The sequence below is a fragment of the Pelecanus crispus genome, chromosome 1 (assembly GCF_030463565.1).
Source record: "Pelecanus crispus isolate bPelCri1 chromosome 1, bPelCri1.pri, whole genome shotgun sequence".
NCBI classification, from domain to species: Eukaryota; Metazoa; Chordata; class Aves; order Pelecaniformes; family Pelecanidae; genus Pelecanus; species Pelecanus crispus.
Genome location: NC_134643.1, coordinates 122575298 through 122860910, shown reverse-complemented (window position 1 = coordinate 122860910; position 285613 = coordinate 122575298). Strand labels below are relative to the sequence as shown.

The following is a 285613-nucleotide window of genomic DNA, read 5'->3' as shown; positions in this document are numbered from 1 at the left end:
CCGCCGCGGCGGCGGCGGTGGCTGCTGCAGGGAGTGGAAATTTCCACTGTGTCCGCCCCCTCGCTCCCCCCCCTCCGCGCACACACACACCCGAGACCGCACATGGGGGGGTTGGGGGGGGGCGGGACGGTGCCGGCGGCGCCGGGGGCCCCAGCGCCTGGCTCCCAGCCACCGGCGCCCACGGCCGCGGCCCCGCCGCCGTCGTCCCAACGCACCTGGGTGGGCTGGCGCGGGCAGCGGGCGGCAGGGCGAGGCAGAAGCACCCCTGTGCCACAGGGCGAGGCGAGGGTGCCGTGGCGGGCCGGGGCCACACGTGTGGGGTGCCCCCAGCTCTTCCAGAACCTTCCGCGTCCCCCGTGCCTCGGTGCCTGTGGCCCCCTGACAGACACGCAGGTGGATGCGAGCCACCCCCAGCTCTTCCAGAACCTTCCGCGTCCCCCGCATCCCCCACGCCTCGGTGCCTGTGGCCCCCTGACAGACGCGCAGGTGGATGCGAGCTACCCCCAGCTCTTCCAGAACCTTCCGCGTCCCCCGCGCCTCGGTGCCTGTGGCCGCCTGACAGACGCGCAGGTGGATGCGAGCCACCCCCAGCTCTTCCAGAACCTTCCGCGTCCCCCGCGCCTCGGTGCCTGTGGCCCCCTGACAGACACGCAAGTGGATGCGAGCCACCCCCAGCTCTTCCAGAACCTTCCGCGTCCCCCGCGCCTCGGTGCCTGTGGCCCCCTGACAGACGCGCAGGTGGATGCGAGCCACCCCCAGCTCTTCCAGAACTGTCCGCGTCCCCCGCGCCTCACAGGTGGATGCGAGCCACCCCCAGCTCTTCCAGAACCTTCCGCGTCCCCCGCGCCTTGGTGCCTGTGGCCGCCTGACAGACGCGCAGGTGGATGCGAGCCACCCCCAGCTCTTCCAGAACCTTCCACGTCCCCCGCGCCTCGGTGCCTGTGGCCCCCTGACAGACGCGCAGGTGGATGCGAGCCACCCGCAGCGGGCTGGGCGTAGGGACCCGAGGGGCGGCAGGGTGGAGGTAAAACTGCGTGGCTGGAAGATGGCTGGCCTTGGGGCCTGGGTGCTGCCGGCGAGGGAGCTTCTGGGCAAACATTTCCCGGCCGGCGGTGCTCGGCGCGCACGCCTGGCGTTGTAGTCCCACGCAGCTATCAAGGTCAGCGACGCAGATACCCTGTGTCAGCAGCACATCCGACGCTCGCCTCCAGCCGTGGGCTGTGCCGGCAGCCTACAACCACCTGCAGCCACCGAAGAGCGGCATTTGGAGAGCCCGGTGGTACATCAGGCTTGTTTCGACAGTATTTCTTTCCTCCGCAGCAGAGATACGTCCCTCTGGGGGTACCCCCTTCCCTCACACACGTACCCTGGAGTACCCAACACACGGCCTGGCTTTAAAGGGAGCGAGCTCACACCGAGTTTCTGCCCAAGGTTTTGAAGCCCTCATCGCTTGGCTCTGTGCTGTCAGAAAAGAGGGAGGCAAGGGATGAGAGAGCAGACCCACCATGCCGTGGCTCAAGGGGAAGGGGAAGCAGGGAAGGCAGCCGATCTCGACATTAAAACACTTTGATGAAATATCTATGCATGAAATAGCAGCCCCACCCCGTCAAGAGAGGCATCAGCATCTCACCTGGGAACCCGAGCCATGCCCTTCCACACCAGCAAGCAGGGTCGCTTGCTTTTGCTCTGCTTGCACAGGAGTGATACCACAGTTGGTGAAATGAGCCCAAGGTGCAGGTATTGCTAACAGAAAACTTTTCCCAGCACTTTCCATTGTGACTGGCAGCACAGCCAGCGCTGGAGGTGCTGTGGGCCTTCCTGATCTTAAGCCGATGGAAGTCCTCGGTAGTTCCCTACAGGTACTGTGCCCTACAGGCACAACAAAGCCCATGTGGGTGCTAGGAGCTGTTTTGTGTACCGCTACAAGTCATCAGCTGTTCAGGATGAATTCCCTATGTAGAAGTGTTTACACATATTCCCAAACTCCCACCCTCCCAGTGCTTAGGCAGTAATTGCCGGTCAGCTGACAGGTATCATTTACTGCCGCTTGGTGCTTAACCACATACAAGCCCTCCCTGGGTTACTTTGCTTGCTTTTTTTTTAATCCCGTGTTGTCTGGCCTGAGCTTCGTCCTTGTTCTGAACAGGTGCCCGGTCAGTTCCAGAGGAAATCCAGATAATTTGTAAGTGATGGTCCCCAATGGAGGCAAGAATGCCCAGGCATCCCTGCCGTACACGCACGACCAGACAGCCATTCCCACCCTCCTGGTGCACCCTGCCAGTGGTGGCAGAGTCACGCGTGAGCCACGCTGTTCTCTTCGCACAATGTGAAACCCCTACGCCCTGCAGCTCTACCAACTCTCTACCTGCTTGAAACGCTCCTCTGCCAGCAAAAAGGAACCGCATTCAATCCCTGTTCCTGAAGTCTTTCTCTCTCACACGCAGAACTTTATGCAAATCCGCAAGTCTATATGCTGAAATATCTAGTGCTGCTTTCAAATGCCAATATTTGATTCTCAGTTGGATGTACATTTATATTCACCATTCATACTTGGTTCTAACTACATTCCACATGCAAGGCCTGCAAATACACATCTGCATGTGGCCAACAAACCCTCCCCTCCCTTTTTTGCGAATCCCACCCACACCCGTACTTCCAACACCACCTCTCAAGACCCCGCAAACATAAGGCTGAGCCTGAGTCCACTTCTATCTGTGCCTGAGACTCGCTCACGCATGCAGAAACACTTGTGCACGAGATCTAATAAACACACTCCCAGACAGGCATTCCTATATATATATATATATTCACTGAATGAGATCTGTATGCCTGAGGGTCTCTCATGCAGATTAGCAACACAGATACAGTGACTGCATTTATCCGTGTCTGATTGCCACACATGTATGGGCATCTGGCCTCATGCATCATGCCTACATATAGCTATGCACACTCGCTCATGGACTGACCACTGCATACATCTGCAACGTCCTGTATCTTTGTGGGAGTTCCTAATGCTTTCTGACTTTCTTGCTACTGATGCAGCGTGTCCACCAGGTATGAGCTACCTTGACTGTCACAAATCTGTTTTTTCCTCAAAGCACTAACCACAAGTATCCAAAGACCGTAGGAAACTCTCATTTAATATTTAAAAGCACACAGTTATAGAGGAAGGTCTGAAAAACATGTAGTGGCCATGCCCTAAATACTCAATAAGGAAATATAAACCCCCCTAATACAGCTTTTTTTTTTTTTTTTTTGAGTAACAAGTGTAAACTTTCAGCTTTTGAGAGGCTCAAGTCTTGACTTTTTCATGCTGGAGGTTGGGCATGCTACAAAGGCAAACCGTCCCCTCTGCATCTTAGTGTCTTTCACATCCATCCCTTATGCCGAGAGCAGCACAGAGAGTGCTAATGAATAACGTCACTCTTTCTAATGAAGCACAAGATAAAAATATGTCCTCATGCATTCTATATGCGTATGTAAATACAGAACCTATTCCGTGAAAAAGCTGTTGGAAATGTTTTAGGCAATTAAAAAATGTCATGCAATATCTCATAGACTCCTGACAAAGAAGCTAGTCCGGCATGCCAGGATTAAGGGGGAAAATGAAAGAAAAAATACTGCAGTTTTAAAACCTCAAAATTACCATTAATAGCCTCTCTAAGCAAAACTATATCATGCTTCGGTGATCTATTTCTTATGATGGAATATACCTAGTTGTGAAACAAGTATTCTGTGCACCACAGAAAAGCCAGTTCTCTCCTCTTAAAAGCTTTAATTTCTAGCTGTGATATGTCGCACAATATCAAACTAAAATGAAAATTTATCACAGGTTTAGGACTAGGATGTTGGCTGTCTTGAACTTCAGATCAGGACAGATTTTCAGAGCTGTTAGTAGAAAACAGGAATTGCCTGTGGAAAGAGTAATAACACTGCCAAGCGTGTTTTTGTTTGCTTGTACTGGTGTTTGTCTACAGACTATAGACAGGGATATAGATACAGATACATGCCTACTCTCCCTAGTATTTAAGCACCTTCTCAGTGAGGTTTGTAGCTGAGCACTATACATTTGAGGTAACAGCAAGTGAACTAGGGAGTACAAAGCCTGCACTGGAATACCTGCATGGCTCTGCAGTCATGGCAGTGATTGTGGTCTAGACATACTCCGAAGAGGTGAAGGGTGGAGCTGGGTCAGAACAGTGAAATATCAGAAGTCATCTGGTCCCAAGGGAGCAGGTGAGTGAGAAAAGCTGAAGTGAAGGAGATGGTATTAATAGATGGGGCTGTTGTAAGCTCATACATAGGGCTCCGGAAGTATCTGACTGGGAATATGGCTCTTAGACACATGGGCAGGGTTGCCCATGGAGGAAGGATTGAAAGGAAACAGAGATGAGAAATGAAGGAAAAGTGGGACTGTCAGAGTAAAGTGTGAGCCAAAGAGACCAGAGCAAGGACAAGTGGGAAGGAATGTGGAGGAGATTGTGATGTGGTGCTCTCAAACTGGGACTGGGATCTAATGAGAGGATGTAAAAGAGAGGGTAAGGGGAAAGGGAGAAGTAAGAATGGATGGAAAAAGACTCGGGTGGAGAAAGGGCAGTCTTGAAGAAGACTAGGACAGGGAAAGAAGGGGTAGTAGGAAGCTGAATGGGCTGTGCTAGAAGAGCATAGCAAGAATCATGGATTTCAGACCTTCTAATAAAACCGCAGCTCTCTGGATTCCCCACCCCCACTCACCCCCCGCCACCAGTCCTCTTCTGTCAGCAAATGCCTTCTGCCAGTGAATCCCCCAATAAAGTAAATTTGTCTAATATTCCTCCTGTCCACGCACGGATGACAACCCACTGCTCTTATCAGTTTCCCTGTTAGCTCAGAGTGGCAGGGAGCTCTGTGGTAGAGCTAAAGGCTTCAGCCCTAATGACATTTACAACAATATGATGCTGCATGATGGAAGGGGGTTTGATTTTTTTTTTACTGTTTGCTTTTTTAAAAGCTGGATAATTGCACATATAAAATCTGCTTTAAATGAGGACTAGGTTGCAAAATCAATACTACATAATGAGTGGTGTTATTTTCTCCTTCCTCTCCTTTGCATATGCATATGCAAAGTATATAATTGCATACTTTTCCTTCCATGGGATCTCTGCCACACATTTATTTTTCAGGGTGGAGCTGCTCTGGAGCTGTGTCAGGACTACATAGTGGAGGAGGCCGCTGTCTACAGGAGTTTTTCCACATTTGTTTCAGCAAATGGAAGATGTGCAGTAAATGACAGTACAGAATCATGTGAAAAAGGATGAGCTCTTGGTTAAAACAGCTGAGCTCTGCCTTAGGAATGGGTTCAATCCCTCCTTTGCCACATAGTTCTTGTATGATGCTGGATAAGTCAGTTAAACCACATTTCTTGCAGGTGGCCACGAATTTCATGCTCCTAGTTTCTGGGTATCTGAATGGACATCTTGTGGTCTAATTTGCAGAAGTGCTGAATGATCCCAGATGAAACTGAATTCAGTTGGTGCTAGACGTACAAAGTGCTCTGAATGAAGAACGTATCAACTTCTTGAAATATTCACTTGAAGTATTAGCTGTCTCAAACTAAGTAACCAGAATCTACAAAACCTTAAACTACAGATAATTCCAACCCAATCCCATCCCAAAACCACTGCACCCAAGAGGTAACAAAATGTATTTATGGCTGGTGATTCTTTTCTACGGAAAGGGGAGGAAGAGGCATCATTCTGCTGTCCAGCCTGATGCCCCAGGAGGTGTCCTGCCTACTGAAAACCCAAATCCAAGATGGTGCGATAAGGTTGCTGTGACTCACCTGGCCCTCTCACAGAGACCCTCTACTGCTCCTTTGCATGTGTGTTAATGGTTCTGCCAGGTAGGACCAGGAGCAAGTCAAATATGGCTGAATGGTGGTGGCAATGACAGTGGAGGGGTCAGGGGGTCTGACAGGGTCCAGTTCTTCCAGGCAAAGGTACTGGGTCTGGCATGCTGGAAATTAATGTGTGGTTGGGAAGGTGGAGTCATCAGGAGAGCTCAGGTAAGTTTTCAAGAACTGCTGAGTGCCAGTGGAGCCTGGGGAAAAAAGTGGGAAGAGAGGGCTCAACTGTGTAACTAAGGCTTTAAACTAGGAGGTAGGCAGGTCAGTGATACGAGCCCAAAAGTAATTGTAACAAATGGTAGTTTATGGGGAATACAAGATGATGAGGAAACATCTATAAATGCATGAGCGGGGAGAGGAAGACCCTGGAAAGAAGCCTGCAGAGCCACAGCAGGCACACCATCGGTTTCTGTGCCCCAGCTTACAGGCAGCTGCTTGTTTAAATCTCAGTAAGTGTCTCATTAGCCCTCCAATGTGACCATACACTACAGCAAACTAAGGACAAGAATAAAAGCATAAAAGGAGCCTGTAAGAATAAAATCAGAAAGGCCAAGGCAAAAAAAAGTCAATATAATTAGCAAAGGAAGGAGGGAGTAACAAGAAAGCACTTCTATGCATTAGAAGTTAGAGCAAGACAATGGCAAAAAAATGATCTACTCTTCAACAAGGATGGAAGGCTAGTAAGAGGTGACCCAGAAAAAGCCAAAGTGATTAATGTCTTTTTCCCCTCACTCCTCAGCAAAAAAAATTTGCTATGGTCAGTTGACTAACCATTAGTGTCTAAGGCTAAATAACAGAAAGAACAGAATAGACTACTTCAGTAAGTTGGTCATTTTCCAGTCAGCCAGACCTGACAGAAACCAACTGAGAGCAAGTGGGAAACTGGCTGAAGCAATCATAGAGCCATGAGGGATTCTTTCCCACAGCACCTGGAGAATGGAAGACCGGTGACAGGTGATTGCAGTACCCATTTTTAAAAAAGAAGAAAAGCAGCTTGAGGAATATAGGTGGAGAAAACAGCCTAACTTGAATTGCTGGAAACTGAACAAATAATCAAACAGTTTTCTTTTGTGTATGGGAAATAATGAAATGATAAGTAGAGGCCAAGAAAGATTTGCCAGGAATAAATCATGCTGAACCAAGCTAATTTCCTTCTCTGACAAGTAGCAGGTCTCACAGACAATAGATATTACGTATATTGACTTGAACAAGGCTTTCAACACAGTCCCTTGTGATTTCTTGTAAGTGAGCTAAAGCAAAACTATTGTAAGGTGGACTCATAGCTGCTTGAAAAAAAATACTAGAAGAGGAATTATCGTCGCTTTATTGTTGAAGTGGAAGAATTATGGAAAGCAGTTCTGCAGATGCCCTTCCCGGGACTCGTACCACTCGCTATTTTCATTGTGTTTTGGAGGATGGCATATAGAGTGTGGCTACCAAATTTGTAGAGAAAGTTCTGCAAGTACCTTGGCGGGATTAACATCTTGATCAATTGAAGGAATGGTCTGAAAACAATAGGATTCAGTGCAGTAAGAACAGGTGTAAACTATTACACTTAGGCAAGAATAAACCCCCAAATGGAGAGCAGCCAGCAAGGCAAAAGACCTGCACAAAAATGCCTTGGGGATTTTGGAAGAGCTCAAGCTGACTAAGAATTAACGATGCCATACTGGTGTGGAAAAGCAAGTATTGTGCTGAAATGTATAAATTGGCTAGGCGAGATATGTGAAATAATTTATCCACTCCTACTCGGCACTGGTGAGGTCTCAAACTGGAAAACGGGCTGATTCACTTTTGTCACTGAACTCAAGAGAGGAATGGGCAATTAGGGAAAGTCCTGAGAGCAATAAAAAGTACTAAAAGTTTAAAAAACTCACCCTAGAGGGAAATCTCGAAGAACTGGGTTTGAGAAAAGAGGACTGAGAAGAAACATGATAACAGTGTTCAAATATGTAAAAGGCTGCTGCTCAGTGGCAGGCAGTAGGTAACTCTCAATGCTTAGAGGGGAGCAGGGAGCTTAAACAGTATCTAGAGTTACAGTTTCTGCTATATATAAGGAAAAACTTCCTAGCTAGGAGGCTAAGAAAGCCTTGGTGCCAGTGGAGGTCATTGAATCTTTAGCACTGATGTTTTTAAACACAGCTGAAAAAGGCATAATTTAGATATTGTTGAGGGTGTTTGGGAAGGGGGATACTAGACACAAGGGCAACAGTTTGTGAGGCAAGGGTACATAATAACTTGCAGACACATATTTGAAAGGCATACATAGCATCTGAAGCTGGGAGTCATGGCATCATGAGAGTGTCATTGGATGAAGCGTCTGTCAGCTCCCAGGAAGTTCTTTCCAGCGCATGTAACCTCAAGGCAGGGAAAAAGAAATCAAATCTAATATGCAAAATCTGAAAGGTTTCTGAGCCCTAGATAATTTCTTGAGGTCTCTTCCTACCTTCTACAATTGTAAATAGACACAGACTGTGCCAGAATGGATGAATTACTGCTGCAGTGGTTTCCTGTTACAGGTGAAAAACAGTTATTAAGCCTTCATTGGTAACTTATGCAAAAAAAAAAAAAATCTAGCTACATCGTGTGCATTTCTGGCAAAAGGAGCTTGAAATCCCATCACCTGGGAGACAACCAAGTACTAGCATTTCTCCTTTATGAGAGGACTGAAAGGTTTTGTCATGAACCTGAAAGACTGTTTTTGTTGCATTGCTTTGCAAACATTTGGGAGGCAAGAGTCCTTGTCCTTGTCCTGGGGGCCTGCTGTTCTGAATAGCCCAGCCAAGAAAATGGTGTGAGAAGCAGCAAAGGTACAAAGAGGGGGAAAGGACATGCATCAAGCTGCACAAAATGTGCATGACATGAGTGGGAGTAAAATCCCCGTCTTTCTGGTGTTCACACCAGTACCATCCATCTTCTTGCACTGCTGTCATACTGCAACAGCACTGGTTTCAACAGTCAGGTTTCCTTTACAGAGAACTCATGTGAAGGTTGCATTTTATGTTGGCAATGACCACTGATTGTGTATATTGCTAAGGCATCTTTCTAGTGCTATGAAAGTGATAATGTAATTCTATGCAATTAAAATGATGCCTCCTACATGCGTAATGCCTCTCCCCAGCTTTACAGCTCTTTGCCATGTTCTCTGTGAGGGCATTTACTGATAATAAATTGTGTTGTTGAAATACAATAACATGAACAAGGAAATCTAAACTGATCCAATTGTTTAATCTAGTTTAAACCTACATTTTCTCAGAGGAATCCCTAAGCCAGATTAATTTAGAGAAGTGATGAGGTTTGATCCCATCACCCTTATAAATCACACATGCAAACCCCATGCTATTATGTTGCTATTAATAGTGCTGACATGTATATGTTTGCTTATAGTCTTGTAAATACACAAGAAAAGCAGAAAATAAATCAAGCAAATACAATTCTCCCTTGTTTCAGTGGACCCCACCTGTCTCCCGCTTCCCGAGGGAAACCCTGCATCATGGCTTCAGATTATTCTGTTCCCAAACTCTAGTTTATTAAAGCAAAGAGTCTTCAGCCAGCCTTTGTCTCTGCCTCTCTTACAGAGACAGTAATTTCTGTGTCAGGTTACCACATACCCAGGTTTCCCCAGACTTATGCTTTTTCCATATGCTTTTTTTTGTCTGGGCAGAAAATGCAGATTTCATACATTTCTTCAGAATTGTCAGATATCAGACAGTCTGACTGGAGTTGTGACTTTCAGCATGGCTGATAGATGTCTGACTATCATTGACTCACCTATTGCACACCTGCAGGTCACCTCTATGCTTGATGCACGGTGAGGCTGATGCTTCCAAGAAGCATGAGAGCTGTCGTGTGTATATTGTAGAGCTGATTCCCACCTGTGCAGGACTTCTGATGCAACAGGAATGTTTTGGATTTACTATGCATTTGCAGACCAACTATACCACCTTGCAGAGGAAGTCTAATGATTTCAAAAGCCTCAGATTTGGTGCACCTGTGTTATCCAGAACATGCACAAGTATTTTTGTCTGAGAAATCCCAATGAAAAAAATAGCCTCTGTAGGTCTCTGTGGAAATACTAGAAATACTCTATAAATGAGAAATTGTTAAGGCTTAAACCTAACTTACACTATGCTTTTTCAAAGGTGCACGTGAAAAAGCACGTGAGAATGTTGAAAAGAGAGAGGAATATTTGGGAGAAACGGTCAGTTTATGCCAAGTACGTTTAGCAGGTGAGGAGGCAAACCTACCCCTCTCCAGGCGGCCTGCCTGGCAAGTAAGCTAGCTGTGACATGCTTTACTCCCACTTTGAGAAGTGTTATGTATCCCACATTATTCATTCCACAAGATTAAGGAATTCTCTCTTGGCATGACATAAAGAGTATTCGTCAGGCACCTTCTCTGTTTCCCTCTGATGTTGCCAGCCAGAGAAAGCTTGTTGCGGGGAAAAAAGGCCTTGCTATTAGTCTTAGTTTCTTTATTACGGAGCGACAATTTATAATTGTCCATAACAAACAGGATCCCGTATTTTTCCCAGTATTAACTTCAGTGAACCAAGCTCACTGGAGTCATACTACAAAGGATTTTAGTCCTAGCAATATTATATTAAGAAAGCTATTCAGTGCAATGTGAATAATTTCAATTAGAGAATTTTAAATCTTTCGGATAATACAGTTATTCATGCATGTGCAACCTGCACTAGATGCCTATGCTGTTACAACCGGAAGATTCAAGTTCAGTTTTTACAGATGACTAATGTAGTTGTTACTCAATTTCCACAATTATCATTTGTGCAAATGTACTATCCTTTACAAAGAAAGGTCAGGCTGCTTACAGGTGTTTAATGTTACTGATATCATCTACCTGGCAAATGAGACCACCTGGGAATTATGTAGGTTTTAAGAATTTAATAGCAACAGTTTTTCTAAAACTACTATGAAATTTCTGGTAATTTGTATTTCTGTCTGGATAGGAGTTCAGTAGCCAAATGTCTTTTCGGTAGCACTTCAAAACCCCCCACAACAACAAGACAAAATGTGGAGAACAAAATTGTTCAGGTTTTTGTTTGTTTTCATCTGTCACATTAATCAAGAAGAGAAAACACTGTAAATGAGCTAGGAAAAAGTGTGCAGGTGGAAAAAAAATTATCACAAGAAATTAAAGTATTACAAATGCTAAATCATGTCAGTGGATATTGGGGAAAACCACACTGGGGAAAAACCACAGTATGGGAGATCTTCACAATACAAAAATAGTGATACAAAAAAGGAGAGTAAGCCAATGTTCTTTCTGCTGCTAGCGTAGATTGATTTGGAATGACCTGTTGTGCTCACCCAGATCCATTTCTTTCCTCAAAAAAAATTAATTTTTTACTAAATTGTCCCAGTGAAACTTTCTAGATAAACAACGAATATATAACACAATGATGATACCTCTGGTTTTGGTATCACTTTGTTTTTACCTGTCCGATTCAACTACAAGTATAATTTAAGTTCTCTTAAGAAAAGGAACTGATACAAGTTTACTAATTTTTTTCATGGAATACAATATAATGAACATATATACTAAATAAGTAATCTGCTGTCTTGCTTTCTATTATATTTTTAAAATTCAAGTAAAATATGGGATCCTGTGAAATGATTTGTAGCAAGCAATACAACATATCTGCATGGTAAATATATTCAGCTACATATCTAATTCCCAGCAAGCAAAACCAGTGCACGGATCTAGTGTATTTAAATAATGGGTATATTCAAACCAATTTACATTAAGAACTTAGTGGCTTTCGAAAAGCTAATGAAGCTTGTAGTAAATCTTCAGTGTAATATACTGCAAGTTCCTCAGTGAATGAAGTGACAGAACAGTACAAATCTGTCTTAGTGACAATTACAGGCCAGTTCTGCATTTGTGAGCATGAAACTTTCAATTATTCTGAACTTTTAAATGGGATTCTACCATGAAAAAAAAGCCTGAAATAGGAATCAGGGCTTCCATATTTTTGTCTCAATGATTTTTGCAGGAAAGGCGCTCCACCTAGAAATGAGAGCATACTCTGACCACCAGACCTGAAAAGAGCATGGGCTCTGAGGATCTACCCAGGGATATTTTAACAGTATATGCATCATTTCCAGTCATAACACTTGTTGGCCTTTTTATGCCCTTAATAGCATCTTAGCTATCCCGTTGCCTTTAGTGATTTTGCAGAGAGTTATCTCAATGTAGTACAGTAAACAGCTCTGTCTCAACTGTAAGAGGGAAAAAGCTCCAGCTTATTCAGTCTTTTTTTTTTTTTTTTTTATTCACAGTGCAGTAACAAAGCAAAAGCCTTGGAAGAAAACACTGCAAGCAAGAATGTCTGAATGTGTGAAAATGGGGGATCAGCTATTTCTTCCATACTTTGAACAAAACCTCAGAAACCTCTCTCAGGACCGCAACCTCAAAAAAAGAGACAAAAATTATACAGCCTACAGATGAAAACAGTTTGCAGCATCATTTCATATAGATACCAATCTGCATCCAAAATCTCTAACTTCTTAGCTTTCGAGAAAATCAGTGGGATTTGCTTTCTACTTACAGCCCTGCTGGGTCTGTTCTGCAATTTAACACACAATTTAACAACACAGCAAGCTTGGTAGGAGCAAGAGTGTGTTGAACCTGAGTTACTAAGCACAGCAAGTTAGGGCAAGCACAGAGTCTGGCAGCAATGCACACAGCCCTCCCAAGCGTGCGTGTGTGTTCGTGCATGCACACATGTTATTGTCCAGCAAGTGAGAATGAGATGGGACTGCCTTTTTGAGGTACCACAGTGCTCCTCAACAGTGCATCCCATTAAAATAAGGATTTTCAGACTTGCTTCAGCAGCTACAAGTGTCTGGGAAAGAGTCACACCTTTTTTTAGCGGAAGGTGATCTAGCTGTCACATTTACTGGGACTCGCAATGCGTGCAGGGCAATTATGGTCTTGACAATGCTACCAAAAATGAGGTGAATCAGAACAGAACTTTGCTTTCAGAACTGTATATAGGATCAGCAAAATGTGCGGATCTATGTATAGAAGTTAAGATTAGGTAAGTCACAGAACAATTTCTATAGCAAATGTGTGTGAAAAACAATATGCGGAAGATACAGCAAAACAGATGACAGCTGCAGGAAAGTCGGAAGTCAAATAGCCCCTTGCGGGCACGTTATGAATGCTGATACACAAAAAAATTATTCTAGCAATTGCCATTTCCACTGGTGAAATTAGATACAAAAAATGGACACCATGAAACAATGAACTGTATCATTGCTTTATGGGATGTGGAATTGTCTGTATTGTGTAATAAGATGTTACAAGTCTGCGAGGCAGAACAACTTGTGCTATTCTCAGCAGAATAACTCAGGGCATAACAGCAACTCCTTTCCTTGGTTTTTAGCAGTGGAGTCTGCATAGTTCCCTCCCTGCACAAAATTGTGCGGAGGATATGATACAATCAGTAATTCTCAAGATCACTTCTTTCAGCTGGCGCTTCTTTAATGTGTCACATTCCCAAGTTCTCATGGAAAACCTAGATTGTAAGATAGAAGGTACCAAACACCTCCCTCATGTTAATAGGGCAGTAATGCACATAATTATACCCAGTGCTTTACACCCTCTTCCCCTCCAATATTGGCAATGCAGCAGCTGACAATATTGGCGTGTTTCCATTGGCACCATCAACTACTCATGCTCAGCGCTGTGCCAACATCCCCCGATGTAAAATTAGAACAGTAAGACCACATCCTGCCTTCCTTTGTTTGCTCACCTATTTAGGCAGCGGTTTCAACTGAGCCTGAACTATCCACTCCTATGCACACAGAGGGAACCGTGCACAAAGGAGCTGTGCTGTCCAGTGCTCCCACGGCACGCTGCGATAACACAGATTGATACCCGTGGAGAGAACAACTTCTCCGCAGTGGTCACAGACCGCTGCAGACACTGGTGGTGCTCTGGGCAGTAGTCACACTAGGGATTTTCTGTGCCAACAGAAAGCCCCCTATAACACCGCTGTCGTTTTTCTGCTCATAGAACACGTGCGATCGAGGCTAAAGTCTTCGCTGTAGCCAATGATTAAATGACATGATGTTTTCACTTACCTGGCGTACCAATACAATGATCTTCCAGTGGTTCCTTCAACTTCAGAAGATACGAATACTAGCAATCATCTTTACTGGCTATGATCATTTCCATGGCAATGCTGTTATTTGTCTAGTGCTTTCTGTGTGCCAGGCATGCTGTGAAGAGGAAACAAGACAAAGCCCAAACTATTTACAGTTTGATGACCTGTGTCTGCAGCCTATGGTAACGCTTCTGCAGTAATTCCAAAGGCATGCGTGTGTGTACACACGCGTACATGTCCATGGAGGAGTTGCGGGGCTTGCTTAATTTTCAGCCATATCAATTCCATGGTTTGGCTCAACAACCTGCCAAATAAATGCTAGCATTGGCAAGTGGAGATGGGAGGAATGAGCACATGGAGAAGAAAGAGCAGCAGAGACAACGTGAGGCTACGTTGTTGGTGGCAGCATTAGCATAAACTGTGGAACTGCAGTACCAGCATCACTGTAATCTTGTCTTTTTGGTGGCTTAAGCTGCTACAGAACTGTGTTATGCTGGCTACAGAGATGCGAGCAGAACACTTGTGCAAACACTAGTGCAGGTGTGTGTGGGTTGCAGAACCAGGGGACGAATACACAATACAACAACAACAAAGAAAGGAACAAAAAAAGAAACAGAAGTTCCGTTACCTGTAAGAAACAGCAGCTCCACTTTATGTAGTGTTTGGGGTAGAGTTTTAGACAGTCACACTGGAAAGTGCAGTAAAAATTGCACTTAGAAATCCATAGGAAGTGACAAATGTCCTTTAGCAGAGTGGTAAGGCAAAATTTGCTTTTTTTAACCTTAACTTCCTGGGCTCTAATAATTTCTAAGTCTTGAAGCTGAACAAGCCCATTATCAGTATGAAAATACCAAAGAAACTGGAATGCTTTAACTTTATATTCTTTCCTATCTTTCAAAAACAAAAAAAGGCTTTTACCACTTTGTACTTCTACCAAAATGAGTAATTAACAATAATGAAATTGTTCCATATCATATAAACAATGGTCCCATGTCTCACTTTTTTGTAGACAATTTGTATCTAGCCTTTCATTTGGCAAGGATAGCAATAGGTCTAGCTATATCTATAAATAAATATATAAATATAGGTATCGCACAGCAAATGACTGTCAAAGTTCCGAACTGAACCTGTTGAAGTTCTGATAGGTTCAATCCCATTTTTTCCCATAATGTCACCAACAACCACCATTTAATATCTACAGTAGGGTGTTCCAGTTTAAACAGATTCTCTTTGGTTTCTCAGATTCGGCAGGCCACGTCCAAACCCTGTACCCCGAAAAGATCCAAGTAATAGCGAGACTTTTTCCTGTTGTGGCACACGCAAGGATCACTCCTTGGATAGATGATCACTGAACAACGCACCTTTCCAGAAAATCGTATGCTTTTTAATACTAGGTCTTTGTCAACAGACTAGCTCAGCTGTTTTGCTATCTGGCCTGCACATGAAAGAATGATCCATTTGTTTCTTGCTCTTCAGCTGCCCTTACAGACGACAAACAGGTTTCTGTGTGGGACCCAGGAATAGAACAAGGAGGACTAATATATAATATGTAACTTGGCATTGCATGCTTTGAGAGTGATGTTTGGAAACAAGGAGAAAGTGAAAAACAGCATGTTCAGTGGAATTTTCCTTCATGTATATATTTTATCTGCAGCTGCAATGTACGGAGGCCAAGTTATTAGAGGTGAACTGGAAAAGAAGCAATAAAATGCCATTAACTTTAGCACTTTAGAAGTTAGGGATGGAAATGACCCATAAGACCTCTGCCAGAGAAAGATTGTTCCTTCCAGGACCGTGATAAGCGTACCAAATAGGGAAGAGTAGGAAGCACATGCACCATACTTTAACCCTGCCTTTCCGCCTGCTTGTCCATGCCCTGGGCTTCGCCTCTCTCCCCTCTCCCAGGTGCCACGCCATTCCAGCGGGCGCTGCTCCGATCCCGTCATTGCCCACCCACAAGCTGGGCCAGCGCAGGAAGCCAGCTGTGCAGAGGAAAAAGAGGGGGCGGGGGGCAAAGTGGACCTTCAGAAACAGGCTGCTGAGTTTTCATGGGTGCTTTTCAACAAACAAACAAGTATTATAATATGAGAAAATGAGAGGCTTTTCCTCACTGAATATGGATGAGATATTTAATACAAAGAAAGCCTACTATCAGTATATAGTCGCAATATTTTCATAAGGATTTGTCCTTCAGAGATGGATTATAGAACTTTTCTTATTACAGGAATGTAAAGATTAAGGATCCCAAATGCTCTATATTTTTGAGTTGTTGTAATAAATGTGCCAGGAATCTGGGGAGATTTCCAAAATGCATTTTAATCCATAGTAGGCTGAAAGTTGTGCACTGTAAGCAATTTTCATTGTTAGATGGAAGTAAATATAAATTACCGAAGAATCAGAAAATCCTGTTCCAACTAGCAGCTCGCACAGTATTTCAATCGTATGCGTACAGTCTTTTGGAAGGAAGGAAGGCAAAAAATCTGTGATAAACTGCCACTTAATGACACATTTTCAAAATCTAGACGTTGGTTTGCATATAGAAAAGCTTTTCCCGCACCTCCTAAACTGCACAAATAGCTTTTCTATATGCAAACTAGCATCTGCAGTACGTGCGCACCGATATCCAGGATGGTGCATACGCAGAAACAGATGTGAAAATTGAGACTTACAATTGTAGAGGCCAAGCTGAGGTCCCTTTTAAAGTTAGTTTTCAGGTACTAATTTAAATATATAAAAGGAAAGAAATTGGGAGTTAATCTTTCTCCCTTCCCCACTCGACTTATTTCAGACTTTCCCAACTGTGTTAGATATGAAAGGGTCTGAGAAGAAAGTATTATTGTAGCTAATGCAGCACCCAGGGTATGAGTCATATACCAGAGTGCCCGCTCCTGCCTGTGGACAGAGAAACTTGTAACACAAAAGGCTTCGAGGAGGAGGGACAGCACTTTAGCAGCCCCCAGCTACTGGGAGGCTGGAGGTGGAGCTGGCTGGTGATAACTGGGTGAATTGTTTCCATCACATGGTTAATGACTCAGCATCATTGTCCCAAAGTATTTATTTTTTCATCTCTACCGGCTCATCCGGCACACTTGTGTGGAAAAGAACGGGGGGGACTGGGAGAGGGGAGGTAGGCATTAGGGTTTGTAGCCTTTGCTGAGTGAGCATCATGCATATTTTCCACTGCTGCTTTGCCATCTCTAGGGTTGTAATACTACGACTGTAACACCATCAGAGAGATTCTCACTGACTTCAGTGAAGCTTGGATCAGGGCTCAGGCGCCCCTCAGTCAATAAATATTCCCTTCTCTTCCACAGCAGCAAGGAATTCTAACCCAGTTGCCTGTGTGCACACATGTTGCTTCTACATGCACACATGCAGCTGGAAATCCGTCACCTAGGTTGACAACAGTGAGGGAGCAAAGCAAACATTGACTACTCTCTTCCCACATTCTCCAAAATATCAGGAGTTATGCCTCTCCTCAACACTGGCAACTGCTGAGTAGAAATGGCCATGACAAGAGTGGGAGTAATCAGCGTATGTGCAGTATATACTGATACGTAGCTGCTGCAGCCCTCATTCCCTTTAGCTGGTTCCCAGAATAAGAAAGTGATAGTATGTGTAGGTTTATTTTAAGTAGGGCTAGAGCACACATATAGCTGGCTTGTACACAGTCCCCTGCAAATACTGCTTACTCGGTAGGATATATTATGTCACCATGGCCCTACCTACCTCTGCTTTGCAGACTGAATTCAACACATAACTTCTGAAAAACAGTAACACTTCCAATATCTTTTCTGTTGTCAGTGGAGTGGAGAAGTATTAATGTGGCTTTTGGTGCTTATCTGTATTTACTGCTAGCCCGCTGGCTCTCTGTTACTAATGTTCATAAAGACACCCACAACAATGAACAGTGGAGCCTTGCTAATGCCTCCCACCAGCCACATGGCATGCAGAGCTTAAGGTTGAAAGGTCACATATTCCTTCCCTTTGTTTTTATTCCCCATTTGGTGAAGACCTACCATGCAAGGGCACTCAGTTGCGTGCACTGTTTGGACTGGAAGGCCTTTTTCCAGCAGAAGATACACTTGCTCCCTAGTCTTCAAAATTAAACCCAACCAGCAAAAAGAAGATGAGCCCAGTCCTGCACAGAAGTATTTAAAAAAATTGATTGTTGTCATTGAAGTGTTAGGGACCATCCTGCCCCTGCGTGCTGCCCTAGTCAGCAAAGAACAGAGATACTGGTGACCCCAGTGCATAAAGAGCACAATCACTGAAGGCCAGTTTGTACCAGGCAGCCTGGTGCCTTGGGATGCTCCTTGCCCCTCTTTCCTGCACCAACTGAGAGCACATTGTATCAGCGGCTGCTTTGGCCGCTGAGGACAACGCATGCGTATGCTAACACAAGAAATAGCCCATTAGCTATTTTCTAGCTACTAAGAGCTACCTCAGTGTGCAGTCTGCTACATGAGCAATATCTTCTAGTGCAGAGAGCAGATTTGTTGGCTGGGCAGTTATACTGCATGTAAGGTCACTACTTTACACTGAGCTTTTCTACCATCTGTGCTTCTCTGCTCTCTTACTTAGGGGGGGGCAGCCAAAGGCAGAACCCAGCTCTTAATTTAGACCCCAAATGTTATATAAAAGTTATTCCTCCCAGATGGACTCGGTCCCAGAAGCCACTGTTATAAAAGACTTGTTAAACAGTCAATTTTACGAATGAAGATGAATCAATGCCTCCCTGTGTTATCAATTTGTGTTTCCTATTCCCTACTTCTAGGCATGTACTCAGTTAATAACTCAGGTACACACCCAAGCAGTCAGAAGAGCCCCTTTGAACTTAACAAAAAGGCTATGTTACCAAGTAAGAAAATGCAGTTTGTGCTTAATTGAAATTTGCTGAAGTTTGACACTTTCAGTCATCTTGCATATCAAACAGAAAGAGCCCGAAGGACTAGGAAGACTATCAGCCAAATTATCTCCTGATGAGGGATATTAATATTTGCAGTAATTTCCAGAAAGAAAAGCGAGATGGAAGTCAGCATTTTCAAAAGCAGCACCCTTTTGCATGCCTTCAAGAAGGGTTCACTTGAGCCTCAATTTCTGCTGGGCAGCTACCAATTGCAGGTGGTACTCCGAGGACTTCTTTGGTCCAAAAATTAAATCCCAGGTATCTCAACTTGATAGCTTAGAAAGGAGGCATCCTAAACCACAGTACACTCTTGAAAAGATGTCCCAAAGTCAGTGCGTACTCAGGAAGTCTGAGAAACACTAGGAGCGGAAACTTCACCTACGAGTCCTGTCCTGAAGGACAAGACTCGCATGCAGACCTAATGGCATAACACACACTTGCGCTGCCTGATCATGAGCAAGGTTACCAGCAGTTGTAGAAAAGATGTGCATAATGGCCATATCCTTGCTTTTACAGATAAAATCTTGGGAAGTAAAAGGAGGAACATATCAATTACATGAGCAAGTACGGTATTTGTCCTCCCTTTAACCTAATGTTCTGAAGTGTGTGAAAGATTAGCATTAAGGATTGCCACAGGCCATTTGCTGTAAACCTATCTAGACAACTTTCTGAAATAAAAGAACAGATTTCAGCTCCTAGGTAGAAGCCTTCAGGCACATGAGAATATAACCAAAGAATAGTTTACCACAAATGTGGCTACATGCAGAAATGTAAAGATCAGTGGTTTTCTTGACTCAAGAAGAAGAGGTTCTGAAGGCAAAAAGTCTCCTAAAGTGCCTGCATTTGGCAAACATATCGTCACTGAAGCATCTAAGATCTCATGATTATTTCCTACTCTAAGCATAAAGACCACTGACATTTTATGATGGCTGTGGCTAAAAGATGCTTTTTAAATACTGAACACCTTACTGGCAGCACCCTCTCCTCTCTTTTCAGAGAATTAAGCCTGGCCACCGTAAATTAAAGAAGAAATTCACACATTAAAATTGCTTGAAAAAGTCATCACAGGGCTGAAGCATACATTAACAAACCCAGTGCACCACAGTGAAGTGGAAAGCCTGCTAATAGCCTTACAATATCAGACACAACAGGTTGCTAATTTAACAAGCTTCACTAATGCAGGATTTCTTGGCTGTTTCCCCCGTAAGTAAGCATTTTTGCCAGTTTTAGTTCCTCACTAATTTTGATTCCTCACACTCATTTTTCTGAATTTTTCAACATGCTCATTTCCTAGGTATTTATTTATTTCAGTGTAACAAATCCATCTTCACAGTATACATGATTCTTAATACATGCAGCATGGATTATAGGAGGTTAGCTCTCTGAATGCACAGGAACTAGGGGACTCTAGAGCATACCTGGGAAGTCACTGGCTACTGTTTAAAGTGACTTTAGGTGCCACCTTGATGCCATGTGTGCCTTCTACAGAGCCAAGACTTCACCCCATGTGTTTTCAGAGAGTCATAAAAAGGTGACTTGGAAGAATCGTCACTGCCCTCCAAGCCCATGCATGTTATGGTATGAAAATGTGAGCAGAAAATAAGCCAGCTTTTCCACAGTAAGCAGTAAAACTTCCTGTGAACTCAGTGAGACCATTTTGCTTCCCCTGCATATCGAATGTGTGTTTTTGTGGTAATCTTGCTCTACACTATCAGTGAGATGGCCCTGCCTTGTCCCAGCCTCTCCACAGGGACAGTCAGCCAGCAGCAGGTCCTGCTCACACCACCTGCCTCTGGCACCAGTTAGTGGGACCCTCAGCCTGGAGAGGCAGGAGCACAGCCCCTCGCAGCAGAAAGGCTGGCAGAGAGAACGGGACCCCACCGCAGGAGAGGGGGAGCGGTCTTTGCAGAAGCAGGGTGAGGTATAAGGGGAAAGCGTGAAAGCAGGAGGTTGGAGGCTGGGACTTTCTGTTCCTCAGCCGGGTAAAGGGTCGGTTGAAATAGAGAAGGGGTAAGGCGGGGGGGGCGGGTCAGGCTGGCCAGGAGCAAGAGGAGGAGGGGAACAGCAGTGGGAGGCAGAAGTGAACCTAGTGGGAACAGAATTTATTAGGAGATTGTTAATTCCTTCACCAGGTGATGGCAGGTTAGCCCATGTTCACTGCAGTTGGCTGCATGCACACTTGCACACCACACACAACAGCGTGTGTATTTTTCACCTGCACAGGTAAGCTTAGCCCATGGACAAGAAGTAGTAGGACTTTTTTCTGAGTTCTGTGCCTGCCTTGCTCTGAAAGGGATCACTGCCTATATCGGCTGTCCAAGCTGAGAGAGTGAGATTCATCTGCAGGTGACCACGATCCAGGTGTTCTGCAACAGGCAGACACCTAAGGGACAACAAAAGTGTCACCCAGAAAGAGCTATGGAAAAGCTTCTTGGCACCCAGGACTCTCTGAGTATCACACATAGCAGAAGACCCTCTCTCAACTGACCAGGACAATTCTGGAAAGAAGGGTAAGTGCCTCTCCTTCTAATGGAAGAGAAGTTGGCAACAGGAGGTCTGTCATCTACCCACATAAGAAGAATGAGGCCAAACCGAAATGCCTCCACTTCAACAGTGTCTTTAATGTTGTTGCTATGTCCTCTCACTACCTCTGAGCTCCCCGATCATCCTGCTTCTCTCCTTTACTGGCTCCCAGTTCTTGCAGACATGATGCAATGAAGCATATGGGAAGGATGTGCCCTACCAACTGGATGCAGGATTTGTTTAAATGAGATTTACACTGAAAAGATACAGGGACCTGTTCAGACACACCCAAGTGCACCCATGTTCTGCAGAGCTGTCTAGTGTTGGCAGAAAGGCAGTGAGGAGGGCTTGCATCACCCTCCAGAGCTTCCCAAGAACTGGAAGATCCCAGGAAGACCTTCCTATGAAGAGGGCCATGTCTCTGTTGGCATACCTAACCACTGCTGCTCACTGTTACTGTGGCTGTGTTGGTAGCTGTAGCAGTGGGCCAAAGGCAGATAGAGCATTTAAGGATCTTTTCTTTTCTTTTTAAACCTGTGTCACAATGATAAAACCCTTTGATCTCTTGTCACTCCACTGTTTCCAGCCCTGCTGGTAATAGCTATGGAATGGCAGGCATAGTCCCTTGCTCCAGCTGTTCTCTCCCGTGGGAAAGCAGCTACTTTATCTACCACAGAAAGTAAGCTTTGGTTTTGAATAAGCTGGGGAATAACATATCAGGTAGTGCCCCTCCGACAGATACAGCAGAGGGGAACACAGCTGTTGGGGCTAGGCCTAACAGGCATAGCTGTTTTATAGGGATATAATCCTTTCCTGGGTTACTTTCTATTGAAATGGCTTATGCCTTCAGTTTTGTTTGTATCCCACACTTCTAAGCCAGGGCAGGAAGACCTGGGCTTGTAATCTGAGACACTTCTGGTTCAGAGTCAAAAAACCCTCAAAGATGCAAAGGCTAGGAAGGAGGGTTTCATGGAAAGCGTCCTTTGGGATTTGCAGCTGTCTGGTGATACTGACCCTCAGCCTTCTCGATGGCCAGCAAGTGTCTTTCGGGTTTAGTCAATGCTTTGCATTCACATCCAGGACAAGTGGAGTTCAAATTCTTCCCAACAGACTAATTAGGCAAAATATTTAGAAATGCTGTAATTCCATTCATGCTTTTGCCTTAACATTTAGAGAAACAACAATGCTTTTCATATTCACTGATACCAAAAGCCTCTGACAGCGTCTCCGCTGGAAAAACACGTAGTCCTCCCAAAGTACACACACTTATACCCAGGCCTTCATAGCTTTTACGACAGAAATACCTGCTGCACCGATGCACATGCACCTCAGCATCCAAAATTTGCTCATATCAGCACACCTGAGGAGCCTTTAATTGGATTCAGAAGGGCTTGCATCTGTTCAATAAAAGGGCAACATCATTTACAGCAGTAGCATAAAGATAATTAGACAGGCTTATTCTCTGCCAAAATGGGCAATGTATGTTTACAAAGCTTTTCTAATTCCTTTGTTGTGCATTCTTTCCACACATTATTACAGAAAGATCGTGTTAACAGCAGTGGCTGCTGCGTTGTATCGTATTGCGTTTTTATTTTTCCAAATAATTAAAAAAAAAAAAAAAAAGAAAGGAAATCCTGGAAATGTTAAACAAACTATTCTATTTTCATTAAAAACCTACTTGTCTTTGGGGTGGAGGGGCAATACAAATATTGTCCTGCTTTTTTTTTTTTTTTTTGGATTAGAGCGTGTCATGATGAAACCATCACTGCGTCATGATCAGCGTGCTTAAGAGTGCAGCCAGCCAGTTCCAAAAGGGTATAAAAGCTAATGCCCAAGAGTTTATAGAGTGACAGAGCCAATTCTAGTACTGATTTATTGAAACTCAAATTGGAGCACTTAGATTTCATTTCTGCCAAATGATGTCGTTGGAATGCCTAGTTATTTTCTCATGCGAATAACTGAAAAAAAAAAAAATAGCCCTGGAACTCTTACAATTAAAGGCCTTCTCTCTTTTTGTCAGGCTGCAACAAAACCAGCACATTTCCTGGTGCTTCTCTTTTTGCCAGTGCTTTTTAAACCATTAAGGTGTTGTTTGTTTGCTTTTTTTAACATAAAACCTGAATGGATTTTCTGGGTCCAGGTACATGACGCAGCAGTCCAGGGAGGCGCGGGCTCCTCCCTTGCCCTACTCCACTCTCGTTCTCTGGTGTGTGCCTAATCCTGTAAACACCTTAACCGACAGCTGGCTTTGGGTTCTACTATTTGTGCTATCAAGTGGGAAGGCATTTTATTTTTCTGAAATGAAAGAGCCAATTTATGCCCTTTTATGGACCATTTGAGAACTCGCTGCAGTGGAAACATTTCTGCAATAAAGGTTCCCTTGTTTATGAGCCCTTTGTGTTGCAAGTTGCAGTACCACTTGTTACACTTAGGGAGCATCCTGCAGGCTCTGGTAAGGAAATCAGACCTTCTCATTCCTTCTCCCCAGGATTCAATACAGGTTTTCCAATGCTGTCTTTAGCCTGCCATCAACTTATTACAAAGCTGGTGAAAAATACTCTATCTAAAGCTAGTTTGTTCCACAATTGGTACGAAACAGTCTTCCTCAATATGAATAAGTGCATATTTATGAAGTAAAGAACATGGGATCCAAAACAGTAAAACACTTTTTATTTAAAATATGAAACTTCCTGTCACCCAAAGCTTGGTCACAGTCAGTTGAGAACCACTTACCCCAGCCCCGTCCTGTTTATATGGTCCCCCATTTGTTCCCCAAAGTTCTGAGGTAAGCCAAAAAAGCTATCAGTAACAGGACCAATTCTGCTCTTTGTTAAAACCAGTTCTATCAGTATTGACGCTGCAGTAAAAAAGCAGTCTTTATGCATAAATTGGTCCTGCCAGAGGTATTCTTGTTGCCTTTTCAGTTTTGAAACAGTGTTTTTGTTTCCAATTTACAAAAAGCTTCCTTCACTGCTGAGTGAAAGACCAACCTGACAACCAGGGAAAGAAGAAATTTAGCTAACAGGCTCTATCCAGGTTATAATAAAACTACAGAACATGTTTGTATCTCCATTTAAAAAATGAATGAAAGGGAAAAAAGCGACAAAATATCTATCTGTCTGTCTGTCTGTCTATCTGATTTTAAACCTCCAATACTACTTAATACAGAGTATGTGGTAGGTGTTACTTTTGAAATGGGAACATAAAATTTCAGTCAGTGATATTCTTTTGACAGTATTATTTAACAACAAATGACAGATAATAATCAACTGGAGGAGCTGAGGGTCTTTTAATACCATTAAGCTATGAAGTTGTAGAAATGACAGCAAAATAATTACTGTTGTGCTTGTTGAGTCGTAGGAGCTAAGCTCCATGTTTCCATGGATATAGAGTTTCCGGTTTATGGTTTGGTCTTTTCCTATTTAAAGATCAATACTGTGCTAAGGAGAAAGCAGGATTCAATTCAACATTTCTTTTGGTATCTAAACATCAATACTCTGAAGTGCCGGGGCAGCCTGAGCATGCACGTACAACCTGGGCTCAATCCAGACCCCTCATTCACATGATGCAAAGTGACTGAAGAAGCATCTTAGCCACCTGACAGAAGAGCCCTGTCACTTTCACAAACATCTTGTCCCCAATACTAAACCTCCAGGACATCTTTACTCCACCTCCAAAACCATGATATGGCAAGAGGTAGAGAGGTGGCTGGGCCAGGGCCCCTTGGCTTTTGTGACTTCCAAGAAGATGTGTGGACTCATGCGCCATCAGCTGTGTGTCTGAGTGGCTCTGTGATCACTGTTGAGTCAATCTTTTCCCTCTGGTGCACACTTCTACCTCCTCCTCTTTCCCCACATGCATATTCCCCGTTGACGTTCCCGTGGCCACATAAGCGCTAGCATGACTGTGAGGATATCAAGGCAGAGGGGAACGTCAATGGGGAATATGCACGGAGGAAGGTGGTTGTGTGGACTGAGATCAGCATAAAACTGTCCACAGGGCGGTGTCACGAGTGCTTTGACTTACCCAGCCAGCCCTAAAGATGGAGTTGAAGAAGAGCCCAGTGTTCACTTCTCTTCCATGCCTATCCCACACTGGGCTTGCAAAATGGAGAAGCTCATACCAGACAAGCAAATACCAAGCTATTGCTGGTTTATCCATTCTAGGCTTACAAAATCAGCTGGCATTTGGTCAATGAGGTTATTATTTATTAGCGTGTTTCACATTCAGAGCAATGCTGTGCTATTCAGTGTAGAGGTGCCACCGCCACTAAGTCAACAGGGTGCAGGAGAACAATGTCTGCACAAAATTAATTGCCCCTCAGAAATGCGTGTGCCCCAGACTGAGGAGCTTCCAGGGCTGCAGCCATGACACTAGCAAAGGCAAACACATCAGGCAAGAGAGAACGAGAAATTGTTGTGGAAGATGAAAATGGTGAAAATTTATGGGCAAAACACACTTTCAGACCAGGCACTTGATGGGCAGAAAATGGTAACAAAAGCTGGTGCAATTAACTTGTGTGGGGGCAGAGGGTAGCTCCAGCTCACACATTTTTAGCTGACCTTACTCCAGACTCTCGATAGTGCCATTGGTGGGGTACGGCAAGGCTGTCTGATGCCAGCATCTGTGAGCATGAAGAAGGATCGGGGTGTTTCCCAACACTTCCTGGCACCCGCCTCCTGGCAGCCCAGGCTGTCTGTGTCCTTTCCCGGTCGGTGCCCTCCGTGCAGCACTGTCTTCCTTTCCCCACTACGTTCCCGGACAGAGGGAGTCAGGAAAAACAGAAGCTTTGAAGGCAGTAAGTCAGCCAGCTGGACTGGAAGTCCTCACTGAGAGTGGTGGTTTAGATGAAGCAGAGCTGGCAGAGGAGGATTAACATTATCAGTAGCCATCACTTAATCAAGGACATGAGAGAGAGAGAAAAATGGTTTTAGCAGTGCGGAAGGGGCTGAACTTCAGCTGTTTAATAGAGAAAGCTTGGAAATACCATGCTCGGAAACTCTGCAGGTGGGGTGACTAGACAGAGGGATTGCCAGCCTAATTTGCCTCCCACTCTTGATCAGAATACACAAGCCTCTGGGGTAGCAATGGTTTCACTTCAAGCTGCAGCACTGTTTTTTTGAATCCCATTATCACCCTTTCCTACATTTCTGAGCAATTCTCTGCTCAGGCTGAAGTTTCCCCGCTTTGTCTCTGCATCAGAAAAGATTTCGTTGGATCCTTGCAGCCGCGGCTGAGTTTTGCAAGAACAAAAAATACATCTGCAAGATGTGCGGGACCTGACAGCCCTTCCGATCTCATCAAACCAAGGAGCACAGCCCTTTGCAGTGGTCTTCAGCAAGGCTGAGCACCCGCATCTTCCCCCTCCTCTCATCTCAGTAGGATGTGCATGGTGCTCAGTCACTTTGGAAAAAATCAGGCTATTTCCACAGAAATTAAGTCATCTCTTGGCTAAATCCTATCATGTGCTGTTCAGCAGATGTAGGGGGCCTCTTTTTCCGGCCCGTGTAGCTGATCAGGTTCTCCGCGCTCAAGAAAGCACTAGCACAGAGGACCAGCTCACCATGTGGGCAAGCTCACGCAAGAGCTTACCGCGGCATGTGGTTTTGGGGGGTGGCTAGTTTATTAAGCTTGCTAGCACGACAGCTGCCTTTGGAGGAAGGCCTGGGTGTGTTTTCATTTCTAGAACGTACTGCCTCAACCATCCCGAGGAATCTTGGTTTGGCCAGGAGGAGCCCTGCAACTCAGGGCCTTTCAGCAGCGTTTTCTCCTCCCTAATTTGGGCAGGATTTATCTCTGCAAGAGCAGCACGGCTGAACCTTAAGACCATTCTTTTTTTAACTTTTTTTTTTTTTTTAAAAGTAAGGTATAATTACACGCAGCACACAGACTCATGAATCAACCTGATTCTGTTGTGACAGGTTTAGCTCTGGGTGTGTGATCTGTCCTAGGAGATCACACAATTTTTCCTTCTTATCCCTTTTAATAGTACTCTTGCCTGCCCTCTCTTTCTTCTTATTTAATCATCAGCTATTAAAATGACATGGAGAATGACACCTCCATTTGCCCAAACTATTCAGCCTGTCATTTGACATCTTTCTCTCACGATCACAAAACAGTTTCCCTGTTTACTCTCGACTCTGGCATGGACCTTCTGGTTCCTTCTTTGCTTCTTCCTTTCTGTGCGTGTCTAATACCAACTCATCTACTGCTGTCCTGCTCTGGTCAAAAAAAATTAAGGAAGAGAAGACAACTAAAGGCCATCTCAAAAGAGATTTCTGTGGAAAACCAGGGGGCTGAACAACTGTTTATGTCTACAAATCATCTGACAAGGGGCAGGTAGACAGTACACCAACATCTGTGATCATCGGGTTGATCAATGTCCTTTCACATTCTTTGCCTCCCTCCTTTCTCATTACTCTTTCCCACCTGCTTTTTTGTCATATGAGTAGATGGCCACCATAAGGTCTTTGCGAAGGGGACTCTTCTTATTATTTGTGGCTGTTGTGTCCAGAGAAACAGGATTCTTAAAATGTAAGCACTAAATCATACTAATTTATATCACCCTATGAGATGTTACATGCAGGTCAATTATCATTATACTCCAGATCTAAGATTCACCTTCACTCATAGGACTTGACCTCTGCAGTACTGATGATGTACGCTGCACAATTCAGCATGCCATAATTGTCTTACGACCTTGTAATTCTCTTTTTTAAAGATCAATACAGTTCTTTTAAAAGATTTTATGAGAGCCGAAATAAACACTGCAAGCTACCAGCTGTCATCAGGCAGAATGAAATCCAGTCCCATCATCACAAATACTAAAAGATCAGATGGCAAAGGACAGAGTACTGTTGAAGAGAGATTAATGGCATCTGAACAGCCCTGTTGGTGACCTTTACAGCTCTTTGAAGCAAAAAAGCCAGCCTGGAGGATATGTAAAACGCCGCTGAGACGTACCTTGAAGAAAAAAGGCCACAATCCTGAACTGAAGTGAAAGCAAGTGGGCTCCTCAAGCACTTTCCAAGGTGGAGCTGAAATATGCCCTGCTGGGCTGCAGCCTGCGCTAGTCTGCTACCTAGAAGCTGCAGAGGGTGGAAAATCGCCAGGTCCAGAAGCTGTCCCACCATTGATTTATTCCCAGGCATTCATTGTTGAGCTAATCTCTGCTCTACAAAGAGACTGTCAATAATGCCCTTGGAAACAGACCTCTGCCTGCAGAGCAGGCAGAACCCTGCCCCTTCCCCAGGCGGCTGGGAAGCAGGCTTGGGTTTGTCTCACCTCTGGTCACTGCGGATGGCCCCCCTTCTCACTGCCACCAAAAGGGGCAGGGGTCATTCTCCCTCTCCTCCACTGCTTCCTTCTCTGCTCCAAACCCTGCCTCAACACTCACCTGAGCCCTCAACAAAACGCTGCAGCTCACTACACCATCAGAAAAATCTTTGCTGGGTTTGTGCCTTGCTACCGCCTCTTGGTGAGGATGGGTGAGCAGCCCTGCCCCGCGGACTGGGCGGTGGGAGCAGGGGAGAGGGAAGGGGCAGGCACAATGGCCGTGCCAGCCTGCCGGGAGCCAGCCAGCTCAGCCCACCTAGATGAACAGCACCCTCAGACCGTGGGTCAGGCCTGCCATGACAACCCCTTTGTACAACTGCACCTCCCGCACCTCCCCAGCCTCTTGTTCCACCTTGCACCCCACCTTGCAATAGCAGGTCCTGACAGTCCCACCATGGGCTTCCACCTTGGCCTCGAAGGTAGCGAGAAACCCTCCCCATCGTGCCGGTACACAGCCAGGCCCATAAAACCCACATGGCTGTGCCCTCACGGGAGAGGGCGTGAAAAGGGGTTGGCGTGCCATGGGCCAGCACTTGGAGCTGGGGGCCTCCTCGTCCGCAAATCTGGCAGCTGGCTTCCACTGCCTGGTCTGTGGCCTGTCTTTGTGCCTTGACATACTTTGTTCTGGCCACCAATATAAATGATAAATGGCTGCAGTAAATTTTCATCATTGCCCTCCTATTGCCTGTAGGTTGTTAATTATACATGACTGAAGTTATAAATCGCTGCAATAAATTGTCATCATCGAGTTATCACCTTTGAATTGTTCATCAGTTAACAGCATCCAAAGGACAGCCAGAGTGACGGGGAGCAGGTTTTAGGACTCCTCTGTTTATGGCTACAGAGGAGGCAGCATCTCCTCCACCGCACACACAGGCGTAGATACACACTGGGCCACCCAAGCCACTCCGCAAAGGAAAAGAAGACGGAGGAGCAGCAGCAGTGCTGCATGGCAGAGGGGAAGAGCATGGCTGGACTGTACCTTTCCTTGCACCCCGCTGACCCAGTGCCACCTACAGATTTCATGAGACCCGCTCTTCTTTCACGAGAACTCCTCTGGTTTAATGATCGCACAGCTGCCAGACTAGCGAAGATGGCCACGCCTCGCCTCTCCGTTCACCGCTGCCGCAGCCAGCGGTCCTCTGCTCTCCAGACGAAGGAATCGTCTCCTGCCCAGGGAAGCACTGCTGGGTTTCCCCGTCGCGTGGAACAGAACGGCTGCCCTCTGGCCAGGGCTGAGCTTTAAAAATAATAGCTACACTACCGCAAACTATCATGAGGCAAATAAACAAGTCATCCAGACATCAAAAATTGTCAAGGAGCTAGTCTCCTGCTGCTTCTCCAGCACTGAAATAAAGTCCTGCTACTCTGGATTTATACCAGTTATATTTGAGCCGAGTTTTAGCCGCAGGTTTCCAAATCCTTTTATTGAATTAAGGGCAGAATTCCTGTTTCCAAAGTTTCACATCAACATGACAACACTGGAGCAAACAAGAATAGTCTATTTAAAAGCAGGCAAACATTTCACAGATGAAAGACAAACACTGTAGGTATTTATTAAGGCCCTAATCCAACCAAAACTCTAATCCACTTAGCAAAATAAAAAAGCTTCAAACAACCATGTTCAAGATTCTCAAGAACTCCAAGGCATCTGAAGTGGTTTACTTCATTTCCTTCCTCAAAGGTATCCCCTCAATGAAAACCTCGTTGGTTTTCTGGATACTGCTGTGATGAAGGACCACAGGACCTTTTCATGTTTTTGCAGCATCACAGACTTAGAGACCATCTTTGCAGTCGTCTCGCTGCATTGCTTTTTTCTTTCCCTCTAAAATCCAGGCTGGTCTTGAAAAACTCCGTAAGTGGTTGGATTCAACACCGTATTTCAGAGTAATTCTGCCTCAATTTTTCCCCCCCCATGGCTTTTTCATACAGAAGACCTGGAAGTTGGTGGCTGAGAATGCCTAGATAACTTCTTTCCTAATGGAGCAGTGTTTCTGAAGGTGTCAGACATCACTACCGCAAAATATTTTCATGTGCAGGATGCTCCCTGCATACACATAACATATCTGGACTTTCTCCTGCCTTTCCCTTTCTTCCTTGGGCTCTTTTTGCTACTGCTGTTACAGAGCTGCCACTCCTCTTCTGGGACAAAATGGAGGCTAATGTGGCTTAAGTATATGTGTTCCCTTCTCACACTTTTTCGTTCTTGGTCTAGCTTCCTCCAGATGTCTTCAGTTCTGTCTTCTTCAGGCTAGGTCAGAGTGACTGTCATGAAATCCAAGTTCTCTTTCTGTGACAAAACACAAAAAGTATATTCTTCTGGTGCCTATTCTGAGAGCCTAGAGAAGAGTTCTCCTCAACATAGTTGATAGAGTGTATTGGGTATGCGTAGCAAGGTTTTGTTAGCGGGGGGACTACAGGGGTGGCTTCTCTGAGAAGCTGCTAGAAGCTTCCCCCACATCTGACAGAGCCAACGCCCGCCGGCTCCAAGACGGACCTGCCGCTGGCCAAGGCTGAGCCCATCAATGATGGTAGTAGCGCCTCTGGGATAACATATTTAAGAAGGGGGGAAAAAAACCTGTGCAACACCAGTAGCAGTCAGAAGAGAGGGGTGAGAATATGTGAGAGGAACGACCCTGCAGGCACCAAGGTCAGTGGGGAAGGAGGGCAGGAGGGGCTCCAGGCGCGGAGCAGAGGTTCCCCTGCAGCCCCTGGAGCAGCCCCTGGTGCGGCAGCTGTGCCCCTGCACCCACGGAGGCCCACGGGGGAGCAGAGACCCACCTGCACCCGGGGAGGGCCCCACGCCGGAGCAGGGGGACGTGCCCGAAGGAGGCTGTGACCCAGGGGAAGCCTGCGCTGGAGCAGGCTCCTGGCAGGACCTGTGGACCCACGGAGAGAGGAGCCCAGGCTGGAGCAGGTTTGCTGGCAGCACCTGTGACCCCACGGGGGACCCACGCAGGAGCAGCCTGCTCCTGAAGGGCTGCACCCCGTGGGGGACCCACGCTGGAGCAGTTTGGGAAGAACTGCAGCCTGTGGGAAGGACCCATTTTGGAGCAGTTTGTGGAGGACTGTCTGCCGTGGGAGGGACCCCACGCTGGAGCCGGGGAAGAGTGTGAGGAGCCCTCCCCTGAGGAGGAAGGAGCGGCAGAGATGATGTGTGATGAACTGACCCCAACCCCCATTCCCCGTCCCCCTGCGCCACTCAGGGGGAGGAGGTAGAGAAAATGGGGAGTGAAGTTGAGCCCGGGAAGAAGGAAGGGGTGGAGGGAAGGTGTTTTAAGATTTGGTTTCATTTCTCATTATCCTACTCTGATTTGATTGGTAATAAATGAAACTGATTTTCCCAAGTCAAGTCTGTTTTGCCCATGACAGTAATTGCTGAGTGATCTCCCTGTCCTTATCTCGACCCATGAGCCTTTCGTCATATTTTCTCTCCCCTGTCCTGTTGAGAAGGGGAGTGACAGAGCAGCTTTGGTGGGCACCTGGCATCCAGTCAGGGTCAACCCACCGCATATGGTAAAGGAACTTATATACAATTCAAATCTTTTTCATTCCAATGTCTTTCCTCCTAACAAATAACGAAATTTAAGTTTTAGGAGAAAAGCTGTTTGAAGAGCTGCCTAAAATATGAAGTTTTCCGGAATTGCCTTGTTTCCAAGAAGAAAAAGAACATTTGCCTGTTTTTAGATTAGCAGAGGAATAAATACAGATGATTAAATATATCATGAGTCTGAATTTATTTTTATTTTTCTGATGATCAAATGCTGTGCGACTGGCTTTGTTGTGCAAGGTTTTTCCCATTAGTTATTTTTAGGGGTTTTAGATTGTATTTTCCCCTAACTGGTGACATAATGTCTTGTTAAGACAATTGACCCAGATAAGACTATGCCAACTTCATCAGAATTGGTCTTATGCATCTGGATTTTTGATATTTTGGTGGGTCACAGACCAATAGTCTCTGTGGCATGGAAAATATTTAATTTTTTTTTAGACTGCCAGCTTCAGCAAGACTCCTCCAAGTTGACACTAGTTAACAGTGACCTAATTCAAGCTTGATTGGACAAAGATGCCTGGCCCTAAGGGAAACAGTGCAAGGCAACCCACAAAATTCGAGGGTGAGGCAGAAAAGCCTTGTCTTATGGGTCAGCAAGCAACCTGAGGGAATATTGCTGCTTTAGAATATCAACAGCTATCATTTGGGGAAAAGCAAGTCATTGCATCAACATTTTAAGAGCTCCTTCAGTAGCTGACTAATCAATCATCTTCCTTCTCCAGACTAAAAAAAAAAAAATCCGTCCTAGTGGAAAGCAGTATGCCAGCAAAACAGTGCCACATCTGCTCTGCACTTCCAGCCCCTACTACACAAGTGTGCAGAAGACTCTGAGAACTGAAGAGCTTGCACTGCCCCCATATTCTTCGTATCTTCTTTCTTACTTTCCTGTTCCCTGGCCTGGTTTCCCAAGGGCACAAAGCTACAGCGATTACGTTGTTCGCCCAAGTATTAGTTCCCACAATAACATTGCAAACCAGCGGCCTATTTCTGCTAAAACTGACCAAGGAGGGGAGGTTTCAAAGAGGGGACAGGCGAGGTCTCTACACCTTCCTTTTAACCTGGCAACGGAGAGGTGTGGGACCAGTGCCTCCACGGGAGCGAGCGGGCAGAAGCCAGCACCTTGTGTGTGCCACGCGCTGCTGGCCAACGTGCGGGCAGCAAAGAGCGGGGCAGTCAGCGCACCTGCGGCCAGCTGCCTGCTCAGCCAAACAGGAAGAGAATTTAGGAAACCTATGGTTGAGAGAGAGAGGGCACAAACCCACAGGAAGCAAAGCTTCTTCCTCGTGGAACAACTTCTCTCATCTTTTGTTTTAGCCAGTTGTGTGGGCAACCTAATCTCTCAATTTTTAATGTGCAAAAGTAAAAATGGAGCAGTGTGCTTGTCCTGTGGACAACTATAACACGGATTTCAAAAACACAATCTTCAGCAAAACAAAGGGGCACCCAAAATAACCCTTTGAACTGAGTATGAAACAACCATCAGATTCAGATCATTAATTTAAGCGTTCGATACAGTAATTTAGGTGAGATTTAGAGCAAAACTTTGTATTCCACCTTCTAGCGTTGAGCTCAGGATCACTTAGAGCTGGCATTCATTTGGTGACTTAATTCTTACTCAGTATTAAGACTGATTTGCTTTTTATTTAATAAAGTATTTTAATCCTGGATTGGTGTAGTTTTACTAATAATTGCTTCATACTGATCATGTATCTCTTGGTTTTATTTTGCTTTTAAAAGCGTTTTAATAGCATTTCTAAAATAAAAGCCAGCACTGAGTCACTTTTATGGCAGTATGTAACATGGGTCCAGAATATTATAGGGCCTGCTATGGAGACCAAGTTTCTATCTGACTAGGTCTCTCTAGGGAACTAAGGGGTTTATACTGTTATATGTTGCTCACGCATTTGGAGTTGGCAGTAAATTTCTGGGGGCCCTGGTCCCCTACCTCCTGCCATTGACTCATGGGATGATTTGCCTTGCTATCCAACCTCAGTCTCCCCCTCCTCCCAGCCTTACTGCTTACCCCCAAAACCAGGTTGGTATCTATTCATCATTTTATTAATGGGATTACATGATCACTCTTCAAGCAATGACCACAGTTAGAGGGAACACAAAGCCACTTTGATCCTGACAAACAACTACCCTTTTAACTTGATCACTGCAATTTAGTCCCAAAGTAATAGAAGCTGTTGAACTTTTTGGCTTAAAATTTAGCTAAAGAGCAAATCAGAGGAATCGTTATGTATTGAGCCTCCAGAATGCTGGCAAAGCCCTTTCCAAACTTTCCAAATTCGTCCCCAGACAAGTCTGCGTAGAACTTGACTGGTGCAAGGGTACAATACACTGTGCCCTTTTACGAATTAAGGACAATGAAATATTTGAAGTCTGAACTATTTTTGGACCTTGCCAATGCAGAATCTGACTGTAGGTACTGAAGGAAATCAGGGTAGGGCCAGAGTGTCGATATAGGTAAGCTGCACGTGTCCAATTACTGTAGCAACCCTAATGTTTACTCTAACAGAAGCAGTGTCTCCAGGTATAAAACCCAGCTTACTTCTTTTGTGCAGTCAGGAATAGCAATGATGTAAACTAACTCCTTGGATCTTGACAGTCCCAAGAGATGCACTGTTCCTGACTGACCACTACAGCTAAGGTCATGATGCAGAATACAACCCAAAACCCTCTGAGCAGGGGATGAAACGTTTACAATGAGAAAAAGTAAACTGCATAAGCAACCTGTACGCAAGACCTGTAACCAGAGCAAGTCAGCAGTGCTCCACTAATATCTGCAGCTCAGTTCCAGCATGGTGGCATGGGCATGCTTTACAACAAGCAGCTCTGCTTATGCAACTGTGGTGATGCGTCTCCAGCTGATCATGAAAACAGCGCTGTCACTGCACCTTGCTGGATAAGGATGACCGTGCCACAGTGGGCATCTGTAAAGCTAGCATGGCATGTGCTTAGAAGCCTTTAAGCACTCTTTGTCACAATATGTCAGCCAAAATGCTGCTGCAGAGGTTGACATGTCCTTTGCCTTAAACACTTTTCCTGCTCACGTGTGCATTATTGCTGCTCTAAAGCCCTCTGCCCTGAACAGATACTTTGGCTTTAAATCACGTAGGTTCAATTTCAATAGCCTTCAACTTGACAGTCTTGTTCCAAGTGTGTTTTACGATGGCTTATGTCGACCACTGGAGCCCAAAATCACAGATGAAAAGCAAGCCTGCTAAGGAAAAGCTGTTTCTGAGGATCCAGAACTCATTTTGCTCTCAAGGGGAAGCAATAACCAGAAGACCTTACTGATGTGTTGCTGAACAATATAATGCTATCTTGACCTGGTGGAGGGGTATCACAGGAAAGGGGGAAACCATGTGTGTGTTTTAAATTCAACTCATTGCACCATTGTTTCTGTGCAGCTGAAGAAAAGAATACGAGAATTTTTCTGAAAGCCTTGTTGGTATGTCATGAAAATAACTTAAGCTAAGTGCTCAAGAATGAGTCTAGATGAAATACATGGAGTACTTACAAAATCTGTGCCTTCTTGAAACAGACAAAAGCTCTACAGCATCAGAAAGATCCTTCAAATTCAAAACCAAGAAAAAACACTCTGAAGGCTCAGCAGCACCCTTCCGACATTGTTTTCCAAGTTTTTTTCTATATTACAACTCCATAGTGCATTATCATTCCAATGCTGTTAACCTTCATGCTCATATATCCCTTACACAACTGTGTGAAGAGCTGTTTATGGTAATGCAGCTATTCCCAAGGCACTAAGTGGGATACTTTCACCACAACAAGTGATTTTTGTCCTGGTAAAACTGCACTGCCACTAACGACTATACCTTTATTACAGCAACAATACCAAACCATAAAAAAAAATCATGCTTCTGAGACAGTTGTATTGGCAAAAAAATGTAAATGTAGTCCAGTCCTTTAGCAATGATAATGTTGAAACACTGGCAACTTTATGAACAGATGAATGCTCTGTTGAAAAAACTGTGACTGAGAAGACTGAAGATTGAGAGTATGGCTCAGTGGGATCTGGCTAGCACCCCATAAAACAACATCGCACTTCCCTTATAAAAACCCTGCCACTGAAATACCACCCAAACATTAGAGTGCTTGGGAATGAGCAATGAAGGAATCAAACCTCTTCCCCCCTGGTGAATATAATCCTTCATCACTCACTCCCACCTCATTATCTCAGTCACTCATGGCCATGCATGAACTGCTCTATCTTAGACCACAGTTAAGTCTTCCAGTACCCTCTGGTTCTTGGGAGATTATGTATTTGCTGTTCAACCCTGCTGCTCCTCCGCTTCCCGTCACATCCAGGACCTCCTCCTCAAGTCCCCACTGTTCTCTCATCTGCGCTCTTTTTCCCTGCATGCTATTCACAAATATCACCAGTACATGCATGCTCTTCCAGCAAACTCCTTCCATTTTCACGCTCCATCAAGGAACAATGCCTCGCCCTGTACTGCCTGCAGTTCAACAGCTCTCAGATGCTTCGTCTCCTTCAGGTTGCCCAAAGGTGGCTCTGTCTGAGTCTACATTCCTCACGCCATGTCATGTTCCCACTGGGGTACTCAAGCCCACGCATGACCATGGGCTTCTCCCAACCATTACTCCTGTCTGCGGTAAAGGATTCTGGGAGACTCACACATGTAGCAAAAGCTTTGCTTTGGGAGATATGACACATTTGCTGAAACATTAATGAAATGCTTAGAAACATAAAAGCATCTGCCAAACATTGATTAAAAATTTAACATAGCTGCTTATGAAAAACATAAATGCTTGTTTGAGGCAATGCTATACACTGTTGAGAAACTTTGCCATTTCATTGACTGAGTTAACTTACCAAGTCTTTTTTAAGCAATGAGCTGTGGTAAGTTACTACTTCTTGCTTTAAATTAGGAAAACCTGTTTCCTCTTTCATTCTAAAGCCTATTTCTTATGTTTATATGTCCTGATGATAGGGAGGATCTAATTAACCCTTTACATGAGCTCCGCTATGCCCATTCCTGCATACCTGCTTATCTTAATGTGAGCGAATAAACTCCAAAGATGACACAGGAGCATTCACATGACTCAGGTTACTAACTCCAGAAAGCCACTGCTATTTCCAGGACTGAAACAACAGTGTGAACACTATTGCATAGTAAAACCATTTGAATACATGTGTACTAGCCTTTTAAATAATATTTAGAAATTACTCAGAAGTAAGGTACTCTTAGGATAAAAAATGTCAGTATAAGATGAGGATAATCTACAGTTTATGTAGATTATGCAGCCCTCAGTAGATTTTGCAGCGCCTAGTCGGCCTGCGCTCAGCCCAAGACAAAGTTAAGGACCCCAGGATTTACACACACACACATACACAGAGGTCCTCCAGATCTGTTGAATTTAATCCAATCTTTCCAAAGTTCTCGTCTGCTACTTTATACACTCCCAACTATGTTAAACAAAATCCTATTCTCAGTATCATACCACATAGGCCATTAGTCTCTGCAGCTCCTTGTAAGGAGTATGCAATTAAAACAATGCAAAGCTGATCAAAATTATCATTGTCTAAAATGTCTCTCTCTTCCCCATGGGTTCTTGGCCGGTTGCTGCTTCCATCTCAATTCCCTGAGATCCTCTGCTCCTGGGCACAGCAGAGGGGCTATGAGGGGAGGAACAAAGGTGGCTCCAAGCCACTTTCGTGTCTCATAACCCACGCCAGGCCTGCTTACGCTGCGCTGGCTTGCAGGCAGCCCCCCGGGGGCCCTGATGTCAGCCGAGAGTAACCGGTTGCAACACATTTGGGTTCCTCCCCGCCAGCCTCCCTTGGCTCCGCTCCCGTGCCAGGGGCTGCAGCGGGGGGGGTGGCAACAAATCCTCTGCCAGCCCAGGAGCCTTCCCTGCTGGTGCCCTCACCCTGAAGGCTGAGAGCAGCCAGGCTCCCTGCTCCTCCACTCACCGGCACGAGGCAGAGGGGCCAGCGCCTAGCAAAGGCTGCGGGTGCTGCGTAGCTGGGAAGCGGAAGGGACAGAACAAGGTAGTAAACCTTGTTTTCCAGGGCAATTTTCCTCTAAACGCTCATCCGAGGCAGATAAAAGTCCTGTTTCCGTGACATAAAACATCACCGTCCCTTAACAACACTTATAAACAGGACACACAGTATTGCAAAATGATTTCCAGGGCTAATAAAGTGGAGGAATCGCCAGGGTGAGATAAGAGAAGCACTGTTACTCTCACTGGTCCCCATATGTAAGCCACTCAGTTGCTCCAGCATCACCTCCAAGTATACCTTGGATTAAGCTAGAAGCCTTGTTCTCTCAAAGAACTTGAAAGCATTAAAAAATGTTGAAATACACAGTTTCTTCTCCCTGCCCTTTTCCTACCTCTGTTTGTTTGCTTGGTAATGATTACTTCAGCCATTTGTGTTGCAAAAAGTCTACCAATTTGGCCTCTAAAAAAAAAAAAAAAAAAAATCATTGTTTTGTTTGAAATCATGGGATCTACCCTCCCTGCTCTACCCTGGTGCCTGGAGATGCACGTTCAATTCCCTGTTCTGCCACAGACTGCCCACTTCGCCTTGTCCACATCATTTTCTCTGTGTGCGGCAACAGAAGGGAAGTCGCTGCGTTTCCTCTGGGGAAAGAGGACATAAACCAAGGAAGTAAAACCAATAAAGAAACCATGATATTCCAATACCTTAGACAGATAGAAATACATGTAAATGTAATGCGATCATTAATTTTCTAGTCACTGGATTAGCACTCTGAATAGGCAGCGATAACATTTGCTACAGCACCCCATTACCTGTATAATCAGTGCTGGCACAGGAGGATTACAAAGCCTGTGACCATGATTACAAAGACTCCTGATTTCTGGAAGCTTTAAATGTCACTGATAACACAAATCTTTGTTAAGCCTTTCTGGTTTATGTGGTGACGGTGTCAGTGGGAACAGGAGGAGGGATATGAGAAGCCGGGGCAAGGGAAGAGGGGAGGAAGGGAGTGGGGAGGTAGCAAAGTGTGTGTAAGGCTCTTTTCTGTGTTGGTACACAGCCCGATCAGAGTTCATTGGAATAAATGGAAAAACTCCCACTGATCTCAGTGGACTTTGGACACAGCCCCAGAAGCTTCAAAATGTAAACAGATATGGGTATGTGCCTGCCAGTGTAATTTCCCCTAAATAAAACCACTCCAGCATGAGAAGAGCCCCTCGAACACATGTTTGTGGGAGGCGAGCTTGGGGAAGAAGAGCACACCAGCCTGCTGCCACGTGTCCGTAACAAAGGATCGCCAGAGAGCCTGGGTCCCCCAGCTCTGAACGGGGACATTGGCACTCAAGGATGCTGTGGCCTGTGCTCCCCTATGCTGCCGGGGCTGTCACACACCCCCCCCCCCCAGAGGGGTCTGTCTCTCCAGGAGGCACGTACCATCTGGATGTGGCCAGCAGCCTTAGCTCCTGCGTAGTCTTCCTCCTGGCTGCTGCCGCTGAGCAGTTCTTCCACCGAACATCAGCACAGCCTTGAGCCAAGCGGAGGGGAAGTAGATGGGCTGGCTTGGCTCCAAGTTATCATAAGGTACCCAAAAAGGAGGGGGACTTATAACGAGCTCTTTCATCAAAGGAGGCCGGTGCAGGTGGGCCACAGACAGGGAAAGGGTGAACGTAAGGGGAATACCAGGACCAGGCTGCAGTTTCCAATGCCCTCCAAGCCATAAGGGCAGCCAGTAGTGCAGCCCCAAACGGCAGGCTGCTGCTGGAGAGCATTGTAATATGTCCTGCTGTTTCCTTTGAGCTAGGTCGAGCTTTCACAAGGCCAAGCAAGAGGCAAACCAGGGAAGTGAAATGGCTGAAAATTAGCCCTGCAAAGCAGCTGAGACAACCCCTGATCAGACAAATACTGGTGCCAGCATGGGGAAGGGCAGCAGAAACTGGCCAGGGTCAGGGCCTGGAGCAGAAGGTATCGGCAGGAGTAGTGGCGTTGTCCTTTCATATGCAAGGAGAGCAGAAGTCAGGAGGCTGAGGATAGCAAAAGGTTTCTACAACTGGACTCAAACATGTCCTCCAGATAGGGAACAGAGACAGAGGGAAATTAGGAGTTCGATAATGCTCCGGTGAGACCAGCAGTTGTGGCACTGAGTGCAAGAGCAGCAGGATGGGCTTCAGAAGGATTGTCCAAGGACATGCGCAGGACCTAGGAGCTCCGGGCAGAGAAGCCAGGCGCCTGAGCTCCTCGTCAGTATAGCAACAAAATGCATGCTGAAAGGCATGCCACTGCAGCCACCGGCATTGCACCCATTCACCCAGAGTCCACGTTGTCCTTCACAGAACAAGTACGACTCTGAGAATTTAGTTCCACACCTTGACTACAAAGGATATTGTGAAATCAGTGTCAACACACCTCGTGTTATGTTTGTTGCTCCTCCAGCCATTTTGCGCCCATGCCTTGTGAAAGGTAAGTAGCATTGGAGACTACCCAAACATTTTGAGAGGTCTGAGACTTTCTATGCAACTCTAGCTTCAATTGCACAATTTCTTTGGGAATTTTACACTTGTCTCAGTCAGTCTATTAACTCTAAATATTATAATAATGAGCAGAATATTCACAGCAGGAAAATAGTTTTGACCTGGCATTAAAGACGTAATGATTAATGTCCATATTTAGCTGCTCATAGTAAACATTTTTTCTCCTACTTTCAGAACAGGAAAGTATTTCAACACATACCAGGATTCATTGTAACATCATTAATCATGATGAATTACCCTAGTATTCATGTGGATGCAAAATATAATTCCTTGGGAATTTCACTGTAGCTTAGCATTAATTTGTATTTACTCTATTACAAACTCCCATTCCCTTTCAATCCTCCTTTTTTTGCAGTTCCCCCAGGTTCTCTTGCGTAGTCACATACTGTAACATTTCATTTATTTAATATTGCTTTCTTTAAGCTTGTATTATTTGCTTGTCGTTCTTTGCCGCTTTCACCCACTCAGCTATTCATTCATTCCTGTTAGAAATTAACAGGCTATGGCAAAAGCAAGTTATCCTCAGTGAGAGTCATAAATTCACTACCACACTTCACTAAGGATACATGACAAAAATACACCACCATACTCTCCTCTCTCTTTCCCAGTTCTCCTACTCAGATTTTTGATCCTCAGTCCTGCAAGACTATGTTGCACTTAAGCACCTAAAGCTCTCTGTCTCCAGCTGTTTCTTATGGTATCCCGTGCTTCTTAAATTCAAGCACTACAAGTTAGCAATCTTAACAAATTATAGATCTTAAAGTGAGGGAATTCCACAGTCTGGGAACAAATAACATCTCATCTTCACTGGGAGCAGTCACAATGACACAGCCATTCTCTCCTTCTTCAGTTTTAATGGGGAAGCCAGTATAAAAGCCCTTGGAATTGACAAAAAGCATGAGCCCTACATAAGTTTATGCTTAAACAAGCTGTCCTGAGGGCAACTACTAAAGTAATCTGGCTGGAAAGACTAAAGAGCAGATTTGTTTGAATTAGTGCAAGGAAAACAGAAAGAAAATTTCCACTGCCCCAGAAAAAGAGGACTACAAATACATCCCAGTGATTCGTCCTCCAGTGATAGCTATTATGTTTAACATGAAAAAAATCTTTATTCGTAGCAGGCTTAGATAATATACCTCAAAATATTTCCTTGGTGTATAGATGTGCATTTTGAACATCTGATTAAGACATTCTTAGCCAAAGGCACATTGTCTTTTTCTTCATACGTCATCCTTTTTACGCACTTATGTTGCGTGTCGTACATATTTGATGCATGGAATATTTATGTGAGAAGATGCTAGCAGAAACATAGGCCCTGCCATAACAGATGAGGCAGCTTGTGCATCAAGCCCCAACACCCAGGCTGTAAGGAAAACATTCCCTATTGGTACAGCAGGAAAAAATTACCATCCAAGAGAGGTCAGAACCTGGGTCTGAAAACACTCAGATTTTGAGAAAAATAGGATCCGTCTCCAAAGCACTCATTTGGAGTCCTTCTCAAAAGTCTCCAGATTCTAGTTACAAGTCCCTCTACTGTACTCCCTTAAATATCAGGAAAGACTGAATACAGATTCAGGAGACTACCTTAAGTTCAGCTTCTTGAGGCCCTTAATTAAATCACTGTATTAGAAAAATTAAACACAGAGAAGGAAAACTTCACATGGGAAAACTCCACACATCATTGTACAACCAGTCGTATGAATAAAGTCGGGTTTTCTGCCATTTGTTGCCCTTTCTACCCTACCCAAACCAATTCCCTGCACCTTTCCCTATGAGATTCCTGTCAAGCAAGAAGCAGCGCGCAATGCAGCTAGTCCAGGGCTACATATGGGCTGATCAGCCTCCAAAACACGCTCTATCAAACAAACTAATGCCTAAATTCTGCCTGCCCACCCCTCAGTGGTGATACTGAGTTGAACTTCTCTCTCTCCAGATTCTGATTTTCATGAAACCGGTGGGAATTTAATATCTTTGAAAACTCAGCCCCTCTATCTCATATAGCTGAGATTAGCCAAGGTGGTCTGAAGTGGTAGGGAGGGAAGAGGAGGTTGACTATGATTACACAAACATCAATTCCTTAGGAAACCAAGTTACAGCTATTGAGGACCAGTGTCACTTCTGATTCATACAGGCATTGGCTTAACCAGGGTGGGGCAAGGGGTCTTTACCTTCACCTTTCTCTTCCTAGCGTGGTCCTTTGTCTCCCTTGGCACGTGACATTGTCATATATCTGCACTGGCTGCCTTGTTAGGTAAGAGCATATCTTCCCCAGCGTATACAAACTGTATCATCCGATGGGATTAGATTGCTCTCTGCTATCAAACAGTAGATCTTCAGTTATCCATAAATCTTTGGTTACCACTTTTATTACACAAAACAGTGAGCAATTACTTAAATTTACCTTATGACTCATTACAGATTAGTTCATTAAGTGAGTAACCCCTCCTTGTTCATTATGAGATATAAATTCACTCATGTACAGCATTTCATTTTATCTATACCCATCTCCTACCGCACACATGTATTAATATTTATATACGTGAGATAACCTGTGGCGTTTATCTATATCCAACTTGTGAAATATCAAGTTGTTGTGAGATACCATTGTGTGGCTCTGGAATTCACCATTTGCTGACAAGGACTATATCACTTATTGCAAGACACAGGAGCAAGGCTGGGAAATAAATGCTAATGCTTTGTCACAGACTGGCAGACTGGCTGGGGTTGGAAGGCACCTCTGGAGGGCATCGGGTCCAACCCCCTGCTCAAGCAGGGCCACCCAGAGCTGGTTGCCCAGGACCGTGTCCAGGCGGCTTTTGATTATCTCCAAGGATGGAGACTCCACAGCCTCCTTGGGCAACCTGTGCCAGTGCTCGGCCACCCTCACAGTGAAAAAGCATTTCCCGATGTTCAGAGGGAGCCTCCTGTGTTCCAGTTTGTGCCCATCACCTCTGGTCCTGCCACTGGGCACCACTGGAAAGAGCCTGGCTCTGTCCTCTCTGCACCCTCCCTTATATACACTGTATACACACTTATGTACGCTGGTGAGATCCCCCGAGCCGTCTCTTCTCCAGACTGAAGAGCCCCAGCTCTCCCAGCCCTTCCTCATAGGAGAGATGCTCCAGTCCCTGCATCGTCTTCGTGGCCCTTCGCTGGACCCTCTCCAGTGTGTCCATGCCTCTCTTGTACTGGGGAGCCCAGAACTGGACACAGCGCTCCAGGTGTGGCCTCACCAGTGCTGAGCAGAGGGGAAGGATCACCTCCCTGCTCCTGCTGGCAACACTCCTCCTAATGCAGCCCAGGATACCATTCACCTTCTTTGCTACAAGAGCACGTCGCTGACTCATGTTCAACTTGGTGTCCACCAGAACCCCCAGGTCCTTTTCTGCCAAGCTGCTTTCCAGCCAGTCATTCCCCAGCACATGAGGTTATTCCTTTCCAGGTGCAGGACTTTGCACTTCCCCTTTCTGAACTGCAAGAGGTTCTTGTCAGCCCATTTCTCCACCCTCTGGATGGTAGCAGGACTCTGGCATATTAGCCACTCCTCCTAGTTTTGTGTTATCTGCAGGCTTGCTGAGGGTACACTCTGCCCTGTCATCCCGATCATTAATGAAGACGTTGAACAGGATTGGACCCCTAGTCATTGGCCTCCTACTGGACTTTGTATCACTGATCACCACCCTCTGGGCCCAGCCACTCAGCAAGGTTTCAGTCCACCTCAGTCTTTGTCCACGCAGGCAAGGGCTACGTGAAGCAAGTTTTCTCGTGTTTTAGACTGGCAAATGCTCTAAGACATGGCAAAGGAAGCAAGATACTGACACTAGCCTTCAGACCTCCGCAGGAAGGTAAATGGGGAGACTCCCAGGTCTGCTGGAAGAAAACAGAAACAGATAGTCAATGCTTTCACAGTTGAGTGGGGTCCAGGCTACTTCAGACTGTCCAAAGTTAGAAAAAAGCTGACCAAGATGAGCTGGACAGTGCTGAGAAGAAGCACGAAGCTGCAGCAGAACAATCACAGACACCCACAAGTAAAAAACTCCTTCAGAAAACTGAGGCAGGAAAAATATATAGCATTTTATGCTTTACTGGGGGGGAAGGGAAGGGTTAATAGGTCAATGTATTTCCTGTACTATCAAAGTAAAAATTAGGCCCTTTTAGAGTCTGACTAAAGTCTGATACCTCTAATACATGCTGCACCTAACACACAACCCTGAAAAACTACACTGTAACCATGACACAGGTATATTGCTGTTCTGGAGGAACATGTGAGTGTGGTACCAGGTGCAGGAGGCATTGACACTAATGCTATAAAGGAGTGTGTCCTAGTTTCAGCTGGGATAGAGTTAATTTTCTTCCTAGTAGCTGACATAATGCTGTGTTTTGGATTTAGTTTGAGAATAATGTTGATAACACACTGATGGTTTAGTTGTTGCTAAGTAGTGCTTTCGCTAGTCAGACTTTTTCAGCTTCCCATGCTCTGCCACATGCACAAGAAACTGGGAAGGGGCACAACCAGAATACCTGACCTAAACTGACCAAAGGGGTATTCCATACCATATGACATCATGCTCAGTATAGAAACTGGGGGGAGTTAGCTGGGGGGCAGTGATCACTGCTCGGGAACGGGCTAAGTATCGGTCAGTGGATGGTGAGCAATTGCATTGTGCATCACTTCTTTTGCATATTATTATTATTGTTGTTGTTGTTGTTATTTCCCCTTCCTTTTCTGTCTATTAAAGTCTCTTTATCTCAACGCACAAATTTTACTTTTTTTCCCCAATTCTCTCCCCCATCCCACTGGGGGCGGGGGGGAGTGAGCGAATGGCTGTGTGGTGTTTAGCTGCCTACCAGGTTAAACCACAACAGGGTGAAAAAGAAGGAGCCTCTGTACAGAAAATGAGCTAGAGGACTTAAGCTAAGGTGTTAATGATATCATGGGACATGGAGTGGAAACAGGTGGAAACTATTTTACTCCCTTGACAATTTGTTCTCGACTCAGTCAACTGAGTAAGGATGATTTGTGAGATTTAAAATTGGTCCAACCTTCAAAGTCCACCGAGGACCTAGCAAGACACACAGCTCAGATTGTAGGCTTCCCCTGTGGTCAAAACCAACAGGGCCAATGCCCATCTCTGCTGTCATCGGACAGCTGAAAGCCAAGATAAAGGCACGTACCATGCCACTCTGCTAAACTTTGAGCTTCCACATCTCCAAATAAAGGGCACCACAAGGCCCCGATCTGATATCACAATATTGACAGGAGGTGAACGTTCTCACAGCAACAGCTGCCAAAGGGCAAAGTCTTCCTCCTTAAAGATAATATCACCCAAAATGGGCCCATTTTTTTTTAATATACTAACGAACCACTGTATCTGGGTGGATCGCACAGCTATTGTATGAGTCAGACCTTGAGATTTATTCAATTATTACTCCATTAAGACAAACTGTCAATGAAGTCAGTGGGAGTTTAATCTGAAAGGGGAAGTGGGAAGTGGAACAAGGGAAACATTTACCCCCCGGCCATGTAGATCTTATTTCAGTCTTATTACATGGCTGAAAAGCACTTCAGGTGGTCCACAAGGCTGAAATGTGCTCTTCTTAACAGCAGTCCATTTCTGTGAACACAGAAGATGCTGCCAAATTCTGCACATGTTTTCATACATGTTTAATTTTACTCAGGAGTATCCCAAAACAACCAGGATTGAGTTTAAGAGATATACAATGATCTGGCCAAATGACAGGGTTTTATGTTTGGACCTATTTTGGCACTGTTTGTTTGGCTCTAAAACATAGTTTAAGTCCACATCACATTTAGTCTTTAATTTTTTAAATTATCTTCTTTTGCAGTTGTAAAACAATTATATCCTTTAAAAGGTCCAGTTCTGCTTGCACAACACTGGTTGGCTTTACTTTGCTATAAGAGGAAGAACTGACCTTAGTGCTCCATTTGATCAAAAGTGATTGTGTCTTAAAGTTTTAAAGGTCAGATGAGCTAAGGAGCTTCAAATAATTGCATAGGCAGCTGGCATAATAAATAGTTAACTCACTATATGCTTTCTCCCACGTGCCGTTAAACTGATCAAATTGGCAGGATGCTTATAAGCTATACCTCTTCAATAACAGTGTCCAAAACAAGCAAACCCTGCATGGTTTGGTTTGTACTATCCTTGTTTAATCTGGAGCAATCTTGTTTAAAAAAGAATTGATCAGTGCCCAGCAAGATTTTGTGATTAAAACCAAAACAAAACATCTTGGGTCACGTTTCCTCCTGATGTCATTTTACTCCTTTCAATAAAACAACACTAAGAATGCCTATGATCTATGCTACATACTTGCCAACAAACTCTGATCAATGTACTACTAAGATAATAAAAATAATAACAAAAAAGCAGAGAGTGAAGCTGTCCTCTTTCCTGCTCCCAGCGAAGGCAAAGACCTGCCATTTGCTTGGAACAGCCAGCATGAATAATAGGAATATGAATGCCAATTAAACCAACCATTTGTTTCCTCTTTCAGTTTTGTAGTTTGATGATACAAACGGTCACTTTTATCTCTGGTGCTTCTCAACAAAACATTCCCTTATTTTCACTTGAAAAGCAGTGTGGGCTGGATTGTGCTGCCTCTCGCCAATTTTACGGTGGTTGGAGTGAAATTATCCTGTATTTACACTGGCAGGAACATCAGAGAGCAGTAAATCCCTACCTGTAAAGACACATGCTGATATTCATTCAATGGTTGATGTGTAAAAGCTAGTCACAACTCCTCTGGAGTGTACACCAGTGTTAGAAGCTATGCTGCCAGCCTCCTCGGAAACCCTTTTTTGCTTCCCTGCCATCCTACCTAGTGTGAGGCAGAGTGGAGCAATGACCGGGACATCGCAGTGCATTCCTGAGACCATGCTCCCAGCTCTACTGCGGATTTTGGGCAAGACCTTAATCTTAGTTCTTGTCTTCTATAAAACATCCCCTCACAAGTGCTTTGAGAGCTACAAAAGAAAGCCTTGATATAAGAAGAACTGTCTCAGGCAAGTAGTAATCTGAATAATTTAAATAGCTACGTTCTCACACAGTCATAGCTGCTTTCAGAGAGGACAAGAACCAGATACACTTGAGTCAGCTGTGATGTGCTGACCTTGGAGGAGGAACTAAAAGTGATTATACTGTTTCTCTTGGCATTTATGAAAGACATGTTACCATATATAAGAGGGGGAGGGAATGAAAGAAAGTGAAGCACTCATGTCATGATTAAAGGTTGACTAGGCTAAAATTGGATAGTTGATTTCAGTGTGATTCAAAGTGGCTCATCCATTTTGAAACACCAAAGATCTGTTGCATCTTTGTCTAGGAAACAAGGGAACAGGTGAGGTGCAAGGCATTTGTGTGGATTACAGACCAGCTGGGAAGAGCTGATGAACAGAGAAAGAGTGGAAACCTGTTAATCCTAGTTAGCCATTACTTACCGAAAATTCCCTACACAGAGGCTGCTATTCCTATTGCAGTCTGAAAGTGAGGACAATGAAGAAATAAGTAAGAAAGATGGGGGGGCAGGTTTTGGGGTGATGCCACTTCAGTTGGTGTTTACTGAGCCATCTCTTGACAAGTCGTGCCCTGCAACCATTTGAACCCCTTGAACCATTTCTCACTGTTCTCTCCATGTTTCACACAAAGAGTACGTGGGCAGGAAAGTAACAGAGGTGCATTTTGAGGTATGCGTATGTACATGTAAATAAATATATATATGTACAGGTATGCGTATATGTGTGTGTGTGTGTGTATATACATGTGCATGTACATACCTCAAAGTATATATGTGTTTATGTATAAGTGGGTATATGAAGTTTAAATGGCATATATGCATATGTATGTACATATACATACTCTTTAGAGTAAACAGAAAACCACATCAAACAACATCAAATTGTGCCAAAATCCAAACTCTACAAACAGGCACTATGAAGTCTGCCACATTGGTTCACCCCGGCATTTTACACTTAAACCCAATTCTACCTAACTCACGTTTTCAACATTTTCCAGTTTGCACCCCTAGAATATTTCCAGTGGAGCTGCAGGTCCCTCTGCAGTGATTAGATTCCCATGCCAGTGTTCTTTAAACACCTTTCAGTGTCTGCATAGGAACAGTCACAGACCAACAAGAAGCTCACAAACTGCAGGTTGACAGCTGCTGTGTGCGTATATGGATATTCAGTGGTGATTTTTTCACCTGCTTGTCACTCAGGCTCGTGAGAAGACCCACACAGCCTTTTTTCTACTTGCATATCCACCTCAGGCTTCCATTCTTCCATCTGGGAAATCTCAACACAACAAGATCATGCAGTGCTGGAACAGCTCTGGACTTAGCATGCACACATAGATCAACCCTGCACCCTAAGAGCAGGGTGCTTCGCATGTCCCCAACACGCTGGACTCATCGCACATCCTTTGCACCCTTAGTCTACACAGGCACGGTGGCCGCCTCTATGGGACGTGGGACATCTGCCCGGCAGCTGGAAGATCAAGGCGGATGCTTACCTTCTTCCTTTTGCGACAGCACAAAGTTTCTGGGTGGAAGAAGGTATATCTGGGCGTGTGACAGTCCTGCTTTTGGATGGGACGTTGCGCATGCAGAACCAATGGCAGATTTTAACTGTTATGTTTCTGTTGAAAATAAACAGATTCTCTTAAAATCCTGTTTAAATTTTAAAAAATCTGACCTATATTTCCTTCTTTTGACCAAATGTTAGCGGCCGTTCTTTAGTCCTTTTTCTCTAATCATCTCATTTCTCCTTTACATCTAATTAGCACTTGAACCATTCCAGTTGTTAACCGTCATCACCCTTCCAATATTTTCTACAATTCTGCAGCTGTAGAATTTGTCCATACAAAGTCTTTGAATGATGAAAGAAAAAGAAGAAAACTCAGGGAATGTTTTCTCTCTCCTACTAGTTAATTACAACTACAAATCTGAAATTTGCAAGCTTTCTTCTGTCCAGGCCATCAAACACCAGCACCACAAAATATTCAACAAGATTTGGATCCTGAAAAGATTTATTTCTAGACTTAACTCTAAGCAAATAATTACTTGCATTCTTAAATCCAGGGTTAGTTTTGTGTGGAAAGAGGTGTCAGGATGCCAATACATATGGCCAGGGACATTTTAGCTGATTGAGAAACACATGCCTTTTTTTTCTTTCTTTTTTTTTTTCCTGGAAACAAATATGCCCATTCTAGAACATTCTGTTCCCAAATTAACCCCATTTAAATTTAAATACTGGAAAAATTTCTCCCAGAAATGGGGTCTTTATCTTCCTTCTTTGCATCAGAAGTTATTCCAGACCTCTGGCCAGCAATTTTACGTGTTCTGTATTGATTTTCCTTTGCTGGCACCTTCCAACAAGGCAGCAAAGCCCAGAGAAGTCTAGCTGAGCTCAAGGGTATTCGCAGCATTTACTGCAATAGACACCCCCCTCAACAGGAACCCACATGGGAATGTTTAATCTGGCCAGTCAGAAAAGGCCAGTTAAACATCAGCTGGAAAAAGCACTTGACAATATCCTGTGGAGAAGCAGCTAAGCACTGACAGGGGCTGATGAGCAAATAGATTTTCCCAACCCTGTTTCCTGAGACTTGCTCTTCAGAACTGTTTAGTGGATTACAATATGCAACTCATCAATATTAATTTTTATTTTTTGTTTATACCATCGCCGTGGTTTGAAAGACATTTTAAAGATAAATTAAATGAGATTCCTCTAAAGAGGTAGCTGTTCATCAAATACAAACTGAAGCTATGGGAGAAGATGAAAACACCTGCGAGGAAGGACTGAAGGGCTATGTGACAGCCAGATGCAATGAATAGCTCTTGAAACTTGAAGACGAACAGGAGTCCCTCCAACCTGCAGGTAGAATTTAACGTGAATTTTAGTGGACTGTCAAGGCTAGAAACAGGACCACAAAGGTCATCGAGAGGAAGTCAGTGTGACAAGAAGCCAGCAACAAATTTTAGGCTGTCTATAAGACAGGGAGCCTAGGCAAGGAGCTGGAAAATTCTGTCCTCCTGTCTTTCCTCCTCCTGTCCTCCTAACACCAACAAAGTGAATAGAGTTGCAAGAGGATGACTGCTGTGTAAATTAAACCATGGGTTAATTCTTCAAGCCCTTCTCCAGTTTTAGAGCAATGCAGCTCCAATGGTTCTAACTAAATTACCTGTGACCTTCATGGGGCCTCTCAGCCCCATGTGCCCCATGAGATCAGAATCAAACTCTTTTTCCAAAGTAAAAAGCAAAAAAACCCATTGACTACATAACATATATTACAAGGATGTACAATTTTCTGGAGTAAGGAGCACAATGATACTGCTGACTAAAGCATAGGTTGGCATCCCTTTCACTGACACGCTGTCAACGATGGGTTCACGTTACACCTGAGCACAAATGTTACTACCTGGAACAGTGTAATATCAAAAGCTAGATCACATTACTCACCCAGACCGAAACAACAGATTTATTGACCAAGAGTAAGCTGGCTATGGTGGTGCTGCTATTACCCCTAATGTGTACAGCTACGTTCATGAATTAGAAAGAGAAAGATTTCTGCAACTGTTTTTCAATAACTGAGTTTTTCAGTGAATTCTTAGTTCATAGCAACAGCATGGTTTTATACTGTGAGATGGCAGCAACATTAACACGATTTTAAGGAACAAACAAAATGGCCCCAACATCTATAAACCAGCAATCAGCAGCCTCCCGTGTATTAGAAAAATATCCAGAAGGGTGTTACTGTCACTGATCCAGGACCAGGGCAAAAAAATGCATGCTTAGATATTTCTGTAATGCATGTTCATCTTCCAAACCAGCTTTTAGGGCTCTGGTATTAAAAATGACTGAATAAAGGAAGGAGTTATACTATTTTTATTTTAATTTTACCTCATTTAAAAAAGGAAAAACCTCTTTAAATGTCTACATCTACAAAAATCCTGATTTCTTTTTCTTCTCTGCTTAGGAGGAGTGTTTCTTCAAACAAAAAAAGAACAAACAAAAGAACCCGTAATTTTTTGTTCATTTCTCAATTCACTGCAATTTGAAATATAAACATAAATAAATGTTTAAATAAAATTAAAAGTAAATATAAATAAAAGTAAATATATTTAAAAAAAACCCATCATAAATGTGAGACTGTTTCTAGCAATATTTAAAATATAACTTTGCATACAAAGGCTTTGTGCATATCTTTGTAAGCAAACCTGGGCTGGCTACTCTGCAACATCAAATCGAAAGTGCAAGGCAAAATGCAAGTAACACATTTAAAATAAGCATCAAAAGAATATGATCACAGCAAAACCACATATATTATAGCTCAAACAGTAGTCAGAGGGTGAAGGGAGGAACTGTAGCTTGAGGATCAATGGCCTGAATTTTGCAGGAAGTCTGATGAGATGGTCATGACAGTCCAAATAGTTTTAACTAGCCTTTCAGTGCATTTGAATTATTATATCTTTTTATTACAAGATCGGATATTCTTTGATCTAAGAACACCTACCACATTCAGTGCTCAGGACTGACAGCACTGAGCTAAAGAACAAGTTGACTCTTTCCTTTTTGTCTTCACTAGTTAGCGTGTGACTTCTGCATTATACTCTGCATGTACGCTTCCAGTCCTTCACTGGGAGGTTTCCTGAAGGCATTTCCAGCACGCTTTCATCTGGACAGACAGGGGTATGAAAACTGTATTCAGTGGTCACCACCTGCTTTGAGTAGATGAGGTGGGTATTCTATGAACAAATAGCAGGTGTCTGTTTAATTAAAAGCTTGTCCTAAAACACAGGTGCAGAGGGGGCAAATGATCAGGCTAGTCTCCTTGCTTCATTTTTCCATTCTCAGGAGTTTGGCTCATAGCAACTTTAATACTGTTTTTTAAAGCATCAGAGAGAGTCAGGGAGACTGATACCCCCACAAACACATATATATCCTATCTGATGGCATTTAATTTTTAAGTGCTGGTTTTCACTTTTTTCCCCAATGATATTCATTTCAAGAATTCTTCCAGGTAAAGTAGGTGACACGTAACATCTCTGACATACCACGTATTTGTCCATGTCTTTATAGAAGAGTTCTTCTCCTTCTGATCATAACTGTATGTTGTCCCTTATCCACACATTCTAGATAGATATAAAGGAAAGGGAAACGCGCAAATAGTTTTTGGAGAAGACCAGCACTGGATTCAGTTCTTGTAGGTTTATCTGTGAAAAGATGGTTCTGTTAGAGTTGTTTTTCAGATTACATTGACCCTGAGTCATTTGGAGACAAAGAGGACTGTGACATCTCTTGTAGCATGAAACAAACAAACAAACATTATTTCTTGCAAATAAATAGAAGGAATGGAAAAAATGAAGCTGTGATGATCAATTTAAGGAAGTAGAAGAGAAATGTTGCCTCCTCTTCAAACAAATAATTGCAGTTTCCCAGTAACTATAGTAGAGTTTGTAGTGGCCTCCTCCCTTACTTTCTCACAGCAGATGCCTACAAAAATGGATTAATGGCTCCTCTCTTCAAGCCAGGTGGTAATGAAATAATGATACAATATTTCCAGCTCTTAGCACAACCTCCAACTTGTAAAATGCTGAGGCGTGCCCATAAAACACAGACGAAAGTAGGTGGGGCTACTGCTTAACAGTAGTCATAATAATAAGATGTTAATGATACCAAAAACTGAGTGGTATTTACCATGAAACTCACAGAGAGAAAAAGTCCTTTGGCTATTTTCTTTTCCAATTTCATTAGAGATTAGCTTGTTTCTTTTTTTACTCCTGCCCAGCATAACACTGTTCTGCTTTCTACACAGCCTTAGATGTTTGCATGTGCTGTATTTGGCACTGTTTTGTGGTAAGGTGTAATTTATCTTTTAAATTTTGTTGTGATGACTCTCAGCTCTCAGGAAGGGCTGAGATAGATTGTCACTTGTATTAAGACTCCACATAGGTCTTGCAGCAGGTATAAATGACATTTATGCTCATAGCAAAGTACCTTTTTGCTGCTGAAGTCTTCGTGTTGGCAGGACCCAGGCATGGCGCCCTGGCTGTCCTAGTGCGCTGGGTCTGGCATTCCTCTACCATTCCCGGGCATCTTTCTGGAGCAATTCACGCCTCTGCTTGAATAACAAGGGGAAGCCATTCCTTGAGACATCAGTGAGTGTGTACAGTTATGGGTCTTGTATTTTTTTGCTTGGTCTTCATTCACCAAAATTACAGCAGCTCCCACCTCTGTTGTCAAGTGATCGGTGCTGAGAGGCTTTGTGAAGTGACAGAAAGGTTTGCAAACGTATGGTGAAATTCTGCAAATTTTTCATATACCTTAAATTTTACTGTGACTGCTGTCAATATTTGTTGAAGCATTTTATGGAAGAAATATCTTGCTAAAAATCTAGCAATAAAACTGGCCAATCATTCCAATTAAAGTCCTTCAGCTTAAAAAAAAATATAGATTATAATAAATATTCTTTTTTATCTCACCCAACAAAAATGGCTGCAAACCAGGACAGGCTTGTAGGTGACATTTGTGCCTGAAGCACAGGTACAAGAGAGATGATATTTTACTTGTCTGTAGCAGTAGTTTTCACTCCAAAGTGTTAGGTACATATACTACTCTCAGTGCAAATTCTGAACATCTTCTGCGAGGATTAAATTGGCCTTATGTACAAACAAAGATTGAGGAGCCTGACCGATGAGCTGAGCCTTGGGCACTGAATTTGCTTCAGTCTGCCACGATTTGGTGAAAAACATGAAATGGAAGTTCTGTCGCTGCCTTTGTTCTGCTGTTGGACAAATGCCATTGAACGCCACGAGAACGGTTACTGTATCAAACTGCAGTCGCTGTACTCCTCCAGGATCTGTAGCGTGAAGACATACCACTCTATTGTAGAAAAGTCCGATTTATCTGGTTCCACCATACACCCCAAGATGCAGTAAGGTGTGCCTACAATAGGATGGGTTAAGCTAAAACTAAATTCCTGCTCTCTTCAAAAACAGTTGTTGGACAAAACACAGTTTTGCTGACTCCATCAGCTCTGCCGTATCTGCAAGTGTAAACGAAGGGTAATGCAGCTGTTCATCTCACAAACCGTTGTGTATTTTGACAGTGTGGTTTTCCCCTCTTGCTTCCCTCTTTGCTTGGCTCAAACAATGAGTCTGTCCGCTGAAGAAGAAAAACACAGTGTTCAGATGCCAGAAACTATCTGTTGTCTTTTATCAGCTCTTTTGCATCCCATCCTTCTTGCCACCTGCTAACAGTATCAGTAACGATATGTCCAAAAAATGAGCATTTCAGGTGCGGAGATTTCAGAACTATTCAAACCCTGGCCTCCGTAGACCCTTTGCAGAGGCCTCTTTTGCCCTGGACAAGGCAGCTCCTGGCTCTGGGTCCGCACACCTGAAGCGAGCTGCAGATGCCATCTTCTCTGTAGCTCTGGGGACCAGGCTCTCTGTTGTTTGCCTTCTGTAATAACACCCCAGCTTCTTGTAGAATCGGATTGGTTTTCTCTTTTTGTGTGTGTGTGCATGCAACAGCTGGTTATGCAATCATTTCGGGGAGGGGGCTTGGCAGGCAGACTCCACTGAAATCACACTCACCAGTCTAAAAAACCACCACTGGTGTCTGCGATACGAGCGCTCATCCAACAATGCCATGGTGCGGAGGCGCCTCAAAATTATCCCAGAATGTCACGTAAACGTCCCTCTCTTTGTGTACACAAACGCGCGGTCCTCACAACAGGATTTGCTTATGCCAGTCAAAGAAAAAAAGTGTAGGGGGGTATATGTTGCATGTATTATTCTCTCTGTCACATCACCTTCACTGCCTCGTCATTTATTTACTTATGTTAAAGCCAACTGGCATTCCATCTCAGGCATGGCGAGTGTCTATATCTCCAGAATCATGCCCACATTTTATATATCGGGAGCTCAGCTCAGCCTGGGGCTGCTTGTGATTGCCATTACAGTCAACAGGAGCTGCACATGTCCACCTGGGAGGGAGCATCCCTTAACCTCCTGGTGCCGTGTCTGCTTGCGAGTAGAAAATTAATATTTTATAGCAGAGAAAAATAACTGGAAGCAGCCCTGCTACACTGTAGTAGCCGGTGCCGTGCGTGATGTATAGCATGCTGCCTAGCAATGTTGCTAAGCAACGCAGCACCATCCAAGAAAATCCTGCCTTAGCTTGTAGTGGCTGGTGGGGTGGGTTAGACGTGACACTTTGCACACAGAGCTATGCGGAGAGAGGTGTGCTTTGCTCAAGACGATTACGGCCGTCTCCAATTGCTAATACTTCTCCCCTATTATTCTCCCCGCACTGATGAACTACACCACAATGCACCATGCGCTGCAATAATTTTCCACTGAAAAAATACCTCCCCCCACCCCACCCCCACGCTTCCTGTTTCTTAATGCTCTTCAAACCTGATTTAGAGAGTAGCGAGTAGTGGAATTTTACAGCTACATCCCATGATGCTCTTGCTCTCGCTCTCAATCCCATGGCCTGGCTCATACCTCAAACTAACCGTAAAGTCAGATCACAATGATGTGACTCACTATTATAACTAAAGATAGATCTTGTCAAAAGCAGTCATGAGCCCTGGGTGCTAGAGGTTGTTTATTCAGCATTGTGTTTTGGGGTGGGTTTTTTTTCCTCTCTCTACTGACTCCCTAACTTTTGACATTCAGAGGTCTATCCCATGTTAGTGAGTATTTGGGTGAGCAGGCAGGTATGGCACAGGCTTTTGGTCACCCAGAGGAAACCATAGGTGGGCTGCACAGAAGTCTAGCTGCAGGTGTGAGTTCAGCCTCCCACGGGTCCCAGGTCAGAGCTTCACAGTGGCACGGGCTGGGGACTCCCAAACACCATGTGGGCATGGGGCAGGACAGCCGCAGAAAGGAGGGAGAAATGTTTTTTTAAGAGGGGTTTCTTCTAAGCCTAACAACCTTTTTTTTTTTTTTTTTTTTTTTATTTACATACCAGCTGTTTTCAAGTGTGGGCATTCATCTGCAGCATTTAATATCCACACAGAACAAAGCGGTGCTGGTGCAGGAGACAAAGAGAAGCAACCTAGACACCAACCGAGACAAGAGGGGCTCTCGCCCCAAGAAGAGCAGCTCCTGCTAAAGCCACGAAATGGCTCAGCATCAGCTGGAAGCTGGTAAGTGGCAGGACAGGCAAGACTTGCTCTGTTGTCGGCCACCCCCTGTGGCAGTGCCGGGCAATGGGGACACCACAGGGCTCTGGGCAAGCTCCGTGGGTGCAGCAGCTCTGCAGGGCACACACACCTGGGACCTGAGGAGATACTGTCCGGAAGGAGAGCAGCTCCTGCTGGTGCAAAGCAATCTGAATTCCCCCCAGCCTCAGCCACCCCAGCATGGGGAAAGGAGGATTGACTTTGATTACGCCATAAACATGGATACAGAAACTGGCAGGTGGAGCTGGAGATAGTTCTTTGTTTGGACGTATTGGATGCATTTCAGCCATGTATAATTCCACTAGTGTCAAAGGCATTACATCAGGGATAAAACCAACCCATTATTTTTAACCTGGCCGTTTCCTTTTATGCCCTTCATTCAGGAAATCCCTATGCAAGTGCATGATTTTAGTCATGTGAGTATTCTCACTGGAGGCAGTGTGACTGCTCATGTACTTAAACGCATGCACATATACACGCGGGACTGGGGCCTAAAACAGCATTGGAGGGAAAGAATAAAGAAAAGTAGTGTGGGAATACCTGAACAATGAGGTACTGTGGAGGTCTGTGAAAGGTGTCTGCACAGTTGGGCGACAGTAATATTTCCGGCTATGTTTCCAATTTTAAGCTTGACAATTTCTCTGAGACCAGCAGAATCTTTAGGAAAGCATTTTAAGGTATGACAGATGTAAAGGGGGGTCAGGGTGTGGAGAACAAAATACCCAAAATGCTCCTAAAGTATTTAAAAAAAAAAATCACAAAGAAGCTAGTTATGCAAATGTCCTTTGGGGACTGCAATCTATGTCTGTGACTTTCACAACCTTGCCCTGATTCCCTCTCCTGCACTTGCAGGGAACACCCTAGGGGTCCTCATGGAAGCCTCAACATACATGGTTTTCTGCATTGCTTCTGACTTCACATTTCTGCTGTTCCTCAAAAATTATGACTTCCAAACACCAAGAATTATGATCTCTAGCCAGTGTCATATGTCAGCAATGCTTTTCAGAAATCTTCTGAATAGCAACTCTCATATATTTATATCTTGCAGCAATCCAGAAGACAGACCAGGAAAATACCAACCAAAGAAATTTGGTTGATGAATCCCCATTCAGTTTCTGTGTTACACCCAAACTATTTTAAAAATTCTCGTTTTCAAAAGCACTGCTTTCACCACTTCATGAAGACCTTTTTCAAAAGGCTGCATGCGTATTATAACATCTGGCTGCAAAATGAAATGTAATGACAAATCTTGACCTATCAGGTTTAAGCCTTCAACATGTGATCTGAACAGTGGTGACTTTCACAGATATGATACCGCAAGATAAGTGATTCAATGACGTGCCTGAAATCAGCGGAGTCACTCTGGTTTGCAGCAGAGTGAATGAGATCAGGTTTGCCATAATAAATGAATCCACAAAGAAAGCACTCACATACATTGCAAAACAGTCTAAGGAACAAGAGTCAAGAGGACTTGCTGAGTTAATTTGTCATTACTATGGGGTAAGAGCTACTAGAAATAGTTATGTCTGTGACTCCTAGAATAGTCTTTAATTTCTCATGCTCAGCCAAATGAGGGAAAACACCATCTTTATTTTATGAAATGCCATGCCCACCACACTTCCCCTTACTTGCATGTGAACTGTTTAAATTTGCTGAGAAAAGAACCAGCTTAGTTTCATCCCAACTTTCTGTTTCAGGTTTATGTATTCACCATTCAAATGAGACAGGCAAATCCATGAAAATCATTTCACAGGACATTGAGCAAATGGAATGTGGAATAATGTTCTTTAGTTTCTGACATATGATCAAATGCATGTTTGCTACAAAGAAAGAGAAGGAGACATGCAACAGCCTTGAAATGGATAAAAACCTTGCCACAATAACCATGAATAAAGTTATATTATTAGTATTGGCTTCCCTCTTGTGGTAATGAGGAAGCTTTAGCCCTAATATGTAACCAGAATCTGCTGAGGCATCTGTCTAACACAAAATGCTGCAATATGCACACTGGGCAAGATCCTTGCATCCGCGCACAAAACAGCTAATTTCAGTTTAAGGCAGATACGAAGGTCTACATGTGGCAAGCGGATGGTAGGCTGGGGTCTCAGCTCTGCAGAAATACCTCTGACCTGAGTATTTCAGAGATCTACCCTGCTATGACTCAGGCCAGTATCTGGCCCAAGTTTAAACTGAAGGAAGAGAGGTATTCTGCTTGAAGGTGCACTTTCAGTCCTGGCTGAGGGTGGTTCATGTTCTAGACTTGTTCAGTCAATGACCTCTGCTGATTCTGCCAGTTTGGCGGGCATTTCTGTGACAGACCTCAAGAATATAGACCAACACCTCTAATCCACTGCATGTGTTGCCATTCTGACTCCAGATGTGAGTCTAGGTTAACATCTCATTTTCCACAGCAGTGATGGAGCAGGCATGATGGTGCTCCGCTTCTTTATTTTCTCCATAGCCACTTGCACATTACCATAATTTGACTGGCATTTGTGAAATTACATTTTTTTTTTAATGGCAGAGTGTGTGAGAAGGTATCATTGTTATTAATAAAGTGTGTTTCATCAACAGAATTTAAAGCTGTTTATAAAGGATGTTGGTCTCATTCTTGCTTTTTTACAGATGGGGGAACTGAGGCGCAGAATAATTAGAAGCCAATCAGCAGGCCCAACGCAGAGCTGAAAATAGATCCCAAATCTCCTGAGTCTCAGTGCAATGTTCTAACTGCTCCTCTGCCAATGTGTGAAAAGGTAAAGCTCAGCTATTAGTACTACCTACACCAAAGCATGTCTATTATTCACATATTTTCCCAAACTGGTTCTTTTTACCATTGATATTTCATGGACAACCTCTAAAACAGTCAAATGTCCAAGTGAGCCCACATCACCTTTTCTAGTATAAAGCCTTACAGATTAGTGCTTATTTCACCAACCTATAAAAATTGTATCATAGCTCAACCTTTAATTTTTCAGGCTTTCTAGGGTATCTTAAAAGAGTATAGAGTTTTTTAAGTCTACACTTTAAAAGTGTAGATATTTTGCCAGGGAAGCTACGAGCACCTAGTTATGGTTTTCTTCCCCTTTTATAACAGATTACTATGGTAGCATGGAAAATAAACTAGAACACCATGAGCACCCCAGAAGTATCACATGCACAATAAAATCATAACGATTAATCCTGTTATAAAACAATGCCAGACTGAAACCTCCCTTGGAGGGCAGGAAAACGTAGGCATAGGTGGTTGGTTTTGCAAATATCCCTATGAAGAGCTTTCAGTAGAGTGTTCTGATGCTAAGGTCAGTGAGTTCAGTCACCTAACTTGATTAATATTGCTCCTGCTCCTATTCTGAATTCCCCGAACCATTTTTGTGGTTTTACAGTCATTCTTTCCAGTCTGGAGAAAAAAATAAATGTTTTCTGTCCCCTGCCACTGAGTGAAAAACCCTTTTCTTAATGGGAAAATGAGTCAGGTCTTCCCTAGGCAACAAGATTTTAGTGGGTGGGTCACTCTGCCTGTAAAGGCTTAGTCCCCAGGGAGTCAGCGTGACAGAGCACTTGAACTTACCTGCCCAAGCAGAACTGCTTATGGAGCAGAGGTATGGAAAACAACCAGGTGAATTAGATTCAGTAAGTGTACCAACTGTTTCTGTGGAAGATAAAGGGCAGCCTCTGGGAGAGAGGAAAAAAACAAACTAAAACAAACAAAAACCTTCCTTCAGCAGCTGCAGGAACGAAAACACAGTAGCAACAGGGAGGTGAGCTGGGTCATAGGTTTTCTGTGCCACATTCTCTGAGCTTAACTCGAGCACCATGAGAGGAAAACTCCTCCACTTCTTGTACATAACATAAACTTTTCACAGAGGTCAGGAACTTGTTTGCAGCTACACCCTGGCTCCTCTGGGATTCTCCCATGCTGAGCCTGGGAATTCCAGCTCCAGCCAAAGGGAAACAGCCAGGTGCAATTACTGACTAGCAGGTGCAGAACAGCATTCAAAACTGGCCGAAAGCTCGTGTTTCAGGTGAGTTGCAAGGTGAGGGAGAAAAGTATTCAGTGTTTTCAGCATTGCTTAAAAGTTTTGGGCCGCTAGTATAATTACTAGAGGTTTTTTATCAGTGGTGGTTTTGGGTTTTTTTTAAAGGAGCTGGCCATAGTCTGGCGGAGAGTAAGTTTGGCAGTTTTTGTGGCACTGACCTGATATGCCCTCATCACTGTGAGAACCCCAGAAGCATTGTTACCAACCTCATCTCCTTTTTACCTCTACATGCTGCAAGTCCTTTGTGGAATAGTCTAAGACTTGCTGCAAGTTTTATGACACCTCACACAGCTGGGCCCTCATCAAAACACATATCTACCACTACCACAGTTGAAGAATCATCACATTCTTTCTAGAGACATAAAAATGCTGATTACAGTGAACTCTGTGACTGTTATGCCTGTGTGAAGTCCATATGTCTTCAATGTAAGCACGAAGGTGTGTCTAAATGTATCTAAACTCAGACCAATTATTTGCAGGATTTCTCAAAGAAGAGGAAAATAAAATAGATTTTGCATGATTTCAGTTCTAGTCTGTCTCAACAGGAGAAAAATGTGGTGTTTATAATATCACCACATTTACTAAGAATGAGTACTTTAAGGTTACAAACCTAAGAGCGCTAAAGTGGCAGACCCACAAGTGAATGTTTTTCCAGGTGTTTCTCATGGAAGAGCTTGTAAATGTTTAAGCGCTCACTAAGTGACCAAATTCAAACCAGGGACAGAGGTCTGAGGGACTGGCAGTATGGGGAGTTTAATTGCTTTGTAGGAGGGAAAAAAACCTCCTAAAAACTCCTATATAATGATGATGGAGGAATCCATTATTATAACAGATATCCAAATACAAGAACAGGCTTTATCAGGATTTAAATATTCCTTCCAGTGTAAGGTATAAAGGTTCAAACTGTTTATCACCTGTGGGATTTTACTTGTCTAAAATTAACCTGTGAGAGGTGCTCTGATTCTAATTCTTGAAAGCACTATCAGGATTTGACCCAATCTCTAGTTCATTAAAGTACCCTCAGCTCTGAGTGATTTGATTGGCCTCAATAAGGCAGATTTTCTGTGTATTAAAATGCTACAAGATCATAGAATGTTTCAGAATTACAGTAAGAAAACTTGGGATACGGGACCCCACTTCAAATAAATTAATTCTCCACACCATTCCAAAACTTCAGTGTATGCATATTATCACAAAAAAATAGATAAATATTACTTTTGCTAAAGAAAAACAAAGATTTTTCTACATTTTAGATATGCCTTTCTTTGTACTGTAGTTATGAAAATTATCAAGAAGCATGGACTTATGTCAGGCTTAAACCTGTCACGGGCCATACTTGTGCCTTTGAATGCCACCACAGCAAATACAGCCAGGGTTAGAAGAGGGAACTAAATTCCAACATCCAGAATAAAGCCGGTTGGCGATACTGTCTGATTTCTGGTGGGACGGTAGACCAGCTCTTCTATTCGGACTGTATTTCCTAAAGAGCGTTATCGTAATGTTTTTGACGCAGCTGAAGCGATCACTTTCAATTTGTAGCAACAGCAACATCTAGTGTTTAAAGTCTGCCCTGCAGACTTCATGCAGCATGCTTTTCATTAACGCCATGCTTTGTATTTCGATAGCACCTCCCACCTGAGCTACTCACGCCACAGAAAATAATTACTCAAACTTGGTAACAGCTCTGCGAGGCAGGCAAGCGTTTTAGCTTCTCTTACGGAAAAGATGGGAGAAGTAGGGAGAGAAAGAGTTTAACCATTCAAGATAGTTCAGTAGTAGGCAGGACCCGAGCGAGTCGCTCAAGGTCACGCAGAGAGACTGACAAAGTCAGAGCTGCCGGCCCTGCGCTTTACCTGGCAGATTGTGCCTTTGCCCCAGGAGACGCTTGGATCTAGTTTATCAGAGGGGAGGAGTTAGCTCGTTGCGTTTCAGAGGTGGTTTCACTGTGTTAGAGGGCAGCAGAGGTGTCTGCGAGGAAAGCAGAGCTGACATTTTTCTCTGTTGAGGAACTCGGGTGACGCTTGCTCTCCCGGTGCACCTGAACGGGGGGACGCGCAGGGGTGCGTGAGTTACAGGACCCTTACGGGAACGTGAGAAAGAGCGGTGGGTCACCGCAGCCTGCTACAGCAATTGCAAGGCCCCCAGGCAGCCCCCGTGGCCAGGACAGCGCTTCCCATCCCGCGGCCCCACCGCCTGCGAAGCCACAAGCACACGCACGGCCAGCTGCGGGGCTGGCTGCAGTCTGCAGGTGCGCAGGAGCCAGAGGCCGGGCTGAGGCACCCCAGGGGAGCCACCGCCCTGGTCACCCCGCTCCTCTCCGGAGACCCGCACCACCAGACCCTGCCTGCGGAAAGCCACCTTCAGCACCAGGGTGCGAGAAGGGCCAACGAGGGGGACGTTTCCGCGGGAGCTCCAGCTACAGGAGGGACGCTACAGGGGGCCCACTCCCGCCTCCTTCACCCGCGGGCCGAGCGCAGGCCGCGCCGCCGGCGCCGAGCAGCGGTTCCCCACGGGCGGAGCGCCGGCGGGCGGCAGCCTGCCAGGGGGGCCCGGCCTCACCCCTCGGCCGGGGCTCCTTAGCGCTCGGCTCTCGCCCCGGCTGCTCGGAAGGCGCTGGGGAGAGGGGCGGGAGGCGAGCGGGCGGGAGGGGAGGCGGGGGCCGCGCTTCCTGCCCGCCCTCGGGAACTACAGCCCCCAGCGGGCAGCGCGGCGGGAAGGGCTCGCCCTGAGGAACTACCCTTCCCAGCATGCCCTGCGGCGGGAAGGGCTCGCCCTGAGGAACTACCCTTCCCAGCATGCCCCGCGGCAGGAAGGGGCGGTGGGCAGCGCCTGCGCGCTGCCTCAGGGCGGGGGGGGGGGGGGGGGCTCGGCTGTGACCTCCAGCGGCGGCCGGGGAAGATGGCGGCGGTGGCGGGGCTCTCCCTGAAGGTGAAGTGTGAGGGGGGGACGGTGGCCCTGTGGCCCTCGCGGGGTGGGGTAGGGTGGGATGGGATGGGATGGGATGAAACGGCGCGTCGCGCGTGTGCCCTCACCCACCTCCCACGCCCGCGGGGGGTCCCGAACCTTCCCCCGTGTCCCCGTCCCTGAGGCGCGTCTCGACGCCGGCCATTATGCGCCCCGCAGGTGCGGCAGCTGAGCGCGTCGGCGGCGCGGCCGGTCTCCAAGCTGGTCAAGGTGAGGAGGACGGGGGGGTGCCCGGCGGGGCCGCCGGCCCGGCCAGCGGCGAGCAGCCGCCGGCTCCCGGGCTCGAGGCCGCCCTCAGCCCCCGCCCGCTCTCTCGCCCCCAGCCCCCCATCCAGGTGTACGGGCTGGAAGGGCGCTATGCCACCGCGCTGTACTCCGCCGCCACCAAGCAGAAGAAGCTGGAGCAGGTAGAGAAGGAGCTGAGCCGAGTATGGGTAAGGTGTTCTCCAGCCCGCGTTTGCCTAAGCTCGCACAGGGGTTTGGGGGTGGCGGGGCTCGCCTATTGCTGCTTGTTAGGAGGGAGGTGGGCCCGGCTCTTGCACGCTGTGGGGCTGCCGCTTACACCTGGCCTGGCATGGCTGCTGTCTGCGCTGCGCCTCCAGTGTTAGGCCGCTTGGAAGCGATAGAGGAGGAGGAGTATCAGCTCTGAAAGAAACACACCGTAAATCCCCTTGATTGGTTTAGTGTGGGTTTGGTTGTGTAGGTTAATGGTTGGACTGGATGATCTTAAAGGTCTTTTCCAATCTAAACGATTCTGTGATTCTAAATGAGCTATACCTGCAGCTACTGCTTTGCTTCCCACCTCCTTCTGACCCCTTTATTCTTGCTCAGTGAATGACCATGTGGCCCGCTTTGGGTAGTCCAGTTAGGCCTTCTGATGCCTGGAAAACTCCTGGTCTTTATCATGGTGTTTGTGTATCCTCTTAGACTCTTTTGAAGGACCCCAAGCTATCCAGTGTTGTTATGAACCCTCATACCAAGAGCGCAGTTAAACAAAAAGCTGTGAATGATGCTTTAGCAAAAGAGAAGATGTCCCCTATTACTGTAAACCTGATGAGTGAGTAACCATTCGAACTCTGAAAAACATCTGAGGCTACTTACTTTTACTAGTAGCTAAACAAATCTGCTTATAGTAGGTGCTTTAAACCCTTTCAATACATCTACCTCTTCCAGATTTGCTTGCTGAAAACGGTCGCTTGCGTTCCACTCCAGACATTGTTTCTGCATTCGGAAAGATCATGAGCGCGTATCGAGGAGAAGTGCTGTGCACAGTCACCACTGCACAGGTGAGTTAGGAACCTCTAGGTTGAGCTTAACAGGTAGCGGTATGGAAGGCAAACTTCTTTAGCTTGATTTTGCTCTCTGTAGTTTAAGTACTTGCTGCGTGAGTAGTGAGGAAATATCTCACCTTTACCAAGATGAAAGTGCTTCTGCGAATAGTTTTTTGATATCCAACCATTATTGGTCAAAAATTAAACCTCTTCCTCCTATTTCAGCTTAAGAGATAACATCTTTCCTTCCTATGTGATAAAAGTCAGCCAGGTCTGCAGGTAGAACTGCCCCTGCTCTTATTTCTGTCATCAGGATCGTAGTTCTGATCTGATCTCTAACAGATGAGCTGTTAGCTAGAGCAAGGCAGCTACCTGCTAGGACTGAGAATGCCTGTGGTGCTTGGTGCTGTGCTTCACAGGGAACAGCTACCTAATTCACCACAGTACCTGCAGTAATCAGGACAAGGGGCTAACTCTGAAGGAAGACTTTTTCAAAAATAGCAGACAGGCAAGTCTGGCTGGTGCTCAGGAAGGTGAGAGGGAAGATAGTGTCTCCATAAGCTGTAAACATCGGGCTGGAGGCACAGTGGTTCTGGCACTTCAGAAACTTCTTCATTAATGGATCCGTGCCCAGGTCTGTTGGAACAGGAAGCTGGGCAGCTAGGTATGTAATGTAAATCTGTAGCCCTTGGGTAGGGCTACAGTGAACTGCCTGCCTGGACTAAATAAAGAGACTGATCCGCTTCTGATTAACTGGCTCCCTGTAGGCCATGAGCACAGGTTGTCAGCCTAGTTGGTAGCCTTCAGGGACATGTGGACTCACGAGCCTGTGCAAAACGTTCCACAAGTTTTCCTAAATATTTCATATGTGAAGTTACTTTGTACTGCTTTTTTGTTGTTGTTAGTTTCTTTTGGCTCTCAAACTGTTAGCTATTAAATAGAAATTTTGTAAATTGCCAGTAACGCAGAGCCACCACTCTTCGGTGAAGTCCCTTTTGTTTCTATCTTGGTGGTATCCGAGTGACTTGTAGGGATAGCAAGGACAAATTCACAGTGTCTCTCCCACAGGGATGCAGAGTTCTTCCGTGGTGATGGAGAGAGAGTTACTTAGCCAGGAGCATTGTGCAAGCCCACAGCAGGGCTGGGAGCTTGCTGCCAGTGTCCTCAGTCACTGCCCGGTGCTTTATGTGAAACTGTTCCTTCTCAAGCTGATGATCTTAATTGTTAGAAGCAGCAAAATTAATCTTCCCTTGTACTGCCTGAACACTGCTGTGAAGCAGATCTCAAGGTTTTCCATCAAGTGCTTACTTTGGCAAGTATGGATTCCTGACGCTTGCCATCGGAAGATGTCAGCATCAAACTTGTGCTGGGAATATAGGCACGAATAACACAATGTTTCATGGAATTAGGAGGGCACAAAGTGACTGCTGTTTCTGTGCTGTCCTTTGGTTATTCTTGTTCAAGAAGGCTAGTTAATCTGCCTTCCTGCTGGAAATGTCTGTCTTGAGAAGAATCTGAATAGAAAATTTGCGTTCTTATTACTTCATCTGAATATTTTCAAGTCCTTCATTTTCTTTGTCTTCTGTTCATATTTTTCAGCCCTTGGATGATGCCAGCCTTACTGAGCTAAAAAGTGCTCTGAGTGGATTCTTGGCTAAGGGAGAAATCTTAAAGCTGGAGACCAAGGTCTGGATTTTTTGATTTGTAAATAAATTTCACCAAGTTCACATTAGGCTGGGCTTCTGTCTCTCTGATCTTTAAAAAAAATTCATTTTGCTGAATCCATTTGCTATATTACATAGTTCTGTGCTTTCTTATAGATTATATAATGCTTTAATTACTAAAATCTTAACTTTGGAATACAGTGACTGCAAAGTTATCTTAAAAAGGCTCTTTTAAAAAAGTTTGCTTTTTTTTTAACTAGTGTAAAAATTGTACACTAGGCTAACAAATTTTTGCTAATAGAATTTCTGTTCAATATTTCTTCAGACTGATCCGTCGATCCTTGGTGGCATGATTGTCAATATTGGGGAGAAGTACGTGGACATGTCAACAAGGTCAAAGATCCAGAAGCTCACCAAAATCATGAGAGAGACTGTCTAGCTAGCTGTCCTCGTCATTCACAGTGAAACCTGTCAGATGGAAACAATAAAATTATTTCTTCTTGAATAGATGGTGTGAAGTATTTTGATTCAGAAACACAGCGCTGAGGGAGGAAGGTGATGAAGCTGCAGTGAGTTTCTCTTGAAAATGTAGCTCACCCTGAATGCAGGTGAGCATTGCTGTGAAGGAAATGGAGAATAATGCTCTAGGAGCTGATAAATGGGGTCACTACTGCTGAGGTTCTGTCAGCTTCCAGAGAAGACTTTCACTCGGGATGTTGTCAGGACGGCGGTGCAGCAGTCCTGCTGCTGCACGTGCTGTTTCTGTGTGTGGACAGTGTGAACGCTGGAAGCGCGACTGGTAGATTCTTTCATAAGTGCGATAGTGGCTGGTAGAACAGTTGTGTCATCAGTGCCTTGTTGCCAGCAAACGCCGTGTCAGGTTACTTCCACATCTGTATCGTTGGAGAGGGTTTTGTGTATGCCTTAAACTAAAATTGCCCTCTACAGGCTTACTAGTGAGAGGCTAAGGTGTTTGTAACTTAAAACTGTGTACAAAAACGTTTTGAACAGGACGGGGGTTCACAAGTAACGAGCACTATGGCAGCTGTGTTGTGACCGGCTCTGTGTGCTTCCCGGTTAGCGTCTGGGCACAGATCTATAACTGCCCTGTTTCTGTCTTGAAGTACTGTGCCTCTGTTTTCCATTTAGATAATCTTCGACAGGCTTGTGAGGGAATGTAAAATGCCTGTTTCTCCCCGTTGGTTCCTGGTCAAGAACTGATGTTTGACTTAATTTTGGACAGATTTTGGATGGATGCCATTACTGCAGGGGTGGGGTGTTGAACTGGTAGCGCTAGCTCATTTCAGTTGTGTTTATTATTGAAACGTGTTAACTAGCCATGTTGGGTTTTTTAATAGAACACTTTTAATAACAGCAGTAGTCCCTGCAGGGGAGAGACCGTTTAGCCCCGCGCTTTCTCTGGTGCCTCACGCTGGAAGTAGGTTTCCCTCGCAGGGCCAGCCCAGGGCTGCTGGCCGCAGATCCTGCCCGGAGAGTGCGTAGGAGAAGCGAAGGCTGTGCTCCGCTTCCCGCCAGCCCGCCTGGGGTAGGGGAGTGGCGGATGGAATTGTCCCAGGAACCCTGGAGGCAGAATAGATGCTCGCTAGTTCTGCAGGTGGTGGGAGCAGCAGGGTGGGTGTGTGCTGGGGAAGGCGGGGGGGGGGGAGGGGGGGGGGGGAGCACTGATGCTTGTGGGGTCGGTGATGAGGGTGGGTGGCATTTGGGACCGCCGGGAGGCTGGGAGGCAGGGCAGAGGGGCTGCTGGAGGCCTGCAGCCCTGGGAGAGGGGCAGGCTGAGCGGCCATGGGGCAGCGAGTGGTGCAAAAGGGGCCTCCTGCACCCCGCTTCCCACTCCTGGAGCTGTACCCGCAGGGATGCAGCTTCCCAGAGCTCAGCGTTGTGCAGCAGAGACGCCGGCCCCTGCTCAGCTGGATTCATGTGGCCTGGGCAAAGCAGCCCAAACAGCTGGCGAGCTTCCTGATGCCTCCCATCTCACCTACCGCTACAGCAGCTGGGATTTACAAACCATTGCGGCAGGGCACTTCAGCTACCGCGCTGTCCCATTGTGCCGGCACGGCCCCAAACAGCTGCGGAAGAGCATGTCCCAGGAAGAATATGTCCTGGAGGGGCAGGCGCTAGCGGGTGCTGAGCTAGACAAATGGACCCACTGCTTCATCGGAGACCGAGGGCATTGCCCTCAGGGCAGCTGGCCAGGTTAAGTAATTATTAACAAAAACTAGGGGAGAGACCAGCGTCTGACTTTCTATGCTCTCGGGCAGCAGAGCCGCAGGCAGTCGCTGAGAAGCCGCATAAAGGTTGCCGCTGGCATGCCTGGCTGCCGAGCGGGGCCTGTGCAACGTCGTCGTAAGGCGCACGAAGTAATGGCACCTGGCCTATTAAGCAAGTGCCTTTGGTTGTTTCTGGGGGTGGGTGGTTTTTAACTGTTGGTTTTTTGATAATTTATTTTTGCTGTCTTACTACAGATTTGGTCAACTCTCAGTTTTTGAATCTGAAAAAAATGCAAGCAATGCATTACAGAGATGAAAAGTGGCACATGTCAGCATTAAATGCTGGTAAGTTATTTCCCTGCCGCTGGGTCTTATCAGTCGGCTTATACCTATGTAGGTCTTTCATCAAAAATCCTCATCTGAAAATTTATTTAATGTGTCTGACACCATATCACTTCAGCGTTTCTCAAGAATGTAACAGTACGCAGTTAAACTTTAAAAAAAAAACAACTGGATTTATTCTTGTGTAATCTCACTTGCACAACTACAGTCTCATTTGTGTCACACAAATCACACAGCCTAAAACCTTATCGGCAGTTTCCACCTGGGTGACTGCAGTCTGGGAAGCGGCACAATTCCTCAAACCAGTGAACGCGTTTTAAGGACTTTTGCTTAATTGGACCGTGTCTGTAAATAGAATTACTTAACCAAGAGTTGCTGAGGAAACAACACATTCACAGCAACCCAAATACAGTTGAAATTGTCTTATGAGAAACAGGGGTGTCTGATTCATAATTATTCATTATACCTATTACAGATGGTTTAAAAAAACCCAAAAGAAACCAGCTTCACAGTATGAATGTTTTACTGTAGAATAGTTAGATGTGATGTAAATGAACAACATGAATGAACTCCATTTTCTCTGGAAAAAAAAAAAACCAAACATTTTTTTCCTATTTGGCCTGATCTTAAGAATACACATAACAGTTATTTTATAATGCCTTTGTAATTTTTAGGATCATATGAATACTACAGACAGCACAATACTTCCTTTTTTAAGGGGGGAAAAAAAAAAAAAGGAAACTAATTGATACCATTTGTTTGGCAGCAAAAACTGCACTAAAAAGTACCACCACCACCAGCAGGGAGAAGAATTCCCCAATTCTAAGTATTAACATTGAAAAAAACACTACAGCAATTTTTTTTTTTTTCCCCCCAACACTTTACCAGCACAAAGCAGAAAGTACCCACTACACAGTCTGCAAAAGCTGCCGCAATCTAAATTCCTTTTCAGGAACTTGAGGACTGGAATAGGGTAATTCTGCACAAGTGGTGAACAAAGCCAAAGTCTTCTGGGCAATCCTGCCCCGCGGGGGGCGGCTTTGCCTTTTCCCCGCAGGATTGGGGTGGTCTTGCCGTGGGGGGAGCGCGTACCTGCTGCGGTGCCTTGCTGGGGGCCTTGCCTAGGTGGGGTGCAGGTGGTGCGGTGCAGCCCCCTCCCCACCAGCATGACCTTTCAGGCAGTGCTGCCCGGTCACCCCAAAAGCAGCCCGTCGCGGGGTGAGCGTGATGGTGCAAACCTAGGAAAGCCCAAAAGACGCGGTGAGACGTGGCAAGAGGGAGCGAGAGCAGAGGCAGCCGGTTGGCCGAGCACCTGGAGCAGCGCTATGGTCCCTCACCCGACCTTCCCCCTTCCTCCTGGCAAGAACGGGTTAGACCATGGAGCAGCCACCACAGCTGGGAGGCGTTTCCCTTCCAAGCCATCGCCTGATGAACATGCACCCATGTTTTTTGGGGGGCAGACATCCTGCGGCTCACCAAGCTCTTTCTAGTTCTGCCCCCATTTCTTCCCTTTTCCCCCTACTCTCCTGCATCCCAGCCTTCCCCTTCCCCTGTGCTCACCGTTGCAGGCAGGAGCTGCTGCCTGCGGGTCTGACAGGGGGTCTCGGACAAAGCACCAGCTCCCTTCGCTTGCACGACATGTTAAGATCCCAGAACCAACCGCTAAATCCAGGGTTAGTGACACTTTTGCAGCTTTACAAGCAGCACAAGGAATTTGCCTACGGTCGTAAGAGAGCCTTTGACACCTATACCAAGTGACTAGGCTAGTTTTATGTATTCTTACTGCAGTTCTTTATTCTTTTAAATTAGGTCCTAAATATATCCTCCTATGTACAGAAAAATAATTTCCCAAGGACGGTCCTTATTTTAAAATATTTAAATGCACAAACCAAACTGGGTGCCTATAAATGCTTTTCTGTTAGATTTACTCAGTATTTGACAACGCCAAGGTAGCTGCGTTTTTATATTATATATACAAATAATCACACGCATATATATATAAAAGCAGGTATTTAACTGTAGAAACATCGATATGCATGTAGGACAGGAGTGTTTTGGCTAAACAAACACCAGGATACATGTGGAATGTACATACAGAGCAAACCCCTCAAAGCTAAGGTGATTCAACCTGATTCCCAGCTTTTCTGTGTTTCAAGGGTTTTGACTGCTAGATTTGAACAAACTGAACTATCACAGTGGCCAACAGAGCAGTATGAAAGTGGACACCACTGTTGCAGTAAAAGCCTGGACTTGTCGCATCTTAGTTTTGAAAATGTATTTAATAATATTACAAAACCTGCACTAGGCACAATGTTACCCCCCCAACCCTACTCGCGTGTAACAAAAAGTGATTGATTTATTTATTTTTAAAGGGTAAAAAAATTTTAAAATGAACATTTAAAAAGTTCCCTCATAAAACCTCATGTTGAGAAAATAGATAATAATTAAGTGCATCTAGAAAAAAGTTCTGTAATTTATCAGTCATTTGGTATAGTGTTAGCTCAGCGACATGCTCTGTCTTTGAAGATGCCTAAGTCAACTCACTGGCTGCGTGCAACCTCTCAGGGCTTTACAGATCGGCTTTCTACCAGCATTGAACTTCGTAAGGTACTTGGTATTTCCGCGGCCAGGTCAGCCTAGTGTTTTTTAATGTACAGTGCTTCCAGCTGTGTTGCAATCTATAAGTATATGAATTATGATTTGCCTGGTCAATACAATTCTGTTGAGCTTAGTGGCTAAAACCACTTCTGGGAAGATAAGGAAGAAAACAGATCCAGCTGCAAAGACTATAAACTACTTCTGTATTTTATCTTAATCTTGGCTTTTTGTTTGATGCTCTATTGCAGTCTTTCAATCCTAACAGTTCCAACTTACAAACCAAGTTCATAATGTAGGCTCTACATTATCAAAGCCTTTTGAGCTCCTCCACGCATCCCCAGCAAAGCACGAAGGCACCCTGCTGGCTTTACATACACCTTTGCACTAAATTGGGGCACGAATTAAAGTTAAGCATCAGCTGAAGTGCTTCGTTGAGCCCTGGCTGGAGGGCTGCGGCAGAGATGGCAGCTGCCAGATGAGCTGTGAAGGAGAAGCCTGGAAAGGCGTCCCGAAACGGGTAGATGTGGCACTTCGGGATATGGTTTAGTCTGGTCTACCCTTGATTAGTCTAGAGTGGGCTTGGTAGTGTAGGTTAATGGTTGGACTGGATGATCTTAAAGGTCTTTTCCAACCTAGATGATTCTATGATTCTATGAAAACAGCACTGTTTCACAGAGCTGAGCATCAGCAGCAGGGTTAAAGGGAAGGAAAGAGCGATGCTTTCCAAAGGACGGACTTAATTACAGGACAGAAGCACCAGTTTACTCACAAGACATACACAGAAGAAAAACCACAATGGAGCAAGGCAGTGAGATGAGGTGAGATGTGTTTTCCAGTCACCCGCTGCATTTGTTCGTGCAACGCAGCCGGTGTTTGGCTTGGAGGGAGCCAACGGGCTTAGCAGGTGGGGAAAAATCAGGGCCGGGAGGGGACTTGGGTGATCTCAAACACGAGCCTCAACCCTAATGGCAACGAACCGGAGGCTGCAGGCTTGCAGCGTGGGCAGCGGGAGCCCCCAGCCTGGCCCTGCTGCGAAGGACGGCACGGACGCGTCCTCAGGTGGCACCCGGACCTCTGAAGGGGGAGAGCTGAACCTGCCCTGGACGTAAAGACTTCCAGCTACATCTGACCAAGTGCAGAGGAAAATGAGCTCAGGTGGTTTCCCCGAGAGGCTTCTCTGAAGGGCTGACTCCCATCCACAGGGAGAAAATGCTCTCGAGGCAGATCAACAAGACCAGAACTGATTCCTACTGCTATCAGAGCAATGATGGAGAGGTCCTAAATGGGGAGGGATACGGGTGTAGGGACAGCCAGCCACCCTGCCGATGTATAATGGCATTGCTGGCAAATACCTCATACAGCGCTAGCCTGGGGAACCGAGTCCTTTGAGAGGCAGAAAACTGGCCCATTGAGGCCGGTGCAGCCAATTCCCTGTACGGAAAGGGCACGTACCCCTGTACCTCCTGGGTGGTTGTGAGCACTGCCTGGATGGCACCAGGAAAGCAAAGAGCCAGACAGCAATGCTTAGAAGCCCATGAAGTCCTCGTGAAAGCATCCTGAAACAGCACGGTGCCTAAGCACCTCAGAGGTATATCTCAGAAGGTAATTCCTGGAAAGGTGAGTATAAGGGCTGTTAAACACTGAAAAGCTATAAAAAAAGGGCATGCAAACTCCTGCGTAAATACAGAGCCGCACTAAATCCAGTGTGGTCCTCCCAGGCTGAGGACAAACGTGTGTTATTAATCGCTGTTGTTACTATTATTACTATTATTATGGGTATTTGGGGTCCTGGATAATTGAAGTTCTGCCGTGAGACCGGACCTGATTTTAGAATAAGGCCAAAAAAAAAAAAAAAAAAAAAAGAAAAGAAAAAAAGATTCCTTTCCTTTCTCTGAGGCATCCTGTCCTGTCTGCAGCCACAGCGTTGACATTCTGCCCGCCCCCCAGTACCACCATCTTCCAAAAGTCATGTTAATGATTTCTAAAAGTGGTGGTGGCCCCTTCCAGTTTCTGACCCATTGACTCAGTTCTACTACAAGACTAAAACCAAGAAAGCACTAGGAAGAAATACCACTCTCCTTGTTAAAATTAATGTACGTAAGGGAAGAACAGAATTCCCAGAATTACAGCTTGGACACCAAACCACTGGTGCAACTCTTTCCATTCCATGTTTTCTCACAGCCACAGATTTTGCTCGCTCTTCTCTTAGGGCTTTTTTTCTCCCAGTTCATCCAAAGCAAGACCACTGTTTCAATGAAGGCAGTGAATGCATTAAAAAGTCACTGTATATTTTTTCAAAAGGCTTGGCTGGCAGTCAAGGAGTTTGACGCTGACAAATTACTTCAAATGGTCTTCACTAAAGTGAGCTTGCTAAAAGGTAGAAATGAAACCCCATCTTAAGAGCCAGCCCCAATGGCCCGTGTACCAACTCAATCTCACCAGTGCCTCATTTTAAGGACAAGTAACAAAAAGACTTTGTACTCGGCCTCTCTTACAAGGATGAATTTTACCGAAGCAAATGCGGACAGCCAGTCGCAGAACTCCACAATATACAGGTTTACAACCTCTGCGTTTTAGTGAGGATGCTTATCTGCACAAATCTGCTCTTTCAATCCAAAATGTGATCAAGTATTATCTGGACTTTGATTTTATTGTGGTGGTGGTTTTGCATAACATTAGGAAGAGTTTACACACATCTCGATGGGGCTGGAAAGGGACCTGTGAGCTGAGGTGTGCTATTTTACAAAGATACTCAGTGAGCAATAACCAGCATCTGAAAAATAGGGTCTACATAAATACAGGTACTGAATACCAGTGGCACAGACTAGCAGAGTTTGGCCCGACAGCTAGCATGTGGTACTTGTAAGAGGACGGCTCGAACTTCATACATGGTGATAATGCCAGCTGACTAGAATTTCTAAACACACAAAGCGATAACTAACTTCCTAGGTATTGCTGTGCGCCTCTCTCTTCCCCAGACTCTTCAGAACACAGGTGGTATTTAAACAAGCCCATGAGAGCTTGCAGTTTTCTGTGTGAAAGCACTGGTAGCAACACAGCTAAAGAGTCTCTTTTTTCAGTAAAAGGCCTGAGCTTTTAAAACATGAAGTCCTGGATGAGCAGGAGGTCTGTGCAGCTACAGTGGGTTGAAAAGCAGAAACCTGTAGCCCCTGCAGCCAATGGAGTTAATGCAAAGCAACATGCAGTTCGCTGGCTCTAAGGGTATCTGTTCTGTCCTGGATGCAGAGGGGTTAGGACAAGCTTCCTCTTTAGGATTAGACCGATTACGAAGGCTCCATCAGTTATCTGTGAGCCAAACCCCAGCCTTTCATCATCATCATGTTTGCGTAACTCCTCTCGACATTAACAGGAGTTAAACATAAGTGGGTAAGTGGGAAATCACAAGTGATGGTGGTCAGGCAGTTCTGTTACAGTTCCCCAAAACGGTGCAATCGTACATGCAAGGGTCGCAGTCTGAGGGGAGCCCCTGCAGCCTAAGGGTTCCCCGCTTCCAACACCCACTGAGTCTCAGAGGAAGGTGCAGCTCCTTGAGGCTCCCTTCAAAAACCTGGCCAGGATTTCTGCATTACGCCCACGGTCTTTTTTGTCCTGTTTGTCTATTCAGTTGTTACTGTAATTCATGCTGGTGAAATGATACCATAAAAAAGTGATGCTACTTTTTAAACACTGAAATGAATGTTCACCGCATTTACAGCTACTGAGTAAAATTAGGACAGCAATAAAAGGTTAGACAATGACATTTAATGTTACTCCATTAATAGATTTTATCACTTTTTTTTATCCTACCACAACAATATGTATTTTCATATACATTATATTTAATAAAATGTATTGATATGGAATTAGGAAAGCATGGGTTTAGTACTATTTACATATTTTAATTGAAACAATTTTCTTAACAACATTGAAAAATAGAAACTTAAAGTTCTCTTAATCGTGTTTTCAGCCAGTTAGTGGTAAACAAATGCATGCCTAGGAAGTTACACTCCCTCTAAAATGTGGTCAGTTGAAAGTTTCTAACTAAAGTGTGTATCTCTGTTTTGTTTCAAAAAATACATAAGTATGTCTGTAATTTCTGATACAAAATTCTGCACTATCTTCAATAAATAAATAATAAAGCGATTCTGAAAAGTATGAAATGTAAACTTTGTTGTCCCTCCAACATACATTTTTTTTTCCCATTGCTTGAAACATTACAGTGGTCTTGTAGGAAATTATAATACACAGACACTTCCCAGCACAGTTTACACTTATTACCATACTGTATCTACCTATCTGTTATGAATATACCCTAATTTCCTAATGGAAATCAATAAGACTTGTAGTGCCAGAGAACACCGCCTATACAGGAAAGGTGGAAACCAGTACTGAAAGGACATGCAAGGAACACCAAAACCTAACAACAGGCTCCACAAGAACGTTCACATGCTAATGAAACAGGCCGACACCTCCCATTCGGAAATAAAGTCCTTACAAAAATACCAGTGTATGCATGACAGGTCATGAACAAAATGAATCCAAGCGGAACAAAGAGGAATTTCACTCTTAGGGGTCTATTGTCTCTCGGGTCCAGACTCAGCAAAGCACTTACGCGTGTGCTTAAGGGAAACAAGACGTAAGTGCACGCTTAAAGCTGGGTGCTTTGCCAAACAGGGAAAGTTTGCTGGATGTGGGCCTTTACGTGTGTATTTGTAGAGTAAAACCGATAGCTAAGCCCTGGCATTCCCCCAGATGACAAGGCTTTTACTTTGGGGTCACCCACTCTGCACCATCACAAGCACTCTGTTTCTGGTCGCATCCAGTATCGCTGCCACCGAACCTGTGATCGCCCCAGCTTGCCACAAACGCCTTCATGAGCACGAGCTACAGTATGCTGCTGCCCCACATTCAGGAACACGATGTCAAACACAGTTAGGCACGGTACAATTTAGTAACTGGTCACCACTGATTGCTTTGCAAACGAGACTCTGCGGGGTAGAAATCAGCTTCTTGAGCTAGAGCCGTGATTTTTTTTTTCTTCCCCGCTGCAGGTGACAGATCATCCATCTGCGGTCACACAAGTCAAGCAGCAGTAGTAAAGTAGTATCGAAGTGGTATAGCACAACATTCAGCAGGGCTCTATGTTTAATCCTTCGCGTACTGTTCGAACAGTTACAGTCCTACAGAAAACAGCAACTTCCAAAGGTACCGAGTGGGTGGACTCTTCTGGAGTGCAATCCATCTCTGTGCAGAAGGCCTGTACGTAATTTATTGTCAGGGGCAACGTGAGTCATGAAGTGGTATGTTAATAGAATCTTCTCTGTTTATAGATATAGACTATTTATTTTCTAAGTCTTTTCGGTACCACCATGAAGACCTTCAAAGATCTTCTTACTGCATAACTGCTCCTTCCATTCACATTATATTTACACACCACTTTGCTGAGCAATAGGCACAGAATTCCTCAAGGGGGAAAACCCTGCAGAAAGCCTCCAAAACATACCAACATTGCCTTCTTCATTTAAATTAAAGAATAGGGTAACCGGAGCAAGCACAGCAACCTATGTGGTTTGCCAGCCTTTCAGACTGGAGCACAACAAACAATTAGGTTATTTCATAAACCCAGGAAACTAACCTCGAGTTCCACACAGAGAAATCGAGGGAGATCTCCTCACTAAATTGGGATTCATTTTTCAGTGAGAATTATCAAGGCACAAAGATGCTCCTGTTTGCTTTGATAACCCTCTTATGTGTGAAGGGCAAGCAGTAGTTTCTTACCACACCAATAAGGATTTTGCTTCTGCAGACACCTATTGCAGTGAACTCAGACTGAAACGAAACATTGGTCCCTTTCCTTCTAAGGCTCATCAAACAATTGCAGGTCTAGTCGGACGACTATCTCTCCTGTTGGGACTTCATGCAGAAGGAGACACTTTGTAACTGGTCCCTTTGAACCCTGATCCTTCTTAATGTCTGCCACACGGATCTCTGTTCTGCCCAAAAAGTCTGAAATGCAAAAAGACAGCATGCTCAGAAATGACACAACTGTTTTACGTTGCAATAAAATCCTAATTTGCAGAAGGAACTAAGCTTCCATCTACACACATCAAAAGGAGAAAACAAGTCTTCAGTCCAACTATATTTTTGCAGTTGGAGAAGGCCAAAGGCTGCCAATCTGCATGGAAGAGGACTTTTAGCTAGACCATATTAGACAGCAGCAGCATTAAAAGTAAATGGTCCCATAAGTGGAAAAATCCACTGTGTAATTCACAGCTGCTTCTCTCCAGTAGCTTATTTATTTTTATTTTATGATATGTTAGAAAAAAGGCCAAGGGCCGCTTGCACAGTTCAAACTGAGTGTGAAGCCCTCTGGAGACGGTAGAGCCAAGCAGCACATTACACCAGCAACGAGGTCAATGGGCCAGTTGGCGCTGGCCACATGAATGACATGAATACTTGCTGAGATATTATGACTCCAAAACACACTCTTCAATGCTCCATATGTCTATCCCAGGTTATGTGATAAGAGTTGGTTAGGAATCCTGGGTTCATTTCTGCTGCTGTTATTGCATATTACAGGAACTTGAAAACATTTCTCTTCCTCCTGCATTAACCTATCCATTTGCAAACAGCATCCAGAGTTTTTTAGAGACTTGGCAGAATTGCAAACCACACTTCAGTTGTTGTCAAGTTGCACAAGGAAGGAAACCCCCCAAAAAACCAGAGCGCGCTTGATTCTTTTTGCGCTGATACTAGCATGACTCCACTGGGGAGCAAGGGTGAGTAGGCTCCCAATATGCAAAGGGGTTCAAAACTGGGGTTGGAACTAGATGATCTTTAAAGGTCCCTTCAAACCCTAACCATTCTCTGATTCTATGATTCACCTCAGCAGGCATGCACCTCTTCAAAATGGGAGATTTGAAAATACCCTTGGAAGGGCAGCAGCCCCCTACGTACCATCTGGGGAGAACTGGTCCCTCTCGAACACCGTAATGCAGAGCACGTCCTGCTCGAGGTCTTTGATAAAGAACTGGCAGTTGGAGTTCCACTTCGGGTTGAGGGTGTCCTGTATCGTCTTGGTAATGTGGCACTGAGAGCCCATCGTCACCTCGCAGTACGGGTTACTCTTTCCTGGGAAGATGGAAACAAACAGAAAAGAGTAATCATGTTGTTAGGTGCGTGATCTTCCTCCTAAATATCCTTTTACTCCTACGGCCAATGGACAGGGGAAACAATGTGGCCTCACTGCCATTATAATGAACAGGGACGCAGTTCTGCAAGGCGCTGAGCACCTTCCACTCTCATTTCAGGATTTCGTGGCTTATAATCTCTTTTGATATGGCTTACATGGTGGAAACTAAGTTTGTCTGAAACAAATGCTTAATGCAGGACAACTGCATGACTACTACTGAACTGCACAAAATCACTTCTGCATATTTTAAGTTCATTAAAACTGCTTCATTAAACAAAACCATGTTTTGGACAGAACCTCCTTCAAAGTTAGTCTGACAAATAGGAATGTCTTCTTCATAGAGCATATTAGGAAAAACCCAAGGCACTTACCATGGGACCTGCAAGGTTTTAGTTCAATGCCTTCAACAATATTGACCATCAACCTCCCAATGCCTGTTGCTCTTTGCGAGCGAACTGTGGTAAAACAGAAGAGGAGAGAGAAAAGTCATTAACATATTATCCTGCCCATGGGCTTTTCCACAAAAGATGAGACCCCCGCATCCCACACTGTACCTAAGTAGGCCTTTTCCCTCTTCTTCTTTTCAGTCTCTATGTAAAGTTCTGAAGCAGCCTTGATCTTCTGAACCCAGGCAGTCCTTCAGAAGGAAAGGGAAAAAAAAGTTGCAAAATACCATTTCCATTTTTCTTCCTTGGAGCACAGCAGACAAAAGTAAAGCTGTCCCTCCTTCCCAACCAAGGCTCTGGCCCCATCACAGGCTCTGCTACACTGAAGCTGTCTGCCTGGAAGAGATCTTGCTGGAATTTATAGCACCTGCAGAAATTTAACCATCCCAAGCTAGCAGATCCTACCACACAAAGAAAGCTCAAGAGAATCACAAGCAGGACAGACTTGGTGAGAAACCAAAAAGGTATAGATAACAGGTTTGCTTTCACCAAGCCTTTTGCTTTATTGTAATAAACTAACTTCCAGTAGATACAAGACAGGTATGTTGCAGAGGTGGACACTTTTGTTGCCCCCTGAGGTTTCATACCAAAATCCTGCTGAGCCTTGGGACACATGAAGCTTAACTCAGGGAGTACACAGATGATGAATGATCATGGTTCCCTATGGGCCCTTCTGGGAAATCGTTTCATACTTAAGAGACTGAGTGGAAAGACTGACAGAGAAAAAGCATGGAAGAAGGGGTACCAAGAGACCTCAAGGGTTTAGAAGAATTGCTGTGACATACAAGGGAGCCTGAGACCTGAGTCAAGGCAAAATGAGAGAATCTAGAAGTTGTGGATCCATTTCTGATCCCAAAATGAAGAGCTGCTGCTCTACAGGGCATTGCAGCTACTTACACTGGCCTGGATTTGGGTCTGAACACTCACCTGTATTCTGTACAGCAAGCTGTTGAAGAAAACAAAACACTTAAGGACAATGCTGTCTTCCAGCTCAGCCCTAAATGGTAAATGGCAGTTTCAGAAGTATACCAAGCCTTTGATCATAAAGGTCTTTTAAGATTAAGTGGGCAAATTAATCACTCATTGATGCTAATGTTTAATTTCTGTTGCTCTTAGTTAAAAGCAAGTGAATGATGAAAACCTGGAGGCATCTCACCTAAAATGCTGCATTTATTTAGTAAGTGATTCTGGCATAAAAGAAAGTCAAAGGCTGTATCCCGTATAAGCAAAGGCATTTGACTAGAGTGCCCAAATTTGGATAGCAGTTCCTGTGGGTTCTCTCTATAGTGAATGGAGAGAGGCAGGCACCTCCAGAGGGCCATCAGTATGTGAAGATCTGGCTCCTTCCACTGACGGTTCAGCATAGCGTGCCTAAGCATCTCGCTGAAGTTCCTCGAGCTAGGTAGGATGAATGCAGTGCAGAGTTTACATGTTTCTGACTACTGCTGTGAGTGCTCTGACACAGAACAGATGATTATTGCTGTGGTCTGATTTGTGCAACAGATTCTAAGTTGAAAAGGCTGTGTCAGTATTCATCACCAAGGGTCTAACCACGATGCTTGTTCATTCTGTGGCACAGAGGGAGAGAGAGCATCCCAAAGGACAAATGGGATCCATAAAAATACCATCTTTTGCAAGAAAAACTATGTGCATAAATAATAACGAATAACACTGTCAGGCAGGCAGGGAGCAAAGATGTTTTATACATTTTTATACGTCAGAATTTTTAGGCACCATACATTTGCAAGCTGGCATAACACAATGTCTATACTATGGGGGAGGGGTTTGCTGCACTTTCAACTTTCATTTTTTAACAAAAGTTATCTTTCAAGACCTTACGTTTGTGTAGAGGAACCTTCTCAGTGTAAGTCAGTGTAATCGGGTCTCCGTAAGCTTGCCAGAGATAAAAATCACCAGCTGAGGTTTTGAGTTTGCTGCTCCTTTGACAGTTTCAGTCTGAACTGAACCAGATTAACTGGGTTTAGTTTGGTAAGTTTTTGCTTCAAGTTCTTGCACTGGCACAAACTAACAGATGTTAACAGAAGAAGATAGGATTGCATCTTTTGGCTTCCTTATGCTAACATAAAATGTTGTGAAATATGGCCTGTATATCAGCCCTCCCAGCCATTTCACTGTTGGTCTTATTGGAATTCAGGAAACACCTTTAATTCTCCCTCCTTTTCACATATTGAGTATCACCGTATTCTCAAGCAGAAGGAATTATCCAGTCTTGTAAGATAAACTGCTTGGAGACTGCTATGCATGTGTACATCATACACCTTTGCACCAGACTTTTCAAATCCAGTACTAACATGGCCTATGCAGGAACTTACCTTTCATTAATGCTTTCAGCCCGGAGTGTATAGACTCTGTCAATGTGGGAGATGTGGAAGATGGGCTCATCTCCAGAAGGGTCTGTGGGTAATTTTACTAGTACCTCATTTAGAAAAATGGGCTGTAAAACATTAGGCAAAGCTAGAGTTCTACCGCACAATATCCAAACAGATGTATTCAACACAGAGCAATTTACAACAGATTTCTTGTGCCTGCAGTATCTTTCCCGTCTGCCTGCCTCCCATCTTTCTTCAGATATGTAATTTTAAAAAAAATTCTTATTATCAAAGATATAGGTGCCTCCAGAGTCTGGGAACACTTCTCCTGAAGTAAGCAAGCAGCCTCATGAAGCATAGCAATCCCTCCTTTCCCAGGAGACATGGCAGCAAACACTACTCTCCCCATCACTCCCTGATACACTCTTGTTGAAGAGGTTGTTTTAGCAAAACTTCAAAAGCATCTTTTCTTATCTTGCTAAAGCACACAACCAGCTTTCTCACCATCAGTCCCTGGAATCCCCAGCGTATGCCAAAGCTTTCAGACCTCTTCTATATAAAGGCTATTGCCCACACATTCAGTATGGGAGGTGCTGCCTGCGATATGCGTGTTAGCGTATAACCATCTTAGACACCATTTAAGAGTGGTACTTACAGTTTTGTACATTTTGTATTGCAGATTAGACTTGGGGCTGAAGACCTTGTCTGTGCCAGAAGAGCCAAGAGGTTTTATGATCTGAGTCAGGAGAAGGAAATCGTTGAACAGAAAGCCATACAGTTCCTTGTTACTCTTGGCTTTATAGAGTTTCCCACTGTGCAGAAACTTGCGTGGTCCCAAGCAGTTTGTAACAGAATTAAATACGAGTTGCTGCGAAAAGTAGAAGAAGAACAACAACGCACTGTATAAAGTAAAACAATCGAGGTTCCCCTGAAAGAGATCAAATATAGTTTTGAGTCCTGACATTGGTTTTAATTTGCGTCACAGGGATGATGAGCAATGTCTCTGTCTTGTGCATGAGAAGCAGTGCAAGGCATAGAAATGCTACATGAAAATTAAGGCAGCCCATCAGTTGCATGGGGCATAGCCTGGACAGCCAGAGAAAAGCCAAAAGCATTTGTGCCTCCTTTCGAGTTTCTCTGCTATGTGCATGCACCTCTGTGAGTGGAACTGAGCTGATGATGACTTGTCCTGGATTAGCAGTAGTTATGCAAATGGCCTCTCCAAATGCTGAGCTTTCTTAACAAGGCCTGGATTTCTGAATTGTGTTTGAATTTCACCCATTAAAACATACCAAAGGAATTCCAGATAGCCTGTCTTTGTGTACCCACGATACCTGGAGTTAGAGAACAGCTGCTGACCAGTGGCTGGAACTGGCAGAATTTGACTCAGCTGGAGGTTGTTGCCAGATGAGTAGAGGCTTGCCCTTTCCTAAAGTGTCATTTTCAGATCTATTTTCACTATGCGATGGTACAGTTCTTGCCATCCTAGTTGACCAGGCAGCTAGATCTGGAGTGGCTCCTTTTACAGATTAGAACCATCTCAGTTAGACAACTGGGGGAAGGCCGGACAACTCCTTGCCACTGATTCAAGGCTGCTACCATGTCAGCAAGCAGCCAGTTGGTCTTTCAGGTAATATTTTTGGCCTTCTAGGGCCAGACATCATGCACAGAAGATAAAAGCAGCCATCTTCCTTCATGCAGTAGTTATAAGACAGCCGAACATGACATTGACCTTTCTGAAATTGTCATACCTGTTTCTCTGAAACAGTTAGATTTCATAAGATGAAATGCAATGTTTTCCAGTTTACAAACCAACTAGTGCTTTTTTTTTTTTTTTTTTAAATCTTCTAGAACTGAAAACTCAATGCATACTTTGAAAATCAAGTTGTGATCTGTCTGCCTCTATTATCTTTACTGATAAAAGGGAGGCCATCAAAATATCCTCCATCCTTTTGCAGGACATACTGACACAGTATTTTCTTTATAGTTTCAGTAATGAAGCTTAGCATGTTACCTTAAAAAATAATACGCAATGGTAGGCAGTGATTCTCTATCTATAAAGTCTTCAGAGAGACTTGATCAGTACTCTTGAGTTTCCAAAATGCATACAAAGTTTTATCACAAAAAATATTCTCTGTGATTAAAGCACTCCAGCATGGTCAGGTATAGCTTCAGGATGAGATATAGCAGTACAATAACCGCTGTATTATAAAGAGCTATGAAACCGGAAAGTCATGGTTGAAAATTGCAGCATTGAACCTGGCACTTGTCCAGAGGCAGGCAACAAAAGCACCATTTATCATATAAAAGGCAATAACACAAGCAGCAAAAAGGATTACGTGCAGGAGTGAAAGGGAGCCAAAGAAAGATGAAAACAAAGGATTGAAGATTATATGACTTGATTAATTACACTGTTGTCCCCTGATGCAGTGCCATAAGTGAGCCATGGTTTCTTCCCGACCGGTGGAGAAGTGTGCTCACATTTGCATTACTCTAGATTGAACATTTTTTTTACCTCCGACAGGCCTTCACACTGAACATGAGCCTGGATCCACTCCAGCCTATCTGAATTTTCCTTCTCCCGCACTCCTTCGTTTACTTGAGAACATAATTCTTCTGCTTTCTCAAGAGCATGCTTCAAGTGACTGTGGTCTGGGTGGTTTTCAGGAGTGTTTTCTATTATCTACAGATAAATAAAATACATTAGCCTTTTCTGTTATCTGCAGTTAAATCGTATTTATACTGTCAGCCCTACACTTCTGTTTCATTTCTTTATTTTCATCAGAGCCAGCCAGTATGTTCCAAATTTCTTTTCCTCCTTGACAAACATGAAAAATAGGAGACAAACTCACAGTCTGTTTGTGAACAGCTGAAGGGAATGCCTGCCTGCAGAGCCTTTGCATCAGTACACCGCTCACTCTTCTGACATAAGTATGCAAATTTCAGCCATATACAGAAATATATCCATGACTGTTTAAGGAATCTCTTAAATGCCAACATCCAACTTACAATTCTTTTCTGCAAAAGTCTTGGGCCAAGTTCAATAACATTATTCAGGACGGTAAGCGTTAGGCAACAAATGAAAGTTAGGAAAGGGTTGTAAGTCATACAGCAATGTAAGCTGCGCAGTAAGGTAACTTGCAACAATTTGGCATTCAGGCTTGCACACTGAATGTCATTTATGAGACTATGGGGAGGGATGGCGCTGTGGAAAATGGCAAAGATGAGCATAAGATTGGCTCGTTACTCCCGTTATCTGAATTTTGAAGTGTTCATTCAGCATTTACTGCCTTCTGGTTCTTTGTGTGCAAGTTTCACCTCTGTTTCTAATGGAAATCCAGAGTCATTTCACTGAAGCCAAATGAGTTACCGCATTTACTCTAGTGTGATCAAATATAAAAGGATACCCCATGTTCCCTAGCACATCAGATATCTAATAGTGATAAAGCTTGACACAAATAGGGAAACTACCCTGTAATTAAGCTATAAGCAAAGCAGCATCAAAAACATCATCTTTGCAAAACGTACATTTTTAATTATTAGTGGGTATCTGGTTACCCGTTGCATAGGCTTTAGTAGAAAACTTGATAGTGGCATTCCTTTACAGCGAGGATCCATTGCTAACCTCTGAAACATTAGAGAGGTAAAGTGGTGTTAGTCAGTTTGTTTAAAACCCTGCAAAATGAGTTCCTCCAAGAACGAAAAAGGTAAGGCAACAAATGAACACCATGGCTCAGCTAAATCTGTTCTTAGACCACAAACGATATCAGTGCAGTAGAATTTCTTGTATTTTTTACAACATATTCTTCACCTGCCTTGCCTGTACAAGAGAAGGGCCTCTTCTTACTGTCTCAGCATTTTACAGCAAAACCATTATTAAACAAAGTATTTTATGGCTCTAGAGTTCTTTAAAAAAATTTATTCCTTCAATGAAAACATGTACTCCTTCAACGAGTGCTTAAGTCTGAAGATTCTTCCCTCTAGCCCAACACAGAGCACTATTTGAGACTATGTCTTGCAAATTAGCGAAATGATGAGCTAAATTGACAGTGTACAAAATTCATGGTTATTGCTTCTTTTCTTACTTTAACAAACTCCTTGAACTCGGGGACTTCATCTGTCTTCTGCTGGATGAGCGCTGCCCCATTGAGCTGGCAGCTACAGAACCGAATGTAAGGCTGCATGTGTGGCAGCTGAGCTGTCAGTATGTCACCAATCATTTTCACTGGCATCTTCTCTCCAGACATCTTCTTACGCACACGCAAAGCCCTAAACATGAAAAAGTCATGTCTGTTTTATAAGCAAACCACTAAAGCGTGATTCCTCATTTATGAAATAAATGGTTTGATTCTTACTCATTATTGAAGTAAAGAGACCCCTGAATAATAAATAGATCAGCCACAAGATTTGTTGCATAGTGTAAGAATACAATAATCAAGATTGCACCCTCAGCCAACAACATTTTTCCCCCTTGTGGTAACCAAACTGTTATTTGACATTAACTTAATGCAATGCCAAATCAGATACAATATAAAAAGAAATACAATCTCCTTTTCTACTAGTTTAGAGAGTAATAGATATGCTTGTGAATGGGGGATAAAAACCTTACCACTACTTTAAGCTCAAAGCTACTTCTAGTTTTTAGCCTGGTTTCCTAAGGAAAGGAGGTTTATTGTCATTAAGCTGCCTGCTCATCATGGACTTGATGATCTTAAGGGTCTTTTTCAACCTAAATGATTATAAAATCCCTGTAAGTTCAATGAAAATTAGCAGCTCAGTAGGGACAAAAGGAACTTTATTAATCCTCTTGCTTATGAAGACGCAGGTTTAACTCAATCCTTACTCCATTTCTCTGGCAATGACCAGATGAGCAGCCTGCGTGCACGTGCCTCCAAATCAGCATTTACTGTGTCTTGCTGAAGCAGTAGGGATGGGTGAGAAGGATGCAAGTAGGAAGACTGGATCCATCGGAGGCCACAGAGAATGAAGGGAGAAATAAACATACTTGCACTGCGTGGAGTTTCATGGTAGAGAGTTGGGGTTGCAGTAGTTGGAGACTTTGGAAGGAAGGGTGCAGGGTACACTGGACACAAATCCATAGGAAACCAGGCTTTATTGGTGCTGCTTCTCACAAAACTCATTCAGGTGCTATAAGCCTACAATAACTAAAGGAATGCACCAGCCAACTCAGAATAAGGGAGGCAGAGGTTGTTTGGCCTTGTTTTGCATTCATGGATAATAGAACTGGAACTGGGTATGCGCTGTGACGGAGGAAGTAGAAGTCTACGACAGAACTGTGGGTAGCCTTGGCAGGCACTACTCTTCAGGAGAGGTCGATGTGCCTTCTGGAGCACACGTACACCAAGAGCAAAGTAAAAGCAAATACTTACTCAGCAAAGAGCTGCTGGATTTTTCTCAACAGCAACAATAAGTCATAGCAAACATTGTTAATATTTTGCTTTTTCCAACAAGGAAAAATGCATAGCCCCTTCAGTTGCTACTTGCATTAAGTGGCAAATATTTTCATGCAGCTAAAAGGAGAAGCAGGGGGAGAGGCCCATGATTTTGTTATTGCTAAGTATGGGGAAAAAACTTACTTCAGTAGTTTTATATTGCACATAATCAGCTCCTTCCAATTAACAAAAATCATAGCAACTTCTTTTTCTGTTAGCAGCTCAGATTCCATTAGTGGTTTCTGGAAGATCTATAGATTCAGAAAATTAAGCAATTTAGAAAGTATATGGTAAGTATAATCAAAGTGTGGTAAGTATAATCAAAGTGACTAAGACTGATGATGCTCACTTCCTTAGTCTGGAGGTGAGAAAACTTCACATCAGAGTAGCACTTGACTCTCAGTAGAACAGACTTCAAACATGCGCTGTGCCCTAGAGATCCATAGTGTTCCCTGATAATATGTTTGTGCGTGATGTATGGCTTTGAAAGAGAATACTCTAAATTTGTGTCAGTGGTGTTAAGTATGACCTGGATAATCTGTTTGAAACTTGGGAATTTTAGTCAGAGGTCTCCTGCAAAATATCCCAGGATTACTTTGATAATACAACTTAAAATACATTTTACTTTGGACTCTTGTATGGAAGTTGAGATTTATCTGCTAGTGTCTCAGGTTTGCATATCTTGACCTCTTTTTCAAAAAAGGGCTTTCCCTCTCTGTCAAAAGAATTGTCTAAGTCAGTTGCCTGTACCAATTCCCTTTTTTTCCACATAAAAGATGTACCTTGTAACATTCAAAGAAAATCACAGCAAGTTTTAATTGAGTGCCACTGTGAATGTGAAAACCAGCACATAATGTGCTTCAAGCTTTAAGAACTTATACATGAGAAATAAACATTCAAAATCAGGAGCAAAAAGGGTTTACTAGAATGATACTTTAAACATTGGTGTTTTGGTGATGATAACACAAAGGCTTAACATTAGTTGCACCCACACCCATACATGCATGCACATATCTACAGAGATAGATAGATAGATAGATGGATGAGAATTTAATACAGATCAACCCTAGGAAGTCAGAAACAGCAGTGATATAAAATGAGTTTGCACAGTGAAATTATTGATTTACTTCAAAAAGATGAGCAATTAAAACCTGCTCCCAAAGCTGCTGTGCCGTCTTACCTCTGTGACCAACTGCAGATCATTTACATAGTTCTCTTCTGTAACAATGAGCTCGTGGATGTATCCCTGCCTTTTCCTTTCAGTAGGTGTCAACATATCCAGAAGATGCAAGTCTGCACACCCTGGAAAACACAAAAGGATCCTAGATTTTACTTATGGTTGTTTGCAAATTGATTCAGATCTGTAGCAGTTCAAGTAAGGCTTAATGAACAGTAACTACTGCCTGTTCAGTTCACTTAATAATTATGCACATGTAATGGCACAACGCTAACAATGCTTCATCTCTTTGTGACTCAAAACATTATATATAACACCTTTTTTTTTTTTTTTTAATCAAGGCCATTTCTAAGTGATAACGTTTCTCTGGTGGCAAAGCTTAAAAGTCCTCCTCACTGCTACCTGCCCATTCCCAACCTCACTCCGAAGTTCACTGTCCTCTTTAGTGGTGTCATTCAACTGGAGCCACACTGTAAAACAAATCCCCAAATGGATCGCTGTTAACAAGAATGGGGGCGAAGACTTCCTCTGGTATTACTACCAAAGAACGTATAGAGATATCCTAAAAGGGAACAGAATTAGGAAAGAGCGCTACAGTGACCTTAATGCTCTGATGGACACTTTGGAATTTCAGCTTATTTATACTCTAAATTCAAGGTTAGCCTTTATCCTTCTAGTCAAAGTAGGCATCCTAATCTAGAAGGTCGTGCAGAGATTATTTAGTTCTTCACACTTAAATTAAAAATTGCTTCTAAATTTTTGAAGGACTTGAGCCAGAATACATGAAGGTCAGTGGAGATCAATCCACAGATTTCACTAATTTATAGGCCAAGCCAAAGGATTTCTATTATTCTCCTTTCTCCTCAAAAGCATGTGAAGTTTTTAACTAAGAACTCATCTCCCACCAGTTTTGTCCTTTAATTTTTGCAAAACACCTCCCCTGTCTTTATCCTTTGCAGATACTAGAATTTTGTATAAATTCTAGAACCTCAAATTTTATTTTCTATTCAGAATTAGAACAGAACATGTCATTACAATTTTTTCTGTAAGTCAGTATTTTTCAGCTGAGCTTAATTAAATTCTTCTGAGACTGTCAAGCAGAATGTTTTCTTCCAGTTTCACTCTGAACGCTACTTTTATTACTTTTCTGCATAAAATAAAACACGTTTCAAAAAGCAAAGGTGTTTTCAAGCAGGTTGAAAACATTTTGCTGTGAAAAAGCACTATTTACAACTGTTTCTACACAATCAAAATTCTTCAGTTTGATTCTTTCCCAGAATACTCAGTGAAGTTTGGGCAAATTCCGTATATTCCCCATGGAAACAGACTTTCCTTATGGAAAAAGTTCTGACTGAAAAATATTCAAGGAGACCTTCATGGGGTTTAAAATGGTCAAGGCTTTTTTTTACATTGTTCACAAGCATCAACAATGACACCAGCCTACTGAGATCTGACAGGGTTTTTTTGATCAGATGTTTCCAAATGCTCCTAATCACATCACAACCCAGACAGCTCTTTCAGTTCTTTGCATATACAGTTAATTCTTAGATTGTAATGTAATTCGGGAGCTGATTCTGCACTAGCAAGGTCCATATGTATCACCATTAAGTTTTTCATGGACTATCTTCAACTGCTGCTTCAACTAACCTGTGCTCCTGAAAAGGTAATGATAGATTTGACTTAAAAAAAAAAAAAAAAAGTAGATACAGTCAGTCAAGGTACTTTCCTTTATGACTAAGAAGCTGAGAACAGATCAGATTGGAAGCATAAGCATATTGATAATGCTCCTCTGAGATACAGTACATTGCAGTCCTTTAGAAGATGCAATTGAAACTCTGCTTGAAATAAAAACTAGGTTTTGAGAATTATAAATTTTATGCCAAAATAATCAAAGCACTAGGCACATTTCAAAAGCCAAAAGTTTCATTTCTGTTTAATAAATGGCTGCTTTCAGAGCATTTTCTTAGTTACCACGTAAATCAGGGTCTAATAAACAGAACTCATTCTCCCCATGCACTGTCAGCTTCGTTAAAAGTGAACAAACTGTTTAATTCTTTTTCTCCAGAGACTGGGCAAGTTCACTGTTCAAAGATGCTGATGACCTTGGTTTGAAGTGTGGTTTCCAACCACCAACCTTTTAGGCGAAGCATTTAACATTTTGAATCATAATATATTTTAGCGGCTAGCTTGACAGCCAGTCAACTGGGACGTAAATGGGCTACTCTGAATTCCAGCAAATGGTCTACTTTTGAATACTAAATATTTGGGAAAATAGCCTGCTTCAATCTGAGCATATCATGCAGAAGACACTTTTCTGATAAAGGATTTTCTTCATGAGGCGCACAAGTACTAAGATCTTCCTTGTCTTTGTATTAAAAATGCCAAAGAGGAACTGGGTTCCTTTCCAAGGGGAAATGTCAGGCCATAGGGCTCTAGCTAGTTTTTCATGGATGCCAAAGTACTGTGCAAAGTACTTTTATGAACATCCAAATTCCACTTGCAGCTGTAATAATATCATTCATGAATTCAATTCGCTAAAAGAGACTCCTGCTAGGGGCTAGAAAGCACCCTTGGTACCAGACATTTCCACCGACAGATGGGAAAGCTCTGCTGTGGGTGAAGTACGGGACCTTACCTCAGCGTAGAACTAGTTAATGTTTCTAACTTAAAGCACACAGATAGTCCCTCATGCAAACAGCCATTCAGGTACTTAAAATCAAGCACTGGCTTTTGACTTTTCAGTTGAGTGACCCATTCTTTCATATTTTCTCTCTTGCTCTGAGAAAGTAGAGTATTGGATCCCATCTGGACGGTGCTGAATTTAAATCCTGAGCTACAAACAATCTAGTAAAGTCAGAAAAGGATGGGGACATTACAATAGCTAACTTTGTATGTTCACAGCATGGTGAACACGCAAATTTCTGCCCTTTTTAATTGCATAACCAGTACGACCCCAAGCAGAGGCATTTGCACACATTCACCAGACTGGTTTCTCTGTCTGGACTTACAGAACCTACATACAAACGCTTTAACTAGAAATCCGTCCTTTGACCTCCTATCACCATAGGGCCTGTAGGACTAAGAGATTCTAGAAATGTCAAAAATCATTTCAGATATCATTGTAAGAAGTAAACTTGTTGTTCCTTTTCCTTACAAAGTCAGCCCTGAAAATATGGGTCTTACAAGCTAAGCACTAAGCTTGAAAGCAACGCACAAGAGACACTGCTTTTTCAGAAGGAAGGTTCTGCTGTGGAACTCCCTGATCTACGTACATGGGCACAACATCTGATTTCTTCTAACTCGGGGAGATTATCTAAACAATGTAACAGCCAGATTTCACTGTAAACTTCGTGCTGGCCCAGTCCATAATGACAAGATCACAGTAGACAGGAATCTTTTCTATTTCAGGGAACCAGAAGCAGTAAAAAATTATGTCACAGTTTTCCTCCAAAACCTTAAGCAGGGAGAAATAGCACTCCTGGCACCCTGATAGCACTCTGTCACTCAAATTACAGCATTTCACCATTCAGTCTTCTTATCAACTAGCTTCAGATGCAACCAATGTTTCCCATAAATATCTTGTGGGATGGACCCTCCACTGAGACACTATCTCAAACTTTTGCTGAGGACAGCAGAGTCTGGTGATCAAACAGATCTCTCCATCTCAAGCTTCTGTGATGCAATATGCCATTTCATAGCTATTTTCAACAATTTCAGCATGTCTAGATTTTCTCAGCTGGACCAGTAGGTCCATTTGTTAGAGCAGAGGGTTTCCCTCTAAGATGGGTAGAATTAGGATCTAGAAACAAGTCTCAAAAGTCCCACTTGCAAAATATTAAGCATTACTTTGTTTTTGCCAAGACCAGTCACCACCAACACATGTGCCTCTTCCTCCTGTTCACCCCAGTCAGCCATTATCAGGTGGAGGAACTGCCACTGCCAGTCCACACAGGCCATGCAACAGACTCAAGGATCTTTCATAACAATTTTGATTTTCCTTTTTTTTAAATTTTTTAAATTCTAGAACATGCCTGAGTGTTAAAGGCAAGGTTTGTAGTCCTCAACAATGTACATTTGTGATAAACTACCATCATCTTCATTCTGCAATAGCAAAATCTTTCTGCAGCGTTTTAGGTTAATACCTTAGTTTCTATGAAAAAGAATGTTTTAGTACTCAACCAAGTGAAGGAGGCAAAGAAGAAAGGTGAGACATTTGGGAAGGAAACCTACTAAATCCTTTCAGAAAAAAACAGAACATGTCTACCAGTCCCTTTCCAGAGTCTGCCTGGGGAAAATAAAATCCTATGTGTAAGGGCATGGATGCACCTAAAAATAGAAATTGGCTGAGTTAACCGATTCCTGGACTTGTTTATATCACATCAGGTAACTTTACATCTCACCTCTGAATTATGACCCAGGACCCATCTTGAGCCCCTCTGACCGCTTACAGTACAGTAAGAGCAAATCAGTCAAGAGCATCAGCCACAGATCCAAGCTGAAGGAACTGCACGGTCCAATTTTACATTGTCTTCGGCAAAAATAAAGATACTGTATAGATATTTCACTTGGAGTCAGAAATGTGGTAACTAAATGTAGTATTCTAAAAGTTAAAATACAGTATTTTATTATTTTTTTCACTTTCTTGAGCATACCTCCAGCCACCATCTTTCCTGGCTTCAGGCCTTCCCCCCCAAAAAAAAGAATTAAAGTGAAGGAATCAAACCAGATTTATTTTAACACTCATTTGGATCCAGAAATACTCCAACATAAGAAACAATTCAGCCGAGAAAACTGCACTTGACAGTGTGAGCGCGGCAGAGAAAACATGAATCTGGTTCCAGCCGTCTCAGCCAGAGCACAGAAAACCTTTATCTGTGACACTGATTTGAGCCCAGTTCAGACTAGCACTCTGCGAGCGCTGGCACCAGTTCACAGCTGTACACTGGTGGCTCTCAGCTGAGCCGGCAGCATCAGGGCGGTACTCTGCGGGTACAAACCGGTACCTGGACAGACCAAACGCTGAAGTCGGGAACTGAACAGCATATAAGCACAGAGCTTCCTTCTTGCTGCTAGGGCCAGCTGCTGCCAAGGGGTCAGACTCAAAAAGGTGGGTAGGGCACGAAGAAACAAATGAGAAACCTGTGCTAGAAAATGGAGCAAAGCTTGTGATCAAGGAGCACCGCAAGGCCACAGGGAACCCAGAACCTTCTAAAAGCTCTGTGCCCACTCGCTGTAGGACAGCTACCTCGAGTATAAACATCTTTCCACCAATAGACACTAACAGCTACCTTTTCCATGAAATGCTTAAATAAAACCATTCCACAAGATTGAACTTGTTCTAGAATCTGACTTCTTATTCTGTGTTGCTCCACAGAATTAATAAAAGTTACGGAAGAAGAGTTACAGGTTTGATTCAAATTAGCTTCCTGCTCTAAGAAGACATTGCAATCTGAATTTTTGTGCTGAGGAGGAGCACTACAGGGGTACTTCTTGGGTTTCATTTTTTTAAAAGAACTTTCCAAATTAAGATGTATGGAAAGGAGAGGTGAACAAAACAGCTATGAAACTTGCTGCAACAAACTACAGAAATTTGTTGTGTATATCAGAATTATGTTTACACATACCATTAACATTACTAGGTTACAACAGATAGTTAAGATAACTCTCACGATTTCTCCTCACATGGACAATAACTCAAAATGAATCCTCATTCATGGTAAAGTACTCCTTTGCAAGCTATCAAACAACAAGCACAAAAGCCCATAGTCTACACACGGGAAATGAAGTCTTTGTGAAAATAATTTAAGTTTTTAACTGCATCCAGGACAACCTTCTGAAAACATTCTTTCAGGGTTTGGAATCAAAAGGTCACCTTAGCACTCTCCATTTAGCTAAGCAGCAGCTTGTTATCCAGTCGTCTGTGTGCATGCACTTAGCTTGCAATTAAATAATATTTGAGCTATATTGTCCCTGGACTTAGTGAAGTTGTCTAAAAAACAGTTAAAAATAAGCCATTTATTGTCATCAGAAGAGGACTGCACATAAGGAGCTATTTAACAAGAAGTTAAATATCTGGAGTCAATAATCACAAAGAACTGCTATAAAACCAGAGAACAAAAACAGAACATGGAGTTATTTTGCTGCCTTGTGGGAAGGTTATGGTAATAGGCCATTTTAAAATGTGTTCAGTGAGCTCACAGGGACTGAAAGAGACACCACTGAAGCTCCAGAAGAATTGAGATTTCAATAAAACTGATTCTGAATATAAAGCAAAGCACTCTTGATAAACCTGCATCTTAAAGTCTCAGTTGTCTTGGACAGATTTAAAGCATTGGAATCGATATTAACAAATCCCATGAAAAAAAATTCACGGAAATTATTCCTCAGCAGATGAATACAGAGAAAATTCTTCTCAAGGTAAACAGAAAAACTGTGAACAAAAAAACCCACCACCACTTGGAGTGGTCTCTAAGTCCAGTCTTCTCTACATCCCTCAAGTGACAGCTCCTTTTCCTGAGCTCCTGTGCAAAGGGAAAAGGTACTTCACAAATGAAAATGAATATAAAGAATGCATTCAATTGACTAGGCAGCAGTGAGGCTGCTATACAAATAAATCAAAAAGCATGTGAATGGTTTCTTAGTTTTGTCTATGAAAATCTTGTTTCTGCCTTGACTGGAACTAGTGCTTGTTGGTTTTGCAGCCACAAATTCAAGAACTGAAGAAACAAGAGTGTGGGCACATTTCCATCACAGGAGGCAAGCATTTTTTGGAAATAGGTTTGCTTGCTGCAGTCCGGATCTGCAGCTTTGGGAGGGGACTGTGTGCCTTAGGAGGTTAAAGATCTTTTCAGATGAAGCAGGAAGGAGGAGAGAGGGTCAAAACTGGATTGAGACACAACCCTGAAAAACTATTTTTTTAATGGAAATAGTCCATTTTCTTTATTAAAGAATTGCTTTCATAATCCCTTTCTCATATATATGTATATATAGACAAAAATCCAGACAGGTAAGAAAGAGTAAGTGCAATATCTTGTTCCCTGCTACTCAAGGGAAATAACTGATTATGAGGAAGATTAAACACTACCATACCAAGCTATAGTAGTACACTTAAGAACTTTAATAATTGAGTAAATAAACGTTATAGGTATTTCAACAATGTATGTTGACATAAGCCACAGTGGTTTGAATATCTTTGTCTAGGACATTCTAAATGTGTTTTGAGGTTTTTGTGAGTTAACTATTCTCAACAATAGACTGATTGATCAAGCTGTTGCTCTGTTGAGGAATACACAGCGCTTGCTGTCTGAGGAGTCCTGGCACAATTTGTGTGTGTTTGTGTGTGTGTGTACACACCTACAGAGGGACAGCTTCAGGCTGTTCTTTTCACTTCAGCAGAAAACTGACCCCAAGAACTTTTAGAGCACTGTGATTTTGACAATCTTTTATGAGCCATCACTCTCAGCACTTTTAAGCAGCATGTTAGGAAACATGTAGCCTGCAGATTATTATAATAGCTTTATTTTTCTTCTCACTTGAATTAATGAAAAAAAAAGCAGTATCTGAATCCCCTATATCCAAAGTATTGCCAATATTTCAATATGTAGAGAAAGTATGTTTCTGGCCTGAAGTCATAAAAACCAAAATGTCCCTTAGGACAAACACTTCTAGTCGAGTTATAAATCTTTCAGCACAACAGCTCATTATGGGAAAACAGAAATACCCTTTCATTAAAATAACATTTTAATGCACAAAATACTGCAATAGTGGAGTAAAATCTGGCTACATCATTCTCAGTAAGCAAAACAATGGGCACTGAAAATTACAAGCAGTGTGTTCTGGTCAATTTCTGTCATACCAGGCAGAGTGTTTTCCAGCAAGTGGCTATGGTAGAGAAGAAAACTTTTGTTTGTTTGTTTTTAATGGCACAAAGGTAAATGAAAAATTTGTGCATATTAAATACTATCCTAAAAAGAAAGAAAATCTGTGCAATTGTGCATGTTTTAAGACTAGAGCTTCTGGCATAAAACACAGAGCCTAAGTCAATGTAAACCCATAGTACAACAACAAAGTATTCTTAATTCATCTACCAGTATAGTGTCAAAAAATATCAACTGATTTGTAACACGTAGAAAGCACTGAATAAAGAAAGGTGCAAAAGGTTGCAGATTGCTCAGATTGATTGTGATTATTATATTGAGACAATATTCAAAGAAACAAGAAAAGTGTCATTCTGAAATTAAACAGGTGGGCTTCAGGCTATTCTGGTGGCAAATTCATTACATGCACTAATGCCACTTGGTGAATTCTGTGTGTACACAGCAACGAGACAACAAACACATTTTAGTCTATCTTTTATATGAAGAATTTAATTATCTATACATGTAACTAATTTTAAAGGCTGTATTACAGTTGTTAAAGCTGCAGGTTTTTATATATTTATATAATTTACATTCATATTGATGAAATACTGAAGTGCAATTGAATAAGGAGCTTCACTTGTTCTTTGCACTGCATGACGGGTCAGAAGGAGGGAGATGGGGTAGGATTAGAAACGCTACAACACTGTCAGCATGAAATTTAGAAATAAATGAAATACATAAAGCAGAACATAACTAAATGGTAAAGTAATTAGTAGAACGGCTATATTGTGCTTGAGGCATTGGGAAGAGAGGGTTTCTGCACTGACAGCACCAGGCATTTCATCAAGAGCTGGTAACTAATGCTGGAAAGACAAACATGGCTTAACTACAACACATCTACTACATAAACTTGACTGTAAGCTCCATTTAATATTAATTTGTATAAATTCCACAGTCTAGTTTAAAAAAATGTAAACACTGGAAATTAATTGCAGGGAGATATTTCTATACATTCTTTCTTGTCAGGAAAATTAATTGTTCAAAATGTGTTGTTCCATAGTCATAAGAAAGTAAAAATGAGAAATTAAACTTCATGTAACCAAGATGAAAATAAAGAAGTTAATTCTCAAATCCCACATGAATGTAGCATTCTATTGATTTGTGGTACGAAAATGCAAAAACCAAAACATCTGAGACAAACACAAACCAGGGTGTTTTCTAACTGTATGCAGCTACAAGTAATGTGCAAAATAAAATTAACATAACCGGGATAACAACATTATGCAAGGTTAATATCTCTTGCATTGGAAGGAAGTTAATTTCTTCTCTCCACAATGTATTACACACTCAACAAGGAACACCTGATACATACAGTACAATAACTACAACAAAATACCTCATCTGTAATTGGGCACATTTAAAGTTCCTTAAACTGATTTAACTCCTTCTGTTCTTTTGTAATTAAAAAAAAGAAAAGAAACAAAAAAAAAGAAGACATATTGACAACACTGGACAAGTGAACAATAAAAAAGAAATATACATAAAGTCTCAAATTTATGGACATTTGGAACAATTTTAATAGCACATGCAGCATTCCTTGATAGTGGGTCTTTTTGCACAAACAAAATCGCAATGAAGAAATTTAATTTATACTTTTCCTTTAAAAGGCTAAAATACATATTTAAAAATAACTTTAAAACTACTGAAAGCACCTGTGCAAAGGTGGAAAAATTAGTTTGGTAACTATGAAAGCCACAAAAGGACCCACTATCCTCTGATTTTTTTGTGTTTTTTTGTTTCATTTTAATTTTGCGTCTATATCTGTAGGTAATTAACTCAAACATTGCGATTACATGCAACTAATGTAAAATGAGGTAAACTGCTCTGCAGTGTGTTCTTCTACTCAGAAGGCAGTAGATGATCATGCTGGAAGCCACATGATCAAGGCTGCATCTCCCATCATCCCTCTGGGCAGTGATATGGGATAGTGGGTCTCTTTGAGGACTTTCAAGCCTGAGTGGGGGATGGACAACATATGATTCCTAGAAAAAGGAGGAAAACAACACATAAGCAAAACAAAACAATGAGCAAATTCAAGCTAGGAAAATGAGTCAGGCATGTAAACAGCATGGTGCAAAAATGATAAAGGGTAACATGCTACAAAGGGGATGGGAACTAAAAATAAAACAAACATAAAATAAGGTTTGCATTACAGAAGGTCTTCAAAGAGACTTTGACAAGTGCAGCAGTGGTGAAGCTTTGAGTTCTGCAAACCACAGCAGAATCACAGCAATGCTGCATGTTTCATCTTAACGTACTAAACAAATAATCACAGCATGGCAGCAGAGAGGGTCACTTACATTGCTGGCTTGGGTCCATGTCTGTTGTCAGCTTCACATAGTTGGATGGAAAGAGACCCACTTGTCCATTCACCTCCCCTTTCCACCAGTCTGGGTCTTCCTTGTTAAGGACGTTTATAATCTGGCCTTTATTGAACGCTAGCTCATCGTCATTCTGTGCAGTGTAGTCATACATGCCAATTACTTGGCACACTGTAAGATAAAGGAAGAGGTCTATCGCACTGGTAACGTTTCAGCAAAACATAAGCTATGCATAAACCAGCTACGAACACTACAGATGTCACAGTATAGTTCCAAGACACTACGCTGATCTGAACCAGTCCTGCCACGGTCCTGCGCCTCTCTCCTGTGCCGCTGTACTGGTGCCTAGCTGAGCCCTCAACAAATTGGCTCAAAGTGATTTAAAAAACCCGAAGACTTTCCTAACAGCATTGCACTCTCAGTCAGCTTTCTGAGGGGTCAGGATCACACTAGGGAGGGCAAAGCACAGCAGTGCAAACTGAGAACAGGGTAACCTGCCTGGAACCGTACCCAAGATATTTTTGTTTGGAAGTGCACAAACAGTAGGAGAAGATTGGAAAAACTTGAAATTGTAGCAAGAAGTCACACACTTCAAGGATGTTAGCTTTCTATTGACACTTCTCTTTCACTTTATATACATATTTTGTGCCCAAAAAAGCACCGAATTTGTGGTACATTTATAAAAATAGCATTTTGCATCCTCACCAACCTGTTCTGAAAAGTATCCTTTTCCAACAGAACTGGTCAATGGACAGACAAGTCTGGGAAACTTTTAAGTTCCACTACCTGAAGCCTGAAAAAGGCACTCTTTTCTAATTAGCACCAGACATGCTCAGCACACCTCTATAATTAAGAGAAAACCAATGGTGATATCCTTGTACTACCACTGACGCATGAGGAACACAAAGATCTTGGAAAGGATGAGAAAAACAAAAAGCATCCTAGGTGATTTAGGCTGCCCTTCTGGCACCACAGGACTGCTTCTAGCAGCCTGTATTCTATTTCCTTACTGTGAAACTCGTAAAGTCTGACTGGTTCTCAGGATACAGCAGTTTCTGGTCAATTATACAGCAGTTTTCTTAATTCTCTAAAGCAGCAGGACTCTTTATTTAAATAAATAATTTTCTCTATTTCTCTGATGTTTTCTATATGCCAAGTCACAGGGCTTCTGGTATTTTGCCTTAAGACACAAGACTTCTATCTAATTAGCCTTGCTGTCAGGTTCTGTTATATTCAGCCTAAAATTTTCTTGTATTTTCATTCTTGCACTCAGCCAGCAATGTATTTGAATTTGTCAAATGGCTCCTCTCTCGTTTTGGAATTTGTATTTTGGAAATTATTCAACTCCTTTTAGTTAATACTTTTGCCTGTTCACAAACATCATAATCAAATAAACTCCACATTTAACAAGACCTCTGCATATATCTCAATATTTACCTTTGTTACTTACAAAAGGAAAAAAAAATAGTAATTAGAAATAAAAATAAGTGGGCACTCACTGTCATTTGTCACACCTAACACATCAACTAACCAAAGTGTACATTTTCCTGGCATACTGGAGATAACCTGACATTTCTAAAGAAATGTATACTATGGTGTACTCCTGTTTTAAGTAGTTTTGTGCTAACGCAAGTTCAAATGTGTGAACACCATTGATGTGCATATTTCACTTTAAAGACTTGTGAATCTGTTTTACAGCACTCTTGTTACAAGTTTACAGGTTATTACTAACATTAAGAATGATAAAATTTTAAGCTAGACCATACCTGAATACAATATGTACATTAACAGATTTGTAATCCATTCTGGAGTTAATTTCTTTCAAGAATTTTTCATTCAGATCATTCTCTTCTACTTCAGAGAACTTTATGAAATTGGGTGCTGTCCAGTAGTATCATCAGAATATCTAAAGAGTCCAACGGGATCCCAAGAATCACCTTGAACTTGATGAGGTAATTTAAGAGAATTCTTGAAGAGATAGGACTCCTCAATTGAACCTGAAGCAGTGACCTCATCTTGATCTTATTTACACTTGGTCACAAAGCTTAGAATATACCTTAGTCCTATATAGGAAGCTCTTGTAGTAGTCCCAGCAAGAAAGTTCTTCACTTACTTTAAACTCCAAAAGCCATTAACTACGGAAGCAAGCTATAAGCCTACCTTCTCTGAGCTCCTGTGCTTTTCAGCCATTTGTTTCCTTTTAGAAAGATTGTTTATTGATTAATACTAGCCCTATTGCAATGGCAGAGGGAATCCAGGTTCTTATGCAATGCTCATGATCAGTACAATCTATAGTATTGTCTTTCTTTAAACAAGCAGAATGGTTGAAACATGCTTCCCGCTACTCCTGTATGGTGAACTTCCTTACGCCTGACTGGCTCCAACAAGTAGCAGTAACAGCTCTCTCCATTTCACAACACCAGGAAGGACATATTCATGACACAAGTTTAGAAGAGAACACATACAAAGCAGTCAGAAATTAAGAAAACCTCAAAGTATAAAGCAAAAGTGCCCATGCAACAGAACTAAAAAAAGTTTTTAGTCATGCAGTTTGCATTACAGTATGGCAGACAGAAAGCATACACATCAAAACAAAATGACAAAAGAAACAGAGGCTTTGATGATAGTTTCTGATGGATCCCCTACCTTCAAAACCCAGACAGTAATGGCACATTCTCAGACCCTTCACAATGCACCACTTTGGGTATTAGTCAACCCTTGTAGATGGTTTTGTTGAGGCTTTCCTTGTCTTTAGCTATAGTAAGTCCCCCCCACCAACATACTTCCGCTATGAAGATGCTTCTCAAGCATTAACCTCTTAACTTCTTACATTAACCACACAATTAGTGAGGCCATCTATCATAATGGAAAGACAAGATTCTTCTCCTCACCCTCTGAAATGAAAGGTCTATAACAAAGTTGAATTTAATAAAAATGAATGCCATTAAGATTTTGATGTTCTGTAGGCAATGAAAAAAGTGCTAAAAAATTTATTCTGTAAAAGTTTTATTAGCACGTGTGAAAAGTCACAGGCTGTCAAACCTGAAATAATCTAAAAAAAAAAAAATCCTATCATGTTGCCTTGTAAAAGTATGTGTCTCAATGCTGAGCTACCATTTTAACTGCAGGACCCAAACTCATGTGTCTTTATAGGATTTTCTGCATCTTTATGACTACTATCAAGGGAGCCAATTAGCACTATTTATAACATTTCCCTTCTCTGATATGGTACTTTTATTTATACCAATGGCACATGAAACTAATACCTCAGTATTTTATTCTGGTTCCATAAACTGCACGATAATCCTTCATTCATATTTAAAGGAGAAAATTATGCTCACTACCATTTTTCATTTAGAAATATTTATTTAATTTTAAGGAAAAAAATCAAAAAATGGCCTGGGGAAGCAGCAAGCTGTTGCCTCCTGCCACCCCCAACTAAATCCAAATAGATGATAGACAACCACATCATGTCTTTTGGGTGGCTTATGGAAGAAAATACATTAATTCTACATGTTTTTGATTGATAAGAATCTTCTTTATTTAGTACTACACCAACTCAAAAGCCCAAAATGGTTCAAGACTGAAACAGTCACAAGGAATGAACTTTTTGTTCTCAGTCTACTGCCTGGCTTTATACCCTGCAGTAGACTGACAGGACTGTTTGTTATTCCCTGGGGTGAAGGTGTGACAAATAGCTTTAAAAATATAATGGTCTATCACTATTGTATCCTTTCATAAACCTTAAAATAAGTAGCTATACAGGACAAAAAGCTACATCTTCATTTGAGTGGTTTTCTCACACTTCACCTTGGGAAAAATAAAAGGTTCTGAATGAGAGGTGCCTCAACTGCTAAGCTCATGGGACCATCCTGAACCTTTACAAACTCTTTTACTACAATTAGTGCAAACAACAGGACTGATAATTTGAATGTTTTACTCTTTAAGATGTAATGTCACAGATGGCTTTTTAGCACTCAACAGTTCATACCTGGGGGACCACCACCATAAACATACAGACCAATTGTATGTTTTTTTTTCATTTAAAAGAAAAAAAAAAAAAAGAAGAGTTTAACCAAAGTGACTAGTATAACAGATACTAAATATCCTACTGAATGTCCATAATGCTTTTTAGAAGTCCTATTGTAAATGATACACATTACAAAAGCAACTTTGTTAACAAAGTTAACACTGCAACCACACTGCTTACCTGAAGGTAATGCTGTTGATTTAGGTAGCTCGGTTGGTGTAGTTTTACTGGTACCAGGGCTCAGAAGTTTTACGTAATTAGCAGGGAACCATCCTATCTGCCGTTTTTTCCCTCGTGCCTAGTAAAAAACCAATTCTTTTAAGAGGATTAAGCACATCAATAGATCCTTAGACAAGGTAATTCAGCCAATATTTTAACTACTTGCAATCACACTATTTTAGAATAAGAAAAATGCATTTTATAATGAAAAAATGAGCTATTTTTGTGGCAATAGTTTAATATTATGATACTTCTATTACGTGAAGTAAGCTTTCATAACACATAAACAGTAGTTTATCATATCTAATGAGTGATCTTTCACTTAACAGTGTTCCTACTTTGTGTGCTTTATAATTAATAGTACAACCCTGATTCTTCTGAAAGATTTCTCCTGATTCTGTTTAAACCATAACTCTAGAATACTAGGCTAGCTAGTGCATTAATGAGTGGCAGCATTTAAATGCTTTTTCATTATGCAAAGAACTGCATTTATATACATACCTAAATTGTGATAGTTTAAGTAGAGATTTAGGATCCCAATTACCTCTTTTCTTTTAAAGTATCTAAACTTTTTAATAGTCTCTCCTGCCCAAACAACAGACAAAGTATAAACATATGTCACGTTAATCAAGTGCTAGAAGAACAGCAAAACATTATGGCAAGAAAAAAACGGGTAAAGTTTGGATTCAAATACAAAATCCCAAAGCCAGATTCCAGTCAAACAAAAATTAAGTTTTGGCAGCTACAAATACATACGGATAGAGACTGTCCAGATGATCCTAATTAACAGATATTAAGGTTTTGGAAAGTACACGAGATGCTCTCATGTCTATCTAATCAGAGACCATCCGTATGAAAATGTGGTGCACACATGTATTAGTGTGCGTGTGGTCCGTGTGTGTGTGCTGAGAAAGCAGCAGGTTACCATACACCTGGCCTACTGCAGTGCTCTACAGTTTGTAATGCAGCTGCAATGAGTCACTGTCAGAGACGGGATATTGGGACACACGAACTGCAGGTCCGATCCAGTGTGACAAAGCTTATGTCACCAAAGCAGGGTAGGAATTTGACAGAAACTGCATCCTGTTATCTCACCAACTGCCTTGTTCATTGCAAATAAAATCAGAAGAAAAATCCTTACTGTAAGAAAGGTTACTCTAAAACTTTGAATCAAATCTCAGCTTCTAAACCTATTAAATCTATGTTAAGAATTACTTTAACTATTTATTCTCTTCTTGTGTGGTTAGAATAAGGTTGGAATTTTGGGCATTTTGCCTTGAAAAACAAAACAGATGTTAATTTCAGTGGAAAAAAGTCATCTGACACATATACTATTCTTTAACTACTTCCTTTCATCTCTTTTTCTTTACTGAAAAAGAAAGTACTTGATCTAAAGTGTATCTAGATCATTAATTTTAAGATATTATGGAAGACTGCATTAAACCCAGCAATGTAATGCTGAACACATTTGCCTTATTTTACCTTCACTCTGACCCCTAGACAAGCATCATCAAAATTTACTTGAGGCTGAAACAGAACTGTACATATACTTCTGAAAAATCTGCCACTTTGAAATTAAATGCCTAAAGAAAAGTTAATATTAGTGCCCTTCTCCAAATCTTGTCATCACTTGGGGGGGGCAGTTGCTGCTTTTACTTTTAATCAATTCCTCAATCCATTTCACCATACTGCTGCATTACCCTTTGTGCTCGCATAACAAAGGAGCAAGAACTAGTATTACAGTGTTGGAACAGGAGAATGAAAAGAACAGGTAGGGGACTGCTAATTAAGAAAAAAACAAACTTGTAAAATCATGTCAGATAGTAAGGTATCCAAAGCTACATATGAGTATTTACACAGTCAAAAATTAATTTTTAAAAAGACCTCACATTAGCTTCTAAGTGGTAATTGTGACAGCTCTTGCCCAGTGAAGCTTATTTGCTATCTTAAAATACATTTAATGTGAGACTCTTTAAAGCTACAAGTTAACAACAACATAAAGGTTAGTGAGAATGAAAACCAAAGCAATCCTGGAAGATGATCTCTCCACAAAAGATGAAAAAGTATCACCAGGAAAGGCAAAAAGGGCAGGTAGCAACGTGGAAAAAAATATTTGAGTTAGTTTGAGCATCTGCATTGCAAAAATAAATTAACTACATTCTTTCATGTAATATTCCCCATTAAAGAAACAAAACCAAACAAAACCTCATTCAGTGGTACTGGAGGCAGGGCCAGGGGGGAAGCTTTGAAGCTTTGCCACTGAAAGTCATTGAGAATCACAGTTTCCAAATTGTGAAGTTCTACTCTCAAAAAAAAGCTGGTTAAAATATTTTATTATCTATTATCTTTTAATACAGCACTAAAGCTCTCTCCTATCCGATGCTTGCAGACACCATTGTTTTCACTCTTCTACATTAAACTGAGCCATTGCTGAGATGGGGCCATTAGATGGGTATTCTACACTGTCACATTCATTAAGCAACCTGAAAAAGTTGTGGCCACCTCACAAAAACCACTGCTGTAAAATACTTCTCAATCTTTCAACAAAAGGGATAGCCAAACTTTTGGCTGAAGCAATTTAGAAAGCTTCTTAGGAGGACATTCAGGACTGCGCACCCCAGTATTTCTTCCACTTTCACAGAGGACACAGGTATCACCTGATCCAAACTGATATGCATGGCCACTATTGAAACAGGACACGCGAGCAGAGCCTGTCACTTAACCCAACAGTCCCATGCACTCCTGTTGCACGGCTGGGCTTCCCTGCCACCTGCCATGACAACTGCTTTTTTGCTTACATGAAGACGACTCTTGGACACAAGACTGGGAGGATTCAAAAGCAGCCAAGACAATACACCCTAACACCCACTCCTTTCTTATATCTGAAGGCCCTCCGAGAAAATGTACAAGGGAGAGAACTGCAGGCTGGCTCTGATTCCTGAGATGGGTATCCTTGACTTACAATGAGGCATAATGGCTTCCTCCTGCTGTCCTCCAAAGTTATTTCAAGTTCAAGGAATTGGAATTGTATGTGTGTTTTTGTATAGGCATTTTATTTGTAAATGCTTAATTGCAGAACATTTTCAAAATTATTTATCACTGATGCATTCACCATTTTGAACTATTAAAAAATTACAGATTTTTTTTTACATGGAATTTTATTTCAAAAAAACAATAACTAACTTGGAGCTCTCCTTCCCACCAGCCACCTGGATTCTTCTTTCTGATAAGAATCAACTGACCAGGAGCAAGAGTAAGCTGTTCTGGACCCGTTGCAGTGTAAGAGGCAATAACTTGGGCAATTTCTGTTGAAGCAGGGGGAAAAAAGAAGTTAATTTGGAAAAACCTGAATACATTCTATACAACATTAACTCTGCTATTATCACTGGCACAGTATATCCATTTTGTCTTTCTTTCCATAAAATTGTTATGTATTTATGTAGTCCCATGAAAACATATGGTAATTATAAAACAGATTGGAAATTCATAGCACTACAGGAATAAAACAGAGGTGCAGCAGCTCTATGGGTAGGACATAAAAAATGTTTGAAATAGAGAAGAAGAATAATGACCATCATTAGAGCTATATGGCTCTTAAAATCAAGTCTCATAATACTGTTTTCCAATAAATAAATTTTTGTAGCATCAGTTTGGACGAAGCTCCCTAAAAAGAGGAGATACATGTTGATGACAATATAATGAAGAAGTTGCAGTAACAGAGGTGCAAACTAATGAAGGCCTGCAGAAAATTTTTCACCACCAGACTAGGCAAAACAATGAGTGTTTTCAAAATGTAACAAACAGGATTTGTTTTGAAATCTTTATTCTATGAACGTCGATACAAAACTGGTGCCTTACTTGATCACCTACCAGCATGAATCTGACGCAGAGTAACCATGAGCTCACAATTATATCTCTGTTAAATTAGCCGAAGTAGACAACACAGTTTACTCCATTTTACAGTGGTTGTGGAAAGATAGATGATAACTTAGTCACCACAAAGTCTGGCAAGGTTAACCCATTTTTTGAACCAATCTGAACTGACAGGAGCTTACAAGCAGCTTTAAGTATTTTGACATCCTACTGACAGCTTTTAAGTCTGGTTTAGCATGTTATCAAACCATGTTTAGGGTGATGGAGAACATGTTTAATACTATGATAATTGGAAACCTTTCATAAGCAAAAGATGATAGATTTGGGAACTTTTTAGCTTTTGGTAAGCCAAACCTTTTAGGCTGCTACATTTACGTAGTCCCTTTTTAGTCATGAGTTAAGGGGAATCGGTGGGAAACATTTTTTTAGCCTTCCTTTAGTTGTAAAGGGTCTCAGACATCCAAAACAGCACAAAAGTACTGTTGTTACTGCTACAAACTCCACTTTAGGATCCCAGTACACAGTCACTCATCACTTAAGTGTTCTTCTTAACAGAATGATCTAGGGGTTGGGGTTTTTTTGGGGGCACGTGGAATTCGGCTTTTTGTTTTCATGAAAGACCTTTCCTGGAACAGTAAATTCTGACACTGTGTTTAAGACAAAGGAGGTTTTTATTTGGCAATGCATCAGATAAAATTGGGGACCATCAAACAGTCGATGTGGGCACTGAGTTTGACTGGTTATGGTTTTGGTCTGAGACTATCCTAGAACAAGCCCACAGCAGAGCCAGTAGTACAAGATCACAAAAACGTGCCTCAACTGCTTCAGTGCAAAGACAGTCAGCTTAATTTAAAACCTCAGCAATTATCTGATCTGATCACAGATCAATACACTGCTTGAGATTTTACCTTTTATTTGAAAAATCTTGATAAAAAACATCTGTACCAGTTATTTTCATTTATGATTACTATTTGTACATATTTTCAATCTAGTCTATCCTAAAAAACTGGCACTGGAAGACTAAGCAGAAAAAGGTCACACCTGCCATAAGTTTGTCCCTTTATAAAGCAGCAGAAAGCAATGCGGTGAGTGTGAGGTAGATTTGTGGTCAAGACAGCAGCAGCAAAAGGGACTGAGGTGAAGGGAGCGAGTACAGAGAAGTGGTCTCCAGCTTTCTCATGGGCAGCCGTACTAAGAAAGTAACACAGTGCTGGGCACCATCCTACTTGGCCCTCTCTGTCAACAAGTGCCAAACTTCCTGCGGCCAAGAGAAACAGCAGAGGCACTCAGTAACAACACATCACCCACAGGCTGGGAAAGGAGGGGGGAGTCTGCTGGTAAGGCAGAGAAAGGGAGCAATCATTGAAAAGGCAGTTGTAGGCAGAGGAAACCACAAAGCCAACTCCCTTGAAACAGAGGGAGGTTTTGTTGCAGGGAAGAAACAAGAAAGTGATTTGAAGATTGCCAGGAAAATGATCGGATGGTTTCCTTAAAATATAGAAGAAAAGGATGATTAGGAAAATTAAAAATGGTCAGAGAAGCATTCAAGATGTAAATGGACAACATAAGGAGGATGAAGAAGCAGAGAGATGACAAATGGCAGAACCTCCATCAAGATAACCCAAAGAAGGGAGAGGCAGGCACAAAGAGGTGCATGGTCAGGAAAGGGTGGAACCAAACAGGTGATGAAAAAGCCAGTAGCTGAGAGTTAGAAAGATGCTTTAAACCTGGATCTGGAACTTAGACATCACACGAAGTGTGAAAGCAGAAGACAGAACAAAGAATTTCTAAGCAAAATACAGGTGACGATAGGAGAGCAGAAAGGTTTACATAGAGAAAAGCCAGCAGCAGCACAGTCTGTCCTGTACGAAGGCAAAGCAAGCAAGCTGTTTGGCAGGAAACATGGCTATACTGCTAGAAAGTCTGCAAGCTCCCTGCCATTTGCAGGTTTTTCCACAGTATCCATTAATTCCTCCACCCTAGAGCCATTCAGGAGGCAAAATGAACACAAGCAAACAAATTAACTGTGGGAGTTTGTCAAAATAAACTACTTTTTTTTTAATTCAGGCAAAAACCTCTCTCACTACCATGGTAATTATAATATTCAGTATATCATACCAAAAGAGCAAAAATCTTATACTTGACATCTCTCTCAGAGCAAGAAATTTCTCATTTTTATGTAGAAAAAGGTGATTTACAAGGCTCCAGATATCAGATATCCTCTTTCACCAACGAGCAGCATAAAGAATTTTTACCACAGACTGTGTGTTAAATAAGTTACGATATGAATTACAAGTTTAACATTCAGCTCTTGCATGTCACTGAGAAGCAGAAAGTTAGAGAAAACAGCTCAGCAAAAAAGTTAAAAAAAAAAAATGAAATAGCTTTCCTTCCAGGAAGGACTTTTAAATTTTGATTTAAGTATTGAATTACTGAGACAAGATCCAATTCAATTATAATCCAGGCCAAAAAATGTGGCCTCTACTAAAACAGGTACATTTAGAAAAAGAAATAAATGCCTTCTCACAGATCTAATTGTCCTCATATTGCTGCTTAAATTCACAGAGAGAGCGGTTTCTCTTCCCTTGCCCTTCAACACACAGTTACCAACTCCCACCCACTAGTCCCGCTGCTTCTAGAATAAACAGGAATATTTCACCTCATTCATTAGCATTTCACTTATCTTGGCTGAGCACTTGTAGCTCATTTATAGCAAAAACATCCATGAATCTCCCTGTTGAAAAATAAGCAGGATTGTTCCCAAACTGTTCTTAAACTCCAAAAGATTCTGAACACGCCTTTTGTCAACATCCCTCCAGTCTCTACTTCACTGAAAGTTCGAATCCAGGAGACCAGTGATTATAAGGCTGGTACTCTAGGCGGAAGTCTTGCCATTGACTATTCTCTCATGCATGGAAAAAAGCAGCCAGACCTATCAGCATCTTCTCACTATTCCTACCAGATATCACTTCTAGAGGTTTTCCAGATCTCTGTTCTTGTCTGCCTCTCTTGAGCTTAGTATCTATTAATACAACTTTTTTTAATCATGCAAATGAATGTTAGAAAAGGCAGGAGTAGTTTACTTCCAAGCCCCTCTTTCCACAGAGGGATCAGTAAGGTTTGACAAGGGCAGCCCATTGCTCATACGTCAAGGTAAAATTAACCACAGCCCATTGCTCATATGTCAAGGTAAAATTAACCAAATGAAACTGGGGCTGCTGCAATCTACTCTCCCTGTCTCCTCTTACACACTGATACTGTGAACCAGTTCAGGAAGACAAAGCAAAACCTCCTTCCCACAAAACAAAATATAGATATGCATATGTGTGTGTACGGAAACAAGGCAAGATTTGGTAGATCACATCCTTGAACCACCTCACTGTGCAACTGAACAAGCCTCAGAGAAAGGGACAGAACAGAAGCGTGGAGCACCCCGATTAGTTTGGTTCAGCTCAATGCAAAGTCATCTCTGGTACAAAAGCAAATAAATACACTGAGGGAGATGCCTTCTGGAAAGTTTACAAATGCCTGGCAGTGGCAGAGAGCACACTTTTCTAATGATCTTTGGAAATGCGATGGCTGTTTGGAAGGACAGCCCCCCCCACCCCAAGAGCCAGGGGACCTCTTTCTAGCCAAAAAGGAACCTGCAACATGGCCAGGCTTGACAGGCAATAAGCTACATAGCATGGATACAAGGTATATGCTCTTGAAAATAAGAAGCAGGCACAAGAGCTCACAAAGTCCATGTATACCATATTGTGTAGCATTCTAGGCAAAATGCTGTAAAACCACAGGGTAAGAATTTATACTTCCATTTTCAGAGGCACTGGCAAACTTGGGCTTTTAGTAGGTTTCCACTGTTCTGTTCAGCAATCTATTATGAAGTTTACATTCATTTTTGAGCAAGTGGATTTTTATTCTCTAGCTACGTGCTATTTAGTGATTGATATGATACATGCTAGATAGAATGATTGACAGACTATGCATTATTTTATTATAGACAACAGTTTTCATCAATGCAAACTACTATAAAACGACCAAGAGCAAACATAATTTATTTTCATGGAAAAGATTTTGTGGCCATTGAACTTAAGTACTTAAGAACAGATATAAGGTGCTGTCACAATATATGACTCACCAGGTTTCTTCCCTAAGCTTCCCGTTTTTCCAGCTGCTCCAGGAGCCTTGAAACAAAAAGTAAGATGTAAGTTTAGAATTCATTTTTATTTCTCCAGTATATGAAAATTATTTACTATGCTTCACTTTAACACACTAAACAAGGATGTAAGTAAAAAACTTTCACAGGAAGATTCTATTTTTACAGAAACCCTTAATATTTTAGATGGCAATTAATACATAGGAATAAATAACAAACAGTGCATGGAAGTGGATGACTAACTATATAAATGTGTAGACTTCTTTCCTGAACTTTTCTTCTTTTCATGGACTGCAAATACCAATGTAATTCCAAACTACATAGCATATGAAGTGTAAATCTGCGTATCTACAGAACGTGAATTCTGTTGAGTTAAAACAATCACAGTTTTCAACTCTACAAATAGTTGGATTGCAAATATGCCTAAAAAGCTAATGACATAATTATTTCAATACTGTCCACATTATGGTTCTAAAATTTCACAAATGGGACATTAGCGTAGTGAGTGTAGTTACTGCATCTTTAAGACAAGTCATCTGAACTTTGTAAGTGGTGTGTCTTGCAGTAGTAAAAGCCCCACCACCATTTTTGTGCCCAACTGAGAGCACATGACACTGATCAGCAAGATGCTATCTATCTGCAGCTATTTCCTCTGAACCTGGATGGGGTGAGATGCGGGATGAATATCATCATCATCATCCAGGCCAAGAAATTTGCAAGAAAAGCCTTTGAACAGCCACAAGAAATCCAGCAAGCAGTGAAATTAGTTCAGTTCAGTTATGTATAGGAAAACAGTGATACTGAAAGATGAAAATTAACATGAAAAGTTTTCATTATTTTACAAACTCAAAGTTCTCTTCCGGGGGGGCGGGTATAATCTTTTTTCTTGAGGCCAGTGGTTACTTGGGAAGAGTTATCTTTATTTATTTATTTTAATTCACTCACAGGTCTACTGATATACAGGCAATTAGAGTATTCAAAACAGTGTGTGGTCTCAACGCTGCCCCTTGAATGCTCCCTTCCTCAGTCATCTTCCAACCCTTTTAGTCACCACCCTGTCTAGAACAGCTTCCCCTTGCCCCCTAAATAATTACTTCAGTTTCTTCCCAGTACATTGCCCATCTTACCTTCTACAATAAAAAGGCTTGATATGGATAACAGCAATATAACATATCTGAACGGTACTTTGGTCAGAAATGTTGAATATCCATAAACATTCTCTTGCCTTCAAGCAAGGCTCACAACACTTCTGCCTCCCCTCAACTTCTCCTTTAGGATCCTCCTTACAAACTTGGGGGTCTACATCAAACGACCTGAAGGTTTTCACAGAAATCCTAATTTCTCTATGGAAGAGAACAGTTTCATCCTCAGTATTCTCCATATGAAATTGATGCTTTGAAAACTTGGGGATTCTGGCAGAAACTAATATAAAGAGTAACTAAAAAACTAGTTAAATGACTGAGAGAACAGCGCCGTTTAAAAAATGTGTATTGGTTTTGAATGCCTCTATAAAATAGATTATTAGATAGATCTTCAATCTGTCTTGACAATTACATAGCTGCTCTAAGACATCTGTGTTTTGAACATCTTTCAGAAAAGCTACTAAAGAAGCCTGATCTTTCAGACTGAACTATAGCACCTCACAATGCTAGTCAAGCCAACACCATCTAACAGCAGCAGAAAACCCAGCAGAATTGGCATTACCTACCTCACAAGCTGTAACTAGTACTGGAAAGTAAGAGTTGGAATGGGAAGAATTTATTTTTTTTTTTTTTTAATTTGGCACAAAGCACCTTGCATACATCTAGTATACCACGCTTCTCCTTGACATTTTGCAACTTAAATTTTGGGAAGGATGGTGGAAAGTGGATGCTTTAAGTTAAACAATACTTGGATACTGCTGTCTCAGTGCTACTTTCTTGTCATTGTAGAAGACTGATTATAGTTACTTTCTACAAGGCCAGCAAATCTTCCTTTCTTCCCTATGTTCCTTTCTGTCTCTTCAGTTCTCCACCTTTCTCTACAACCACTGTGACCTATATTAACAAAAAAAGTGAAATAGGAAAGCATCAAGCAGAGATCCGATAAAAAGACTAAGTTTAGGTCTGGGAACAAGGAGAAGATGGTCCAGACAAAGTGACTGCAAGTCCATCAACAGTCCCAACTAGGGAAGACTAAAAGGTGTGAAACCAAAGGTGACAACAGGCACGGATATGGTAGTATTAGGAATTAATTCTACTTTGGAAAGTGTTTCCAGCAGAGAAACACCCTCCCCCCTCCTCAATGAAGAACAAGTGTTTGGACCTTCAGAGAAAATACTCCTTCAAAATATCACTTAGTCAACATCAATGTTGCCAGATTAGGAGCATATGGACAGATAAAACAGGCTGTGACACTGTATCTTTCCAATTAATTGGTAAACATATAGAGATTATTTTAAAAGAGAAGCTTGAAAATCACCTTGACCAGGCTAAGTCTGAATTCTGTTTGAGGATTCTCTGAATCCTTGGTAAAAAAGCAGAAGAAATACATAGAGAAGTCCTGCAGTACTTCAATAAATAACAAGGTTAAGATGGACCCAACTTCTGGCCCACTCAGTAGATGGAGAAGAACTGCTGAGAGAAACATAGTGGAGAGGACATATCCCATTCTATTTCCCTTTTGTACACCTGGGACACTAACTGCCTTTGAGGATATTTTGTGACAAGTGATAAAGCCTTTTGAAACAGTAGAGTAGAACTTGTTTTGCTAATTTAATAAGACACAGCAGTAGACTTGCCAATTGTGTTGTACAGTAAGACCCTCAGAATCCAGATTAAATAAATTCAGACTGTTATTATTTTCAGAACATTTATGCAAACTTCTGTAAGTAGAGGCATCTAAATTCTTGTGTTTTCGTGTCCACTGTATGAGCTCCATACCTTACGCAGAAGTAATTATCGCCAGTCTCAGAGAAAGTCAGGGTACAATAAAAACCCATTACAGATCTGTATCCATCTACCTCAACCTAATGAAAACTCTGAGAATGGACCATGAACCAGTGTTGTTGTTTACTTGAAGAACAAAGTTTTTCACTCTGTTAACAAGTTGAAACTTTAAGGAACAGGAAATAGTTTAATTTAGCAACTGGAGGTGAATGGATAGCCTGGGACTAGGTACAGAAGAACAGATTCAAAAAAATTTCTTCTGATGTATAAACCGTTGATATTTTGAGGCTTACAACTGTTTCTACAAACTCTACACTTGCTGTTGAAAGATCAGCACTGCCTTACTTTTTCTTCAGGCCTAAGTCAATAGTGCAGAACACATTAAATTAATTTACTCTTTTAGTAACATTTTCCACAATCAGCCAGCTGTCCAAGCACAGCGGTACATCTGAAAGTTAACAGCCAGCCGCTATTGAGAAATCCTTTGTAAAAACTGGCTCTGTGAACAAGCTGGATAGCAAAGCACTGTACATGTAATGGCAATTATCCACTTGGAACAAGAAATATGTCCTGCGGGGCATATGAATCACTTTATGAAAATAAGCATCCCGGATATCAGTATCTCCATGAGCCCTGTGCTTTCTCCTTCCTCTCTCATCAAGATTTTATCTGAAGATGTGATTTTCACCAGCAAAAAGGGCAGTTGGAGCACTTCTGGATGAACTGCACTTAGCTGTTTCAGCCCCAGACAAGTTGAGACCAGAAAAACATCGAATTGACCTCTCTAATAAAAATAGTTTTCAGTATTAAATGTCTATTTCTGAGTTCTCTACAAAGCAGATTTGGCAATACGTGTGCCTGCCTCTCACCAGACAGGACAAGCATCCAGTCCTTAAAGGCACACAAAAGGCAGCTCTGCACATCTGAATATAAATTCCCAGGTTTTCAGACTAAACTCTGTTGAGAGTATCTTAAGGGAAAACAAAAACAGTTCCTTCACAAAAGTTCAAAGGAAACTTAACATTAACTAACAAGAATGTAACTGAGGTTAAATAACTAATTAGCAACTATTACTATCTACCTATGAAACGGGCCTCACAGGGTTTTAGGAGGCTGACAGTGCAAGTTCCCACTCATCAACTACAATACAAACTTACAGGTAATATAAAGCAACTTAGGGCACAGTTTCATCACAAGATATTCCACAGGTTAGGCAATTATCTGTACACTTGTTCCTATACCTCCGTGGAGCAAACCACCATCTTTTTGATGTATATGAAGGATTATGGGCAGGGCTGAACTATAACCCACATCCTGGACTGCAAAAAGGAGTGCTTTTCTTAACCAGGTAAATTCCTTGATACAGACCCACAAACACCTCCGCTGCCACAACTGAAGGGAAGTTGCACTGCTCAGAGGAGAATCAAGCTGCTAGACTTGGGGACAGAGAGTTTAGAATTTCTTGTCCGGACTCACTGAGCTCTGTTGTCAGGGTAAATCTATACCATGCCTAACACCACAACTTACTACTGTACAAAATTTACTCTAATTGTCAAAAAGACAAGCTAGCCTGCTGTGACAGGCTCCATAGTGCTACAGCTACAATGCTTCCACTAACTGAACCATTAAGTACTCCTCTTCTAGTCTGGGACCTAATCTAACTTTATCTGCTGCTCCATAGTCACTAGATTTGACGGAACTGAAAGGTAGGAATGAGCACAGGCATATCCAAAACCATATACTAAATGTAAGGTATGATGTTTCGCTTTTAAAGTGAAGTATTTAACACAAAAGCCAGCTAAGAATGCAGTTCAGAATGAGCTCAAGCTAATCTAAGCTGATGCTGAGGCAATCCTGCCTCCTTCACTACTCTCCTCCCATACTAATTCTGGTACTGACATTTTTCTAACCTTTGCTGAGCTGATTCAGAGTACCATCTTAGAAGTACGTATTACTTCTGCTAGACTAATTTTCTGTTCTGCTTAGTGTCCTGAACTGGCTTATTAGCAACAGGTCAGATGAAAGACAGTGGCAGCAAAAGTGCAGCAAGTAGGACCATACCTGTGCTCACTTAAAATGGGTTACATATGATCATTCTGTACCAGAAACAGTGCAGTCAGCAGGACTAGGGAAGCAATCGTCTCCTGTGCTTGGCTCTGGTGAGGCCACACCTCGAATAATGTGTTCAGTTTTGGGCCCCTCACTACAAGACAGACATTGAGGTGCTGGAGCATGTCCAAAGAAGGGCAACAAAGCTGGTGAAGGGTCTAGAGCGCAGGTCTTATGAGGAGCAGCTGAGGAAACTGGGGTTGTTTAGCCTGGAGAAAAGGAACCTCAGGGGAGACCTTATCACTTTCTACAGCTACCTGAAAGGAGGCTGTAGAGAGGCGGGTGTTGGTGTCTTCTGCAAAGTAACAATAGGATGAGAGGAAATGGCCTCAAGTTGCACCAGGGGAGGTTTAGAATGGATATTAGGAAATATTTCTTCACTGAAAGGGTTGTCAAGCATTGGAACAGGCTGCACAGGGAAGTGGTTGAGTCACCATCCCTGGAGGTATTTAAAAGACATGTAGATGCAGTGCTTAGGGACATGGTTTAGTGGTGGACTTGGCAGTGCTACATTTATGGTTGAACTCGATGATCTTAAAGGTCTTTTCCAACCTAAATGATTCTATGCTATGTAACTAGAGTCTTAATGTGCACAGAAGACTGTACCTCACAATGCAAGGGAACAACTAATCAAAACTGGGACAGGACTTCTCCAGTGTGAGACTGGTTAGTTCTCAAACTAGTAGTGCTAGGGATTGAAGAAAATTGTTACATGATGCAAAATATAGATGAGAAAAGTTTCTAAAATGTTCCTGAAAGCAATATCACAATACTATTTCTCCCAAGGACTGCAATACTAAATATCATTAACTACAATTTTTTTTTAATCCTGTCTCAGAGGATGTTCCTGAAATTTCTCTACTGTCTAGAAATTTATTATATAAAGGCTTTCTACAGCTACATATTTCACTGCAGGTTTTATTTTTCAGCTTTTCCACCAACAGAAACAATTTTAAGGAGTGACTTTGCTCAAGCTCTGTATTGCAGACACAGTCTTTCATTGAGTTGCATCACATACACACAGAATTCAAGACTCCTGGAAAAAGCCTTACCACCTAGATTTCCAAAAATCCAGTAATTTTTACTTACTTATTTACTTTTAAGCCCCCTATTATTCTTAGAGACATAAACAAGAACTCCTCATCAAGATATTAGTATTGTATTCAACTATGGCTCTAAGCTAATTCCTACTATCCTCTCAAACAGATGAGGAATATAAATGAGAAAACACCTTTCTTTAGAATGCCTAAAAAGAAAGAAAATCTAATACAAGCATGTTCTATCAGATTATTCCAGAATAAAAATCAGATGAAACAGAACCTCTATTATTCAGTCAAGAACTTTCAAATAAATATAGTAGTTGGCTAAGTTTTGTTGTCAAATTTGTTCTCGATTGCAAAAAAAAGACAGTAGAGGAAAAAAGAAAGATAATAAGACTGAAATATGACTCTATCTTTTTTTAAAAATAATGGCAGTAAGATACAACTCAGTCATTAAAAACTTACCTGGGGAACAAAGCATTCATAGCTATTCTGATTTGTCTCTACAAAACAGCCAAGTTAGCTATTAATGTATGCAAGATTAATTTTAGTATGAGATCCACAAAGTTATTTACGACATTATGTTGTAAAATGCAGCTACTATTGTTCTCCCTTTCCAATCTCGCATTCAGTAAAACTGCAAAATATTTGTTCTTCCTTTATGATCCACTGACTTGCAACTATCACTACAACACCAAATAAAGCATACCTCCCCCAGCTCAATTTTGTAACATTTCAATATGTCTCTACCTCAGAATCTTTGAGTCTCACGTAATTAGATGGGAAAACTCCTGATTTATCACCCAGTGTTCCTGTCCACCAGTCGCCATCTTTCTTCGTCACAAGAATCATATCACCTTGTTGAAAAGTTAGGTCTCCTTGTTCAGAACTCTCATAAGTATACATAGCAATATACTCTGCAAAAGGGAAATAAATACAGAACATGGGAAAAGACTTGATAAACTGCTCAGTTATCGTTTGCAAAACTTAATTAATAAAATGTAGTCTATCCACGGGCTAGATAGAAGACAAATTTATTAATTACTAGTCATAGAAACCTCAATATTTAATGCATAAAATGATATCTATCAGAACTAAATACAGTCTATCAAAAGGCTGCTTCTGGGGGATTTTTTTTTTTTGTGGTAAAATAATTTGCTAGTATAATTAAAATGTACATAAATTATTAATTTATATCAGAAGCTACTCTGAAAACATGTTTCCCCACGGTTTCTGTTTTGTGCTGAAGACTAGAATTTTCAGTCTTGGGGATGGAAAGTCTCAGTAACCAAATATCTGTGGATAGTCTTCATTTTACATGTGCTGTTTGGCTTTTGTATACAATGAATTCTTTCATTACTTGAAGCTTTGCATGAAGGCCGCACGTCTCATTGAATCTTATGCAACAGATGGCTGAGAAATGTTAAGACAAGGCCTGAATGCATTCTGTTTTGTTAAAACACAGTCAACTACTTACTGTTCAAGTGTAAAACCACTAAAGTAGACTGATGTTGAGAAATGCAATGCATAAGGCAATCATAGAACTACACAAAAAATCATAGAATCATAGAATCATCTAGGTTGGAAAAGACCTTTAAGATCATCCAGTCCAACCATTAACCTACACTACCAAGCCCACTCTAGACTAATCAAGGGTAGACCAGACTAAACCATATCCCGAAGTGCCACATCTACCCGTTTTTTAAACGCCTCCAGGGATGGTGACTCCACCACCTCTCTGGGCAGCCTGTTCCAATGCCTGACCACCCTTTCCGTAAAGAAATTTTTCCTAATTTCCAGCCTAAACCTCCCCTGGTGCAGCTTAAGCCCATTTCCTCTTGTCCTATCGCTAGCTACTTGGGAGAAGAGACCAACACCCACCTCACTACAACCTCCTTTCAGGTAGTTGTAGAGAGCGATAAGGTCTCCCCTCAGCCTCCTCTTTTCCAGGCTAAACAACCCCAGTTCCCTCAGCCGCTCCTCATAAGACTTGTTCTCCAGACCCTTCACCAGCTTCGTTGCCCGCCTCTGAACACGCTCCAGCACCTCAATGTCTTTCTTGTATTGAGGGGCCCAAAACTGGACACAGTATTCCAGGTGCGGCCTCACCAGCGCCGAGTACAGGGGGACAATCACCTCCCTGCTCCTGCTGGCCACAGCATTCCTGATACAAGCCAGGATGCTGTTGGCCTTCTTGGCCACCTGGGCACACTGCTGGCTCATGTTCAGCCGGCTATCTACTAACACCCCCAGGTCCTTTTCGGCCAGGCAGCTTTCCAGCCACTCCTCCCCAAGCCTGTAGCGTTGCATGGGGTTGTTGTGACCGAAGTGCAGGACCCGGCACTTGGCCTTGTTGAACCTCATACAGTTGGCCACGGCCCATCGATCCAGTCTGTCCAGGTCCCTCTGCAGGGCCATCCTACCCTCGAGCAGATCGACACTCCCACCCAATTTTGTGTCGTCTGCAAACTTACTGAGGGTGCACTCGATCCCCTCATCCAGATCATTGATAAAGATATTGAACAAGACTGGCCCTAAAACAGAGCCCTGGGGAACACCGCTCGTGACCGGCCGCCAACTGGACTTAACACCATTTATCACTACTCTCTGGGCTCGGCCACCCAACCAGTTCTTTACCCAGCGAAGAGTATGCCTGTCTAAGCCGTGAGCTGCCAGCTTCCCGAGGAGGATATTATGCGAGACGGTGTCAAAAGCTTTGCTAAAGTCCAGGTAGATGACATCCACAGCCTTTCCATCATCTACCACGCGGGTCACCAGGTCATAGAAGGAGATCAGGTTGGTCAAGCAGGACCTGCCTTTTGTGAACCCATGCTGGCTGGGCCTGATCCCCTGGTTGACCTGTACTTGCCTGTGGAGTTCGCTCAAGATGAACCTCTCCATAATCTTCCCCGGCACCGAGGTCAGGCTGACAGGCCTGTAGTTCCCCGGGTCCTCCTTCCGGCCCTTCTTGTAGATGGGCGTCACATTGGCAAGCCTCCAGTCATCAGGGACCTCCCCTGTTAACCAGGACTGTTGATAGATGATGGAAAGTGGCTTGGCAAGCTCCTCTGCCAGCTCCCTCAGTACTCTTGGGTGGATCCCATCCGGCCCCATAGACTTGTGAGCGTCCAGGTGGCATAGCAGGTCATTAACTGCTTCCTCCTGGACTATGAGGGCTCCATTCTGGTCCCTATCCCTATCCTCTTGCTCAAGGGCCTGAGTACCCTGGGGATGACCGGTCTGGCTGTTGAACACAGAGGCAAAGAAGGCGTTAAGTACTTCAGCCTTTTCCTTGTCCTCAGTGACAATGTTCCCCCCCACATCCAGCAAAGAATGGAGATCCTCCTTGGCTCTCCTTTTATTGCTGATGTACTTATAAAAGCATTTTTTATTGTCTTTTACAGCACTGGCCAGATTGAGTTCTAGCTGGGCTTTTGCCTTTCTAATTTCCTCCCTGCAGGACCTAACAAGATCCCTGTACTCCTCCTGAGCTGCCCGCCCCTTCTGCCAAAGGCGGTAGACTCTCCTTTTTTCCCTGAGTCCCCGCAAAAGCTCCCTATTCAGCCAGGCCGGTCGATTTCCCCTCCGGTTGGTCTTACGACACACAGGGACAGCCCGCTCCTGCGCCCTTAAGACTTCCTTCTTGAAGAGGGCCCAGCCTTCCTGGACCCCTTTGCCCTTCAGGACCGCCTCCCAAGGGACTTTCCCAACCAGGGTCCTGAAGAGGGCAAAGTCTGCCCTCCGGAAGTCCATGGTAATAGTTTTGGTGCCCCTCCGCTTAGCATCACCCAAAATTGAGAACTTTATCATGTCGTGGTCGCTAAGCCCGAGACGGCCTCCGACCTCGACATTTCCCACAAGCCCTTCTCTGTTGGTAAACAGCAGGTCAAGCGGGGCACCTCCCCGCTTTGTAACATTTTTACATAAATGCTTACAAAGAAGAATTTCAGACAATTCAGTAACATTTTCTATACAACTTGATACATTCTTATTTAACTGAGCATGATCACACTTTATATGGGCACAAAACAGATTTCTGAAGATTATATCCCTCTGCTTCTAGGACCAGCTCTGGACCTAATAGCAGTTCACAGTATTTCAGATAGACATTCATGCACGTGTGACAAAAACATTCAAGTATTCCACTGCAGCTGGCAATTGTTCTATTTGCTTGAACACTAAATCTGACCAAAAAGCTTAGCTTGGGGAAGTTCAGCAAGAATTCAAACCACAATTACTATTCTTAATGAAAGTTAAGACATGGTTTGTCTAACAACTGCAGCTGAAGAACACACACATCTGTTTGTATGCACGTGCACAAAACCACACACATTAAATACAATACTGTATGTTATACACATGGAATTTTTCTTAAATCCTTTAAATGTAATAGAAGATGCTAAATCCATGCTTTATTATTTCTTAAAAACACAGCTTTTTTTGGTATGTTTTATTAAAAAGTTGTGTTCCTTTTTAATGCAAACATATAACCTGAGATATCCCATACTTTACAAAAAAGAGCATTTCTACAATTGCTTTTCCTCAAACATATAGTGAGCAAGACTAGTTGTATTTTGAAATAACTTATCTCACTTTCCTTGTGACATGGATCTTTACCATTCCCTCCTTTTAATTTCTGTAGTGCTTATGCCAGTGGCAAATTAAATACATCAGTAACCAAAGAGACTCTTTCACTTAAGTTTTTTAACTACAATTCTACAACCAATTTTAAGGTGTGCTGTAGAGATTATATACAAATGTTCATTTACAACATATATTTAGATTCATTGATTTACACTGACTGTGATTTAAATTAACTTAGCTGACTTTGCACTGAAGTGGACTAAGAGTGCCCACACAGTCTGTTAACACAGCTCTTGTGGAAACATTAACCTCCAGCTGAAGGGTGGTATCAGCCAGGAATGCAAGTCTTTTAAAACTATTCTGAGGCCTGACCATTATCTGCCTGTGCCCCAGGCTCCATCTTTAAAAATGAGGGGTAGCCTTGAACATAAGGATCACAACATTCTATAACCGATCGTATTTTTTTTTTAATTAAGAGCTTTAATGAAACATTGGAAATGAGCTTTGGGTGAAATTAAGACATTTATTAATTCCTGACATCATGAAGTACATGTACAGATATGCTTATTTGGCCCTCTGCAAAAACCCATTCCAGATCAGGAATTGTTACAAAAATATTTACACAAGAAACAGTACAAACTACAGATGATATCTTAATGGCATGTGAAATTATTTCTTCTATATACACAACATATATAAATTCTTACTGTAATAATTTTAAATCATTCTAGAGGCAAATTGATTTGCAATTCCAATTGTAACAGGCCCGATCTTAAAACACTGATTCTAAGCTTGTTTCTGGTAATAAGCAGACCTATTCTATTTAATTACATAGTGAAATACTATTAATGCTATTCCGTTTGAAATGCTTACCTTCACCTGACATAGTTGCTTTTGTTGCTGGTGATGCTACTCTTTTCAGACTAGCAGGACTTTCTGAGGAACCAGAATCCATGCTTTAGAAGAAAATAATCGTTATTTAAGAAATTAAATCTCTTCAGAAAAATTATTATGGTATTTAAAAACTAAAAAAATGCATATGCATCCATAAGCAATTCCCTACGCTTTAAAAGAAGAGACGGTAAACGTGCAAATTAAGGCTTTTAAGTACAACAGCCAGTCATGGTTACATTTAGGTAACTGCCTTAAATACAGAAGTTTCTGCACCTCCTCTTCTCCCTCAGGAAAAAAAAAAAAAATCTAAATTCATTCTCATTTGTGTTATTAATGTTAATGTTGCCTTCACATTACACAGAATCAGATTTTCATTGTTTCATCCTCCAAGAGTAATGATAAGTGATTAAATTTTGAGGTCTATCTTTTTATTTTGGGGAAAGATAAGCTATGACTTACATAGCTGTAATTCATAAAACCCAATACACTGATTTTTTAGTTGCAAGTCACGTAAAATTAAGACCGTTCATTAAGCTTTAGATCTTTTCTTGGTGATGCATGACCCAAGGAGAACTGAGATCCATTTTTCTTATTCCTCACACAGATTTCCAGGGTTGGAAGTCAAAACCCCCCAGAAGAGAGTCATATTAAAAAAAGCATTTTACAGAGTAGATTCTAAACTTTACAATTCAAGTGTGCAACTCTTCATATTTATTTAACTATTACAGTATAGAAGTAAAGTATGGTAAAAGCAAATAAAATACCTCGTTGACTTCCTAATGGGGCCTGAAATAAGCTTCACATATGATTTAGGGAACCACCCCTTTTGTCCTTGAACCTCTCCAAACCACCACATATCTTGCTGCTCTAAAACTGTGATGATATCATTTTTATTGAAATTAAGGTGGTTGTCTTTTTTTGCTCTCCAAGGATACAAAGCCTGTGCTTGAAGCCCTTCCACTTTTTCACCCTAATGCAATTTAAAAAAAAAAAAAAAAAAAAAAGAGAGAAGTCAGTCATGCACCACCTTTCATAAAGCAAGCTGCTTAAGGAATTATATTCTTATGCTACTTATATAGCAACAAAATACACAGACTCTCCCTCAACTGTATAAAGCAAAGTCAATTAAACTTACAAAGTAGTACCAGAAACGTTTACAGACCTCCTACATTTCTATCTGTTAACACATAACCAATACAATCAATGCAAGATTATCAGAGGTTTTGCTTAACAAGTTAAATAAAGTTTTACAATTGAGATTTACATATAATAAACCTTCATGAAGCTATTTTGGCAGGACTTAAAGTAAACTTTATGGAAAATGATGCTTTGCTGCAATTTATTCATTGTACATTCCAATTTTTTTTTTTTTTCCTCTAATATATTTAGCATTTTTCAGAACGCATGACCTTACAAGACCAGGATGTTGTTCAGCTGAGGAAAAGGAAATGCCTTAATAGATAGTCAGAATCCATCTGACGTGAAGCTTTGCCATTGCTATTCCACTTAACTACATAATTCACTCTGGAGTGAAGGTTATTGTCATATGATTCAGGAAAGCCCCAAGGAAGGGACCCAAAATGGGCATCCTGCCAAAATATTAAGACTGGACCACCAAAGTCTAAAAAAGTCAGCACAGAATAGCAGAACAGAAACCGCTTCATGTTAAATTCTGCCACTGATTTTGCAAATGGATGTACACTACCTGCACATCACTCCAAACTGAAATAGCTTACCTATCTCAGGGGACTGTTTGAATGCAAGGTCAATGTTCATACCGCTTTCCAAACATTTGTGCTGAGTCAGAAGTTTTAACGAATATAGGTGCTCACCTGACCCAAGACAGGAGAGGGAGATGATCCTGTAACGGTAGCAGGAGTGAAGGCTGATCGCTGCCGCAGCTGCCCTGCACTGGGAACAGTCAAAGACGGCTGAGCTGCCCAGGCATCCCAGTTATCAGTCTCCGGTTTCTCACTAGTGTTTGTTGGCCATCTGAAAAAAAGAGAATGATGTAATTCCTACTGTCTTCAACTGAATAAAAACTCTCATGCAGGAAGATTGTGCAGAAAAAAAATTATACATTCTAGGTTAGTTTTTTCTAATTGAATATTCCATGAGCATCATAACCCTCAGGTGGAAGTAGTGCAATCAAACACAGGCTAACAATAAATTTATCTTAAAAAGGCAATCTCTAAACAGAGTTGCTTGTCCTTGCTACTTAAGGCCATCTATTCCTGTAATTTAGTTCCATTTCTTAGCTGTGCCCCAATACAACAGAAGATCAAGTAGTGCAGTCTATATTATACACAGTGGAAAGAGATAACAAAAGAAAAAAAAAAATCATCATTCTCTTCAAAATTGGTTTGCACGTCACTGACCTTTCACATCCCTTTCCCTTACACATAATTTTGCTGCTTCTCATTCAAATCCTTTTTTAATTTTGCTTAAAATTATTTCCTGACTTTTTTCAACTCTTTAGAGTTTTATGCAACCTCTTATCCTTTTATGTTATCTCTTGCCCTTTAAAATGCCTACTAAATCTGATAATTCATATCTCTACCTCCAAATACCCACTTAAACAAACAAAATCCCCTGAACTCTAGGAGTGTAAACAAAGCACCTATCTTTAACCTAAGTTTCCTTTGCCTGTTGCTTGTGCTATTAGTTGAAATAATCAATTGTTGTCCACCTAGATTGTAACAGTGTCCAAAGGCCACAACCATCCCTAACCACTATATCATGTCAAGGACAGTATTATTAGTACAAATGCCCTGGGACTCACTTTGTATTGAAACTGAATATTAGTTTTTATGAAAAGTATGAACACATGCATTGTCCACCTAGGGTAGAAACAGCTTTGTCAAAAGTACGATTTATTCAAAACAATAAAATCCAGTATATGCCAGACATCTCCAGGAAGCTCAAGATTTAGTCTTACCCTCCCCCCTCACAAAAATGACTGTTTGTAGTAAAAGAGAAAGTTGAAATAAGTGGAAAAGCTACTGTGACCTATTTGATGAAAATTTTGAAATAGAACACATTATGTGCTGTAATATTGCACTAAAATATTTAGATCTTAATTTCTAAATATGTATTACATGATCAAAAGATAAGACAATTACTTACCCAAACCCATTTACATAGGGTTGATAATACTGCACAAAGCATTATATTGAGTTAACAAGACATCTAGGGAAGGGCACATGTTCTACTCGCATCAATCTTATTAATGTTGTGATAAGGAATTAATAAATCATCTTTTCATGTTAACTCTGTCACTATCATATTTTGCGTAATCCAAGTTGGAAACCTTCAGTGAGGGTTGGCATCAACTAATTTAAGAGAAGGAAGGTGAACACCTTAGGAATTCCACCATGTTACCATCCTCACTTGGGAATGTCTCCTATTTGTGATGTGCCCTTCTACATTGCTCAGGCAGATGTGATCTGAGCATGGCTAAAGTTCCACAAGGCTGCGATTTTAATTATTTAATACAGAAAAAATATTTTACTTCAAACAAGCTATTTTCGTTTTGCAGTCTTGATACTCTGTGTTAACTGCCACCACAGTCAAATCGATTAAAAAGGACTCCACCACATTTAAGGTGATAATCACTACCCAAACATACGTTGAACTGAAGTCTGCCCAGTTATTGGCAGTTGTAGTACACTCTGTAGAAGCAGGAGTTCCTAGCGATGTAGTGGTTTCATGCACAGAAACTTTAGGTGCAGCAGCTGCCTCAACTGCAGGCTTTATAGAAGCTGGAACTTCACTTTCAGGTATTTTCTCTGCATAGTTTGCAGGAAACCATCCAGTTTTTCCCTTCAATTCTCCACCAAGCCACCCTGGTTCTCCAGTCTGGCTTTCATCCACCTGTAGATGTATTAAGTTAGAAAGTTAAGAAACACAACACACAAATGGAATTTTTAATTAAAACAATCCATCTCATCCACAGTAATTAACTTTCTCTAGTTACAGAGACATGACACCTTTATTACAAATACAAGTTCCACATAGGTAGAATTTTTTTGTTGTTATTTAATTTACCTTTGGAGGATTATGTTGACAGCTATTTCTTCTATGGCATATTAATAGATAAGGGAACATTTTGCAACGCAGTACTGCTTTGCAATTTTTTCTTTTTTTTTTTCCCCCAAGCCATAATGAAAAGGATTTCTTGGTGATGAGGTAAAAAAGTTTTATTTCAGTCCTAATGCACAAGCCAAGCATGGATTTTTAAGCAGTTGCTTGAAAGTCTGTCATAGTACAGCAGACCTGGGAGAAGTGAGTTCTAGAGGAATCCCTTAAATATTGGCATTTCTGGTTTAACTAACACAAAATGCAGTTTTTAACAGGTTTTCCTAGATTTTCTCTTGCAGAAAATACAACAAAAAACCACAGCATATTAAAAACAACACCCATTACACAACTCAAAACAAATCCACAGATTTGCTCATGTACTTATAAAAAACAACTCCATGGTAAGTTTTGATACGTAAATTTGCAGGCCTCTGTTCTTTCCCCTCACTCTGACATCTTTGCCAAGCCATAAAGGACTGGATGAAACAGGTCTATTTTTGCAGCTGTATTTTAATACCTACTTATTATTATAATTGTGTTAAGCTATGATTTTGCAAATTTCACACTGTCTTACTAACTTTTCTTAAACATTTCACACATTTGTTGTCCAAGCTACTGAGACTACTGTCTTAGTCTGCTATTTCAACAAAAGTGATCAGTTTAAACACTACAAGATGCAGCTAACCATGTTCAGCAAGAATCGTAGAAGAAAAGTAATTCACTATTGCTACCCCTGGTGAATTGATATGGTGGCTAACTACCTTCAAGGAAATGTCAGTTGCAGAAACTTTTTAGAAGAAAAAAAGCAGTAATTGTATTCGGTAATAATTTTGGTAAATTTGGTGTTCCAGCTATCTAATCTCTTTGATAGGTCAAAAGAATCTCAGTTTTCAAGCAAACCGTTACACATCAATAGGGTTTACACTTTTGACATGTAAATAATACCTACTTTGTACAACAATCTGCTGTGTGTAGCTGCACATTCCCCATCAATGGTCAAGTCAGCAGTAAAACCAGGCCAGTAATGAAAAGTCAGATGACCAACCCTACACAGTGGCTGGTTTTTGTCTAGAATTTCTCTCATCTGTTTAGGCCAGTAGCAATCACTATTTCAAAATACCTAAGAGTTTCAAACGACAGCATAACTCAAGAGTTGACTGTGGCAGGTGTCAATACAGCAGTCAGAGATGCTAAATTTGTACTTCTAAATCACCTGACACTATTTTCTAAAAATCTATTATCAATATGAGGGTTTTGTTGATAACAGAATGCTTCATGAGCTAAGGAAAAAGAACTAGTATCCTTTTCAGTCAAAGGAGTTTTCCGTATATGACATCATACAAAAATAGCATATAGTAGTGTCTGGAGCTAGATGCTTCTACAGTTGGAAACACACCTACGAATTCACTCTATTGTTTTTAAACAAAATATAACCCGATCAGCTGCTTGTTTGGAGAAAGAAAAAAACAGTGGCAAAAAAACGCTGCAATGGTGCAAACTAGTCGCTCTAGACTAAAGGTGGGACCATTCTTTTGCCTAGAAGTGACTGAAACCGAAGCAGCAAAGCTGCTGCCTCTGATTGTCCCTGGACTACTCATTTGAGCTGCTGATAGACTGCTTTGCCTTAGGCCAGCTGTTGACTCTTGGACTGCCTTCTATTGTAATTTGTATCCCACACCCCTCTTTTTGTGCAAAACAATCGATTATTTCTGGTTTTTGTTGGGTCCATCTTCTGTCTCAGTCCCTGTTAACTGAAAGCAAACCCAGAAATAAACGGACTACATGCTTGACCGGTTCCAATGTGGTTTTACTGCAGTGCAGAGCAAAATTTCCACTGCAGCACTGAACAGGATTGTTAAAGCAGCAGTATGAGTGATGAAAGGTCACAGCAGAGGGTGAATCTTGGAAGAGAGAGGGAGAAATGGATTATCAGAACTTGATGCCAAGTTGAATAATCTAAACAGTAATAACAGCCACATAGTTTCCACTCTCATTCAATCAGTCAGGTAGTAACTAGAATCACTAGCATACAAAAGAATCAGGACTGAAAAGCCAAAAATCTGTTATGGTGATGTTCTGACAAGGGCATCTTCGAAATGAATCACAGTCATACATAAACCACCGTGACTTTTCAGAAAGAAATGTTTTGTACAAGCAGCCAAAAAAAAAAAAAAAACCACAAAAACCCTACCAGAGGGTTTTAAAAACAATCTATTTAATGTCTCTTTAGAAGACAGTTTTAAGTTAAAATAATTCATAAAACAGCTTATTAGGATAGTCAAATTTATGCCTATTCAAGCCAGTTAAGTTCTCTATGTATACTCATGAAAAGTCACTTTGAAGGATATTTTAAATTCTGTAATTCATAAAAAATCTGGTTTCTCAGTTATTCATATAAAATATAATTTGCATCTGGTTTTGTAGTACAGTACTGGAACTTTAAATAAATTCATTTGTTCTAATTTCCTTATATTATTACACCTACCATCCCCAAGTACTTACGACAAAATATCCCAGATTATTTTTATACAACTAGACTTTGAATGTACACCTGAATAGCGAATTATAGTGTGTGTGATTTTATTTTTTATTTATTCAACTGTACTGTAGAGCCACGGCTTAACTACTTAGTTCCAGCAACTGAACACAGGTGACAGGAGTAACAGCAACACAACTCTTAGCGACAGAAGCAACAGGTCCAGTTAGTATCTCTGTCAAGAGAAGGGCTGGCTTTGCAGTGGCCTACTCCACTTGACCTGGCTTGTGTATCACCAGCAGTGCATGCACACAAGAAGAGAAGCCCTGTTTTGTGGTAGATATTCACTCTACATACGAAGCCAAACTCTACTACTCTCACAAAAGTATTTATCAAAGCTAAAGAGTACCATCGTCTGTCTTGTTCAACTATCTATCCACTAAATGACCATTTTAATTCTATTCCACTTGTAGGCTTTTGATCTAGATATTTTGAGACTACTGGAATTCCTCTTATAATGTTAAATATAAGCCCTGCAGGCCAGAGGCCATATGCTGATTATGCCTACACAGGATCTAACACAATGAGGCTGTCTATGTGTCTAATACAAAGAACATTCATTCTGTCACAATCAATAACTAACAAAACTGATGAGAATTTGTTTTAGACTTTCCATGGAAGCTTCTCTATGAACTTCCTGTTTAATTTATGTTCTCCTGCTATCAGAGCCACTACAGTTCAGTAATACAATAATTCACCTGTATTTCACTGAATTATGCTTAAGTTTATTTAAATAAGCTGTATTATATAAAACATTATCAGCAACCACAGAAGCCATTCATTTACTTCAAGCTGGAGCCTAACAGCAGCAAATGCCAGCAGGACTTGCTTTGTAAGAGAGCTATCCAAAGGAAAAGAATTCCATACATTGTATACATATATTCATACACATAATAGAAACTTAACTTCTTGATCAGACAGAGCCCTGAAAGAGGCAGAGCTTTCTTGGCTCAGAATATTTGTTCCCAGACAAAAGCTTGGTTAACTTATAGTTAGGATTATAAATCAATCTAGCTTACAGTGAAAGAAATTTAAAGTACATAGAAAGGTAAGAAGCAGAGAAAGCAGAAATCCAAGTTAAGAGAAAATATAAAAATCCTATAACTAAAAAGCGGAAGAATTAAAAAAAATACAGCCCATGCCCCACACATTCTCTAAATCATTACACAAGAGACATCGTGCTACAGATAACTTAACATGTGTACTGGAAAGTCAGGCAGAAGAAAGCCCTCCTCAAATTTGCAAATTTGCAAATACTTTTCCTTTCAGAATAAACCCTCATCCTTCTCCCTCATTTCCACCAAGACAGGTCTCAAGATTCATGCACAGTGTAAAAGTGCATTACACTGTTGTAAAAACTATTTACAAGCTATACATCTATTAAAGCCACAAGTCATTCTGACATAATGAATTCTGCAGTCCTATTTACATCCAGGATTTAGGCCTGGTTCCCATGTGCACAGTCAATAGATTTGGGCTTCAGCTGGATTCTTTGCTCACGGCAGTTACAGTTTGGGTGGTATCTTCTGTACAGCTATATGATTACAGGACATGATTGCACAAGCCTGCACACACAGCGCCATTTATAAGTGTTAAAATGGTGAAGTGCTAAATTTGCCTATGTTAGAAGACAATTATTCTAACCAATACTTACTTTGTTGCACACAGTAAACTCCTAACTGTATAGGTCAGCTTAACTACAGAGTTGCATTTATGTCATAAATTAGACACACTTTAACATGTAAGCTTGTAAATTATTATTTTCCAAAAAATGTAACTGACTTGAACCTTTTAGAACCACAGGACACGACAAACACTTAAGGACAGAGAAGAGTCTAGGAGTCCAAATGCCCATTATCAAAAGTAAGTTTTGGTCCATTGCACTTTCATTACTTTTGACAATGTGAGCTAGTTTGTTAATTTTACCCTAAGTGAATTCAAAAACAAATAAACTACATGGTAACAAAATCTGTATTTATGAAAATGAATAAATTGCATAGACTTCCTAACAGTCATATAGCACACTTACCCATTCCCTTTTAACCTCCATCAGGAAAGCAATGATTTAAAGCAAGGCAGAATTACAACACATTTCACAAAAGTGTCTTTCTTACATTAACTTTTCTAAGAGTAGCCCATTTAAACAATTACTACAGAGCAGGAGATAACTCCCACAAGAATCAGTCATCAGATTTAATTATTTTTAAAAGTAAGTTAAATAAAGAAAATTGAGAGTAGTTACTCTACTTTTGTAGAGTAAGTTAAAATAAAGTCCAAAAGTAACATATAGGAAGACTCAGATTACCTCAGAGTCTCTATTTAAAACACGTGAAGTGCTCCTTTAAATTCATATATTTTTGGCAAAAATGTTATTTCCCTGCAAGCCTACCTAATAGCGATCACTCTTCCTCAAGGTAAAAAACTATTTACTTATATGCCTAGACTACAATCTATTTCCCAAGAAAGCAAGACAACACAGCATTTTTCAATAGCCTAAGGACACCCAAGTACCCGTATTCTCTCATTTAACAGCTGACTGACCAATACTATTTCTTGATGCAGAATAACAACACATTGCATTGTTATTTGGAATGGCATTGGGCCTCTTCCTGAGTCATGCAGTAGTGCTACTAATCCAGGATTCACCTTTTATTTTCCAAAAGCAGACTCTAATGTCACAAACACTTCAGTGTGACACAGCTGAATCAATTAAAAAAACCCCAAACCAAAAAGGCTGAGATGAAGGCTCATCTCCCCAGAACACATGCTTTTTAAAAAACAGTTACCATTACAACTTATGAGTGTCTACAAAGTGTATTTTTTCCAAAATCCATTCTTACTAAACTGTGCCAAAATGCAACAGCTCTTAAAGTTTATTTTGTTGCGCAGAACACTGTAACGAATATACTTTCCCACAGTGAACAAGGTATTATTTAATAGTTACACTAGGAATTTTCATTATGAATAGACATATGCATCTTAAGGTCATACTAGCAATTTATTAATATTTATACACATTTAATAACTGCAGCAATTAACAACAGAACTATAATTTTAGTGATAATTGGAGACAAAAGCAGAATATCACTTTAGAGCTTAACACAACAGTTATAGGCTGACCATATCGCCATATCTCATCATCTACTTAAAAAAAAAAAAGGAAGGAAATTATTCTGTATCAACACACCTGTAACTAAATTTTTAGGTTTTGAAGTTTCCATTTTTTAGGAATGAGATTTTATCTACTGTATATCCTCTTTAAAATAAATGTAAAAGTATCTCACAAAAGAGTTAAGTAGATAAAAAGAAAAAAAAAAAGAACAAAGTAAATTATCATACAAACAATTCCAAGTTACAATTATACTAGATCATTATGTCAAAAATTGTCACCAAAAGAGTTGTACAAAAAATTTCCAATATTACTGAAGAAGTATTACCACCATACAAAGACTGTTAATATTTATGTGATCATGACAGAAGTGTATCCATCCCGTAGTTTAGGGTAATTGTTTCGCCTAGTATTACACTGGACATCACATTCTCTTAATAAAGGCAATTTTCCAAATTAAAAATTTTACACTGCTCTTGTACTATTCTTATCAAAAGGTAAATTTCTCACTAGAACATACTTTATTTATCAAAGCCAGTTTTTGATTCCACATATAATAGCCACTCTGTCAACAGAAAATAATAGTAACTTTATTCCCTAGGTACCTTGGAGGACAAGAAACCTCTCACTGACATAACTTCTGTATAGGAACCTTTTCAAACACTTTGACAGACACACAGAGCTCAGCATACTAAAACTGGTATGATCTACTCAGAGATTATGTTTAAACTTTACACTTACAAAGAAGTGTAAGAAGCTGTCCACTATTATAATAGGGTTACTATGTCATATCACATCGTTTCAGTATTCACTGAAATAGTTTTCTCAAGTCTGTAAAAAATCTTGCCATATATAATTTCAATTACACAAGTGCAAAAGCTTAAGTAATTTTTTCAAGTAATATCACAATCCGTTCTTACCATGACTATGTCGCCAGGCTGAATAGTGATTTCATCGTGGCTTCTTGATTCAAAAGGATACAGTGCTCTATAATACACTATTTTTACATCCTCCTGAGCAGAAATGGTTAGAGGAGCTTTTTCTGAGCAAAGGAGAAAAACACACAGATACAAAAGGGGGAGGGGGAAATCAAAACACGTTATTTTTACATTATTTGAGAAATGACGTGAAAGTGGAGAGAAAAATTAATAAACATTACACTGTCTGTAGGAAGTATATTATCCCCCTTTTACACAAGGGGAAATACAGAAATGAATTCTACAAAATACAATTTTCTTACTATTTTCTCTTCTAAACAGCAGGTAAAGTATTACCATATTTTAACTTTTATGATATATACAACTATTTTCATAGAAAGAATCATGTACTTAGGATGCAGCATATATATGACTACTCAAATGCTTCAATGATTTTGTAGGTTAAATCTGATCAGCCATAGGTTCAATTCAAACAGTGATGTTCTTGCATATATCAATGGTATCCCAAATACTTTTAGAGCCTGCTTGTGTAGCAGGTTCATTTGCAGCCTGACTATACTTCCAAGAAAGATGTTTCAAAATGATCTGATAGATACAGATTGGCTGAAAAGAGGTCACTTACAGATGGTGTTTTAACAAAAAATACATGCTAAAGATGCATTATTAGAAAAAAAATAATACAGAAAAAACCCAAATATACAAGCTAAATTGCTCTTGTATAATGTACTTCCTATTTTGCCTATTCAGTCATAAAAGTGCCCTCTGCTACTCTGCACAAATAAAACCTAGGAAGAGGACATATTAGATTAAATCAATTCTAGATTTGGGCTAAAAGACAGAAGGTAATTTCCCCTTTATGCAATCCTTTGATCAAGTATTTAAACAAATACTACATTCCCAATCTGTTCTCTTGTGTATGTATCAAAGCCACTTAAGAGGGAACCATGATTCCCAATACAGGCAAAAATTAGGGTATAATGCAGAGAAAAAGCTCTGAGCTGAAAGTGATCATGTGCATAGCAGAAAAAAGGGGATTAAATCTTAGACTTCAGGTCATTTGTTCAGTAAACAACATGCACGGAGAAGGGGGAAGAGGAAAAAGGATAACTAAATGACATATTGCTACAACTCTTAAAAATCCCAAGGCATATATTCCACACCAAAATAAGAACTGTAAAGAAAAGTGCAGAAATAATTTTTGACGTCTTTCATCAAGATCTTACAACTTACAGCTAAGATTCTCTCTTTGGTTGGCACTGTGAGTCTCATCAACTGTGCTTTACATTCCACTAAACACCATACTTTTAGGAAGAATAGTGAAGCCTAAAAGAATAACTTTTTGGAGTCTAGAGCTCAATCCATACAAGATTTACTTCAATAAGACTAGCAATCCAATCTTGAAACATAACATTCTTCTGTATTAAATGAAAAGACAAAACTGAAAAGAGTTGTTCAAGAAGCATGGGCAACAGCATTTCTTGATTTTTTCCTCTACCTGCATTTGACCAAGGAGCCTGGACAGCTGGCTTGATTGGCTCTTGCTGTGGTTGGAAAAGCTTACTCAGTTTCTCTTGCATTTCCTGTTTTCCCTTATCATCACTTTCTTTCTTCTTGGTTATTTCTTCTCTTTTTTGCTTTTCATCTTCCTGATTTTTTTTTGACCACTGAAGTTCTTCTTCTGGTTGCACTCGATCAAGCCGCTGTTTATCCCGTTCCTGGATTCGCCTGTTGGACAATTAAGGTGGTTTTTTAAGCCAGTCAAACAAAAGACCAAAGAAGTTAGCTGTCCTTGTGTGTGATCTATAGTATAAAGTGTACTCTATGGCTTTTGCATACCCTGTAAGAGCTCTTAATTTTATTTTGGTGAGTTATCAACTACTCCACAGCATCTTCTTACACAATGACTCCTAGAGGGCAAAGGAGAAATATTCAGAAAGATTTGCTATGACTCCGTATGTATTCATAAAGAAAGAGCTGTGACTCTCAGACAAGTGAGAGAACACTATTTCATGTAACCTACTACTAAGCGCAGGCCTCCATTACCTTGAGCTGCTTTGTCTTTGCATTTAGAAAACAACCATTAATATAGTTTTTTTATTTTAACTCACATCAGTTCTGTACCTTCACAATATGATTCCACAGAACTCAAAAAGAGGTACAGAGCAACCTGAGCATACAGAAATGATAAACTAGTTATGTTTTGGAGCTGAATGTAAGATGGGCAAAAACATTCGACACTTTTTTCTTGTCAGAGTTCTTCAGAGATTTGTAAATGCTAAACTTTACCTTTTTATGGAGACTGTGATCTCTTCTCCTCTACAATGACATGAAAATAAATATATTTACCTGTGTTTTTCTAGTTATTGTATGAAACTACACAGGTATCTTAGAACAGTCTCTTACTCAGCTCGCAATGCTCTGAAAATTATAAGATTGATAACATTCAGTATCTTACACTTTCAGTCCCACCTCTTCAACTCAACAACATCTGAGTCTCAGCTTGAGGATTCAACAATATTTGCATATTCTCTTTTCATAGTTTTCCATGGGATTCATAAATCCTATGCAGTTGTTTTAAGTGATGAACCATATCCTATGCAGTTGTTTTAAGTGATGAACCATATGGAGAAAGGAGGAAGAGGGGGAAAAAAAAAAATCTCCCTTGGCTGAAGAAACAAAACTCCTCAGCATCCAAAAACCCAGACATAAGCCCTTCAGTTCCATGTAACTGTAAGGCTGCTTTTCAAAATCTCTTCCCAAGAAGTCTAACTCAAACAATCTGAGTATCCCATTATATCAGCATTGCAAGTTACCATTTTCATTCGCCCCACAATTCCTTTTATTTAATCTAGCCCTGTAGATACCAGCTACGGTTATCACCAGACATTTTCAATAATTAATTCCTACCATAAAGTTTTCCCTCAAACCAAATAAGCAGCAAATTATACACTTCAATTTTTATCTGCTCAGCACTGACTTCAGCTCTAAAATGCGGGAAGAAGTCAGGAATACCAATCAAACAAATTGGTTCTGCTTATTTTCTCAAAGTCACAAACATCCTTAGGTAAGATTCAAAATAGCCAAATCAGAAAACAGGAAAAGCGCTAATCAGAAAACATGGCAGTCGTGATCCTTCTGTTGAGGGGCAAGGAGTAAAAATACCTGCAAACTTTGTACACACTCTTGCAGAACTATTCAGAAAATTTCACATTCCCAACTGCAAAAGCTAACAAGTCCTTCACCCCGACAGAGGACAACAGAAGAGAAGAATAAATATTCTCTCCTAGGAACAATTTGCACCAGTAAAGATAACTCTAAAGGGCTATAGCAGATGCATGGTGCGGTTTATTTTGTCCCATGACCTATTCCACTTTGATACTTTCTTCATACTTACAAAATTAGCGACAAATGCATGACAACAAACTGGTCATTACAGACTTGGCCTACTATATAGAACGTATTTTGTCCAAGGGCAACATGAGTTTCTGGCCAAAAACTGTGTGGAAAAAAAAAAAAAATTTAATTTCTAAAGGGGAAAAATCCACTTTCCAAACAGTAGGTTGCACCAGAGGGCAAAAATCTCATCTCTATCAATATAAGTTTTGAGTTGACAAGAATATTTTCTGAGAGATGTCAAGGTACCCAGTATGTTTGAGATGGCAGCTACTAACTTCCAAGCTCAAAAAAATCTTTGGTTCTCAATGAAATTGCTGATACCATTTCAATATTCCACATCAGTATACCATGAGTAAAGGTTAAGACACCAGTGTGAAGGATATCGCTTCCTCCTCTATGAAACACTGCTACACTTTTCTGCCTTCAATGTAAACTCATCTAACAAGTTAATAAATTCACTTTTCTGATAACCTCCTATTTTAATCACTGAATTTGTCCTTTGAATCATAGAATACCAGGTTGGAAGGGACCTCAAGGATCATCTGATCCAACCTGTCTTGGCAAAAGCACGGTCTAGACGAGATGGCCCAGCACCCTGTCCAGCCAAATCTTAAAAGTGTCCAATGTTGGAGAATCCACCACTTCCCTGGGGAGACTATTCCAATGGCTGATTGTTCTCATTGTGAAAAATTCTCCTCTTGTGTCCAATCAGAATCTCCCCAGGAGTAACTTGTAACTCGTCTTTTCCATGTGACTCCCTGTAAAAAGGGAGTCTCCATCTTCTTTATAGCTACCTTTTACATACTGGAACATGGTGATAAGGTCTCCCCTAAGCCTTCTTTTCTCAAGGCTGAACAAACCCTCTCTCAGCCCTTCCTCATATGGCAAGCTTCCCAGTCCTTTAATCATCTTTGTGGCCCTTCTCTGGACCCTCTCCAGCCTGTCCACATCTTTTTTGTATAGCAGGGACTAAAACTGAACACAGTATTCCAGGTGTGGCCTGACAAGCACTGAGTAGACTGGGATAATGACTTCTTCACCTCTGCTGGTAACGCCCTTGTTGATGCAATCCAGCATCCTGTTGGCTTCCTTTGCCACAGCGCAACACTGTTCACTCGTATTGAGCTTGTTGTCCATGAGGACCCCCAGGTCCCTTTCCACAGAACTGCTCCCCAACCAGGTAGATCCCAGACTGTGCTGCACTCCTGGATTATGTTTTCCCAGGTGCAAGACCTTACATTTGTCTTTGTTGAACTTCATAAGGTTCTTGTTTGCCCACTCTTCCAGCCTATCCAGGTCTTCCTGCAGGGTGGCTCTCCCTTCCGAAGTGCCCACTTCCCCACTCAGTTTGGTATCATTGGCAAACTTCATCAGGGTACACTTGATCCCGTCATCCAGATCACTTATCAATATATTAAACAGTATGTTTGTTTGCAAAGTATTCAGAGCAGATTACTCAGCAGTTTTGTTGCAACACTGAAGTGTGTGAACACATACACATACAGAGTTTAATTTTCTTTTGTCCTGAGTGGTGTCCTACCTGGTGAGTTTAGTCAGTTGGGCTTTAGATGGGAAATTGAGTTTTTAATTATGTTTCTAGTAGAGTGATTAAGTCTTCCCATACTTATAAACCAAGTTTGCTCTAACTGCTGGAGCGAAAAGAGCAGACGAAAATGTATCTTGAGAGGGGGTGAGGTATGTATGATTTCTTTTTTCCTTCCACAGAAGCTGCAGAATTTTCTTCTTTGATTGTTATGTACACTAATATCACGAGTTGAAGACAAGGAAGGGAATAAGAAGAGACAGAGAAGCTAAAGAAACACAAGCCTCAGTGTGAGCTCCACAGCTTGGGGTTAGGAATAGAAAACTTGACATTCTGCTCTTTTCCTTACCTTCAAGACTCCTGATGTGCTAATTATTGTGGAATATGACCTCTAATCTGGGATTTGCCTATACTTGCTTTTACTCTTTTAATTTCCTTTTTCCTCTCACCAACTGCATTATACCACTCAGGCAGTTCTTATCGCAAACACCAAGAGTAAGCTCTATTCACTGTATTCAAATGCAGGGGTGGGGGTGGGGTGGGGGGAAGGTCTCACCTCTGAATTGTATATTACTCCCACAATCATACAAGTCTGCATGGAATTAGCCTTAAGATAATTAAGGCTAATAAGCCATAAGAAGTCTTCAAAAAGACCTCTACCATCCCCAAATATGTGTATGTCTGTACCTTTGTTTGCTCAATTATGTGCACAATTCAGTGCATAATTACCAACAAAAAACTGTTAAGATGATTCTCATTATAAAGTGGTTGTGGTTACGCATTAAGTCAAAGGTTAAAGTGCACATAATTATGATCTTAAGATTATTCTTTCTTTCCTTGCTTTCATTAGAGCTATTAAAAGGCAGCATACTTCCGTAATCATTATGGGGCAGTATCCAGATTATGGGTATTAATCATTTACCTTATTCATTTGGGCATCTGTTGGAAATCAGTAAGACTGGAAGACTGCTCATTATCAGGTATACCAATTATGATGATTTAGAAGCCTGAGTATTTGGGCAGCATGAAGTTCTACATTACCAATAATGTCTGAATGCTCAGCTAGCATGAAAAGTCAGACATGAAGTTTTCCATGGCAGAAGTATTTCCTTTTTTAAAACTGTTTTTTAAATTTCCATTTTTCTGGAAGGAAGTGGAGTATTTTATTTAATATTCTGGAATAGATCATCTTTAGTGTTCCTATACTCACAGTACCTCAGCAGCCTTCTTGTTTTCAAGGAAAGTTCCAACATAATTACCGTATTTAGTGTAGCTATTTCTTCATGATAGAAAGCTGTTTTCTTAGAAAGTTTGTTATTTCTGAAGTTGATCTTCAAGATTTTTAAAGGCATAGGTTTTATGCAAATGATTTAAGAATATTTAAACTTAATTGCTTTATATGTATAAGATTTCTGTCTGAAGATACAGTTTTCACTGAGACCTTGTTTTGTTTTTGCCTGAAATGTGAAAATTAACGTGACTCACCAAATAGTAACAAAGGCTATCAATTTGCTTCAGGTCACAGACCATGTAACGCTATAACCAATAATTTAAAACCCCTTGTTCCCAGGCCTTTGCTTTCATCTCTTGACCAACATCTGTCTACATTAAGAGTATAAATACCCCACAATTGCTAAAAATTAAATCAAACAGCTACTGATAAATGATGTCAGAATAGAATTGGTTGTTAGCCTATATGCAATTCATTTCACATAAATATATTATAAACATGTGTAGAAACACAAATTTGAAAACATGTAGAAAAACAAAGTGTGTAGCAGAAGAACATTAGCTTTGCAGTCTATGTTAGAATAAAAGACAGAGCTAGTTAGTTACACTGTTCAAGAACCTCTCTACTAGGTATAGAAGTACACTACACATTCAAGTAACACTACTGAAATCTGTATGTACCACTGAAAGTTAGGTCACAGACAGATGTAGAAGCTCATCTCTACAGCACAATTCTCATTCAAGGATAAATCAAGAGATTCCCCGAGTTTTAAGAGGGATCATCTGCACTGAAATGAAACTTGGTCTAGGTCTTGGGTATTCTTGTCATTTAGTGATATATTATTTGAGATCACATTATGCTCCTGGAAATGCAAAGTTTATTTTACTTGTCTGTAAAATGCTTTGCACTCTAACATCTCTACAGAAAGGGCTTAAATTAGAGCAGTTTGTTACCTTTGAGCTTCTTTTTGCTTTTCCAGTTCTGTCTTCCTTTCTTGTTCCTTCTGTTTCAGCCTCTCAGCTTCTAAGTTCTTTTGCTTCTGTAGTTGCTGTTTGTTATGTATTTCTCTCAGCTCCTAGAGAAAAAAGTAAAATATGTGTAAACATATACTATGTGAATCGTAACTAATGGTCCCATGTATTTCATTGTGAAATAACAAAACTTGCAAATGGTTGGATATCTCTATTCAAACTTACAGTATTGCCAAATGCACTAGCAGATATTTAAGGTAGATTTCAAATATCTATAAACCACTTACTGTTTTCCTTTTTTTATCCATATAACCTGAGATGTTAAAGGGTTAAGAAATAAGAAAGCCTTTTTTAAATGGGACTCTAAAAAGTTGACAGAAGTACGACAAGGCTTAATCTGAAAAGTCACTTATGTTTTATTTTAAGTTGTTTGCTGGTTTGTTGAATTAATTTATTAAATTCCATACAAAATTCCACCTTCTGAGCTGCTCATATTAGCAAGTGTTTCAGTTAATCAGTTTTATTTTGAAATTAATGGTGATTTACTAAAGAACCTTCAGGATTGCTTAAGGAATTCAACCTTTTGGGTATAAAACAATGTCTTTGGGATGAATCACGGCACAGAGAGTATTCATCCATATACAAGTTAGTTTTCCTCCAATTAACTGGAAAGACATTGCCTGAAACATTTAGAATATAAATAATAAATAAAAACATAATATTTTTCCTCAATATTTGTTTTCTGCATTAACACCTATTAACACAAACACAAATTTTATCCTGAATCTCTTTGCATAGCCTAGAATTTTGCATCTGAACTCCTCAGTATTACAAGGAAAAAAAGGATAACTTTACCTATGTCAACTGATATTTTTCATTGAAAATAGTTCACTTTAAAAAAATGATGTGTTTTAATGAAAATATAGTGCAGACAAAAATACGCTGAAAAAGTTTGTAGCAGGAAATTGTTTCTAAATGCTTATCTTAATAATGTCTACTTTTATTGCAATATGTTATGACTTACATCATGCAGGTTTGTTTAGTTCTTGTAACCTTAAAAGCTTTAACTTAATTCATTCAGGGATTGAAACAGTTAATCTTGAAAGTATTTGGATAGTTTTTCAGAAATTCACAGTCTACAAATTAGCCAGATGAAGACTTCCTGTTACTATCCTCATGCACTGACCAAAATATAGAAAACTGCCTAAGAGTGAAAAAAAAACAAAAGAGCAACTAAATATCAAGTGATTCAAAGGGCCAAAATGAGAAAGGTTTCAGTAAGTTAATTTCACAACATTATTAGTAACTTCTTAGCTATAGTTCCATAAAAGTTGAAAGTTAATACTTGTTTATTTACAGACTGTAATTGCACTGTGTCTAAAAATTTCAGTTAGTGAAAGTAATACATGCATTAGTGCTGAATGACTGCACACTGTGCAACATTAAATTTTAAGATGTCACAATAACTACATTACGAAGAAGAGCAGCACATGACCTTTGCAAGGTATTAAAAACACTTCTGATACATGGATGAAAGTTTAAAAAAAAAGTTAAGATGAACCTTGTGTCCTGCCTCTCAGTCTCGTTTCATTAATGATCCTCAATTTTAAATTCAATGAAAACTGAATTCAACATCATTAAAGAGATAATCAGTTCTTATACAAGTTTTAATTAAAACTCTGCTAAGGCCATGAAACTCACTGAAATATGGAGGTAATTTGGGCAATACCATATTTTATGATTGTCATTATCTTCCATAGTCACATTAAAGCTTAGTAGATAGTTAGGCTCTAGAATGGATACTACAGAATGTAAAATAAACTACTCTTGCAAAGTCACCAGAATTGTTCAGGCAGGATATTGCCTTTGGGAAAATTTTTAAACCCTGAATGCCCATGGTTATAAACATTCATGCATAGCCTTCTTTTGGACTAAGGAAAAGGGCTACTAAAAAGGAAATACATTAGCAATATTGAACATAATGGGTTTTTAGTGGTTGGCCCATAAAGAACAATGAGAAAATACAGGGATCAGGAGATTGCAGTGAACACACAGTTGATCAACTGCACCTGGAGCTAGAGGTGGCCTCTGACCGCACTATAAATTTCTGAAGTGCTAACTGGAGTGAACAGTCATTTTCAATAACTGTATGTTACTAATTCAGCTTCTTTAAAGTTGTTACAATTGTAATATATTGAGGTACAAAGGATTTGACCCTTGTTTCAGATTAACTTCTCCAGGGGAATCACAGTCCCCATCTTCTCTACATGATCACCTGAACTTGTATCCAAAAATATGTTCAAGTGCAAAGTACAAAATACAACCGTAAGAACATTAGCAGTAGAGTGATTTACAAGCATTCATCTGAAAGGACATAGATTAGAAAATGGCACAGTTGAAAGCAGTTTTCCACCTGGCCAACAGTATTAGAAATTTTTGTAGATTGCAGAAATCCATAAAACTAAGTCTCTACAAAGCTCTTGAAGCTCAAAATACTACTTCTGTGAAGTATCAAATATCTTGACTAGTATTCATGGTTTTTAGCAAGCTGTTTCTCTCTTCTGGGTAAAGAGACTGCTATCCAAAGCACAGGTTTCTTTCTCCTACATTTAGTTCAGCTTTAGCACAGGCTTCCATTTAGAAATCCTTTGTTCTACTTGCTCTAGTTTTTCTTCACGTTTATGTCCCCTCCTGTCACTTAACTTTTTATGCCAAGAAACTCAAAATTCTGATTCCTGGCCAATGAGAACTCCTCTTGCTATTGAACAGAGATCTGGGATAGACACGCATTTCTAATAAGGCAACACTGAAGATAACCTGTTGTTATTTGCAAAATGTTAAGCTATTTAGACAACAATGCTTTCCAGGTTTGGTTTTTTTCCCCTTTGCATCTTTATCCCAAACTCTGGTGTTTGAGCAGTTAAATACAAATAATCACTAGGCAAAGAAAGAGAAACTAAAATTCTTGAAGAGTATGAAGGCTTAGTTAAACAAAAAAACCCAATAAATCTCACAAGCTTTCGGTGAGACAACCCAGATGCAAATATCGGAGCTCAGTTTACTTTTTAACAAGAAATTTGTAAACTAGAAAGAATGATTCAGTTCATCTATATAGGCAGAATCAGGAGGAATCTACCTCTAATTCAGAATATTGGTATTTGCCCCCCCTTCAGAACACCTTCCTGAATTTGCAAATGCATAAAAACAAGTTACAACTTGCAATACATCTGTGCACCAAACATTATTTACTTCCACTAGATGTCCAACTACAAGGCTAGCCCAAACTTTATATTTTAATTATAGTTTAGACATGTAAGTTTATCTCACCACTAAACGTATGATATATACCACTTTTACTGCCAAATAGAAAACTGGGGAAGTTGTAGCTATGAGCCATGCCCCTGTCTGTCTGGAGCAAGTAGTTTCTCATACTGAGTACAGGTAGCAGGATCAGGATCATTAACTGCTGCATCACAGCAGTTAAGTACTGCTGCCAACTCTGGTCCAAATAATTAAATTATTTTGTTTGCTTATTTTGTTATTTTATCTATACGCTCAGCTAAGTTAGGACCTGAAGGAACATTTTAATAATTATTTAAGCTTTCCATACACATTTTAAGACATTATTCCCTCCCAGCTAAGCCAATGTGCTAGTTCAGTATTTTGTGAAGAGATTTTTCTGTGACATACCTGTAACAGTTAAGAAAATATAATGTAGCTTAATATTCTATTCAGTGCTAGGAGTATTTTTGAGATTAAAAAATGCAATATATATATCTTTCTTTGAGTTAGCGAGGAGGAAATAAAGATTTGATCGGTATCTCGTGCAAGAGATAGATGCTCTGTTGCTTTGCCAAGTACCAGCGGGAGGGTGGGGGAGAAAGAATCAGCATCTCCCACAGTGTTACAGGACACCAGTTGAACAAAATTATAGTAACACTTCAACAGTCAACAGAATGAAACATTTGCCAGCTGAATATTCAGCACAGTCCTACATTCATCTTTTAAAGACACAAACAACTTAAAAGCTGTACATTTACAAATCGTATATTGTAACTCCAAAGACGTAACAATGCTTTGCTTGTTTCTGGTGTGCAGGGCAAAGCATGTCTTACCTTAAAAGCAGAGAGAAATTGTTAACCTTCCACTTAATTCACAAACAGACTAACAAGTATAATTCTGAGATGTTACAATAGCCACATTTAGGTACCCACATAATATTGAATATGAATTAAAATATGAGTTTCATACAGCAGATTAATATTCACTATATACAGACAAGTCATATTGCTATGAAAACCGTAACATTAGAAATGTAGTTGTTTAAGCCCAAACTTTGCCTTTTGACAGAATGACAAGAGAACTCAGGACACTTCAGGGATTACAATACAAGGTTTCCATCAGATCTTCTCCTCTTGAGACAAACCAGAGCATTTGATCCCAGAGGAAAGAACCCTACAGTTCTGTGCTCACTGAGGCTTTCCCACAGCAATACTCTTCTACCCCATTCCCAGCTCCCAAAGCGCCTGCTTTGTCCTTAACAGAGACAGTTCTTCCTTTCACCCCATATTGTAGCTATGGGGAATTTGATAAGGGAATGTATTGCCATCTCGCTCATACCTGGAATCACAAATTACAGTGCTGTGTAGGAATACTTAACATAAAAGTGTTTTCTTTTTAAAAATTCTGAACATCATGACCAAAACAGGCAATTAACTTAAAGTCCTGAAGTTTCAGATAAGCAAATGACAAAAATAACTAACTAGTACCTTGCTGAGGTTGCAATTCAATCACTCCTCATCTAGGCAGTAAGGATTAGATAAAGAATCAAATCATAAACTCTTCTCTTTGGTTATGTTTTAGTGCTAGCACCTCTTATAAATACTAACTTAGTTAAACACTGCACACTCATCTGTTTATGGTAAAGTGAAGCACATAACTGGAGGAGGTTCATCACTCAGATTGAGATAGTTGTGTACTGCCTGAGTATGGCATGGAGACCTTTAGAAAGGAGTCTAAGTAGTTGACGCAGCCCAGGAGAACTGCCAGGCACTGCAGCATTGCATCTTCCATTGCCACTGACTGGAAGAAAGAAATGCTCAAATGTAAACAGGCATTCATATGCAAGACTTGTCCAGTGCACACCGACTAGGACAGGGACTGACAACAACTGGAACATGACATAAAATGTAAAACATTTTTAAGAACTTGATTGTACTTGTTCACCACTTTTTTCAGGCACTGAGAAGAGCTTTTCAGCAAGACTAAGGTATTTCATAAACACTAATCTTCTGTGCAATAACACAGATAAGCTCTAAATACTTGATTTCTCTATGCTATACGAAATGATTATTTGGTCTTTGGAGACAAGAACCATATTAAGAATTATTTTAATTGCTTTATTTGACAGTCTGTAATGACTGACCTTTGTAAAATTTAAACGTAAATTCACACTGAAAGTAGAAAGAATTTGTAAAGTTAAATTATAGTAGTAGTATACATACACAAACGGGAAACTTAATATAAAGACTTCTATTCTACAGAATTATTTTATAAAGTAGAGAAAATAAACAAGTGCCTAGTTATATTTTACTAGCAGCTGTATCAATTTTAATTATTAGATTTCTAGGCTAAGATTTTTAAAGAGTAATGGAAGTTAGACTCCTTCAACCATAATTCAGGACACAAAAAAGTGGCCCAACTTTCAACCTTGTTACCAACTCGGTCACTTACTCTATAACCAAATATAGCACAATCCACAAGACTTCTTGTCAGATTTATCTTCTCCAATAAAATGCCTCAAATCTGATTTAAAAGGATATCTGACCAGCTGCAGGCTAAGGTACTTGTTTCTCTGCCAAACAAGTACTAACAGTTTCCTGAACCCATGTGGTTCTACCAAAAGGTATTCAATAAAGACACTTGAACCTACCTATTTTGAAATATTAAAAACAATTTATACTCCAGAAATTTTTTTAAATGGAACCAAATTCTATGAACATTTCCAACTCTTGAGATGTTAACTTGAAACAAAAGTAACTGAAGTACTTGAGCTCCAAAGGACTAATCAGAAGAAATTTACATCAGTTGTTTTGGAGGGATGACAAAAGATCCAGCAGAAAAAAAAGTTTCATTTATCTCCCTAGTCACTCATATATGCTACTAATACCTGAAGCAAAGATGAGGTAATTTAACACTTGTTTTAAGTATTCACTTACTGCAGAACATAAAAGCTATAATATGGAGGCAAAAGCAATGCAATCCACTGTGTACTACTATGATGTTAAGTTGACCTGTAACCTAAAACGTATCGGAACATTAGGTAAACCTATGGTCTCATCAATGAAAAGGTACACTAGATACTAGTTAAATCATTCATTTTATCTTGCACTATTGCAGCATATTTCTGTATTCACTATCAATAGATCAAGTGTAGCCTATTTCAAGAGAATGAATCAGAAATGGAGTTTTGCAAAATTTAAGGATATATTAATATAGGAGATAATGCAAGCAATATTCATAGCCAATAAGGAATAAATCTCAACAGTGATGACAAAAGGTTAATTTAATGTTGCTGTCAACTTCACTGCCTCTTCAGCATTTCATCAAAACTAGTTTGGCATGTACCTTTTACTCAGAGAGCAGTAGCTTACATAGTTACAATTTTGGTTCTGTTTTCTATTAAATTAAGCATTTTGACTGAGTGAGGACACGTTTTACTCCCTCTCCCTGTAGGAAATAAGTGCAAAATGCTGTAAGATGGTATATACCTAAAGAGTATTTAGATATGCTTTTTTTCCCTGGAAGTTCGCAAACAGTACCACATCATTCTGCTTCTCATCCAGAAGCTAGTTGTATTATAGAAAACAAGGCAAGCGCCAGTGCCTCTCCACCACTTGTCAGAGAACAAAGGCTGTACAAGACAGTGTCAATCGTGGTGCTGCTGTCCTAACAGCCATCCCATCAAACGTGCATCTCTCAGTTAGTAAACTGAAGCACAAAGTAAGAGCAGATCATCATAAAAGAAGTCTACCAGTTTTAACCTACAAGGTAATTTAGAAACAGCCTTGATTAAAAATGGAGTTTTTAATTTATTTAATAAAAATACATTTTAAAAGTAAACATTTCTGTATTTCCTATCTTTTCATATTTTCCCCTTAGTTTACAAGATAATTAAGTCTTTTTTATATTCAGAGCTCAGATGTGGTGGAATTGTTGATACATTATTTGAAAAGGTTTTACATTTAAATGCGAGCGTTATACAGTTGACTGATAATTATACAAATTGCAAGGTATTGTAGCACCAAATGAGCCTGCTGTATTTATGCACCCAGTTACTAATAAGTAAACAAAAAGTTCTTCTGTTAATTGGGGAAGCTATTAATTTGGCAATTATTTAAGCCATTTTCTACCTATTTTAAATGTAACAGCCATCTTTCCATTGGCAGTTCCTAAAAGTTGTCACAGATTTTTGATAGTTTAGGTAAAAGTATCTGAGAATTATGCAAGTTCCTAGTTTGTTTTGAGCAACATTATTACCTAAGAGATAGATATGTTCTGCCTTGGTTTAAGAACAGAACTTCCATTTCACAGCAACCCTAATAAAACTCAGAGTATCAGGAAAGCTTTCACTAGCTTCGTACACAAAGCCTCATACACAAGACATTCCGAGAGCTTTCTCCACAAGAATAGCCGTTAAATCACTGCTGCACACACAGCATCTTCTGAGAGGTTTCTCTGGCAGTGGGAGTACTACAACTGTTCCATGCTGAGTCCACAAAAAGTCATACAAGCCTTTGTAGATGTTCAAATCTAGTAATAAAATCATCCAGACCCCCAAAAATACGTCTTGCGCACCTAGTGAAACTACAAAAGGGGGAAGATACAAGTCTCTCTGAATTAAGCTCCCACCTCTGTTTCAATAGTACAACTGCCCCACTGCCTTGGTTTTGCCTCTTAAACTCATCTCTTCCAAGCAAAGAAAGAAAGCTGCAGCAAGCCAAAAATACCAGCATACAGCATCCAAAAGTGGTCTTCCTATTAAGCACTGCTTCTACACATTATGAAATGAAGAATACAACATCCTCAAGCCAGAGGAAGCTTGCTGAAGTCTTCCCAAAGAACTGTCTATGTAACTAATTTTCAGCATGTAAAGTGATAACTCTAAATACTAAGATTTTAACACAGAAATCAATTTTCCTGTTAAACTGCAAAATAGTTAATAAGACAAGGCATTCTTGGATAGATGGCAGACAGTCTGATAAATCAATGTCTTTGTTTAATGTGCATTTTCAATTTTTAATTATCATTAGCTTGTTATTTGTTAAGTCGAGCCCTTCAGTATTTAAAATACTGAATTTTGGTTGGTTGGTGGGGTTTAGTTTTTTGGGCGTTTTTTTTTGTTTGTTGTGGGTTTTTCCCCCCCCCCCCCCCCCCTGCTGTCACAGTACAAAGACTATTCACCCCCTGCCCATTTATAAGCTGTTCAGGTCATTTATGATCAAACCAAATGCTGACAACTAATTTTAGAATTAATACCCTTTGGTCATATTTATCTGCAAAACACTTCAAAAGGACTCCATTTAAAAAGAAAAAAAAAAATCACCCAAAAAGCAGGACATGTCAAGATGTGTCCAAAAAGCATACATAAAAAAAATGTGAGGTAAACCATTCTGTTTTCTTTTAAAATAAGTTGTGAATATTTTGTCTTGTGTCTCTTATGACTCTGCAGAGATTCTCCCCTTTCTACCTCCCTGCCTAAGATAGTGAGAGTCATCTTTGAAACAGGTAGTTCTATGGTCTACAGCTTTTAATTTTTCCTATAATTATTAGTAACTTTAATATTGAAACAAGTTACTTGTTGCTTAACTTCAAACATGCCTTCCATCCTAAAGCATATGATGTAAACACAGTTGGTCTAATTTCAAAATAACTACAGAAACATTAATGTATCTATCATAGTGCTTTTCCTTCTAAACACTTGTAGCACAATTTATTATTCCTTGCAGGAAATTGACTATTTTTCTAGTCAGCTTTCAGCTGACTAGAAAAGAGAAAAGACTAGAAAAGAGGAAGGAGAAACAATCAGTTGAATCAGCAAATAAAGTCCTTTAACATTAGAATATTTTATGAAAAACTGAAAGTTATGAGAAGTTTGTAACTAAAGACTGATCTATAACTTCTCTCTGAAGAACACTTCCTCTACTGACTTTTGGAAATTCTGTAATTTTCTTGTGCAGAAATAAACAAAAATCACACAGTTTTAACAAAAGACTGATCAAGAAAGCATGAAACCACAAACAACAGACAACTACATTCAGGAACAAGTATGAGCTTATGAACAGCAGATAAAAATTCTGCATGTCAGTACAAAATCGAGTCTCTTTAATAAAGATTTCAATTTGAAGCACTGATTCCAGCAGATTTGCTGACCTACTACAGTCTTGCACTTCTTTGATGCAAATGGGCAGAAACTGGCAATTTCATATTTGCAATCACAGATCTGGAATCAGAGCTCAAATTTACTCTTAAATAGATTCTGCGGATTAAGTTGATTCTAACTTTGAGTTTGGGTGCTAAATAGTATTTTCTTTAAAAAAAAATAGATTTGAGAATGCTCCCAAAACTGACATTCTAAATCAATCATTTTAGTTCAATATTTTTTTCCACAATCAAGTTAGAAAATAATTAACTGAACATTTAGAAGAAAGGGTTAAAAAGTCTAGGATTACCTTCAGTTGATTATTGAAAATATCAATTTCCTGAAGTTTAGATCTGGTTTCTTTTTCTACTTCATCTAGCTGGTCTCGAAGCTGTTGACGTGCTAGTTCCTTGGCTTCTAAGGCTCTTTTGATAGTAAGAAGAGAATCTCCTGTTTTTAAACATATTGTCAAATAAGTATTTTCTTACACAGAGAATTTTAGGTCATAGCAACATTTTTCAACATGCATCTTGCAACACAAAAAAGAAATTACAAAGCACACTGTGCAATGCAGTATCATGTCCTATACAAACTTAGACATGTACAAAAGTATACTCACTGTGCAAACTGTTCTGTTGAACTTGCTTTAGCTGGTCATTAAGTAATTGCTTTTCTGGAATCAACCTTCCAAGCATCTGCTGAGATTCCTGCACAGAGGACAATGAGGACAGAGAAAACAAGAAGAGAAACAGACAAAAAGGTGAGTGAAGGATGATCTTAGCCATAAGACCTCTCATTTTCATTTCTTCTGAAATGACTCTACTTTTTCTCTCACTAAATTACATATCATTGCTATTATCCAACCACTCTGTGTGGTACTACCACTCAGACATAGCTCTCTGCCAATACAAAAAAAGTGAGCACATCAAATTTAAGCATATTACTTGCGAATTGATTCTAATTGAATACATAACTTGGCTTGGAATTACTTGAAATTCAGGGCACAAAGACATGGACAGGTTTCAGGAAACATTAAACCAAGCACTTACTTACCATTTAATACTCATTTTAATAAATAAATATTAACTTTGATCAGGAATAGAAAGACAAATATTTACAGTTTATTTAAAGAAGAGAAAACAAAGGCTTTCACTTTAAAGGAATATATTATGGCCAAAAGCTATGAAACACAAGTTCTGTTAGATAAGAATACTTGAGTCTTAGATCTCTTGATATAGCAGTCTTGAAAGAGGATTATGATCTCTCTCAATTTCAACACACGGTCATAAGATTGTACACCGATATATTACAGGAGACCCTGCAGATGAGAAATTCCTCCTTCAGTGGATTTAATCTCTCTCTCTCTCTCTCATATACAATCCTTGCTCTTTCTGGAGGATGAAGTGCTACTTCATACACCTTTCAGAAGCCTTGACCTCCAACTTCAAGTTGTCAAAACATATTATAGAAGCATGATGTGAAACAGCTTATTTTATAAAAGCTGCTTGAGTGTCAACATCCCATCTTTCAGACAAACTAAGTAATTTATTTCAGCAGTTGTGTTGAATTGCAGGCTTTTGAGGAATCAACCATCTGACTATTTCCATTTGTCATGAAGGATTGCAAATGACATAATACGATCCTAAGAATAAATGTCACCTAATCACTTAATACCAGTGAGTGCCATGAAAAGTTTTTCATTTTTGTTACAAGAACACAAGGTTGACCGTACTGACACAACTTCGCAGCTGTCCCACTTTACTCATGGCAGTCTTTGATTGGGCCTTTGCAGTGTACAGCTCAGATCTCACGATTATGCAATGACTGCAGGCTACTGTAATCTCTTTATGTTCCAAAAATAGGAGTTACATGTGTCCCTCAACTGTTCAGCTGCCTTGCCTATAGCATCAGATCTTTTTCAGCCCTTCAAGGATACCATGAAGGCCGGATACTCCTATCATGGGACTATTATTCCTTACCTAGAACCAAATGAGAAACATCAATATATAATGCAGCATTTTCCGTATCATCTGCCTGAGGTGGCCTGCCTCCCCAACCACCATTACCATGTTCTTAAACGACATGCAAAACACTGTCCTTTGTGTTCACGCTTTCCCTTCCACAACACCCTCCCACCCAAATACCTGTATGTCCCATGCCATAGTTTGGGATGAAAAATGTAAACAGTATTATTAAATTAGTACAACACACAGGCATCATGGAAATGAAGTTTTCAAGTTGTATAATCCAAGAAAGGTGGCACCTAGTAGACTAAATGTATTGATGGATAAACCTCAAGAGAAAAAGGAAAGGAAATCACCTTTCAAGACACAAGAACCATTTAGGTAAGCCAAATAGCAGAAGGGATGTCAAAATGAAACATGATTTACAGAAAAATTATCATTCTTGAAGCACAAAAAGTAACATAGGACAATATTTCAGAGTAGAATGTAACCCTAACCTTACTTGTTTATTTTTAAAGGCCAGAATACTTCTAAAGTCCAGACTACTCACTCTTAATACACAGAATAGTTTGAACAGTATTTATGGACAGAGAATGACAAGGGATCATGAGGGTCAAGTTCTGTTTCCTGAAATCACAGACAACCATGTAATTAGCATCTATTCCAAAGGCATCCACAACATGCTTTTCCACATCCTTTAGTTGTACTGAAGAAACAGATGAAAGCAATTAATGGCATCACTAACACTGAAGTTTCATGCAACAAGAAATTTCCAAGAATTGAATAATGTCCTATATAGCAGTAGAAGGCAAACAAAGCAATCGAAGAACAGTTCCTGTCAATCTAATGAAGGAAAGTTCTCTTCTGATTCTACAGCCTGAGCAAGAAGGCATATGAGAAACTGAGATACCACTATGCATCTTCAGTCTCTGCCACATACCCTGCTTCCAGTGCTTCAGAGGAAAGCCAAATTACTTGGGAGCCAAAGTGTTCATCAAGAAGGCAAATAATCCCTACAGGTAACTAGCAGAAGCCCTGCAGACATCATAAACATGATTCAAACACATACAGTTAAGGTGTTTGGAAGGCGGGATCCTTCTGAACATCCCTGGAAACACCACTCTACCTGATACCACAGACTCATATAACTAGCACAAATTTTCCTTACCCAGGATTAACTGGTATACAATTTCTTCCACAAGTTTAATCAAACTCCATCTTGAAACTAATTAAAAGGTTGAAGAATAATTACTCCTTTGAATTAACTCATCTTTCCATAGCAAGTGTCAGACATATTAAACTAAAATATTTCCAAGTGAAGATATATTATCCTACAAAGATAACTGACAATATTGACCTTTTAATCTATTGCAGAGTTTAGAGGATCAAAATCTCCTTTTAAAAAAGTCACTTACTGGTTTAGTCTTTCCCCTACAGATTAGATAGTAAAATTTACAGGTTATTTGATAGGCTCATCTATTTTCAGGAAAAAGCTACCTGCTCTTAGGTCCTCCCCAGATAAAATTTGGCCTTGGTCACTAAGTAGTCACACTTCTTTCTCGGATCACAATTGTGATAAACCCCTCAAGCGACACTAACTGAAATAGTAGTGGTTGAGATCAATGATCACCTGAGAGAAGATAATACCACAAAGCCACAGCTGTTGCCATGAACCTAAAAAAAGCCCACCTCAAACCCCAAAAACCAACAAAACAATTGCCAAGAAAGGGAAGCGTGATTTTCATTACAGAAGTGCTCTTATAGTCATTGTGAACGAAGCAATTTATAAAGTGAATAGACATCAACTAAGCTGCTGGATACATACCATCAAGTACCAATTACAATGACCAGAGATGGTTAAAAATCACTACAAATATAGTAGTGATTCCAAAACAAGAGTGAAATGTAGACAACTGTGCAAAATTCATTGTACTTCTCCACATGTTTCAACAAAATTTCAGAGTGGTGTCAAAATGCTGAAGATTAAAAAAAAGCAATCTGCTTTTCGACCACTGTGACTGGGTAATAAGTAGTACAAACTAAATATCAGAAAGATGAAGAATTCCTCTGCCATTCTTAATTTTTTCATTCATGGTGATGTAGTTAAAACCGATGCATAAAAGCTGTAGGTAAAGAAAAAAGCACATCTACGATCAGCCCAGGACATGACTAAAAGTTCAAAAAATTGTTAATGAGTCTGCAGAGAACACTTGCCCCTTGTTTATCTACTACTTTTTAATAATCTACTTAACCACATCTACTAGTAGATAGATTATCTTTCACTACTTGTCTCCCAGTAGTGATGGTTTCACATTTTTTTCTTCCATCTGCAGCTCATTCCAAGTTCTCGATGATAATGATATTTTCTCACTTTTTTTACAATGTCTGTTATAATGGGACCCTATCCCAACTGTAGCACATTGGTCTTTACTATAACATAAATGACTTACAGTTTTTTACCGGAAGATAGGGACCAGGTGGGTAAAGCCCCTCCCACTGTAAGGGAAGATCAGGTTTGAGATCACCTGAGGAACCTGAATGTACACGCGTCTATGGGACCTGATGAGATACATCCCAGAGTCCTGAGGGAATTGGCTGATGTAGTCACCAAGCCACTCTCCATGATATTTGAAAAGTCATGGCAGTCAGGTGAAGTCCCTGCTGACTGGAAAAAGGGAAACACTGCACCCATTTTTCAAAAGGGAAGAAAAGAGGACCCTGGGAACTACCGACCTGTCAGCCTCACCTCTGTGCCTGGGAAGATGATGGAACAGATCCTCCTAGAAACTATGCTAAGGCACATGGAGGACAGCGAGATGATTCAAGACAGCCAGCACGGATTCACCAAGGGCAAGTCCTGCCTGACTAACCTAGTGGTTTTCTGTGAAGCAGTGACTGCATCAGCAGACAACAGAAAAGCAACGGATGTCATCTATTTGGACTTCTGTAAAGCCTTCGACACAGTCCCCCCACAACATCCTTCTCTCTAAATTGGGGAGATATGGATTTGTGGGTGGCATGTTCAGTGGATAAGGAATTGGTTGGATGGTCGCATCCAGAGGGTAGTGGTCAACGGCTCAATGTCCAAATGGAGACCGGTGACAAGTGGTGTCCCTCAGGGGTCTGTATTAGGACCAGTACTCTCTAGTATCTTCATCAATGACATAGACAGTGGGATTGAGTGCACCCTCAGCAAGTTTGCAGACAACACCAAGCTGAGTGGTGCGGTTGGCACGCCTGAGGGATGGGATGCCATCCAAAGGGACCTGGACAAGCTGGAAGAAGTGGCCCCATGTAAACCTCATGAGGTTCAACGAGGCCAAGTGCAAGGTCCTGCACCTGGGATGGGGCAACCCCCAGTACCAATACAGGCTGGGGGATGAAGGGATTGAGAGCAGCCCTGTGGAGAAGGACTTTGGGGTACTAGTGGATGAAAAGCTGGACATAGCTGGCAACGTGTGCTCGCAGTCCAGAAAGCCAACCATATCCTGGGCTGCATCAAAAGCAGCGTGGCCAGCAGGTTGAGGGAGGTGATTCTGCCCCTCTACTCCACTCTGGTGAGACCTCACCTGGAGCACTGTGTCCAGCTCTGGAGCCCTCAGCACAAGAAGGATGTGGACCTGTTGGAGCGGGCCCAGAGGAGGGACACAAAAATGATCCGAGGGCTGGAGCACCTCTCCTATGAGGACAGGCTGAGGGAGTTGGGGTTGTTCAGCCTGGACAAGAGAAGGCTGCAAGGAGACCTTATTGCAGTATTTCAGTACTTAAAGGGGGCCTATAGGAAGGATGGGGGCAATCTTTTTTAGCAAGGCCTGTTGTGACAGAACAAGGAATAACAGATTTAAACTAAAGAAGAATAGATTTAGACTGGATATAAGGAAGAAATTTTTTACAATGAGGGTGGTGAAGCACTGGAACAGGTTGCCCAGAGAGGTAGTGGAGGCCCCATTCCTGGCAACATTCAAGGTCAGGTTGGATGGGGCTCTGAGCAACCTGATCTAGTTAAAGATGTCTCTGCTCACTGCAGGGGGGTTGGGCTAGATGACCTCTAAAGGTCCCTTCCAACCCAAAGCATTCTATGATTCTATATCATTTTTTTCCTTCTTAATTTGTTATGACAAAAGCAAAGAGATACTTTATCGATACTTTCTGACTACAGAGGCTAACTGAACAAAAATTACCAAGTTAACAGAAGTGACATATGAAAGTAGGATATGAATTCCATTTAATTTGTTGAAATAGCATTTATCTATGAATGGCTAAGTAGCTGCTTAGCTGCTTCTGAAGTGAGTTACAGTACCTTAGACCATTTCTATAGAAAGTTTTTGGAATAGAGGGGTTAGAGGGAAATTCAAGTGGTTGTTGCTTTTACATAGAGATTGGCTGTGCACATAAGATCAGCAGTCTTGAACTTGTTAAAGGTAAATGGGGTTTTTTTCACACATTTTATCAAGCACAGTCAGTTTTTGTCTCTTTCAGCCAGTACTGCTAAGTGTAACAATTTCCTACACTTGATTCAATGCTGTTTGACTTCATTTTCAGCTACCAATACAGAAGCATTTCATTAAAGAGAGAAGAGTGTTTTCAAACCTAACAATAGCAGTTGTTTATGTCACAAGCATCCCTTAGCAGCATTTCTTGTTTGCTATTGTTTGCATCAAGTGGACAAAAACACTGTGCAAGAATGATCCCTAAATTATACTCTTTATAACAAGCTGCTGCCAAAAGATGTCTTGCGAAAGGTGTGATGGTGTACACAAAATTTCAATAGAAATGTAAGATGTTTTAAGAAAGAAGGAAAAAAAAAGTCAAAAAAAAATACTCATACATAAAACAAAAAAACTGAACTTTCAAGTCCTGGTTTTGTTTAGATGAATGTACTATATTAATTATGCTTAGAAAGTTAAAATGGAAGAGTAGGATTAGGTTTTAAGATAGGTTTTATACCTAAGCCCTTTTAACATAAGTGTGAGATTCTCTTTGTAGTGGTAGAAAAGCACCGAGAGCCCCCATTACTGGCCAAGAACTAGTTTCAAGCAATATAAAATATTTAATAAAGACAAAAATCCCTAAATCAAGTATCACAACTCATCTAGAAACCTTTACAAATTGCAAAGAATATTCTTTCACTAAAAGCAGGCATCCACTCAATTCCACCTTTAATTTGACAGAGAATTTTAGATAGAGAAGTAGGAAAGACGAATGCCAGGGTTAGACCAAGAACTAACTGGTTTAACTGGTAACTTCAATTTTGAAAGTTCATTATTTTATAATTTTAAAATAAAGCACCATCAATAAGTGACTTCACTGAAGTCAATTCTTTCTTTCAGCACACAAACAGCAATCACTGCCAATGAAAATACATGCTGTAAAATTTCATTCTCATCCCCCCAAACCCTTTAACATCTTCAGCCAAACAATTTATTTACTGCTCCCCACAACAGGACTCCATGACGATAAAGCAATAATCACAGACATACTTTCAAGTGTAGGAAGCAATTCCTAGACATGTCTGAAGAACATTCATCTAAAAGGGTGACAAATTATCTACAACAATTCCTTATGTACAAGGAACAACGCATCATATATTGTGGCAAGTTTGCTTAGGATATTGACGCAGTTGATGAGGTCAAAATGCAAGGCTAAGAACAAAATTAGAGAATGTCTTCTCACCTGCAGCTGCTGTTGCAAATGGGTGATTTCTGCAATTCTCAGTTCTCTAGATTTATTTGTACTTTCAATTTCTTGTCTTTGGGTAGACAGCCGACATCTGATATCCTGAAGCTTTCCTTCCAACTGATTTTTTTTATCATTCTTTAGGAAGAAAAAAAAAAAAAAAAAAAAAAAGAAAAGTATCCCTGTTTTTTTACCAGAATGGTTTGTCATGTAAGTCAGGATCTAAAAAGTGCTTTTATTCCATATTTAAAAGTTGAAATTTTAGAAAATAAACATGGCCATATCACAGTCACTACTGTGTTTGTGTGTTTTATCTGCAACGTGATCACTTACTAGAGCTTCCAGCTCAAATTCTAAGGTCTTCTTCTTTGCCTTCAGAACAACTATGTCCTCTTGTTCTTTGTTTCTTTGATTTAGTAGTTCTTGCCGACGATTACGCTCCCATTCAAGTTGCCGTTGCCTCTCAAGTTCACGTTTTGCAGCCTATAGCATTTAAAAAAAAATTAAAAAATAAAAAAGATATGAAAGATCTATTTTGAGAAACTATTCTAATTGCTGATATTCATATTCTAATGTGCAATTAAAACATTCATATAAACACACTGCTAAACCGTGGACTAAATATGTGCCTCTATTTAAGCACACAAATGGCTCAATTGTTTAAATGCTCACTTGAACACAGTGGTGAAACAGGGTTTCACTGTACAGCAGATAGGTGACTAAACAGAATACTACTCCATTTTAATCAGTTTCCCAAGATCCAATTTTCTGATTTAACAAGCTGTTTCATATTAAGACTTCAAGAACTCTCCAGGATAGCACCAAGTCTCTTTCCAACCTCCAACATTAGACATTCTGTAGCTTTGCAAAGAATAAAATGCTACTGCACTGAATGCATCACTCTTTGACTATGTGGGAAAATAATAGCTTTTAAAGAAAACACATACTGGTTAACTTAAATTAACTCATCACAGGAAAATCACGAATGCCACCAATGCCCGTAAGTTTTTCTTTGTCCATTCAAGCATCTCTTCATATCAAAGAAAATAATAATTATTATTATTTTTAAGTAAGTCAGAGGTTAGGAGCACATCGTCCTAGATGTAAACGTCTCATCCATCCATTTCACATGAAAAATAAAGAGATAGCCAACTCTTTCCTTACCTTCAAAACCCCAGAAATTTAAGTTCACTCTTTAAATGTTTGCTTACTAAAAATGACAGCAAAAGATTTAGTGTACACATCACATTTTGTTCTAATCAAACACAACTGCCAGTGACATAACCACCTTCCTTTTATCCAGTTGGTTACCTCTCTTCTTTCTATTTCTTTCCTCCTTTCCTCTTCTCTCTGCCTTTCCAATTCCCGTTGTTTTTCCAATTGTTTCTCTAGCTCCAGTTGTCTTTTACGTTCTTGCTCCTGTCGCTCACGTTCTTTCCTTTCCTGCTCTGCCCGTTCCAGCTGTGCTAGACGCTCTTGTTCTTTGCGTTGCTGTTCCAGGAGAGCCTGCCTCCGTTTTTCAAGTTCTAGATTGCCACGTTCAAAGTTCTCCCGTTTTTTATCTTCAAATGTAACTTTAATGTGTGGAAACATGGGGCAAAGGAGAATTAAACTCTGCTACTGACTTAAAAAAAAAAATCCATACATGCTGAATCAAAGTGAAACAACCTTCCAACAGTACTAGATGCAGCTCTCAACTACTGATAATATAGCTGTACAGGTAATTCTAGGTTTTATCATTAGCATTTATATTGTAGATCCCCTTAAACACACATGCTTAGGAAACCAAGGTGTGAATTTCAGTTCCCATTCCTCAGGCTTCTAGCTTTCTCCACAAAGCCCAACAAGTGGGTATAATTTAGACTAACCAATCACCAACTAATCCTCTGTGAGGACACAAATCTGGAGGTTTCTCTATACATTTGATAATAGTAGCAGTACAAGAACCAACACTTAATTTACTACAAGGCAAAGAATTCAGCTGATGATATTATCAAAAAGCCATTATGCAAATGGCCAGAATGTATTTAAACTTGATATTCTCATAAGATTACTCATTACTGTTAGGAAAAGAAATGGTTTGCTTAAGTTCTTGAGCAACTGAACTCAGGAAGACTGGATTCCTGCAGATTCGCATCCTTATCACTTACTGTCCTAAAAGAATGACCTCAGTTCCAGCACGGGTTGCCTGACATTCTTCTGCAATATCAGGGATCGTCCTTCCCCTGTTCCACATTCCCAGGCCCCTCCCTCACAGTTCCTCCAAATTATTCTTTCCACTTCACTTTCTGTTGCTTTTCATACCCTATATGTCCCATTCCCATAGCCTATATTCTATGCTTCTCTCCCTGCATGCCCAACGTACATTTTTGGCATGCAAGTCAAGAGATAGCACATATTTACTTCAAATTGTGCATGCACTGACTGTTTTGACACGTTGGCCTGACATCTGCTGAACCAGTTGACCTCTTGTCTTTTTCTAAGTTCGGCCCCCTTTCCTATTGCCAATCACCAATTTTCATAAAACTTGAAAAAATTTAACCACTTTGATATCTGTCAAGCTTGTTTAAAATTAGCCACTGGGTTCAAAGAGTATTAAGATACAGACTGATAGACAGAGAATGTGATTATAACCCCCACTGCTCTAGGAAACCAAGCAAAAAGCAGGGGGGGAAGATTTATGTCAAGAAAGTCAGTTAAAAGGAATAGGTATAAGGGTAAAACATTTGCAAGTAGCATGAACATTAAGATACCATGTTCAAGGCTCGGAAAACACAGACCACTAAGAAGAAACACCAGGTTCTAAGATGGCTGCCTAATGAGCTACTATGGTTACTCAGCAAAATCAAGGTAGCTACCAGAGATAACAAAACAAAGCATATCCAAAGTGCAAAAATAGAAGAGAACAACTTCAAGCAAATTAAATAAGTAGCTATTGGCTTGTGTTATTATGCTTAATGGAAAGCTTCTAAAAGGTTATAAAAGCCAACAATAAAAACTCCTTCAAATGTCTCAAAAGAAAAAAGAGAAACAACACCTAGCCAGACTTAGCAAAGCCAATGAAGAAGCAAGACAACATTCACTATTGTAAGTGACCTTTACAATGGAAAATCTGTACATCAAATACAGTAAAAGGCTTATACACTCTAGTTCCTCTTTAACTGAAAAGAGAAATGGCTTTAAAACAAAAATAAAAACAAAAAATTAAGAGTAACAGGTTGCCAAACCTAGACAATGCTAATCCATAGTTCAAATACAAAATTCATGAACTACTAGCTGTGCTGTGCAATCCATCCTTTAATCAACATCACTGCTGTAAGACTAGAAGATGACAAGTGCAACACCAGTCTTTAAGAAAAGACAGTATAATGATCCTGAAAGCTGCAGACAAGTCAGTCTACTCCCACACTGGGCAAAGTAGCAGAGGCTACAATAAGAGTGTTAGTTAGTATACATGACTAAACATGATACCATGGAAGAACCAATGCAGGAAAGAGCTGCTTCTCAAGTCTAATAGACCCAACTGTATCAAAAAGCAAGTTGAAAAAGATCAGGTCAACAGAAGAATACTTGCCTGATTTCGAAGTCTGATAAAGAAACTAAGCCACGGCAGTGGTTGACCTTCCTGACACTACAAACTGCATACCAAAATCCTCTGATTCCAGAGACACAAGACTTAGGCCTCAAAGAACCAATACAGGAGAGTCATCTCACCTGTGACCAAATGTTTCATTGTGAGACCTCAGTGAAGTCTGCTTAAGCAGTCCCCGCTATCTCCCTCATCCTCCTATACCCAGGAATTACGCAGCAGACTGCCAGCAGCAGTTAGTTATAAAATACAAACCAAAGACAAGAGTTGTATCTGAATTGCTCACATGCAGATCCCCTGAACTAACCTGATATGGAAAGAGACAGAAGGTCCTTGGGAACTAACAAACAGTTAAAAGATTACAATTAAAGTGTGAAATAATTTACCAACTTTCACAATGGCAGAAAGATTCTCAGTAGCCTCCTTCGAAGATCTCTACTAGCAAAAGATCTCTATTAGCAATTGTGCTGTTCAGTGTGCAGCAATGATCTGGAAGAGACTGAAAAGTAACAAGACAGCTTCTGGAGATGATGCCAGATAGTCATGGTATTAAAATAAAAACCTGACTGTGAAGAGCTTTAGAAGAATCTCACAAAACTGAGTGATCTGGCAATGAAGCGGCAGAGGAAATTAAAATGTTAATGAATACAGAGTAGGGTACATGGGGAATAAAAATAATCCTAAACACACACAGTCAAGAGCTCTAAAATTGCTAATAGATTTGTGGAAGGATGTTGGCATTACTGTGGAAAGTCTTCTAAAACATCGACTCAGATCTAAGCTGTGACCGAAGAGGCAATACAGTGTCAGGAATCAATTAAAAAAATTGAAAAATAATTTAGAACAAAACAGAAAAGCATTATTATGGCACTGTATAATTCTGTAATGTTGCTACCTCTTCAACTGTATGACATCCTGGTCATCTTAGAATAAAACGGAGCAAAAGTAAAGAAAGTACAAAGAAGAGTGACGGGATGACCAGAAGTGTTAATACATTTCCTAACAGTTAGCCATTTAGCATCTAGGAGGCTTTCTACCCCTTTTTCCCCCCCCACTTACTTACTTTTTTTTTTTTTTTAATTTTCCCAAAAGCAGAGCTGCTAAAGCTTGTGTAAAAAAAATGTATTGTTACACAGACTGCTATGAAACAGGCCTCTGCACGTATATTGTGATCTTTTAAAGAGTACATACGCCAAACTACATTCCACCTAAGTCAGAAGATGGAGGTAGTAAAAAGTTTTCATTGCAGTCCTATAATAAAGCTGCAAAGTGCTGCCTCTGTTGAGAGTGCATAAAGATAAGCAACCTGAATGTTGTTCATAACTCCATTGTCACTAACACAAAAGATCAAGCAACTGTCAGGAATTAGCTGGACCAAGCAATGTCTTGGTTATGCCTCTGACATGTCACAAACTGATCTGGAAAGAAAACATTTCTTAATAAGCTTTTATAACTTCACAGCATATAACCTGTTATGTTTTGAATTCCAATACATCCCATTTGCTCTAGAGAAGTATAAGCTTGAACTACAAACACTTTATACAGCCAGACTGAGTAAGTTTTGGAAGGTATGCTAGCATAAAACATTAACCAAAACTGTATTCTTACAAGGAATTCTTGCTACTTACTGCATCCAGTACTTGAAATAAAACCAAAAAGCATATAACACCTCTCTGATAACAGCACACAATACATCTCTATTTTTGCTTGCTCACCTGGTAATTTCTTTTCCAGTTGCTGCTGTTCTTCTTCTAATGCTGGTTCTTCTGGTAACCTTTGGTCTACAGATACCGAACTTACAGCAGATATGCCACTACCAGAGCGTACTCTTCTGTCAATAAAACAATAGTTTCAAGTTGCTTAAAAGAAGCTGTGCCTGCCAAATTTATTTATGATTTAATGATGAAATCATAAATTAAATGCAATGATGTAATTTTTAATATTTAGTGTTCCCTCAGTGTTGCCCAGAGGATTTTACTCAGCTGTTGCCATTACTGTAACAGTATCCTCCAGAGCCGCAACAGCATACACTGGTGACCTGAGAAACCTAGTTTAAAGTTCACAGCACCATGCAACTTACAGATGTGTTCAACCCTGTCCCCAAGATCTCTTACTTGTGACCAGTCTGAAGTTGGAGAAATGCTAGCTTAAACTGTAGCAAAAGTTGCAGAGACAGAGGAAGAGCTCACTATAGTCAAGCTAAAAAGAAGTCCCCACATGGAATAAACAAAAAAATTGTAATCTTCAGGAGGATACTTAAAGCACATGAAGCTATGACTGTATGCAAACATTTCTTTTCATTGCTGTTACCGTCTTCCCAGCCATTTCTCCAGCAAAAAGTGAAATAGAGAAACAGAAGTAATGACTCACCACTACTATTCACAGATACAACTGTATCGAAAGACATCTGACTTTGCTACAGTGTAAATTCATAGCGTGTTTTGAATTCCAATACATTCCATTTGCTCTACAGAAGTATAAGCTTGGACTGTAACACTTTAAATTTATACGGACAGACTGAGTAAAGTTTGGAAGGTATGCTAGCATAAAATACTGACCAAAACTGTATTCTTACACGGAATTTTTGCTACTTACAGCATCCAGTACGTGAAATAAAACCAAAAAGCTAGACATGCATTTCCCAACGAAGGCATTCTGTGCCACAGATGCAGTACAAAAAGGAGAAGGGTTACTTCTCAATCTCTCGTACTTCACACTCACAGGATAGCTTTCCCCACCAAAAAAAAAATTTAGGAACGAGATTCCAGAGTTACAACCAGTTACCTAAACGAAGGTGGAATATACTCTGGAGGCAGTACAGGTGGCAAGGGCTGACCAGACATAGCTACATCAATTAGGTGCATAGCCAGAATAAACTCTTCGGCTGTAAGTTTTCCATCTTGATCGATATCGGAAAGATTCCTTTTTAAAGGAAAGATACAAAGTAAGTAAATTCTTAAATATTAAAAATCACTGTTAAAAAGCATAGTTTTAATGTATTCAGTTCCAAATTCAATTTTTCACTATTTTTTCACACTACTTTGCTTCTTCAAAACAAATAAAAAACAAAACCCAAATGCTTCACTATTTCCCAAATTTCTCATGCACGTCTGCCTTGAAACAATCCTGATAGCCATGGCTTCTACGTCACTTGCTCTGTGAGTGCTGCCTGTACCATATGCTATATAAGTAACATTAATCAATGGAGCCTTCTTGAACACCTTGTGAAGATCCACTACACAGTATCATTTAGAAAAGAATCAGCTCAGATGTTTGGTAGAACTTTTTGGTTTGGTCTCCTCCTTCCCTGGAGGTTCCTATCTCACATTCCAGAGCACACATTTGCATTGAAATCAAAGCCATTAACGTTCTAGCCCTGACAAGCAGAAAAACATTTTAGCATTATGTACATATTAAAAATTATGGAGTAACGTCTCTGGATGGCCTAAAACCAGTGCTCCAATAGAGGAACAAAATGCTTTTACTCATATTAAGGTAGCATTGGACAAAATTTAACACCCTGAATATCAGCTTTGTTTCTCTATCATGCTGCACTCTAATCATGCAGGAAAATTTCCCATGATACTGTGAAAATCAAAGGTAAGCAACTGATACGTTCTTTTGATGTCTCAAGGTACAGGACTTTGTTTATGGGATTTAAATTTGGAAGACAATTATACCCCCATTTGATTCATGCTTGTGTTATTGAACTCCTCAGCTGGGGCACAGGAACAAGCCAGTAGAATGAAAATCTAGCATACAAGGATATAATTGATCAGCTATCGTAAGAGTCTGGGTCCACATCTTTGTTACAGAAATACCAAAACAGCTGCTACAGAATAGCTGACATCCTGCACATCAGTAATTCACTTTGTCTATCCACAAGTCAGTGAATCCATCCCCAATACAGACTGACAGATCTTGCCCCAGAAAACAGCAACAGCAGTTCCACTGCCAGAGAATAAGTAACAGGAAAGGGAGCAATACTTAGGACAACAAAAGCTGTAAAATCCAATCCTTATCTCAATAGACTTGGCAGTTTTGAACGTCAAAAATTAAGAGAGTTATGTTTAGAACTCGTGGAGCACACTAACATCATTCCCCTGCCCACACAACCTACTGAAGTGCTGGCAACAAGCAAAGTATTTTTTGGCTAATCATCTGGATGGTTGGGTTGATTTTTTTTCCTTAGAGTAGCTTTGTTATAAAACAGAGAGAGTGCTTTTTAAGATATAACAAAAACATCAGTGCTTAGCAAAGAAAGCAAGTGCCATTGAACTGCCACATTAGAGTGACAACACACTTGACATCCTCACGCAGAACTCAGATGGGTTAGTGAGTTGACAATGGTTTTCAAGCAAAGACTTATAAAGTAGAGAAGTTAATTAGAAGTAACTTGTAGAGGGCAACTGGAAATCAAAAATATACAGAAGCAGCATGAAGGCCATTTGAGAAGTCACCAAAGATAACCATAAATCAACAATAACCAGTACTACACAAGTAATAAAGTAGAAACATTACACAGTACACAGGAAAGCATGACCTTCCAACGTATGAGGGAGGAGAGAGGCTAATCCATGTGACAATGAGAACACAATAAACTTCAGCAAACAAGAAGTTGAAAGGAAAAAGAGAAGCCAAGACAAATCTTTTTGAAATCCATTATTTTAAATGTATGTAACTCCAGCCCCTTGCAAATAAGCCCTTAGAAACTCACATAAAAGGCAGACAAGCCCCAAAGAAAATATGGTTCTGGATTAAGCTTTGTTTTGTACTGCCTGTGTGAATGTGTAAGTTTCACTGGTGCTGTATCACATACGGCCAGGGATGTGGAAGACATAGGAGGCTGAACTAAGGTCTGCCTAAAAATCCCATAATTGAAACCCAACTTACAAAATGTCTATGCATACAGTGTAAAAGATGCTCTTTTTTACTTTTGTGAAGTAATATTATAGAAGCATAGCAGTGCAGGGTTTTTTTATAAAGTTATACACTAAAACCAACAACGTATAATGATTCATCAGTGGAGGGAGATTGAAAGGGAGAAGAAAACCACAGTATACAGTACAGAGGTTTAAACACAGTTTCCCATTTGGTAGAAATTGATAGATTTATTTTTACCATATTGTAGCCAGCTGAGCCTGGGGTAAACTTGACTGCATAAGAATAGTTCTTGCTTGTGGACCTAACAAAGTGAAACAAGGATTAACAAATAAGCAACTTCCTCCTTTTCTTGCATTACCAAGTAGCTACTGCACAAGCAGAGCTTAGTTCTGAATAGGTAACACTGAAGAGATGTTATCAGCATGAACAGGCTATACATACTGCTATCCCTAGTCCCCTACCCCCGTCCCTGAAAGGAAAATATTAAAAAATACGTAACCCTTCCCTTCTCCACAACAATCACTCAGATTTAAAAAAAAAAAAAAAAAAAAGCTATGAAAAGCAAAGAGATGCTCCCAGAACTAGTAAAAATAAACCACTGTACCATGCTAGTTTCCTTCTGAGACTGGATAGGCACCCTCATCAGTGGATGAACTGAATACTGTTTACAACGGCTGCACAAGTTTTCACATAACCGATTGTACCCTTTCCAAAAATCATTTCCCAGTGTCAACCTACTTTGCAGAAAATAAATAAGGTGATAAAATGATCCCAGCTACGATAAATATTTGCTGCTAACCAAGATCATTAAGCAGTTGGGAGGTTTGAAGAGAAAAATATTGGTGGTGACAGCAGAGGAAGATGAGAGTCTCTTTATCTGAATAGCATTCTAAATGCTATTATAATTGGCCTTCTACAGTTCAAAAAAAGGAGACAACAAAAACTGCTTCAATACCTGTTAAGTGTCCACTCATTGTTTTATCATGGCTATTGAACAGCTGTCTGTACTTCAGTCTTGATGACTGAGGTACAGCCCACTCTGCCACAGGAGGCACACTAGAATTAGAAAAAGGATAAGGGATGGGGGGAAATATAATTTTAAGTTTAATCACATGAAGCTAACAGGTACAACAGGATAAAGTGCTGCACAGAGATCAAGTTTTATGCCTGAAACAGTTCTTTTCACAAATATTCCCTTCTATTCCTGAAACCACAACAGCTTTGACTTGTTTGAAAACATTTATCATAATTCAGTGTCTTAGATGATGTTTTTTGCTACAGCTGAATGACAGGCCTAAGAGTTTTGCATTTTTCTTTACTAGCAAGGAATTAAGTAACCTAAACAGTTTAGAGGAGCTAAAACCTTTTACCTAAACATATAATAGGAAATGCCTTACCACAGTCAGCAGATGTAATACCTCATTTTACCCTGTCTTTAATTGGTTGTCTTGGGCAAATAATTCATAAGCTGATTAAGGAAAACAAATGTAAAATATGCTGAAAACATAGAAAAAAAAGTGTGGAAAAGCTACACTTCAAAGCAATCAGAATTTCTTGTAGTGGAACTCAAGTGACAAATTGTAATATTCCCAGTTCTAATCTGTCCACATAATAGGCTGAGTGCTGTTATTTGTAGCTATGATTTCCCATGCTTGAAGGCTGACAAGTCTTCATACTGAAAAACAATGAGCACAGTTTTTCTGTCTTTAGGCACATTCAAACTTTGTCCTTCTTCGTTAAGGTTGAAGGAGAAAAAAGAAAAAAAAAAAGCAGCCAGATTAAATAAACATTTGTAACAGCATACCAAATTACAGTTGAAAAAAAAAAGAAAAAAAAAAAGAACCCAAACCACCAAATCCCTTTTCCCTGGTCCACTGAGCAGATTAGCATGGTAAGCTCTTTCAAAGTTGACCTGAGAAGGATTACATGAATACTCTACTAATCGACCTCATATCGTATTCTCACACGACAAGACCCAAAACAGCCAATACCTCTATTTCTATTTTCTATTTCCAAACTATTGTGCTTTAATAATACTCTTTCACAGGAACAAAGCAAAACCAACCTGCATCTTAAATAATGAAAATAAGAACTGAAACTTTAAAAAAAAAAAAAAAAAAGAAAAAAAAAGCTGACTATTTAATTTTTATCCATGTGAATTCCTCCCTCACCAGTTTTGCTAGATTTGGAGTTTCCACACATTAAGTCTACTTTTGTCTTACATATGTATGTACCTTGATCTGTGAAGTAAGATTACTGTACATTAAGTAATGAAAGTCTCCTTCATGGATACTCAAATGGCAGTTTTGGAAGAAAAAATGCTGGAGGACGAAATAGTTGACTCATGTATGCCAAACACCATGTAGGCCAAGAGTTCACTACTGGTGACTCAGCAGAGTGATAAAAGCACCGTGAGTGGAATTTTGAATTTCACCCTTCTCAAAATTCAAAATAACTCTCAGCTAGGAATAAATACTTCAATTTCACATTTCAATTTAATGGACTTAGCTTTTCTTCCTCCCTTTCCATAAACTCTGCAAATCAATTACCTTGCTATCTGTTTTCTCCAAAATAAAACTTGAAGACACATGCCAGTTCATCACTCGGCATTAGCAGCAGTCTGTGAAGGAATATCCCCTTCAGTGCTGGCAGAAGTTTCAGAGTTACTGAAGTAACTGCGATTGAGCTAAGGAAGCTCCAACCCCATCCCAAGCAGATTCAGAGAACCATGCAATTTCACCTCAGAAAATAAGTCATCTCACCTGAAGTTCAGGCCTCTGTTGGCAATAAAAGCAACCAGCAAGATTCAGATATAGTTAAACCCAAAAGTATGACAGCCCTCTTATGTAATATCTGGAAGCCATTTCAGCTGAAGTTCCCTGAACTTCACTCATTATAAATACTAGAAGTGTTGTTATAGACAAAGCAGATAACTTCTTGTACCTCTGGAAATTATATCAGAGCATCACTACTATGTTCCTGACAGTACTAGATTTCAAAGAGAAAAAGAATCGTTCGTTTCGAAAGATTTTTAATCCTATTTGCCAGGGCACAAGAAAAAAATGCAGAAGAAAAATGAAAACAAAGATAAAAATAGATAACTAAATAATGTCTCAACCCATTTGCTTCTTGCAAAAAAATCTGTAGTACAGACCTGTGAGAGTTTTGATTTATAAGAAGTTTGGGAAATTACTATCTTACCTCCTCTAACAAAGTTTTATTTTGTTAGACACATTCCTTCAGACCATAGTAAGACACATTTTGCCTGCCCATACATTTTCCTAGGCCTTGACATAATCTGAAGGCCTTTCAGGTGATTTTTCATGCAGAACTCAAAGAATATATAAGAAACAGTTATGTGAAGTTCATTCAACATATGAGAAATATTAAATGAAATATTAAATATTTTGCTTTTAAAAATAATCCTAGAGATGCTAATTTTAAACAATATTGTTATGTTTTCACACTAACAGAAGGAGTGCCTGTGCAGTATTACACAATGCAGATTATGCTTACAGCAGCAAATGCTTTTCTAAAAATTAAGTTTTCAAGAGTCTGAAAAGAGTGTCAACACATACTGCAATAGTTTATTATTATATTTCAATGATTCGCTACTCATGGAGCATTCCTTGTAAAACCACAGCATCCTGTGAAATCCTGAAGTACTATCTCAGCAGGAAGTAAATATTATTTCAGAAAACAACTTTGTGAAAGAGAAGTAGTTTTTCTAACTCTGGAGAACCAGATACCCACATACACTCATTCCATACCAACTTACCTAGCCACATCAAATGATTGTGCCTTTTGCAGTTTTGCGTTTAGCTGCGATCCTGGACCAGATCTACTAAAGGAAGAACTCTTTGGCAATGTGGCTGTAAATAAGACAATACACAAATTTATTAGCATTAGCATTTTAAACGGTAGAATTTCAATGACATTCATTTAGTTCCTAACACCAAATACAAGCATCATGGTTCTTCTGATGGTATTCCTTTTCAAAATATTAAGATACATTAACAGTGTCTAACAAAATAGGTTAAAACACACAGGCACTTCTCATGTCTTTTTACTTTTGCAGTTTTATGCAAACACTGTTGATATCAAATGATATTGTGATTAATGTTAAAAATCATATGTATTCCAGTATTTTAAAGTAATCCCAACAAATATCAGCACTTCAGTAGTTATAAATAGATAGAAGAGGACCAATTTCTAGGCAACAGTTCATTGGCAAGCTGGATTTATCACACTGCTGTTATAATAGGGTTAATATTTTGCTCAACATGACTGACTGTTACAGTATGGTATGTCCATGTTTCTTCTTTTAACTTGTATACAAGTTTGCTTACCAATTACATTTGGCTAAACTAAAGTACAGTCCCTACCCGAAGTAATTCTTTAAAGTAAGTTAGAATGGCTAATTCTATGTCTACTGTTCTCTGGACCCAAAGAAAATGGCAAAATAGTTTGTTAATAGCAAGACAGTAAACAGAGTCTCAGTACGTAGCATACCAGGATGAGCAAAAGCAGGCAGAGGCTGTATAACAGCAGGAGCTCCATTAGCCATGGGAGGTACTGCTGCTGCAGGAACAGAAGATACTAATGGTGGAGACATTCCTACTACTGGAATAGATGCCATTGGCACTGGGGCAACAGTTGTAAGAGATGGCATGCTGGCAATGCCCCCAATACCTATGGGCAAGAAAAGGAGAAATTTTTTTCTAATTTAGAGACTAATATGATATAACAATTTAACTGCAGCCTGCAACCCAGCAGTAAATGCAGAATTAAAGAGCAAATTGAAATGGAAACTTCCACACACCCCTTGAAAGAACTCTTACAGTCCGCTGCACCATTAGCATGGCAGGGGAACATAAAACAATGCAGAGGGAACAACATACCACTTTCTAATGTATGCATATAAGATCACACTGGATGCAACACTGACCAAAAAAGTCTATTAGCATTTGCTGAAGAAAAGAATTGTTTGGCCTGAACTAAATGAAGAGCAGCACTGTCAACTTCCAGTGAGAAATGAACCCAAAGCTGACATTTAGCCAGGGCTGAAAAGAACAAGCTTCAGGATAACTGGTTGCAGCCTATTGTCAAGATGAAACAGTGCAAAGCTAACAGGGTAAAGCACAGTAATGAGGTATTTTAGGTGTAAGCACAGTTGCACGGATAACAGAAAGGTTAAGGAGGTCCAGTCATGCCAATGGGAAGAATGAGGCTGTGTGCAAACAGCTGAGATCAAGTCTACACTGAACAAGAAAAAAGAAAATCACAGATTTTGCTGGTTTTCTTGGGGGTTTGACTTTATTATGCCTTTTCTCACTTAAACCAGTATTTGTTCTGTTTGATTTCACTGATTTCTTACAGTCAAAAATAAAACTGTTTGTAAAACTTGCGGAAGTAAAAACTGATCAAACAACACGGTTGCACGCAGTTCATCAAATGAACTATTCCCTTTTCTTAAGGACAGCAGTGATTCTCAGGCACCAATCAACTTGAGTCACAGCAATGACTAAAACAGAAAGGTAAAGAACCTCTCACTACAGATTACAGCAGAAGATCAAGGTGTCAAAGATGAGGTTCAGCTTCATTTTGTTATTTTCCTCTCACTATCCCATTTTCCCTACTCTTTTCCTTGAAATGATGGTGACCTTGACAGTACTAACCACAAGAACTGAATCAGCAGCTGTTCTAGCTAATACCAGTGCAGCACTGTTCAGAAAGTAAAAGCAGAGGCGTGCATTACTAGCATGATTTGTAAAAAGTTAAGAAAAACACAGCTAATCTTGCCAAAGCTGGAGATACCTTAATGAAAACTAGAGATAAATAATAGTAGTTTAAATAAAAACTCCATCACTTTGGAATGCACTAGCCCTGCTACCTCATCCATCTTTTTTCTCCACAAACACTTTTGCATGGACCATACGGGGAGCAGTGTAAGACCTGAGGCAAACACGACCTCAACTTATGTTATTCAATATGGTTGGGTACTAAGAGCTCACTGAGAGTTTTTTGGAGCATGTACACGCATGTGGAAGCATTTGGTTTTGAGTCCACATACTTTTAGAAGTATTTTTTCCTAAAAGTTTATTTCAGAAACTGCAAAACAATCAAATTCAACTCAGGTTACTATAATACAAGCTAACAAGGAAGAAAACAAAGAGCTTACCAAATCCTGGTGCACTAGGCAGAGCAATAGGTGGCTGCTTCATGACAGGAGGCAGTGCAGATGGGAGTTGATAACCTTGTAGTTTTAATTTGATAAGTTTCATAGCTATTGAAAACTCCAATTGATCCATCCTCCCATCATTGTTCATGTCAGCTAGAGCCCTACAAAATACACGATTTTCACAGTTAGATTCTTAAATTATGAACTTCAGGAGCTGACCTAGGAGCATGCACACACAGGCATGTATATTCAAGACTAATTAATTTCCAGTCAAAATAATTATGCCAGGCTAAAAATGGTCATGAAACAAGACACTGTTTAAAACGAGAGCTTCCTGATTTCTTTCTTGGAGCGATTAATAAATATTTTTAAAGTCACTTTTCAACTCTTAAAGGAATTACAGTGAAGCATCTAGAGAAGAAGGATTAACATAGTTCTACAAGAACTTTGCAAAATCACACAAGTGAAACTACATGGTACTACAAACAGCACCACAGGGAATCAAATTACTTAGTCTGCAAATCTGTAGTTTAGCTACTTTTAAAATAAAATGTTCTTTAAATCTATACTCTGTACTAAACACCATTACATCTGCAAGTGTACAAATGTGTTTTCAGTTAAACAATAGTACTCAAGATAAAACATTGAGCCTAGACCTTGAATAGACTTCATTCAAAGTAGTCTGACTTAAACAGTCTTCTTTTTGTTTCTTCATTTGATGGTTAAGAAAACCATGCTCAGCAGGGAATAGGGTTGGGAGGTTGGGGGGAGAGAAGCAGGAAGAAGAATGTTAGTTCCTGCAATTGCAAACCAAAAAACAGAGTAAATGCATATTAATAATGTAATCAGTTGTAAACTTAGTTTTAAACATTACGCTTATTTCTTTGCATTCATTTGAAGAATTAAGTACACATTGCAGTATTGGAATAATAGATATTTTCAAGTTCATGTGTACATTTACATGTCACAGACATGACAATGTAAAGGACCCAGGCAGTCTAGTTAAACTAGAGCTTTATTTCTGATCAAATCCCTGTCAAGGAAAGCTTTCGTGCAAGTATGTGAAAAGTTATCAAAAAGTACTGCAATAGATCAACAGTTATTTATAATTGATACTTAAATAAGTAGACAGCCAAGTAAATGCAGTAGCAAAGCATTCACAAAATTAAAACCCTCCCACCCCAACCAAAAAAAAAACATAGGAAAGCTCAGCAAAGAGGCAGATCCTGGCAGGGGTTGCCACAGGTCAATCATACATCTTAAGAGTTTCCCCTCGTTTAGATCACCAGTAGCATTTCCCAAAAAATGGAGACACTCCAACCCTTTCCAATACTTATAAGGCAGCATTTTCAGCAGTGTATCTGTCTTAATCCATCAATTTTGATGTCACAAGGCTAAATAATACTGCTGAAAATCTGGCAGCCGTATTTAAAGAAGAAAGAGAAAGTCTCGTGAGGAAACTGTAGGCTCTGAGGCTTACAGTTACAAAGAAAAGTATGCATTGCACCACTCCCTGAAAGATGTTGAATTACTACATATATTTCATTGAAGAACAAGTTTTAGCTGTTAGAACTTCTAGGTGTTGTTTCCTGAGGCTTCGTATCACAGGGAAGTTTAATTTACACATAAAATCTGCCTGCTCTTCAGTAACTTTAAACCTTCCACTAAGCCCACTACCAGCAAGTCTTTAGAAGCCTAAATTTAGTCAAAACTGATTCTGGGACCCACATAGCATAACATGATTTGGATTCAAGTTTCAATCATAATCGCTTAGAATGTGGTTCACTTGACAAATAATCAGTTAAAAAGATCCTGCTGTAGCAGTCTGACTTGATATACGGTAGTCCAACCAGCAGAAGGAAGAGGAAAGGCCAGCATGGCGAACCTAGACCAAGAGAAGTACCAATTTGGAATGGGTATCTCCTCTTCCTTGCAGAACCCCACTGCTCTATAGAGTCTCAGCTTCTGATCACTCTTCCATGAAGAGCAAGCAACACACTGGTACCTCCTGATGTATTAGCAGGCTAAGTTGAAGTGGAAATTGTAATGTTTTTATCTTCAAGCAACTTGCAGAGGTGAGTGAAGGAACCCTACCGAAGGCAGAGGAGCCTCTCTCCTGTAAGTGTTAAGCAACAGCAAGGATAGACTGCAATAGCTGTTAATGAAAAATGTGTATTTCAAAATGAGAAGTATAGTTAATTCTAGAAAACAGTTAAAAACACAAAGTAGGCTTCTCGCATTTTGTTACTGAGGTTATCCATGTTCTGTTTATTCTGAAACGCAATGGCTTTCTCTTGACATAAAAATACTAAGAGTTTATTAGCTTCCATCATATCTTTCTGTCTAGCAGGATGTACATGCCACAAGCCACTATATGCAAACCTGCGAACAGACTGCATGTATGCAGTATGTAGTGCTTTTCCTCCTATACAATGAAATGGGTATAAACCTCAGAAAGACGTTTGCATCTCTCTCAAAATTTCTCTATATCAGAAATATTTATATCAACTTAAAATTCCTGTAAAAAGCCCAAATCCATTTTGAAGGAATTTATAGTTTAATTATGACAATTAAGAATATCCACTCTCTCTATTTTTCAACAATAGCATTGACATGTCCCACAACATGCTGTAGAATTTTTGCTGCCCAAAATCATCACTCAGGCTTACAAGGAACAGTATTACTCAGTACATTTTCATTTTCTTCTTGATACACCTTTTACTTTTTACAACCAAAACAGTTCATATAATGTCCATTAGTCACCATCTATGAACAGTGATGTTAGATTTCAAAAAGTCTTACTTGGGAAAAATACGTCCTGCAAGTCTTACAAACCCAAAACATTCAAGAGGCAAAAGGTATTTTGAGTGTTAGAATGTCAGAAACATAATGGCTAAATGTATTTTCTGAAGTGCTCCCTTGCATGGGTTTTGCACTAGAAAGTAAACCAACATACAGTGAATGAATACTGAGGGTAAGAAAGCCTCATTAGAAAATTACAGAGTATTAAGAACAATGGAATCCAGGAGCAGATAATTAGCTTCATTTAATTGAAGACAGACACCACACCTCTTTGAAGGAAACTAAAGAAAATTCAAAAATATTCAAGAGGGAAAATGTGTGGGGTTTTTAATGAAAGTTTAGTTCAACACTTGCTTAGCCATTCTTCTGTCAGATGCACAGTAGAAACAGGCAGTAAAAACCAGGCTTATACAGCTAGCAAGCTGAGGATGTGCATAGGAACAAAGCTAGAAAAATTGATCTGGATAAACCTATTCTAGCAGATTTTTGACTGCAGTCCAAGCAGTCAGTAGTACTCCCAAAGATGACTCCTTCCCCAACATACAGAGAAGTCAGTCAGCTCCATAGTGACCAGCTGGCACCAACAACTCAAATAAATAGTCACAATGTTCTTTACATCTTTGCGTTTAAGCAAAGTAGTTACACTAATCATATTTGCAATAGTCTTATTTGTTCAACTTAAGTGGCTTCTACACCTGCAAATACTTTGATTTATAAAATGTAAGCCTTTCCATTACGAAAGCACAGGCAGAGTCCCTCAACCTGTCATATGCATAGCCATGAAAATGCAGTAAAAGTATCACACTGTACGTGACCTTCATTCTCCAGGCACTACTTACAGAGTGCACTGCTAGAACACAGCAAGTCTTTGCATTCTGCGTGAGAAAATATTAGTTGCCCAGTAATAAACTTTGATGTGCACCAGTCATATTGCTTTAATTGAACTCTTATTCACATAATCATCAGTACCTTTTAATTCAACGTCTGACCTTCTGTTCAACTCATTTACTCTACATCAATGGCTTTGTTATTTAAATTAACAGCACAAATTTCAGTGAGAAAAATTATGTACACACTACAGAATCCATATATGTTTTTACAGCATGCTAACAATAATCAGCTTTTGTCTGACAAAATCTTCAGTGCAAAAATAGGACAAATTTCCATTTCTAATTACTAAACCTAGTGTCATGCTGCTAGACTACAGCGCAACTTTTGAATAAACATCACCTTAAATGCAGTGAGTGGCTGACTGTAAACACTGCCTAATTTCACTGTTCTGCTTCTAATGACATTTGGAAGAATGTAGTGTCCTTAAATTTGTTTAATTTAAGGCCTGGCCGGAACCAGTGCAGAGTGGTAAATGGATTAAACATTGACCAAATATTTATTATCTTTTATAGAACAGGCCTGTGTTTATAACAGGGAGAGAATGCAGTGGGCTTCATCACAATGCTAGGTCTCAGGTGCTGACAAAATTCTGACCCTACAGAACTTTTCCTCCTCCTTTCTCTCCTCTTTTCTGCAGAATGCAAAGACAACTTGATTATTTCTGCATTTATGAGGCGCAGAAACTGAGCATGCACAGTTTTTTCCATCCAATATGCTTATGATTAGCCTACAAAACACCTATCTCCATGAAAATAGCACAGTGTTAAAACAAGGAAACCTCCTTGCAGTTCAAAAATCTGGATTTATTTAGCTTTACATTCCCATATTAGATTATACAATCCCATACTGCATTATAAACCTCAGCCATAATGGCAGAAATTAGGTCTTTAGCATCAGTCACTTAATGTGTGTATAGTAATAGTTACAACTCTCAGAATTGTCACCCGTAATCTTTCACTCCCACACTTGGACGCAAATTTAAGAAGGTTGTAAGGGAAGCATATGTCAGGAATAGGAAAGTCTACCAATGGATTTAGTTTGTTCTGAAAAAATAAATAACTCTAAATGCATGAAAAACAGATGGCATTGATTTTTTAGTTCTCATTTAATTCCAGAGAGACAGGCTACACAGAAGATGCTTTTTGAGGCCACCATTCATGAGGGCTTTAGAAGAAAGCTAGATTATTGCCTACTTAAAAACAGTTATCTTCCAAGCAACTGCAGTCTCAATTCAAAGACTACTTAGAGGCTTCTTAATAGATTACCAGCTTGGCAGACTCCAAAGCTTGTAAAGGGTAAAACAGTAAAGAAGTTGTCATGACAGACCATAATAATTCCACAAATTTGCTCCACTGAGGTCCCAGAGACTTCTTTTTTCTTAAATGAATGATGAGTAGAAGGGACACAGGAATTCTCAATGCTAAAAACCATGGCGCTACTATTTTTAAGGAACGTGAATTCTGGGGAAGCTTTGATTAATAGCAGAAATTAAAATAAGACATACTCCTTAGAGTCTCATCTTAGAAAACAATTACACGAACTGCAGAATATTCTCAAAGCAGCTCCTGAGGCAGAAGACATTTAACTGGTAATTCAGCTAGCTAGCTAGCATTTCCTGACGTTCTAGTGAAAAATATTTTTTCATGATACAAAAATGGCAATTCAATTTTAATTAAAATTAAAATACAAGACAGCGAAAATCCTTATACTGCTCACTTATTGCAAACAAAATTCTCTCACTCATGAGATAGTATGTTTGGAAACTCGTAGAGACGGGGCTTGCTTTTTCTGCAGAGAGCTCTGAAAGCAGTATGGCCAATCGCTTATTAGGCCAATCACCCCTGCAGCTCCTTTCCCAGTTGTGTTTTTCTATACAAGAACTTCCATAACCAACAAAACAGATGAAACTTGGTGTTAGCATAAGCTTGACTACATACAGCTGTAGGTAATCCTTTATGAAACAAATGCTAGGCTCATATTTTGCAGACAGATTAATATGAACAACTGTATTCAGAATAAGTAGACTCATTAAGAATAGGAAAACACTTCCAAAACACAACATATATATACTACCATATTTCTATGATCAGAAAATTAATTTGAAGAGTTTTACAAGTTGCTCTAACTCAGAATAACAACTTTCCTTCCTTAAAAACTGTTGTACCTCCCCTTCTCTCCCTCTAATAATCAAATGCTACCTAAAAAAAAAAAATTTCCATCTATTCAGGAAGTAAAGAATACTGATAGAAAAGAAGTTTTATGCAGCTCGTATGTCTCAGAGAGATTCTGGGCTTATTACTCCAGAACCGCCCCCTCTATTTTAGTAGTCACAGATCTGTACCAATGTTAAGAGAGATGTAGATATACAACATTAGAATATTGCTATTAATCCACAAAGCAAGTATGCCACTTTGAGATCTTACCCCTGGGAGCTAAGACAAACAATGATTCGCATTTTTCAATGCAGTCTTGAGTATATTGTGACGTCCTTTGGAGGCTGCAAAGGACTTCTTGCCACTAAACAGTCTAACTTCTATTGTTTCTGTGGGACAGCAGTAATCTGTGGTAGGTTACAAATAAACATTCACTGAAAGATCAAAAGAGTTAAATTGTTGGAGTCACGGGAAAAGAAGGGGGTTTTGCTTTCTTCCCCCCCCCTTCTTTTTTTCTTTTCCCTTATTAAGGGGTCTTACTACCACTATGCAACCATTTTTCTACTTGGTTATTCTAATTCCAACTGGAAATATATACAAAGTGATCTAGATTTTTACTTAAATATTTACTTCTCTTAATTCAGAGATGATCAAAAAAGAAGACAGGCAGTGAGAAAGGGATGTCTACATGGTTTTTTATGATTTATAAAGGCAGCATGGATAAGTTTTAGTTCAGCTTTATTTAAAAAAATGTGCAAGTTCGGGTCTTGTCTCTATGACAACTACACAACTGGTGGAATGATTCTCCCCCTCTCACAAGGCTGAAAAACTGAGTAATTCAGAGAGGAAGAGATTTTTTAGTCAGACTATTTACAACTGTTTAGTTTTGTTAACACCTATTTAAAGCTAATGCCTACGGAACATTTTTGGAGAAAGGATGTCTTGTTTAAGACAAAACTTTCTTTGTTTAATTAAGAGACAAGAGAAGTTCCAAAGGGACATTTAAACTTTCACTGAGTCTTCAACAAATACGATAACCAGACCAGATTTGATATTTGTAAGATGAAGATAATTTGAAAAGAAAATAAGCTATTTATTTAAAAGCCATGTAAATCCAGCCCCTCTTTTAGGCATGCATATTTCCAAAGCAATTGTTTTTCTTGCAATAACTCTCTTCTTTCTCCAGTCAGAGCAAGATTCTGCCTTTAGAAGTCTTTACCACAACAAAAAATTTTTATCACTGCAATAAACTACTCTCTCTTTCAAACAGTTAACAACAGAGGAAAAGTTAACATATTTTTCAGAAGTTATCCATCCCTCTGCTGCTTTTTCCAATATAGAATGAAAACCAATATTCTTTCACTCTGTCTAGCACCGAAAAAACAATGTTAGTAGTAATAGAATTAATGTAAATTATGAATAATCTATGCAGGTTAGCATGTCCAAGTCTGGCAAGGTCATATAATTTGGATCAGAAACAATTGCAATCCTGCATGAAGAAACTAGCAGATTGTAGCAATGTTTGTGATGTGTAATATACAGCAATGGAGATCTGTCTAAACTCACCAAGTAATAGCAAAAATTTCAAGCTGTATCTCCAACTACAATGGAAATAGTCTATGCCAGTCTTCATTTTTGTAAGAAATTTTGCAAGTCTTGCATAGGTTCTCCCATTAGAAAATTTTTAATACTAATTACTGTGCTTAGTGATTGTATTAGTACAGTTTTAATAAAGTTGAAAGCATTTATTAATTTGAAATGAGGGCTGAAATTGCCAACTTCAAAAATGCCATTTGTAGAAGGATGGCTACTTCCAAAAACTAAACTAGTAACTTAAAATCTCAGCTATAACATACTATAAACCATATTTGCCTTGTAGACTTTTGGAAAGCACACTGAACTAAATAAGTGATTTTAAACCCCAGAATGTGAAATACAGTTACTGTCCAAGTCTGTACCAGTAAACTTCACTCTGTGTCGTAACTGCAATTCTCCCTTCCCCTCCCATATACTCACCATATCTGTGCTAAAACCGGTTGAGGTAACCCAGATTGAAAAAAAAAGTTTCTAGCTTGATCACCTATAAAATAAATAGGACATCATTTCAGAAAATGCTAAAAATACCTGTAAGAGGAAAGAGGAAATCATGAGTCAAAAATATCTAAAACAGAACCAACAGTAAAACCATAAATACTTAATGCTACACATACATAACAGAGTATGAGATTTAACCTTACTTTGTCACTTGTAAACCTACCAGATATTTCCAACAAGCACATACTGTTTAAGTCTGCAACAGTCAGCATCACATGAAGTCAACCGGGCATAAACATTTAGGGCAATGGGAAACTCATGGTTGACTCCCTAATCTGTATTAATGACTCTCTTTGCAGGAATCATATGCCTTGTGAGAACATTAAAATTTTTTCTTCTAGAGGAAGTATATATCAATGTAAACTCTATCTTAGATTTTTTGGAAGTACCATGCCAGTCAGCTAGCACAAACTAAATAAAGTGGTCTTTACCCTGATATGAACCTGATAAGCCACAATTAAAGAAAGCAATGGTATATTTCAAAGTCATTTTCCAACTATCAATTAAAAGTAAGGATAGCAAAACAATTACAAAAGGATTAGGCACTTGGAAATGTTGTGGCCTATAAAGGAAAGTTGTAAACAGACTAGAAACAGCACTAAATATCAAAGGAGGTCAATAAAAAGCAGCAGTATTTTGTACCGTATCTGTCACACTGATTTTACTACTTTAAACAATCAGTTTTTGAAACAGATTTCAGTTAAATTAATACATTTTTATTTAAACAGACTTCTTAATCTGTTAGTATGTTAGCATGGTGGCTTGATCCCAGGCAGAAACTAAGCACCCAACCTCTCACTCAACTCCCTCTCCCCAGCAAGATGGGGAAGAGAATAGGGAGACAAAAAGTGAGAAAAATCAGAAAACATGTTGGTCATGGTAAAGTTGGTTTAATGAGTGAAAGAGTAGGGGGGAAAAAAACCACAGATGATGCAAAGGTAATCACTCACCACTGCCCTCAAGCTCAGTCTCTGAGCAATGGCTACGCTGGAAGACAACAGCCCCCCCACTCAGTTTTTGCTGCACATGGTGGCATGGGAGAGAGGCTTTGCAAACGCTGTTCAGCCATAGCCAAAACCTCAATGTGTTATTAACAGTGCTTCAGCCACAAATCCAAAACACAGCACCATACAGGCTGCTATGAAGAAAGTTAACTCCATCTCAGCCAGACTCAGTACAGTGAGTTAATTTACTGAGCACATTAAAAGCACTGTAAATATTATCAGGCATCAGGGTAATTCCATGCCCTGAATTCTAACTCTACAGTTTGTAAGTATCAGCTGGCATTATCAGGCATCAGGGTAATCCCACGCCCTGAATTCTAACTCTACAGTTTGTAAGTATCAGCTGGCTCTACACAGTAGAACTGCTTTATAGAGCCACAGTTATTTTAATGCTACTTACAGAAAAATAAAGTGGCATAAACCAGTTGTACAGCTGCTAAATATCAGAAAAATATCAGAAAATATCAGAAAAGATGGTTTGATGTGGTAACGCATATGAAAAATGGAATATAAAATGAGTAATATCTGCTCAATCTTTTAAATTCGTATACCCAAATGTCTCCCAGGCAACTCGGTACATATTTAGGCTCGTTAGTTAAGATGTAATTAAATGAAATTAAAAGTTAAAACTATTTCATTACCAGTGATAAATCCAGATGTTGGTTTCAGACTATGGAACTGTTGATCATGTTTAGCTCTCTCCTCCACAGTAATAGCCCAGATATCCAGGTTGCCTAGTTCAAAAGCAATGGAGAAATAAAATTAAGAAACATTATCTACAAAACTACATTAATTTTATTTCTGAGTGTAATTATATCATATCATACTGGACCTCTGAAAACAACATACACACAGAAGCCATTCATCCAAAGCCTATAGGTGAAAGCTCCATGAATCCTTATATAGCCAGTTAAGACTTATGAACTTACCAGAACTAAGTGTTACCGAATTAAGAAGGCTGCTGAGCACTGATGAGTGCATCTGGCTCGTACAAATCTTAAGCTAGGGTACTCAAAGTGCAATCAAACTTACAAATGGGCTATTAAAAGACTACATCAGCATACCAGATGATATAGTGCAGAAAGTTCATAACACTAGATATTTAGGGAGTGGGATGTCATTTGCCTCTCAGAGCATGTACAGCTGAAACGGAATTCAAGTTCTTTTAACTGAAAAGCTACCTCAAATAATCAGTTGTGTACTATGTGGGTTTGTACTATTATAAGAGAAGAACTCTCCTTACTTGTCTAGGAAAAGTGTGATTCAACCAGACAGTAAACATTTTTCATGGGCAACAACAGCACAGGAAAGTGTGCTCCTCATTCTTCTGAGAATGAGAAATCTGAGTAAGAATATGTTACACAGACCAGATTCTTCACACTACCCTCATAAGGTGAATATTTAGTTTATGTTGAGATTTACTACCCTTCTACAATGCCATGCTTCCACAATGCTATCTCCAGCTCTACCTCTATTTTTGCAGCGCTTCCTCTCCTCTCTCTCCTCTTACAGACATTTCACTTTCATCCTTCAAATTATTTGTACTCAGAGCAACCATATCTCAACTTCCACTTGAGACCTCCAAGGAAGTCTCTAACACTGTGCTTCAGGTTTGCCTCAACAGTTTCTCAACCAGTAAAATATCATGATTTCAACATCCATAGAAGTACATTACACTGGTGCACTTTCCTGTAACTCCTACTGTACAGGAACAAATGATACAAAGGCATCTAAGTTAATGGAATCACTGTTTTATCGAAGTAATATTAAAAGATAAAATGTAGACTTGTAGAAAAATAAAGAAGAGATCTAGCATTCACTCTGTCTCAGCACTAAATTCTCAGAGATTAAATTTCAGGTAATAAGGTCCACAAATATTCACAGCAAGTATTTCAAACTGCTTGCAGGCTGAGGCAGAATCAGACTCAGCAGTTATGAAGAACATGAGAATGTCCTGCCTCCTGAATTTCTTCTATTTAAAATCTACTTTCATGTGGCAAAATGTACTTGGGAGAGAAAAGGAAATGGACAAGGGGAAGAAAAACATTCCTTTAAATGGTAGATTTCATTAATGACAGAAAAGCTACATTCTTGGTAAAAAAATATCATCTCAGTTTTAGGTAACCTATGTTTTTCTAAAAGCAGACAGGCCAATAATAGCTAATTCAAAGAAAGGACACTTTAAGATTAGTCCAAAAATCCCAGAATTTTAGTGATTAAGCTCACAAAGGCACTGTAAACAGATTGCATAGCTATGCCCCCTGTGGGGATGAAACAGGACTCTTTTGGATACGAACATCCCAAAACACAATAGTTCACGTATGCAATTATCTCCCCCATCATCTCCTGAACTCCTGACAGGAGGAAAGGAATGGTGTTGATTAAGACTTCATGACCAATATGAAGACTTGGCCAACTAGTCTAGGCCAGCTAGGAGCAGATGAACATCTCCATGTATTGGAAACACAACTACTCCAGCCTAAGATCCTAATGCTGGATATGGTAGCTTACATAAAGAGGGAGAGTTTCTTGAATATAATGTGGGGAGAAAAACAAAAACAAAAAAACAACATGAAATTTCCAATGATTCGCTGGCTTGCTCGCTCTCAATTTGAGGTATTCGTGACTCCAGTACCAAAAAAAAACCCCAACAAAAAACACCGAACCCCAAAAACCACAACAACAAACAAAACCTCCAGCTCTTCCTAGCCCTCTACAAAGGCGGCGATAAAACCCAGAACTAAAATCTACAGTATGAGGTAACTAAAAATTAATAGTTAATTAATAGTTAATTAACTATTTTAAAACAAAATTTGTTGATTTATTCTCTTGAGTCCCTATAACTAGAACAGATGAGGGTCAATATTTACTGTTCCAGATGGAGATTTGGTTTGTATTGAAACAGTAGATCTCCTTTGTGGGATATGAACATCAAAAGAGCCAATGTTAAACCAAGCAAGCCTAGTAGCCTCTTCAGTCAGAAAAGTACGAATGGCATCTCTGGCATTGCCTCATTTCCATCTTTTGTTAGTTGAGGAAACAATAACACTTACGGAAGGGCATGAAGCAGGATCCTACCCAACACCAAGACATCATTCATGCCTTCAGATCCTGGATGCCAACACAGAGGTTGTGGGGCTTTTCAATATATTTGGATACAAAGGAGGCAGTCACCAAACCACAAAATTGACTCATAAGCAAGCTATTCTTGCTTATTGACTCATAAGCAAGCCTTCTAAACATCTTTTCTTTTACATGGCTTAGTAATCACCTCATCTGCAAAAGTGAAGCAGTAGGCTTTCATATATGAAATGGGCATTTTCTTCTCCTGGACAAATCGACAGAAGGTCAAGCATACCACATTCTTCCCAACAGTTATAAAAATCCTACCGTGCCATTTTTTTTTTTCTAATTAGTCATCCTTAAAATGAGCAGTATTCTGGAATATGAATGAGTCACCCCAATTTAAATACTGGTGCTGTGCTGTTTCCATACCCATTTCTCAAGCTGACTTGAAAGACTCTTTAAAAAGAAAGGAAATTAAATAAAATCAAAAACATCATTATTGGAATTCACAAGCAGAGGGATACCAGATTTTGCAAATTTGGAGTGAGGGCTCTCCCAAGATGGAGACTGCATAAATCTTCTCCTCTGCATCTCATTTGGTGACTACAGGTAACAGAAAAGGTTGCATTCTCAAAAGGATGACAAATTTCCCCATAAAAATTGGGATTTTCTTTACACCATTTGTTTCCTCTTACAACAATCTTTGACTTTTGCTGTCATTCTTCTAAAAGGAGGTATGATGCTACTTGGTAGACTTGGTTCCAGTATGACTATCATAATAAACTTTCCTCACATCACATTACAAATTAAAGATACTCCAGAAACTACAATAGCCACGTTCTTATTTCAACTTCCTCGTTGTAGAGCAGTCAGATGAGAAACATTGTTTGAGAAGAAATAGTGAATTCCTTCCTTCCTAAAGCCATGTACTACAATTAACAGGATCCTGGACAACATATGCAACATCAAATGGCAATATATGAAGTTTAAAAAAGAAAGCTGCTATCCATCTGTAATACAATGAGAACTCTCTGAAGATGGCAGAGGAGAATGCTTTGAAGATGAGATTTCCATTAACAATGCATGTATGTGTTTAAATATGGGTGCATGCAAAGCACAGCCCTAACTCTAAACAAAAGGAAACACTTCAGTCTGAACAAGCAGATTTCATTCACATCATGACTTCCCTTAGATTGTGAAAATTAGGGTGAAATGAAGTTATTCACAACTTTTTATACAACCTGAAAAAGGGTAGCCTACATGAAACTGTCCAGTGAGTTTATTTGATCACAGTTTTTGGCAGCCAGTTTCACTCACAAAATGAGAAAGTCTGGCACCAAACAAGATTTAAGTACAGATGGCTGGACTTAAAGATAACTGAGGCAATGCATAGCAGCTTACAACTATACATTTATTCTAGCTACCATGTGCAGAGATGCTTCTTCTGTGGTGCTTCACGGACATTTTCAGACTGGTAGAGATTGCATCCAATCAATCTGTGTTTAACAAGAACTGGGGTTCTCTAACAACATACTCTGAATAACATGCGTTCTTCCTGAAGTCTCCCACTGAAACACTAACACTACATACACATTTAGTTCCTAGCTATATCTGATCCCAAAAACTAGACTTGCATATATATTTACATACATATACACACACACTTTTTTTTGTGTGTATGCATATTTATGTGTATATATGTATACACAAGCATACATATACACACAACAAGAATCACATCTGCATCTTCAGAGAAAAGTCCTTAACAGATGAAACATTTAAGTGGAACCAAACTAGTTACTAGTTCTCAGCACTGAAATTTATCTTCGTAATCTTTCTTCAGATAGGTTGCAATAATGGGCTCAAAAATGTATTTCGTGTGAATACCAGAAAGTAATGTCTCTATTGCACTAAGAGAGCCCTTCCTGTATCTTTCAAAAAGACCGAAGTTCAAGATGCTACACCTTGCCCTGTTATAAATGGAGAGCTAAAAAAATTCAGCATCTTTATTCTAATCTAAACATGAGTTATGGGACAGTAAAGAAAAGAAATTTGAAGTGTTAGCATCCAAAGGCATCTGCTGTACCTTTTAGCAATGAAAATGTCCAGGAATCCTCAAAGAAAAAGCATATCCACTTCTCAGCCACAACTAGTGCTTATAAAGTGAGAATTTGTAATATTTAAATAGCATTTTAGAATTTCCTCTGAAAAAAAATATGAAAAAAGCAGGCAGGACTGAGTAGGGAAGCTTAAGACAGGCAAATAAAACTGGGTAACTGCAGAATGCAGCTATGCCCTACTGCCAGTGGCTGAGTAGCAAACTGTAGGAATGTAATGGATCAATGCACAAAAAGGGACAAGGCACAGCTTTTCCATTTTACTCTTCTGAGATGTCTCTGCACATTTTCATGTGTGTTCTCTAATGGGTCTGCAAAAACATCACAAATCAGATAAACTATCATCTCAGAAAGATACACTATCCATAAACACTATCCATACAGAACATATGCAGTAAACAACACATTTATGCAGAATTTTTGCATGTAAGAATAGTTCAGAATACTTCATAAACAACTTACCCCCAAAAGGTGTTGGAAACTGAGCCATGGTTCTGTCACTTTTCACTTGTTAATAGATGCCTGAAAAAGAAAAAAAAAAAACCCACAGATAATCAGTTACAGTATTGCCCATTTTCAATATATTTTCTGTACCACCATGTAATCAATTAGTACAGCAAAAAATAAAGGCAATGAAGAAGTAGGATCATATAAATACTATCTGCAAGAACTGTTACTTACAAGAGAACTAAATGTCTTTTTTTGCACTATCCTATGCATCCATGGGTGTGTTTTCATACTAGCAAACAGCTACATTTCAGTTCTGTTTCAAGAATGTCCTCAAAAACAATCTTCATTTATAAATAATCAGTGATGTAGTAAAGAACAGAGTTAAGTCAGCCACAACATACAAGATCTCAGTGACACTGCTCAAGGCTGCATTACTTTACTGGGTGTTAGAGCTCTGCTCCTACTTAAGAGCAAAATTGGCTCCATTTCCAACTGTTGACAACATACAACATTGTCAGCGATCTGCTTTTTATTCCTGACAGAAAAATTCATGAAATGCGCTGTCTTGCTTAGAGTTCCTTTGTTTTAAAGAAAGTACATTAAAAAATGAAACTAGATTTCAAGACTGCTTTACCCCCAAACTAGCCCACAAATTCAATAAGCACATCTGAATGAAAAAAGTGCTAAAGGTGACATCGCAAGCAAAAATACGTTAGTTGATAGGAGATGCTCTTAAGTTAGCAGTGCTTGCTTTTCAAATAACAGCAATCTACACAGTCTAGAAACTTAATCTTTAAAGAAAAAAGGAAAAACATTTTTCTTACTCCACACAAAGACTGACATGAACTGCCTGAGCCAAGGGGACAATAGCTAGCAACGGAGCCACAAAACAATGAAAAAGCAGCCTCTTGTCCTACTAGATTCCACTCATGTTTTCCAGGCAACAGGAGAAAAGCAAAAGGAAACAGAATCAGAAGGAGAATAATTTAGACTGCTTGAACAGCAGCAGAAATTTATCAATATCACTAAGAAAAGGCATTAACTTGCACCAACAATTTCCTTTTGTCTGAATTTCTTGTTTGCTCCCCTCCCCATCCCCCTTTCACACTTCCCACACTATTCTGGCTTCCAACTTGGGAACCTACTATATATACACTCCACAGATGTCACTGCAGAAAAACCCACAGCACTTTTATAAGCCAGTCTCCCCATCAGTTGTAATTTAGAGAACTATGAAAAAAATACTGAACTTTTTTCTCATAATTTGGCAGAGCAACCAAGCGTGGTACATGACTCAGAAACCTTCTTCCAAATGCCAGGTAACACAGCTGATACTAATTTCATGCACAGCAAGCATTATCTCAAAAGTTTAAAATCACATGCAAAGTGATACAGTGTTTTCAGAATAAGCTACCTTAGTAGTACGGCTCTTTCAAAAGCATTTCTTAAGTGCTAGAAGATCAGCACTTTAATCTTTGCCTATGTTTTCTTACTGTAATTTGTTGCAGGCAATACCTGTATTATGCTTCTATTTTTTAAAACTGCAAGCAAACCCGGGGGGGGGGGGGGCAGGGAGGGGGGAAGAAAGAAGAGTTCACTGAACTTCCACACGTGTGCTATTGAGTCTTACAGCACAGGCAGTTTTTACACTCAAGTGTTAAAAAGGTAACAGGAGAGAGACCAGCAGAGCACAGATTCTCTTCCTCCTTCAATTTCCCAGAGTATGCAGAAGGACAGGAAAAGCACTTGGGACAGCAATGGGAGGACAAGAGACTTGCAAAGGAGAACCAGAGGGTGGGCTGGGGAGGTGTGGTGGTGGTGGTGATTGTTTTGTTGTTTTGGTTTGGGGTTTTTTTGCAAGCTAAGAAAACTTAAATATAGTAAATACTGGGACAGAAGAGTGCATAAATGGATTGAAAATGTTTAGCCACTTAAGGGAAGATACTGCTCCACTCCAAAGGAATTGGTAGTTTATTCCTCCTTTACCTTGAACACATCAGAAAGAGGGGAGGCAGTGGGAAGTCTCAAGACTAGCCCTGTGCTGGGTACCAAAGAAAGCATAAAACCATTCTAAAGAGCTTGTGGAGGAAAAGAAAAAACAAAAAAAAGAGTTAGCGGTAAGCAGATTAAATAGCGATGGGTAAAATGGAGAAAAGGAGCAGACAGCTATGTTTAAACTTGAGAGACTGACGAACAAAATAAAATAGACTGCAGACAGACATACAGTAGGAAGCAAACAGAGGGAGAAAAAGATCAACATGCTCCAGTAAGAGAGTAATTTCAGTCTGCTGTTTATTGCCAATGTAACACCCAACTTCCATAACCAGAGGTTTCATTTTACATGCCCAAGGTGACACCAGGGGCCCTAACTCTGCAGGAATTAAACTTTGCAACTGTGGACAGTTGATTCCAACAACTCAGAGTTTGTTATATATGAAAATGAAGGTTAAAAGAGATCAGGAATTTCACAGCATTCCAATATTGACTTCGTAGGTTTTTGTTTAAGTATCAAAGAGCTGGAGAACCTGCCCTGTGAGTGAGGACAGAAGGAGTTAGGTCTTTTCTCCCTGGGGAAGAGAAGGCTTAGAGGGGACCTCATCATAGCAGCCCAGTATTTAGAGGGCAGCTACAAAGAGGACAGAGGCTTTCTCTTCACAAGGAGCCACATGGAGAAGACAAGGGCCAATGGGTACAAGTTGTACCATGAGAGGTTTCATCTTAATATAAGAAAGAAATTTTTTACAGTGAGAACAATCAGTCACTGGAACAACCTCCCCAGGGTTGTGGTAGAGTCCCCATCCTTGAAGGTTTTCAATATGTGATTGGACAGGGTGCTGGACAGTCTCATCTAGGCTCCCTCTCCCACAAAATGTTGGGCCAGATGGTCTTTCGAGGTCCATTCTGACCCAGGCTGTTCTATGATTCTATTTTTTGGGTTGAAGATCTCTGGGATGGAGACCAGGTATTACTTATCCAAAAAGCATCTGGCATAATCATTATATTATAAATTTATCATATATTTGTAAATTATTGTAATGGAAATACAAGCACTGACATTTCAATTTGCAACATTATTTTGAAATAGTAACAAGTTGTTCTACATCTGCATTCCCCGTACCTCAATCTCTACTGGTTCCACAACAGCATTAACTCCTCTGCCTTCCTTGTTCCTCCCGACATGCCCAACAAGAAAGAACACATGGTGGGACTAAACAAAAATTACACAGGAATCAACAGAAAGGGTAAACTGAACTCTGTGCCATTCCATTCAGGAAAGCAGTAATTTTTTTCTAATTAACTACTGATATTTGTATCTGTAGGAACTTAGATATCTCAGCAATTTTTTGAACTCTAACAAATTCAATTGACATTGACCAGTAAGTTCAGAAATTATTCAAGCGGGAAGAAGGCGAGACAATAAGGGGAACCACAACTGCACTGTCAGTCAGTCATATGCACTGTTTCCTTAGAAAGCCAGCTCAAAACTCTTACCATAAGCAAAATTATGTTAGTAATGAACTGTTAAATAACAGTCCATCAAACAGTTTATTTTCCGCAAGAATCAGAAGATGCAATGGATATTCTATACTACTTTTAGAAAGAACAATAAAGAACGTTGAGCTACTCCCCTTTACTTTTCCACAAAAAAGCTTAAGCCATCACCGCACTGAAACTTGACAAACAGATCCAACATTAAACACTTCCTCCTAACATACATTGCTTAATCAATAAACAACAGAGAGATATATGTCTAATCTACACACAATATAAACCACTAAACACTACGACCATTCACAAGTTCTGTACTTCCCAACTCTCCATAAAAGGCGTACACACCGGCTTCCAAGTTCACAGTGCGGTACCCACATCAACCATATTGCACGCCCTCTCTCCACAAAGGTCTGTGCAGTACCAGAACACGTTTGTGTTCTCAGGTCAGTGAAAGCAGCATGATGAACAAATGATGTTCCAGTAGATCAATAATTTGCAAATGCACACACATACATGTCTGCTCTCCGTAATTCTTTTCTGCTCAGGATTACTGTACTATGTTGTTATGAGCAAGCAGAAAGGATGCTGCTTGTCAGCATTGTTCCAGCTTCACTCAATGTCTACTGGGGCTTTACTTCTCTGTCACCTGGGATGTGGAAAGCTCACAAAGTCTGGGAGTGAACATTTCCAGCAAGGAAAGTGGGGAAAATAATGGGGTCAGTAAGGCCAGATAAGCCCATGTTTTTCAGTCTGAGGACCAATGCTATTTCTTGGTGCTAAGGAGATGGACAATACTTGGAGGTAGGTTCTCAGCCCTGATTGTCTTCCACGGTGGCAATCCTACTGGAATAAATACAGTCCTCCCATCCATGATTTCCCATGGACATCAGAGCACAATGAGGCTTTCCCCATGCCTGAGCACAGGGGATGATGAAATGTCACACTGGCACATGGACGTAAAGCGTAGAACAAACATCAGGACCAAGGCATTCAGACAGGCATAACTTTTATATTCTGTAAAATTAGAACTTTCCTATTCTACACAATTATTTTTATATTCAAGAGAGTGTTAAAACATAAATTTAAAATGCATAGGTTAGTTTATGAGAAAAATTTACACCCAGCTCTGAGCAAGGGAGACAAGCAAATGCCCAGCCATCTCATCTGTTAGTGTTCTCTCTTCCATCTTACACTAGATAAGCCCAGAAATATTTTATTTGCTGTCCCTCACTCCAAATCATTTACTCTCCTCTCATAAACCAATATTCTATATACAATTAGTAGTCTCTTGTATATATACAAGTACTCTTTTAACATTCTGCTCCTCCTTAAACTTAAGGAGGGCTTTCTAGACTAAAAGTTATTCATATAAAGGTAAAAATTAAATTTATACAGAGACTAACTGCATATGTATATAAGCCCAGATCATATCTAAATTTAAGTACTGATATCTTGTCTAAGTTTTTACCTTGAAAAAGTGATCAGGTTGGAAACAACCACACTAACAACACTTAGGCATAAAAGTCAGACATGTATGAAAATTCCTTCCACTGTGGATTATATATGGGCTTTAACAATATGGCTCAAAATATTATAGTTTATATTTGAAGTTTAGGACATGCTTACAAAGAAAGCTGCAATAAAGCCACAGGAGGTATAAATTAAGAGCAATTTAGCTGTTTCAGTGCTATGTGTCTTTATATGGACAAGTCTCAGATGAAAAAAAAATGTATTTTTGTTTTCCTTAAAATGCAGCACAGCATTTCTATTCCTAAACAATCATTCACAAGATAATTTGGGCAGACAATTCAAGAAATAATTCCTGAGGCAACTTATCAGTCACCTTCCTCCTCCAGGAGAAAAAGAAACAAATCCTACCAGATTAAAAAAACCCACATCCTTCTCAAGCGTTCCAAATTATGACAAAATACCCCCAAGCAGGATGTCACGTTAGAGTATCACAGACTAACAGCAGGTTTTGTTGTTTTCCCGTGTTACATGGGAAAGTCTTTAGACTAGTATTAATAAAAGGACTCTGACATTTTCAGCAAAGCCTGGTAAGTTTAGGTAGATGTTGGAAAACAAAAACTGTTCGAGACATTTGTGCAAGTTTGATTCTTGCTCTTTGGCGACCAGATCATTAATACAGTTACTAGTTTCAGTCAAACTTTTCAGAGTTTCTGCTCTTTACAGGAATGACTTCTAACTGTAAAAACCCTCACAAATGTTAACTTCTACTGTTTCTTGTATGTTTTGCCAAGCACCTAAATGAGATTACAAAGCTAGTCACCACTGCAAATGCTTTTCAATTCCTGTGGCAATGATGAAACCACTGAGAAGGTCACTTCTGTATTCACTGTTATCTATCTTGTGCCATGGAGAAAGGATAACCTGATCACAAAGGAAGAAAAATCGCTATAAACCCACCAAGCAGGCAACAGGTATAGCAGCAAGGCACTCTAAGTCAGAAGACAAAACTCAAGATGAGTTTTTTTTCTTTTTGTCTTGACAAAAAGAACTCCTTACTTTCTAGAAACAGGAAAAATTGAGACATTTATCAACAACCATAATGGAAGCCCCAGACTAACAACACAAACGGTGTTTCTGTGTACAACAAATTTGCAAACAGTTAAGGGCATTGTTTATTTTCTTGCCATGGTACTGTCACTTTATCTTGTTCAGTCATGTAACCTTTAAGTGTTTTTTTAGGAAAGCTCTCCGCAAGTACTTCCACAGGAACTACCAGGTTTTTGTCTCTTCTCGCTGAAGTACTACATAAGGGACACACTGTCCAAAACACATTTTATTACTTCAAGACCTTAGGGTCAAAGCTCAAGAGGATGGTTATGAAGAACTTTCTCAGTCAAATGAGACCTATACATCCCGAAGTTCTTGGACAAATTCAAGATCCAGGCAGCAGACTTTTTTACCATCCAGATTAACAGCTGGCTTGCTGTTTTCCACAATTTGTCCTTCATTAAAACAGCACTGGGCTTCCCAGGCTATATTAACTCATACAGTTCTGGGTGAAGGTATTTCTTATTTCTTTAACTGACATGTAAACATTCCTAATTATTAATTTAACCTAGGCAAGGTGCTCAGAACTTGTTTTTAACAAACATACAAGATTGTTTCTTCAGAGAGAGTTCAGAGATTAAATCCTTGAAAATGTAGTCCTTTTCTTCTTCCAATAGATGAGAAGCAATTACGTAGCTGGTTATTGGCATTAATATCAACCCTTCTGAAGCAAATGAGAATGACAATCCCTATTTCAAAGCTGGGGAAACTACGGCAGGAAAGCATTCTAATTCATAGTAAAAGTTAATAGTGTAACTTGGAACAGAAACCTAATTCAGTCTGATCATGAACCAGGAGAACATGTTTTGCATCTGGGTATTACAAGCAGCAGAGAAACTTAAATGATAAGGTTGGAAATGAGAAGTTAAAGAACCAGAGATCTTCCAGTGTCGTTACATTCTGCATCTTCATCCACGTAAGAAATGTTGCTAATGACTACGTATTACCAGCAGTACTCAAACAGCTCCCAAGCACCACAGTTAAAATGTTTCAGGATAGTATGGGCTATATAACCAAAGCAAAAGTCTTTCCCTTAAGGAGTTCCCAGTTTAAAGGGAATTAACCTTAGGAGGAAAGCAAGCAAAGGCTGCAGCGATAAGATCATTTTGTTGTGTAGTCTAGCTAGCACAATTTGAATGGCTGTTTCTAATCTTGTACATACACAGGCTGTTTTTAATCTTGACAGCATTTCACCCAGTAATTCCAGTACTGAGTGAACTGTGACTGAATTACAGTATCTTTTTAAAGAGATGACTGGCTTTCCTTTTAAAAGATTTAACATGATGGAAAATCCACTGCATCACTCAACTGTTTCTAAAACCCTTATTAAGAAATAAAATAAACATTGTTTTATTGTCACTTTAATATTTGTTGACTTCATTCTGAACCATCAGACCTTGTAAATTATGAATTCTTTTCTTATTTTTAGAACAAACTTTTAGTAGTTTCTTAGCACTCACAACTTTCATTTTTTCTTCTTGGTAGTCTCTACTTACAGAGGTGTAGTAATAAGCTGCTTCCTTTTAGTTTGTTTGGGAGGGGGGGATTGTTAAAAAGCTTCATTAACACAATTGCAGTTGGCAAGTTCTGACTCCTCCCCCTTCAAAACAAGTTCTGTTACACTAAAAATCTGAAAAACAAGAATTACAGAGCTAGGAATACATGCCACACCTACAAGACAGCCTTAACAGCAGTCTGGCATTAACTTCAAGAATGATTCAGTAAGGAGGACAAGGAAATGCATGATATCACTGCTAGATATAAAAGTATTGTGCTCTCCTAGACCTTCAAAGTCTATTTTGTTTCGCAAACATGAACTTGAGCAGTGATCTCAACTGCCAGTAAGTAATGGTTTATAGTTATACTGAATGCTAATAGAATCAGATAAAGCAGATTGGTTCTGCTATTTACATTACATAAAATGAAGACAGTAATGCTTTATTTCAGAACTGTTAATCTGGCAGTCTCCATGGCTCGAGGATCACTAAGCAATGGCACTTAGAAGATAAACTGGGAACAAAAGAGAAAAGTGGCCAAAGCCTGGAGTCCAGTCTTAGCCAAAGGAAAGCAAAGCCTGAGTGCTCTATAATACCTAAGTACTAGTTTTATGTTATTTGTATATTACTCTATTATTCTAAGAAAAGGCTGATAGTAATGTCACACCTTTAACTTAACCACTCTAACTCCAGTTTTTCAGTTGTTTTGAAAGCCCAACGTAGCGCTGGATCACTTCTATTTCACTAGGCATTTTTCCCTTATCAGTTTTCTAATCTCTCCAGTCCACATAACAAGTAACCTTGTTTCTTCCTTTACTGCCTCAGCAAGAAATAGCTCAACTACAGAATAATATGATTATGCAGGGGTTTTTTTCAGACTACCTCTTTCCTTATTCCTACATCAACCATCACAGCACAACTGCTTCTACTCCCTCTTGGGCCACCTAGTCTAGAGATGTGGACAGTGCTATATCACTTGCAAGTCAAGAAGGTCATGTAAATATACCAGAGGGTAGCTGATAAATTTCTTCCCTCACTTTCCTATAGATTCCCAGTACATAACTCTACATGAACTCTCCCACGGTTCACCATATCGGTCTAGCATTACTCCAGTGTTCCTGCCTTCTCAATGCAACAGTTTAATCTACCATTGATACTTACCTCCACTTGCAGCTAAAGCCACCCTAGCCGCAAGGATTCCTTTTTCATACCCCTGCGTGAGCTCAGAAGTGATGGGAGGTGGAGATGATGGCAGGACTGAAAAGCAAAGAAATTATGGACACAGTTTCAATCTGTTCTCCTCCTTTCTGAGTAGGCCAACATAACTGTCTCTAACATTAGACAGATGGGAATCAAAGGACTCATAACCCAGCTTGATGTTCTTAGAGTAATGAGGACAGCTAAAGGAATAGGTCAGAGCCATCAAGTCTTTCTTGGACAGCAGTGGCAGTCTTCTAGCCCAAGATTTCATTACTTGTAGGTCTAACCTAATCCCATGTAGCTATGCTGTGCAAATCCCCATTCTTGTCTGAACTTGATAGCTGATGATTAGAAATGGGGACAATCAAAAAAGAAAAAAAAAAAAAATCAGATGTTCTGAGTTCTTTTACTTCACATTCTCCACTTCTGCCCCAAAGCCAACAGTTATGCTGGGGGAGGGGTGAGAAGGAAGAAAAAGCCCAGAGTCAGCATAAGTGTAAGTTAACAGAGTTCAGAATCTGTGTGTCCAGTCCCTTTCCCCTCCTCCTAGGCAAAACCATAAGATAAAAATGTCTAGCAGGGCAGAGATAGGATAAAGTTGGTGATGTAAAAGAAGGCACAGATGGCTCTGTTATTTGAACAACTCCAGTGTAGGCCAGTTTGTCCTCCATAAGCATCCGCTCTTCTGAACTCTTAGAGGAAAGGAGATCATCAGTTACGTAAATGCAGTGGTATGGCAAAAGCAGTTTGTTACAGCAGATTCGTCAAGCAGATTTTCAAAACAGTGCTTTAATAGGAGGAATTACTCAGCGTCTACCAACCCTTATCAGTAGTTGTGTCAGACAACATCACTATTGACTGAAGTAGCCAACACCTCCCACCCATGTCCCTTCTGCTCTGAATCTCTTCAAAGCTCTGTCTTCCTAACTCTTCTGCATGACATTAGGAGCACTTTCAGATCCAAGAACAGACATGTATTATGTCACTTAGACAAGTATTCCTGTTATTTCCCTTCGTTCTGGTCACACTTAAACCCTGTTGTTCGGACACGGGTTGATAGCAGTTATTCTCTGTGGCTTACTCCTCTATTTTTTTCTTCTAATTAGTCACAGAATCATAGAATTGTTTAGGTTGGAAAAGACCTTTAAGATCATCCAGTCCAACCATTAACCTAACACTGCCAAGTCCACCACTAAACCAATTAAGGGAAGAGTAGCAGTTTCGTGTTTCCTGGCTCGGTGGCTGGATTATTTTTAATGAAAGTAAAAGTAGGAATCATGAAGGTTGGAAAGGATCTCTAAGATCATCAGTCCAACCATCAACCCAACACCACCATACCTACTAAACCATGTCCCAAAGTGCCATGTCTACCCATTTTTTGAATGCCTCCAGGGATGGTGACTCCACCACCTCTCTGGGCAGCCTGTTCCAATGCTTGACCACTCTTTCAGTGAAGAAATTTTTCCTAATATCCAATCTAAATCTCCCCTGGCGCAGCTTGAGCCCATTTCCTCTTGCTAACTACTTGGGAGAAGAAACCAATACCCACCTCACTACAACCTCCTTTCAGGTAGTCATATTGATTTCCTTAAGAATGTCAATTCAAGAACTTTGATCTCAGGGCAAAACCCTCTGAAGGAGACCTCGCAAAATATATAAGCATTCCTTCAACCTGTCCCGAACATGAGTAGCATCCCTAAGGGATGGCTAACCTCCCTGCACTTCACCAAAATAGAAGACCCCAAAGCAATGAAGGTGAATGGCAAAGATTCACTCATTGTTTTTGCTTAAAAAAAAAAAAAAAAACAAACCAAAACCCAAAAAAACACCTTTCAAAAAGAAATCACTTATCAGTGAATTGCCCAGCACCACTGAGCAGCATATTGTGAGAGAAGCTTGTTCTTTGGGGCAAGAACAAAACGGGCATTAAAACAAATCCTGAAAATGAGGATGCTTTCCTAACATTTTTTGAAATTACCTTTTTCTTCCACAACAGAACTTCCCAGAGAAAGGGGTCACACAAACACTCCACAAAAAGTTACAGTTCCAGTTGTTGGGGTTATACTGACTAAGCAAGCACTTAAATCTTGAGAATTTTGTTGTGAGGATTCTCATATTCAGCTAAAAACATCTTACTGACCTATAAAGCTACCGATGCAGCACACAGCAGGAAATTCTCTGCTCTGTGGCACTAACACACAGGTACAGTTCTGACCCCTGCACTGTGAGGCAATTGAATATATTTGCATACAATGCAGTGTACTGCATTCACCCCTGTTAGCTGACCGTTTTGATTTCATCACAAGCAACACATAATTTATATGTAATAAAAAGTATATAGCTATAAAAATAAAATATATATGTAGCACAAGCTTCATATGTGTTGGTATCCACACAGAGCTCCATGTCACTTAGCATCAAACAGCAAGGTTAAATCCTTTTTGTTGAGTTTAAAAAGTTATGTGGAGTGCAGGTGCCCAGGTGCCAGCCGTAGGGGGCTGCAGGGGCAGCCTCTCCAGGGCTCCAATAGACCCACTGCAGGGCACAGCTGAGCCCCTCAGCCAAGACAGCAGCACCTCAGGGAGAGCCTGCGTAAGAAAGGGCAAAACACTGCCTGGCAGTGAGAGAAACAGCCCTGTGAGCACCACAGTGGGGGGAGGAGAAGGTGGTGGTGGTACCCCAGGCACCCCAGAAGGGATCCCCTGCAGCCCATGGAGAGACCACAATGGAGCAGATATCCACAGTGCAGCCCATGGAGGGCTCCGAGCTAGAGCAGGTTTATCCTGAAGGACTGCAGCCTGTAGAGAGGACCCACACTGGAGCAGCAGAAAGGCATGCAAAGGAAAAAGTAGCAGAGAGGAGCTGTTATGGACTGACCACATCCCCCTTTTCCCACCCCCGTGCGCTGCTTGGGGTGCGGGGAAGGCAGAGGAGTCAGGAATGGAAGAGTGAAGTTGAGCCTGGGGTAAAGGAGCCCCCTCCTTTTGTAGTGAGGGAAGATGTTTCAATTTGTCCTTGTTTCTCACTATCCAAACCTATCTTAACTGCTGATAAATTAATTTGCCCAGGTCAAGTCTGTTTTGTCCATGATGGTAATTGTTATGTAATCTCCTTGTCTTTATCCATACCCGCAACCTTTTTCACCCCACCTTCTCTCTCACCCTGTCAAGGAGGGGAGTGAATGAGCAGCTGAGTGGGCGCCCAGCAGCCAGCCAAGGTCAACCCATGACAACATACTAACTTATTTGAAGAAATCAGTATTCCATCTGTAGATGATCCTGACCCTTTAAGAAATATTAGAGACTACATAGGAAATGACACAGAACTAGAAAAAGCATGAACAGACAAAACTGTTCTGACTTATGAAATTATTTTTATATAATATAAATATATATAAATAATGAAAGTATGCATGGACTGACTCATATAAAGATTACCAAATTTTGGCTTCTACTCATTTGGCACACAACAGGCTTTAAGAGGACTGGGCCAAAGTTCTCTAAAAACAGTAACACAGTGAATAAATTACCAATGCTACATTTCAGTTAAGGAAATTATGACAAATTGTGTTTGAAAATAGGTTAAAGAGGAGGACACAGACTCTTTTCTACTTCAAATATATACAATAAGCAGTACCTGCTATACAGGATATAATTCAATAATCCTCCTCAGTCTCTCTGAAACAGAAGATCACCTAAAGGCAGGCACCTTTAGCAGAATATTTAGAGAACTTTAGTAACAAACCAATACAAATAATAGCTGCCAGGCAAATACAGAGAACATAACTGAGTCTAAAGCAGCTAACGTATTGCAAAGAGTTAGGTACTGAAGCTCCATTTCTTTTATGAAGCAGACCATTTTATTTATTTAGACTTTTACTTGTACTAAGATCTGGAACTCTCTTCCATGAGTAGGATCATCGGTTCTCAGCTTTACAGAAAATTAAATACTTCTTTTAAAACCAACTCAATGAAAGCTATGGTATGTAGTCTGTTAAAGGAAAACAACACCTTTGGAAAGAAAAAATATTCCAAAGACATACCTGATGTTACCTAAGGACAGTAGCATACCATTTAACACAAATATGCTTCGAGCAGACAATGAAAAGATGAAACAGCACTTTAAATAGCAGCTTTATTGGGAAGAAATGCAAATGTTGGATGAACAGATACTGAAACTTCCTGTCCTATTTTTCACATAGTGATAAGGACAAACCCTTGGACATTTTTAAAATTAAGGTATTTCCTTACACTAGAAAGGTTGCTTATCAGACAACAGTACATATGGAGGATAAAGGATTCTCCTACATTGTGAAGAATGCAAAAGTTGCATAAAGCTTAAGCAAGGAATTTAATATGTTAAAGCTCAATTGCTAGAGGTAATGTCTCCTATTTAAAATATGCTTAAGAACACACTAATGAACTGAAGTAAAAAGGGCTTAACTGCATAAGGCAAGGTATATCCCAAAGTAAGGTTCTTCTCTTTCCTTTTTCCATCAGGATACCAATTCCCCTCCAAAATACCTAGAAGCAATTTTCACAAAAGAGCAAAGCATTTCAGGTGTGTCCACAAGGCTAGGCAACTGATATATGCAATGGGATAAGGGAAAGAAAAATGTTTTCCAAGATGAAATGGTAAATGGTAGATAAATATACAAAAATTTTAAAAAGCATATTCCAACGTATAAATCTTATTTCTATATTAAACAGGATTATCAACTGACTGCAAGTGCAGTTGAACAGCACAAAAAATTGTGTAAGGGAACATGACAAGTTTCTTTTCCAGATGGCAAGTGTGCTTTCTATCAGTTCCACATAAAAGTCACAAAAAAAGTCTCCTGCATCTCAACCACCATCAGAAAAGTTTCAATCCTTGGTTGGGGTAAAAGATTCTTCAAATGTTAAGATACAAGGACAGGAATAATCCTGCTGAATATATTACCAGTGGTAATAATGAGTTCACAGGCAGCAATGAAATTATAAAAAACGCCCCGAAAATGAGGAAGGCTTTTCATGTATTTCACTAGAGTTGAGATGCAAGTATTTATGCAACACAGACTCCTTCAAAGCACACATACAGTGAGGTTAAGGTTCTCCTCACTACAAAAAGAGATAGGTAGAAGCAAAAGTTTATTGGAAGAGTAGACAGATTTCAGCTTCAGTCATAACAAGCTAGATGTTGCTAACACTATTCCACAGCAGCACGTTCTAACTGCTGAGCAGCTGAGGGAGCAATGGGATCACTCAGTGTCACCAAGTTCAAGGCTACAAACGCTCTGCATTTCTGCCAAGGGTTGGGAATTACTTCAAGCCTATGCAAGAGAGAACCAGGACATGCACACAAACAAACCAACTCCAAGAAAAAAAAACCTAGATACAGGACAGGACTTTTTTTTAAAAGATACATATATGAAGCAGTTAAAGACGTGCTCATTCTCAGTATATAAACATTTATAGCTGATAAGATGGCTTCTCTGAAGAATGCAGGTTACAGGGGGAGGGCACCATATGCACTGGCATTTTTCATGCTTGATCTGGAAAGCAGGCTACTTTGTTATGGTCCTCCTGTAAACGACCAAAGAAGTCTGTATGGTTAATAATACTGAAAAGAGTAATTTCCCTGTACTGAAATGCTTTAATACCTCTTTCCAGCATAAAAATTCCTTTCCTTAAAGAGGATAAGAACATTAACATTATTGTTAGTGCTAATGGTTTATTTACTGTAAGTCACAAATCTGCAGCATGAGGAGGTTTATTTACTGTAGCTCACAAATTTCTCCCCTGTGGGTACTTCAAAAGTCGTCTGTTTTTCAGCACCTAGCAATAAGGAAAAGTTGTTACAAGTCACATTATGGTTGTGGGGCTGTCTTTGACTAGGAAAAAATAAAATTGTAAAATTGTAATACAATGCTCTGATTTCCCAACATAATAGATCTAAAAAACCTTTCAAGCTTGATTCAAGCAGAAAGTGAAGACAACTGTGAAAACAAGCCTACTGAACTCCTTAAAAACCCTCACATTTGCAGGTTTTTAACATGCTAACTATTAATCAGTGCCCAACTACACACCATAAGTACAGTTCTGCTAGTATGTAACAATATGATCCTTATTCACTGAAGCTTCGTGGTGGCAGCAGACTGATTACTATGAAGAGACACCCTGAACTCTGTGTCCTCAAGAGACTTGTTTCTTCAGCAAAGGCAGGGACAGAAAAAAGTAAGTGAAAAGATGAAACATTTATATGGGCAGTAGTAAAGAAAGGTCACAGAGAAGAGGGCCAACAAAGAATGAAACAAGACAAGCTCAATAAAAGCGCAAGAAGGGCATGATTTTACAGCGGACTTCACAGTTCATCCACCTCAGTTCACACACAACTCATCCCATTCCTCCATCAAACTCCCACAGCTCTTACAACACTTATGTAAAAACTCACAAAGATTAAGCTTTCCAAGTTTCATACTTCTGAGAAGAGATCAAATATGCTCAGAAGATGATGTTACACCCATCATCCAGTGATGACACAAAATGATCTGAAGACAGAACTTTGTTTTAGGATCTGACTTGCCTAGACATCAGTATATTTCTTTTATAAAGTAGTCAATAGGATTGTGAGACCCCTTCTTTTTCATCTTCCCTCACAATACAAGCCCTGAACAAGGTTCTTGTAGGACACAAATGTTGAAGAGGTGAAAGACTCCAGCCATCTTGTTAAATTCATGAACTTCAAATTCCTACAGAAGTCATCAGCGCTACATCTCACCGTGACAGTTTTCTCTTGGTATGTTTGTTGCCATGAGCTAACTTTGGTTCACTGAAAAGTGGTGTCTGTCAAGACAAAGCCACAGTTTGCAGGGCATCAGACAGGAGGTGCCACCTCTAGTTATCAATTTAAACAGTTACCAAGTGAAATCCTTCGACCAAGTTAAGAAATTTACATCATCTTCACTAAAATGAGAATTAGGTGCCTAAAAATCTAATTCTATAAAAAGAGGAAATAACCACACTAAAAAAAAGAATCTGTAGTGTTTAAGTTACATCATTACAAAGGCTATGGAGTTGCCTACCTTCTCTACATTTCTAGTCTTGCCATCAGTAACAAAAGAGAAATTACAGAATGGTATTTCCCATGCTTTATTAACAATTGCAGCTCAAGCTCCTGAAAAGCTGGCTAAACTTGTGCATCTTCAGCATATTATTCTCTCTTATGGTTTTCAAGATTGATAGGATGAAAGACATACACTGAGAGTGACCAATATGCCTCCCAAACTGGAAAAAAAAATGTCTAGTCCCTAAGCTTAACTTCAAGACAGCTCCTTCCTTTCTATGCTGATTTCAAGTTCAGGATAAAGCATGTAGCCAAAGCTCAGAAAGATTCTGAAATAAACAGCTCACATAAAATATACAGAATCGTAGAATCATTTAGGTTGGAAAAACCTTTAGGATCACCCAGTCCAACCATTAACCTAACATTACCAAGTCCACCACTAAACCAATCAAGGGTAGAGTAGCAATTTCATGTTTCCTGGCTTGGTGGCTGGATCATTTATAATGAAAGTAAAAACTAGGAATCCTTAAGATTGGGAGGATCTCTAAGATCATTAGTCCAACCATCAACCCAACACTACCACATCCAACTAAACCATGTCCCAAAGTGCCACGTCTACCCATTTTTTGAACTCTTCCAGGGATGGTGACTCCGCCACCTCTCTGGGCAGCCTGTTCCAATGCTCGACTACCCTTTCTGTAAAGAAATTTTTCCTAATATCCAATCTAAACCTCCCCTGCCGCAGCTTGAGCCCATTTCCTCTTGTCCTATTGTTATCTACATGGGAGAAGAGACCAACACCCACCTCACTACAACCTCCTTTCAGGTAGTTGTAGAGAGCGATAAGGTCTCCCCTCAGCCTCCTCTTCTCCAGACTAAACAACCCCAGTTCCCTCAGCCGCTCCTCATAAGGCCTGTGCTCCAGACCCTTCACCAGCTTCGTTGCCCTTCTCTGAACACGCTCCAGCACCTCAATGTCTTTCTTGTATTGAGGGGCCCAAAACTGGACACAGTATTCCAGGTGCGGCCTCACCAGTGCCAAGTACAGGAGAACAATCACCTCCCTGCTCCTGCTGGCCACACTATTCCTGACACAAGCCAGGATGCTGTTGGCCTTCTTGGCCACCTGGGCACACTGCTGGCTCATGTTCAGCCGGCTGTCAGCCAACACCCCCAGGTCCTTTTCGGCCAGGCAGCTTTCCAGCCACTCTTCCCCAAGCCTGTAGCGTTGCACTGGGCTGTTGTGACCGAAGTGCAGGACCCGACACTTGGCCTTGTTGAACCTATGTATACACATATGCAGTAAGACTGAAAAAACATTTGACTACATATAACAGAAGGGATATTACACGTATGCTACCATAATGGAGATACTTTAGTGAATTTAGTTATCCTGATGCAAAGGACATTTCTCACTTAGAGCAGTTTTAGTCTTTCTCAAATTTAAAAAAACTGAATTTAGGAAATTCTTCTGCCTTTTTGTAAGGTAGTTTTTTGCACTCTGGTTGACCAGTTTTGATCTCATCTTAAAATGAACTTACAGATAGGATTCTCATTTAGTTCTAGCAGTGTAGGTGACTGTAATCTACTAATCAAATTTGACTAAGTAGTTCTCATAAGTCACTCGATTTCCAGCCTGTAGCGCGCAGTATCCATGGCAGACACGTGTCATACCTAATTCAGTTACCACTTCTCACAAATTGAAAACTGTACCCTAATAAGATTTCTTCTAAAAAAACCCATATGAAGTAAGTAACATTAGTTTTTCAAGATTCTCCACTTTTTGGTCATTCAAGCTTAGTATTAGTATAATATTAATACTAATATAGCAATAAAATAATATTGCTAGGTACCAAAAATTGCTTGGAGAAAGGGGAACCTCTTTTTTATTGGAAGAACAGGAACCCACCTCACTTCACTAACAGGATCACATCTGTAGGTCATTAATCAGGTTTACATGTATATATATTTATACATGGGTGAAGAAATAGCAGAGATCTGTAGTCTAAGATTACAAATGGTATTTATTTTCCATTACAAATATGTTAACATATCTTCATATGAGAATGATAGATATGAAAAATTCATACAATTTATAGCACAGGAGGAATACAAGTTTGCACAATTGATAGCTCACACTTGCAGTAATGGATTAAAACCTGACAGCTAAAATGATTACAGCCCCCATTCATTCAACTTACTCCAAAGCTACTGCAACTTTTAAGGTGCTTTCACTCTTGAATAAGGATCAGGACTACTTTATTTCTCAATCTGGCCTGTTAAAAATAGGGCCAAGTTTACCTTGAAAATTGAGTCTTATGACTCCAACAGAAGATAGCTTGAGGGCCATTTTCTGCAGCAGAGACATCATCAGAAGAGGCTTGGGGACAGCTGTGAAGGAAGCTTGAAAGAGCAGAGGCTAGCATAATTGGCAGTACATTCAGCAGTAATTTTTCAACTCACACTGGCTGGCTTCAGTACAGCACAGCATACTCTAAGAGCTGGCAACTCACAAGATTTTTAAAAATAAACTTTGGATTCTAAAAATATATTTCTGATTATTTACTTTCTGAGTTAAGACCTGAAAATGAAAACTGGCATTATAATGAAGCATCCATTCCTTCACAAATCATTACAGCTAATAAGTTACCTTCTAAAATGGCAAGCAAGATTTTCTTGCAGTCACTTCTCTGTAGGAGAAGCATAGGCTAAAGTTATTTTACATTAAAAACTAAGTTGTCAATATTTCAGCTGTTCAAAAACCCCATATACTGAAGCACTTACAATCAAACCTTTATCAAACAAAAAAGCCTCTCTCAAAAACTCAACAGTCTAGTTTTCAACTCTCCTGAACACATGGCATTTACTGGCACTAGAAATGAAAGGCAAAAGACAAAATGAACTTACTGGAAAGAAGAGCTGGCTACTTGCAGGGGAAAGAATCTGAACTTTTGCCTCAAAATTAACGTGTCCCCCTTGGGGAAAGAAAAAGGTAGTTATACTCAACAACCATTTGACATCAGAACAATGAATACAAGTCTAATCAAGAACCAATGGGGGTACTAAATATGCCGAGTACGATATACAGCATTTCCTATTAGATATGTTCAGTTCCAAAGTTGTGAACACTCATAACAGGTCCCATGAAGCAGTAAATTATATTAAGTGTGGGACACAGCAAGAATAAGATTGTTAAATTAATTTCCTCTGAAGATCTAGTGACAATAACTAGTTTTCCTAAAGCTACAGTACCACTTTCTATCACCTTTAAAGTTACCAGAGCAGCACTAGCATAAATCTCATATGTAAGTCAAATCAACTTTACTTTCTCACATAAATGAGCAATAAAGTACCCAGAGAGATAAAATTACATGAACATGCCTCAGTTTTCATCTGCTTAAATACTGCTGCTGACAGTTTCAGAACCCAAGTACTCAAAGTACTCCTTCAAATGTACAGCTGTTTTAGTGCAACTTTTAAGCAGGAAATCCCAAATTATGCAAGAAAAATATTCTGGTAAAAAAATGTCAGTTCATATGCTTAAATGAGAAAAAGGCAGCAGCACGTAATCCTCAATAAAGGCCACCAGCAAGCATTGCCAAGAGATGCACTGACATTCTAGACTGAACAGGCCATTTACTCACACACTTTTCTTTTTCCTTTTTATTTTTAATTCTCCAATGAACAATGTCCACGACAACTGTTTCAAGCTCCAGGAGTTCCTACAATATGGCAACAGTTCATGTTCTTACTTTAAGGACTGCTGAAAAATCTCACTAATTGTTTTGACTACCAGTTCTTGAATGCTAAATACACTATGACAATTGAGAGAATAACACAAGTATCTTGGATATACATTTGTCTGTGGCTCATTTAATCACTGCTTGTACAGCTGAGAATTGAAACGCTTGAGGAATGGGAAGAAAGTAAGAAAACAGCAACTCCAGTTCCTTCGAGATACTAACTGTGCTGGTTTTGGCTGGACTGGAGTTAATTTTCTTCATAGTAGCTAGTATTGGGCTATGTTTGGGATTTGTGCTGGAAACAGTGCTGATAATACAGGGATGTTTTAGTTATTGCTGAGCAGTGCTTACACAGAGTCAAGGCCTTTTCTGCTCCTCACCCCACACCACCAGCGAGAGGCTGGGGGTGCACAAGAAGTTGGGAAGGGACACAGCCAGGACAGCTGACCCCAACTGACCAAAGGGGTATTCCACACCATATGATGTCATGCTCAACATATAAAGCTGGGGGAAGGTTGGCAGTGGGGGCACTGCTCGGGGACTGGTTGGGCATCGGTTGGTTGGTGATAAGCAATTGTTTCCATCTGCATCACTTGTCTTTCTTGGGTTTTGTTTCTCGATCTGTTATTTTCCTTTTCATTACAATTAATTATTATTATTATTATTTTATCTCAATTATTAAACTGTTCTTATCTCAACTGATGAGTTTTCTCACTTTTACCCTTCCAATTCTCTTTCCCCATCCTACTGGGAGGGTGGAAGTGAGCGAGCAGCTGAGCTGTATGGTGCTTAGTTGCTGGCTGGGGTTAAACCACAACACTAACAAAAGAGAAAGAATTTTGAATTAGGCCCAGCTGAAAAATCAGCATCTTCCAACCCTGCAATCATTACTCTAGCCTTTTGAAGAGTTCCTGTTGGTTTAACAGCCCAAAAATGAAGTCTTAATGGAGGCCTCAAGAAATCTGATTGCCAGCAGCCAGAACATTGTCAAAGCATGCAGTGTTAAAATCCTCAGAGAACTGAAGATACCAAGTGGAAGAATCAAGTTGCAATAGAGGCAAAGAGTCTGGGTAACAGTGCAAACGTTGAAGACTAACAATAAAATGTAATACCTCAGGACAATGTGTACTATTTACTTGTCCAGAAATACTAGGAAGAAACCTACTGTCTAGCAACAACAATGGAAGAGGGAGACAAACTTTCTTGAAACAGGGATTGGTATGTCAGAGCTAAAGCTAGAAATGACAGCTGCTGGCCAACATCAGGCTACACAAACATAGTAAGTTTTCTGGTTTACTCACCTATTCCCTTATATTAACCTAGTTTGAAATTTGGGTAGTCTTCTGTTGGTCTTTCTGGGAAATTAATTTCATTACTGACAGTTAAAAAAGCTATCACACTGCTTCTGAACTAAAGCATTTAGAATATTAAGACAGAACTAAACATATACCTGCCCGAACATGCAAACAACATACAGGCATCAGAACAAAACACATAGCTTATGCCAACCCTTGAGAGAAGGCTATTCTTAAAAAATACTGAAGGGATACAAGATGAAGTGCATGAACCATCCTGACCATAGCTTATGTTTCAGGCTGATTCATTTCTGAACAATAAAAAAGTTTCAACTACACAGACAAATCCTTAAGATTTGATCTTCTGGAGGACTGCATATGTCAATATAACTGAACCCTGGAAAAGGTTCTCTCTGACAGGAGAATTGGTCTGCTTTGGAAAACAGCAATTAAAGAGTATCAAGCCCCAGCAACATACCTAAATCATTTGTGAATTAAGCACTATGAAGGAAAAGAAACCACAAACAACTCAACAATAAACAACCCAAACCCAAAAAACTTGCAGGGGTGGGGGTAGATCATAGTTGTTCCAAATGGCATCTAACAGTTGCAAGAGAGATCTAATTTTGTTATTGCTTTTAGTGCAAAGTGTTACAGACCTGTAACAGAAACTCAGTTCAACTTCATTCTTTAAACACTTATCTCTAGATTGGCATACCAACTGAACTGATACACAAAATGCAAGAAAAAAATGAGCCATAGCATTAAAATGCTACAGCCTGGCCAAAAATATGAGTAACCAGATACTCAGTGCCAGAGGTCACAGCATCCACCAACAGTACTGTTCATGCAAGCCATTGAAAAACAGTAATAAAGAAGTCCTGCAAAGAGGCACTAAGCCAGCACTACCCCAAGAGAGAAAGAACTTAACACATTTTTTCAGTTACCTTGCCAATAACCTCCCCACTGTATCCAACCCACTAAACATTAAAATCTGGAAGAGATATAATGATTCTATAGCAACCAGCTGCTGAGATATTTTTCAAACGGAATGAACTGAACACAACTGCCAAATACTTTCCCAACAAATTTAGCCTATTCCTAGTGGGAGGAGAAAAGTATGTTCACTGCTGTGATTCAAGATACAGTGCAAATCTGAGGTCAGTGCAAAACTAGGGCAATTTGAAACAAATCAGATAACCAGGAAGAGGTAAATAAACAGACATGCAAATTGTACCTACGCAAATTGTTATTACTCTGCAAGGACAGACACTTCACTTAAGAAGCCTCTCCTCCAGAGCAGCACTTCTGTGAGACTTTTTTCCACACTGGTTACTCCCATCACCACATCACCAAGAGGCCAACCTTACTAATACATCCCTGTCCCCCATTAAGAGTCCATTAGGGAATCTTCTGGAGATTTAAAACAAACAGCCACATGAACATGTCAGCTCCACAGCGGTAGTTACACACGTATGTAATCTAGGTTCTGTAAGCTCTCAGAAGAAAGCAGCAATTTGGCTGTGTCTGTTCAGATGCAACCACTCCTGTTATAAGTCTCCTGATATGCATAGCTGTAAAATAGTTCAACCTCCCTACTATATGCCTACAAGCACATCAGTTAAAGCATTTTTCTCAGCAAAACAAGAATCAGAGACCATGAAAATTCAAGAGCACCGTTTCCCTTAGCTCATATATATAAGACAAAGGAAGACTCTAGGTAACTCAAAAAAACAACTAAGAAAAATCAAGCCTAATATTAGGTTTATATATATTGTCCCACGTGTGTATCCTCAGAAGACATATTTTAGAAGTCTACAAATCACAAGAAAAATGGAAGCCATCTAACTAAGGTATCTAACTAAGCCATCTAACCTCTGTCCGTTTCCTTTTATCACAATAAGGCTTTGTTTCTATTTAAATCTTCACAGAATAAAGTCTTTAATCTTTAATGAGAGACAAAGCCAAGCTAATAAAAGATGGAATTATTGCTAGACTATATTAATCTACTTTCATAATATAGTACAGGGATAACAACTGAGCTCAACAGGTAGATGTTTAAAACACCTTAGTTGAGACAGGCTCCCATTTTTCCTCTTTGGCTGATGATGTTAACCTAGTGTTTGCCCATGTCTCTTCCCCACCTGTAGAGCATGGCTCATCATAAGTATTAAAGCTACTCCAGAAAAGTACCTGAGGTCTGTCAGAAAATCCAAGGGCTTCCTCTTGTACATGGCCTGGTACAGAACTAGAAAATGCTGCTGCCACCTTGAAAATGATAATCAGAGCAAACTAAGTCTGGAAACCTGCGTACTGGTATATCCGCACTATTTGTACCCTTCTGCCCTTTTCTTGCCCCTTATATTTACTTTATTTTTAAACATCTCTAGCTATAAAGTATCTCAGGTGGAGAGTAATTGCATGCATTGTTCTCTCTGGAGGATTCAATTAACTTTTTTTTTTAAATTAAATTTATTTACTTCTCCCCTCCCCCCCCCCCCCTTTTTTTTCCTTTTTGAAGCTGGGAAAGGATAATAAAGCAGCAAAAACCTCCACACAAAAGGAAATGAAATTTCACAAGAATTTCAATATGCAGGCTTCCTAGGTTTCATTTCAGTGCACAAAGTTTAGCTGAGTCAGCATTCTTGATTCATAATGCTTGCAGGTTTTTGAGGGTTTGTTTTGTTTTAAATAAGAGGACTAAATTTCTGCAACTGTTTTGAACTTCCCAAGCCGAATGCCTAATTTTGATTTTGAAGATAACCATTTAAGAGATTCAGCATGATTACATTCCCTACATGCACTCAGGAAAGCTATCTTAATGTAGTTGTTGTTACCCTGCCCCAACTAGCCTTTACCTTGCTTTTCCTAAAAAATCCCAGCTGGTTTAATTCAGGTTTGGATCAAGGTAACCCAGGAAAAGCAGGAACTTCTTGCCATAACAAATTCCAGAAACTCTAGGAATTAAGCAACTCCGGCAGGGAATCCCACTTTCCTTGGAGCTACAACACAGTATTTTCCTGCTTGAAGCACACAGAGCAGGAAAAAAATGCAAAATTATTTCTGAAGCTTCATGCTATTTCTGATCACAGAAACTTTACCATCTATCAAAACCTCCAAAGGAAGCATCCTCCCTCTTACTTATACAAAAGTCCTTAAAACTCCATGAAAAAAACCAAACACCACACAATAGGCAGAAGGTTTATTATTCAGCTATCAATGGAGCCTACCAAGTATCCAGAAACAACTACCAGCTGAAAAGACTACAGTCTTTCAGTCTCCTAAAATTTCAGCTAACATGTCATCCCTGGAAGACGTTCAATTCCTCAAGCCAGCAACTAATAAAAGCCAAAACCACCGAAAGGTCAAAGCTCCATTTCTCTTATCCCTGCCTCCAAGCAAATGGTGAGACCAGGAAGAAAAAAAAGAAAAACAATTCTACATATTCCTACTTTTTAGTCCTACAGTTCTCCTCCTTTCTCAGCAAGGACTCCAAAGCCTGTATCAAGACACAAGCAGGAGCAGAGTGAAACTATCCCAGATCCTACCAGTTTGTCACCTGACCATGAAATTCTGAATTCTAATACTGAAACCTAAAGTTTTCTGCTGTAGTTTGACAAAGAAACAAGCAACAGCATAAACAAACAGTGGTGCCTAAATACTCAGAGATACCACATCACATAAAATTTACTCTTTGCTGTACAAAGACTGTATTCAAATTAAGAGTTACATTCTGTAGGCTCAGATGAAGTTCACATCAAAAAGGCTTGCCTTCAGCACTTTTGTTTGTTTTGGTCTTGTTTCTTTTAAAGAAAGGTTTATCAAATATTTCCAAACTTTTCTATTTTTCTCCCACTACACCAGTAGCTGAATCTGGGGCCATTAAGATGGTCTGATGCTAAGATGGCTAGTCTTAGACATACACACACAAAAAAATACTGTGCTGCTTTTGTTCATCCAGCATTCCTTTATTTCTTTCTTATTCACACAGCATGTGAAACACTACCACTTGGTTCTGGACAATAGGCTTCCAATGCAAATTTAGCTTTTAAATTCCATTTAACCACCCATACAAATGCTATCACTAACTAGTCCACAGTCTTCACCAGGATCTTCCCCGTAACACCTGAAAAGTCCTAGGTAACACAAAGAGATTAAAATAAAACTTTGACAGATTTCCTAAGATAGAAGAAGAACAGGAACGGGCACCAAAGTATCAAGGTCTCACGTAAGTTTGTAGAACACATTAGGTAAGTTCATGCAGGGTTTAGTGTGTGTGGGGGGGTTATTTATTTTATTTAGAAGACAACTTTACTTAGGGACACTTCTGGGTTATTATGTAAGTACATGGTTTTGTTTGCAAGTTCTAAAATAATAGCAGATTAAACTCTTTGGGTTAAATTCACCCAACTAATTAATACAAATAAGCTGTTCTTTTTAAAAGTCATACAACAGCATTTGTCAGCAGTTCAGAATAACATTGAGTGCTTGACTCAAAAGGATGCATCTTTTTCCCTCCTCCCCCAAAAAAACCCCACAAAGCAAAATTGTTTCGCTTGCATCATCTACAGGCAGTGCAAGTTTTAAGCAATCCTCTCAGATTTAGATGTTGAGTTTAAATAGTAGCACCAAATGTATGTTTGCGACACATTTAAGGAATCAACCCGTTGCTTCATTTGACATGGTAAAGTCAGCACTGCATTTGGACTATTTCATATTTCTGTTTCACAAGAGCTGATTCCAGTCATTGTGCAGAGATATGTGACTTATGGTTCATCCATAACTTCTGATTATGCAAAAAGGATGACTGATTAATCAAAAAAGCATCAAACTGTTAAAGTGAAAATACTGCACAAGCCTCAACTCCATTCAGATTATTCTGCTAAGAACTGTGGTAATGAAGCATGTTCTGAGCATGGATAACACCCTTAGCAGCTTCCTATCAGCAAGCTTAGTTCAGAGACCATAAAACCATAATAGTGGGAGGAACCCACTACCAGAGTGGGAGGATCCAAATATTTTAGTTCCACGTCGACTACAAGATCTCTTCTTCAGAAGTCCAATATCAACCTCTTTGCACCACTGACGCCATCTGAAGGGCTCTTGGCAAACCGGAATTTTCAATGCTAACACAGACTTATTGATACCGACTAAGCCACTGACTCCTGACCACAGACAGTCAGAGCTTATCAATAATGCCAACATTACATCTAGTCAAGGTGCTACACCACACAAAAAATGAAATGCCTTTGCCTTCTTCCTCTGGCCATGTCATCATAGAGTTTGGCAACATTTCCTTGAAGCAATACCATTTTTCAGCAGACACCATCAACAAGACAAACTTAATTTCTATTATATTTCTTAAAATTAGCATATTATGTTTGACAGTAGGTTGCCCTTTGTTCTTTTACAAGCATATTATATTGCTTACTATGGTTTTAAGTAGAATAAGTATGGAACAGCAGAACATGCAGAAACTTCTAAGCTGGACAATGGATGTTTTCAAACTTTGTCATTAAACACCTCCAAAATCCATGATGTCCAGCCGTGAATTAAAGTACAGATGACCTTGCCATGTGAAAACATATTTTAACACTTTTATGTTTTGAACGTTTCCTCTAAATTTAAGTTTTACAAACTGGAATTAAAAAAAAGAGTCTACTCCAAGGAATAGTTGGAAAAGAATGGGGGGAAAGCCTTGTTACATGTCTAGTCTTCAAATTTAATACTCGCCTGAATACCTACAGCAACTTAATTCCACACTACTTTATTCTAAAAAAAATTCTTCCTTCTTCTCTTTGTTGTTTATTATGCTGTTTTGCAATTTGAGCACACACTGCAGAACAGAGGTATTAAAATGGAATGCTTCTTTGTGAGAAAACTTTAAAAGTATTTCAGGTAGCTCTACAAACTATTTCCAGGAGTTTACTTTACACAATCTTTCCTTGTTGGGATTGGCCCTTACAGCATCAACAGAACAAAATCAACGAGCACCAAAATACAAAGCTTAAGTGGGAAAGAACACCTGCCAGCCTTCAGATAATGCTGAAATATATAGGATCATTAAAGTGAAGAAATACAGATACAAGATAAAAACAGGAAAAAAGAACAGATAAGAAGAATGTTGACTGGTGAAGGCAAGAAGCTAGCAAAGCAAACACTGCAGTAGCACAGGCAGTAGATGCACTGAAGGACCAGGTCAGAGAACTGCTATCTGAAAAAAGCCAATTACACTGGATGCCCATGCAAAAACAACGAACCAATCAAAAAAAAAAAAATCCCTGAATATCACAGGAGCCTATCCGTCTGCTTGAGAGAGAAAAACAAGCTTATCCAACTGGGACTCACACATGATTCAAAGAAAAAAATGTCAGTGTGTTTGTGCAAGAAATTAAACTATTATACCATCCCCTTTGGTACCTGATCAGATTACTGGCATTTTATTACAAAACAGAGCTCTCAAGTTGTCAGCTTTAGTTCATGATTCTCTGTAAGAAAGAATCTTACTTCCCAAAAATACCCTGAAGATTTATGGAAGTTATTGGAACCTTACACTGGGTAATTGAGCTTCTGTCTAAACCTCCTCACCGCAAATTCAGGAATCCATACAGAATCTGTACACGGCTGAAGGCCACGGACCTGCAAGGAACTCTTCACAGGCGCATCTATATATTGCAACAGATTCTCTTCAACTGCCAGCTTTGTATGGGTACAAGCACGCATTCATATTAATAACAGCTTGCAGGATGACGGATTAACAATGTGAAGCTAATGTCTAAACATAGTGTAATATAACTGGAACTACGCAATTGAACAGATCTGCTCAGCCTTTATTTTCTTTCCCTTCAAGACTAGCAGAAAAGATAACACTGAAGTTTTGACCAATCCTGCCATGGCCTATTAAAAAACTTACTTCAAAAAAATATGAAATATTACACCTTACAATTTACAGGGCAGCCCATATTCTTGTGCTTGTTAATTTGAAATTGTAATATAAAGCTGGAGTACATGAAAAATTTATTTTTACAGTTACTAATAAGAGGGGTTTTTTAATAAAGAGGTGGTATCCTCAGAACACAAAATTAGCTTGATCGTATCTTCAATTTTCAGGTCAGTCGTGTAAACACTTAATACAAGCACTAAGTTTCCAAAACACAACTATAGGTATTAAATTGTAACATAATATGAAGATAGCCATCATTGATAAGCATCTGAGTATCCCTGCATAAACTCACCTTGACCTTTGAAAGTTAGATATGCAGCTGACTTTACACAGCTTCTTCACCTAAACAGGCACCCAAGACTGTTCTATTCTGTACAGACACACAGTTGAATTACCTTCCTAGTAGCCAATACTGGACTTCTCCTTTACAGTTCAACCGGTAGGGCAACTAACAAAAAGTGAATGTATACTTCGCAGGATATGCATTATTTAGAAAACAGCAGATACCTTTTTTCTTTTTCCCCAAGATGGGTGGTTGCTCTTTCTTAAAGATACAACCAGACATCATTTTAATATTTTTCTCATATACCGTTTCTAGATACTCACACTGAGAGACTTAAAAGTACTATCAGAAATTAACAGAAGTTCTTGTTTTTCCAATGCAACTCTGACATAGGTACACTTGGATCTTAGCAGGCCTGCTGAATCACAGGAATACAACAATTTGATTTGTGTATCTGTTACATTTACTGACAAACAAATTACTTTGTAATATGTTGCAAAACTGTAATTGATTGTTTAAAACAATTACTGTCTCATTTAAGAGTGAACATACACTCTTTACCTCAAAATCTTAATACAGTTCTACAGATGTCTCAGATTACAAAGCAAGGACAAAGCCGAGGAAAGCTGCCTGCTGGTAAGCTGTGGTGCAGTGGCCTTCAAACCCTAATAAAGTTATCAGTACAGAAACTCCGGCTGTCAGATTTGAGAAACTAGAAATTTGTGCTCTGCATTACTTGCCACTCAGTATCTTCAGTAAGCACTCAAACATACAGCTTTAATTTTAATGCAGAATTGTTTATTTTAGTCCTTTAAGTCTTAAAAATTCTGTTGAAGAAGTATGTGGGCAGTTAATACAATGAAGGTGATTTAGGTATGCCTAACACACTGCTCAGTAAAAAACACATATAAATCACAACACCAAACGGTCACAGAAATTGACTGCTTCTTTCTTCAAGAAGTGGAGGACCAGGATAACAAGATAAAAACTGCAGTTAACTGTCAAGGATGTTGGTAAACTCAGGCTACCTGCTCACAGCACATCTGATTCTAGCTGGAAGTTTCTACTATGAAGTACACATTCCATTAAAAACTTCACTTTCCATTGCCTTATTCTCACTCAAAGTCTAGGAATTACTGTTGGAAAACTTCTTTAGAAAGTATGGCTAAAAAATAAGTAGACCAGCTAACTAATAAACTGGTCCAAAGATACTACTTTAGATTGATTATGTGTGGTTTGAGCTAGAAATCTTCTAAATGCTGTAAATAAGTCCTCATATATAGCTCATAAATTATTTCATATGTGTATTTAATTGTTGTAAATACTATCTACAATTATTTATCAAAGTATGGAAAGCAGCGTACTACAAAGGAGTTTCATTATGATTCCTCTAGAGAAGTCCCAACTATTTCAGGTGGCTTTCTATGAACACTCTTTGAGAAATCATAAATTTAAACCCAGGTGTTCTCTGTATTTTGGAAGTATATTAATAACTATTATCTACAAATTATGCATTTATATGGAGCAAATAAAACTGTATCTTGAAATGATGCAAAGATGAACCACTGTCCAGTCGTTTACAGTAGATTCATCATCCTCAGGTCTAGATCCTTAAAAGATATTTAGGTAGAGAATCCCCATGGAAATTAGGAGCTACCCATCAAAATACAAAGGAAAATCTGAACTCTTGAGACAACAGGTCTTCAGTGAAATTACCTTAATACTATTACTAGGGCTTGCTAATCTATAATATTAGCACTAGTATATTTATCTATAATACTAGAACATACCATCAAGCCCATGATTTTCAAGGATTGCCATCACACAAAAATTTACTCTTATAAATCCATAGTATTTAGACTTCAACTGTCAAAACTGTGGTCGCCACAAACATCCTGTGGGCACACACAACCACAAGAGACAGAGCAGGGGAACGGAGATTGAGAACTATTGTGAAAGAGAAATACACAGCCGAGATTGAGGTTTCAGGCAATTAATAATATGATTATTTCAAAATTCCAGACACACATTTTACACACAAAATGCTTGTAAAAAGTTGACTTTACAGAGAAAATGAAAGACAACCACTGAAATGACACTAGCACAAATTAATTCAATTACCTTAGAAACAACACATGAAAAAGCAAAATGTAATATCCAACATATGCAAGTTTAATACATTTCATAAAAGAAAACCAAACCAAGTATGTACTACATCATTTTTCTGCCTTTTGACTGATTGCAATGAAGGGAATGTTGTAAAAACACACCTTTTGCACGAGAACTAAAAGAAAAAAACCCACACCTTTCTTTCTGGAGAAGTCAGAGGATACTTCACTTCTCCCCACAAAATTATTTAATGTCCATTCATTTTTTATTCTGGCCAAGAAGTTAATCCTCTGACACTCTAAAGTAGGTAAAAAAATTCCAGTTTCAATTGTAGAAAAGCATTTAAGGTCAGTAATTAGAAACTAATCTCTGCTATACAAATGGTGCATAGTCTGTCAAGAACTTGACCACCTCTACCCCTTACACACAGAGCTATCTAGAGAGATTCTTTCTACACAGGTGAATTAACTAGACATCTATATACCCACTCCAAAACCACACCATTTTTGTTTTGTTGTAAGAAGGACTGGCAAATCCAGTTATGAATACTGCAATCTGCAATTAAAATATCAAGACATGCCACCCAAAAATAATCAGTGGAATTTGATATATTCTTTTTTAATTTTAGAAAGTGTATTCTTAAAAAGAGGGTAACTACTTTTGCCACATATCATACAGAAATTTTAGCACTTCACAGTAAGGTTTTATGTGCACAAGTAATTTATCATTAGATCTCAGACTGGACTAAATTTCTGATTGTCTACCACACCACCCAATTTCATGCTATGCAAGTAAAAACAAAACCAACTTACTGCATAGGGGGCATTTCAAGTTCAGCAGCTGTACTAAATACAATAGCAATGAGCGTTCAAAGTTTCTAGCAGACAACAGGAGCAGAGGCAATCTTTGGTTTATTATTGCAGTAAAAAAAAAAGTCTGACCTCTTTCCTTCCATGCAGGTTAACTACTGAGCCACCCCCACCTGAAATGTGTACTACAAACAAATCTTTCTACTTACGATTTATTCTACTCTACTACTAAAGACAGCATAAACAAATGTTCATAGTTGGTAACTCCCCATGATGACCTCCTCCCCATTCCTCAAGCCATTGCTGACATTTGCCTTAACTTTTTTCTTTTTATTCTACAAACAGAATTCTTATATTCCTATTTTCCCTGATGTTATCCTACTAAAAACTAAAATTACAATCTGTGATTACAGTACAAAGATAGACCAGAAAAGGCTATTCAACATCATCATTCAGATTTATTGAATTGCTAGATTCACATTCTTTCCTGAATCCAAATCTCTCCTAATTGCATGGTTAGAGGTATTAAGGAAGGGGCATGCAGACTTTCCACCAAACAGCTAACAGCAGCAAGAGACAGAGAAGGCACTGCAGGTCATTGGTTTATTTTGAGATCCCAATTCTTCTTTTACTGTATCTAAGCAGTTATTCCACTGAACCAGGATCTAAAGGAAAATTATCAAGAAAACACAGCTACTCTGAAAAGGATCTTATCTGGAATGAAAGACAGTGGGATATTATAGAGGGAACACTAGAACTGAAAGAATTAAGTGTGGTTTGTGAAGCCGCAAGTGCAAAGAGCAGCCCGCTCAGCTCAAATGAAGTTTGAGCCTAATACACTGGAGAAACTGTTCAGAAACAGTTCATCTGTACGAAACATGACCCCTGTAAAGCTGCCAAAATCAGTGAGAGCATACAAGTGCTAATCACGCAAGCTAATACGGCTCAAGCTGCTTTGACTTACATGCACGCCTAAAGATAGATGGCTGCATATCCTAAATTGTAAGTTAACAAAAAGAATGCAGCTGTTTTCTTTACCTATACTTCTATATGCAATCAGTACACCTCCTCATCATCCACAGGCAAGTACACCCCCCCACTCCTGTACTTGGTAATCCAAATACAGCTGACATGCAAGACTCCTCCTTCCATACCTCACACCCTCAAGCAGGGCTTTAGAGATGCAGTGTGAGCATTTTAAAAGAGAAAGAAGAATTCAGTAATCAATTCACTGGTATGATAAAAAGTATACTGTATAAAACATCACCTGGTCTTACTTGTCGAGGGAAGTTACCGGTGACTAGAACAAGAAGGCAAAAGAAAGAAAGGTTGTCTAACGCAGTGTGCAATAACCTGCACAGTCTAACACTCTCTGGAATCATCAGGACCTAAACAGACAGTTTGGCTTTTTGTTTTAGGAAAAAATGCACGCATTTGGAGGTTGACTTCAAGTATTTTGTTAAAATACATAGCTTTTACCTTAAATATATATTGCCACACAAGCTCTAAACAAAAAGCATACCTTAGAACTGTGGGCTGGGAAGAGGTAGAGGAAAACAGAGTGTTTCTTGCTTTACTGAGCACCACGTTATCACATCTGGAATGCTAGTTATTTTACTAACAAGAATTATTTACTAAACAATAGTCTCTAACGATCTATGGAAGTGTTTTCCCTATCATGACACCCACACCCCACAGAAAGGTAGAGCTCACAGAAAATACTGTCTTCTAAAAGCAAAACCCACACTTCTTTCAAAATAAAGGAGCTGAATCAGAACAAAAGATGTCCACAGGAAATATTATCCACGAAGTTGTCTGCTAATCCGAGGCAAACAGAAATGAAGGGACAAAAAAATCGACCATGTACCGGTTTCCTTTTCCTGACGCCCTGACAACATTCCCTCGTTCAATTGGTCGCGTGCCCTTTTCAGGCCGGCAGGGATGGCATTCCTCTTTCACTTCGCACCAGGGCGGACCGTATGCGTCGAAGGGGCAGGGAGCAAAGAGGACGGAGGCAGCGGGAATAATCGTTATTTAACGCGGTAAAGGGAGACCCGCTACCCGCAGCCGCACAGCCCACCCCCTGCATTCCACGTCCGAGATCTCCCGGGGAACACGGGTGGCCGGGACACGGCTCCCTCCGGGAGCGATGGCTGTCTTGTGACGGCGAGGGCTGTGCTATCACCGAGCCAGCGCGCACGAACCGGGTCGCTCCCCCCGCCGCATTGCCCCGCTTTCCTCTACCCACAAAACCGTAGCTGCGAAAACGGCACCCGCGAAACCCACCCCGGCGAGGTACCAATAAAAATTAAAAGAGTAATAGTCCAAAGAGGCCGGCCCGAGGAAGGCAATCAGCGGCGCCCGCCCCAGCGCGCCGGACCCGCACGAGGGGCGCATCCCGCGGGCGCCCACCTCACGGCTCCGCGCCCCGCCCCCCCCCCCCCCGGCCGCCCACACCGGCGACGACAACGGCACGGAGGGAGATGAGGAGGAGCAGGGCGCTTCGCTCCGCGCCGGCCACCCGGCGCCTGTCAGCGGGCCCGGGCACCGGGACACGCCCGGCCGCCGGTACCGTGCGGAGGCGGGGGGCGGCGGAGGCAGCGCGGGGCAGCGGCGCCGCTGCCCCCCCGCGGGTGCGCACCGGGCGCCGTTGGCCTGGGGTGAACCGTCGCCCCTCCCCGTGAGGGGGTGTCCCCCCCACCACCCCCCTACCCTTCCCCTCCCCGCCCGCCGCCGCCGGGCAGTACCTCATATCTGCGCGGGCCGGGGGGCCCTACTCACACCCATGGCGACAGCGGGGGGGATGGAGGAGCCGGAGCGGCGTCCGCCACCGCCTCCGCCAGACGCACCATCCCCTCCCGCTGCCTCCTCAGCCACCGTCTGGCGGGCGGGGGGGAGGAGCTCTGGCTCGCGCTCGCCCTCACAGCCGCCGTACTGACGCGCGGCCGCGGCCTCCCTCCCGCCCCCTGAGCGACGGGCAGGCGAGCGCCGCCAATCAGAGGCCGGGAGCGCCGCGGGGACCCGGCCTCCTCCTGCCAATCCGGGCTCTGCCAGGCCCGCTCTCGCGCCAAGGGGGTCAAGCGCGCAGGGAGCCGAACCGGGGGGAGGGGGCGGCCGCGCTCCCTCCTCACCTCCAGCGGGACGCGCCCGCGGCCCCTTTATTTTACATAAGGGTAACTCAAGCCGGTGTCTCTTCCTTCCTCTCCTCCCCGCCCCCCCCACCACCCCCGGCGGTGTCCCGGCTGCCTGCCCCACTCTCCGGAGGTCACGCAGGGCAGCCGCCGCACCCCGGACGCCGTAGTCCACCGGGCGGCGCCGCGCAGCCTGCTGAGCTGCGTAGTCTCGCACCCCACCGGGGATTGGAGGGGGCGCCTACTCCCGCCTCCTCTCTTGTAGCGAGCGACAGCCACTCTAGCCAATCGCGCCTTCGCTTCTATGCCGAGCGGCGGCCGCCGTGTCCAATCACGAGCTCAGGTGGGGACTCTCTGGACGCCGGGGCTGGGAGCGGGGCGTGGTGCCCGCGCTCGCCGGAGGGCGCCGAGGTGGGAGCGCGGCGGAAGTAACGGTTTGTCATGGCAACCGCCGGTCGCGGGGCGGTGGCGGCACTTCCCGGGGCGCCGGTGCGTCGTCTCGCCTGCCGCGGGGCTCTTCCCGCCGGGGTCCCCGGGTCGAAGGAGGCTGGGTGCCCCGGGCGGGCTTGGAGCCCCTCGGTTTGGCGGCGTCTCTGCGCAGGTTCCCTCCGCGCCTGGCCTTCGGCGAGCGCTGAGGGGCTGCTGCGGCGCCGCGGGTGTCACGGCGCGAAGGCAGAGGCGGGCGCCGCTCTCCGGTGTGGTGAAGCACCGGCGGGCTGAGCTGCTCTGCGGTGTGGTAAAGCACCGGCGTGATAGCCGTGGCGGCCGGTGGCGCTAACGGCCAAAGGAGCGGGGCGCTGCGAAGCAGGCGCAGCTTGGCCGCGGCCCTCAGGGAACGTGTGGATGCTGGGGCTGCAGCGCGGCGGGAGCCGGGCGTAATGGCCTGGCACCGCCGAGCTCAGGGCTCCCTGCGGGGCTGGTCAGGGTTGTGCCGGGCCCCGGCTGCCGCGCTGCTCTGCCTTCTGAAAGGCGAGGTGCCTCAGGGCGGTCCCGTCAACCTTGGGCGTCCCCTGAGGCGTTAGTGCTGGCTGCCAGAAGCCATACAATGGCCGCGTGGTTTTCTGCCTCTGTGGTCCACGCTTTTCTTTTTCCTGTAACTCGAAGAGATCTCTTTTTTTTGTTGGGGTTTTTTTCTCTCCAAAAGGCTGTTTGTTGAGGACAACAGACACTGAGTTGGGAGAGGAGACCAAAAACCCAAACCGTAATTTTCTAGGGAAGTCATATGTAAGGTTCCTTGTATTCCTGCACTGGTTATATTGCCCTTTGCACTGCCTTTGTCTGAGCTAGTCAAATTGTGTGCCTTCCAGCCTGGGTGGCAAACAACTTGCTTACTGCATTGGACCACCAATCGGTAAATCCTGTGTATCATTCATTGCCTTTTGCTGTACACCCTCAGTCCCTAGTATTTGCTATATTATGGTCAACAATACTGATGTAACCTGTTGCAGTTAACACCGTATCTTGCCTTATCTGTTGATTTGTTTTAGAACTTACATATTGGAAAGACTCATAGGCCCTGTGTTGCTTGCAAACAATCATTATTCTGCTTGTAAAGTAATGTAAAGCTTTAGTTACTTGTTTGCTCTATAGATACTGCATGTATTACAGTTTCGTTGCTGTGTCTTTTTTCAGATCACTATGAAGGCCTTGTATTGTCAGCAGAATTCACCTGGAGAGGAAATTACATTTGTCTTCCAGGAAAGAGTGAGTTCCGATCATAATAGCACTATTAATCATTCAGTGGAAGAAGAGAGTGTGGCTGAATGCCACAAGGGAATTGAAACACCTAACTCTTCTGTAGACTTAAAAAAGAACTGGTATAATCCTTGCACATACGGGCAGGTAAATGAAAGCAGGGGATGTGTATTTTACCATTATCATGCAGTACTTGACAAGATCAGTGCCAGATCTCTCTGTGTAGTTTTGGTGTCCGTATTTTAAAAACAAGTTTTGCAGGCATAACAAATGAACTCTGGCTTCATATGGGTTCACATCTCCTGGTTGGATTTTTTGGTCACTGAAAAAGTAGAAATATAGCTTGAGAAATTTATTGTGTTTGGAGTGTTCTTACTGTTATTTTCTTTCCTCTTGTGAGTTCTTTGTCTTAGTGAGGATTGAGATCACAGTGCAGCCTTTTTCTCAGAGGCATTGATAAGTCTCCTTCGTCTAGCTACCTATTTTTCTACAACTTAAAGGAACAACAAGGCAGCAACTATTTTTCTGTCAAATTTAGCCAAAACTATTGTGCTAAAGAGTCTTTGTCAGTTTGATGCAAGCATGAATTGGATAAGTGCATACACATGAGCTTGTGGCATAAGGCTAAAATAGGATGTCAGTGAGTGTATATTGATGCAGTATGGGTGTCTGAACAGTAGAAAAATGCTTACATGGTTTTGAGGATGTGAACCCGTGTTCTTAAATCTCTTAAAGGTACAAAATAAGTTACTATAAATACCTGTGTATACCTGTGTAATATAGATACCTAAATACACCTATTTATATTACCTGTGTAATATAGATACCTAAATATAACTGTGAACCATATATCAAAATGAAACAATATAGTACTGGTGAGAATCTTGCTTGAGCAGCTGCAAAGTCTCAGTAGTGAAGCACATCTAACAAAACGCCTGAAGAGAAGGATGCAATGAGATGGATGATTTTGATACAACCAAGGTGCATATTCATGGAGCAGTCTTAGATCTACTTAAACTGATTGTGAAATTGTGCTTTTGCTGAAAAGGTTTGTTCACCTTTCAGCAGCACATTTTTGTTCTCTTCCTTGTAATGGTTTTAGGAGTCATGCAGCTGTAAGGTAAGATGGATTGGCTTACTTATCCAGGTGAAAACTAGTAATCTGTTACCAGTTAGTTCACATCATTGTGATGGCTCCATCATTGCTAGCTCCAACACAAAAGAGGGGATAGGAATATGTAGATGCTGGCAACAGGTGAGCCAGACAGCTCTGGTACAGTCTCAGGTACACTAAAGCAGATATTAAAACTGCACTCCTGTGCATAGACTTTGTCTGCCTACTTGCCTATTTAAATCTCTTCAGACAGGAACTGATTCTGCAGGTGTCTGTGTAATGACCAGCACTATGGAATCCTCAACTTAAATAGAAATAAATATTGAAAAAAGTGAGGAAAAGAAAAGCTAGTTGGCTGAGGAGACCTTAATAGAATAGAAGGTAAATAACAAAAAGTAGCTTGGATGAAGAATTTCCATAGCAAACCTCCTTATATGGTGCTTGGTCAATTCCTAATAATAACGTATCTAAATTATGAAGGCAGGAACCAGTTAACAGCACAAACATTTCCTTATCTCTTCTTGTTCTTAAGACTTGTATTCTCTTATAAAGACAAGCAGTTTTATTTTGTGCATTGTAGCAGTACTTAGGTTCATTGAGCTATGCATACCAAAAGGATAGTTCCAAAAGACATATAATCTTAAATTTACATAAATTACATAAGTCCCTTAGATTCTAACTTTTTTTTTTTTTTTTTTTTTTTTAAAAAGGGAGATGTGGAATTCATATAGTTCAACAGTTTAATGGCTTTTCTGTTTTGTGGAACAAAGAGTGAGACCCACTTTGGTTTGTTTGAGGAGCAGGAGGTCAGTCTGACTGGCAAAGTGCCTTGCAATTTTAAAGAAACAGCATGTGTTAACTCAGCTGGGGTGAGAAAAAGTTCAGCTCAGTATTCCTTGGACAGAGATTACTGTTCATGTTGCTAAGCCTAGGAGAAAAGCAACAGCTGTTTTCTTGGGAAGACTTTAAAAAAAAAAGAAATCAAAGGAAGCTTAAACACTTAAGAATATATCTTAACTTCAGAAGTAGAAACAAAGCCCTCTCTGGTAAGCTTTCTGGTAAGTGTTTCACTTTCAATTCCAACAGACATCTAGACTGCAGACTACAGTATAACATGGAAATACATAATTTTGCCTCCAGTACCTAAGGTAGCTCTTCAACAGCTGTGTGGAGTCAGCAGTCCAGAACTCAACTTAGCTAATTAAGTACTTTAAAGCAGTACTCAACTACTTAAAACCATTTCAGATATCAATCCCAAAACCAAAACTTGAAATAGTAATGGGAGACTTCATTAGTAGAATACTTTTGTATGTAAGGTGCCCATCATTTGTGGGACTTAACAGCAATTCTTCTTGGTGCTATTTCTTTGACACCATATGGAGTACTTGAATATTTACCTCAGTATGTCACATTCATGTCAAAATTCTCTTAAAATTCTCCATCACTCTTGCAGTATAGTTTTAATATTAAAGATCTGCTTCCTTCTGTTTGTTAGACAGACACTAGGGAAGTAATTACCTACTAAAATTGTTTCAGATAAGGGTGTGATAGTTAACTTCCAAAAAAAAAAAAAAGGCAGAAAAATAATGTCAGTGTCTGTTGAGGTTTAGTAAGGTCTAGTGGTCAGTTCGTACTAGTAATATACACGTACTCAAAATGGTGTTGTAAATCCATTGTGATACCAGTTCCCTTTTCATTGAAAGAAATTTCTTGTTCTGATTACAAAACAACCTGAAACAAAGACTCTGTGGAAAAGTGCGTTCAAGAGCTTGCGAGGACCCTACTAGCACATTCATGTTGCACTGTATAATCTAACGTCTAAAAATTTGTCCTAGGAAAACCTTCCTCCTACAAGAGACAATGATGTGAAAGTACAAGTTAGAGCCTGTGCACTGAGCTGGATAGATACAAAGGTATTTGCTTTTTTTTTTTTTTTTTTTATAAAAGCTAGAGGTGTTTACGGTTTCTGTTGAAGATCTAAGCCAGGGCCTTAGCTGGTAATTGGCACAAATCCCTTTATGCCATCTGAGGATATGGCTTTACTGCTGAGAAAGAGGGCACAGGATTGATGTGGTATTCTTGTATATCTTTCTAAATAAAAAGCACCTGTAATTTGGTTCCTAATTTATGGAGAAAGATCAATTGTCATTTTTAAGTTCTCTTACAGTAAATCCCTTTTATCATCCTCTGCATACTGTCTTTAAGTCACAGTTTGGCTTGCCTGTTAATAACTCTGTTTTTATTTTTTTAATATGCTTCTAAATTTAAATACAGAAAACCAGTGCAAAGTTTTTAATATTAAATGAGGAATGTGTGTGCTTTTTTCCCCAGATAACATTTTGGTAATGGCCCAACTTTCTTACTGTGAATATCAAACACTGTAAGAGGATAATAAATACACAAATTTTGAGCCTTAGTAAGAATGTTGTAACCATTATTTTCATTCAGCTTCTGTCAGAAATTAAACTGGAGAAGAAGCTTGTACCTGTTGGTCGAGAAATTTCTGGAGTTGTATTGGAAGGTAAGTTAGTATAATAGTCTTGTGAGGGTATGGAGCAAGAATTAAGGTCTGCTAATCCAGAACAAATAAATACTGTTTGCATGGTACATCTTTAATAGTAGGACCTATTTACTTTCTTAATGAGGCTTCCCCTAAGTCAGTAATGATACTGAAATGAAAGTAAGAAGAGGAACTGAACTGTAATTCCTGCATATCTGTTCAGAGTTTAAAAAAAAAAATGCATGACAGCTTTCCAAATAAAATCATAGAATCACAGAATGGTTTGGGTTGGAAGGGACCTTCAAAGATCATCTAGTTCCAACCCCCCTGTCATGGGCAGGGACACCTTCCACTCGACCACATTGCTCAAAGCCCCATCCAACCTGACCTTGAACACTTCCAGGGATGGGGCATCCACAACTTCTCTGGGCAACCTGTTCCAGTGTCTCACCACCCTCACCGTGAAGAATTTTTTCCTTATATCTAATCTAAATCTACCCTGTTTCTATTTAAAGCCATTGCCCCTTGTCCTATCACTACATGCCCTTGTAAAAAGTCCCTCTCCAGCTCTCTTACAGGCCACCTTCAGGTACTGGAAGGCTGCTGTAAGGTCTCCCCAGAGCCTTCTCTTCTCCAGGCTGAACAACCCCAAGTCTCTCAGCCTGTCTTCATAGGTGAGGTGCTCCAGCCCTCGGATCATCTTCGTGGGCCTCCTCTGGACTCGCTCCAACAGGTCCATGTCCTTAGGGCTGGGGGCCCCAGAGCTGGATGCAGTGCTCCAGGTGGGGTCTCACAAGAGCAGAGTAGAGGGGGAAAATCACCTCCCTCGACCTGCTGGCCATGCTTCTTTTGATGCAGCCCAGGACACAGTTGGCCTTCCAGGCTGCAAGCACACATTGCTGGGTCGTGTCCAGCTTCTCATCAACCAACACCCCCAAGTCCTTCTCCACAGGGCTGCTCTCAATCCATTCTCTGCCCAGCCTGTATTTGCACTTGGGATTGCCCCGACCCATGTTCTGAGATCTTAAGATGCTACCTGCACATGCTATAACAATCTTTAATTTATTTGTAAAAATCACTTGTTGGAATAGTGAAGACAAAACAACCTTCAGGAATTTCAGCAGTGTTTCACTGGCATATCCACCTTTGATGCGTAGTTTAAAGCTGAGGTCTTTCAAACACATATACGTGTGTGTGCTTGCATGTAACTGTTTGTGCATAGGGTGCCAAAGTTTAGTGAATTGGTTTTGGTATGTGTATATTTAATAGAAAAAAATTTTTTTCACTAGCAGGGTATGTTTTTAGTTTTGTGAGCTAGTGATAAACAGTGCTCTTAACTGCATGTTCAATTTCAGCTATAAGTGTTTATCTTCATACCTTCTTTCCTCCTTTGCATATATTCTTCATGAGTTGGAAGAAAGGTGACCTTTTTTCAGCCAGATGATGAAGTGGTGGGTAAGTTAATGCTTGTTTGCCTTATCAACTAACACAATTAGTAATCTTTATAATGAATGGCTGAGGCTATAATCATTGTTAAAGCTACAATTAGGCATTTATTTTGAAAGATTCAACTAGTGTCACATGAATAAACTCTTATAAGTGAGAACTGTATTCTAAAAGTGTTCTCTTAGGGAAGTTTTTTGGTTATAAGAATGGAAGTTCAGGTTCCCAGCTAATGTAATCTGTCATAGTCTTACTGCATTCACCAAATTTTTAAGAAATACACCTGGGTCCAATTAGCCATGTGGAGTGAGTGTTCTAAAGGCAGCCATCTGAATACATACACAATTATTTGTATTTATAACACCATTCTGATGTAATTAATATGTATTATCTTTTGATTTCTGTGGATGATACAAAGTCTAGGCTTATATTTCCTGCCTTCTTGAGGATGATATAAAAATATACTTTTAACTGCTAGTGATGACTCTCTTGTTCAAGCATACTGAAGACTTCTTTCTTCTACGTCATGTCAATTCCTGTTTGAGTAAAGAAATCAAGAGTGGTCCTAACTTAAACGTGCAAGTAGGTTCACTAGTCCTACTGGATTTTCTGAGTTGCCAAAAGCAATGTACATACTCAGGTGTTTTGCTAAATACAAGGCCACAGTTAAAAAGAAACACTGATTCAAGCTGCTCATTTTCCAGAATCTTCATTTTTACTGCACGTTAGAGTTCTTGAAAGTGGACTTGTTTCCCCCCCTATCTTAACCACAGGGAGTCCACGCTTTATGATCCTGCTATGACATTATTGTTAGAGAAATCCATCAGAAAGGCAAGTGGTAATCACTGTATTTCTTTTGTTTGTTGTTTAAGAGAATTCTGGGTCAAAAATCACATGGAAAGTGTTTGGGGCTTTTCTCTTCCTGGTAAAACTTTGGCAGACCTTTCATATCATCAGCTTAAATCTAATGGAAAAAGATGTGTGATTATTATTATTATTTATTTGCCACAGAAGGTGTATTTCTTACAGTTGGGAATTAATATTCCTTGTTACGGGGTACAGAAGTGGCTTTGCTTTGTTTAATAAAGTAGAACAGTCATGGCTAGGCATTTTCTGGTCTGGTATATGAATTAACTTTGAACTACAAATAGTATCATTATTGTGAACACTATTGCTCATTTGGTTAAATATCTTACTGACATATGCTGTATCTGTTGAATATTCTAAAATAGAATTTGTGTTTCAATCACCTTCTGTTGTAGCTGAAGGAATACAGTTTCAGTAAGTAGTTAGGAAAAAAAAAAAAACCACCTTCAAAATATGTCAGTGGACCTGAGAAGTCTAAGTGATGTTCTAAATGGCTGTAGGAGGGTTGGGTTTTTTTGTGAATTAGGACTTGATTCCATTCTTGTTAATTCAAATATAGAATAATCAGTTTGAATTAGCTGAGCTACTTCAGTGTAAATCTGACATTAAGGGAATGGAATTTGTACTTGGGTCATGAAAGAAGCAGATTAATTTTGTCTGAGACTTCTGTGGTCTGTGTTTTTTGTTCTTGAATACTGAATATTTGTGAATGCAGGTAGAGGAAAGTCAGAATTACATGCATGGAAATAGGAAGATGAAGGAAACAGCATTAAGTCTTTTTAGCCCTAAAAGAAAGAAAACCCACTTCTTCACTGCAGTCTCATAGCATTCCCTTTCAAACAGCTGTTCAACCTTATGCATCCAATATAGATGCTATAAAGACAAAAGTTAGGAGTGAAATATTTCTATTATGGTAAATCTTTCCTAACAAGCACACTTCCCAGTTACTATTGCTGTGAGTTTATACATAGTTAATGAATGAGCAGATTTAAAAGAAAATGAGCTATTGCCAAATTATTTGGTTACCTGTGTGTTACTGTCCCAAAATATACAATTGTCAGAAAAATATTTCTACTTGAATTTTACAAAAAAGCCTGTCCTCCTATGGAAGAGTATAGTCCTGGTATATACTCCTTACTGAGTTTAACACTAATAATATGGTAATACAGTCCTTATTTATGAATTTACTCTTTTCATGTAAGAATAGTACTGTGCTGTGTTAAGTACTTCACTGGAAGTACTTTGTGTGTTAAATCATTAATCTGTTCCTAAAATCATACCAAGAATTGTTTCTCGCTTTTAAAGTTCTTCTGATCCTTCTTTAATCTTTCAGAGGAGATTACTTTGTCTATATAATGTATTTTATTATACAGAGTCCTTTGGTTAAGAAAAATACAGTTGTAAAACCTCAGACCAGACAAAATTCTTTTGTTTTGACATACATTCTTGACTTCCTTTCAAAGTTACAGTCAGTTTTATTTGTTGCTCTCAGAATCTTTTAGCAATCAATTATGCTATGTTCCTCATTAAAATAAGTGCAGGCAAAAATATTCTGGGAGTTAAATTGGCCACAAATACTTAAGAGACATGAACCTAAATATAAATGTACCTGCTTAGATTTACTGGTGGTTAGCCAGTTTGCATGTCGGTTCTTCCATGTGCCCTGTTACTGAATCCATAAATAATCAATGCACAAAAGCCCTATGCTATGTGGAGTATTTCTGACAAGTGAAAAATCTAATTTTGTACTTGTGTCAAATGTTTGGTATGTATAGCATACATAAAATAAAGGTCTATACTTCATGTTGGAGCTTCTGTAAGCATTACAAGGTATACTAAGGGGCACGGCTTTTTAAGATGCCATACATCTTTCCCTCAGTATAAGGAAAGGTCATGTTTTTGTGAATGGTTTTAGAGACCCTGAAACCAATGTGAGTTGACAGCAATGTATAATGACTCCTTGGAGGCTGTCTTGAGTGTTAGGAGATAATGTGACTTGTTCCTGAACTTTTGCGTCTGCCAAGAAAAGGAACGTCTGCATGTATTATTCATTCTGTGTTTTCCTTTTTCTATAGTAAGATGTTAGAATGTAGGCTAGTTTAGGTGCCAAGGCTATTTTAGTTTACTATAAGGATATTCTTCTTAACATTTGAAATACGATATTGTATTAATCATCAAAATCTGAATGATGCTTTAGGATGGAGAGGTATTTCTTAGGGACATTCTTTCATACCTGTTTATCTTTTGTATGCTAAATTACAGGATTAGAGGATGACTTAAGTTATGAAAGTAAGATAGAATTGATAGTGGTGATGTAAGAAAGCGTGTTCTGTTCTGAGATTCTTGCCCTTCTTGCATTATTTCCTAATTGCACAATAGCTGCTGTAGATAGCTACTTCAGACTTTTTATTATTATTATTCCATAGATAAACCCGTGAGAGATCTGCAGATGTATACAAGCACTGTAGGGTAACCATTTTTTAACGGGAATCGTGAAAGACTGGAAATAGCAGCCAAATTTGCTGAGGATTTTAAGCAAAAGCCCTTGCTTTAGTCTAAATGGAGTATAAGATTTGGATGGGAGAGGGAAGAAAATACTGGTTTACCAAGGAAAGAGGGTACATATATTCAGAGGACTGATCAGATGCCAGAAGCTACTGTTCATGAATCTCCTTTAGCTAGTGGAGAAAAAAAGCAGTGTTATGACCAGGATGGATTTTTTTTTTTTTTTTTTCCCCTTCTGCCTGTTCTGTTTGCTTTCTCTGTCTTCCATGGGTGTTTTTTTCCTTTCAGTTCCTCTTCTCTATTTCAGCTTTTTAAAACTTACACATTCTTGCTTGTTCTTCCTCTGCTTCTTTCTGTCCCTTTTTTGCTGCCTTTGCTAACAACACACTTGCGGGCATCAGGATGGAAGAGTAGAAGTATCTGTAGTGTGGCTTGGTCTGTGCCCAACTGCATTATGAGAGCTTGGTTTTCGTCTTTGTTAGCCATGGCCCAGAGTAGAAACAGGAGCACTCATCAGAGTGAGAGCAGTGTGAAATGAGTTCAGACATGACCTGACAAAAATTAAGCATGCCAGTAGCAAGAAGTACTCAGCAGTGTCCCCATTCTTTCCCCAACCCCACAATGCACACCTTTGGAACCATCTTGTGCACTGTGACCATAAAGATTACAGGCTGTTACCTTCCCAAGTTTTCTTAACCTGTCATAAACCTGACAAGAGGGCAACTGAACCACAGATCAGGTGGGACTAAAAATGTCATTAGGAGCTTGTTCTGGTTATAATGTATGCTTGTTTGAAATTAAAGGTCTGTGTTCATTTTTTTTCAGGAATTTTGCCCCTGGATTCTGAAGAGTCCGGTCTGTGTGAAGTTATTCTAGTTCATGAGCATTATTTGGGTAGGTAGTTCATGTATTTTGGTAATATTTACATTTACTATATCTTTAGACTTGAGTTTAGCTTTTCTAATAGGGAGCTAATTAACTTGGACCTTTGGGCAAACTTGTTCTGTACAGCAACATTCAGACATTCTGTCTACCCCACCTGTTCATAGAAGCTTTGAATACTGTGTGCTCTCAAGGGGTTTTTCTTTTGCTCTTACTGTTTAACGGGTTAATATTTTGCCTCAACCACGCAAGCTGACTCTTTTTTTTTCTTTTTTTCCTAACTTCCCCTTGTGTTGCTTCATTGTCTTTCTCCTTTTTCCTCACCTCATCTGTCACAAAATTAAATGAGGAGCAGTTTGCTTTTTTCCTCACTTTGACTCAATCCAGGAACTTCACTTGTGACTAGACTAACAGATGGGATAAAATTAGCAGACTAGAAGCTGGAGAAAGAAAATTTCAGGGAATGAGGATCTGGGAAAACCTAGTACTGAAACATTCTTTTAGATTATTGTGAGTTTCCAGTTTCCCCTTTCTGGACATAGAGTGCTTTAATGTGTAGAATGCTAAATTTGGGAATATGTGTGCTTCTCCCAAGTTTGTTGTGTTACTTTAAGCAAGCTGCTCTTTTGCTCAAATTAGTTTGTACTGTGTTTCTGTGACTGTCCATGTATTCAACCTGTGTAGTTATGAGGTGACTCCTTTAAATTTGTTTATACCAAAACCCTACTTTTATTGCCTAAAATATGGCAAAATAGCCTCTCCATGGTTTTTTAATATATATGAGAGGTAAACAAGTTACTATTTATGTTGACTTGTTTGAAGATGAAGTCTTCCTGACTAGCTATGGCAGTTTTTGCAAAATAAGTCATGGACTCATGGAGATGAAAAAATAAGGTTTATTCTTTGTAACACTTAAAAGTACAAATCAAGCAAAATGGAATCTTGTCTGTGGTCTGTGCTGCCTTATCACTATTTGCACTAGCTACAGGCAGAAAATATTTTGTATTTCCTTCAGTAGCTTACTTTGTGCTAAGTAGTATGAACTGGCACACAAACTGATGATGCTGGTGATGATCCCTAGAATTCTTTTGCAGCACACCGATATATGATCCCGGGTGATTGCATTGCTTATGTTGTTTCATAGCCTCCCTGATCCAGGCTACACTGTCAATTCTTATGCTTAAAGGAACAGACCAAACTTTTCCAGTCTTTTTCCTTTCTAGTGTGCCTCACAGGGATTGCGCTTACGTAGTTCAGTTCTATGCTAGACTCTCAGCTGGGCTATGATGATTTTAATAGCTTAGTATCAAGGTCTCTGCTAAATCATGTAAATTGCTTACATTAAAAATGGTGTTTGAACCTGTGATTTCTAGTTAACAGAGTACTTAATTAACATTACCTCCCCAGGCTTCTAAGCATGCGGATAGAATGGGAAAACCCTTAAGTGTCTTGTAGGCAGAGACAACAGAAAACAGAGATGACAAATAATGTTATCTTGACCTTTATATCTCTTAAAATGTGTTATAACCTCCAGAAGCTGTTTATACCAATGGATTATTAAGTAGAAGATTCTAACCTATAGAGAAAGAGAATTAGGAACTCATGGGTTGGAACTCATATTGTATGTTCTCTGTGTCAGAATTATCTTTGTGAAAATGAGAAGAGATCTCCTCAGATCATTTCTGTCAGAAGGTTATGGTAGGAAGTGGGTCTCTTTCTCTTTTTTCCTGTTTAAGTACTGTATTTGTATTTGAACTTGCTCACAAGAGTGCTGCAGAAGCAAACTGATTATTCTTGGAATAACAACTGCCTTTTCCACATGGACTCCATGTAGCTGACCTAACACTGCCATGAGCCACAGCATCAGAATATTGCCTTTGTGAAATACATCATAATTACACCTGTAGATGATTTGACTTGTATAATTTTTTTCATGTTTTAGACATTTATGAATTCTAAAAATAATTCTGAGTGAAATGTCAGGGACTTGCTGCTTTTTTTCCCATCTGTTTTTGTTTGTTTGTTTTTTTCCCCAAAATTAGTTCGTAAACCAGAAAAGGTTTGTTGGGTTGAAGCAGCCGGGTCTGTTCGTGATGGTGTCCGAGCATACACAGCTTTACACTACCTTTCCCAAGTCTCTCCTGGAAAAACTGTCCTTGTAATGGATGGAGCAAGTGTAGGTAACAACTGTGCAATAATAACAATTTCAGAACAGAAAGATTACCTCTGCCATATATAACTGTCTTATCACCAGAACGATTGATTTCTTACAACATACTAAACTTATCAAGCCTTGTATTTTACTCCTGGCAGTGCCCTTAACTTAATGGATTAATAGGAAAGACCCTCCCACAAAAGGTACTGAGCCAAGAATACAGTCCTTTACATGTTGTGTGGGTAGTGAAGAGGTGGTAGTTCTCTGGTGTTTTACATTGACATAGTTTTACCCTAAGCCCTCAGGTATAACTGGAGGAAAGTGCCTTAATTTTTTATTCCTTTCCCACCACTGCTTTTTAACTTCTCCTAGATATAAATAATTTCATTTGCATTACTGCAATCTTTATTGCTAATGAAGATGTGGAGCTTGCCTCAGCCAAGACTCGTTAATGTAAATGTGGCTGGGGCTTTTTCCTTGGTAGCACTTCTTCCTTCAACAAGCAAGCAAGCACGCACTTGGAACAGAAGCAGGTCTGTGAATATTCAAATTCTTGGTTCAGATGTGTTTTATTGAAGGAGTAAGTTCATTTCTGGATACTCTCTTGACATCTCCTCAACGTCCTCTGCAATATAATCTTTCTTAAACTGCATCAAATTGTTGCTGTAAATAAATTGATCTACCTTTTTTCTTCTGCAGCCATTCGGTACAATAGCTATTCAGTTAGCACAACATAGAGGAGCTAAAGTAATCTCTACTGCATACAGTCTTGAAGATAAGCAGTACCTGGAGAGGCTTAGACCTCCTGTGGGTAAGTTATATTCTTCTGTGCTAAAGTTCATGCTAAACAATGTCTCAATTTTTTTGTAAGTCTAGGGACTTATTTCAGTACGTGAAAATTAAATACAAATTTATAAATAGTCTAATTAAATAGTTTTCAATTTTAATTCTGTACTCCATGGGTATTTAATTTATATTTTAGGTGTATTTAGAAGCATTTTTATTCTTCATTTAAGTTATGATGACTGTCTCTCAGTATTTTCCATCTCACACAGTAGTGCTTGAGCACTGGCTTTTGGCCTTACTACTCAAGAAGTCTTTTCATTTTATAAAATTGTTGCTTGTGAACAAGAAGAAAGCATTACTAAATCACCGGTATCACAGTATGTAATCTAGGTACCCGAGCCAGAGTAAAGATTGTAATCATATACTTGAGATACAGTATTCATCAGACTCAAATTACTTCTAATAGCATTTTATCAAGCTGTGTGGCAGCTCACTTTCAAGTACTGTCATAACGGCAGCTGGACACTCAAAGGCTCTGTATTTTTCTACGTTCCAAATGAGCTTTGCATTAGAGGTAATACTTGCATTCATCTATGACTTCTTCCATTTTTTCTCTTTGATACTTAAGTTTTTTGGGTTTTTTTCCCTGAAAATAACAGTGCTATTTGGACCATGGGAAAAGAGTCTGTGTAAAAGCTGCTAGTATCTTTCCTGATCAAACTTCTTATTTCAATGCTGTGGAGTGGAGGAAAGTAGAGTATTTCTTTATTCAGACAATTTTAAAATGGCATTGCAAGTCCAGTTTGATTGCAGACCACGAACTTTGCTGTACAGTGAAGAAAAGGTTAAAACTAGTGTCTGATACTGCCTCCTCAAAATGCAAAGACTGCCCCAGTATAATTGCTAAGTTTACTTTTCAGTATATGATTTTTGTTGTCATTCAAAGAAGTGTAAGTAAGAGTAGCTGTGTCTCTTGTAAGAATATCGTTGTGGGGAAAGCATTGTGTAGTCAGTTATCATGTCTACATATATTACAGTCGCATCAATCAAAATATATATGGGTTAAGATGAGCTCTGATTAAAAAGATAATGTCAAGGTTAACTGTCCCTGACTCTGACTCCGACTCCTTTCTCCTTTGTTGTTTTGCATAGTAATATTGTTAGCAATCTTGGCCTTCCAAATGGCGAATTAGAGCGGTTTTCAAATCTCCTCTCTTGTTCTTGGTGACACTCTAAAATCAGGCACTGCTGATATGCAGGTGCACATAGTATTGTCCTTGTGTTCTCCCTTCTGGCTCAAGAATAGTGAGCTAGCAGAGGGATGAAATAAGCCAGAGAGCTGCTCTTTAGACACAGAGAGAACAGAGTTCTTGTCAATTTTAATTCCTTTCTGGCTTCCGAGAACAGAACTGGCAGTGGAAGCACAGAGACAACACAGTGTGCATGTGCATTCTGGGGCTGCACGTTCACACACATCTGCAGTGTTGGGGAGTGATTCACTTCCAGCCTACCAAGTGAGTATTTAGCTCTTCCAGTAGTGGCTTTGGAGTGCTGATAATGCAGCAGGAAGTGGCGCTGTGCAGAGGTTATTACACAAGAGCAGGGAGAAAGACGACGTTGCTGTCTGACCTTAATGATCTGCAACAGGGAACTGCAAAGTTTTGTGTTGGAAATGTAAGAATTTCTTCTAAGACCTGGCAGACTTGTGTCTCTAGATTTTTATATTACCTCTATTTATTTTTTTTTTTGCAACTTCACAAAAAAGCTATTTTTTTTCCAGAAGTCTTTTTTACTGTAATAGTAGACATTACAGACATCAGAACATAAAGCATTTTTGTGAATGCTGTTGATATGTAGAGGTTCGTTATGCCAGCTGTTACAGGGTAAATGAGTAAATGCAAAATACCTAAAACTGCTTTGTAATATTTTACAGGTATATTTCGTTAATGATATGAAAACTTCATTAGCTAAGAAGGGACTTTGCAATTAATGTTATTATCATAGTCCTGTCAGCACATATTCATATGACTTTGGGTTGCTTGGCATATTTACTTTTTGCTGGCATTTTGAAGTTATATGAATGTTAAAGTAAATGCTCTAAGTAACCTAAGCGTAGCCAGCTATATCTGAGCTGGCTTCTAATGTCTGTGGATGGAGGCTTTTCAGTTTTGTGCTTATTTAGTGGGGTTTTTGTTTAGTTTTTAGGAAGAGTATCAGTTGTCAATGAGCAGCAGTTTGTGTTACCAGTGTATAGCATAACCAGCTGCTTCATAAAATGGCTGAAATAACCACCTCTTGCAGTGAAAAGGCCATAGCTTATATTGCTCATGTATGTGCTTGTTTTACAACAATAGGAGTTTAGTTTAGCAGTTTTGCAAATGTTTGCAGAACATAAACATTAGGGGAAAAAAATTCTAATTGCAACTTTACTTATAATAAAGAGATACAACCTGGATGTAGCATTAAAAAGAGAAACAGTTTGAGTGTGAAAGCAAAAAGCCACTGGTTTTGCATTTTGGGTTTTTTGTGGGTTGTTTTTTGGGGTTTTGTTTTGTTTTTTTAATAAAAACGATTCCAGCGCCTGAAGTAGAAGTTCCTGTTAATGTTTAAGGATTCATATTTAGACCCAACGGGACGGAGTCTTCACATGTCTTCAGTAATCTGTGGAGTAAATATAATAATAGTATGAAGGAGGGGATTATAACACATCTTGACATTTTAATGTCCACGTTTCAGACTAGAGACAGAATATTACATAAATAATGTGATGACTTTCTGTTGGAGAACTGACGAAAAAAAAATATATATACACACACATGTATATTTCTTCTGTTCCCTAGGTTACCCCCTTCTTTTTTTTGTTGGGTTTTTTTTCCTTTAAAACTAATATTGACCTTTCAGTGGATACTTTCTGGTAAGAACTCATCAGTGATTTCATGGCGCTCTTGAGCATGTTCAATAAACCAAGCAGCAGATCTTTCGTGTGACAGTTTTTAAACTCTGTAGCTGAACTTACTAGGTGAGAGTAAACTCTGGTAGGAAGTTGTGGAAATATTGATATTTCTATATCATTATTAAATAAAGAAGAGAGAGACTGAAGCCTTTTTGCCAGTCAGAATAATGTTACTTTAGAAGTTGTGCAAGTCACAGAAGAAACTGAACTAATGTACAAATGTTTTGTGAGAAATTTTGCATAAATTACAGAGGATTATAGAAAATCCTATTATAATTTGTTGCTCAGCCTTTTCCACAGTGGAGAGAAATTGTTAAAGCATTTTGTTAGGAAGGAAGTTGAACAGGATTTTGATCAGTAATTTTTTGAGCTATTGTATTTTGCTAAACAGAAATTGGAAGATAGTCAAACTGATTAAACTATTGCCTTTCTCTTTGATAGTCAGGCTTCAAGTCTATTAAATCAGACTTATTCTCAAAAAGTGAAACTATTTGTAGAAACTTTTTACCATGTCAAATTGCCATGTTAAGAAAAAGCTTTTAACTTCTTGACTGAAGAAACTAATAAGAAAAGAGTATTATGGGGTTTTAGTTGCATTTGGGGAATGTGACTATCATGATTGAATTCATGTGACATCTTTATTAAATTATAACCATGTGTGTTCTCTTTAGCCAGATAATTAGACTTCAGTGAAAAAATTGTATGGTTGACGTAAGAATTTGCATGCATCTTATCATTTGATTGGAAGAAAAAAAAAAAAAAAAAACAAACCCCAAAGCATTGACTGAGCATTTGTTAATGTTCTTGCAATTTTTCTTCTCTCCTTTCTTCCCACCCCCTGCAATTAAATTCAAGAAGGTATACGGCAGCCTTTAGTGGGTAAGTACACATTGCAAATTTGAGTTTAATCCACTATGCTTTGGAAATGTGCCTCCAAATTTATGTGACATTATTTCAGTTACCATTTTGCTGAGACGTCTTTGGCCTGTTTAGTTTCTAAATGTTTATTCTACCTCATAATTATGAAACAAACCTAAAAACCTTAGCTGCTACTTCTCTGCCCTAGTTATTCCTGATGCTGTAGTTTATAACCATCTATAAATATGGTATCACAGATATATGAGAAGAAAATATATTAGTGACTTTCAGTTCAGAAATATTTCAAGAGGAGATGTAAATACTTCCATGTAAATATTTATTTGATGACCCAGAGAGCCATTTAGAGGTTAAAAATATCATGCAGAAAGTAATATAAGTTTATCCATGGTGTGAGATAAGTAACGATGCTACTAAGCATTATTTTAAAGAAAAGATGAATATAATAAGGTTAAAAGACTTGCTGAAATCATAAGAGAAGTAAAGTCAGTGCCTCGTAAGTGACTGGATTTGTTGCGTTTTTACGTGTTTACTTCTGACTTGCACGGGGAGACAGGGCTCCATGCCAGGGAGAGTAGGTTTTTGTATCCCACTGTGATGTGGAAGCAAGAGAAGGGCTCTGCAAGGGACTGGCAGGAAGTGGTGGGGTTTGTGTAGAGTAAAGGTAGAAAGCTGTGCTTGGAAATGTCTCCCAAAGCATTACTGCTATGGTTATTTAATAGAGAATTTGAAAGTTGGGAGACGTGAAATAAGATGCCTTCTTACCTTTTGGTCACTCTCTTTTGCTTCAATAACATGACTAGTCACTTCAGAACTTGATATTTTTGAAGGCGCTTTTGGAAAAGAATAGCAAATAATGAACTTACAGAAGGATTTCTAATTCTTACAGTTGCATACTTTATCCTTTTTGGCCTAAACAGACTTCTGAGTCTTATTCCTGCATTAAGCTAATGCATATTTTTGGTGTTGATCTTGCGCTATATTGGAAAATGAAAAAAACTATTGGCTATTTTGTTTGGCTTAGCTGCAAACTGGCTTGAAATACTTTCAGAAACTAGAAATTTTCTGTTCTGCTCTGAACCTAAACTCTACATTTTTATTGTAATTGACCAAATGTACTGCTCTTTCTAGCTCGAGTGGTAGATGTATCAAATGGAAAGATAGATGTGGCAGAAAGCTGCTTGGAAGAAACAGGTGGCCTGGGAGTGGATATTGTTCTAGATGCTGGAGGTACGTAACTGATGAAAATCTGGTCTTCAGAGCACCATTACTGTGGGGGTTTTATTATTATTTCCAAATAATACAGGCAGAGGCTGTATTGCCTCAAACAATTACATTTAGTTGCTTGTTCCCGTGCAATTTTACCTATGTATCTTTACTCAATACACCTCCTTAGGCAAGATCTCTTTAAGATTTCCTCATATCACCCTCTAGTGGAAGCATCTAATACTGTTAGTCATCTGCTAAATTTTCTGAAATTTTCTCTGTTTAAAACTGAAAAGAGAAAAAAAATCTGCTTAAAGAGTAAAGCTGTGACATCATTGTTTATGCTACCTTATTTTAATACAAAAATTATGCCATAACCGCCAGCACTGTCAACCTGTATTCTAAAACAATCATAGTAGTTGAAAACTCTAAAGTTACTATTTTTAGCTGAAATAATTGAAGCACTTCTTAGAGTTTCACTAAAATGTGTTAAAATAAATATATATTGAATTTCCCGAATCTTCTACTTTTTCAGATACTCTCATGTGACTAACAGCATAATTTAATTGTAGTGCTGTTCCAGACAGTCATCTTTCATTGTATGTATTCATATATTGCAACTTGTTTTTAATATGAAGACATAGGACTGTAAAGAATGCCAAGATATGTGGTTTTCAGTACAGGAAGAGATGGACATTTCATTCTGAACAGAATCATCTTCTGAGCTCTCATTAATTTGTTCTTTTCTCCCTTCCCCCCCGCAGTGAAATTATATAGTGATGAAGATGAATCAGCTTCAAAATCACAGTTGCTGTCTCATAAGCATGATATCATTACTCTTCTTGGTGTTGGGGGACACTGGATAACAACAGAAAAAAATCTTCAGGTAAAGATACTGTGTCAGTAAGTTAGTTTGTACCATGGTATATATATGGATGTGTCCCTGAGCTTCTGTCATGGCTGAATGGTTCCCCACTGTTAAATAACATAAGTTTTCACTTAAGAAAACTTTCACATCCAGAAAATGGGAAGCATCTATATGCTTTAATAATAAAGGTTTTTATTTTCCTTTGGGACAATTTTGGGGCTGTCTTCTTTAAGATGATAGTAAGTTACGTTAGTAGCTTGGCTATAGTGACAAATTTTGAAGGAGCTGTTTTGTTTGGCTCAGGGTATTAAACTGTTTGACAAGACAGAAAAGTATCGTTTAAAGCTGTAAATATTACAAGTTTGCTAAGTTCTGAAAATGGACAAGGTGTGGGGGTTTTGTTTGGTTTTTTTAACCATCAATATAAAATAACCATTTAACCTTTATTTTTTTAATAGGAAAATAGAACTAAATAACATTTTTCTTCATCTTTTTTAAGCTGGATCCTCCAGATAGCCATTCCTTGTTTCTTAAAGGAGCCACAGTCTCCTTTCTGAATGATGAGATATGGAACTTGTCCAATATACAGCAAGGAAAGTATCTCTATATCCTTTTGATGGTCATTTTGAATACTGACTGCTAATATGAGTGGACGGAAGTATAATGGAGAAACCAACTAATAGATCCTCTTCTGCTCAGTCATGTAACCACAGGCTTAAAGATCAGCAGAGCTAAGCACACAGTGTAACTAAAAAATAATATACACTCATGTTTTAAGCTAGTCTCTGCATTCCTTCTAAATATGTGTCTCTGCATGCTTCATTAAAAACAGTGCTGAAATAGAAAACACCCATTCTGGAGAAAATGCAATGTTTTGGTTCAAGATTGAACCAATTAATTGAAGATTTGATTCTATAAGCTTTTATATCATGCATATGACATTTTTGAAACTTTTTTTGTACTTTTGGGCAGTAGATGCATCATCTGTAAATCTTAATGCAATCAGTTTAACTGTAAAAGTTAAAATATTTTGCTTTTGTAACCTTTTCCTTATTTGCAATGTTACGTACATAAAATTTATTGAGCAAAGATGTGGGTGTGAGAAGAGGAACGCCTCCTCTATTTGCATTACCTTCATTTGGTCTTAAGCAGCTGGACTCTGAGCTTTCTACCAGCATGACAGTTTTCATTGGATTGCTTCAAGTAATGGAAGGTTTGTCTGTTTATGGCTTTAAGGACCCTCCCTGTTCTGTACTGCACTGCAGATCAAGATCTGCTGAATCACTTTTGCAGTTCAGCAGAATGGCAGAGGCAGGTGAGGATTAAGTCATTATATCTGTGAAACGACTAACTACACTGCAAGGAAGCCCTCCCCTCCTCCACTAAACTGCAAAGTAGATTAGGCAAGGTCAGGCACATAAGGAAATATTTATGGGATGCAGGTTATCATTAATTGCTTTATGGTTTGGTATTTTTGTTGAATGCTTACTGAGTAGTTATCCACATATAAAAAGTAAGCTGACCAAACAGTAAGATTTCTTCTGTCATTCCCCTGGGGTATCTTTAATAACAGCAGCACGTTTTATCACAACAGGCTTTAAAAGTTGAAAGGAAAAATCTGCTTTCTTTTTTTGTACCCGTATCTTGTGAAATTCTTGAGCATATGGCATTAATATCATCTGAAGAAATCACAAGGTGACTGCTTTTTAAAATGGATTGAGCTTCAAATATTAACCAGATTGCTCTTAAAATGAAGGAAAGAATGTTATTTTTTGAGTTTCATATAAAGACTAAATACAGCCTCATCTGTTGCATTGTAATGAATGTTAGTCATTAACTCAAAGATCCCTTACAGATGCACAGTGGTGCTCCAAGAATTTACAGACCCTGCTATGTTCTCAACTTTATTTTGATTTTTACCTCAGATGTCTGTATGAATAGTAGGGACAGTTAACTGGTACTAAAGTCTGTCATCTTCATTCTGCACAAAAAATGCAACTGCCATTCTGATTGATTAACGTTGTACTAGCGTGGGCTGCATTTGTCAGTCTTAACCCTTTTGCTTTGTTTTTCAAAATTCCATTTTTCATATTTCAATTCTGCATACTGTTTCATGAAAGGAGGTTTCTGATATATGAACACGTGCACAAATCCAATCTAAAGATTGGAATTAAGGTTAGTTTTCATTCTGCCTTGATCCTACTGGTTTTGTATCAATACAGGGCTCTTGCCAGCAAATGTGATTATAGAAAGATTTATCTGTAGATATGTTGTTACCTTGACAGTCCTCTTAGATACCCATCTTAGAAGATATAATGGAGAAATTATCAAGGAGGATTTTCAGGTGAGAGATGTGATGATTCTTTTTTTCTCTTTTTCTCTTTTTCTTTTTTTCCTCTTTTTCTTTTTTTCTCTTTTTCTTTTCTAAATTCATCATTAGTAGAAAACTCTTGCCAGCACTGTGCTGCACATTCATATTGGGATGCTCAGGAAAAGATGCCTCGCATAGTTTATATGGAGCAGTTTATGATCTGTTTCTGTTTGTCATATAGCAGGCTAAGCACAAAGAAACTTGGTAAACTCCACAATTACGCTGTATGTCAAAATTTAACAGAGGCAGCACATTCTTTTCTTGGTGGAGGAAGAGCATATATCTGGCTGCTCAGCAGTGTGTCTGATTGAAAAATGGTGTTGGCTGTAAAAGACGTTAGGTCTGTCTAATACTTGTCTGAGAAGTGACAGCTTCACTAGATATGAAGACTCCCATAATGAGGTGGGAATGGAAGATCCTTTTTATTAATGCAGGATAACAGTACTGCTGTCGAGCAAAAGCCTCACCACCACCTTCTCCCCCCCCCCCCCCCCCCCCCCCCCCCGTAGGAAGGATATCTTTTAATTAACTTCTGTTTCCTGTTTGCTTTAGGGCTCTTGCCTTCTTCTGTGAACCCAACCAATGCTATAAAACTTTTATTTTGTTTAAGGAGTAAAGTTTACATAGTGAAAGTAAAGTCTATAGTGGTAGTCTTGCAATATTTCTGTTGATCTGAGCATGCTCACCAGACATTTCTGACATAATGTTCCATTTTTAGGCCTCAGCTGGATGAACCGATCCCATTGTATGAAGCCAAAGTTTCTATGGAAATAGTTCAGAAGAATCAAGCAAGAAAAAGACAAGTCATCCAGTTCTGACACACAATTTCCTGATTTCTAAGCCTGTGGAAGATAAAGAAACGTAATGTATTTGAGAAGTAAATTAGTGTACACTTTAAAATAATTCTGTAACCAGAATTTAAAGATCTTTTGTACCTCAGCACAAATGGTCTGCGAAGCTCCTGTGACTTCAGGGGTTTTTTTTTTTGATCCAGTTGAGCAGAATGTTCCCATCAGCAACTTCTAAAGAGGCAGTCTTGACACACAAATCTTGTCTCCCCTGCCCCAGTTACAAATAGCAGTAACATCTACAGGCAAACTCAGTTGCTGTTGTTTATCAACCATAAGAAATTAAAGGAAAAAAAAAATTGGGTGTTTTTATTAGTCCTCCCATCTCCAGCCCCTACCAATAGTCACCTTTATGTTACCTTTTGCTTTTGACCACACTGAGACTGAGTATTCTCTGCGGTACGCTTAAGTCTTTCTAATCCACTTTTAAAATTGTTATTTAATTGGAAGACAGGCAAAACCCTCAGAATTGGCAAGGATGCTAGAGGGGAACGATGTGGCACTGACAGTAAGAGTTCCCCCTACAGCTGATTTTCTTCATTTAGCAACCAGGCAGTAAACCTAGTAAATCTAGAGTCCATAAGCTGATCATGTCATTCAGATGCTAGAGGCACTTTATGGATCTTGTTACTGTAATGTTTTCTTTGATGTCTTTCCAGTAAGACCTTCCTATGCTGTGCACTTTCACTTCCCATCTTTTAACCGCAGTCCTGTGCCTAGCACAGCTCAAATCTGTTTATCCGGCACCCTCTGTTACCGTGAACCATCTGCAAATCAGCAGCAGGGAAGGAACTGCTGTTTTTCTTTCTTCAAAGCATATGGCTTCCTACTTGCTCTTATTTGAGAGCAAAAATACTTTTTCTGTTCAAGTGTGCTACTCACTTTCACTGTGTGGATGGCTCAAACAGTGAACACTAGCACTTTGAACCAGTGCAGGAAGTTGGAACATTTGAGTGAACATAGATTATCTAGAACCATGATTAATCTATCTTCTCTTGTTCACTGGACTTGTAGTAGGTTCTTGATAAACGATGCAAGGGAAGCATATAAAAAAGCATGAGTAAATCTTATTTTACTACTAATGTGATGTAATGCAGCCTTGAAAATAAGTGATGCTTTTGTGCACCTGTGTACACACACATATCTAAAGCATGTGAATCCTCTGTTAGTTTGATATTTATTCTGAAGCTTTGTACCCAAATGCTTATTTTTTCCTGATGTTGTTCGTTTTAGCTTAAATGTTGCAAAATAAAGTAGATCAGAGGAAACAAGAGTTAAAAAATAAGGTTTAATAAAACAGGAACAACCACTGACAAAACTGCAGAAGAAAGATTTTATAGTATAGTTTTTATTTTACTAGCTCTTTTGTCAGTGGATATGTTGCTCCTTACTACATATATAAATGCTTTTTGAACCCCATGTACAAGAGGCTAGCTTTTGCCAAAGTGGTCTTAGTCTTTCAGCTGGGTCAGGTTATGAAGCAAATGTCTCTTTGCACTTCGAGCGTGAAGCTCCCTGTTGGTGTGCTTAGTTGGCTGAGATGTCTCAGCATTTTCTAATGCTCTTTAATAACGCTAGGTTTAGATTTACATGTGCTTAACAAGAGGATTCATGAGGCTCCCAAAGCAAGTGCCTCTTTCACACATCCCCTGACAGAAGAAAGGAGAAAGTAGTTTTGAGCACGAGAGCAAGGCTCTCCAGCGCTGGAGGGAAAGGCTGCCAGATGCTTGCCTGTTCCTTCGTAGCTTTGACAAGGAAGTCTCGTACACCTTGCCGCTACCTGTACGCTGACCTGACAGCCCTGTGAAGGCTGCCCGTGGTCTCCCGTGACGCTAATAACCCCGAGGGGCACGCCAGGAGCCGTGCCAGCTCAGGCTCTTGCCCGGGTTTTGCCGAGGATGCTTCTGCTCCTGTGAGCTCCAGCCCCACGCAGCCAGATGACGTGTGGATGACGCGTAGAGTGCCATTAAGGGCAGCCACGTGTCTTCAAAACCAGCTTTGTGTCTGGATTAGTTTTATAATCCATTGTTGTTTTATTGAATGGCCTTCAGGAAGGGATCATCTGTCTGGCATGGGCTGAAAACTGCTGCCCATTTTTTGGTGGTGAGGGGATAGGTGCCTTGCTGCAAGATAGCCTGAAGCAAAATCCTCCAGTGTGGGCCCCGGCCAGTGCTGCAAATCGCAATCAGAACTAGTTCTCTACCCCAAATATGCGCAGTGTGTGTTTAGTCTCACATTTCACACAACCGTAGCCGTGTTCTAGTATCTTCACGGGTGATTTTTGTCCTGGTGCAGCCGTGTGGCGATTTCCCCCATACCTGACTGGAGAAATCCATTCAGGCCGGTTTCAGAATGGATTCAGAAACCCATTTACGTCTTTCAGCAGTAACGCTTTTCCTATTTACTAGCCGAAGCGGGGTGGGAGAGCGGTGGCAGGGCAGCGGCCGCGGTCCCCGGGGCCGGCGGGAAGAGCTCGCCCCGCCCCACCGAGGCGCCCCCTCAGGGACCCCGTCCCCGCCGCCCGCGGGGCCGCTGGGCGCCCGGCGGGGCCGCAGGAAATGGCGGCGGCGGCGGCCGCGCTCCCCCAGCGCCGCCCAGGGGCGGGGCTCGCCCCTTTTCGCGCCAAGCCGGGACAGCGGCTCCCGCCCGGCCGCTCCGCTCCGCTCCGCCATGGCCGCCCCCGCCGTGCCCGGCTACTCGCCCGGCTTCAAGAAGCCGCCGGCCGTGCTGCGGCTGAAGCGCAAACGGCTGCGGAGGAGCGAGGCCGCCGCCGCTGCCCCGCCCTGCGGCGCGACCCCCCGGGCCCCTTCCGCGCCCGCCCGCCGCAACCCTTTCTCCAGCCTGGACAACGCGCCGCGGGCGGCCGGCACCCCACAGCCGCCCGAGCGGGGCCGGCGGCCGCCGGCGGGCGGGGAGCCCTCGGCAGCGCCCTTCTGGCAGGTAGGGCCGAGCCCCGGCCCCGCGGCGGCCGGGGGCCCCTCTCCCCCGCGACGAAGTGGGGCGGGAGAGGCGAGGGCAGAAACGGGAGGGGGCCGCGGGCAGAGAAGGGGCCTCGGCGCTGGCGCCGGCAGCCATCGCCCGCAGCCCGGCGGGGCAGCCCCGGCCCGGAGCCCGCTCCCCCCGAAAAAGCCAACCCCGCGCCTGGGGTGCCCTGGCTTCCCACGTAGATTGAAACCAAGCTACTGCACCTCGCTGCTTGCGGCATGCGTGTGCTTAGTATCGCTCTTGACGGTTCACCGCAAGGGACGTTTTCTTTTGAATTGTCACTCTGGTTCTTATTTTGTGCTGCATCTTACGCTCCTTTTTTCTTCAGCTTTTAGAGCCCCTTCGTGAAGATAAGCCTGCCAGCAGAGCAGAGCCCTCCGAAAGAACCGACACCCTCGCCCTAACCGATGTACGAAACAGCGTGTGCTGCTTCTGAAACGTTTTTAGCTGCTCTCAGTTCACAAAAAAAGCCGAAGCTGTTTAACTTAGTATTTGATGGTCCATCTCTGTATAAAATGACGTACTGAAATGTCAGCATTCAAGAAACTCTCTTGAATTGCCTTGACGTTTACTGTTAATGGTCACAGTCTTTTAAAAGCCAGCCTTCTGCCTGACATCGCTATTGTTGCAGTTCTAGTTGGCAGAGGTTGTTGTCTTCTTTCAGTTTTATTACTGTGTTTACTATAATTCTCCCATTTCTTAGTTTTATATTTTGTCGAGATAAGGATGTTCTTCAAAGTGGTATGTCTCCTGCAGTCTTTTATTCAGCTGCAGAAAGGGAACAAAAACTTCACCAGGCACAAGGAAAGAGAGAATACCTAAAAGCCTGTCCTTGAAAGAGAGTTTCAAGCAGGCAACATCTGCTATAACTGTGTTATAGATTCAGCAACTTAAGTTCAAACTAACTTAGCAGAATAATGACCTCTCAATGAGAACAAACTGCCCTAGAGCTCCCCAGTGGGGTTTTTTGTATCCTCTAGGAAGCGTCCGATACTACAATCATCAAGAGAGGATGAAATGAAATAACTTCTGGCATGGAAATTCTTGTCTTCATAAACTTCAGGCTAAGTTTTCTTTCTTTGAATTATTCATCCTTTTATCTGTTCCTAGTTTATGACTTTTGGAAAGACCCCTGTGAATGAAAACCCTCTTCTGCTTTTTTATAAACAATACCATATTTCTATTAGAATCGGTTATTGACTAAAATAATCAGCTGAGTATGGACTGTGACTTTGGTTAGCCTATGACCAGTGTAACTTGGAATCCAGCAAATATGTCTGCAAAAGCTTTTTTTTTAAAGTATGTTTCTTAACTTAATGCAAGTACTTCTTAGGATCAAAATGAGCTAGGTGTTTTTGCTGTTGCACTGAATTGGACAAAAAACATGCAGGACATGACAAGTTTGACTTGACTTTTTATAGGCTACTAAACTCAAGACATTATATGTAGTAGCCATAGTCCTGTCTGGTCCAGTGTCTGGTCTGCCTGCCAGGAAAGGTGTATTAAATCAACATGAGAGGAGACCTAACCATGCTAAAATATAAATAGGAAGCTATATAGTTGTGGGGTTTTGTTGGGTTTGTGTGGGTTTTTTTAATTTTCTGTGGGTTAACTGATGCTATTTCTGTTTTGTAAGGACCTTCATTTACCTGTTGCTGTACCCGAAGTTCCCTCCTCACCAAGACATGAATATCCTGCAGACTGGAGTATTAAAACACGACTTTTATTTAAGTCTTCCCAACCTTTTACCTGGGCAGAACATTTAAAAGCGCAGGAGGAAGCTCAAGGATTTGCTCAGCATTGTAGAGCTACAGAAACAAACTTGCCACAGAGCGTACAGGTAATACTTCAGAAGGTAGCTCGAAGCTCCAGCCTTAGAAAGGAGAATGTACCTTCACACCTTTTCTTAAACACGTGCTGGCAGTGAAGGTTTGATTGTGTCTTGGTTTGATTTTATTTGCATTAAGAATAAGGCTCATATAGATTACTAATCTAATTCCATCTGTGGCTTGTACTGTTTGTTTGCCACTGTGGAAGATAAGTGAGTGGTTGTTTAACTTCAACTGTGGAGCAGTTGCTGGTTGCTGTCCATCTTTCTTCAGTCTGGCTTATTCACAAGCCTGGGAATTTCTTTTTATTATCTAGTGTAGTATTTTTTAATCCGTCACTTGCAATGCTGCCTTAAGTAAAGTATTACTGTCCTCCTGAAATACTTTTTGAAATCTAGGAACCAAAACTGTCCACAGAACTGCGTTGTGCCTTTCAGCAAAGCCTCGTTTACTGGCTTCACCCTTCACTGCCATGGCTGCAGCTGTTCCCTCGGATCGGAGCAGATAAAAAAATAGCTGGAAAGGCTAGTCCTTGGTCACAAGATGAAGCCTTGCAACAAGTGCTAATGAGCGACTGGTAAGTGGAACCAAGCAACTGATGTATTTAGTACGATTAAGACAATGGGATTTTAATTAATGCACAAGTTCTTTCCATTTTTATGAAAAAGCTTTTTGATTTTTTCTGTTCTCCAGCTATAGAATGCTTGTTATTTTGAGGACCAGGCTAGGGAAGTAAGTTAAAGACCTTCTTGTGTTAAATGCCCCTATCCAATCTTAGTTACTGATTTGGGTAGAATTCCATAAATCCAGTTAGCAAGTTGCCTTTGATGCTTCATGTAAACTCCACATGCTAGAAAGCCACTATGCTGGAAGAGCATAGTGCTCACAGACAGGCTGCGTTTCGGAGGAGTGCAGCTTCCTAGATGTTGAACTTGTCCAAAAATCTGACTAATGCTTCTGTATGCTCTCAAACCTGTGCAGAGTACACATATATCAGTAATGCCCAGCAAAATCCAGTTTGATGTGTCAATAGCAAGGAATTGACTTCAGTTACAGAATTGTTTTGTTCTCATTTGCAGGTCTGTCAGCTTTACTTCTCTGTACAATCTGCTTAAAGCCAAACTGTGTCCTTACTTCTATGTATGTACCTACCAGTTTACTGTCCTGTTCCGTGCGGCCGGTCTTGTGGGAAGTGACGTTATCACAGCTGTAATTTCTCCCACAACTAGAGGTTTAAGGGAGGCCATGAGAAACGAAGGTAAGGTGAAACCAGTCCAACTAGGATTTGAATAAAGTGCATTAGCTGTGTTTACAAAACCATTCATTGGTTTCTTTCCTCCTCTGTTCAAGGCATAGAGTTTTCTTTACCTTTGGTGGAAGAAAGTAGAACCAGGAAACAGAAAAACTCTGAAGTGAATTTGGAAACAGAAGTTGCTAACAGCCTCGAAGCGGGCAGCAGCATGGAAGATGGAGAGTATGTAATAAGTCTGCTACAATGCTAGAATTCAAGAACACCTGCAGACTCCTGCACATTCCATTTGGAAAACCTTCATAGGAAGTATTGCCCTCCTAACACTGATTCTGTGTTTCCCAGGGAACCAGCTCCAAGTGATGACGATGATGATGAAGGTTTCTCTTGGCTTGAGGAGATGGGAGTCCAAGACAAGGTTAAGAAACCAGATGCTATTTCTATTAAACTGTATCCTTTCCTTGCACGTCATGACACTGGAAAACCCTGCAGATGTTAACTTTTTGTGGTACAGATTTAAGGCTTATAAAAGCTTTTGAGAACTTATTTCCAAATTTAGTCCTCACACTACTTCTTATTAAGAGACTCTGCATGTCTTTTGAGTTTCTTCTTGCCAAGTGTAAGACATTGGACCTGGAAAATGCTTTCTATCTCACAACTTTAATAATGAAATCAGAAGTCAGGTTTAAGATGCTGCTTTAATATTTGAAAAACAAATCTGGTTGTGTTTTTGTTTTGTGTTGTTTGTTGAAGTGACTTGATTGGTCAGAGGTGCAGGGGGGTTCTTCTGGAGTTGCACCGCTCCAATTCTTCCTTCGGTGCATTGATGCTTTTCACTTCCTTGGGGTTTTCCTTTGACTCCAGTCAATACAGTCATAAGGAGAAGCATGAGGTGCAGATGGATCACAAACCCGAATCCCTTGCATTAGTGAAAGGAACAAACACCTTCACCTTGCTAAACTTCTTGATAAACTGTAAGAGCCTCGTGGCTGTCGCAGGTCCACAAGCGGGGCTTCCACCAACTTTGTTGTCCCCCGTTGCTTTCCGAGGTGGAACAATGCAAACGCTCAAAGTAAGTAACAACACAACTGTCTCCGTTTGCCAATGAAGAAGAGAAAGTTATTTCTTCACCCAGTAGATCAGACACTGACTTTGTGTAGTCTCCCTCAGGCATAGCTGAGTAATTTTTGTTGCTATAGCCCGAGTTAGCACTTTGACTGCAATACAGCCTGCCGCCTAAATCATCCCTATCCACATAGATCTATGCTGCTAAACTGCCAATCCCAGCGTTTGCATTCTTCACATCCTGATACAGAAGAGCTTAAGCAGACTTCCCAGATACTAAAATGGTTCTTACAAGATTCTCCTGAGATCTTACGGAGTCTCAAGCTATCACAGCTGCTTGTAACGAGGGAGCCTCTGAACCATGGCTCACCATCTCTTTCTGTACCGAGCAGTGGCTACTGAAGGATGTGCTATTAATACAGGTAGTGCAGCCCTCCTCCACCACAGCAGCTGAATGCTGTTCTTCTGCAGTCACCTTTCTTAGTAGTGTATAGCATTCCTATGTATCGTAGTACATTTTAGGAGCAGTTACAAAGACAGTAAAACCGTTGTAATACTCACGTATTGAACAGCGAGTTGACAATATTGAAAAATATTTTGAACTTCTAATAGGACTGTGGCACTGCAGTTTTAAAGTAAATGAAAATTTGGTCTTGCTTTGGTGTGTCAAAAATTAATCCTATGTGCTCTCGTCTTCAGGCTCGAAGTATAAATGCCAAAGCCAGGGTTCACTTGGCCTATGAGGATATATTCAGTTTGGAGATCGTAGGCCCCGTCATGCCTCATTCCCTGCATTCACTGACCACGCTGCTCAAGTCCGCGCAGAGGGGCGCGTTCTCTGCTGTGTTATATACGCATGAGCCAACTGCTGTGTTTAACACTGATCTCGACAATGGGAGCCCTGCCTCAAGTAAGGTAAGGAAACTAGCAGAGACAATCTTTCCTGTTAGGAATAGTAGCTTTATTACAAACCATAGGACACAGAGTGACACAAAACTTCCCCTTAATACATGGGTTTACACCCAATTACTTGCGATCACCACCTGGCCGTCATTGTGGCTTGTCGTTTCCTCAGAAATGGAATAATTGGAAAAATTCCATAGCTTTTCAGCAGTTCCCCAGAGGTACACAAGTGAACATTAAAAACTACAGGTATTTCAAACAGAAATACCTATTCCGTGTCTCTCTCCTTCATGTGAATTTCCACAGGAAACAGTATGCAAAGATCTTCCTACGTGTGGACTGCATCCTAAGACTTTGGATCAACTGAGTCAGTGTCCAACATTGGGAAAATCTTCCATCCGATTTCTGGAAATGAAGGATTATGCTTACACCTGGAAATCCTAAGTATGCTAGTTCCATTTAATGGAAAAGAATTCTCTCTAGCATGCAGTTGCTGTACTTCATTCGGGTCTACGCAGGCAGCACCTATGCAGTACTTGGAGGGATACGATCTAGTTGCACATCACGGACAGCTATTGCACATCACCCATCGTAAAACATGTCTTCTGAAGGAAATGAAGGAAAAGGCCTTGGACATCTCCTTTTGTATTTTAGAAAGCCTTTTTTAAATAAAACTTGATAAAACATGATTATCTACTTTACTGGTCTGAATTGCATCTGGAAGGTCTGTATTCTTCACGTACATGCAAATTCTATTCTGAAGTACAGAATTTCTGCTACTGCTCTGTGTGGTAACCCATAACCATTTTTGGATGGGTGGAATTCTTGGCGAAACCCCTTCCAAGACTGCTTACAGCACCCTGCCAGAAGCTCGATAGCTACGCCATGGTACATTGGCACCTCTTGGTTGAGAATCAGCTTGGAACTCCACAAAGATAGATGAAAGTCAGGTGGACGCAAGCGCAGAGTTCTGGCTGCAGCTGAATCAGATCAAAAGGTTAAGATTCCACAGAACTGCTTGGCATGGCTGTCTAGTATTCCCTTAGCCACTTAAGTTAAAATGAGCTAGACTTTTAAAAAGCAGTTTGTACAAACTATAACCTGAATCTGAACAAGTTGGAGCAGTAACACAGTTGCTCCACCTGATCAGAGACAGAGAAAATGAGAGGCAGCAGGGGGCTGCTGATCTGACTCTGTTCATAGCAATAGTAGAGTCTACCAATAGGTTTAACACAGTCTGTTTCAGGTAGTCAAAGCTGTTATTCTGGAGGCGTGTGTGTCACTTCTTACACAGCTGTCGGGTGACAGATTCCCGCAGCAGAGAATACTAATCTGAAGAGCAATACATATAATAGAGTCATGCTTGTGCGCTCCAGCAAGATTCCTGCTTCAACGGCGCACAGAAAATAAAGCGGTTCCCACACCATGTGGTCAGCTACCCTCATCTTCACTACAGCACCATTCTGCTCACCACCTCAGAATCCAGCTGTGATTCTGCAACAGTTAACCTTAGACCATAGCCAGGTCTCACTGGAGGAAGCAACCTGTAAACTTAAAAATGTGGGCATGTAAACAAGTTACTGCAGACTGGGGCATGATGAAAGCTTCCTGTCCCTCCAGTTACTTTATATCAACACCACTCTGTAAGTACCCTACCCCAAAAATACAGCATGTATACAATTACACTGGCATACTTTGTTTACCTTAGTTACTGTAAAGAACAACCACGACACTGTCGGCCTAGTGGTACACCGAACAAGTCAACATTTAGAAAACCAGGATAAAGGGCAAGTCCCTCTCTTACGATGGAAGGTGGCACCTTAGAACATTAAGTAGTCTGATAATGTCAAATACTCAGTTTCTGGTGGTGTTCAGGGTAGTACAATCCGACTTCCATTAATCTTTACACTTCTCCCTAACTAATGTAGAAGCAAATTACTGCATTTTTTCCCTTTGATTAGTATTGGACATGAAAAGTGAAAATCCAGTGCTAATGGCATCTTGGGGAGTACCAGGTGGCTGGGTTTCTAAAGCGGCTGGTGCATTAACTGCGCTTCCATTTCCAGTCACTTTTTGAGAGTAACGGTTAACTCGATGCCTTTTCTATCTGGCTTGTCTGCCTCCATCAGTCAGAGCCTCTGCTACCGTGCTTTGCAATCTGCTGTAAAATACCCTCTGGTCCCACGCGACAGGTCCTCGACCGGTTCTGACAGCGACTACACCCGGGGCCCCGAAGAGCGCGCGGCTTCCCCTGCCGTCACAGGGGCGAGCCCTCCTGAAAGCTGCTCACGACCTCAGAGCGACCGCCCCAGTTCTGGAACAGGCAGCGTCTTCCGAGCGCGTGCTTGAGGAACGGGCCTACTTACAGAGCGTGTCAGCACGCAGAGCGAGTCACTGAGAGCAACAGGAAAAAGCCACGCTGTAGCTGCCCCTATGGGAAAGCAACTTTAATCAAGCCAATAACCATTCTGCTATGTGGACTTCAGCCTATCTGTTTCCAGGAAATAATTACTATCCATTTCAGTTCCAGTTTGTCTTTTCCCATCTAGCATGTTAGAGTTATGGAGAGACACTAACACCAATTAATGGCTTGCAGTCATTTAAAGAAAATCAAATTGCGATTACATTCTTGTAGTCTAGAACTATGTAATTTCAAAAATTTACCACCAAATTCTTTATCGCGTGCTTTGCACCATTACCCAAGCTGTAGCTCCTCCTTGTACTGTAAACTGTCTGCCTGTTCGTTTTAAGTCATAACTTTGCCTGTAATTTCAGCAGCATATTCCAGTTGCTTACAGCTCTGGGATTCGGTGCCGTTCTTGAAGCACACGTGGCTCCAATGAACTTCCCCTGTAAAAGCTACAGCATTACATTACCCGGTCTGCTGCTCTTCCACCTAAAGGTATTTTCAGTAAATACTACCATTATTCAGATGCTTGTAGAGCCGTAAGATTTATTTATTTGACCTGTCCAAATGGGTGAATTTTCATCAGAGCTATTTGTCTGGGAGAGCTAGAGACTGTAGCAGTTGTTTAAGACTTCATATAGTTTTTGCACTTTTAAGAGGCAATTCCGACTTTTCCAAGGCATAGGAACTTCATCTTCCTGCTCCTCCAGTCCTAACTACTTAAAAATTACACATTAGAAGACCGCCAAGAAATCGTGCTCATAGAAGCTGGCTACACATTCTCAGGCACCCATTTCAAAACGCTCCTCCCTCGCATGACAGGGAAGTCAGAAGCACTTTCAGCAGGCTTACTTCTAGGAAAATAATTCTGCAGCAAAAGGAAATCCAGCAGCCAAGCAGGTCACGTCTTCCATCAGCAGGAGTCACAGACTATTCACCTTTAAGACAGCTAAAGTGCTGCATAAATAACCAGGTTCCAAGAGAGAGTTTCCTAGTTGTTCTTTTTAATATATCACTACTTATCTATTCCTGCATGCAAAGAACACGCAAACCAATTCAAATTTACAAATTTAACAGAAGAACATCGCTGCACTAGCTTTAGATTCATGTATCGTTCTAAACAACAAGGAATGAAACTAAAACAGAAACCTCAAAATCAAGAAGTGTCATAATTCGGGTATTACAGACCTTAATTATTTTCTTTTTTTTTTTTTTTTTAATAACTCTTCCTTCAGACCAAAGGTTAAACCCACATACAGTGCCACATCTTTTAAGGCATGAAATCCAGAACTTGCCTAAACAGTTATTTTTTAAATGGAGTCTTCAACAGGACCGAGTTCATCTGCTCCTTGCTGCTGTGAGATAACACGTATCTTTACATTATACACGGGGAATTATTGAGCAAAAAAAGAACAAAACAACAAGTACAAGAGATTGTATGTTCCCAGATTTGATACTGTACAGCTATGAAACCAGTGCTTACACGGACACCGTAGACTAAACAGAATGATCAGCATCTCTGATACTTTAGCTCTATTCAGCCAGATATTTAAACAAAAGTCTGATTAAGAGCTGCTCCCACATCCCAAGTTAATTACTTTTAAGTCGTACATCAAAAAGCCAGACTTCAGCTAAAGACAGATACAACACCCAGTTCTTCCAGAGTAGATCTTTCCATTGCTGTATCATCATATTTACTTTTGGTTTTTCTACACACCTTGCAACTAGTTCAGCAAACAAGGCAAGGAGATCTTCAAATATTTAGTCAGAGACTGAAGGCGAGAAGCCAAAGGGAAAAAAGTTTAATTAAAGACAGCTACGTCCATGAAAATTAACTTAGGCATTTCTAGAGCGCTTTGACAGACCAATAAGGGGCTTTATTTCTCAGAAGTGTGTGGTGGAGAACCAAATACCATTTCTCTGCTGTACACAACATGAGACATTGATCCTTGTCCCTTGAGGGCAAAGACAGACACCTTGTTCCGTAGCAGTTGACAGATACACACAAGTCACTTTACTTTGTGGAAGAAGAGGTACTAGTAATTCTTCACCTCCACATTCCTACTACCATTGCAAAGGTCATTCACTTTAGGCCTGAGCACAGCCTTACTGCGTACAAACTGTATTTTGTTCCTGTCCCGGACGAAGCTCTGGTCAGTAGATGTAAAACAAAGAGACCTCGAAAAGACTTTTCTGAAATAAGCACCTGAACTACTAGAGTCCCTAAGTCCTGGCAATCTGCTCCTAACTCAGACAAATCTGGCAAGAGGTGTACAATGCCCTTTCCAATTCAAAGTGCACATAGCTAAAGTACTAATACTTCTTAAATTAAAAAAAAAAAAAAAAGGAAAAAAAAAAGGAAAAAAAAAAAGGAGGAAAAGCTTTCTACGTCCTCTCCCTTGTCAAACTGCCAAAACTTGGGATCAGGCTGTCTCCTTGAGGGCAGAGTACCATTATGGAAAATTTAAGCCCAAGGAGTTAAATTTGGTAATAGTCCAAAGCAACCAAAAATGACTAGAACTGATTCTGCAACCCTAACAGCTGTTGATAATCTTCATAAAGCATACTTTTATACTGTGCGTTTCCTCAAAAAGTTGTTTTGGCATACATTTTAATTACTGTTTACTGACCAGTGATTAAGATTATGAAGTTGTGCTGCTTTATTGACCAAGTTGGGTACAACAATTTAAGCATCATTCTATCCCCTCCCTCCCCCCGAATCCAGTTGTAGATTTGTTAAGAGTTTAAAATTCACATTAACCACAAATTCATACAATCAACATCAGGCAGTGTGTTAATTTGTTTGGAATAGACCACTCCATCGTCTCCCTTCTCAGAACATGCAGGGAGAGTCACCTTTACATTGCAAGCCTCATCGGTTCCGTTGCTGGACTTTCTGCCATCCCTTTGAAAGCAAGTCTTTTGCCTAACCACCTACGTCCTAGAGCTTGGGCTGTACGGCCAGTTGCAGAGCGCCACCGAGTTAAACCCCCAAACAAAACGCAAAGAGAAGCCGCAGCGTTAACACTGTACAACAGGGCTGCCACCGCGCACCTTCTCGCAGGGGTCACAGTACTGGCCCAGTATCCGTCCAGCAGTACACGCCAGCCTCGACTAGACTAAGGTAAGCCGCACGACCTTTCACCAGCTGTCGGCAAAAGTGCAAGAGGAGCTTTACCGAGACCGGGGAAAACTGCAGCGTAGTACAAAACAGTATGAAAGTGTTAACATTCCGTATTGAAGAGAAATTGCATGAGTTTTAAAACAAGGGTTTAGATTACTGATGCCTCCAGAGTCTGTCGTCTGATTTAGTCATTTAAGAAATAATTACATCACTAATGTAAACAATATAAACATACCAAAAACTAAGTATGATTTAAATACATTTTGATGGTACAAAAGAAAAACCTGAAGGTGTCTGTACAGTTTTTACAACGTGGGAATTGCCAATGTATTTACAACATGAAAGGGCAAATACCATTTTTGTGCAGAGTAAAATTATCTGAAATAATGTCAATATAAAAAACAATATCTAGCGGTGTGAGGCACTCCTAAACATGGTGGTATTAACCATGCTTTCCTTTGGTACAAGTCCCATCGCTTGGAGAGCCGCAGTTGCTGCTGTGGCTTTAGCATGCTTCTTATTAAGGCTGGCAAAAGTAGGCCTGTATTCGTTTCCATTGACTCTCACCTGTTTTATGAAAGAGAGAGAGGAAAAAAGAAAAGCGTTAGAAAGCGCCTCTTCAATTCTGTTTCGAGGCAGCACTACAGAGCTCCTTTACACACATTCTCTATTCAATTCCTATTTAGGGGCAGACAAAACCCATGCCTGGTCTGTAAGCCCAATCATCTCCAAACAGGAACTGCTAATACAAGATACTACGTGAAAAAGAAAGCCCACATCGTAAGATAACTGAAGGACAAAAATAACTAAAAAACCTAAAACTAAATAGACTAAAATAACTAAAAACTAAAAAAAACAAACTACCTTTACAACAGCAAGACTTAACACCACACCTGCAAGTAAACAGCAAGACCACGATACCACACAGGTTAATAATTTTAGTAAGAGGTGCAAGAGTATGTTTCTTGATGCATTTACAGATTAATGTGCTCTAGAGATCCGATTTGGCCTTTACAGAAACAGGACTTTGAAATTTTAGCATCAAGACACTGCTTAGCAGTCTTCAGCCACCCCTGAGGTGGCCTGCATGTTTATACACAAATATAAACATGAATTTACATCACCTTTAATAGAGAAACCAACAGCAAACACGGAAACGCAAACGCACCTTAAAGATAAAGTGTTTGCGATGATCAGGCCCACTATCATCCACCAACACAAATTCAGGTGGTGACCATCTTCTTTTGTTACAGATCTCCATCAACGCAGAAACTGGATGTTTACCTTGAAGATAAAATGTATTTGAAATTTCAATGCAGCTATCAAAGCAATCATTTTAAATGAGATTTTTTTTTAGACAAATAAGAATCTCACCTGAAAGATCCTTCATCACAACATAATGTCCAGATCTCTTTTGTGCCTTCTCTCCCACAGCAACAAGCCCTAAACAAAACACAATAAAGTTCACATTTATGATTCCCACCCCATTTCTGTATTCTCATCAGTAAAGCGGTAACGTGTATTAGTGGAGATGAAACCTGGAGACACCATACAACTGTCTTCTCAGAAGTCTTTCAAACCTCCCTTTCATCCAGCATGGTTTTTCCCCTCCATACTACACATAACATTCTTCTCAACTGCTCCAGTAAGACTCTTAACAAGCCAGGTAGTAGAAAACTTTGAGCAGTCTTATACAAGCCAGGAAACACCTGGTTTTCCGTGCCTTCTCTGGAGAAACACGGAACGAGAGATAAACTTAAAAAACATTCTCTCATTCAGTGTTTGCTTTGTGCAACCCAAAAGTCATCCACTACCTTAACAGTTTGCCTCTAACATACTAAGCATTTGAAGTATTTCCATTAAACAGTAAAAAGTGTACCTAGCATGTGCTTTTATGGTACAAGTAACAGAGCGGTGTTCTTACAACATGCACTCTCTTTAACAGTATTCAAATATTTATCCTTTATGTGCAAGTTCACAGCCCAATTACCACGATTTCCATCACATCCGAATTTGAAGTAGCAGAAAAGCATGCAACTGGGCCCCAAGTCAATACAAAGGGCATAAGTTCCAATGGAAGTCACTGTGAAACACTGAAGCTGAACATTTTTCTTTTTAAAATCTTACAAGAGTAAGAAATAAAATGTAACAATTGCCAAAAATGTATCAAATGCCAGTAACCACGCTATGCTTATGAAGTGACTCAAGTTTCTTTCCATTCATTTTGCTATTACCTTAAATACAGGTAAACAAAATGCCTGACTGGTTTTTCAGAATTTGGCCTCCAAATCCTTCAATGTTACTTTGTTTCTTACCTCAATTTGTTTCTGTTCCTGGCTTTGGTGAATAAAGACAGGGAGATACTGCAATTGTTTCCAGTTTCTTCCTGTTCCTTCAGCTTTTTTTGGCTGCCGTTTTGTTTTGTTTTGCTTTAAAAGAAAATCCTTCCCTCCTTACCAGATTTTCATCCTAATGTTCATGCAGCTCCTAAGTTGGGACTTTTCAAGTGGCATGAAACCCTCACAGACAACAATCACTGAAACAAAGTTTCTTCCCCCCCACCTTACAGAATTTTATATCTGTATAAAAATAACCAAAGATCTCCACCAAAGAAAAAAACTCTTATGTCATTCTCCGCATTAATACTGTGTCTCCCTCACTCTAAGTCACTGATGCTTGTCTTCCACATCTTGTCCCTGCTGCCTCAAGGGGGATTTTCAAAGAAGCAGCAATGCACTCCAACAGGCTCTGCCGATGGGCCAAGCTTTTTGGAATACAGCAAGTAGAAAAAAACCAGGATCTAAGGGAAAGCTATGGCAAAGGCAGACAACCTTTTGGTTCATGTCTTAGTGCAGCCTACTAAGTAACTCCTTAGCAAACTGCTTGTTCGTGTATCTAGAAATAGTATTTTATTTGGGTGATAAGTTCTAAAAATGTGCTTGAAGACCCCTACAAAACAAAAACGGGTTACTTAGTAACAGACAGACTCCTTTTAAAAATTTAGGATTTTTCTTTAAACCTCTACACAGAACTTTAAAAAATTGACTTTTGATACATTTAAGCATCAAAGAACACTAATGTTTCAAGAAAGCTTTTCAGCTACTTGTCATAAATGTATAATCACTGTTCAGTTGCTTCTCTGTAATGCATGATACATGCTGCTGCTTCATAATGCAGGTTGTCTCCCCATGTTACAGACTTGGTTAGCTCAACATTAAAAAGCATTCTTTATCAATACAGAACACCTTTAGGTTTTTTGTTGAAATTACAAGATTGCATATATGATAATAATCAAATATTTTAAAACTATGAAATTAAAGCAAAGCCCGGCCATCACTAAGGTTATCAGTATTTTCAGACGAATCTATCACGTGCCAGAAGAGGCATCCTTTAACTCCACCTAATATTTTTAATTGTTATTGAAGAATGAGTGTTCTGAAGCAGAAAGAGCAAACTGTCTGTTACAGAATGCCCAGCACAATGAGGACCTGATCCTGTCTCAGGCCTTAGGGCTTGATCCTTGAAACCTCAGTATCAAGTTCTGCAGGTATTAAAGAAATTTCTGTCAGAAACCACATGAGGAACCTGGGGCACAGTTCTAGAACCACAAACTTGAGCTGTGACACAGCTTTGTATCACCAAGATGTTTTTAATGTTCAAAACATTCTCAGGTTGTGCAGCAATACCGCCTCTTTCCCATGATGTGACAAAAAGCAAGCAACATGATGAACAGAGCTAACTCTTCCCTCCTCACCACAAAATCCATCACTGTGTCATGCAGGCTGCTTGAGAAAATAATACTGAAATTGACTGTTTTCAATTTCTTCCCTCTGACTGATATTAATCAAGCTAAACTGAAGGAACTCTTACCAGCAGCAAGAACTTAACAAAACAACATCTACAAAGATCACAGTAACTATGTAAAAGCGACAAAATTTTTTTCATGTATTTTCTTGGCAATCACACTGTCACCAGGTTTTTTTTTTTGGTTGGGGTTTTTTTGTTTTCCCCTTTTCTTTCTTTCTTTCTTTAGGCAGAAAGGTTGCACAGAAGAAAAACAGCTGAAAAGCAAGTTTGGTCATTGTTCATATAAAACAAAGGTGTCTATTATTGTGTTCTGTACTTTGAGACTGTTGCATTTCCCCATTTATAAAACCATATTATGCTGCTAGAAGGTGTTCAGAATTTAGAAAGCAATGGATATTTCCGTAACATAGGCTTGCTTTCTCATTTTCTACCTCTTGGCCCTTAATATTTAAATGTTTAAATTATATTTTCACTGCTAGCTTGGTTACCTGAGCAGTACTGAACTATCTCTGTATTGAGAACTAGCGACTGACACAAAGATTCCTCCAACAGCATCTCTGCAAATTAACTTCACGTTTGCATTTATGTGCTGTTTTCTTCCAAGCTCAATTATGAGCATTGACAAAGGCTAATACAAACCCATAATTCAAAGTATTTTCATGCTTTAATATTAGATGCGATCTATTTAATATATTAAAGGTTCATAGTTTTTAAAAAATACTTAGGAGAACAACAGTAAGAATGTTTTCCTGCAGCCAGTGTTAAATTGTTTATTTTGGTAACATGCATAATAGAGCAATTAAATCATAAATCTTGACTGCTGAAATTCTGTATCTTGTATTTAAAATGGTTAGAACTTGTATAGGTATTTCAGATGGAAAATTTTCATCAACATTCACTCTGAAAACAGAACTCTTGCTGAATATGCCAGTAAGATGGCCAGTCATAGAAACCACGCTGCCTGTAAATAAAAGGGTAGTTCTTTTGAGTCAAATGAGACAAGTGCCAACAGTTCTCCACCTGTGGCCATGGACTATATAAAGAAGAGGAAGAAAGATTGCTAAAGCAATCTTTGAAAACAATCAGGGAAACACTGTAGTTGAGCAGAGGTGCCGGCAGCAGATCAAACTAGGAGATGGAACAGCAGAGAGATCAGATGGACAAAAAAGGAAACAGAATCCATTTGGAAGACCTAAAAACATCAGTGTGACAGTCTAATCATGTCAGGACTTCAGCTGAAAGGCGACAGTAACTCAATTCCGTAGCTCTCACCTCTGTCCTTCACCCCAGTTTAAAACTGATCGAACTACTCAATCATCTATCCTGCCCCATTCCTGCTTCAGCCACCTTCTCTAGACCAACCACAACGTCTTTTCCACAATTCATTTCCCTGTCTGTGCCTTCTCCGTACATCCAACTGAAGCACATCCCTAATTTAAGAGCCACTGAGAAGCACTCTTTAAAATGGAAGGTGAAGGTTAGGGGAAGTTAAAGAACATCTGGAAGAGTTCACAGGCATAAGGACAATACCCATATGCATAATCCAGGGCTTGAAAAACTAGTACCAAAATCATCTACATCATTCTGTTAATTTTTACAGTGAAGCTGTACCCAGGAAAAGCTTACTACTTCAAAGTTATTTTGCCTGTGTCCAGACATGAGAAGTTTATACTGCCGTAAGACATTTAAGGAAGGGCTTACCTTTTCGATCTGTCTTAAAATCGACCATAATAGGCTCAACGCTGCCTTCTTTGTTTTTTCCAAGCCCTTCTCCTTCTCTCCAGCCCATTTTTCTCATCAGCTGAGCTCCCATTCCTCCAGTTACAGGGGCTGCTCTTAAGAACTGATCCTATCCAGAAAAAGAAAAGTAAAACAAGTCCTAAAGTTAGCACTGGGGTTTTAAAAAATAAGGGGGAGCTTCCAAAAAATGTTTCTAACAACCTTTCACAGACTCAATTCAAAAAAAATACACCTTAGCTTTATGTACATTAACATCTTGTATAAACCAGAATTCACGCAGACACACGAGACACAAATCAATCTTTTCAAAAAAGAACAACTTAAGAAAATTCTAATGCAATCCAAAAGTGGCAAGTGACCCATTTCAGACATATGTATTTAATAAAATGATAACCGTCCATTTTTAAACACACTACTTTGGTTCCAATGCATCTCTTCTCATCTTGTGAAAGGAGGCAGTGTTAACTGTTTAACTGGCAACATGTGTGCCAAGTGTACCTAGTTGTTGAACAAAATACAAGCACATTTAGTAATGACATTCACATAGTGTTTAGGCGTCTTTTAAATATAAAAAAAACCAAAACTTTTCCCCATTTTATTATACAGCAGTTGCACATTCAAGTTCTACTCTGAAAATCCACATGAAACATACAGGTTTTTCTTTTCTTTTTTTAAAGGAAAAAAAGGCGCTTAGCCACACAGTTTAGCAGCAGTAGTCTTCACATTCTTTCAAATCATCATTAACATAATAGTTGTTAAATGGTGAAAGCTTATAAACAGAAATTTTAAAAATCTGTTTTGATGTAAAGAACTTTAAAAACTCCTTAAATGTTTACGTACCTAGGCCTCGATGGCCGCAGTGTTGTGAATAGTAGGGCTGGCATTGACCGTGGCAAGAAGGCAGCTACAAGGATTTGACCCTGAAACAAGTTTCCATATAGAGGGGTGAAAGTTCACAGGTTATTCTGTGAACTATCATCTCTCTTCTGCCCCCCCCGCTGACCCAAGTAAGTAAGTCAATCATTTCCATCACAGCAAAAAATTGCTTGCCTTAAAATATACAAGTTTACACACTGGCACTGATAAGTCCATCGGTTATTTCGCATAGTAAGTTAGATGATACAATGCCTAGTATTTTTGTGAAAATTTTACTTACTATCAAAGCAAATTACTAGAACAATTTTTTTTTGCTTCTTTTTCCTTTATTTTGAGTTGTGCTTGCAAAAGTAAGCATTTCCCAGATTTGGACAAAGGACTGATAAGTCCTTGGTTTCAATTTGTATGTAAACAAAACCAGAAGTCTTACTTTTGCAGAGACTAAGGATATTATATTTTTACGGGGATTTGAAATTGGCAACTGACACACACTAATAATGCAATGATGCATATGTGTGTAATCCCCACTCTACATGGTGTTAAAAAATTTTTGCAAAAAATAATTGCTGAAGATTGTGGCAGGACTTCTCCAAATATTTACCTATTAAACAGTAAATACCTATCAATCATGCAACTGGATGCTGCGTTCAATAACAAAGTGCTCTGATGGAAGAATAGAGAGGCTAAGTGCACCTCTCCAGTTCAACTTTTTTCTGACTGGTGCAGACCATGCAGTGTGTGTGTGTACACAGAGACAATCAGTTTCTTCGATATGAACTGCCTCAATCTATACACCTAGAATGGCTTTTACTTACTTCCATTTTCATCCTCCCCTCTCTTTTCCAGGAACCTCTCATAAGAAAAGGGCAACCATGCCGAGAATCATACAAACCCCAGTCAATGTCACCCTGGGTTCCGATTCCTCTTTTGTACCTGCTTTGCAATGATAGAATTTTCAATATAAACACCTGTTTCATTATCACCAGCGTGTATTCAGTTCACAAATGACAGAGTGCAATTTCTTGATGAGGTCATTTTAATGTTACACAGCTTTCTCCTCACACCTGTAAATGTGCTAATTTGGGGGTTAGGAGTGGTGTAGAAAGGAGAGAGCAGAATCAAAATACTGCTATTCGTAGCTAAAAATCAAAGCCCCGAGTTCCTATATAGGAATTACCAGAGCCTGAACAAATTCCAAATACTGGAAATAAAGAGAGTTCTAAATTCCAAAGTGTACTTTATTAAAAGCACCTCTTCTAATGTGTGAATTCAGAATCCAATCTGATAACTTTAGTACAATTTTTTTACACTATGCTGACTCTTAAGCATCTACAACAGAATCAAGACAACAAGGAATTAGAAATGAAAGTTGTTTCATTACAGAATAGCTGTACTTGTGCATCACACTAAAAGGCTAAATGAAGTAATTCTGGTACAAATATGAAAGGCACCAGGAGAAGCCTACTTTGATTCAGTTTACTGAAGAAGCAAAGGTGGCCTGCGTCAGGGGAAAAAGTTCTTCTTTCGGTTTTGTTTTGGGTTTTTTTTGTTGTTTTGGGGTTTTTTTTAGTAACAAACTGAATATACATCTCTAATGTCACCCGTACAATTATATTCTCTTTAACTATTTTTTTTTATAATTTAGTGACAGACAACTTCACTCAACCCATGATTTAATAGAGTATGGGTAAAAACTAGTGCTGTGTTTGTAATTACATTTGAAAATGTTAAAAATAGCAGAAACATTAACAAGAGAAGGGAACCAAGATACACATTTCTGTTTTAAAAATCATAAAAGGCCAAGTCTCACAAAACTATTTAGCAGCTATGTACCCTTGTAGATCTGGCCCATAAGGAGGATATCAAATTCAAGAGTATGTAATACAGTAAATCCCCATGTTTCTAAGTATTTGGTTACTGTTGTCAGAATTAACTTATTATTTACAAAAGAATCGTTCTCTTTCATTCACTAATCTCAATTTGAGTAAGTCTGCATGAAAATTTAGTATCATTTTTCTTATCTTTTGATCTCTAAATTCCATGAAAGGTCAGCCAAATAAAGCACACTTCCATTCTGCCAGCAGATGGAGACAACTAATAAGCCACATTCTTGTGCCAACACTTTTTCTTTAAAAAGAAGGCTACATAGTAAAACCTGATCACTTCAGAGGGTTTTTTAGTAATTTTAATTAAAACTATTCCTCTTTTAAAGCTACTTTAGGGCAACAAATTTTGGGGACATGAATGCCTGAATTAGTGTTTAAGGGCTTAAACAAGCACACACACACACACAAAAAAAAATATCACACCTGAAAGATCATTTTACAGGTTTTTTGCTGAAACCCAATACAAGTTGGACAGTCATTGTTATTTAACAGCAACAGCTGTCTTTGGGAAAAGGATGGCATGCAGGACTGAACTGAACAATCTATAAAACCATACCCATAACCTCCAAAATATTAAAGCCATAACTATTTGAGAGATCTTAAAAAACATCACCAATTTCTGCTCTCAGAAAATACCCGTTCCTTCTCACAATGCTGACATGGCACAGAAACTTGAGTTCTGTCAGAAGGAAGGTTTATTTCTTTTGAGCAATAATTTATTAAGAAAAAGACAACAAAGCCTTAAAGGCAGTAGGTGAACAGTTTCAGCTATAGCACAATGGGCTGTCTTAAAGATTACTTTAAGCAACGAATTTCTCCGAGTCAAGTACCAGGAACAAGCATCTATCTTTGGCAAAACTTCTGCAAAGCAGCTGAATTTTCCATTAAATAAACTGACACTTTTAGCAGCAGCCACATTCCTTCCTCAATACAAGAGGAAGAATACCTTTCTGAAGAATCCCACCAAATGCCTTACAAAAACTATGCTCACAATCAGCTTCAGGATTTCTGTTCACAGCTTTTACATACAATCAGTAGAAAGCAAGCTGAGGATAGCTGGAGAAAAAACATTTTGAGGACTGAACAGGGAGCCAGTGCAATATAACTAACATACAGTTGATTTGCCTTGCCATGTGGCCTTCATTCCAAGGAAAGCTCATTGTGTCATATAAGGCAACAGGAATACAAGTGTTTTGGTAGGCGGCCTTGTTAGAAGGTCAGCAGTCCTTGTGCAAGTGACAATCACAAGACTTAGTTTCACCTCCATCGCTAGCGTGAGTTTTACTCACCTGCTAGGACTGTGGAAGAATGGAAGGAACGCTTTAACTTTTCAGAACTTGCTACGCAAAGCAGAGCACTCTAATGGCCACAGTAAAACTGTGTGTCATGCTTTAGCACAACTGAATGGAACAGATTCCAAGCATTACCCTGTGCACATAAAACGTTACAAAAACCTTGTTTTGGAGAGCAAGTTTAGGCTAGAAAATTAAGCTGATAAATCCAGAAACAAGTAGTGAGTCTGGGACAGTCTGAGTAAGTAGACCTCAACAGAATTTGCTTGGAAAAAAATATCTGACCACTTCCTCTGATTTGATGTTTATTCAGCAGCATAGTATATTTGTAAGAAAAAAGGAAAGAAAGAAAAAGAAGCAACCTCCAGAACAAGCAAGTCATTTTTGTGAACTGATTACACCAATGATGATAAACTGAAACAGGAAGCACTTTTCAAAAGAGAAAGATAACACTGTTCATAAATCTGTTTTAATGATACAAGAAACCTAACAACATATTATTCCTTTATGAATACTGCTCAGAACCCTATGCATGAGTAGCACATTACTTGGAAAAATAAACCTTACTTCTAATTGGTGTGTCGATCATTCAAGTATGCCACTTCAGTAACTAATTCCCTCAAAACTTTATTGAGATAAAATTGAAATTGCAGGCATATTTTGGTTTGAGTACATATTACCTCTCCAGAGTAATTTTTAAAGTCCAAAAAAAAAAAGCAAGCTGAAATCCAAGAAATGCAAAGTGAAGACAGCACTTATCAAACAATTTCCCCAAGTACTTTACTCTTTCTCCCCTCCTGACACCGCTCTTCTGTTTTGTTACACCTATCTAGTTTTGTGATTATCTCTGTCAAGCACAATGGCTGTACATGTTCTAATTCTTTGTTCAATAATACACAAACAACTAGCTGACATGGGCCGTTTCTGCTAAACAGTGCCCATCCACAAGTCCTCTTATGGCAATCTCTCAAGCAAAACACCTTCAGTAAACGTCATCTTCAGTCAGAAATATGCATTAATTTACACACACAACATACTCGAAGAAACTCCAGGGCCCTACTAGCAGATGAAAAATTTAAAAATACTAGGTTTTTTTTTTAAATGTTAAAAGGCATTTTCTTAGGACAAAAAAGGGAGTGCAAGTCTGACTTCTCAGTGCTACATTGCATAATTAACAAGAACTAAGTTACACAACTCAAGTGCCTAAGTAAAATACAACCTGTACTTTGCATTTCATGGTTGGTTTGCATTCACTGAGAAAGATAACATGCATTCATAACCCATTATCCCTACTTCACTTTTTTCTGTGAAAACATTCTCTAATCACAAGATGTGACTCCACATTAAGTTCATCAAACCTAAGTTTTGCAAAGGCTTTCACAGGCCCCACCATTTCTAAAACACACAGGGCAAGTCTTGTATAGCCCCTAATGCATTTTGTAGAGGGCGCATGACTGTAACTACTTGTCATCTCATGAGTTTGATGGCAATGTGCGTGCGAATATGGAACCTGGAAAGAGCAAAAGAAGTCAAGCTGAGGAATGCCAGAGCAGGAAAGAGGACTGTGTCCTCATCTTCTTCACCCCACAACTCTTCTTGTTTCCAGTAGCAGTCTCCTTTCTGACAAACCACATGATGCTTGCTAGGAAGGACGCCTACTACTGCAAACCACTACATTTTTACAGCTATGGGAAGGACAGAAGTGCTTCTGCCAGCTCACTTTTATTTCTAGATTCAACAAAATGTTCCAATACGCTTCTGCTCCTCACAACAGTCATGTCCACAAGCCAGAGACCAGACTCTTCTCTCATTTTCTCCCTATAAAGTGTTTTGTTGGGGGGGGTGGTGGGGGGGGTGGTGGTGTTTTGCGTTTGTTTTTTTTAAAGCAGATCACAGAATGACATTAAAAGACAGAAGGTAAACACACTTGCCTTCTCCACTTAATTTTTGTTAGTGGACACTCCTGTTACTGTAAGGCACAGAAGACCACCACAGAACCTCAAGGAATGAAAACGGGATGGGAAGAGGAGGCTTGGGAAGGAGATGATCAGACGCTCCCGTTCTGCTGCCCTGGGAACCCACTCAAGGTATGCAGAAAGGGAGAACACTCCCAGGCTTGCTGATCTCTTTCACAAGCCTCATGGCAGAAAAGCTCTCCTTTTCTCACCAATACATCCCTGCTGAATGCTTTATATTTCTAAGTTCCTCTGCCAGGGACAATTACTGTAATCATCAAAGCCACCATTTTGCTTCAATTTCAAAAGTTAGTAATTGTTAAAATAAGACTTTATCATCTACACTCTGTATTAATACTGAAAGAGCCCCAAAGATTGCCATCTAAGCAAGTAACTTGGATCTCTGTGTTGCCTGGCTCTCTGTATTGCTTGGCTACATAAAGTGGAAAAACAAGTTATTAAATCTTGGCAAAAATATTTCTATTTTTAGGATGTTATAATTCCAGATTTTTGTGTTCAGTTTACACCGAGTTTTATGGAAACTTCTAACTAAGCCTCAAATCTAACCTACCAGTTTTGAGGGTTGTCTTAACACTGCATTCTGGAAGGATAAGCAGATACAGCATATACTCAACTACATTACTCGCAAGATTGACCACCGTAACTCATTATTCTTTTTGCCTGAAAGGTGGATATTGCTTGAATTCCTCAGTTCTACTTCTTGAAAGAGAACCAGTTCAGTATTAATTTTCAAAGATGAAGCATGAATTATTGAACTTATAAAACACATGTATGTATGACGCACCACACCCCCAAAAATAAGCCAGTATTACTCTGCAGTAAGAGATAACTATTTCACTGTAGGATGACATTAAATTTATTAACCCAACTGCAACTCCTGGTTTTATACTCCAAATCTTTGGCTCCCAGAAAACCCTGGTGATACAAATAGAGGCAAAGTAACAATCAGATAGAACCAAGTCAAACAAAACAGCAGTTTGGGACTTGGTTCACTGAAGTTGATGCCAAAACATCACTGACTTCAAAAACATCAGGATCAAACCTTGCCTGATCTGTCCCAATCCCGTAAAAGTAGTGATGGACCTACCACTGCAACCATACCAATATCATGAACGTCGTTTCAGTGTAAGGTAACAGTATATATGAACCGATCTGACTCAAATACCAGACGCACACCTTATTGAAGTTCTCTATGTCATGAGCCAACACCTTAATGCACAACAGAACAGACACAGCAGCAGCAAGTATCTAAATTCATCAAAGACAGTGATTTAACTCAACCTGCTGTATTTGACACATGCATTACCACAGGTTTTTAAGGCACGCTTTTTGCATTTGCCAATACTTCCACTGCTATTTAACATATGATAGTTAGACAAGTATGTCTGCATAACTTCTACCTTTCTAATCCATGCTTGGGGACCACTGTTGGTCAGCTCATCTGAGGACAGTATCTGTGCTCCAGTACTTCCTGTGAACTGGCCAGGTATGGAGTTTGATTGAGCCCAGGCGTCAATCTATAAAATAAAAATCAAGTGTAAGACCAAAACACAAATATGCACATTTTTCCTTTGCAATTCTCTGTTGCTTCTCAATAATTCTCATGATGATTCCTCACCTATGTTTAGTGCTGTGTTCATTAACACTCATTTGTAAGCAGATGCTCCAAAAAGCTGAGCATCTTTGTATGTTAACCCTAAAGCCTGAGCTCAAAGTCTAGCAAGTTCACGGTTTGCCTATCCTCAGAATCAGTGTTATGAAGTGCAAAATAAAGGCAGAATTTTTAAACACGTGCCCATAAACTGGGCTTCCAAAAACCTGTACTTTAATATGTAAGAAAAATCAGCTGGTATGAAGAGTAAACATTTACTTTAAGTTCATCAAAATGCTCATGAATAAGTGCAACATACCTGTTCCTGTGCACGATTTAGCATGCACATGGCCTCTAAATCAAATGTGTTTTCATTAAGCCTTTTCTGAGCCACCGCTCGATCATTCATAGCTGTAGTTATGTCCACACCCTAGGAAGAAAAAGATTATTTTTAAAAAACACATCAAACCACAATAATATCCATTTGATCTGGAAAAAGCTGTTGTAGAATAAATGCTACAAATACTACAAAGTTGGTTTACACATCAAATATTTGGTTTGATATATAAATAGGCAACATGAAAAAAAATCCTGGGACTACTTGTTAAGTACATACAATATGGGCTTTCCTAAACAAATACAAAATCTGAAGTTAAAGTGTAACACCCTGATAATTTAGTATCACCTGTACATACAAAATATCAAAAGCATTGTTTTCAGAGAACTATTTTGGTCACGAAAAGTTCTAGTGTATAATACTTAAATAGAGAAGCATATTATTGTTCAATGGAATCTTATTAACCGACAAAATTAAACGTAATTTAGCTAAGAATTTAAAAAAAAAAAAAAAAGCCTTCATACAGAGCTGTTCACATGAGCACCCTACTATTAAGTCACACTAAAACTTCAAGTTATATGTATAAAATTTACAGCAAGAATCACATGTATTCCATGAACTTCACTTTAGTGTTTTAAATCTTAATCTACAGCCTAAAACAGACTTGCATAAAAGTAAAACCAGACTGGCACCTCAAAATTGACCGTTTTGGAAAGGATTATTTCGATCTGTGCTGCTGAACTAGAACAAAGTTTAAAGAAAAATAAATTTGAAACTATCTCACACATACTAATCAGAATCATTTCAGTAAAAATATGGACCAAATGAAGAAGCTCAATGCAAACCTCTACTCTATGTGCAAAGCAATCAAGAGAGAAATCCAAAACATTTGGGGATGTAATGATGTAACAAATTATGGCTAGTACACAGCTCTTTTGTAAAATTACTTGTGCCTTGTTCTTCAAATGATGTGCGTTTTATGGATCATTCTATTTTGAAAGAAGAAAAAGAACAGTGCTCAGAGACAAGTGAAAATTCTTTGGAGATGAGAATGTGAAGGAGAATGAAAGGGCTGGACCTGTTTGAAGCACAGAAGAAGCCTGATAATCAAAACAGAAGGTGGCATACAGACATAAAGTAAGTCCATGCTTTAATTTTTTTTTTAATTTGTATTACAAAAGACTTGTATCTTTTATTAGTCACTATCTCATAACCTTAGCCTCTCACACATTATACTAAAGGGCCAGTTAGAAGAAACTGAAACTAATTTAAAATTGACTCTGCTGAACAGAAAACTACAGTTAATCCACAAAATCCCTGTCATAGGAACCAGGTCAAGAATTTAGTAAATATTGAAAAACAGTAAGAGACAGACAGGAATGTCTACAATTGCATAAAACAGAGTAATTATTTTTGTGGTCTGGCTATTTTAAGATGGGGGACTTTTTTTCTACTGTTTAGGACAAAAAGTATTTCCATGGGGAAGATCATTACTGAAACATCTGGCACTGACCAAGACAGACTTAAAATCCCAGAAGTCCTGTGTCTATGAAACTGACTTCAGTATTTATGTATTGTCCCAGCTGACAAAAACACAGATCATAAACAAGGCACAAGAATTGAAAGATTTTGTAACAATCACCTAGCATGACAGTCACATACATAAAAGAATGCCTGTTTACAATATACGCTTTCTTGTGTTAATAAGTTCCCCTTATATAATTAAAATAATTCTTTAATGTTTTGTTTGTGAAACTGGTTCAGGAGATAAATAAAAGTTATTCTACTCACCAAAAGCTTCAATCCAGCAATACACATAGGCATGCAAGTAGTCCACTGAAACCACATTGGGACCACTCACATACTTAAACATACATGTGTACTTTAGTGCTTTACCGGACTGGGGCCTATTAGTAGATACCCTGGTTAGTTAGAATTCCCATACACTTTCCCCACATGGTCAGTCACCATTTTGGAGACCATCATGGCTTTGTATTATGTCAAGACACTCGATGGCAGCTTTGGATCTTGAAAAAAAAATCTCTGCTTGAAGTATGAAAAGTTGTTATTATTTAGTCAAGTAAAACAGTTTCAAGTTCAGCATGCTATTCTCCATAAGAGTTCTGCCTTTCCAATCCTGACTTTTAATAACATTTTCCCCACAGACACAAATCACAAATATTGAAGCAAGAAGTGGCTGACAACAGAAAGCAGGCATTTTTGACATATTTCATAGGTCCACCAATACACCAAATGCATTTACTACATTTTTAGATCACGTCGGCTTCTCTGCATAATAGTCACCTGTGCATACTCTAAACTTAAATACCACACTTCAACTCTCTACTTTCAGACTTTCAAATATAGCTTCTTTCTCATAGGTTTCTCTGGTTTCTAGAGACATGCTGATACTTCAGATTACGCAAGACTTTTTCCTTCATCTCCTACTACCACGAACAACTATATTAAGAGCATAATGTTTTATTAAAACAATCCGTAATATATTAGCAGGGCCATTTCAGACCGCTTATTCCCGTAACTAATTCTGTGACTTGAATAAAAACATAACAATAAAACCAATTACGGATTTTTTAATGTCAATATAGACTTGCATCAGAATTATCACAATCAGATTTCAAAATTAGCAACAATGAATGGAGGTAAATTACATGTCAGACTTCCTGAGGATCCAAGCATGCTCCCCCACTACTCCAACAGCAAAGGAGCTTCTCTGGCTTATTTTGCTCAGAGGAAGCCATTTCATCCTCAAAGAGTCCTCATAAGCATTTTAAAAATTAAGCAGAGAAGCACTCTGTTACCTTTCAGACTCCCTGGAGAAACATACAGGGATTCTGCTACTATGAGTATTCCTGTATTTCAACATTAAGGATTGCCAAACCCAAGGGGATGGTATGCTCTGCTGCCAGCTAATGACCCTTGAAATCACCCTTAACACAAACCAAGTTAAGGTAAATGCAAATAAAAATATTTATTTACAAAATATAAAAACAGACAACATTGTTACAAGCATTTATAAAGATACACGTGACAGAAAGGAAAGAAAGTTATGTTTAATATATTTACTCCAATGTCAATTTTTAAGGCCTCTTCTACATAATCAATACACAAACCATCAGTGCTTAGCTAACCCAATTTGTCAAAGACACAAGCCTAGCGTCATTGGCAACCTGGATGCAGATATCTACAGAGCTCGCCTGAACTGTGAGCATATCATTAAGCATTTGAAGGACAAGACTTTTTACCACCTGGTAAAAACATGGCCAAATGTTAGTATACAATGTTTCTATGCTCTGGACTTTTTACATATATGCTAGTACCTGGGAATGACATTCTGCACAAACATTTCAGAATGTTTGTCTTATTAGTGGTTCATGACAAAGACCAAACAGCAGTTATCTACACTGAGTGAACAACGAATTGGGTGCCTGACTGACAAACTCGGTGGTATACCGTGAAAATTTCTGGTGAATGAGTTATATTCACTGTGCTTTTGGTGCTGTAAGAGACACAGAAGAAAATACCTTCTGTGTTTCAGGAAGTGAACTGTACAATCTTAGAAAGTTCTTGAAAAACAAAATGCACCAAGTGGAAAGATTCTTTCATCAGAAATTGATGCCAAAGCTTTTTTGTTTATTTGCTTTGAAACATATGAGAACAAGTCTTCAGATGAAGTGAGGTTAACATCAACTTGAAAAAATTTACATCTGCCTTAAATATTTAATTTACTTAATTACAAAAACCCCACAAAATATCCTTTTGAAGACATTTCAAGGGGAAAAACATTTGCTTTTTTTTTTTCCTTAGTTTATTATACATACAGTTAGATTTTCCTTTGGAAGGCCACATGGAAGACAACTATGTAAGAAAATGTGACTGTAAAGCTAAAAATTTAGTAGATACATCCAGATGAAATGGCAGCTTTAGAAACTACTTTCAAATCTATTTTTAGTGGATTACATGTCAATGCAATGCTATTGCTCTAAGATTGGTAGGACAATTTTAATTATTATTAAATTTATGATTATGAAAATCTCAACTTAGGGTATTAACCTCTGCAGGAAACTGGACCAGAAACTTGCTTTTCATCTTCAGGCAAAAGTTCAAATTCTAGTGTGACAAAGAAGTCACTAGTTGACAAAAGCACACAGTATGGGAACAGGTTGCTTTCATCATTGCCCACGTGAGCAGGGCAACCAAATTTGAAGACCACAGCAGTTCAGATAATTAGCTTATTGAAGTGTTAGATACTACCTATGTAAGCGTTTTTTTTTCACAGACTGCAATTTGATAGCAGACTGACCAGGTAATGGTTTTGGTTTTCTTATATGATATGCCTTCCTTCCCTTCCTTACCTCAATGGATGGTTTGGGAAAAACATCATCCTTGCTTTCTTCTTTGCCTTTTTCAACTGGAACCCATTCTCCATAGACACTGTCCGCTTCTTTTTTCCTATGTTGAGACCCAGATGACACAGGAAATTCCTTTGACAGGCTGACCTGATTTTTTGGTTGTGGTGGCGGTGCTGGTTTTATGCTGGGAGTCTTAAAGAAATAAAATTAGAAAGAGTTAAGAACTTGAAAACACACAATACTCACAACATATCTTTGAGAAACAATTTACTGCATACACTTGGTATTAAGTTTTCATAAAAGTCATCCTTCTTACAAACATCCAACCGAAATCCTTTATAACAAATCATTTTAGCACAGCCCTAAAAACACACAAGTAAGCAACAAATTGCAGTATAGAAGATGAAACAGCCAGAAGCTAAAAATCGCTTAAATCAGCCTCAGCAGCCAAAACTACGCAAAACCTCACTCTCACAACTAACCTTCCAGCTTTCCCTCCATCCCATCATAAAAAGAACAATCTTAATCTGCCACACATGCATTTTTGTAATGGAAAGTTCCAGAAATAAAAAGCCTGGGCAGCAAAAAACATTGGCTGTGATATCCCCATGATGATAAAAAGCTCTACATTATTATAAATAGAGAAAGCAGATTTCAACATTTTGTTTTCTAGGTTTTTATTATTTTTAATAGCAGCATGAATTTCAAAGTAAATTAAGTCTATGAGCTTGTGTTCTTTAGAAAGTATTGTTAATATATTAAGAGTCTGCAGAAAACTGGAAGGTTCCTCTTCTAAGAGGCAGAGCCCAGACAGCTCACAATATTGGGTAAACTCCTACTATCAGAGGAACATGGATGGGAATGGTAGCAAGACTAGAATCCAGAAAGAATGGAAAGAATCATACTAAAAGCATCAAAACTGTGGAAAACAGGCAGAGCAGCCCATAACGAATAGCCCATAAAGAACATTCCTCTTTGGAGCCTGTATGGAATCCCAAGGTTTCTTCAGTCCTTGTACCACTTCCTAACAGAACAATATAAAGTATAAATCTGTTTCTACCTTACATCTTATGTAAATGTTTATTACTGCTTGTTTTATATATGCCACCAGCTATATATATTTGCACATAAAAAAAATAAATGCTATTTGTTATTTTCATTTAGCATATTAATACTTTATACCCTGCAAAATCAGAGCAGACTTTCATGGGCACAAAACCCCCCCAAAGATACAACTGTTTAAAAAAAAAAAAAAAAAAAACCAACAACAAAAAAACCCCAACCTACACACATTCTAATCCATGCTTCAAAGCATGTGAAGTGCAGATGCACTTAAAGAAACACTCCCTCATTTTATTCCTTCCAACATGCTCACACCCAGAAAGTGTCAACACAAGCTCTGACAGTTAAAAGCAGCCCCGCAAGGTGGAAGTTTATTGGGACATTTAGACCCTCTTAGTATGAGGCAACATCAATGATCCTCATTCTTAACATAGCATTTACTTCTCTATTGGCTAATCTCAAAACTAACAACTTTCTTCTCCTTTAGTGAACACTTGAGATCTACTGAAGAAGCAGACATACAAGATCTGGAGTCTGCACAAAGCAGATGGCATCATCTTATTTAGAAGAACTCAAAAAGCTTTTAGAATTTTGCTAGAGATGTTTTGTTTGTCTTTTAAAGACAAATAATCCTGTTCCAAAAGCACTTCCCAACTCTAATGCTGTTTGTAAATTCATACTGATATATGTATATGTTTGTATATTCATACTGATATTCATACTGATATTTTTGCCATGAAAACGTGAAGTAAAACCAATCCTCTTTATGTTATTTAACCTTTAAAAGCTGCAGACATCAATGAAAAAAAAGTTTCAATCCAATTATGGGAACTACCACAATTTCATAGACTGCAGGTAAGTTTCTTATTATAGCAAGAGTACTTTTAACAACATTCCAGTGCAATTTCACCAAGATTATCAAGCCCTGTTTAATTTCTGTAAAATTACTTGCATTATTTAAAAATAACCACAATTTAAAATACTGAAAATTAAAGAAGTACTCACACTTAAATTGAAAAAAATAGGTTTGGGTTCACTGAGCTTAAAAGGATGATTATAGAAAGGACGTTCCTCCTCTTCTTCATCAGAAACATGAGGTTTGTTCACTATCACATCATCTGTGCTTTGAGCAATCTTCTTGCATTTCTTAAAAAAAAAAAAAATTACAACTCTGAATAAACCTGGACTTTCAACCAAAACATACAAAAAGAACACTTCTACAAAAGTGTTTTTCTTTTCTAAAGCAGGAGGTATAATTTGAGAAAACCTTTTAGCAACGTCATCAATATATGTACTTTTGACGTCTTCTACACATTATCAAATAGCTACCAAGGTTTGCTAGGCACTCATGCAGCGAATAATTTCACAGACATAAGATGTCAGCAGTGTAAAACTTGCTACACAGTGCTAGTTGCAGAATGTGTGTCTAAGGCTGCAAACATTCCAGAGTAGGAACTCACCGGTTGTTTGGCATCCCACATAACTAGCATACTGCAATCTGATAGAAACTTCAGTATAACTCACAAAACTACGACACAGGAAAATCTAAGAATTATTAGTTACTAATTCTAAGTTCCACTGGTAGTGCAGGGACCTATTCAGAAGCAATGGTTCCAAAAGATCTCAGATTTCTTCTGAAATATTTTGATGTTGGCCAGGTATGCAAGACATCCCCATTTTACATTCAACAGAAGTGGAATATAAAATATGCAGGTGCTATGGGGATACTGCAGAAATGAGAAGAGAACCTCCAGGGGGAAAAAAGAAATTCTAGAGAGGCTAGAATTTTATGATGAAAAACACTATACTGGTAAACACTCAGCACAGATAACCATGATCAGTAAAATCTAGTCAGCCTAAAATGCATTTGAGAATATTATAGTCTAGTATCATGCTTCTGTTATGTCCCCATTCCTGAAAAGTATACTGCAGACTTACAATACATTTGAGAATGTAGTATTTGAGGAAATAATACCGGTAAAGTGAAGCCATCATCTGATTTAATTCTAGTTTAAGTTCATACCATTGTAAGTCACACCTGTTTGACGACCTGATTGTTGGCATACATATAAGGAGCAAACAGGCAGCTCCACCACTAAAATTCAAGACACATTGATGGCATTGTTCTCATCAGTCCTTGTTAGAAGAGATTCCTACGCTCTCCTGTGCTAAGACACCTCCAAACAATGACTGAAGCACAGTCTTTAGGCAGCAGGAAAAGCCTCCACTATCTGGAAAGCTAATCAACAAAATGTATTATCTACACTCATTAGCTGGCTCCCAACTAACTGGAAGCAGTTTGTGGGTTACATTGCAGAGAGGAAAGACAATGCAGCTAGCTTTGCAAGAAGCTGAACAGGCTCTGGAAGGGTTCTCCACTTGGGCACACTACCATATGACAATGGCCCACACTGCTTCTGTGGCCAGTTTTGATTCAACAGAACAGGAACTGTCCAACAGATTCCCACAGTTGGAAAGGGCTAGGTAGGGGCAGGCTTTGGGCTTCCAGATTAGCACTAGCTACACTGGATCTTGGTCAGGTTACGTGATAAACAACTTAAGACCTCTGCACACTGTATCTGCACAATCTCAGCTTTTTTACTAATAAGTACTTCTGCTTCCACTAGTCCACACACAACAAAGAGATTACTTTTCAGAAATCTGACATTGCTTCATTTCAGATGTTATTGCCTTAAACAGGTATTTCAGAACGGTCACTGATGATGCAGGAGCTGTGTAGAGCATAAGGGCTCAAACGACAAGTCAGCTTACATGCAAACCAAGCACACAGAACAACAGCTTGCCTAGAAGTCACAAAAACCCAATTTGCTTATTTTCAGGTTTGATACTGTTGTTCTCACTTACCTCAGTGAGCTCCTTTAGTGTGTCTCTTGATGACTTCTGATTGGCTTTGTCATCTTTCTTTTGAGATAACAAAGGCATCAGGCTTGGTGGTAAGGGAACACCAGACTTAGCACACATGGCAGCTGCATTAGCTTTGGCTATTTCAAGTAGCTGGGCCTTGTCTAAAAAAAAAAATTATTTTTTTAAGAAGAATTATTATTTTTACAGATTCTTGTTTTAATAACAAATAAGCATTTCTGGCAGACTAAACAAAGCACAAAGAGAAAACAACAGATTTTACCCACACTGTGCATTTTTATGTTCTGTGAAAATAACTAAAATTGTACTAAGTTGCTCCAGACTTTTTTAAATTTGGTCTACACAACAGACAAGTGAAATTGCAAATTTAACACAAAGCATGTGAGTCCAAATTACAGCACTCAAAATCCTTCAAGCCCCAGAAGTTCCTATTTCACTTCACCAATTAGTTCTATTTTTGGAATACTGGGTCATTTCTACACAGCATAAATTCCAAAGTCTAATTCTTAGCTATCTCTGAAAAGCACTCAAAGGTCTTGAGGAAATCCCCCAGTATGTAGCCTGAAAGCTACTTACAACAGAATAAGCACTGAATAATATGTGTACTTGCATAAAATACAATTACACACAAAACTTAATAAAACAGTATTTTGCTTTATTAAGGAAAAAAGCACATGCGGCCCTATCACAGAAATATGGAATAAAAATAAAGTACATCTTATTTGATCTGCCAGTTTGCAAATAAATGAGTTACCACTGTCTCTGCAAGCATACAGCTTTACAAGAATCCTAAAAGGACAACATTCCTTTATTACTTAAGCAACAGAAGTATATAGATACGTACTTGCTGTGTAATCAAAGCATGAAGGCAGATTCAAGGATGCTCATTAATTCTCATGTTCTGTACAAAAATACTTCGCTACTAGAGGGGCTTCCATGGTAACAGGACTAAAAGAATCAGAACCCGAGGTCCACAAAAGGAGGTTTCCTCATACACTGTGCAAAAGCTCGCCTCTCAAAATTAAAACCTTCTTTCTCCTTACATAATTTACTACCCAAGGAAACTACAAGGCCTCTCTTCCTCCAGTCACAGAGAAAAGATGCAATTCATTAGCATTTTTTCTTTTCTTTTCCAGTCAGCTGGGCCTGGGAATATTTTCAGAAACGAGTCTCCCTTCCCATTAAGTTCTTACCATGGGAAAGAGACAAGCCAGAGTAATGGAAACAGATAAACAAGCATTACAGCTGACAACACAGCTAAGAACTCTCCCACTGGCACTTACGTTCAAATGTTCTTTCATGAGCAATTTGTTCTCGGGAAAACTAGAAATTCTTTAGTTTCTTACAGAGTACTTGGCCTTTACTAGTACAATGAACCGTGTTCCTCCAGACTGCAACACACTAACTTCGTGTAAGAGCTCTATAACCAAGATGCTCTAAATACACTTTCATCCAAATGGTAAGCACTGATTCAGCTCCAACATAAAAGTTCCTACTGGAAGTCACTGCCTAAAAGTAATGAACAAAACTACTTCCAAGAAATTCCTTATGAAAGCTACAGAGTTATGTTAAAATAAGACTAGTGAATGAGCACAGTATCACCCAACCATAGAACTACTGAAAATAAAATTATCACTTACCCAAGTCTGTAAGACGTTTAGGTGACCTGCTTGAAAATCGTTCTGATGACCTCGACCTACGGCGATCAGGTGATCTGCTATATCTTCTTCTCCCTGAAGATCTTGATCGCCGTAGTCGAATTGGTGACCTACTAGAGCTCCGTCTTCTTCCTCTGGACCTTGATCGCCTTTGACGAAGAGGCGTTCGACTCCTGCTCCGTAATCTGAGTGATATTCTACGATCTCTTGAATCCGATCTTCTTCTTCTTCTGTCAGTGGATCTTGATCGATTTCTCTGAGACCTCTTACGCCTGTCTCTTGATAAAGAACGTCGCCTTCTTGATGCTGACCTTGACCTACTCCTCCTTCTGTGCCTTGAACGTGACAATGAGCTAGACCGAGAGCGACGATTAGATTTTGATCTTGATGCTCTTCTCCGTGTTACTGATCTGGAGCGATTCCGTCTAGAGCGAGATTCTGTATCATATCTCTGGGATCTGCGCTGAGAAGACCTGGAGCGTCTGCTTCTAGACCTCCGTGAGGATTCTTTGTCTGCTGTTTTTTCAACAGATTTGGATTGACTCCTTTGGCGAGCAGCAGACCTGGAGCGTCTACGTCTAGACCTCCGCGAAGACTCTTTGTCTGCTGTTTTTTCAACAGATGTTGATCGACTCCTTTGGCGAGCAGTGGACCTGGAGCGTCTACGTCTAGACCTCCGTGAAGATTCTTTGTCTGCTGTTTTTTCAACAGATGTGGATCTACTCTTCTGGTGAGCAGCAGACCTGGAACGTCTATGTCTAGATCTCCGTGAAGACTCTTTGTCTGTCACTTTTTCAGCAGATGTGGATCGACTCTTTTGGCGAGTAAGAGATTTTGAGCGTCTGCTTATAGATCTTCGTGAAGACTCTTTGTCAGATATTTTATCAACAGATTTGGATCTAGATTCTTCACGTTCAGAAGACTCAGAACGCCTACTTTCAGGTATAAAGGAAGAGTCCTGTTCCTCCAACCTCTCGAGAGGTATGGAATCCTGTTTATCTTCATCTGCCAAAGAAGGCTCTCCATCCTCACCCTCTTCACCAGTGGTAGACCTTGACTCTTGCTCATCTGACGATGTGGAGTCTCTTCGTTCAGCTGTCAAGGAGGGCTCCATATCATCTGCTTCTTCACCAGTGGTAGACCTCGATTCACGCCCATCAGGGGATGTGGAACGTCTGTGTTCAGTTGTCAGAGAGGGCTCCATATCCTCTACTTCTTCACCGGTGGTAGATCTTGACTCCTGCTCATCCGATGATGTGGAATCTCTTCGTTCAGCTGTTAAGGAGGGTTCCATATCCTCCACATCTTCACCAGCAGTAGATCTCGACTCATGTTCGTCTGAGGATGTGGAGTGTCTACGTTCACCTGTCAAAGAGAGCTCCTGGTCCTCTGCTTCTTCACCAGTGGTTGACCTTGACTCACGTCCATCAGGAGACACGGAGCGCCTATGTTCAGCTGTCAAAGAAGGTTCCAAATCCTCTATTTCTTCACCGGTTGTAGACCTTGACTCATGGTCATCAGACGACGTGGAGTGTCTACGTTCAGCTGTCAAAGAGGGCTCCCCATCTTCTACATCTTCACCAGTGGTAGACCTTGACTCATGCTCATCAGACGATGTGGAGTCTCTTCGTTCAGCTGTCAAGGAGGGTTCTGCATCCTCTACCTCTTCCCCAGTGGTAGACCTTGACTCATGCTCATCAGAAGACACAGAGCATCTACGTTCCGTTGTCAAAGGCTGCTCCAGATACTCTGCTTCTTCACCAATGCTAGATCTTGACTCATGCTCATCAGGGGACGTGGAGCGCCGATGTTCAGGTGTCAAAGAGGGCTCCAGATCATCCATTTCTTCATCTACGGTAGATTTCTGGTCATGGCCCTCAGGGGACACAGATCGTCTATGTTCAGAAGTCAAAGAGGACTCTAGACCCTCCTCCTCCATAGGAGATTTCAGCTCATGACCTTCCTGATACGAGGATGTGGAATGTCTACGTTCAGATATCAAAGAGGGCTCTAGATCCCCTGTATCTTCACCTGGGCCAGATTTCACACTGTAGCCACCAGGGGACATGGAGCACCCACTTTCAGGCATTAAAGAAGGCATTGCATCATCCATTTTTTCAACAGGGATGGATTTCAAGTCACTGTCATCAGGGGACATGGAGGCTCTATCGTTTAGCGTCAAAGGTTCAAGACTGCCCACTTTTCCAGCAGTGGGGAATCTCAACTCCTGGCCATCAGGGGATGCTGCATGTTCATTTTCAGGTGTTGGAGAAAGCTCCTGCACATCTGCTTTTTGGACAGTGGTGAATCTTACCTCCTGGCTCTCGAAAGACAAAAGATGGTCATTTTCAGATGTCAAAGAAGAATCCACATCATCTGTTTTCTCAGCATGTGTCAATCTTGATTCATACTCTTCGGGGGACATGGCATGTTCATTTTCAGATGTTGGAGAAGGCTCCCTAGCCTCTATTTTTTCAGCAGGGCTAGACTGCAGCTCCTGACCTTCAGGAGACATGGCACATTCACCTTCAGACAAAGACAACTCCTGCACCTCTGTTTTTCCAACAACAGCAGACTGCAACTCCTGGCTATCAGCGGACATTGAACTTTCACTTTCAGATGTTTCAGAAGGTTCCTCCATTTCTTCTTTTTCAACAGGACTGGATCTCAAATCATGGCCTTCAGGGGATACATCATACTCATTTTCAGACAGCAAAGAATACTCCTGCACCTCTGCTTTTTCAGTAAGAGCAGAGAACAACTCCTGCCCTTTGGGGGATGTAGCATATTCACTGTCTGATACTAGTGAAGGCTCCTGCACCACTGTTTTTTCATTAAGGGTAGACTGTAATCCTTGGCCTTCAGGGAAGATGGTACATTCACTGTCAGATGTCAGAGAAGGCTCCTGCACCTCTTTTTCAGCAGGGCTGGCTGTCACCTCCTGGCCCTCAGGAGATACAGCATATTCATTTTCGGACAGCAGAGAACACTCTTGTACTTCTGTTTTTTCAGCAAGGGAAGATGGCAATTCATGATCTTCAGAAGACACAGCATATTCGTTGTCAGGTACTACAGAAGCCTCCTGCATTGCTACCTTTTCAGGAGAGCTAGATGTCAACTCCTGGCCCTCCCAAGATACAGCATATTCATTTTCAGATGTCAGAGCAGGCTCTTGCACTTCTACCTTTTCAACAGCAGGTGACCGCAACTCCTGGCTCTCAATGGACACTGAACATCTTTCTTCAGACATCCGATAAAGGTCCCGCATGTCTGTTTTTTCAGCAGGGGTTGATGTCAACCCTGGGCCATCAAGCTCTATTGTGTATTCATTTTCAGACATTTGAGAAGGCTCCTCTACCTCAACTTTTTCAAAAGGGGTGGATGTCAACTCATGACCATGAGAAGAAACAGAACATCTGCTTTCTGGTATCAGAGGTGCCTCCTGCACCTGTATTTCTTCATCATAGGCAGATCTCAAATTGTGGCCATCAGGGGATACAATACATTTCAGTTCAGATGACTTTTGCACCTCTACTTTTTCAGCAGGGATAGGTCTCAATTCATGACTATCAGGCAACAGGAAAAGCCCACCTTCAGATATCAGAGAAGTCACTGGGGCCTGTAGTTTTTCAGTAGGTGTGCTTACTGATTCACAAACATCAGCAGATTTGACAAACTCACTTTCCAGAAGGAGAGAAGGCTTCTGTATCTCCGTTTTTTCAACTGCAGTGGATGTCAATTCATAGCCTTCAGGGAAGACAGAACACCTAAGCTGAGGTGCCAACGACAGTACTGCACCTTCTGTTTTCTCAAAGTAATTGTGTTTTGATTTATGGCCCTGATGGCACACAGGAATTCCACTTTTAGACATCAATAAAGATCCTGTACCCTCTATTTTTGCAGCAGGCAGGTATCTGGATTCATGCATTTCAGAAGATTCAGAGCAGTCAATTTCAAGCACTTGTGAAAGTGTCGGACCATCTAAATCTTTGTCAGCAGATGATCTGGACTCATGAACTTCAGAAGACTTGCAGCTCTGACCTACAGTTGCCAGTGCAACTTCCTGCATTTTTTCAAAAGATGACACTGAAATGAGGTCATCCGAGATCTCAGCAGGACCACACTCAGATGTCAGGGAAACATCTGGAGCCTTGACTTCTTCAACAGACAAAGATCTTTGTTCATTTCCATCAGGTGACTTGAAGGACCCACCTTCAGACGTCAATGGAAGCTCCTCTATTTGTGCAGCAAAGCTGGATCCTGATTCATGTCCATCAGGAGATTTGAAGCACCCACTGTCAGAAGCCAGAGAAAGCTCCTGCATCTGGCCCTTTTCAATAGGCAAGGAGGCTGACTCGCAGACATCAGGGAACACAGAGCATGTAACTTCAGGTGCTGCAAAAGATTTTTGAGCCTCTACTGTTTCAGAAGATAGTG

The 285613-nt window shown here is 40.3% G+C and overlaps 5 protein-coding genes across 13 annotated transcripts; 3 read left to right on the top strand and 2 right to left on the bottom strand.

The window, feature by feature from the left end:
- Positions 1–63988: 63988 nt before the first annotated feature.
- Positions 63989–67516, top strand: ATP5PO (ATP synthase peripheral stalk subunit OSCP). The gene is made up of 7 exons (XM_075722905.1): positions 63989–64040; positions 64236–64286; positions 64400–64510; positions 65004–65133; positions 65250–65362; positions 66947–67033; positions 67337–67516. The coding sequence occupies exons 1-7, from the start codon at positions 64011–64013 to the stop codon at positions 67448–67450; spliced, it is 636 nt and encodes a 211-aa protein (XP_075579020.1). The 5' UTR covers positions 63989–64010; the 3' UTR covers positions 67451–67516.
- A 10520-nt stretch (positions 67517–78036) lies between these two features.
- On the bottom strand, positions 78037–186985 carry ITSN1 (intersectin 1). Of its 5 annotated transcripts, none has more exons than XM_075722848.1 (39): positions 186958–186985; positions 181954–182046; positions 180231–180294; positions 172369–172529; positions 170700–170879; positions 169966–170059; positions 167143–167243; positions 166425–166488; positions 164088–164225; positions 163019–163134; positions 159026–159288; positions 158048–158197; positions 157712–157852; positions 150694–150781; positions 150385–150524; positions 140636–140757; positions 135008–135237; positions 133495–133616; positions 131495–131509; positions 126478–126722; positions 124682–124841; positions 123614–123819; positions 122829–122911; positions 118122–118288; positions 111278–111323; positions 106450–106571; positions 103228–103345; positions 98997–99188; positions 88781–88902; positions 87745–87851; positions 86233–86416; positions 85676–85774; positions 84663–84830; positions 82803–83075; positions 82151–82272; positions 79926–80008; positions 79743–79826; positions 79137–79310; positions 78037–78185 (listed from the first exon to the last, which is right to left on the bottom strand). In XM_075722848.1, exons 1-39 carry the CDS (start codon positions 186983–186985, stop codon positions 78037–78039), a joined length of 5214 nt encoding a protein of 1737 aa, XP_075578963.1. The 5 variants fall into 5 exon arrangements, with proteins under 5 accessions (XP_075578963.1, XP_075578978.1, XP_075578955.1 ...); XM_075722863.1 differs by having other exon boundaries at positions 82803–83015; XM_075722840.1 differs by lacking the exon at positions 131495–131509.
- A 34481-nt stretch (positions 186986–221466) lies between these two features.
- CRYZL1 (crystallin zeta like 1) lies at positions 221467–244170 on the top strand. The gene is made up of 14 exons (XM_075722897.1): positions 221467–221501; positions 222700–222771; positions 225712–225789; positions 226325–226397; positions 227787–227831; positions 232017–232085; positions 234116–234249; positions 234928–235039; positions 238823–238846; positions 239975–240073; positions 240814–240935; positions 241417–241522; positions 243216–243261; positions 244007–244170. The coding sequence occupies exons 2-14, from the start codon at positions 222706–222708 to the stop codon at positions 244104–244106; spliced, it is 1074 nt and encodes a 357-aa protein (XP_075579012.1). The 5' UTR covers positions 221467–221501; positions 222700–222705; the 3' UTR covers positions 244107–244170.
- A 2636-nt stretch (positions 244171–246806) lies between these two features.
- On the top strand, positions 246807–253111 carry DONSON (DNA replication fork stabilization factor DONSON). The gene is made up of 10 exons (XM_075722885.1): positions 246807–247076; positions 247450–247530; positions 248758–248961; positions 249349–249527; positions 250030–250208; positions 250301–250424; positions 250545–250649; positions 251073–251271; positions 251964–252179; positions 252474–253111. The coding sequence occupies exons 1-10, from the start codon at positions 246807–246809 to the stop codon at positions 252609–252611; spliced, it is 1695 nt and encodes a 564-aa protein (XP_075579000.1). The 3' UTR covers positions 252612–253111.
- A 713-nt stretch (positions 253112–253824) lies between these two features.
- SON (SON DNA and RNA binding protein) lies at positions 253825–285293 on the bottom strand. Of its 5 annotated transcripts, XM_009486702.2 has the most exons (10): positions 281159–285293; positions 279501–279661; positions 277641–277781; positions 275577–275765; positions 271186–271296; positions 270676–270792; positions 263207–263354; positions 259073–259141; positions 258867–258982; positions 253825–258265 (listed from the first exon to the last, which is right to left on the bottom strand). In XM_009486702.2, exons 1-10 carry the CDS (start codon positions 285243–285245, stop codon positions 258107–258109), a joined length of 5298 nt encoding a protein of 1765 aa, XP_009484977.2. In that variant the 5' UTR covers positions 285246–285293; the 3' UTR covers positions 253825–258106. The 5 variants fall into 5 exon arrangements, 3 of the variants coding, with proteins under 3 accessions (XP_009484977.2, XP_075578936.1, XP_075578947.1); XM_075722821.1 differs by lacking the exons at positions 253825–258265; positions 258867–258982; positions 259073–259141 and adding an exon at positions 264086–264165 and having other exon boundaries at positions 263308–263354; XR_012831740.1 differs by lacking the exons at positions 253825–258265; positions 258867–258982; positions 259073–259141; positions 263207–263354 and adding exons at positions 264127–264165; positions 264937–265057.
- Between the last annotated feature and the right edge of the window lie 320 nt (positions 285294–285613).

Coding starts and splice junctions, on each gene's coding strand:
- ATP5PO (XM_075722905.1), top strand. CDS start 64,011: ATGGCGGCGGTGGCGGGGCTCTCCCTGAAG. Junction 64,041..64,235: donor TGGCGGGGCTCTCCCTGAAG/GTGAAGTGTGAG, acceptor TGCGCCCCGCAG/GTGCGGCAGCTGAGCGCGTC. Junction 65,363..66,946: donor GCACAGTCACCACTGCACAG/GTGAGTTAGGAA, acceptor CATATTTTTCAG/CCCTTGGATGATGCCAGCCT.
- ITSN1 (XM_075722848.1), bottom strand. CDS start 186,985: ATGGCTCAGTTTCCAACACCTTTTGGGG. Junction 88,903..98,996: donor CATGGACCCAAGCCAGCAAT/GTAAGTGACCCT, acceptor TGTGTTTTCCAG/GGTGTGCAGACTTGCATCTT. Junction 84,831..85,675: donor ACCCACTAATAATTAAAAAT/GTACGTTTTGCA, acceptor ATTTATCTGTAG/ATAATAGAAAACACTCCTGA.
- CRYZL1 (XM_075722897.1), top strand. CDS start 222,706: ATGAAGGCCTTGTATTGTCAGCAGAATTCACCTGGAGAGGAAATTACA. Junction 227,832..232,016: donor GCCAGATGATGAAGTGGTGG/GTAAGTTAATGC, acceptor ATTTTTTTTCAG/GAATTTTGCCCCTGGATTCT. Junction 243,262..244,006: donor TTATCAAGGAGGATTTTCAG/GTGAGAGATGTG, acceptor TTCCATTTTTAG/GCCTCAGCTGGATGAACCGA.
- DONSON (XM_075722885.1), top strand. CDS start 246,807: ATGGCCGCCCCCGCCGTGCCCGGCTACTCGCCCGGCTTCAAGAAGCCG. Junction 247,077..247,449: donor CGGCAGCGCCCTTCTGGCAG/GTAGGGCCGAGC, acceptor TTTTTTCTTCAG/CTTTTAGAGCCCCTTCGTGA. Junction 249,528..250,029: donor CAAGTGCTAATGAGCGACTG/GTAAGTGGAACC, acceptor TCTCATTTGCAG/GTCTGTCAGCTTTACTTCTC.
- SON (XM_009486702.2), bottom strand. CDS start 285,245: ATGCAGGAAGTTGCACTGGCAACTGTAGGTCAGAGCTGCAAGTCTTCT. Junction 259,142..263,206: donor TTTTAAGACAGATCGAAAAG/GTAAGCCCTTCC, acceptor TGTTTTGTTTAG/GGCTTGTTGCTGTGGGAGAG. Junction 258,983..259,072: donor TGTGATGAAGGATCTTTCAG/GTGAGATTCTTA, acceptor TTTATCTTCAAG/GTAAACATCCAGTTTCTGCG.